This window comes from Dermacentor andersoni, chromosome 3, assembly GCF_023375885.2.
Source record: "Dermacentor andersoni chromosome 3, qqDerAnde1_hic_scaffold, whole genome shotgun sequence".
Classification (NCBI taxonomy): domain Eukaryota; kingdom Metazoa; phylum Arthropoda; class Arachnida; order Ixodida; family Ixodidae; genus Dermacentor; species Dermacentor andersoni.
In genome coordinates, this window is record NC_092816.1 from 32774379 (window position 1) to 33008351 (window position 233973).

At 47.0% G+C, this 233973-nt stretch overlaps 2 protein-coding genes and 1 pseudogene across 2 annotated transcripts; 1 reads left to right on the top strand and 2 right to left on the bottom strand.

The window, feature by feature from the left end:
- The first annotated feature begins 1677 nt into the window (after positions 1-1677).
- LOC126520736 (centrosomal protein of 104 kDa) lies at positions 1678-53832 on the top strand. The gene is made up of 23 exons (XM_055078355.2): positions 1678-2168; positions 8909-9000; positions 10573-10654; positions 19605-19743; positions 20841-20909; positions 22253-22281; positions 26647-26756; positions 31818-31873; positions 32993-33148; positions 33988-34032; positions 34717-34994; positions 36751-36853; positions 38159-38326; positions 39119-39180; positions 41006-41078; positions 42085-42150; positions 42483-42607; positions 43522-43735; positions 45795-45967; positions 46918-47026; positions 47556-47694; positions 49671-49820; positions 52208-53832. The coding sequence occupies exons 1-23, from the start codon at positions 2056-2058 to the stop codon at positions 52402-52404; spliced, it is 2748 nt and encodes a 915-aa protein (XP_054934330.1). The 5' UTR covers positions 1678-2055; the 3' UTR covers positions 52405-53832.
- Positions 53833-58931: 5099 nt separating this feature from the next.
- Positions 58932-227467, bottom strand: LOC126520735 (uncharacterized). The gene is made up of 22 exons (XM_055064855.2): positions 227290-227467; positions 220433-220590; positions 212729-212838; positions 203277-203324; positions 201345-201464; positions 187214-187297; positions 165721-165968; positions 146762-146944; positions 141742-141849; positions 134222-134370; positions 128282-128507; positions 110633-110743; positions 100599-100679; positions 92953-93065; positions 82813-82871; positions 79403-79454; positions 74276-74343; positions 70607-70710; positions 67423-67482; positions 61422-61529; positions 60592-60623; positions 58932-60103 (listed from the first exon to the last, which is right to left on the bottom strand). Exons 2-22 carry the CDS (start codon positions 220516-220518, stop codon positions 59980-59982), a joined length of 2274 nt encoding a protein of 757 aa, XP_054920830.1. The 5' UTR covers positions 220519-220590; positions 227290-227467; the 3' UTR covers positions 58932-59979.
- On the bottom strand, positions 201626-201805 carry LOC126520983 (U2 spliceosomal RNA; annotated as a pseudogene).
- Positions 227468-233973: the final 6506 nt, after the last annotated feature.

Genomic DNA, 233973 nt, shown 5'->3' on the forward strand with positions numbered 1-233973 from the left:
AGGGTAGCAAACCGGACGCTCGTCTGGCTGACACCCTTGTCTTTCCTCTCCTTGCTTTCTTTCTCACTAGCCTGAAAAATTCGTTCGCTAAAACAAGGCTGTCTCTAGCTCTTTAAAAAAAAAACAGAAAAAAAAAAACGATCATGAGTGCATTAGCATTAGGATTTCGCATATTCCTGCGTTTTTTTTTTCTCCTAGTCCGTCCGTTTTTGTTTTTGTATATTCAAGCGTCCGTGCATCTGAGACCGCTAGTTCGTTTACGCGACGTGCGGTGCAATGCAACACCGAACGCTGGGGTGACGTCCTCCAACAATGTCGCCGGTCTAAGTTCGCCGGTTCTTGGTTGATCCGGCTACTTGCGTCGCGCTTGTCACACGACACGTGATGGACGACGCGTCGAGGAAGCGCAACGCCTCGACTGCGCGAAAGCTCCCCGTTGACCGTTGAGCCAGATACTAACTCATGTGTGAAAGAACTGTACCTCACCAGAAAAAAAAAAGGAAGGAAAGAACATGGGAGTCGGATCACGCAACTGCCGTTTAACAGGGAAAAACATGGGTGATGAGCCGGACGAGACGCATAATTTGATCCTGGCTTGAATAACAATAGCCATGGAACGGTAAGCGAATGCTTTGTGCCGGAGCACTTGGGTCAAACGATGTCGGCAGAGTTCCACGAGTGCGCCTAGTAAGTTCACTGTTCCCGGAAAACACGCCGCTTGCAGGACAAGACGGGGTAGATCAGTGGATCAATTGGAAAGGTTGCAAGTCTGGCTACATCGTAATATCTGGTGCAAACACAAATTAAACATAAAGTTCAATCTGCTCAACAAGAGCTAAACATGAGGTAGAGAGAGAAAGAAAAAGAGACAGAAAGTTTAAGCGCCAAGAATAAAGAAAATAACGAAAATGAGATACAAACAAAGGCATGACAAGACATACCTGGGGCCAGCGACCGCGTTAACTAAATTAAATTGTCTGGTTTAATATTCTAAAACTGCACATTGAGTTGTGAGGGATGCCTGAGTGGAGAGCTACGAATGAATTCTTAGCACCGGGGGTTCTTTGACGCGCACATATATCTAAGTAAACAATCTTGTATGTATTTCGTCTCCATCGAAATGCGACCGCCGCGGGCTGGAAGCAGTTTATTGGAAAAATCAGCCCAAGCTAAATATTATAACGCGTAACGTTAACTGAGTAGTACGCACCTACATAAAGTAAATGGAAGTACCGCTGGAAGCGTACTTCCATTTCATTTAATGAAAGTTTCTATCCTTCATTAGACCGCTGGAAATGCACTACCGTAGTATAGCTATAGGGAACACAACGAAAATGGCATAAGCGCACGAGAGCCGCTTACAGGCGAATATGTGCGAGAAAAAGAAATACTAAAAGTAAAGGAAAAGTAGAATCGGTAAGTGGTAAGTTCGCGCTAAACCCGTCAATCAAAGAGAGCAAAAATGAAAAAAAGAAAAGGAAAGTTTAAAACTGTTTTTTCGTTCCACATTCGCTTTCAGCAAACTGGTAGACTGGTTCAGCGAGGAATGCAGCAGGGCGGCACACATAAAAGAAGCAGAGCACGCAGAGAGCGGTCGCCTATGCGCCGTCGCTAGGGGCAGCGGAGTGGGATTGGCGGTGTGGGTGAAAGGGGTTCGTGAGAGGAAAACGGAAGAGTACTACAACCCCCTGGCAACCGTCAGCCTAGAGAAGAAGAAAAAAAGAAGAGAGAGAGAGGGGGGGAGAGAGATAGAAAGCGCGTCGCGCGGGGCGCACTACAAACGGCGGCGGGACGGACGACCAGTGGACGCGCGCCGTGCTGCAGTTTGGCCGCAGCGACGCTGGGGCTCGGGTGCGGTGCGGTGTGGTCAACGCGCCGCCAGTGTTGAGGGCGCACCGCAGGAATGCCTCCTGCTGACGGCCGCGCGACTCGTGAACGTGGTGACGACGTGCCACTCGGTGGTGACGCAGTGCCCACGACGACGACGGCGGCATCGTTGTCGTAGCAGTGGGTTTGTAAAGGAAAGAGAGCTGTCGCTGGGGTCGCATCTCAGCGATGCCGCGCAAGATCAACTTCAGCGTGGTCCAAGTTAGCGCCGAGGACGAGAACTTCCCCGCCTCTGAACTGAACCTGCACGGACCGACCGTCAAGGGATGGCTCTCCAAAAAGTGAGAACAACGTCAATTCCAACGACTCGACTGTTTCTTCTTCGAGGATTGGTCGAGCACGTCGCGTCGTTTCGCTGGCTGAGCTCGTTAGAGTGACTAATTCAGAAAAAAAAAACACCACCGCGAATAAAGTAGCTAGAAAGTTTAGGCGCCTTGTACGCAGATGTACGTAGCAGCGTAAACAAGGCGCACTTTTGATTTATTGGCTGCTCACGTTCAAAAATTGGCAAAGACGTGCGCTTGCTTCTTCACATGCATTTATTACGCATATGCCACGGTTTCCAGACGTCAGCCAACACCACGTTTTCGTGTTATTGCTTTACTGCAAGGTTTATGTTATACCAAAAAGCAATCATTCCGAAACATTACCCAGAACCTGCTGAAAGTGTTTTGTACGATTAACTGGTATAGCTTGAGAGAATGTGCTTCATTGTAAAGAAAGGCACGCAGAGTACCTGCGTAAGTGCTTGGACAGTGCATTGTGTATCTCCTCAGTTTGCTTTTCGGTTGCGTGACGAGACAGACCGTTATGGCTTCTTATGCTCCGTGCCGCGTTCCATCGACTTCTAGTAAACCGTTCGTATACTCGCTCAGACGTGTAACGACTTCGTCGAGCCTGCTTTGCGAACACGTGGACGTGCAGCCACGCTGTTTGCAAAGACGACATTGCGAGCGCAGTGTTCCTTGATGCTTTAGGCAGCAAACCCATGGAACGTATTTGTGACGTATTTTCTACATAGCGTCGTTTCGCGCCGCGCCGTGTGTACGCCGTAATGAATTGGTTTAAATAAATACACAGAACACAGGTAGATATATTGACTCACTGGGTTACCGAAAGAAACTCTCTTTATTTAATTAGTCTTATCTGCATCGACGGAGGACCCGTATGCTTCCTGTACTCAAAACTTCTGCAGATAGAAAGGAACACTCGCCCTTATCTCCAGATAATCGACACGTCTTGCGCGGTACAGGAGCTTCACTAGAAGGCCCAACGATCGCTCCTGTCACGAGCTTTTGGTGCGTACTGTGTACAGTCGGCCACGAAAGCTTACAGGACACATGATTTACGAAAAAAAAAAAGAAAACTGAACTACCGCGATGTCTGGACACATAGCCTCGAATTCGCAGTTCTTATGCAGCCTTTGCGACCAACATCGTGATTTATTAAATTAGAAGCGCCATGCCATAACAGTGGAAAAATTTGCATTTGTTGAAGAGCAAGTGCCCCGTAATTACTTATGGTCTACTGTAGATTACGAAAGATTCGAGATCGAATAGCCAAGCCGAATAAGAGAACAAATACAGTCGAGTCCCGAGACAGCCGTGCCAGTGACGTAAAATAATGCATATAAGTCGCCACGGCCTTCAAGCGGCGCCGGCGAACACCTCCGAGCCTAAACGTGTGTGTACATACCGCATCAAGCGAAGCTAGAAGCACTGGCGCGTTTCCGAATAGTAGAGTTTGCTTCTCCCCATTGCACTTTTACCGAGCCACTGACGGCTTCGATCAGCGTTGAAATGATGACGAGATGCCAAGTGCTCACAATAGCATTTCAGAGTTGCGTGTGGTTGTGATGATGATAAAAATGACGATGATGATGATGAGCCTCAAACATTTTACGTGCATGTTATGTAGAATGTGCCAAGGATCGGCCGGTCAGAAGAAGGTAAATAAAACGGATCAGAGATTCAGAGAAAAAAAACACCGAAAAGTTAGCATGTAGAGCGAAAAAGTGGAAACGAAATAAGCGTGCGTAACTGAGCGATCAGAGTACAAGAACCGAGTATCTTACGTTTAGAGAGTCTGTTTCAATGTATAAGGTATATTAGTTTGTGTATTCAATAAAGAAGTAATAGAGATTTTTAAAAAAGAATAGCTGCATTCAACCGTTTACATCATTAAATTATAATATTAAGATAATTAAAGTACCTTATGGAGTTTAAAGACCTGAATATGCATAGTCGACTATGACGCACGCAGTAGTCTGAGTACCCGGGGCTTTTTAACGTGCACGGCACACGGACCTGTCTTAATACCGTCTATAATACGGCTGGCGTGACTAGAAATCGAACCCGCGACCTCGTATTACGCAGCAAAACGCCATAGTGGATGAGACACCGCACCCCCCCCCCCCCCCCACCACCACCACCACCAACAACAAAAGAAAACAAGTAACATGGTTGGCGCACGGTATGTCATTATGGAAACCGCATCATCATCCACCTCATACAATTCTAGTCTCACGTGACATTCTATCTGTAGGCACAGCTCCTGGTTTCAGTGAGCTATACAAACTGCCGCAAAGAGCTCGGTGAACTAGAAAGAAGGGCGTGAACATGAGTGAGCTGGTGACCGCTTTTGCAAGTTTACTATGTCGTATAGAAAAAGGTGGCTTAATAGTGATACCTTAAAAAAAAGACAAGAAAAGGAGGTTGTTGTAGTACCAGCTTGCGCTACATGTGGATGTTGCGTGTTCGAACCAAGTAGGGACAGCGTTGTTTTTCCATTCGCTTGCGTTTTATGCAGTGTGAATTTCCATTATTTTTCTTAATCGGGAGTGATTGTTGAGAGCTCTTATATTGGCTTACACTGAAAAAGGGCATTTCATTGCTATTTTAGCTATCAGAGAACTTCCTTTCATTTACTGGATAGACGGGAATAATAGCCGCGCGCTTATAAAAGTAGCACTTTCAACTGTGAAAAAGAAAGTTATTAAACAACATTTAGTTCTTAAGAGCGAATAAGCAGCACCCTCAACTTTAAAAGGTCAATGAAACCACCTTTCGGAAGAGAAAGCAACAAGGCGAACTTATTGTTTTGCTGTTTCATAACTTCTGAGGAACGGAGAAGTAGACTAAATCAATACACAGTTGGGGAATTGAAAGTACCTCTTACCCCTTTATTAAAGTAAGCTATTCAGCGATTTGTTACGAGCACGAAAAACAAGGGAATACGAAAAAGTTTACAGGGACCGATTACTCACAATAGTCCACTGTTGCAGAAAATGATCATCAATTCATCCAAGATATGCTAAAAAGAGACGCGAAGAAGCATTGGTCAGTCGTATAATAGAAGTCTGCTAATCGAATCAAATTCACTTTTTCTTGGGTTAACGGATGAAGCACTTTATACATTCCGGACTACTTCGTCGAATGTGAAGCTCCTCAAGCAGTTCGCTCACCTTTCCTCCCTCTTATATACGCCTGATTGTTGAGCTCGTCCACCCACCTCCCCTCTCTGCCCCCTATCTATAAAACAGCTTTGCGGCGCCCAACCATAAACAAAATCGCATATTGCTGAACTTTTTATTCATCTTGAGTGTTAATCGTATCAGTATGTAAGCCTCAATGTGCTAGTGTCATACTGCGAAAGAGGAAAGAGAAAAGGACGGCAAAAAGAGAGAGAGAAAGCAAGAAGAGCTTCGCGCTTTTTTCGCGCTAAATTGTTGTCAAATTGTTGCGCAACATGGACAGACAGACAGACGAACGAACGAACGAACGAACGAACAGGTGCAGCTGATGCACAAGTGATTGCGGTGAAACCGACTTTAACACGCCGTGGTGGCGCAGTGACTATCGCGTTGCGCTGCAGAGCCCGAGGCCGCCGGATCCGACTCCGCTCGGCGGCCACATTTCGATGGGAGCGAAATGCAAAAAAAAAGAAAAAATAGAAAAGAAACGTCCGTGTACCCTGCATTGGGTAGACATTAAGGAACCTCATATGTCCGAAATTAATCCGGAGTCCTCCACGATAGCGTGCCTCATAATCATATCGCAGTTTTAGCACGTAAAACCCCCAGAACTTAATTTTTTAAATCGGCTTTAACTTTTAAGAGCGTGAAGTGAAGAATAAGCACATGTGCAGTAATGTTATTCTTAGGAAACAGCTAGTGTTCCCTTGCCCTCGTTTATTCTCGCTTTTGAGAGGGTTGCAGTTTTATCTGTTAATAACTTCATGATATTGCTGGACTTTTATTTTTGTTCGACTTTTGTTTCTTACAATGATCAACTTAACATTTACCGTAATGACACCTGCATTGGTTCATGTGTCGTGCCAGTTTTATGTAAAATGTTTTTATCTGCTATTGACATAGACATGGCCCAGGCTTTTGACGATAGAAAGGTGGTTGAAGTTTTAGATATCTTGACGAATTTTTAGTGATTTTGAAAGTTAAGCCTCCTGTGACGCCCACTAATACACTGAATGACTCTTTATAGGGCTATTTGGACAGCATAACAAACAGATTTTCTGTAAGCGTGAGCTTCTTAGCTATGATAACTTGCATTTTTTAGGGTAAAGACTACCATTCTCTGGGCGACACATCTGCTGGGCGTTCTGTCCGCGGTTGCGCGAGGAGCTTTTGCCGTCTGACTCGACGCACAATAAAGTTGTTAAGAGGGCAATATCGTCCACGTGTCTTGGGGCGATGTTGGTAAGGTTTTGGTTTCACAATATGCAGGAAAATTTTAATCATCAGGTCACACGGCTACGATTTGATGACGACATTAGCCCTAGTTGCCTAGTTGTTTTCGTTTGTTCGTTTTCGGACCTGGCAATCCCCTGGCGGCGGAGAAATCGCGACGGGCGCCATCGTTCCAAAAGCTTGCCGAGCCGAGTAACGCAAACTATGTCGCGCGCGATTGAAAGAGGCCCATGAGTCCTATGTGCCCGCCCCGACACTCTACTGCTTCTTTTCACCCTCAGATGTACCTCTCATCCGACAATCTCTGACCTTCGTTCTCCGTAATGACGCAATCATCCATATAATTTCTCGCACATCAGGCCACCCTTCAGTCAGGTCTGCGGGGCTGCATGTCACCGCGATACACACTTGCTGGAAATTTCTCCGCACACTTACCTTGTCCCATACTAGCGTGCGCGCACAACAATCGCCCTTCTGTTCTTTACACTACTGCCTAACCAGAAGACCTGCGCTGCCCCTGACCTTTAAATACAAATGATATAATGGAATGATATAATGTCCGTGCACAATGGTATAACGTTTACACAAAACAGAGATGAAATGAAAAAAAGAATGAAAAAAGCGCAGGGACAGGACTTAAAACTGCTAGAAAAGCAGCTTGACAGGATTCCTGCCCCAGTTCTTCTGGCCCAGTGTCAGAAAACAGTGAGAAATATACTTACACATATCAATTTAAAAAATAGAGAGATAAATTGCATGTGGAAACATACAGGATACGTGCAAAAACATATGCGCACAATTTCCATTTGCGTTTGCCTTTTGCTATGTCTTAATGAGGGTTGAAGAGAAGGACGAACAACACTTGAGCACTTATTTATTATACTATTACCACGCACTGCAAGGCTTACAAACGAACGAACGAACGAACGAACGAACAAACAAACAAACAAACAAACAAACCGAAAACTGGTGCAATAACGAAGCTGCGGAATAAAAAAAGAAAGGGTCACCTAATTGCCGACGCTAAAGAAGACAAGGTCGACGTGTATGATGGCACAAATTATTCTATGATAGCATGTGGATTAAATGTCACTATTCTGTCTCTTGTTGCCTCTTTTCTACGTTCAATATTAACTAATTTCGTATTTTATTTGTGACGTATTTCACGCGCAATCACGTCCACCTTATCTTTAGCGTAGGCACTTGGTTGACTTTGTCTTTTCTGACCAAGTGGCCTGGTGTGCTTATACCAGAGAAAGTGCAGTCTATGGTGCGATGTGGATAATTTTAGAATATGTTGGCGCTAATTAAGCTCGTACCGCTAGTTTTGTCCACTCTACGACTAATTCTCACTTAGTCTGGGCACTAGCGAAGCTGCTTTCCAGACACCGTTGCTTCGCCCGAGCTATGCTTAGACCAAGCGAACTCGCATCATCTTCCAAAAGTGTGCCGCATGGCGGCTTTGCCTCAGCGTGTGAGCATCTACGGCGGTGCACCCTTTACAGGAGTATAGTGCAATTGGTGAATTTTGGGTCATATTGGCGCTAATTAAGGTCATTCCGTTAATTTTACCTACTTTGCGACAGATTATCGCCTTTTGTGGTAACTGACGAAGCCACCTTCCAGGCACTATTGCTGCGTGCGATCGCTGCTCAAGTCAAGCGAATTCGCTCCATTTACCAGAAGTGGCGTACGGTGGTTTTACCTCAGCATGTCTATTATATCTACGGCGGTTCACTCTATACAATATTATAGTCCAATGTGGTTAATTTATTACTACATATATACTACTTACACCCGCACCTGTAATTTTACATACTTTACGGCTAACTTGTGCTTCAGGTCTCGTTGAAGTTTACATTTGATGCCATTTGCCACTCGCTATGACGCTCCGAAGGCGCGGAAAGGCCGTCTCTTCTTTTTTTTTTGCTTTAAGTGGTTGCAAGATACCCAGCTCCCAGATACGCCGAACCCATGTGAAGTCAGCTAAAAGGACCTTGTCTTCACAGAGCATGTGTGGTAATGATAAGTCCTCTGCATAGAGAAGGAAACATTGGTGATTGGTACAGCTGTTCTGCCCACTGCACTGCTCTAATGCGAGATATATTTGCTTGAAAATCTGGACGGTTATACCTCGTAATGCATGGCGTGCGCAGGCCAGCTTTTTTTCGACTTGTTAATTGTGCAATAAAACGGCCAGTTCAGCGCCTTTTCCTGTGTGTATTCTTTTTTCAATGTGTGATGCCGAACTTCGTGCGCTGTCTTCTAAGTATACAATCTGTGTTCCCAAAACCATGCTTTGTCTGCCTCCCACAGATATTCAACATACCCACAAGAGATTGTTATACAGATGGAGACCAAATGCCGCATTTGTCGCATCCAGATCCTTTCCCATCAGTACTGCATAGGTAAGCTCATTGTCATGATTTAGCGTGCTACGACGAATAACATCAATCCCAGCATTATTTCTATGACCTAGTTAAAGCACATAAACTTCATGTCGGCTTTTTAATACTAAGATGTCACCAGGGTTGTCAGAAGCAGGCGCAGGAGAGGATGATGACGAAATCATTTCGGCAACTTGATTTATATTTTGGGCGATATGCGCATTTCAGGCATGTAAATGCATGCAGCGTACGTTATGATAACAAAAACGACGCAACATAACGGCACAAGGAAGAAGTACAGTGTCTGTTTCCTTTCTTTGTCTCTTTAGATTGCGCTGTTAGTGCTCTAACTACTATGAACCAAGTAGCCCACAAGCAAAGTCACGTTATTAGATTTTAAAAATGGGAAAACCGAAGCGCTAAGAACGATCAGATGGAAAGAGATAAAGATGAATCAGAGAGAAAACACGACCTTTATTATTGTGGGGCCCGTATTAAAAAAAAGAAGTTCTTACGCAAGAACTGTTTCTAAGAGTAGATGCTAGCCAATCGCACGATTTTGGACATACAGCAGGGTGGCTAACCAGTGGTCAACATCACTTACGAACGAAAATATTAATGAATGATGATCTAGATTTCATTCCTTTGGAATAGAAACTAAGCATTAAATGTATCGGTGGTTTCGCGGGAACTTCTCTGGTACAGTGTTGTCATGGTTGAACGGAAAATGGAAAGCAAGAAAATGAAAGCGATATTAAAAAACACAGAGCTATTCTTAGAACAATTACTGGCCTGTCCCACCGAGTAGTTCGTTTCTTGTGCTCTCGATGTACAACCGTATAACCATCAACGCAAACTTGACTGCGTGCTTTTGCATTTAATTTTGTGCCGTTACAACCTCCGCTACATTGATTCGCGGTTTTTGTTGCTCACCAGTGCACCTCCGTGTGTGACGCGCTTAACTCGTTTCCGCCGCTTTTCCGCTGATGCCCAACTCAGAGTTAAATGTTGGTGGAGGTTGTCGCAATGAGCATGCACGATGCATATTTTCTTGCAGCGGGATTGCCATTTTCATCTTGAAAGGAAAAGCTTAAAAAAACAACAGGGATAGCTGAAGACAAGCTTGTTTGGTTTCTGACTCGTCTTGTCGCGTTGTTAACGCACCTGCACCAGGTCGCCGTAGCGTCACATAATGCATGACAGCGCTTGATTGGGAGGCAAGAAAGTTGTGCGTATCGATAAAGACCGCACTCACAAGTGAGCAGAGAGCTTGCCTGGAAATTTTCGAAAAAGTTACTTGCGCAGAAATGGCCCAAATCTGCGAAGGTACCCTGAACTTTCTTACGTCACAACGACGTACACAGGCGTTAAGGATTATGGGAGAAATCCAACGAGGGAAAAACTGGCCTTAATTTTCTCCAGTTACAATCGACCTTATCCCGTCTAATGAGTGAGAACAGAGCTTATAAGGAATAATTTACCGGTGCACGTTGATTTGGTGTTGCTTTTCGGTGTCCCTTTAAGAGAGTATACGACGCCGATGCAGTTCGTGCGCTGAACTGGCTGTTCTCGTTTGGCGCGCCTTATTTACAGCCACCACAATCGACATCTACGTGGGCAACGTCCCCAAAGGTCTCGACGTGGCTCTCTACAACGCCCGGTGGACTCATTTAGGGTGAGTGCACCGCACGCCACGCTCCAGCACGCCGACGGCGGCCGGAGCCCGTTCCTTGGCGGTGCATTGCCGCTCGACCCTTCCCGTAAGCCGACTAACGTCCGGCTACAAAACGTGCTGTCCGCGCACGTGATTCATTACTTACCTTCCTGCACAGGCCGCTGGCGGGCGCTTAAGCGGGCTCTCTCTCCCTCTCCTCCCCGTTATTGTTTTATTCGTTCCTGTGGTTACGCGAACCATTTTCAGAGACCGCAACGAAGTGCGCCCCCTTATCCAGCTAAGCCTTATTACCCACGCCAGCGTAACCACGACTTGTGCAGTGCTTCAGTCGTGAATAGTGGATGCGTGGTGGTGTTCGCGTGTACGGCTATGTTTTAAAAGACAGGCAGAGCGGCCATATGTAAGCGATTCGTTCGTTGTTGGCGTCCGCGGGGCGCGGGTCATCACGTGACGCGAAGCAAAGTATCCACTGGGGGTCTCGTGATTGTAGTTATTTATAAGTCGTCGAGGTTAACAACGAAAGAGAACGTACGTCACGCGCCACGTGAAAGATTTTATACGCGGGTCGTAAATGCAGGGCTCTGTAAGTTGTTTTCACACGCTTCGTTTATAGGCAGTCCCGCGTAGCCTGCTTTGTGAAGCATTTAGACGCAGTCGTGCAGCTTGACATCTCCAGTCTCAGAGCAATCTCGGTTGAAAGCCGATTCCGTAGTTTTTTTTATTATTTATTAACATGAATACAATTATCAGGACACTTCACGCACTTTCAGTTATCTATGTCCATGCCTGCCTCTAATCGTTTTCGCGCCCATTGATCTAAGATTCCCACTAGCTTGGGCGATGAATTATATGCTCGTGGTAGTTCCGTTGTCGTCAGTCCAGCTTCGTCATCCGACTCTCGTCACGCCATTGTCGTCATACAGTCGTCACACTATCGTCATCATTTCAGAGAGGTCATCTCACTATCGTCGTCGTCATATTGCCGTTATTCCTTCTTTGCCATTCCATCGTAATCAAGTTGTCATTATTCGAACGTGTTTATTCCACAACCCATTAAAAAACACGGAAGAAAGGAAGACCACACATTGCTGAACTACCAACTCAAGACGTCACCAAATACCAAAGCAATGCGCGACTGATTGCGGGATCGAACCTTTATCTTCCAGCACAGCAGCCCAATGCTAAAACCTTAAGGCCACGAGGGTTAGAGCATGATTACTTCACTCGCACCAAAGTCGTTGTTTAAAACGTCTGGCGCATGTGTCACGTGCCAAACTAGCGCTTTGTGATGCTGTCTTAGAATGCGCTGCCTCCGTGATCGTATATTTTTTTCACACATATACCCACAAAGTGGGTGAGGTTCATCCATAACGCGGTAGAAAAAAACTAAAAAATAAAAAGAAACTCAAATGCTTGTGTCAACCATCCTTCTGTCATGCTATTTAACAAGGAATACTCCTTTATTGGTGGTCGGTACACGGGCATGTTCGACTTTACCTTTCACGTTTCTTTACGATTAAGTATCGATATATCGTTTTTATTTGTTGCCCCTTGTTTGCTCCAGATGCACAATCACCTTAATGTGTGTTTATGTGAAACTTGCTAGGTAAATGTTTTAATTGCAAGTAAACACTTTGTCCTGTCGTTCCTACGTCTTGCGTCTTCTCGTTGCGCTTTAAAAAGTTCTGAAGGTGAATGTCAACCGACTAGCCTGCTTATCCATTTTGTTTGCAAGTATGTATCACTTGGATGTGTTTCCATGCGGTGGCTCTGACATCGGTGTCGAATGGAGCGCCGTCGGACTGGTTCTTCTAGCTTGGCTGCAATGGTCCTTCACAGGAAGCAGTTTTTTGTGGGGCCTGATGAAGCAGAAGTAGTTTCTTCGCATCAACTTACAGGTGCTGAGAAAGCCCAAACACACAATGCTGGTGTGAGGGAACACAGGTGAGCTTATTAGAACTTTCGTACGAAACTACTAATGCGTTGTGGAGCTAGGCTTGTCTGATGTGCATATGAGGTAAGGGTGTGCGCACAAGAGAGAGACAGAGACAAAGACGCTGTTTGATGGATCCTGGAGCGGGTTGCCTTGCGGCATGGGTAGCATACTACTCCAAAGGTCGTTTGAGGTATGTGCCTGAGGTAGAGTGACACGGAAGGGCAAGTCACTTGGTGCAGTATAATAATGCAATTGGCATTATTTGGGAACTTAACCCAGTTTCCGGTATGTCTCTTTGTTTGTATGCGCCAAACATCTTTCCCAGCAACTCGGGTCAGTGAATAGTCCATGGTGTAACTGGTAGAGTATCAGACTGCTCTGCCAAGGGAACCGTGTTTGAAACTAATCGTTGGACCACCTTGGGTCACTGCGTTTGTGTAACTGGGCATGTGCCACATTTCGTGGAACCTTTTGGCACCAACCTGGATCAACAGGTAAGTGCCACTCTTCAAGAAAAAAAAATGTCCGGTGCTGAACGGAATCGAAAGCGCCATATATAAATTAAGACAATGTCGTCTGAATATGCATTCAAACACTCGCCACGCGCGGCCTTCGTGGCAGCACCGCTAGATGGCGCGGCGTGCTTGCAGGGATGAGGGAGAGAGGTGTTCGGCTACATACACGGAGGCCTCACGCAGGACACGCTTCCACGGTGCTAGTACGATGTGTCGCCACATAGCTGCAATGCTAATCGCATGAACATCGACATGCACCGTGAGGTGGGCTCTGCGGGATTTGTTTTTTCTTTTTTAGTAGTAGATATCATGCTGACGCGCAACACTGACTATTACTTACACTTTTTTTTTTGTTATTGCTGGTATAAGCTGCGAATTGGCGCTAGTGTCTGCGAAAGCTGCAAATATGGCGGTTCAGACAGCTTGGCAATTGTGGATAGTACACGGATTGGCCAAAACTCGTCCCCTCTGGCTTAAAATGACTTTGTGTCTTTGGGAAATTATGATTCTTCAAAAAATAATTACGTTATAAGTGTAGTAATTCGCAATAATTGTGCATTTTCACAGAAACGTATTGCTTTTATGCGTTTAGGAGAGTATGATTTCTGGGAAATTTATTCCGATAAAGCACAACAAATAACGTCGCAAGAATCTCTGAAGCCACAAGCGCAGATACGTGACTAATTCTTGCATCAGCTCTTATTTCCATGGTAGCTTAACGATCACAATGCCGGATTTCCCTCTAGTAATTTTTGAAGAGAACTCGGCTATGAAGCCATGTTTCATTGATCTATGTGACTGATGCATGGTGCCATAGAGTTTCTCATTACATTAGCTAGAGGGAAATCTGGCGCTGCTGCGCTGTGGTATGCATGGGAATGCCGGTATATTGTGGATTCGGATTGGCATCGTTCTCGTAGAGACAGGACACCTTGAAGACGCGCTTGGCAAGTACCGTTCCGTTTGTCACAATGATTCATTTTCTACTAGAACAGCACGTGAAAAGCTGTTTTAGCTTTATTATTACGCGAAAACATGTTTTGTTTAACTATGAGAACTTGTTATTGTGTGTACGACTACATGTTACGTAAAAAGTATCAGCGGGCCGCTAAAGTTGGAGGACAGACGACAAGGTTCGCGCTCGCTTTGAAACAGTTGGTCGTCTGTTCTTGCTTTTCTTCGCTTGGTCATGCATCGTGGGTGAGTAAAGATGTAATATGCGTGAATGGAAACATTTTATGAAGATTTTAATTTGAGAACGCGTTATTTGCGTAGCCATATCCACGTTATAGACGAAGCCTCCTACAACACAAGCCAACACGAGCCTCGCAGACACATATACCGTCATTCCCATGACGGCACGGTGCCCCCTTAAGAAACTCCCATAGACGGTGGCGCCAGATTACCCTCTAGGTGTTATAGTGAGAAACTCTATGCATGGTGCACGGGAACGTTTTTGCGTTCCGTACCTATCGGGGTTCGCCTGCCATGTCCGGGAATCGCATCGACGTTTCCGTTCTCGGAAGGAAATAACGTATGTATGCCATATATAGCAGACTACCGGATTAAAAAAAAATGCTAAGTGATGTCGCCGGAAAAAGTAAGACTATAAAAGAGGAGAAAGGCAAAGGATGCGGTTCTCTCGCGCAGACCGATATGGTGCTGCTGCGTCTGTTCTCTGCAAACTGTCCTGCGAGAGATATAGTGAGCCTTTCGATGTTCAGCAGCACGCTATCTCTCATTGCCGCTGCTTTTGCAACAAGGTTGAATGTTTCAGCAATACCGTGAAGAGACCTGGGTCGTATTCAAACAATTGTTCTTACGCTAGAATTATTCGTAAGAGCGAACCCTAGCCAATCCTAATGCTGGACATAATATTAGCGAATGCTGCCGGTCAATGGAAAAGATCACTTACGAACGAAAATCTTTGTAAATTAGTCCTCTGGGTCTGAATTCACAAAGCTTCTCGTTCGTAAGTGTTGTTTGTTATTGGCCGGCCGCCTTCACTTATGATGTGCTCAGTGTCATGATTGGCTGCAATCAGATCTTACCAACACTTCTAGGGTAAGGACAACTTTGTAACTACGTGACTTGATACTGGGCAGTAATAATGTTAAAAAAACTTTACTATAGTTGTTCTCTTTTTTGAGAGAAATAGAATAGGGAGAAATGAATTCCTAGGTTATAACGGCCATGATTTATTTGCTTCTACAAAGTTTTGACGTAAAACTAACTGTCTCACAATGTTCCGGCACTTAGCAGCTTGCCAGCATAATTCAGACGCCACGTGCTTGGATTACTCGCCGTGGTTGCTTAGTGGCTACGGTGTTGAGCTGCTAAGCACAAGGTCGCGGGATCGAATCCCGGCAACGGCGGCCGCATTTCGATGGGAGCGAAAACACCCGTGTTCTTAGATTTAGGTTCACGTAAAAGAACCCCAGGTGGTCAAAATTTCCGGAGTCCCCTACTACGGTGTGCCCCATAATCAGATCATGGTTTCGGCAGGCAAAACCCCCATAATTTTTTTTTTTTTTTTGCTACGTGCTTGAACTTGGCGCGTGACATGTTGTGTAGTGAAACTAATGCTGTTCATAACAGTGCTTAGCGCGTACCGGATTTTACTTTAGTGTACAAAAACATCCTGCTATATAGCAATAGAGACAGTGATTATTTATAGAAAGCGAGATAGATCGGGCTCAGCTTGTGCGCTCTATAGCCTGGTACTGCGCACTACGGAGCTACGGAATATGGAAGAAAGATAGATGGCTGGAAGAACGATGGGTGATGATCAAGAGAAGCAGTCGCATTTGTTTAAAGCTCCGACTTCAATCCGCAGTCGTGCTTAAATTGCGTGACATGACCCGTACTGTCATTAATACCGTTAATTCGGGGCCGAGGGCTAAAAAATTTAAATCCTCCGAGAATAGTCTGACGCTCATGCATGCCTGCGAAGAGGCGATCGTCTGCCCAGTGAATGCGGTGCAGACATTTTTGTTAAGCGGGACGAAACGATATGCCCTTTTAACAGTCACATTGCGCTACGAGTTGAGCCAAGGTGTGAAGATGTGCCAATGACGCCACGGTGTGTAGTTGGTTATTTAAATAAGTAAGTAAATAAATAAATAAATAAATAAATAAATAAATAAATAAATAAATACCACGCCATAACTGTCTGTCTGCTCACACCTGTACGGCGGTCAGGATTCTACGCTATGTGGCTTTACGAGCAGGTTCCAACGATTCGTTATGTCGGAAATATTGTGACGATTATGAGACGAAGGCAGAAATAAAGAAAAATCTATTCACACACACACGCACACACACACACAAGCACACACACACACAAGCACACACACACACACACACACACACACACACACACACACGCACGCTACAAGGAGAAGCTGCAGCCAGCCTCACCGATCATCTTCTGTGCCTTGCTGAGCGTTGTGCGGGAGTGACCTACCACAGTATATTAATGAAAGCGGCAGGACAATGGCACGCACTTCTCACGGGCCTAATGTTTTGTCAGTTAGGACCGAGATGTTTCTCCGCCTCGCGAGGAAGAGTAGCACGCAGACATCAGGCCGAAGATGTCAAAAGCTTCTTTTGGTACGCGGTCATTAATAACAAAAGAACACGCTTTCGTTTAGTTTCACATGTTGCCACGCACGATTAGGCGGGCCAGTGCGCCCCTTCCAACGGTGCACTTCCTGCTCCCGCGAGCGCACCGGCGACGTCGCGTTTCCGGCATCAGGCGAGAGCGCGGTGGTGAACGCCGTGGCACATGTGCAATGAGGTGGCCTTCCGGTGGACCCGCGGCTGGCAGCGCCGGGGGTCGTCGACCTCCGCTCCCCCGTCACTCGAGGGAGGAAGGGAAGGGAAAGAGGCAGGGGAAATAAAGAGAGAATGAGAGAGAGAGCGAAAGCCTAGCCGTGATTTTGCCAGCGTACGCGTTACGTGACCCTGCTGCTCTCGCGCTTGCTCGTCGTGGACGTGATTCTTAATTTCTTTACTTTTATTGTTGGGTTGCGTCGGCGCCTCTCTGCGCTTGCGCTTGGATATCGGGCACTCGTTCGTGTCTGTTCCTTTTCTTGTTATTTTGTTACACGTGGCATGGCTTTTGTCTTTCCCTCGGCACTCCCCAACCCCGCCCCCTTGTCCCCCCCACAGGGGTGGCTGACCTTTGCCTGAAAAAAAACAAAACAAAAGGCACTCGACAAGTAAGTTGGCACTTTTTAGACTATAACCCTTACTACAAGATTTGATGAAACTGTTTACGAAAGATTAAATGGAAAGCTGTTGCCACCAAATTAATTAGTCTGCGCAAAGTGCTGATTAAATGGGTCCGCCCATTTCCTGTCAAATGGCTGAGAATAATAACAAAGAAAATGTCTTCTTGACTGCAGTTGATAATCTTGCTTTACCAAAGTGACCTTATGCACAGAATAATTAATTTTCTTTGTGCTTGCCGTTTCGTTCGTAGTAGTAAACATGACGAGCCGCGAGCATTATTGGAACAAAGCCTATCAACCATCAAATGAAAGCTGCATACTTATCGAGTCTACAAACGTAAAAAAAACAAACAAACAAGAAACTGACATACGGCTCTGCGCTGAAAAAAATTAACGTGCTACGGCGTCTGTTCGTAACTATGATAACTACATACGAGTAACCCGCTAATCCTATTCTACTTCCGCTTTTGTTGCCTAATAGATCCGACATGATATACTCTATCACCATCTTTTGAGGAATAATTATGAGCAGGGGTTAGCGTAACGAGAAAATTATTTTAAGTAGGTCTGCGCTGTTCGTGTATTGTTTCATCTTATCACTTTATCTACACCCACGGACGCCCACACATGCACGCCAGGTCGCCCATTCAGTCAGACATCTTCAGATTTCCGATAGAGATAGCACCATAACTGTGTTTTTCGGAAGGTTTGCCTTGCGGCATAATACGGGTGAGCCACCTCGCTTACTTTCTATTCTGTTCTGCAACACGTCGGTTGCAGTGTAGAGCTGAGCTAGAAAGGACATTGGCACTTTAAATGTAGCTTATTGTTTCAGAAGTGCGTTTGAAAGCACCTGACTGAAGTATTTGCAGATGAGGGCGCAACGACAAACAAAATTGTTGCATCAACTTTTTCTGAAAAATGACCTCACTGGTGTCAGTGGAAAAAAAAAAAGAAGATTTGACCACATGTTGGCGAAGTAATCAGTGTGTTTTCAAGGCGACGACGCTGACAATATGATTTATTTTGTTACTCTAATTATTTAACTTATACCTTACCGATATCATGTGCATTAATTGCAAAGAAAAATGTATTATCGATGTGAATGGCACCAGTATATATTTTTTCTGGAACAGGAATCGAGGAGTTAGTATCACTGCGCAGCGATACAATGCAGTCACTACAGCCATGGTCGAACTCAGATTGCAGGATCTTGCAATCTTGATTGCAGAAAAACTAAAGTAATCATATTCGTACTAAAAGAACAAGTTAGTCCCTCCACACAAAGCAATCGTTCTTAACTGTCGTAATAGTCAAATTGTTGACACCTTTAAGTGTCTTGGAGTTAAATTTCCGCTAATATGTCCCGGTAGACCCATATAAGCGACTTAGTAACACAACGTGCACAGAAGATCGTGTCAAATATCAGCTAACTTTTATATAGCTGACTGTTATATTATTATCTAAATTATTATCAACTGATTGGGGCGCAGGAACATATTCTAATTGCAACGAATTCACTTGATTCAAGAAAAAAATATATATTGGTCACATTTATAATGCACCATATGGGTCATCAAGTGCCGATATTTTTCGAATGTCCCAGATAATTAACATACATAACTTATCTGAATATCGGCAAAGTGTAAAATTTAAACTGTAGACGCAAAAAAAAAAGAAAAAAACGTACGTAATCTGGCAGGTCTAGCGCCCTTACGACAAAATGCCCCACAAGACATGGTGAGCCTTCGGTTTTACGCACACCTCGTCTGAATTCCAGCGAACAGTATGTGTGCTTTACATTTCTTCCGTTTCCCAACAGCTATGATACTAACAAACTCGACATTTTTGATTGTAAGTGTTTCGAGCCACGTGAAATGTATACTTTATCTTCATTACTACATCTTAACAATGTTACCTGAAGATAAAAATTTATATTTTACCTATTACTTTTGTTTGTTGGCGCTATGTCTTGTGGCTTGTGTGCGCTTTGTGATGATTGTGTGCGTTCCGTCACGCGGCTGCCAAAATGCATATAATGAGCGGCCGTCGACTCGTGAAGCTGTTTAAGTGCAGCTTATATAGGCGGTCTAACCATGATTATTTTAGTTTACATGGTGACAAATAAATTCACTTCATTTAATTTCATTATTGTTCTGTCATTTCTTTCTCTTCCCTGTGGAGACGCCGCACCTTTTCATCCAGCTTCTCCCCCCCCCCCCCCCCTCCATTTCATTTCTTTTGTTTCTTTCATGTTGTTACAGGGAAGTCTCCTTGGCGGACAACTTGCACTCGGAGTACAAGTCACGTGAGCTGAAGTCCGTGCTTGTGGACGCCATTGGGGACTTTGTCAAGTTTCTTATCCACGCGAATCACGTGAATAAGTACAACGTCTACAACCAGGTACGTATGCGCAGAAGCTGACAACGGGATAAGACATACTCTCCTGCTAAACAACAGGTCGCAGGTTTGAATCCCGGCCAAGGTGGCCGCATTTTGTTCCGATGGTACTAATATATGTCGTATATCCATGTATCGAGAATTCGGGGCATGTCGGCTAACCCCAGATTAATTAACACTAATTCAGAAACTTCCTCGGTCCATGCAACGGAATGTGTGATTGCCTAGGTGCGTGGTGATATTCACTCGCTATTGCATTCAAGCGTGTTTGCGCGGTAATCAGAGGTTCCTTTAAAGAAAGAACGTGTGGAGAAGAGATTAAGTGTCGTAAAGTGAATCCGAAGACACCATCTTATAAAGATCGTTGTAGCCGAAGCGGCCACCTCCCAGCAAAAAGCGTGCAGCTCGCACAGCAACGTACAAAACAAGCCGTACAAATCCCCTCGACAGTTGTTTTCACCTCACGAGGTTTCCGATGACAAATCAACACAGAGATGAACGTTAAAAACCACCACGTCTATATTTTGCACTCCAGGCGCATTCGTGGTGCGCCGAGTAAAGCCACCGTCGGTCTGTCCCGAGTAAAGTCCAAATGCGAGGAGAACGAGTGGACCGCGCGCTGTGGGTTCGCTGCCACGTGATCCGCCGCGGGTGCAAGGGCGAGCTTGCGAGGACGAGGCGAGAATGCTGGTAGCTTGATGTGCGCAGTCTTGCTGCGAACTAAATGCAGGAGGCAGCGTGCTGAAGACCACCTTTCCCCACGGCCGGTCTAGAGGAGGGGAGGGAGCACGCGTCTCCTTTTCTAGCCCGGCTTTGACTGCGCGACGTATGTTCGATGTCGTCTGCTGCATTTGGCAGGATGAATGGCGATCATACAAGGGTGAGCCTAGAGGTTTGGTGCACGTGCACCTAAATCTAAGTACCATGGGTGTTTTCGCATTTCGCCCCCATCGAAATGCGGCCGCCGTGGCCGAGATTCGATCCCGCGACCTCGTGCTTAGCAGCCCAACACCATAGCCACTAAGCAACCACGGCGGGTGACAATGCCTCTTCAACGTGCGAAATTATAGCCTGGTTACTACTGCATTTCTTTTTTCCAGGTCGGAATCGTTGCGTTAAATGTCATAGGGGACGACGTGCAAGGACTAGACGGTTCTGAAGAAGACGAAGTGAGTGAGACTTTTTTTTTTGTAGCGCAGACTTGTTAGATTCATAAGATGACACTTCTCTCGCTAGTATCTGATCAGAGATCAGCACACAGCGAGATGCCCTGGGTGGAAGTGTTGCCATTCATCTTTCGCGATACTGGTGGCAAACTTTCTTTTTTTTTTTGCCCTGAAGCGAATACTACAGTGGAGGAGCTTTCGAGCACATATTAATGCATTACTTCGTGAAGTAGCTCGGTAGAGCTAGCGCTTTCGGTTTCCTAACTCAGAGAAGCTCTCACATGCGACAATTTCGCATTACCGAAAACGCGATAGAGAAAGACGAACAAATAGGTCAAATATAAGTTTACGTGACGTTTTATTTAAATATAAGCCTTGTAATAAATGAGATGTTCATGTTATCTGTTCCATAGCTGTAATCCGAATGAGACTTGGGAGCTATATTTAAAAGCGCGCTGTCACTTGCACGCGTCTTGCCTCCGTAGACTTCTCTTCGGTGCCAGAGAACATGGTCCGCCGGTGTAGACGTTTTGTGTGTGGTGCAGCGTGTAGCAATAGCAGGGTGTGTTAGACACGCGTTGACCGATCACGACTGATTGCTCTTTTCCGTTGAGAGAGTGACTTGCTTTTCCCTAAACCCATCGGCGCAGGATGCGAGAAACGACGAGCCATACGAGTGACGTATCTATATAAGCTTCTTTGGAACGTTCCCTAAGCTGAAAAACTTTGTACTGCTCCAAATTTACGTACTGTGAGGTTTGTTTCATTTTTTTGGACCTCTACGGTGCTCTAATTGCTTGGAGAGACGTGCGACTGCTGTTTTGACGACTTGGCATACTGTGCTCTTTCTTGAATTGCCATCGAGATCAGGAAACGCATTTGTTTCGCCGACATCTCACTCAGTATTCGTGTAAATACTAATGAGAGAAGCCGCTCTCAGTGATTTTGCTTGGTGTCATATTGATGCATTGATGGAGGAAATGCGCACAAGAACTTTCATTTTTAACCAAAGTGCTACAGGATGAAGCTTAGGACACAACCAAAGATTGCAGCTCGAGGTTTTATATCTACAGCAGATATCAGCTTTAGCAAAATGAAGACGAAAACAGCATTTGTCTTCTCTGTGGGTTTATAACCCTATATTTGTCTTTATTTTGTGCTCATTATTCTTTTGTATGGTTGCCAGACAGTACTGTGTACTACGAGTATTTCTCTTCGCGAACTTCTTGTTGAGTAAAGTAAGCTGTTTGCAGCTGGTGAGTGCCAAAGTAAAGTGCTGTTTTATGCAGCGAAAGTGATCATTTTTTCGCACTCTCACTGTTACATGCTGCACTCGTCTGAAAAAGAAAACCACGTGGCAAACCATCATCAAGAGGTGAGTGGGAAACACTTTGAGCAACAGGAAGTGTAACGGGCCAGGCATACATGCACCTGTCCCGTCTTCTTCCTTGTGATTGTCTACAAAGCGCATCCAATCTTTCCAAATACAGTGAACCAACTTGCCCAACAACGCAACCTGCTATGCATGCGATGGCTGCATCCGGTGCGTGCCATAATGCTTTACTTAAACTCGTAGCTATCCCTCAATGTAACGACGTCCATCTGCAGCCGAGATCGCACGCTCAGTGCCCGACCGAGGTCACTGCATTTTTTATGAGGCAAATACGAAAATGCTAGCACATCCAGGTATACGCGTAGGTGAAGGGACGATAGGGAGGACATCATCCTTCGTAATAGCCACACATCACGTTGCTCTTATTGCGCAAGATGGTGACAATTCATCTCATTAACTGGTTGCACCCACCCGCACAAGCAGTTCCTATCTTTCCCCACGCTTGTAGCATTGCGAAATTTTCTATCACCTCATCTGAGACTCTCTTGTGCAACCAGCACGCCGTCACGTTGTTCCTGCGTCACTGACTGTCCATCGCTGCAGAAGGTGCGGCTTTTCAGTGCTCCTGTGTCGCAGAAGTTTCGATCGTTTGACGGACATGTGACGGGGTGTGCCGTCAGGTCGCTAGCCATATGTGCAGAGCACAAAACGCTAGCCATCTAATTGACAGCGCCATTACGCGCTAGGAGAGGCCCGTTGACCTCTGGACTCGTGACGTTTTTCTTCGTCGCTGTGCTTGTCTCGCATCAGCACAGGCATATGGAAACTCTGCAAAACACTCGGCGCCCGCATTACGGTCGAAGCTGACGGAGCTGTGCTTGTACTTTCTGTCGATGCCCTCCTATTGCCTTATCTAATGAGTTCTCCGTTAACGAGCAGGCGCGAGCGGAATAATCGTACCACGCCCAGTGGTAACAGAAACCACGTACGTTGGCGTTCGACACACTGTGACGTGAGTTCACGCTTGACAGGTCATTCGCTTTTCGAGGATGATTAAGAAAAGTGTGCGCACGGAAATATTGTTTTTAAATCGATAATGCTGTAGCTTCCTTTTGTCCTTTTAGTATATGGCTGCGTGGCCTTGGCAGGATTGAAATATAGAGGTAGCTGGCTGGTTTTCACGTGTTCAGCATACGATTCAGAGCTATGTATCTTTTCTGTAAATTCAATCCAATCCGCGATCTAATTGCGTCATTACAAGGTCACTAGAAGGGCAGTCCCATTTTTAAATTTTTTTTTGTTTTTTTGTAGAGGAGCTGATTTTGTCTCGGACAGCTTCATACGTGTTCGGCGCAGAGTTTAGCTTAATTTGCATAACGCGCCGAGCATCCGTTCCCTAAACATTCGGCATTCGTATACATAGGAGTGACCGCCGCTGGATATTTCCACATGCTTGTAGCATTTGCGCAGTTTCGATGTTGCTTACATTTGTAGCTCTTGATTGCGGATCTGCTTTTAACCTCTCGCATCTTTGTTACAAATTCACCGAAGCGATTGTTATTAGGCAACTAACGCCATATCTATGGCGACGAACAGGACGAGCAACAAAGTGAACACATAATATTACTTATAAGCTCAGCGAAGCCTGCCGTGACGACAGAAACGCTACCTGAAAGCTCGAAACACGCTTTTATCCTTAATTTGTTTTAATATTTTGTCATTATTTGTGAGCCTATCTTGTACCGGACAGTTTTCTGTTTGGTCAGCTAAGCTTAGATTCGTTATAAGCCATACTTGTTTTCTTTCCTTTCTCCGCAAGCAAGATTTTGATACGTTGATAAGCGTGCAGTATGATAAAGCTCAGAGACTGTCGGCATGCTTCCTAAGCCCCACGCAACGTTGGACCGATTATGCTGGCTACAGATGGGTTTGGCCTCGCGATCGAGGCCGGTAACTGTGGCCTCTGAGCATCTCTTTCATTATTACTGACTCATGTCACCACATTTTTGGCAAACCAATGTGTCTTGTGAACGCAAAGATTGACTCTGCCTTGCGGGCTATTGCGCACTTTTCTGGAAACACAAGGCGCTCCAAGCGTGTACGCGGATAGACTTGTATGTATATGTATGTATATCATGTATATTAGGAAATCTGACGGCTCGTCAGATTGCCGCAGAAAAAAAATCGATTAAAGGTACTTTTTTTCATCTATGCAAGGAAACAGAAGGATAATCAAAGATGCTTACATTCGAAAGCCAAGATGACCGAACTAACAGACAAGTAATACTAGAGGCACACAGTCCCATCTATCACGCACAGATAAATTTGTTACTCATCCTCGCCTGATGCGCGATGAATGTGGAATACGTTACGGAATGCTGTTGTTGACGAATATGACGTTCGTGTTGTTTAACTCACTTTACACAGGCATTTATGCATTGTATAACTTAGTGAGCTTTCGCAAATAAAGCGTGGGCAAATAAATAGGTGAATAAATTCTAAACATTGTTACGGGTTACTATCCGAGCATGGAACGCGCCGCACCGAACACGCGATTAACTGTGAGGAAAGCTCTCACAAAGAAATGATAGCAACGCCAACTGAACTTTTGTAACGACTCTTTAGCGTTCGCAAACTGTAAAAAGTAGGATCCTGTCGGGCAGGGTTATCGTAAGGGGTGTGCGAGAGCGTGATTTTTGAGACCGAATAGATTACGAATCGAATAGTGCCAGAAGTGAATCGAATCGAATATCGAATACTTTCCGAATAATGAACAGCCTTCATTACAATTACTACAGAACGATGTTCAAATCCTAGTTTTCTTAAAGTTAGCAAGTTTCTGTCATTACGTAGTACGTTATGAAGCGGTGTTCATTAAAGGTAAAAATGGAGCATTAGCAACGAACAAGTAGTTCCTTTGCATGCACAGGGCTCTTCAGAGAGTGGGAATGATCGCTCTACATTCTGTACTGTATGGCTACTAAAGTGACGTAGTCTGCTCCACTACGCCAGTTCTCATGTGTTATGTCAATACTATGCCCGCGGGGTGATAATTTACCACACTTTTGTTAAATTTTACGTTTATTTGGGCGCAGTTGACGTTCTGAAGTATCTGAAAAGTATTCGAAAGATATTCGCATTTACGAATAGTGAATATTCGACTCGAAGACCGAATCGAATAGAATAGTATTCGATTCGTTATTGGAATGTTTCGAGTATTCGCACACCCCTCGTTACGATACGGGAAGTTTCGCTTATTAAATCGGGGTCTAATTCACAAGGCTTTTTTGTTCCTAAGTCAACATTCCCACTGGCTGGTCGCCTGCGTTCATAATATGTCCGGCACAGCAGCCCTGGGCTGGAAATATTATTGGACATATTATTAATACCAATTCCCGGCTATTCCAACAAGGCTGCATCCGACTGCAGTCAACCTCCTCCTCCTTCGCCTGCTCAGTATTGGTTGGAATTCGCTCTTATGAAAAATTCTAGGATTTATTTATTGTTTGTTTTGAAAACGTATACACATTTGACAGGAAAGGGAAAGCGAGGAGCAGGCTGGCAACTGCCACCGGAAGGGGCACAACGCCTGCCTACTCTTCAGAATGCAGGGGACATGTAGAAACATAGAAATGGAAGATAGGAAGAAGGGGAGGAAAAAGGAAAGAAAGAGCAAGATGACAAATATCAAAGAATAAAAATAACAACTTCTAATAAACACGGGCCCCGCTGTCAGTTACACCCCGCCTCAAGCCCTGCATTCTTGATAACCTATCTATTGCGGATATAGGGACACGTATGATGACTCTGACATAAGCTCTGAGGGATATTTTTCGGCGTTCGTCCACTTTTGCGTTCAGGGGACCGGAAACCATCTGCACACGTTTCACCTACAGTGACAGCCGGCGGCAGGGTATACTATTCTTCGGCAACCTGAGCAGCACACCCTCCTCCTTCTCTCTTTCCCCCACGTTAAATAGAAGTAGCGTTGCATGGGTAATGGCTTCACCCGAGCACCTTTTCCCAGATTCGGGTCCGTATACGCAAATTTCTTCGTTCGTAACTGCTGTTTGCTCTCGGCTGGTCGGCTTCGTTATATTATGATGTGCGACATCACCTTATTAGCTGAAATCTGCTCTCAAGAACATATTTATGGTGAGAACGTTTTGTGAATATGGGCCGTGTATGCTAGATCGATTTATATTTATACGTGTAGCACTAGGCACTGGCAAGTGAAAGACACGCACAAGGAATCGAACTGAGAGCGCGTACGACAATGTGTCCGTGCATTTCCTTCCCCTCCGTTCTCTCTCTCTCTATCTCCCCCTTCCCTCCGCACACACAGACGCGCGATGTCAGTTGTAACGGTGTCCGTTGTATGACCTGTGACCTGTGACCGCAACGCAGGAACGAGGAGATCTCGCCCATGGACGACCTAGCCTTCGACATGTACGTGGATACCGAGGTGGCGCAGATACTGCGAAAGCTCGAGGCCAAGAAGAGGGACGCCATTGCCGGTGAGCACTGGGCCAGTTGGCGCCGCTCCTGTCGCACGCTCGGCGGGAAGCCACCGTCGTGGGATTAGCCGGGTGCGCGTTCTATCGTGTTTTGCTGGACCCAATAAAAGTTCGTTCGTTCATCACTCACTCACTCACTCACTCACTCACTCACTCACTCACTCACTCACTCACTCACTCACTCACTCACTCACTCACTCACTCACTCACTCACTCACTCACTCACTCACTCACTCACTCACTCACTCACTCACTCACTCACTCACTCACTCACTCACTCACTCACTCACTCACTCACTCACTCACTCACTCACTCACTCACTCACTCACTCACTCACTCACACCGGTGAAAACAGACCGCCAAAGAGGAACACTAAATCAGTTTAGACTGATTTATCATTCTCGCAAACTTATTTTGGTTAATTTCACGGTAAGCTGTGCAAACAAAGGCTAAAGTATAACTTACAGGGTGTAGCGCCGATAGCTTAGCCTGACGAAAATACGTCAGTTTGACGTCACCGATTCCAAAGTAATTTTCTTTTTTCGTATTTGAGCCATTGTGGATGACTAAAATATTTCGAAACATGCTAACTACAGTCTTTTGCCTCGTTTAGAATTCAATGTAGTCTCATCTCTACCGATAAATAATAATAAAGAAACTATCTAGGCCCGGGCAGATGCTGTCAAAATGTATGACGTCACGATAAGCTGTTGGGGGAGCTGCAAGACGGCACCGCTACCCGTCTTTCGTTCTCGCGTATTTTTTTTTGGCCTATAAAGACCAGAAAAACGTCACCTTTGGAAAGAATAACGTTTTGTATTGAGGAAGGGTAATTTATTACTACAACTCAAATTGTATATCCTATTTAATGCCCCTTTAAAGCTCGTTTCTTCGAGGTTCGATGACCGGATGTCGAAGCTCCACAATTCAACTCTTGGGTGCCAGGGCCTCGAGCCTGGTAGTTCTGGGCCTGTATTCATGTAAAAAAAATCTCTTAAACTGGAATCGTTCGTAGGAGCAAATGCTAGCCAATCTTGATGCCGTACATCTTATTAGCGAAGTTCGCCGGCCAACGGTAGACCAAGCGTACGACTCAAAAGCTTTGTGAATTCGGATCCTTATGTCTTATGTAGCAAATAAGGACTTAATGACCAAATGCCTACTCCTGAGGTCATGAGCTGCGAGATGCCGTGCACATCTTTATACCCTCTATCCCTCTCTCCCTTCTCTCTCTTCCCCTTCTCCCTTCCTCCAGCGTAAGGAAGCCAACCGCACTCTTGACTGGTTAACATCTCTGCCTTTCTTATATCCCTCTTTCTCTCTCTCACATCCGCCACTGTGGCCATGGGCACTGACTAACAATTGCAGGGCTGGTTTTAGGGGATTATTGCTACAGGGTCCATGTTCACAGAAAGTCTTTCGTAAGAGAAAATTTTGGTCAATATCGATGCGTACTGTATTAGCGAGGGTGGCGCGCAATGGTAAAGGACACTTACGAACGAAAAGCTTTGTGAAAGCGTGTGAACCCCAGGCGCTTAAATGCAAACGAAAGTACGTGGGAAAAGGGAAATCCTTCGTGTATATAGCTTAGCTGTTTGGATATCACATGCGTACATTGGTTTTCTTTTGTTTAATATTTTTATTTCTGTTCGCAGAATACACTGCGACACAAAAAAGTTGGGCTAAGGGCTAATGGTTATGGGTTTGTCTTTTCTTTCACTTTCAGTTCTCTTTTCCTTTATTGATGGTACGAAAGTTATCCTAAATTTGGCTATACATAATTTCATTTTCCAGGCCTTTGAATGTCTTGAAGGTGCCACAGCGCGTTCTTCGAGAGCAGCGTATGAATTAATTATCCACCTTCAAAAGACCGTTGAGTAGATTACAATATTTGGTCCATAAAGATTTGGACACGGCACAGAGAATGAACTAGACTTTTGCAGTAATATGAAAAGAAATATCACCAATGATCATGCATCTCCTGTCTGCTTTTTTTGAACCTCAAGCGCTGCACGACTTGGTGACACTGTGTAGTGACAGGATGGAATGCTGCATCGCATGCTATAGTTACTGCGGGAGCATATATGTGTACAGTTACTCTAGCGGAGGTCTGTTGACAGCACCCCTGATGGGCATCACGTGACCACTCAGGCGTCGCATAAAACTGTCTGGAACCAGGTGTGCATTATGTTTTGGAAGTGCCATGCCGTTGCCAACAGTGACACGCGCCATTTTGTTTTGACTCGCCCATACTTCGTACGCGACGAGAGGCTCCGAGGCAAATCACCCGTGACGAGGGAATGACCCGCCAACGGGATTTTTATGCTAATCGCGGAGCACTAATTTCCGGGAAGAAAAGAAAAAGGTGGAACGAAGTCACAGAGAAAACAAGAAAGAAATAGAAAAAGCGAGTGTTTTTTTTGTTTTTTTGTGCAACCTCCGAAACCATTACGGCGCCTTCACCTGCGGTGGGATGGTTTCCACGGCGCGCGTGTTTCATTTTTCTTTTTAGCTCGCTGGCACTCATTCTTACGACTACACCACAGGGTAACATAAAATGTTGCTGTCATACCTGTACTATATCACACAAAAAAAAAAAGAGCATTAAAAGCCAGAACAAAACAGAAACTGACGGCTTCGTCCCTTGCGACGCTGGCTCACAAACAATATTATGATGGGTCATTTTTTTCCCTCTCGTTTTCTGCTTGTTACGGAGCGTTCGCTGACTGCTTCCGAGAATGACTCCAGGAATTATAATGGCCGCGCGTCGTTCGCGGGGAGTCAATGAAGGGTGCGGCCCCTCAATTTCGGTTAAAGTGAAAAGCGGGAAGCAGCGTGCTCTGTGAGCGACTCCATCGACCTTGCCGCGCACATGCGCTCGAGCATCGAACGCGGACACAACGGGTCGCGTACAGCACGCTCCGGGAAGCGCAAAGCGTCCTCATAAACAGGAGTGATAAAGCGAACCGTCCTCCCCATCCGCTTCCTATCGTGACGTCGTCGGAGCTTATGGCACGACGACGTGTCCAGCATGCAAAGCGGCGGTGCACTCGCCCCCTTTCTTTTCTTACTTTCCTTGCTTTGTTTTTTCTTTGTGTTCGCTAGATTTCCGCAGCGCCTGCAAGCTGCGCCATAACCCGACGACTCACGTGGTGACTGCTCAGACCAAACAGTAACGTGTGGTCCAACCACAGAGTTCCCTGCGATGGATCCTACGTACAATTTCTACTCAGAAGGTTAAGAGCAGACTAGATTAGGAAATGAGGTAGAGTTCTTTCCCTGATAAGTCTGTCGTCAGCTTGACGCTCGATACAATTTTTATTTTGCTGGTTTCATTGTTTTTTGTCCGTAAGTGCTTCTTTACCATTGGCTAGATTCATTCGCTAATGATATGTCCAGCATCAGGTTATGGCTGAAGTTTTCTCTTACGAACAGTGCCAGCGTAAGAGGTTTTTGTGAATATGGGTACAGGGCCGGAATTCACAAAGCTTTTTATTCATCAGTGATCTTTGCCATTGGTCGACAGCCTTCATTAATAAGTATGTCCAGCATCAGGATTGGCTAGAATTTGCTCTTACGAACAATTTAAGCGCAAGAGCTTTTTTATGCATATGGGTCCAGGTTTACTTTGGGGTTTTACCGTAGTGTATCCTAGAAAAAATTATTAGAGCAAGTCTGGCAGTGCTGTCCTTCAGCTGTCACGGGAAGCATCTCTAGTGCATGTGTCTTCGTGCATGTTGCTTCAGATGGTCTCGCGACCTAACTTATTACGCTTTACCTTTCTGCATATTTGTGAAACACCCATGCGCACAATTCTCAAAGCTTTTCACTTGCAAGTGATTTTTGCCATTGGCCAAACATCTTCGCTAACAATATGCTCAGCGTCAAGATTGACCGAAAATCGTTCTTGCGAGCAATTCTAGCGTAGGAACTCTCTGAATAATGGACCATTACTTTCTGCAAAACGCACGAACGCAGCAAGTTTCTGTACAAATGCATAATACTGGCGAATTTTTGCAATTATGACGCAATATTTTATTGAAAATGGTCATCTTGCAGAGACACGCTGTCGTTTGAAGCCAGAAGGACAATGCTTAGGCAAATTACTGTGCAAGTCATCTGTCCAATGCATGACTGAACAGCTGCACTTGCAGCTCCGCTAGAGACTGTAGTGCCCGAGTTCCCTCTAGTAATTGTCGTAGCAAACATTAGGGAGGTTACAATGGCCGGACCATGGAGGGAACACCTTGAAGGTATGGTGTGCTGACCACCGGACCAGGTACTAAGATTCCGGGCCCGAATTCACAAAGTTTTTCGTTCCTAAATGCTATTTTCCATTGGCTGGCCGCTTTCGTTAGTAATAGGTCCGGCATCACGATTGGCTGGACACATCTCTCGCAAACAATTTTAGTGTAAGAGCTTTTGGTGAATGCGGGCCCTGTGGCCGAATGCAGTGAATACGGGCCTGTGATCTGTATTCACTGAAAATTGTTTTGCAGTAACTGTTAGTAAGGACAAATGCCAGTCAACTGCGACGTTGGGGATGTTATTATTGAACGTGGCCGGCCAATGGCAAACAGCACGAACGAAAAGTTTTATGTATTCGTCCCCAGGGCCCGTATTCACAAAAATATCTTACTCTAGTATTGTTGGTAAGTGAAAATTACAGCCAATTCTGACGCAGAATTAAATTTTAAGCGAAGGCAGCCAGCCATTGACAAATAGCATTTACGAACGAAAAATGTAGTGCATCTGGCGCTAGGTTCTCTGGGGACTTTTGCGACTAGCGCTATTAAGAAGCGTCTTTGACAACCACCAGCTTAGTGATAAGTGATGTGTCAAGCATTGCCGTCATACATATGCCAAATGTCGCTTATCTGTGCGGTAACAGTCATATCCAGTTAACACGGAACTGGCGTGTTTCCACACCATGGTAGCAGTCGAAATGAATGCGTCTTGCTTAATCCGGTTATCATTAAACGGTTTTCTTAAAATATGGTACTTTTTTATGTACACACACCACTGATCTCGTCTATCTCCTTTACTATACTCATTCGCAGAAGAAAGGTTCGTATTTGCCAAGAAACTGAAGAACGCAGTCGTGGAGCTTCAAAAGGTGAGAAATGGCTTTATAGATTAGCATAACGTAAGGTTTTCTTTCTCACAGTTCTCTTCCTTTCTTGTCGTTCACCGTACATGGCTTGCTGTTTGTGGAGGTAACGTAGGCGGTGTAGTATTCGGACCACTGATGAAGCGCAAAAAGGAACAGCATTGGAAAAGAGTGATTGCGTTATCCCAGCCTAGTCTTTGATACTATCGCAGCTGCAAGCCGGCCTTCGATAGCTGGAGAGCACTGTGTTTATTAATATGTTCGCCAAATACGGGCATGCTGTTTTAAAAAAAACAAGAAAGAAAAAAAACGGAGACGCTTGATGCTGACGTTGCCTGAAATAAACGACAGGAAATTGCGCACTTTGTTACCACTTTTTTGGTTTGTTTGAGGAAAGCCTTTATGGCATTGCTGCCGCCTCGGCGCACGCCCGTCAGTGCTTTATTTTTTTCGCATCCCGTTTGGTGGCATCATATTTGGGATGGTAGGAGCAAACCTTATCTGAACACTTTACACTCCATTACCTTAAATATAAGAGGCACGTTTACTCCCTATAGTATACCGCTCATACCCTTTTTTTTTAATGTAATGCGCAGGTCTAAAATCTCGTTGCTTTGCTTACCGTATACTGTAAAACCATCAACAACAGAAGTAAACATGAAAGTTTTCGTGTTTAGCTTTTGAACCTTACCACTTGCGCGTAACTGCCACTGAATTATGGCAAAAATAAAGCTGACATGTGCATGCAAGCAGCAACACCTCTTCTTCGCCCCCACCTTCCATACAAGTACGCATGTGTGCACGAACACACACTAACAACTAAAAGGCTTAAGTCTATGAAAGTCGTCTGATTATTTTCATCGGACGAGCATACGCCATTATTAGAGCTTGCTTTTGTGCTTATGTGGGGACTCTGCCTTATGTGGGTACTCTGCCTATTGAACGGCCGGCACCTACTTTTGTATCAGTGTCAGCTTTAAGGAAAGCCATCATTTGTTCATGTAAAATACTATGCCTGTAAGACGCTTCCGTCCATTGCTATTTTGTAACATAGCACGCTAAAGCGTAAGCGCCTGCCGCTGTAGAATTTCCTGCTGCGTTAAGAAAGCCTCCCTCTCGCGCCAGGTGGGCGAGAAGCTGGGCAAGATGGTGATCGAGAAGCAGATGGCCGTCGAGATGGAGGATTTTGACCGGGCGCGCCAGAAGAAGCAGCACATCGAGGAGTACCGCCTGAACGCCTACGAACACCTGCGGCTGCCCGAGCTCATGGAGATGGAAGGGGTGAGCGCAGCGCCGATGGTCCGCGCTGAGGGCCGCTTTCCGGGCCGTATGGCGGCCGCCAGTATCGCGGCGCCCGCATCAGAATGTGGCTACTTTCTGCCTCGGCCTCGTTTGGCCAAAGGGGAAGTGTATAGCTCGCATTGAAGTTCGAACAGTTGAAGCTCGAGGTGTACATTACAGGTACATGACCAGGCGAAACAACACTTAGCATCAGTACCAACGCGTTTCGCAATGCAAATTACCGCGAGCCGCGGTATACGAGTAGCACCGTGTGCCCCAGCTAACGTTAGCCAAGCTGTTCAACGAAGAAAAGAAGATTTAAAGAACGCGGTGCAGCATACAATTATAAGATCTACGGTGTTCGGTCGTCAGACCTCATGACGACCGAACACCATAAGCCTTAAAATCGAATATATATATAAAGTTTTACAGCTTGTACAACGTTAGCTGGGACACTCTACACATCGTACAATGCTGACGAAGCTGCGAGGTAAGTCTGGTTAACGGGCTGCCGTTTCGCCAGCCAGAGCTATATAACAACAACTCAGATTGCGCAGTGTTCGTCGAAAGTATATGTGCCACTTTGGATGCAAGAGTGTCCGAAGCTCCTGAAGCATAGTCGACGTTCCAGACCTGCGATGAGGGAGGTCTGGTCTCTTTCGTATTTTCAAGAACGTCTGAATATGAGGCATGAAATATGTCATGAAATGAATCCGCGCAAATAGGAAAAAAAAAAACGGAATTAAAAAGACGGTGCGATATTTCGATGGTCTACGTACATTCAGATATTCATGCGCACATTCAGGCTTTCTTTACATGCATTGCTGTTTCTTTTTCAGTACAACCCGGAGCGGGACTCGGCGCTTCCAGGTACGTTTACGCAAGTCCAGACAATGCCTACATATTCTCGTTAAATAGAGGTCGTTTAATGTGCGGTACTGTTCCGTGGGTCTCTGCCTGACGTGGCGATTCTTTGCTTGACGTAACGTTCTGATAGCCTTTCCCATTCTACGAATGTATCAGTTCCTGTTTTCGAAACACTGTGTATCCTGGCAAGACCGAAACTATTCACACTGGGTACGCACTAACACATGTATGCTTCATCCCTTCAACTAAATTGTTTCCGCAAAAGGCTTACGTAATCGGCTTGCCTGCCCAGATGCGAAAATCTACGTATGTAGGGTTACTCTTTCCGCCCTCTCACACAACTCATAGTGAACCACGACCTTGTGCAATGCTTAGTTCAGCTTGTAAAAGCGACTAGAATGCTTGAGAAAGGAGGCAGTTTTTGTGACGTTTTATCACGTGCTAATCTATCCGAAGTCACACATAATAAATGATATGTTATGTGGGTCGATCTGTATGTAACCATTCAGTGGTTCGTAAGCCTCTGGGAAAAAATGAAAAAAATAAAGAAAACTTCTTCGAAATTCATGATATGGTACACGTTATTTTCGTGAAACTACATTAAATATCTACTTGCCGCATCTCCACGACTGCCAATGACAACGTCGTCTCACGTAAACATACCAATGGCACTGAATTTTGTCACGTCACAACTTTATTAGAAACAATCGAACCGGCTTGCCGTCGAACTTGTCTGCTCAAGTGGCCGCGTCGCAGGGCCTGTACCCCCTCCCGAGAAAGTGGGCAAAGGCCTGCACGTGAGCATGGACCCGCAGCTGGAAGGGTCAGGGCCGGGCCGCCACGCGGGACCCACCGAACAGCGCGTGGTGTCTCAGCAGCAGCAGCAACAGCAGCAGTCGGCGGCCCGGCCGACCGCTACCAAGGCTCCCAAGAACTCGTACCTCGCACTCGAGAACAGGCTTGTGGCTGGAGCGCGCAAGTACGTACGCGGCCGCTGGCCCATGCTATACTACGCCACCTGTGCGAGGCATTCGCGCGGTAATAGGCCGACCAATGGGAAGGCACTGCCAGCTGTCGTCACCAAGTTTTGCTATACGCTGCCCTGTGAAAGCTTTAGGTCGAATAATGGGCAAGTTGAAGGAATATTGAGTAGGGCACTTCATGCACAGGCACTAACGACTTATAACTGCGTGAACTTTGCGAATGTATGTTGTTTCAATAGTCTCTTTTCATAAATTGCAAGCGCACATCTCTGCAGTGCACATTTGCCCGACTAATGGCCTGCACTGGTCATCATTCAAGTGAAGGTGGAAGTACTAGCTGCACGTGCTGGGGCTTGCCTCTTGCTCTCGTTTCCATCACGAGAGTAACGTCTACATTTTCCGTGTGACAATGCAAGCAAACTGTGCTTGTACGCGCTGCTTGCAAAAATGACTATGTGTCGGCCGGTGTGTGTTGAAGCGCTTCCTGGAATTATGCAGCCTTATTTCATGTTAATATAGAATAAGGTGGCTAGGTGTTTGCTGATGTAAGAGCATTACATATTTAGACAGGTATAGAGAGACACAGAAGAGAGCAAAGGCAGGGAGATTAACACGACGCACATCTCGTTTGCTACACTGCACTGGGGAAAGAGTATATAGGAAAGAAGGGAGACAGAGAGAGTGAGCACAATGTCGCGCACATTTGCAGGTGTGTGACGAGTCTATAAATGGTCGCCGATACTCGTCCATTTGAAGTACTTCAGCAACGCTTGCGTGGTTATCTGTGCCATCGACGCGCTCGGCCATGGCCCAAGGATCTTTATTTCCGAAAATGGTCTTGAGTTCAGCCAGTTTAATGTACTGTCCGGATAGATTCACGCTCGACGTCGTTTCGGGGACAGAGACGGACACAAAATGTGTCCAACAGATTATTTTGTTTCACAACAGTCGCACGTGGGCGCGTCCAACATTCGGATGCGGAACGAGCAGGCCTTTGTAAATGTCACCCCGAGTCATAGGCGGCACAAAATACTCATGGGCCCTTATACACACGGCTTCTTCCCTACACGATCACTGTGCGAGTTCGACACCTTCGCGGCAGCCTTTTTGTTATTAAGCCGATTACTGTGATTGAGGCTGCGCTCTTATTTCTTAGAAGTTCAGTAAATACTAGCAGCAGCGAATCTTAATCGCCACGAGGTCAGGCCTCCATATGGCCGCGAATTGCTTCTGCAAAATTGTACGGCATACCCCGTCTTTTCTGGCAATTTACAATTAACTGCATGACCACCTACAATCAAGGAAGGAAGAAAGGAAAACAAGAGCTGAAGGCCACAAAGGTCAACAGGATTAAGTGTCCGGTTGGCTACTCTGCACAGGGGGATGGGGTAAGGGCAGAAAGTATAATAAAACAAGAGAAGATAAAAACAAAAGAAAATGAACGCATCAGTTCGCACACTCTATAGTTTTTCAGTGAGTCCCGTTTCCTTTAAAAAGCACACTAGTGTTTTTAAAGCAGTTTATGCCGCGATCCGCTGGGCCCAGGGTCCAAGTAATCTGCATTCCATAAAGGGACGGTTATCAATCAAGAGATCTTTTATTCCTATACACTACCTGCTCACTCTTTTTACAGCAACGTTAAAGCTGAATCGAATAGAAGCGCGTGAGCAATCAAAACTGTGCTGTGAGAAAAATAAACGGTTAGCTTTCTGTTTTTGTGCCCCTTCCTCTTCCGGACACCTTCTGCTTTAGGGTGGAAAGCGAAGAAGACGGCAAAGAATTGGTCTTGGGTCGGATGTCGTTGAGGGACCGCCAAGAGGCTGCTCTTCCTATTGAAGTCTTTGGACTACGGCTGGTAAGCTTAGCTCAGCAGCGCTACCTACATATATACTTGCGCGTACGCAGAATCGGTAGCGATAGAACAACTATTACGAATTGTCATTTGCATGGATATATGTTCACTGCTCACTGATTCCTGTCATGTACGTGCGATTGCGCTTGCTGAACATCATATCTGTGTTTTATACACAATCTAAAAATGAGGTGAAGCGATACACACTTTCGTTGCATAATTATGCGCTGTAACGTCGGCATACTGCTTGAAGGCGAAGATGGGCTAACAACCACATAAGGCTTCGTAGTAAAAGCAGCGCATGGGGAACGGTAACACAAGACAGCGAAGTGCACAGGACAGGACAGCGTCTGCCCGTGTACTTCTCTGTCTTGTGTTGTCGTTAATTTGTCCATTTAGCGCTGCTATTACTACGAAGGTCAACCAGCTTGCCCAGCTTTACACTTTATTGCAGTTCCTAAGGCTTCACCTCACCCCTAGCCTCCAATTAGGTCTGAAGACCTTACTTAGGCATCTTGCTACTCTTTATGTATGTAATGCATTATGACTTCAAGTATGCTAGAGACGTGGGAGAATGCCAGCATACAGGGTGCACCAACTATCATGCACCGAATAAAAACTAAGATGGGCCATTTTATGCGAATACAATCAAATACATTTTGTTCACGGTTGAGTTGGCATCAGCCAGAAACTTCCTCTTGATGACAATCAATTACTTAATCACGAATAATGATCTAACTCATGTATCACAATTTTAACCGTCGAGGTGTCGATTTAAGAGTTGTAGGCAATTGGAAGAAATATCTAACTGGTGTGTTTTCAGCGAGATGCTAAATAGGTGCTTACTTTTTCGGCTGTCACGCAATCCCAGATTAAATATGGGGGAAGCCGGGAGATGGAAATTCAAGACGATGAGCAAAACGAGAACAAGGTGAAAGCGAGAGCCAACGTTTCGACAAGCCGACTTGACTTTTGCACTTGTCGAAACATTGGCTCCCGCTTTTACCTTGTTCTAATTTTGCTCACAATCACAGATTGTCACACAATGCCTCAGAGCGATAGCTGCAGCAAAGAAAGGATTCTGAAAAACTGGTTCGATTTGCTTTTTTTTTGGGGGGTGTGGGGGGAACTTGTTGCTGTGGGACGTAACGTACGCGAAAGACAATGGTAAGTTTGACTCTTATTCGCGCGTTCTGCACTGCCTGATGATGGTGTTGAAATTATTTCCCGTCATTTCCCTGGCTTGCATATGCACTGCAGCAGAAAATATCTACAAGTCGTCGAAAGCAGACGCTGGCGCGTGCGCAGGTGCAGAAGCTGTACTCCAAGAACTTCATTCAGCGAGAGGAGGCCTTCAAGGAAATTCAGCGATTCCTGGAGCGGTACAACTCGCGCCGCAGCCGCCACTCGGCCGAAGACGTGCTCAAGGCCGTGACTTTTCTGCTTCGTAGAGGGGCCCGGGACAAGGTGCTCTCGGTGAGGCACTCGCACTACGAACGCGCCGGCAAAGCACGGAACCATGCGATGGCAACTTCGCAGCTGCGCACGTGTTTATGTATGAGTTCCATGGGGCGAGGACTCGACCACTCGCGTATGAATGAAACAGAGCGTTAACGGGGAGGGGCGGGGGCGTTAACGTCAACGCCATCGCGTTGTCAGGGTACTGACGACACATGAGCGTCGCGCGCGCGGGTGGTTACGCGGTTTCCAGAGACGCGAGCGACGCTTAGTGTGCTTGCCTGCAAAACCACTTAGCGGGCGCACCGTCACCCTACACTCAACTGACTCTGCGATGGAGTCAAGGCAGCGTTCTGCCCCCCGCTGTTCGCGTGAGCATTGTGCGAGTATCAGCTGTAGCGTTCCTACTCAGCAGCTGGGTGCTGGCCACGCCATAATGCATATGCACCAGCCTGAGCGGAAGGGACAAAATAAATGTAAAGCTAAAGCTTTTCAATCCTTTGATTGGGACGGGTTGTCTTACTCTACCGGGCAAGGGTCGGAGGCTCCACTCCATAGTTAACCAGCACGGCTTCACTGTTCTTATAGACTCCCACAACCCTAATCACCTCGGTAATAGCCACCGTTAGCCGAGAGTCGTGCCCTGAAATTACCTTGCGTCGCGGTCCCCTAGCTGCATCTTGGACGAATCTTGGTGAGCTTTGTGGTCGATAAAAATAAAACCAGCAGCTGGGAGAAACAGCCAGTTTTGCTGCCAATCACTTTCGGCTCTGCCACGTGACGCTTATCTTTATTGTTTCTCTTTTGCAGGTGTTTATACAGGCCTTGAATTTGATGCAGGCATTGTTCACGCGGTTCACAATTGTCCAGCGGTGAGTGCGTATGGTGATTTATAGGCAAAAAAAAAAGATCAGGTACAGGAAACGCGAAGTCATAAAAATTGTGCATTCAAGATAGTTGTCTAGCTACTTTGTGCATCGTCCATCATCCATGGTATGATACCACATCTCTTCAGACGCCTCCCATTGCACGTTCAGCTTTTTATCTAACAGTCATGAACGACTCAGCTGCTCCTGCTAAAAGTATTTTATGCGTGAAAGAACTAATGTAATTTTTTTATTCTATTGTTGCTCTTTCTGTTGATAAGATATAACGCAGCACCAATTTATCGTAATCGAGTAGCTACCTCGCGTGCGGAAATAAGCACATATAGAGGTGTTTATCACACGTGTTGCAGCAGCACTAGCACTACCAATGTAAACGTCAATCATATATGAAGACAACAAAGATGGAGAAAGGAAAGCATAGCGGAAATTAGTGTTACACTAAAATGTAAAAATGATAACGTATGAATGACTTACAGACTTTCAGTTCCTTCTTATTTACACAAAGTTTGAAATTAATGCGTGGGCCCATAACCCAAGGCTAGATTGGGTCCAAAATGTTTTTTCAAACAAATATGCATGAACTCGTATATACAGTAATCATTTATCAAAGCAACAGTTCAGCAAATCATTAGCAATCAAATATGCGTTCTGGGTACGTATAGTACACACGCTGACAAATTAAAATGTTAGACAAAAGAAAATAAATATATATGAAAACATGCAAATGCGTTACGTATCTTAAATCTTTGTTTACGTCAGATACCTGCTAAGTAAAGGGAAAGGGACTTCGCCCTGCCATCTGCTAGCCGCCTGGTTAGCTCAGATGGTATAGAGTGGCTGCTACGGAAAGGCGGTGGTCCCGGGTTCGAGTCCCGGACCAGGGCGAATTTTTCTTCACCTCTGAGGCTTTTCTTTCGAAGAACCCGTATGGGTTTCCTTTGTAGCAATTGCTTCGATCGGGTGGATGTCTGATTTTCCCTTTATCAATTACTTCTCTCCACCTTACGGATTTCCGCAGAACTACTACGTCATACCTGCTTAGTGTTCCAAATAATGTTTTTCTAGTGCGTTAGCAAAATGAGGTGACATCTTTATTACGAAAAGAATCGTGTTCCAGATTTTAATGCCAGATAATTGTAGTAGACGCCCACCGCATACATAATTAGCGACAGGAATCTTCAATTTTCGTGAGAGGTCGAATGGTGGAATCTGTGGTTTGTAGAACAAATGCTTGCTAGCGTTGATATGCATAGAGTTGGTTATGATTCTCACAGCATGTTTTGCCAGTCGCCTTACAAGGTTCGGATAAGTTCAGGTAATGGCGGATTTTCTTCCAATTGTGAGGTTAGCTTCTTGCGCATGCAGATTTTTTTTGTTTCTTCGCAGCGTCTTGCCATTCATGTGAAGGGCAATATTTCCTGAACTGATGCTGTTCGAATACTTATTGTTCCATTGTAAGATGGTACGTTTGACTGATTTTGCTTCGACAAATATTTGATTTTATAGAATCTACGTAGTATGGCCCCAGCGCACACGAATCCTACATTATACATTTACTTTAGAAAAAAGAGACGACAGTTGTTCGGCATATGCCATCAGTTTTTGTTATTATTTCGGCTTACCCCTTTGCTTTCCGCACACCATCGACAGAAGGAATAAGGACGAAGACGTGCAGTGTTGCGTCGTTCCTCGTGTGCCAATTTGTGTGAGGAAAATAGCGAAGTAGACGAAAACGATGTCCTTGCAATCAGCGCTTGCCGAAGTTTTGTTGCGACTATAAAATTTCTGTGAAATATCACGTTTGTTTCAGAATATCGAAAGGAGACGTGACCGCTGGTATAAACAAGACTGTTCCGCGGATTCTCTACCGCACAGGTGACACCGTAAGTGCATTTGTACAATGGCCTGGATAAGCTGTGGTACTGTAATAAAGTATGCTAAACGAAAAAAAGGGTGATGCATCTTAAGCCTTGACTCTCGTCATCGCATGGACTCCACCTCCCGTCATCGTGAGGTGTGGCTTAAAATCGAGGTGTGAGACAGGCACGGACGGGGACAAAGTGGGGTCTTGAAACTTCAACTATGGGATCAATTCTAACAACGAATTGAATACATCTGAAATAATGTCTAGGCTTCTGGGAACGTTGCAGGAGCCTGACTCTTGCAACGGATTCGTGTATGCAAATCTGTTCGCAAATGTGTACAAAAAACAATTCAGCCAGATTGTTGTGCACGAGTCTGGCTGAAGCGCAATGGTGGGCAACGACACATAGCCCAGCAGACTTGTCAAGTGCACTGGAGCAGTGCGCTAAGACTTGCGTTGGTTGCTGGTTAGAGACCTTTCTTTGAGCATGCATCACCAGAACGGTTGGTCACCCTCTGCTCGATATTTTCATTGTAAAATTGGCTTTCACTGCTTCTTTTGACCAACGGCAGTACCATGCGGCAAGCGAGCAACATAAGTCGCAAAAATGCATAGCTAAGGCGCGCCTTGGTGCTTCACGTGAGCTATCGTCGTTCACCGTTACGGTTGTGTTCACTTCAAACAGGGCAGCTGACTGGACTGGCCTGCCAATAAGGCACTGCACGTTGAAACGGAAAGGAAAGCCTTGCGCTTGTGCAGACGCCTGTCTTTATAGACGTAAGAATGAACATGTGCAAATTCATTGATATATTTACGCGCTACCATGTCGGCCGTGCCTGTGAAATTGCCAATGTCATAGCATTCGACTAGTGCTTTCGAAGAACCTGGAAGGAGTGGCCTAAGAAAGGGTCTCTTTCAGTAAGGGACACTAAGGTTTCATAAAAACGATTGCGTGCAATACGCTTCTTGCACCTTTCGTCCAAGCCTATAATATGCTGTGAAAATTCTTTGTGTCCTTGTTGCAGGCCCCCAGAGTGAAATCTGTAGCCATCGACTTTCTTCTTGAAATGGGCGACTACGAGGATGTTAAGGTAAAAAAAAAATATAGTTACACACTTTTTTCAGTTAAAGCGCCGCTTTCATATCTGACCACTAAGACCCAATCTGTAACGTATGTTATGATGACTTTGTTGCCTGACCATCGTTGAGAAACGTTGAATTAACTTTCATTGCGCATATCTGGCCTGCTTACTGCCTCTTTATCATTGTGCATAAAATACATTAACTACTCATTAAAATATAAACAGGACGAACAGATTATTATTTGTTCTGTTTAAGCGACTTCAGATTGCCATGCAAACTGCAGGTTTTTTTTAAGGCTTGATGACCTTGAGCAATGCTGGGCTAACTCCTTTTCATGCAGGCTGTTCAAGCGATGCTCCACATCATCCTCCGACCTTTCCCCGAGTCAACAAATCCAAGGCTTGCTCAGGGTCGCTGCGAGCTTGTGGAGCAGCTTGTAGCGAGGTTTCCGCCCTTGAGCCAAAGGTAAAGTAAGCTCAATACTTGGTTTGCAATTTGGGTCTGTGCAGCGAACTATACAGTAGCTTGTAAAAATTTAGGCAGTGTGTTACACTCCTATAACACGCGAAGGCGAAAATCTGCTTCGCACCTGGTAATGCATTAAGTTATGGGGTCAGACTTCTTGCAAGACATAATTAGCCGCAGTGCGAAGTAAACGTATGGCGCTGTAGGTTGGCCTGACATCACAACCGCGCGGCGTCCTCTACTGAGAGGACGCAGAGTAGCTGGCTTGAGGGATGTACATCAGGCTGACCTCTCTGCACTTGATATCGCTAAACCTCTCTCTCTCTCTCTCTCTCTCTCTCTCTCTCGAAATTATTTGTAGAAGCCCCTGAGGCTTGTAAATAGAGTCTTTCATTAACTTTGACACACGGAATCATGCCCAAAAGGCTAAGGGGTGGTGGCCGTAGAAATATAAGGTTTACGAGGAACGTTCATGCGAGCACTGCCGACTGCATTATTTCTGCAAAAATGAGGTTTTCTTAAGTGATGATAGTCAACAGAATGAGCATAACGAATGAATGAGGAGGAGACGAGCTGCCCTAGCCAATCCGGAATGGCCGAAATGGACATTCCACTAGGTGGACTCTTACAGAATGCCCATGCAGCTTACATCACCATCTTTTATAAATTGCCATAAAAAATAAATAAGCGGTGAGCTGCTATTTCAGCATGCCAGATATTGTGAAATTCTATCTGGTAAGTTCAATCTGTTGATGTTTTTGTCGTGCCACTATTGCGAAAAAAGACATTGTGCTTTTTGTGGTATTAAATCATATTCCTCTTTGTGCCAAATTGTGAAAAGCTTTTTTACAACGTGGTATGTAGGAGCTGTATCGGAATACTGCATATTCCGAGCCCGCTACATTATGTTGCAGCGATCCACTGTTCGAGCACATGATGGCGTTTGCCATCCGAGCCCTGTCTCACCCGTCACTACAAGTACGCGAGGTGGCTGAGCAGATTCTCCTTTCGCTTTACCGGCTGCTGGGTACGCCTGTGCGCCAGTGCCTCGTTCCCGAGTCCACAAAGACCTCTAGGAACTTCACATACAAGAAGGTCTTCGAAGAGTTCGAGAAGATTGACAAGGAGGTAATGCAAGAAGGTTAACTAGTATAACCATTCGATCACCTAAAGCGTTGGTTCTTGCGGAGTCCTCTACGTGCTTGATGGTGGTTGACAGTCAATGAAAGACGCAAGCAATGAAGACGTACATTTGAGATCTATATACGCATTGCCAGTTTTTATTCTGCTTGCACTCTTTACGAGTGCATTCTTTCTTGCTGTTTGCTGAACAATAATTTACACAAAATTGTTTAAATATTTTTCTACTGCAAGAACAGCTTAGAGCATATAAAGGTTATTTATTAACCGCGGCGAATATATTGCGACTGCAAAGAAATTGTGCGGATACCATACACTGCGATAATCATTGGACGCGAACCTCCTTTGATGCAGGTGTTTATGCTGTGCTAAATACGTTCACGTTATGTGATGTTACATTAACATAGATAGGTTGTAACGGTATGGGAATACAGTCTTTGTCAAAAGCATGCGAGCTACGTTGCCTCTGACCGCGAGGCTGTCTACAGACTGTTTAAGGGAGTTCTTGTGGTATGGTCATAAGTATTAACGCCCTGACGAATGAAAGAAACTCCCGTATAATCACTACCCAGAGGTAGGAGCGCCACGATAACCGCAGTACACAGCCGAACAATATATGTAGTGACAGCGTGGAGTATCCATCGTAGTTATGAGAAAGGCTGTACACGCCATCTTTACGTTATGCAAAGGTATTATCCTCCGTGGTTGCTTAGTGGCTATGGAGTCCGCCTGCTAAGCACGAGGTCGCTGAATTGAATCCCGGCCACGGCGGCCGCATTTCGATGAGGGCGAAATACGAAAACACCCGTGCGCTTATATTTAGGGGCACGTTAAAGAAGCCCAGGAAGTCCAAATTACTCCGGAGTCCCCCACTACGACGTGCCTCATAATCTGGTCGTTGTTCTGGCACTTAAAATTCCATAAGTTATTTTTTATGTAGAGGTATGTCGATGTCGTGCATTTGATGGCGGCTAGCGTTGAAGCAATACAGGTGAATAAATTCTGTTGACTTCTTTATTCCGTGAACGAAGTGAATGATCGCCACTGCTTCACGTTTGCACATATTCATACTAGCGACGGCTTCCATCACACTCTCATTACGTGGACACTTTTGGCTTAATAGTGTAGGTATGATCGCAAGTTAGGATTTATGTGCTGACAAATACAAAACGTAGCGCCTGGCGTTTAATGTGCCTACGCTCCTCGCAGAAACGTGATCAAGTGCACCTTTCAATTGAGACATTGGTAAATATGTTTTTTGTGGCACTAAACTATACGAACACCATTTCTGACTTATAAACCAAAGCCACTATGCAAGCGGTTCCGCACCAAATTTCGCCACGCTAACGTCACAGCTGTTCCCCGCGCTTTCCCCGTCTGCGTAACGGCTACGTGAGAGACACGCCGTTACTTTTACTCGTCGAGACAAAGACGGCAAACGTGGAGAAGGAGGCAAGGAAGCTAGGTCCACCTGAGTGACCGTGACGCGATAGCATCACCAGAATCGGCGCACCCACGCCGTTGATTAACTGCCCCTAGCATCAACTGGAGGACAATTATCGTGCACTTGTGTCAGGATCGAGCCACCGAGTCGCCCCTAAAATCACACAGTGCGCGGGATCAACCAACCTGTGGTTGAACCATCTCCATCTCCCTTTTCAGTCCACGAAAAACCCAGAAGGGACAGCAGCAGCGACCACTCCTAATCACGGGGAGGTAGACGAAGAAAGCATTGCTTTGAAAGAAAGCAATGCCACGTTTTCAATACTGCTAACAGTGTTTATGAGACGCCATGGCGGAAAGAGACGCTATCAGGTGCAGCAAGATATATGTGCAGGCAAAGTTCTTTATAGAGGGGCGTATTTGGCTTCCACGTAAATATGTATCGTCGAAGCGCGTATTACGTGGGTGTTTCTTCGACGTTTTCACCTTAGTGATCACGAGCAACATGTGTGATAAGCGGATGTGTGAGCAGAAGTTTCTGGAGCTGAACAACTCGCTTGCTTGGAATTAACTACCACAATGCCCTCCACTGCATTGTGTTCAGCCCGGGAGCGCCCAGCGACCGCCACGGCGGCAGCGGTCAGCGTCGGCTGACAGCCCCAGTTCGGGCTCCGGCCGCCGGGACTTCGTGAAGGAAGTTGCCGCGCCGTCCAGCCGGTCACTACAGGAGCTACCCAAGGCATCGCAGCAGGATCAATCGACACTCAACTTGGACAAGTGAGCTACCGGATTTAATGTGGGCGGCCAGGGCCGTCTTTCTGTGCATGACCTTCATTATTCCTGCACTAAGAACTTCGGAACAGCATGTGGTATAATCGTCGATGCCCGTCATACTGTAAGCTCCTCGTGTTCTCTACAGGGCTGTAGTGTGGTGCCTATCCACACATAATATTAAGATACTAGCCTAACGCGTACAAGGCGAGGACAGAGGAAAATGACGTTCCCCTCTTCAGTTAACACCCCCTCACCCCCCCCCCCCCCCACACGCACGGCTCCAACTTAAGACAAAAACATATTTCTGAAATCAGGTTCATGCTTGAGACGGCTATATAAGGTATATAATGCAAACGTATGAAGTTTACTGTGATTCCAGAAGTTTAAAGGGCTGACCGCAATTATTTTGGACATGATAAATTCGCTGCTATAACGCGGCGGATACGGGCATTGTTATCCGCCGTATAGACATTTCCAGATAACTAAAGGAATGGTTGGTTCACTAATAGGAGGGTCGTTTATTAATGTTTTCGTCGAAAGGCTCTGGTCATAGCGCGGTGAAGAAGCAACACCCAAGACGGTACATGCAGGAGAAAGAAAGCAGCACACAGAACGTTTAACGTGTCTATCTCGTGTGCGAGTTAGCCTGCTCTGTGCTTCTCGGCCAGGCTTGCTCGTCAACGTATTAGCAGTCTGCTCGTGATACACTAGACAAGCTTTCCACTGGGCGCTTAGTGTGCCGAGTTGAGCACTGCAGGCAACCAATTCGAATTTTCTGAGGAGACACGCCCAATGTTTGCAAGTGTGCAATGTGCACCCCCCATATCATGTCGTATTCTATTTTCTCAGCGCTCGGCCACGGTCACCAATGATTTCTCAGTTGCAAACAGTTGCAAGCACACTGTCTTTTGTAAAGACTGCTATGCTTTGCCACTTTGTTCATACTTTCGCAGGATGTGCATGTTCTGTGAAGAAACCAACGAGAAATTCAACGCGGAGACTCTCAACTACCACTACTGGACGGAGTGTCCCATGCTTATGCTCTGCTACAACTGCAAGCAGGCAAGTTAATCGGCATGGTCGACCAATGCAGTGAGAGTGTACCACTTCATGTCGGCAGTGAATATGTGAGGGAGCCCGGCGTGTGTGGAGATTCCATAAGGTTACTTCCTCGTGCAAACCAGACCATGTGCTGTTTCAGCAATGATGCGATGTACCTATTTAGGACTTTGTTAGTATAGAGATAAGATGAGAGAAATGAATACAATGCATGTGTGTGTCAGGCTATTATTTACGAACATAGTGAATATTAGTCACCACAAGTTTTTGGAGATCAAAATCGGAGCAAGGCAGAACAGAGCAATCTGCATAGCCATCTTTTCAGATCAATTAACAGATGACAATCAACAAGCCAGGTGTCATTTTTGGGATGCGCATACGACATTACCAAGCTTCGCTTTAAGTATATTATACCTGTTGGAATCCACACTCTTGAGGCAGCATTCACAAATGCTGACAGACCTCCGCAGACTTTTCTCAAGTAATCGCGCACTGGAACGTGCGTTTGAGCTTGACTTTTTTTACTCAACAGGTCGTGGAAATCTCTGGACTCACAAGGCACCTCCTTGAAGAATGTGTCTCTCGCAGTCAATATAGGCTTTGCATCCGCTGCAAGGAAGCGATCGCCAAGACCCGCTTTGACGGACACGTCAAGCTGAAAACATGCGTCCGTAAGTCGTACATCCTTGAATATACGCTTGGATTCACGCCACTGAAGCAATACCGTGCACGTTCGGTGCATTTGTCAATATCTCTTGCGCTGTTCCCTCAAGCTATTGCATTGTGTGCGTTATGCGCATGGGGGAGGGGGACTGACTTGTTTGCTGTATTAAGCTATGTTCAAGTGGAACATGTCTGATGTCTTATGTTCTATATTACCACTCCTGTAAGGTCATTTTTGGGGGATGACAGTAAAAACAAACAAACAAGCAAACAAACAAACAAACAAACAAACAAACAAACAAACAAGGAAGGAAGCAAGCAAACTGTGTATCGGTGCCGGTCTTGCTAGTAATGTACCAATGTAACTTGAGAGAGTAGCAAGGTTGACTATGCACCTACTTCAGTACTCTCAATGAAGCAAGAAGGCATTATAGTCACTCAAGACGCCGTAGTGATTATCGGCGTGCTCGGCAAGGGAGTTTGAAGCTTTTCTCTTGTTTGACGAAAGTTTGTCCGCTCAGCTAACATGATGAAGTTGCAGTCACTGACCAAGTTACATCAGTTCTATTGATACTCTCGTCGGTCGTTTGAATCAATAAAGATTTCGTTAGAAGTCGTGTCATCGCATTCTTTTCCTTTGCTATTATAGCGGCGTTTTCCCAATGGATGCGGTGATTGTGATAATCAGCATGCTCTGCAAAGGCATCTGAAGCTTTTTTTTATGGTCGGAGACGTCCATTTTATGCTCCTTTATTCTTCTTGTAATCTTGCATGTTTCGCCGATGAAACTGCAGCTGCAGTCAACGCACGGTGTCTTGTATACAACATCGGGGTAATCCTTGCCGTCCAGTCGGTCTTTCCCATTTACAAGCGGATTTCACAGCTGTCTGGATGACACTAGTGCACTTAGGAGATCGTACATTGAGAAGACCGGCCTCTAACTTCGCTGACGCCAAGGACATAGACGCCCGCGCGTCTTTTAAACGGCTTAGGATGGAAAACAAGAGTTTTTTTTTATTATGCTTCTTTGGGTATCCGTGCGTGGATAATTTGATATGAATGGTCTTCAGTTCCTTATTTATTTCGTCGTCATTTGGACACATGCGTGTGGCCCGCCTACGGAGGGATGGGACAACGGACTGACTGGGGCAAGCCGGATGGCACGAACTAAAATATAGAAAGCGGCCTGCATGAATTGCCTTCCTGTGCACAGTAAACCAGAGTCCAGTTCCGTTTCACCGCACGAGGCTAACCTAACTAACATAACCTAGCCTAACCATTGTACTACAATCACACGCATATTCAACGCATAGTCACGCATAGTCAACGCCAACCATAGATCTTTGAGACGATCGGCCGCGTAGCCCGTGTGCCAGTTTCTATTAGGTCAAAGCTGCACGAATGAAAAGGCCGAGTGAGAGTTCACCTTACAAACGCTTTTCTCATGTGTTTCGTCGCATAACAAGTTGCTTATAAAAGCGAGGACATGCCAGTTTCTTGCATTCTTCTCTCGTGGCAGCCAACGCTTTGAAACGCTGTGTTAACTGCACCTGCCTTCGAGATAGGTTCACATTCTCCAGCCCTTCCCTCGCAGCAGCTAGTGCTACACTATGCGACACACACATTTTACATGGTGCAGGTCGCAACGGGAACTTTTTTCGCCGGAGGGAAAAAAATCAGACGCTATATGCCATCACCATCGTACTATTGCCACCGTCGCTCTACAGAACCCCAAACGATGCTGGATAGCTAGCTACCGTCACATGTTTCGCATAACGTCGATAGGGCATGGGGTCCGCATAATTTTTTTTATCGACTCACCTTTCCCGAGAGGAAGGGCGTTTACTTTCTTCAGCTCAACAGCAGCAAGCAGCATTACACGTTAACCGTTAAATTAACACGTCGACGCTCGACTTTGCTGCGGTGGTTTTTGAGATTGCAATCTCAATGTGATGCAATTTATGTTCCCTGTACTTGAATGCAGTGGCCAAGCCTCCCCATCAGGCCAATCACTGTCCACTTTGCCACCAGAACTTCGCACCAGGTGACGACGCCTGGAAAGTGCACCTCATGAGTGAAGTGGGCTGTGCGTTCAACCCGAGGAGGAGGAACAAGTTCTTCCGGTGGCGTTCCGGTAAGAGGCGAGGATTCATTCCCTATATGGTTTCCGAGACAAGAGGTTTCCGAAACAACCTGACCTCACCGCTTACATGCCAGATAACTTCCTATAAGAATGGTATACAAAGGAATACTCAAGGTGTTTTTGACCGAGCGACAGTGTTGTTTTGATAAACTTGGTGCCTCTAATATACTAGTGACGGACTTTGCAAGTTTTTCCCGAAATCGTGTTTAGTTGTCTGCTGCTTGAAGAGAATGTTCCTGTTTGAGGAAGTCCAGTTGAACCAAGCCGCGATAGAAGCCTATATATTTCTGCTGCTACACAGTGTCCGAACTGGCCGTATATTTTGCTGGGCTTTCCTCGCCATACAAGCTCTATAGCGGTTGCGTATAATGAACTACCCAACTCAATTTCACAAGACAAGCGAATACACAAGGAAGCTTGCTAAAACTTTCTTGCAGCAGAGGAGCATTATCAGCCACCTGGACGGAAGGAGGCTGAGGCAGTCTTGACTCGAGAACGCTATTCATTCTTTGCAGACGTTCTTCCTATAGAAGTCTAAATATGGGAACAGCTTCATGGTGGCCGTCAGCGCATCCGATCTTAAGCGCTCATTCACCATAGGTATTATGTTGAAGATTGTGAAGAATTATTTGAAAGATTGATTAACGGGGCTCGCCGATGCGCGAAAACAGCTAAAAAATTCATATGGTTGCTCAAGTTGTTCAAGACATCACTTGTACCTTCACCAGAAGCTACATCGGCGAACGCGATAATTATGTGTCGACGCTCTGCGTAGTGTTTGCCAAGAGCGTTAGTCGCAGAGTAGGTCAAAATAATGGTAAGGGCGGAATTAGCACCAATATAGTCGAAAAATAACCACATTGCACTATAGGCGAGGAAATAAATGGACTGCGCGGAATTTAAGACACGGACTTAGTAAGGGACATGGACAAGCGCAAAGTTCCTTACTACGTCCTTGTCTTGAATTGCGTGCAGCCCATTTATTTCCTCGCAGTATGAACCAACTCGCCCAACAACAAGCCTTATTGCACCATATACTACACTCTATCAGGGATCGGCCAACCTGGCCTCATCGTAAAGAAAAAAGATAGGGTCCTCCAAATGTCGAAGCTAAAGAAGACAAGGTCGACGCAACTGCGCGTGAAATACGATATGAATAAGATACGAAATGAGCAATAATGAACATGAAAAAGAGTCGGAAAGAGACAAAATAGAGATATATAATCAAGAATTATTCATCGAATCATTTGAGCAATCACGTACGCCAACCTTGCCTTCTTGAGCACCGACACTTGGTCGACCTTGTCATTTTTTTCAACCATGAAGAACACGAACAACAAAAGGTCATATCGTCTGAATACCACCAAAAGAACTAATGCAAGCTTGCTGCACCTGCTGCGACTAGGTGTGGCGTTCACTCGGTGTACTACACCTTATCGGCCGTGCAGACAGTCCATACTCCGAGGAGTGCGATCTAACCGAGTCTACAGGACACGCTTTGTGCGTCTGCCAGAGATATGCTCTGCCAAGCCCCCCCCCTATATTTGGCACAACATTTGTCGAAGTTCGTCGGTCAACCTCTGTCTGAATAGATTTTATTGGGACCTTGGCGAGACTTTGCAGTTCAAGTTTATTCGCCGCCTTATTCTTCCCCATCATCAACACTTTTCTGTTCCTTTTTTACTTGCATTTCTCTTCCTCAATGCTGAGTAGCCGGTCAGACCTTTGATTCAGGCCAACCTCTCAGCTTTTTTTATTTAATAAATTATGTTTCCCCGTCTTTCTCAGTGGCATTTCACTGCATCTCTTCAGATGATGGCGATTAAATACTTCTTAAGGACATTCCCTTTGAATGAGTGTGGTGACAGTCACCATTGTATGAACCCGCCGTGGCTGCTTAGTGGTTGGGGTGTTGGGCAGCTAAGCACAAAATCGCAGAATCGACTCCCGGCAACAGCCGCCGCATTTCGATGGGGGAGAAATGCGAAAACACCCGTGTGCTTATATTTAGGTGCAGGTTAAAGAACCCCAGGTGGTCTAAATTATGCCGGAGTCCCCACTATGGCGTGCCTCATAATCAGGTCGTTGTTTTGGCACTTCAAACCCCATAATTTAATTAATTTAAAGTTAACTATGCCTGTGACGAATTCATCCTCATCTCTTTCCTGCCTTCTTCGATAAATGCTCCCAACACATATCTCGACCGCTTGCCACTTCAACCAGCTTTGAACCCCGGCGCTTCTGGATGGTTCGCTACGGCTCTGGTAAGGTGAATATTCCGTTGCAATGTGCTCAGTCTTCTCAGAATGCTTTTCCGTAGCTGACGCGCGATTCACGCCCTCTGGGTATCTGACTGCCGTGGGTACTCTCTATCGCAGGTTCGGTTTGGGAGCCCGAGTACAGTGTGACAGTGCCGGACAGCATGGCCGGGAAACTGAAGATCCTAGGTGCGCTGCCACCCGAGTACCGCCAGTACACGTTGCACCACTCGCGCAGCAAGTCAGAGCCAGCGCCAGCCAAACGCAGCTCTGGCACACAGACCAACGACGAAGACGACGAGCCCAAGGCCCAGTGACGGAAGCCGCGGCGTTAATTATGCAAGACAGCTGCGCGTCCGGACGGCTCACGGGACCTGTTGTCATATTTGTAGGCTAGATATCTCCAACGGGTGGACAAATTGCGCTCTTTACAGCATTAGCAAGTGAAGCCGTGTGTTGGTTTTCAATTATAAGGTGTCTTACAAAGGAAATCAGGTTAAAGGAAGGCTATCGGGCGTGGTGGACGTTTCCCGGCGATGTTTATTCACTGTAGATGGAAGGAAAAGAAAGAAGAGGCAGATGGAACAGAGCAGGGGTTTCGTTCTTTTATGGCGACATTAAAACGCGTAGGCACTTTTAACACATCCTGTCGGTCCCACGGATGGATTAGCCAGGCCAGTAGCAGAGAACAACGAATAGGTGACGCAACTCGTTCTATTTATCGCCATGCCAACGACCATGTGTCCGCAGTAATCGGTTTTTCTACTTGATCAACAAACACTGCATCTCGCACATTTTCCCGTAGGCACCTCTCCTACTTTGCTTCCGAAGCCAACAGCAGCGTTTAGCACACGATGGTTCTTAACACAGAGTTGGTGCAACTCTGTACACCTGCTGCTGTGAACGTTGCACACCGCCTTTTGTAATCGTTCACCTTGCCCGTTCGACTACTGCAGTAGAAACAAACGTAGGTCTCATAAGATGATCTAACTGCCATGAAGAATATCGAAGGAAGCATTTTTGCGACGGCGAGCAGCTAAGTATATATTGTTCGGTCAAGTGGTGAAGACGTTCAGATGCCGTGTTCATCTTATCGCGCACAATATTTTAGACGGGTGTCTTATAAAAGACGTTCCTGATGAACCACTGATTCCTTCCTTCGCGCCTTCTCAGGAATTGTCTCGACAACACAACGGCAGCCGTTGCCACGATTCGGCTTGAACCTAAAAAGGCTTTTGCTGCACGTTTTGCTCGACACCCAATTTCTTCTTCGCCAAAAAGGAAAGACGAGTGTAAAAGCAAGAACAATAATATAAACGATTCTACGCACGAGAAATGAACTACAGCCGTCTTATAGTCGTTTGTGCAGACAATAGGTCGTTAGGGCAGTGGTGAGGATAACGCTGCTTAATTTATAAAAGAGGTATGTCAACGCATCTTGTAAAAATGAACCCCAAACAGAGAAAATGTTACAAATACCACGCGTCCTTTGTTAACATTGTCGCGTTGAGGTGTCCACGGCCGTCACAAATTTGATTTGCGATTTTCAACGACTTAGTGAAAAAGAAAAAAAGAAAATCATGTTTTTTTAAAAAAGCAGTGCACAACTTTGTTTAAAGGCACATATGTTCTGCGGAATTATAAAAGCTGGGAAAAAAGTTAGTTAATACATTACACATGTAGCAATTAAAAAAGCAATGTGATAGCTGTGTCGCACTGTCATAAAGAATGTGATTATCTGTCCAGCGTATGTATGATGGAATACTGATATACAGGCATGCGCTCTAATAGTGCGTACCATTGCGACAGCAATTATACGAGATCTCTAGGCGTGTTTTCGCCGTCGCCGTAGCCGTCGTCGCCGCCGTGCTGTCGATCACGGTATCGAGGGCGCATGCACGGCGCATGCGCGGAGCATTAGGAAGTCAGCGAAGTCTGTGGAAACGCGAGCGATGCGACAATGCGTGCGGCACGAAAAACGACTTTCTAACCAAGTCGCCACATCGTCACACTCCGCTCAATTGGATCTGCAGGGAAGACAAGGCAGCGTTCGGCCTTACGCTGCTGGCATGAGCATCGCGTGCGCACACAACAAATGTTTCCATAGCATTCCTCGTGAGCCGCTGCGCGCATAAGCTATAGCCTGAACGGAAGAGACGTCGAGCTAAACTATATAAACCCTTTACTGGTAGCTATCAAACGCAGATAGTTGCCTGTCGATCCCGTCTCATGCATCGTCGTAGTGCGTCCTCTGCAACGCCTCTCGCAGCGTTATTTAGGGACCTTATGTCAGCGCTGCGAGTTGCCTGGTAGCTGCCATGGTGATGATGTTGCCGCGCAGCACCAGTTGTCTCGCGTTCGCGTCGCACCAACACGTCGCCCCCGCCTGTCGTTAACGCATTCCGACGAGCTCAACCGAAACGCTGAACGTATGTAATTGCTACCACTTTCTGTGCTTCGCCCTTCGGACGTACCTGCCAATTTTTTCTGTCGTCACGTGGCTCGCATTGTCTCCAAGCAATATCATTTTAGGCTCGTGGTTCATACTTTCCTGTTCCCTTCTTTCATGAAAACACTAAATATCCAATAATGTCTGCTATGATCACCTCCAGTCATGCCTGATGCGGTTCGCACTAGTAGAATGCAACGGCTGTACACTTTTGCTTTAAGGCACTGCCGGTCAGGTGAACTGCCGGTCATGATATGGGGCGTGTGCGGAAAAGCATTACCAAACTATAACCGGTAGCTTACCGCTGACGCTTGAAAAGATGTGTACAATATTTGCATTCCAGCAGTACTGAAAGTATGGGTCGGGAAGTTGGTTACTTAAGAGCAGTGAAAGAGCAACGGAATGAAAAAAATGTTGTTTCCCGCACAGGCGAATTATTCAAAGCTATAGGAAGGTTTGCGTTGTGCTGAAGGTACCTCAGAACGCTGGCGCGGTGAGAAGCGTCCCAGCGGCGTCGCACCTCGATGGTGCATGAGATGAGACCGAAGGAAAAACATCGGCTTTGTCAGCGTGCAAAGAAAGGATTGCACAAATTTAGCACGACGTTACCTACGCTGTGGTATGCTCACAGCTTCTCAGCAGGAATGCTAATGTGTACGCACAGTGATCATGCCAGCAGTGAAATCAGAACGATGCCCTAGCCCCCGCAGGGCCGGCCGAGCGGGGCGTCATGGCGAGTACTTCGTCACTTCTGCAACAAAATGCACTTCGCGTCTTTGGAAGACTTCTATCCTCCACGCGCGGACCGCGCATGCGTCGTCGATAGCAGGACAGCACGACAACGACAACGGCCAGTGCAAATGAGTTTCGAGTGCTCGTATAGCTACTATCGCACCTAAATGCTAGGCGCAACGATAAGAGACCGGGAGACAGCTACGTGGATTAGCAAATTAGAGAAGCCGACGTTCTACTTGGCATTAAGAGGAAGCTTTATCTCGGGTGATCCTATTTCAATACAAGTAAAAGGAGAATTCGCTTTTCTCGGCAACAACTGCACCGAATTTGACGAGGTTTGTTGCATTTAAAAGAAACACTTAAAATCTGGTGACTGCTGCTTTCAAATTTTTGATTTAGGTCGTCACTTTATTGCAAATCGGCCAAAATAGCAAATTTTCAGAAAACGAAACTGTCACGTTTAGAAATCTGTCTCTCGGCACACAAAATGATATCACATTTATCTGCGTTGCATGCAATGCGCATAATTCTGTGTATTGCATCTAAAGCGGACAAAATTGATATATTACACCTGATCCTCAAAAAATTTAGCATTATGGAAATACAGCTTTTGCGGAACCCTTGTACACAAGGTAACAAATTCATGTAAGATATTAATTGACATATCAAATTTTTCTGCTTTGAATGTTCTAATGGATGCCACTAACAGAACCGGGATAGCGGTTCTTGAGGCAGAGCTACAAATTGTAAACTTCGTGCTTCTATTTCTTTCGAACTTCCGAATTTCTGGAAATTCTCTTTAAAAAATCCAGGCCCTAAATTGAAATTCCGCATCCAGAAATCACTAAGAAATTAACTTTCTCAAATGCAACAACTTTGATTAAAATTGATCCAGTGATTATCTCAGAAAAGGGTTTCTGCGTTTTACATCCATTTAAATAGGCCGCATCGGAGTTGGGCCCGGGCTAAAGCTCCCTCTTAAAGAACTGTTGCTGGACAGGCCATGTGATGTGTACGGCGGATAACTTGTGCACTGCTAGAGTTACAGAATGGGCGCCAAGAGACAGGAAGAGAAGCAGAGGACGTCAAAGAAATAAGTGTTGTGATGAAATTAGAAAAGCTTCAGCGCTTTTGATGGGGTCAGATGATGGTCACGTCGACGTCTTGCGTGAAAGAAACCTCTTGTTCAGGTGTTCCATGTGCCGAATGGGCGGGACTGTGTGAATATCATGATGCCTTCGAACTTATTGTTTCATACAATAAGTTCAAAGCTAACGCTTGAACTATCCCATAACAAGAGAGAAGCCATCAATACTGCGCATCTCCAGGTGCAAACGCGCACACCATTTTTATGTTCTGTATGGAATGGTGAGCGTGCAACCGACATTTCAGTATTCGTCGTTTTCGCCCACTACTGCTTTTCAAAGAAAGTGTAGCCAGGACTTTTTGCCCACTTTTTGTCTCTATCTTCGTATTAAACAAGTACCATCGAAGACCACGGCCTTTGTTCTATATATTGCGGGAAAGCAGGATGTACTTCTGTCACTATCTTCATATAAAGAAGTACCATCGAAAACCATAGGCTTCATGTTAGAAACTTCATGTTACAAAAGCACCATCGAAGAACATGGCCTTTGTTCCATACATTGCGGGAAAGCAGGAGGTATGTTTGTCACTAGCTTCGTATTGCAGAAGTACCATCAAGGGCCACGGCCTTTGTTCCATACATTGAGAGAAAGCAGGAGATATTTTTGTCCCCGTCTTGATATAAAGAAGTGCCATCGAATACCATGGCCTTTGTTCTATATATTGCGGGAAAGCAGGAGGTATTTCTGTTACTATGTTCATATAAGAAAAGTACCATCAAAAACCATAGGCTATTAGCTTCATATTAGAAAAGTACCATCGAAGAACATGGCCTTTGTTCCGTACATTGCGGGAAAGCGGGAGGTATGTTTGTCACTAGCTTCATACTACAGAAGTACCATCGAGGACCACAGCCTTTGCTTCATGCATTGAGAGAAAGCATGAGGTAGTTTTTCCCTGTCTCGATATGAAAGAAGTACCATCGAAGACCACGGCCTTTGTTCTATATATTGCGGGAAAGCAAGAGGTATTTTTGTCACTGTGTTCATATGACAAAAGTATCAAAAACCATAGGCTATTAACTTCATATTAGAAAAGTACCATCGAAGAACATGGCCTTTGTTCCATACATTGCGGGAAAGCGGGAGGTATGTTTGTCACTAGCTTCATACTACAGAAGTACCATCGAGGACCACGGCCTTTGCTTCATGCATTGAGAGAAAGCAGGAGGTAGTTTTTCCCTGTCTCGATATGAAAGAAGTACCATCGAAGACCACGGCCTTTGTTCTATATATTGTGGGAAAGCAAGAGGTATTTTTGTCACTGTGTTCATATGACAAAAGTATCATCAAAAACCATAGGCTATTAATTTCATATTAGAAAAGTACCATCGAAGAACATGGCCTTTGTTCCATACATTGCGGGGAAGCAGGAGGTATGTTTGTCACTAGCTTCATATTAAAGAAGTACCATCGACGACCACGGCCTTTGTTCCATAAATTGAAAGAAAGCAGGAAATACTTCTGTCACCAGCTTCGTATCAGAGAAGTACCATCGAAAACCATAGGCTATTAATTTCATGTTAGACAAGCACCATCGAAGAACGTGGCCTTTGTTCCATATATTGCGGGAAAGCAGGAGGTATGTTTGTCAATAGCTTCATATAACACAAGTACCATCGAGGATCCCGGCCTTTGTTCCATACATTGAGAGAAAGCAATAGGTACTTCTGTCACTATCTTCATATCAGAGAAGTACTATCGAAAACCATAGGCTATTAACTTCATATTACTGAAGTACCATCGAGTACCACGGGCTTTGTTCCGTACAGTGAGAAAAAACAAGAGGTATTTTTGTCCCCATCTTGATATTAAAGAAGTACCATCGAGTAGCACGGCCTTTGTTCCGTACAGGGAGAAAGAACAGGAGGTATTTTTGTCCCAGTCTTGATATTAAAGAAGTACCATCGAATACCGCGGCCTTTGTTCTATATATTGCGGGAAAGCAGAATGTATTTTATCACTAACTTCATATCACATAAGTACCATCAAAATCCATAGGCTATTAACTTCATATTAGAAAAGTACCATCGAAGAACATTGCCTTTGTTCCAAACATTGCGGGAAAGCGGGAGGTATGTTTGTCACTAGCTTCATAATACAGAAGTACCATCGAAGACCACGGCCTTTGTTCCATACTTCGAGAGAAAGCAAGAGGTATTTTTGTCCCCATCTTGATATTAAAGAAGTACCATTGAATACTACGGCCCTTGGTCTATATATTGCGGGAAAGCAGGAGGTATTTCTCTCACTATGTTCATATCACAGAAGTACCATCGAAAACCATAGGCTATAAACTTCATGTTAGAAAAGTACCGTCGAAGAACGTAGCCATTTTCCCATACATTGCGGGAAAGTAGGAGGTATGTTTGTCACTAGCTTGATATTACAGAAGTACCATCGAGGACCACGTCCTTTATTCCATACATTGAAAGAAAGCAGGTGGTATTTTTGTCCCCGTCTTGATATAAAGAAGTACCATCGAATACCACGGCCTTTGTTTCATATATTGCGGGAAAGCAGAAGGTATTTTATCCCTATCTTCATATCACAGAAGTACCATGAAAAACCATAGGCTATTAACTTCACATTAGAAAAGTACCATCGAGGACCAAAGCCTATGCTTCATACATTGCGGGAAAGCGGGAGGTATTTTTGTCCCTGTCTTGATATTACAGAAGTACCATCGAAGGCCACGGCTTTTGCTCTATACATTGCGGGGAAGCAGGAGGTGTGTTTGTCACTAGTGCTCATATTACAGAAGTACCATCGAGGACCAGGGCCTTTGTTCCATAGATTGAGAGAAAGCAGAAGGCATTTTTGTTACTATCTCCATATCCCAGAAGTATCATCGAAAACCATAGGCTATTAACTTCATATTAGAAAAGTACCATCGAAGAACGTGGCCTTTGTTCCATACATTGCGGGAAAGCAGGAGGTTGTTTGTCACTAGCTTCATATTAAAGTACCACCATCGAGGAACATGGTCTTTGTTCCATACATTGAGGGAAAGCAGGAGATATTTTGTCCCTGTCCTGATATTACAGAATTATCGTCGAAGGCCACGGCCTTTGTTCCATACATTGAGAGAAAACAGGAGGTATTTTTGCCAACAGCTTCATATTACAGAAGTACCATCGAAGGCCACGGCCTTTGTTCCGTACGTTGCGGGAAACATTTACCTTTGGTTACGCTGCCGGTGTGAAGGCGATGGCTCAAAGAAACGCTCAGCCTCCCAACGTGTTGTAGTTGAGCAAGGCGTGACAACCTGTCACCTCCTGTTACGCGCTTCTACGTCTGCGCCGCACCGTGTTTTTTTTTCTTGTTTTTTTGCGAACGGCAATTTGTATAGGGTTAGTCTAAAACATTCGCGATAGCTGGATTTTCACTTTTTCTTTCTTTACGCCAATCCCACGCCTTTCTTCACCGCGAGCGTCATCGCTAAGGGGTCCAGCAAGGTCTCTTCATTAGCGGGCGCCGAGGTAACGGAGGCGTGACGTAAGTGGCCATGGCGTTCTTTAATGAGCTGGTGCGTATGCGATGATGGTAAGTTCCACGCTGTCTCAATAATTCCGCCTCGTGCTGTGCCATATGTAACACATCTTGTCTGCTCCCATTTTCAGTTTGCCGCCGTCTGAGCAGTAAGCGTTCTGGAAGTACATGTTGTGCTGGAACATTTTGTTCACGCTGCGGGAAGAAACGCGCAAAAGTAAAGGCAGGTTTTAGTAACGGAAAACAAATAATCCGGAAGCTGTCAAGCATGAACGATACTTTTGCCACTTAAGTGTGGTAATCCAATCCCAGCCCACAGCGCTACTTCTAAACGTGACACCGTAAATAAATGCGTCAAACGGTGTCAATAGCGCTTGGTAAAGGTCCCTTCTTTTCCTATGCATGAGGGACTCTGCTATATAGAGTTATCTCAGCGGACCTTAGCCAAGCTCTTCAACTGAAAAAGATATTAAAAAGAACACGGTGCAAGACACGAGTTCGAGATTTATGGTGTTCGCTCGTCAGAGGCCTGACGACCGAACACGGTATGTTTTACAATTGTATCTTGTACCATGTCTTCTAAATATTTTCTATTTCGTTAAACAGCTTGGGTAAGGTTACCTAGGACACCCTGTAGATTATACTCGAAAGCAGTTTAGGATGGGTAAAAGAAAGGTACTGACCTTGGCTTCATTTTGTCGTAGCGGCAGTAGGTCTGCAATGAGCAAGCATGCGAGTTAGAAACACAATTACGCATGGGAATAACACTACGCCGAGATAGGGCGGCGAACTCGTCCTTGGGCATTGTAAGAACGAGTTCGCGAAGACAATGGCAAGCAACGACGGCAAGAACAGCACTTTTTCCAATATTTCTTGTCTATTCCATATCGTCCGTAAAGACGCACGTTTAACAATTTGTCTAGGTCTGCATGACAGCAGGGACCCTGTGGGAGCGGAGTTCAGAGCAATTAACCAAGCTGGAGAAATCGCTTTTTCTAAATTTATATATTTGTGTTTAAATCCGGCATTTGTGGCTTTCAACACATCGTCACCCTATATCATGATCATTCATGCTGTCGTACGCTACAGATGCATGGCTGGCTCAAGAAAATCCGCCCACAAGGGTTTCTTGACGCACGTCTACAAACTTGATACTCCCAACATTTCCAAATCTGTGAAAACGTAAGGATTTCTCCTTCTAAGGTCAAGCAGGTTGCAGCTTTAATAGTTGCAACTGTGGTTAGCCCTGCGATGACCTGCTTCTCATATTGCAACCAGCTGCTTTTAGTAAGGATAATCTAATCGTGTTCCTGTAACTGCGCCCCTAACCGAGGTTTCTCGCCCCCCACTCCCCATCCATATAGTCTGCGCTAAAGGAAATTAATATTCATGTACGCGTGTGACAACGAGATCTTCACGCAGAGTGCTCTGAGCGCGCGTAGCAATTAGCCGCAACAAGATAAGCCGCCTACAGGTTGCTGCTTCCTGAACAGCGACGTAATCTCTCTCTTACTCGCATCACAGCTGTGAGGTAGATCTGTTCCATGTCAGCCCTGGCGTCCAAGTCAAGCCGATACTCCGGCCGTGGGTGAGCTCTGACCAGGGCGTGTCTCCGGAAGAACTGCGGAGTTTAGAGGAAGCACGAGCGAAAGCTTATACTTTACCCTTGTCATCACGAATAGACCTCCACTCGAGGCTCTTTCTCGACTCCATCGATGAATGCATATCATCATCATGTTCTTTGAAATGAGGTGGTAACAAAACTTGTACGTAATCAATGACATGTAATTAAATACTCGTAATCATTCACATTTTTGGTAGTTTTTCTTACTTGGTAACGCTCACTGTAATTCAAATGCATTTTTGCAGTAACCAATCACGTGTAATCAGTTACTTTATCGGTAACACAAGCTGAAGAAGGCAACGCAGGTTTGAGCACTAACTACTCTTACTCGGCGACGCTCACTGTAATTTAATTACATTTTTTTTCAGTGACCAACTACATGTAACCAGTTACTTTATTGACGAGACAAGCTGTAACAGGTGACGTAGCTTTGAGCACAAGAACTTTACAGTAATTATAAATAGAGCGCCAGCGGTCGGACTACGGCGGCAACCTCGAGGATGCGCCATGTTCAGACAGGCAAGCCCTGTCGTTCAGCATTTGTTTCCTCAGCAGAACGCCCAACCAAGATGGTATCCGACGATTTGAACCGGCCCTCCTGCGGCTTGGCAACGACGGCCAGTTAGAAAGACGATACCGGGACACTAACATTGATTTTTTTTTTCAGTTTTTCATTGGTGCTACCGGGAGAGCCTTCCCCGAGCCACAGCAACAATCAAATGCTTTGCGTCAAAGACGCGAGCATGACGCATTGAGTAATCACAATCTTTAACGCAACGTTTTTTTTTCTACATTAAAACACCACTCTCACCTGCAGCACGCACTTTGAGCTCGGCTTATATCTTCACAAGAGAATGACGGAAGATGACAGACGGGACTTTTGAAAAGCTAAGAACGGAGAGGACGCTGAATACGAGTAAGACCAGTTAGTTCAATATACGGCACTTGTGCTATGTTATTCGAAGTTGGGAGGAATGTAACGTCGACGTAATCGATATATGTTTAGTAATTCCTCAATTACTTTCGTGGGGCAGTAATTGGTTCAATGTAATCAATTACATTTTTGAATGAAGCAATTGTAACTGCAATCGTTTATTTGTTAACTGTAACGTGTGCAAGTATGGCGGTAACGGATTCCACTGCGTTTTGTCTATATTGTTGCCATGTCAACAAGGACGCTGGAGGCGCGTGCGCAACGTCGCTGTAGGCGCGTCGTCGGGCAATACCGCTATCGACGGTGCATGCCTTGCTCGCGTGCATATCGTCAAGGACTGCAGAGACGCGCAGCCAGTGTTGCCATTTTAGCAATTTTGTTGCTAGATTTAGCGATTTTTTTAGTGTTTAGCGACAGATATTTCTATTAAGCGACCGGCGACATTTCTATAACAAGGTGACAGCAAAAATTTGCGATATCTTAGCGACTTAGGGGTTAGAAAGGTTGCTCCAATAATGGCCTTCTGGGACGCGCTTTATTATTAAAAAGCTACGTGTAAGCAGCCGAAATACCTGCACGACGCGTGGGCTCTTCGACACATGATGAAGCAACGGTTGCCTTCACATCGATGCTTTTCACACTGTGCTTCACAGCACGGTGGCCCTTACAGGATTCACAGCGTGCTCACAAGTTCATGTTCTGTTTAAAATTACAGTCAAGCACATTCATAAGGAGGAAGTGCTTGGGGCTTCCGAAATCATTCGTCATACAAGCCACTCTGTTGTAAAGGTCACGCACCGCACACCCCACAGTAGAACCGGAACAGAATTATTCCTTCATTATACAGGTCATTTCGTTGTAGAAGGCGTTCGTTGTAGAGGCGATAGACTGTATTTACGAAAACAATTTGAATGGGTCTTAACGCTTCGGGTTCGGCACTTTCACTATATACGTTCGATTGGCGGCCATTTTCAATATTTGCAGTAGCTAAATTTAATCATCATCATCATCAGGAGCATATTTTATGATCGCTGAGTATATTTTATGCCCACTCTGCTGATGATCTCCCTGCGATCTTGTCCTTGTCCTGCGCCAACCGATTCTAAGGTGCGCCTACGAATTTCCTAATTTGATCACCCAACCTAGTTTTCTGCCTTCCTCGATTGCGCTTCCGTTCTCTTGGCACCCATTCTGTAACTCTAATGGTCCACCGGTTATTCATCCTACGCATTACATGGCCTGCCCAGCTTCATTTTCTTTCTCTTGATGTCAACTAGAATATCGGCTATTCCTGTTTGCTCTCTTATCCACACCGCTCTCTTCCTGTCTCTTAACGTTAGGCCTAACGTTCTTCGTTCCATCACTCTTTGCACGATCCTTAACTTGTTCTCGAGCTTCATTGTCAACCTCCAAGTTTCTGCCCCATAAGTTAACACCGGTAGAAAACGTTTATTGTACACTTTCATTTCAATGATAGTGGTAAGCTTCCAGTCAGGATCTGGCGATGTCTGCCGTATGCACACTAACCCATTTTTATTCTGTAAATTTCCTTCTCGTGATCAGGGTACCTTGTGAATAATTGACCTAGGTAAACGTACGGCTATACAGACTCTAAAGACTGAATGGCGATCCTGAACTCTTGCTCCCTTGTCAGGCTATTGAGCATTATCTTTGTTTTCTGCCATATTAATCTTCAACCCCACTCTCACACTTTCACTGTCAAGGTCCTCAGTCATTTATTGCAACTTGTCACCAGCGTTGCTGAACAGGACAATGTCATCTGCAAACCGAAGGTTGCTGAGATATCCGCCGTTGATCTTCACTACTAAGCCTTCCCAGTTTAATAGCTTGAGTACTTCTTCCAAGCATGCAGTGAATGGCCTTGGAGAGATTGTGTCACATTGCCTGAGCCCTTTCTTTACATGTATTTCTCTACTTGTTTTGTGGAGAATTAGGGTAGCTGTGAAATCTTTGTAGGTATTTTCCAAGATATTTACGTAAGCCTTCTTTACTCCTTGATTACGTAGTGCCTCTATGACTGCTGGTATCTCTACTGAATCAAATGCCTTTTCGTAATCTATGAAAGTCATGTAGAGAGGTTGATTGTACTCTACAGATTTTTCGGTTACCTGATTGATGACATGGATGTGATCTATTGTAGTGCATCCCTTCCTGAAGCCAGCATGTTCTCTTGGTTGAATGAGGTGTTCCTCTTATTCTGTAGGAAATTATCTTGGTGAATATTTTATACAACACGGGAAGTAACGGTCTATAATTTTTTAATTCTTTAACGTCTACATTTTTGTGAGTTACTGTAATGTTGATATTCTTCCAGTTCTCTGGGACCCTTGTATTGTCGTGAGGCATTGCGTATAAAGAGCCGCAAGCTTTTCAAGCATACCTCCTCCATCTTTGATTAGATCCACTGTTATTCCATCCTCTCTTGCCTCTTCTCCACAGGTCATTTCTTGCAGGGCCCTTCTTTATCGTTAGTTATAAAAGAAAACTCTGTATCATGTTTATTACTACTTCGAATGAGGTAGCGTGGCTGCTCTGTGTACTGTACAGGTCAGTATACATCTTCTAAATTGCTGATCATATTACCCGGCTTATCTTTCAGTGAACGCACATTGGCTTGTTCTATTCCAAGTTTTCTTCTCACTGATTTCGAGCTGTATCCCTTTTTTACTGCTTCCTCAGTCTTTCTCACGTTGTAATTTCCTTTACTCCTTACTCTGTCCTTGTTGATGACCAGTTCTGAAAGTATCGCTAATTCTGTCTGATCTCTTGAGTTGGATACTTTCAGGCTTTGTAGTTTATTAGGTCCTTTGTTACTTGGGAGAGCTTACCTACTGGTTGCCTTGGTGCCATACCTCCCATTTCAATTTATGCTTCTGAAATAAGCCTAGTTATGGTTTCATTCATTACCTCTGTCATCTTCATCTCTGTTCTAAAGCTGCATATTTGTTTGCAAGCACTAGCTTGAATTAGTCTGATTTTACCGTCACTGCGTCTGGACTGACTTGTTTCTTCTTGACTAATTTTACTCTTTCTCTCTTCGTATTGAGAGAAATCCTAGACCTCACTAACTTATGATCATTGCACCTTTACCCTACCTAACACTTCTACATCCTACACTATGCTGGGATCGGCAAAGAGTGCGGACTGAGGGCCATGAGTTTATCAAAAGAGCGAATTTTATAGCACTAAATCCTAAGGTCAGTCTATAACGCTGCAGATGAATAATAAGAAATTGCAGAAAGGTGTAAACATTACAGCGGCTGGGTTTGTTCACGCCAATCTCACGGCTTTTTGACGAAGCAATACTGTGCGGAGCTTTCAGGAAGAGCAATAGGCGGGGCCACAGCCGTGACCTATATGTAGTGCACCCGCCTCGGCTGCGGGATGTTGTGGGCTCGATTCGCACCGCCGCCGAACATCCATTGGTTCAAATGGGCACAAGTGTGCCCCGGTCTGTCGTTCGGCCTTAGGAAAGGCCGAACGATAGACCGACCGACGCTTAGGAAAGGGGGCCTGCGCCCTAAATTAAGCACACAAAAGAAGAGGTTTGGGCCACGCCCACTGCGGCCTTTTCCCGTATGGCCCCCAAGTGCATCTATTTAGGTGGGGACGCCTTCGGGTTGGGGGCCGAGCCGAGCACCCAGCCGGGAGCGCTCTTGTGCCTATTTTACCGGTAGGTACCCGGTGGCAGCAATTGCCTCCTGCTGCGGATGCCTTACAACAAGGCTCTGCGTGGTTCGACAAGAGGCGCCCAGAGACAGCTCGTGAAATCTCTATTGGGCCCCCTTTCGAGAAGGGCCCTCACAAGAAGCCGAGCACCAGGCTAGGGAACAACCCATTAGAAAAAAAAAAAAAAACAGTAAGCTTCCGGTGGTACCGGGATTTGAGCTCAGTGCCTCCCGCATGCGAGGTGGGTGCTCTACCACTAGATCACCGCTGCGGTGCTGCAGTTCATCTGCATAAAGGTCACGAAATTGTCATCGACGCGTTAACATGTGACTAATTGCCTATCGCACTTGTGCGTATACATACCAGTAGCTGTTGCTACTGGCCGACCAGTGCTACTAGCCGCTTAAAAAGCTCTCCTACTGCGTCATGAAATTTCATGACAAGTTCAGTTTCTGAAGAAATCCTAGCTGCGTTATCTTCTCTCACAATATTACTGCCGAAATCTGGGGATTTTAGCGCCATGTGCCACAGATCACCGAGGGCTCGCAAGGTCACGGTGCAGCGCACAGGGATCTAGGCACCACCTCGTGGAGAGTACGTAAAAATGGTTGAAGTCGGCGTCAAATTAACGCGAATGACGTCATTCCTTCAAATTTAGTAAGAAAAACGTGGTGATGCTTTGATAAAACCGCGCACGACATTGGCGTACACCGTATGTGCGCCGCATCTGGTCGAATACGGATTTTGCACATATATTGACATTTCACGGGGGTGTGATTTTTACCTTTGTTAATATTTAGCAGTTACTCGGTCCATGCAACCTAAAACATATGCCCGCGTGTATACCACGCAAGGTTTATGCATGTTCTGCAATCACTGGGGGGTCAGTGCCTCTTGCTCGCACGCAAAGCCAAAACTACAGGGTTCTACAATTGTTCCGGTTCTACTGAATGCAGTACGTAACAGTGTCAAAGCCAGCGATATTACGAAACAACGGACGGACATCTTTCGCGCTTTCTTTTTATACTTATACCTGCGATCAATTTAAGCGTTCTGCGTTTTGTTTTATCCAGGCCACCAAATCTCTTAACGGTAATATGAAAAAGGTTACTTTTTACAAAGCTCAGCGTAACATTTAGCAGACGCCACAAAAGAAAACACGACGTTCATCGAATGTCACAAAATGAAACGAGGAACTTATCTACGCGTTTAGTCAAAGTCATCTGTCGTGAGGAAGGCGCGGCAACTTCGACGAAAAATACTCACCCGAAATCCTGGTGAGATCGGGTTCGAACCTTTGGCCACCAAGCGGGCATCTGTCTCATTCTGCAAACAAGGAAGGAAGGAGAGAAAATATATACCAAACGAATGTCTACGATTTTCTAGATGTTTCTTTCAAACCTGGACCAACCAGTCCGACAAGCGTAGGCCACAATCGTTTTCAGGGCGTTGGTGGCCCGTACTGCAGTAAGGTCGAGCGAATATAGAGCACAATGGTCAGTACAGGCAGTACTGTCCTCTTTCGATTAACGTCTACTACAGTTTTAATTAGGTTATTGTTATATTATGATTACTTTTATAAGTATTATCATTCGTATTCATATTCACATCAGTCACCTGTGTCCTCGATTTTGACTCTTCAAGGAGACGTTAGCGCATTTGACGACCGCTGTCGAGAAAACACGTTTCTCTTAAGCAAAGCAAAAGCAAATATACTATCATACAGCCACAAACGCACCAGTTTGCGTTTGCTTACACCATCAAAAAATTTACTTTGCCTCAGGTGAGCGAGACCAGTGATCTCCTCAAGTGAAGGCTCTCATGCTTCCTCTCTTCACGTGAAAACTTTCACACATCAAGCACCCAGGTGCCCAGGAGCTATCTTTCGTCTGTCTAGAGGTTTTACGAACTCCCTTTCCTCACATTATAGACAGATGTTCGTCGTTCAGTGCTGGAATGCGCCTCCATTATATGGAACGGTACTTGCAAAACGATTAGTGACAGAAAGCTAGAGAAACAAAGTAAAAGAAGAAAGGCAGAGAGGTTAACCAGATTAACTGTCCGGTTGGTTACTCTGCATTAGGGGATCGGGAACGGGTAGAAAGGATGAGGCATGTAAAAACGACTATAGTAAAAAAAGAAAAGATACTTGTCGAGCATGGCACAGAGCGCTTTTCTCTGCGCATTAAAAAGAGGAGAGTTACACAAAAGATGCGCAATCGTCTCTCTGCAACCACAGATTTCCCGTTCCGGCCTGCTGGCTATTTCGAGCAGGAACGTGTACATACATTAGTGAAAGCTGCTCCGATCCATACACGAGAAATATGAGTCACCTCTTGTTGCTGTAAGCCGTGCGAAAGGCAGAGTTAGAAAGGCATCTATGGAACAAATGCGCTGGTCTGTATAAAGTCTGCCCAATTCTGTTGGACCAACGTAAGCTTGCATGCCATCGCGTGGAGCTTTCCTGCTGCATCCGCTCTCGACATCGGGATAGCAACGCAACAAACACGGTCATGGACAGATCGAGTGGCTCGGTCCTTAACTAATCACTTGGCAACCATTGAAAGAGAAATGGGATGTCCGTTCTCAATTTCTGATGTGCATGGCAGTTTGTACGTGAGGTCCACGGCGTAATAAGGAGAGTAAATTATAGGTGACTGCCTTGGAATTGCCGAATATAGTCTATTCCTGGGGCGTTTCCCGGCCGATATATTGAATTGCTGCATGCAGGATGGTAAGTTCAGTGGCCGTCGTCGCTGTCAAATGTAATGTATTGAATTTTATTTCGATAGACTTAGCCGGGCACACACTGCAGCTGCTGAACTAGAGTGCATGTCAGATCCACCGGTGCAACTATGTAAGCGGTCACTGTCGTGCAGTAGCAACAACGCTGCTTTCTGTGGTGGTACGGACACTTAATTGTGTCTATCTCTTAAAGCCCGGAATGGTAAGGCGTGCTCGCAGTAAATGTAGGGACCAGAACGGCGACGACGGCCGTGCTGCAGGGAAGTAATTCGATGTTAACGATGCGCGGTGACCATGCGCGCACGTCTTTCCTCCAGGCTGATAGTTCTAGCCCCAACCATATTGCTATGCGTTGACGGTCCCCCTTCAGATCGAGGGTGATAGAGCAGATCCTGTATTTCTTCAGACGGTCGCACGTGGTGATATGGGTCACTTCTATTTCATTTATAATGTTTGCATTGAAGCCCCGCGAACAGCTACGTAGTGTAGACACAGTAGTCCTTCTTTAAATTGACAACTTTTGCAATAACTCTAGCTCATTCTGACTTCTGAGAATATGTAAAAACGTCGAAATCCTTGCGAATTCACTATTGTTGTTTTTCTTGAACTTGCTTGAACCTACTCGGTATTGACCTTTAACACCAGCCTGTTTATGGATGCACGGCAACGCATACAACTTGTCTTGGAATGTTTGCCATGCAATCTGAATATCCACAGCATTAAACCAGTGCCTCTACTGCTGTGACATACATTCTTGTATTTCTTGCTGTTTTCTGCTTTGGTTTACTTATGCAATACGTAATATTCTGCCATTTTTGTGCCCCTTAGCAACGCGCAAAGACGAATGCAGGCAATTAGTCGATAATTTAATAAACATTGATTGAATGATGAACTTATATTGTTGTTCGTGCCGTTGGAGTTCTAGTATCAATAGAGTTAAATATTGCCAGCCCCTTCGTGTCACTTGGAGCATGTCTCATATCATAAGAAGCTAACAAACACTGACACCAAGGACAACATAGGGGAAGTTACTTGTGCTTAATACATGAAATAAAGAACGGATAAATTAATTGAAATGAAAGTGGATGAAAAAACTTGCCGCAGGTGGGTAACGGTCCCACAACCTTCGTATTACGCGTGCGATGCTCTACCAATTGAGCTACCGCGGCGCCGTTTCACCATCCACTTTCTTGGGTATTTATGTTTCCTAGTAGAACCCTGGGAGTGTTAGGCAGCGCCACCACTCACAAACCTTGGCGGCGCATGTGGAACATCCTCTCTGCCGCAGGCGTCACGAGAACGCAATCTTTTTGGGTGAAGGGTGAAGGCAACCGGAAGCCTTCAGGTAGCATGTGTGGGTTTATTGACGTTTCTCCACGGACGACAAGACTTGTCCGTGGAATCATCCTTTCGTCAACTTTCTGAGAAGGACAACTCAGCAGCACAAGACAGCGCGCGCAAGGAAAATGAACGGAGGAAGGAATAAAGGACAGCTCAAAGGGAAGCGGTGCTCTGCCTGTCTTGTGTCTTCCTTACAATATATACATGAAGTAGAAAAAAGAAGTTCGAATGGCCTAATATTTTCATTGCTGTTCTAAGCTCTCCAATCCCTTCTCTACCTCTACCACGCGACCGGCTTCCCACACTTCACACCTTTCTTCACTGCGACACTCATAAAGCTAAAGCAATAATAAACGAAACACACCGCGTTAGTAGGGTTGAAGCATCTGTAGTGTGAATTCATCTTGCCCACTGCGTACGTTCCAGGCCACATAATAGGGTGGTTGTACCCCGCCTTTGCGTAGCTTCCTGAAAAAAAAATAAAGATCGCTTGTGGTAGCTGCGGCGATAAGAAATAACAAGCATCAAATCACATTAAATTAAGCCGCCTAATTCCCCTCTCCCTCCTCCCAGGGACAGGAAGATGGAGAGAAGCAAAATTGAGCATTTGGTACAGCGAAAGCATGCCACACAGAATCGGGACTCATTGACGGGAATCAAAATGCAAAATTCAGGTATCCTATTCCGCACAGAACCTTGCACCTTTCACAATGCAACTTTGCCCCTTGTTTAAAACCTGAAAGCACTGAACTTTCGTTCGCATGGGGATTTCGCGCGGAAGTCAAAAAAGCAAAACGTATGTTTTGACTGTCAGTGTCATCCAACTTGCAGCAGTTCTGCTTCACAGGTACGTGGGTTTCGGACGCCAGAATATTTATTTTGATAACAAGGTTAAACAACATTAGGAGTCACACAGCGTTAACATACAAATGAAAGATATCAAAGCGACACTACATCACCGCAGCACTTACAAATAACCAGCCACAGCTAATTCCCGTAAGCCAACTTCGTCCCGTACATTGCTCACGGCTAAAGAAACTTCTTTTTCAGAAGCTGTAATTTATATACACGCATAAAACATCGCTTCAACATTGAGAACTTTTATTAAAGTTGATATAACTTGCTCTTGAGCGAGTTCGTTTGACGAAACCATTGTCGCGCAATCAGGGCAAGGACAAAGAGCAGAGAACCAGACACAACGGGCGCTACACTTACAACTGATTTAATTTTCACGCGATAGCGTTAAGAGCCCCGCGTCGCAAAAAATCTGGCGTCGTCGACCGTCGTTTCGGGAATAATCATTCCGAACCACGCATACCCAACCACGCAGGCGCTCCGTGTAGCGCGAAGTTACTGAACTAATTGAATTTTTTTAGCAAAAGGCGTCAGAAGAATCGTAAATTACAACCTACGGACATGATAGCGTCGGAATGTAATTTAAATATACGCGATAACATAATTACATTACGGGGAACCTCAAACATAAACTCCTTCCAGCTTTTCCAGCTGGAAAACGCTATAGCGTTTTCCAGCTGCCGATTGAGGTCTGTCTTAGTAGGAGCGGCGCGACCACCTTGGTTCCTTGTACACCATAAAAAGAACCACAACGCTCGCCTTTGTGCATAGCGCCAGCGTTTCCTACAGTTGCCCGGAAGCGTGAGAAGAAGCACTTATGGATTTTTGAATGCTAGCACGTTCCGCTCTTAAAGGCGAAGCTTAAGCGTCCTCAAAATTTGAGTTACCCCAGCCAAGCACGAAAAACGTACAGAATAATGCGCATATGCGTACGTGTTTATCACGGCGCACGCACGCACGCGCACACGCACACGCACGCACGCACGCACGCACGCACACACGCACGCACGCACGCACGCACACACACACACACACACACACACGCACACGCACACGCACGCACGCACACACACACACGATGTTCTTTGGGGGTACAGTCGAGTCGGGCCGGTGGTTCGTAGCTTAGCGTGCGTTGTGCTCTCACCGCGCAGTTTGCGTTGAAGCGATAAACAGCAGGAAGGTCACTACGCTCGCTGCTGCCGCCGCGATTCCTGACGTCAGCTTTTTGTCAGCGAGTGTCCGTGGTCATCGCGTGTGAAGTGGTCATGTTTGCCTGTGCGCGCCGCCACCACGCCAGGTAATTTAGATAGTAAGCGAATAATTAGAACGGGGCGCTCTACTCCGGTGGCTGCTGCGTACGGCGTGGTCACGCGAGCCCTGTCTTGAAAACGATCGGCGAAGCAGACAGTGTAGCCGTCAAGGCGCACTGAGGGTCGATAGCGTCGTGTGCGCTATAGTGCTCATGTGTTTGCGCGTCACCCGAGTTAACGAAGGGAAACGTCACTTTTTTGTGCCGTCCTGACTGTACGGTCGTATCTGCAAGTTTTCTGGCGATAAGGTCTTTCAAGGGCACCTTACAATGAGACATATGAGGCTTTCGCCTGAATAAAATGCTTTTCTGATACAGAAACCCTCCAAATGCTCACGGTAGTACTTTCCTTGTTTCTGCTCAAAATCTATAGCTTCTCAAACCGTGGTTCACACATGCGCCTGTGGTGTCTGGTTCTCTGTTCCTTGTACTTATCCTAATTGCTCTACAATGACGTAATTGATTCCGGTAGCAATTACACATCTCCAAGGACAGCTGAATAAATATTACCATCCGTGAAACACCCTTATAACAGTCCGGAATGTTTGCATAAGTAATTTACTTCAAACACTATAACCCACACACTTAGAACTTTGCTTTTACGTCACCCACGATTTGTTTTTATTTACTAAAAATAAAAACAAGGTGACTTGTTTAGTTCAGAGAGGACACCGCGGGCACCTTGTAAAAAGCAGGAAAATAGGGAGAAATCGAGCGTTCAGAAATTATTTGCAAATTTCGTAATTAATCCAGAAATCCAGAAAATCCAGAAAGATATAATATTGCCACCCATCGAATATAGGGGTCCCTGAATCTTCAATAGATATATATTCGGTGTGACGGAGAGTTCCTTTTGGATGACCCGTTAACCCTTTCCGGGCCAACTTGGCTTTGATGGCACAGAAAGCCATCCAAATTTCCCGGTTTGTTTTACGACTGCTTTACTCTGCATGGCTTTCATTATTGCAATATCAGCAGTTCACTTGTCATTTTTTGTTGTCCTTTACTGTAGACTACCTTCTGCGTTCTTGAGCTGCAAGTAGGCAAAGTCCCAAAAGCAATCTCTATAAAGCGCAGTATTTCTTGGAACAGAAGTGAAGCGTGCTTTTGTTATTTATTCTCTAGGCGACGTGTTACTGTTAGTGCAGCCTGGAAAAGAAATCACCGAGCGCTGGCGAAAAAGCGTTTCTGCCGAGCCAGGTCCACGCGAAAGAGGCGACCGGGGGGTCGCGATTGTTTCGCAATCGTTAAGTGCTAAATTGAAGCTCCGAGCGTGACTCTGGGGCATTCCAGGCCTAATTGTTTACTTGGGAGGTGAAGGAATGACGAAAGAACGTTACGATTCTGGCATCGAAAAGGCAACCGTAGACGCTGGAGCCACTTCACTCCGTGCCTTCATTTTTGAAACCCAGATGGCCAGTCGCCCGCTTTGTTTCCGCCAACTGCGCGCTAAAAATAATAGTTTTGTGCAAAGTTGGCTGCATTTAATCGCGCAACGTTCACTCCAAAAAGATGAAACGACTGCCACTCGTCTGCGACACTCAGTAGACGAAAGGAAATCACTGGACGAGTGAAACTGGCATATTTGAAGTATATCGCCAATGGCTTATCGTCACTGGTCATAACATGCCAGTGACGATAAGTCAGTGGCGATACACTTATATGCACACACATAAATGTGTCTCTTCTTTCCTGTCGCATTGGAAAGACTATATATGATGTAGCTCAATGTCTTTCCATAAAGTTGTTCTCTGTGCCTGCGACGTGTTCTGTGCGTCTCTTCTTTGTGTCTGTGCTCTTTCGCTACATCATGTCATCACATGGTACCGCCGTTAGCCGGCAAAACATGCAGCTTAACTGACCACTCACCTGCGTTGTCTATCATCTTCATGATGTTCATGGAGCCGTAGTACCCAAAGGTGGCGTAGTTTCCCATGCTGAAACAGCGAATTGCTGGTACATTAGTGGACAATATAACCAGAGCACAAAAGGCTGTCAGCCTCCGCTCAGCGTGATAGGGTTGCAGATTCCCTTACAGTTTACCTTCGATTTCTTGCAGCCAAAATCAATAGATCGATTGTTCGCTTAGACTGTTCAAACTGGCATGTGGGCGAGATTTGACAGAGCAGATGAGATAGCCAATCTGGATTCCCATAAAGTTTAGGAGTTTCCGAAGCTGGTGCTTTCTCACGTGGCCCTTTTATAGGCCCAGGCAGGGTGCTAACTTTAACTAGTTCGTTATTCCTGCTTAACTTGCTTTAGCGTCACACGGATGCTATTTTCTCGCCGCTTTTCCCAGCCCGTAACCTTCGAGATCCGTGCGGCCTATATTGCGCGCAGTTTTTTTGTTTTCGCAGTGTAAAAAGTTAACCTGACGTTCGGAACGCCGGCAGAGTCTTGTTTACAAGTGGCTTCACAGACCGTATGCTTTTTCGTAACTCACCGAAGCAAATCTGCAGCACAACACTGCGTTGCGATGCTAAGCAAGAGGTCCCGCGAGGTCAGATCGCGGTCATGCCGGCCGCATTTCGGTGGGGGCAAAGTGCAAAAACCGCCGCCGTGTACTGTCCATTGGGTGCACGTTGTAAAGTAACCCAGGTGGTCAAAATTATTTCGGTGCCCGCACTACGGCGTGCCTCATAATCAGATAGTAGTTATGGTATTTAAAGCCTCAAAATCTATAAACTTTGCTAGCCCAGAGTAGTAGTTGCAGTTAGAGTCCCGTTAAGGCAATGAAGGCAGGAGGATAATACGTGATCGATCGTACGTGCCCGCCGAAAAAACAAAGTCGGAGACTGTATGCATTGGATTAAAGAACTCCAAAATTTCCCAGGGAAATACACACTGCTCTTTGGTGCAGATTTTGTACCTGGCATCCCGACTGAGAATATGCAACTTCCTCATCTCGGGGCGAAGGTATGAAAAACATCGCTGAAAACACAAACCTACTGCTGCTGAATGATCTCTGTGTAATCACGCGCATTGAGACCCATGCGCCAAGTAGACACGTACTGTGACTTCACATAAGCGACCGGGGGCCTCAAAGCCATCTGGTTAGTCTTAAGTGACGCAATGAGCACAGACCACCTGCCCATAAAGAATATAAATACCTACCGGCTCCACAAAACCGCCAAACTTACACGAGTGAAAACAGTCAAGGACGATTTATTCAGGCACACGTTGAAGAACACGTGTGGAAGTGAAATCGAAAGCAAGGATAACTCATTCAACTTGCTTGAAAATGTCGAACAGGCTATAGAACTCCCACAGTTACTGAATAGATATCAGGAGGTAATGCGAGACCAGACACGCATCTTCTAAACCTCTGGGCTACACGCCTGCGAGCCCAACAGCGCTACAGACCAAACAGGCAGTCCATTGAAGCAAATATACAACTTAACAAAGCAAGTGCAGAGGTTTGGCGCCATGCGCTGCAGCTGAAATGCGCAGCGTGGAGAGACCATTGCACAAACCTTAACAAAAAAACTGCTCTCCTAGAGATATGGCACAAATTCCTTGGCATTAAAGCAGTCGAAAATTAGGAAATTTAGCTGTGAACATCGCGTTACGTCTTCAGAAGTCGGACGAAGAAGTGGCACGTCTGGCTAATTATTTTCACAACCACTGGACAAGCCATGGGGCGAAATAACTGCTATTGTTGGATTTTCCCATAGCGGAACAGCACTGGGGCATGGACCTTCCTTCTACCATGGACGAACTAAAGGATTCTCTACAGAACGACAAAACTGGCAGTGCTCCCGGCCTAGACGGCATAAGGTATAACATAACCTATCGGACGATTGAAAAGCGAGCCTCCTGACCACATAATACATATTTTCAAGTTTGACGACTTTCCCGAGAAGGAGTCGTTTGTAAATTCAATTTTCGACCCAATAAAGCCATCGACAGGCGTCGTCAGCCTCTGACAAATACCACTAACATCATACGTGTGAAAGTAATGGAGAAGATGGTTGCAAGTCGCCTTAGGTTGGTTCCTCAAAACGAGCGGAATTCTCAACCCACATCAAACCAGCTTTCGAGCTTATCTCATCACATGGGACAATCTCCTCCTCATTAGGGAAGACGTCATGGCCGCCGTGCGTACGTTGATCGACCTAAGAATACTGGTCGCAATCGGTGAAACAAAGAAGGCCTTTGACTCGATCACACATGCCACCGTCAGGAAATCCACGATACGGAGAGGCACACGAGGAGCAATACTACGCTACGTGAAAGCTTTCCCCTCGAATCTTAGAACAACAGAAAGCTGAGTTAGTTGGCAAGGATTCATAATGCAAAGAAGAGGTAAGGCGTGCAGACACGGACACGAGAAGAAGAACACCGGCGTTCGTGTTGTCCACTTCTCCTTTCTTGTGTCCGTGTCTGCACGCCTTACCCCTTCCTTGCATTATTCGCCCCCTCGAAATGGACTTTTGAGATTAAATTCGGTGAGACAATTGATCTGTCCACACAAAACTACGAGGGAGTCCCTCAAGGACTCAAGGAGTCTCTGATAGCAATGGCCCAACTTCAACACCTTCTGCGAGCAATCTATGCCGTTGAGCGAACCAACTATGCTGATGTCGCGATTTGAACAGTGGGAACAGTTGACCATTAAGAAGAAGCATTACGGTGACCATTGGATGTAATTTCTGAATATTTCCGGAAGGCAGGGCTGCCACCATCTCCGAAAAAGACCTCATACGCTGCTTTAAAAACCACAATATTACTAAAACAGCTAACGGGACATAAGTTGCGGGCTTGCCATGCCTGGTTATTTCCCGTAACGGCACCTTAACGGAACCAGTTACGTTCCTTCCACAAGCAGTGTTGTGGGATAATACGCGCGCTCGCCAGCTGTATGTATGTGTCTGACTGGTCTGCAATTTGGAGAGGGTTTTGTCTCATACTACTAGTCAGCTCGGCAAAGGTGTTGTATTGTTTGTAGGCTAACTATTTGTCCACAGTAGTTCCGTCCCACAGGCGCACCGTGCTACCATTCTAGCAGTGTGCGCGTCGCGGATGAGCACGGTAAACGAGGAGCCGGGCCGCAAGCTGGGGAAAGACAGGCCGCTGGAATGCAGCGCCAGCAGAACCACCCTTTGACGGCAATCTTGCTGTTGTTGTGAAATTTGCGCAACCGTCGTTCGGCATTCGCAGGATTACACAAGGAAACCCCCAGGTTATGTTATTTCTAACAGACGCGCGGCACTTTGTACGGGGTGTCTTACGTAACTTCAGACATTCATTAAAAATGTGCAAATGACACGTAGCTAGACAGAACCTACGTAATGTTGTTTGCTGTCGCTTGGAGATACTCAAATAATTCTTTTTCATTCAGTATAATTAGATGATTAGTATTAATTAAGCAATTTCTCATATATTTTAATTAGATTAAAGGTGTCAATGAGAAAATTGTTGAGCAACATGAAAAACAGCCATCTGTTGCTCACACGTGCTGCATAAATTTTTCCAAGCGTGAAATGAGCCCGCAAATACACGCCAAATTGCCGCGCGACTGCCCGCTAGAGGCATCTTGCGTGTATTAGCGGGCTTCTTTCGCGCTCGGAAAAACATTTATGTAGCACCTATCGAGCAACATATGGAGAGTTTTTCGTGTTGCTCTACAATTTTCTCCTTGACGCTTTTCATCTAGTTATATTTGAGAAATTATTTATTAATTAAGATTATTATCCAATTAGGCGGAATGAAAGAAATAAGCTGTCTCCAAGCGACGGAAAACAACATTACCTTGGTTCTATTCAGCTACGTGGCATTTGCATATCTTTAACGTTTGGCTGAAGTTACGTGGCATAACCTATATATATGTATATATCGCAGGGTTGTTGCGACGACTGCCTTTAATTTGATCCTTTCCAATACCTATCTGTGAGAGCTTTGTTAATCGTAAACGCCAGATATACCACATCATGTTCGATACGTTGAAATGCTTGTTTACGTGACGCCGTGTACACAGGGCTTCGCTAGTGTACTGTGTGTCAAAATTTACGCAGTTCGGCTGCAAAATAAGAGCTAAGTCGTGATGGACCTTGCTTTAATCGGGGTATGTCTTTCTTCTAACAATGCATGCTTTCTACAGCATTTCTTTTGCCGATGTACAAGCCGTTGCGAGTAAAGTTCCGTGCAGTGCCACTGTTAGGGAACTCGGCCAAAGCGGTTGAGGCCACACGCAGCGCACGGTTAGCTGGCGGCGCAATCTTGCATTCTGATGCGTGTAACAGTGAAGTAGGCTTTTAAAGCTGACTAGGAATACGCCCACTTATCTCATATAGCAAGCATGATGAGAGTTCATGCCTGACGCTGCGGTTTTCAAGCACTGTTTGAATGTGAACGAGCCCTTAAACCGGAACTCGTAGACTACATTCAAGCGCCATGTACTGTGCCCTGCAAACTGATTGGAGTGACTGCTAGAGGATAAGCGTAGCAATGACGTTTCTTCAACTTCGAGGCGATGCTTCTACAACATCGGCGGGACTACGTGTTTGGGAAATGCCTACTGTAACGCGAGCTGGGGCGTCAGAATTACCACCCACCAAAAATTATACCCCGGTCGCACGGCACTCTTTCGATCGCAATCTAGCCCAATTGGGATAATTTCTCGATCGCGATTGACTCGCTTCTGAGGCTCGCGCCCAAATAAGCACAACTATAACATAATAACCCTATATATACGGAGGTTGGTTTTCCGTCGAGGCTGCAGACTGGGCTTTAGGGTGCTCTGTACAACAGTAGGCAGTTCAGTAGGTCAATTCAGTAGTTTAACATGCTCTGCATTTCACTGAGATCACTTTTGAATTATTTGAGGGATTTGTTTTGTTCAAGCACCGCAGAGATCTTGCGTCCTCACGCAATTCTTAGGTAGTGCGCGGTACTAGACTGGTCACTTCATTCGCAGCGACGAAATAATAAAAATACTGCATCGCTCAATCCTTCCCTTCCACGCAAAATGTATATTTATGCAGAGACAATACTCACTAGGCTGAGCTGTCCCTGTAGAACGATGGTCTGAACATTCCGAAGGGGACAACTGGGGAACAAAATTATTCATAAAGGTTATCCAACGCTCTTGTCACATCAGCTTCTCGATCGGTTCAATTAATTACGGTCCAGCAGCCCCATTTCGAGACAAATATATCCTGAGGAAGACTCCAAGAGGTCTTCACCAGGATATCCAGGTACGCCAAGCATACTTATGGACTACAAGTATGAGTATTGTACCAAAATATTCGCGCATAAAGCGCAGTTCAATTTCAATGCACACGTGAGACAGTGGTGCCTTGGTTTTGGGAACTCGTTACTATAGCTGCGGTGGACCTGAATGTGCGGCAATCGCGGATCCTTGATAATAATAATAACTAATAATAATAATAATAGTAATAATAATAATAATAATAAAGAACTAGCCATAAGTTACTGCTTACAAATCGCAGGAGCAATACAACTACAACTGTTGCAATTTATATGCCTGAACATCGCACAACCCAACGATTGCTCAGCCTATAAAAATTCCGCGCCCAGTGTTGCCAGAACACTGCGTTTTCAATATCCTTAGTTTGTACTAGTTGGTGCATGAGTAACGTCCCCATGTTAGAAGTAGCGCTTTTCATATATCACATGACGGCACAATATACATAGGTACTTCCCATAGATGTGAAAAAGCTTTTACTGATTAAAATTTTTTTCTTATTGTGCCATTCCACGCCAAATCAACTAGCGTTTTTTTTTTTTTTTGAACACCACTGATAAAGCTGAAAACATTTTCCGCATGTTTGCGCAAATTCAAAACCTGTACTTCACGTTTACTTTTGTTGCCAAAAATTTTCTAGAATTACGGCGAAATTTTATTTTTCCTGCAGCTGAGCTAGAAGGCATCAATCTCTTTTTTTTCTAAGGCATGTTGAATTATCCAGTCGTTAAGATGGCGTGCACGGCAAGACGAAATAGCCAAGTTCTGAAAAATTTGAATGCATCAAGTGCTTTTGGCAGTGGCGAAAGCGAGTAAAATTGCCGTTTGCCTTTTCTTTCGCGGAACGCAGGAAAATCTACAAGACCCAGATTAAAAACATAATGGTAGCCCGGTTGACATTGTATAGCCTAAACATATTTGAAGCTTTGAATGTTCAGCAGATCGCCTAAAGAACAACTATATTTCCATTTTTTTTATTTTTGCCAAGAGATTCTTGTTCAGGTAAAAAAAAATGTTGCTTTGGTGATCGGCCTGAAAATAAATGGGATGCATCATTAGATAGCTCTACATGTCTGCTATGCATGTGGGAACTTACAAAAAAGTATTTTTAAACGCAAAATATTTTTCGCAATTTTACGTCAGCCTCGGTTTTTATCGGACGTGCCCTCAAGCTTGCCGGCCTGGCATGAAGACGACAGAGAACGCTGGTATTGTCTGCGTTTTATGCTCGAATGCAATGCACCTTGTGCTTGGTATCTGCCAGGTGCCATACAGCCATTGCACATGGAATACCAGGACACGTTAGCTTCGTCAAGGAGTCCTGTATTTTAAAAGATATGCCACTCTGCAATCGGTGAATTTCATTTCTGCTTTAAGCGGAACACCTGGCCTGCTCCCAGGAACCCAAAGACGATCCACGTAGAAAACTCTTTCCCAATCGCAACTGAAAGAATACGCGAGGATGACCAAACTCTTCCGGTGTATCGTGTTAACGCCGTTCGACAGCCCTTAACATGCTCGAGTATAAAATTCACAGGTGCCCTGTTCAGGCAGTTGTGCTCAAACCCGGTTGACGTCCACTTTTTGCACTCACGGAAAGAAATAAACATGAGCCGAGGCTGCGGCGCCTGACGTCACTTGTCTTGGTATCAAAAAAAAAAAAAAAATGCCAGGTCAGAGTTTGTTGAACCGTTTCTCGGGCACATTCGATCAACAATCTCTCGTTGCTGGACGGTAAGGCTTCATATATCTATGCTGTCTGCGCGATCCACGTACTAAGATTTCAAAAATATTTTTCGCGTTTAAAAAATACCATTCCTTAACTTCACATGCATAGCAGACACGTAGGTTCTAATGAAGTATCACATATATTTTAGGCCGACCACCAAAGAAGCCTTTTCTAGCTCTCAAACGAAGCTTCTTGCAAAAAAAAAAAAAAAAATTAAATTTAGTTCTTTTTAGGTGATTTGCCGAACCTTCACAGCTATGAATATTTTCCGACTATACTATGTCAACCGGGCTACCATACCATATTTAATTTGTGCCTTCTTATTCCTGCTTTCCGAGAGAAAAAAATCGAACTTCGCAATTTCGATCACTTTTGCCGGTGCCAAACGCATTCAAGGCGTTCAAATATTTAAAAACTGGCTATTTTTGCAGTCATGTCACTTCATCAGCTTGCCATAAACACCATCTGAATGACTGGATCACACAAGATGCGATTGGTAAAAAAAAAAAAAAATATTGATTGGTGCCTCCTAGCTCAGCTGGACAAGAACAACAAGTTTTAGCCAAAATGCTAGAAAAGTGGCAATAAAAATGAACGTAGCGAATGAAGTTCGAACTTCAAAAAATGTGTGGAAGTGTTTTAAACTTTATCTGTGACGGTCGAATGAAGGTTGGCTGATTTGGCACGGAATGACCCTATTCTCAATTGTAAGCCATTCTTATTTTGTCTTATAGAAATTTCTTTGTTTGCATATTTGATATCTGCGAATGCTAACATATGTATTTGTCTATATTATTGAATGGCTTAATTACTCTTTTTCAATGTAATATTTTCATTCATTATCTAGATCACTCTTCTGACTTTATATTTGTGCGTTCTTTTTATGTTTTATTGCTCTCAATGCAGATTGTACCTTTTATTGTTTTAGTAAAGAGCGAGGAGTCCCATTACAGCCGTCCACTATGCGACCCTTGTCTCTACGTTAGTGTACTACCTCGTAACTTTTCAATGCACTAATAAACATTCAAGAATTCCTACTAATTGTACGACCCTCAAATTGTCCCTGCTACAACATTGGTCATGATATAAATGTGGTCATGATGTCTGCCGCCACGAGCACCATGGTCACTCAAAGACAGACTGTGCGGGAAAAGAAAAGACAAAACGATTAGCGTTTCCCATTCAAAGCCTGTGGCGTGAGCGACATGAGGTCGAGTCGGACGATTAATTGTAATGCGAGCCTCGGATCGCATTGGCACTGCAATCCGTGGCCACTTCGAGACTTGAGAAATGATCAACCTGCCGACTCGGGGTAATTTCACCCAGAAACTCGCAAGTGAAATGGCGGAGGGCGCAAGCGCCAGTGCTCTTATAAGAGACGCCATTACGTAATGTGACCGCTGGCCCCTCTTCGTCGTTCGAGCATAAGCGAGCCTGTGAAGACGCGGTCTATGTTTCCGGTGCACGTACACATCAAGTTCGTTCCGTAGTCGTAACTGCCGACGTCATCGCTGAACATCAAGGGGTGCCTGGACACAAGAAAAGCGAATTCAGAGTAAGCAGCTGAGATTCAGGCGGAACGTCCGAAAATTTGTCTCATCACAGTCTTTGTTACAACCATCAGCGGGCGCATAATACAGCTGTCCGAAGGGCGAAAGCCAAATGCCACAATCCCTTAGCAAACTTGTGTTTTATATGGCTTTTACTCACTAGGCCTTTTGAATTCGTGCGAGGTTGGACTCCCATTAGCATACGAGGAGTTTCCTGTCGAACGCGTCGCGCGTCCTAATCGAGTTCATTCACCTCGCCTCGACCGCACGTAACAAGTCTGTGAGGAAATTCGAGTGACACAAAATTTGGCCCATGGCAGTGCTCGTGTATAATATATATATATATATATATATATATATATATATATATAATGAGTCGCCCGGTTTAAACTTTACCCCATGTAATGCAATAGAGAGCTTAATTGTTGAAGAAATTTTTGAACAGTTGATGCGCACACCTTTGAACTTCACAGAACAGGGCTGGGCAAAGGTACCTTGCAATTTTATCATGATGCAATACAATATACTCTGGCAACAAGTATTTGAGATACAGATACAAGATACTACCGCAATTACTGTATGCGACACGATACCTTCCGCTTGTATCTTAAGATACTTCGATACACTCGCAAATTTCTCGCTATAGATATATATCATGTAGCAGCAGACACGTATGCACGAAAATGTTTCCTCAGAAATTTCTTAAATCCGACCAACCGTGTTTCATTTGAATAAAATATCTGCTAATATCTCAAACTTCTTGTCTTTTTTGCTCAAAGTATAATATTTTCATTACGAAACAATTTGTTGGGGTTGCTTTAGTTGCTTACCATGCAAGCTCTTTATACGCTGCGCTGTCAGCGGTTTTTGCTTGTCACTTTTGTAATTCATAGTAGTCACGGCTCTGCTTACCGACCAACTCAGCGGGTCACCATGTATCTAATTATAAGAGCGTTAATAATAAGCATCTGCACGATCGCGCAAATACCGCTGTGGAGCTTTACTTTGTGTAAAAGTATTATGGTTTACGCAATACCGTATCTTACGCAATACCGGATCACCGGCCAGGTGCACAGCAGCAACAAGGCTGGTAGCGGACATTTTTAGTGGCGCATCGTGTATACAGAAAGCACATAAAGCTGCAATCGATGGAAAACACGGGGAAGGCTGGAGATGGTAATTCAAGACGATGAGCACAAGGAGAACAAGGTAAAATCAGGAGCCAACGTTTCGAAAAGTGGACTTGTCATTTTCAAGCTGCAATGACGTTTCATATTCTACTTATTTGCTGACGTAAAGCGTTCGTTAGCGACATACTCATTAACATGCAATTATTTTACGATTTTTATTCTACGAGAAAGCTTGCCCAGTCCAAAAGCGTTTCATGTAAAGTTATACAAAAAATTGCTTTTGGTGCTTGTCAGCAACAATCACGTACACAAAGTAGCCACTTTATGCACAAGTTTCCCGGAAGCATGGCCATTTACGCCTTAGTTAACAACAATCAAACTTATATCCACGAGGTCCTTCAAATTGCTGATGTGTGAAAGCCAGACATAAAGCAACCCCATTCTTGCATTCTTCAGACTTCCTAATAAAGCACCACGCGAGAGAAACTTCATTGACGACAATATAGCGGCATAATAATTGTGCGAAAGACACCGTACTCATTGGCTACCGCTGCACAGCACGGTGGCTACGAGCAAGTTCCATGACACCGACGCAACTAAAAAAAAGTAACAGTTTTGCCCCAAAGCCGAAGCATAGATTGCGATAGCAGATTAGTGAGCAACATAACAAAGTTAGGATAACTTTATCGGCCGCATAAACTTGTAAACACAGGAATACTAACCAAATTAACAAGCATAGTGCCAGGCGCACGTAAGCAAACCTACACTTCTATCGATGACCACGGAAACTCGCTGTCAGAACGCCGGAGTGAGGAAGCGCGGAAGCAGTAGTGAGCGAATTGACCTTCGTGCTGCGCCTCACATCAAAGCGAACTAAGCCACGAAAACAGCGCATGGGCGGACTCTGTCCCCGTCGCAAATGGCTCTCAAGATACTACGGCCCGGAGTAGAATACTAGATAGTAGATAGTAGATAGAATAGTAGATACTACGGCCCGGAGTTCGCTTTGATAGAACACGCCCCTCTCCGTACACTTCCCCTGCAGCCTTGCGCGCGACGGAGGTCGGCGCGCTTCCACCCCGCTTTCCTCGCTTGCGTGCGCGAGGTTGAGCCGTGATTTCCCCGCTCACCCTAGTACGATTTCACTCGCACATACAGGATACGTAGCAGCGAGGATATTACCGCGCTTGGACTTTATACGGAACCTCACGGCGACCGCGGTGGCGATGGCAGAAATGTGCCTGCAGTGTCCATACAATTGCTATCGCAATAAAACAAAACAAAAATCAAGAAAACGAAAGCTCGGCTGCGCGCAGACGTTCGCGCGCTTGTTTTTGTCGAGACGGCACCAGTGCCACCACGTCACTCTGCTCCATCAATAGGGACGCGCAGGGCTCATCGTCTGCCCTCGCTGGAGAGCTGTGGCGGAAAGATAAAAGAATGCCTGTAGTTGTATTCAGGTGGCTTAGTGGCAGCAGTATCAGCTTGAGAAGCGGAGTTCGGCCAACGTTTATATTTTTGCACAGCGATGTTGCGTTAGCAGTATCTTGCATCTTAGGAAACACGATACATTCGTTTATGTATCGGAAGTACAGATACTGATGCACTTCTTTCCAGACGTATCATGATACAGATAAAAGATACCCAAATGGTATCGAAGATAGTATCTAAGATACATATATCTTCGTACTGCCCAGCACTGTTCCAGAACATTGGCCATATGGTGTCTTCGCGAAGCAGCAGAAAAAGCAGGCCGTGCAGACCATGACCTCCGAGACGAGACAATGCGCATGTAACAGCACCTGTCTTTCTCATAGGGTTTCATACGATATTTACTAGAGAGAACTCTGGCGCTATAGTGTCTATGAGAGCTGCTATGGGAGCGGTTGACCTAACATAGGAATTATGGGAAGTACATGGATTTGCCGAAACTTCGTCCTATTGGCTTCAAATGGCTTTGTAAACTCGTGATATTCAACAATGTACTACGTAACAAATAATAAAATAAACATTATTGAAATTGTCCGACTGCAGGATTCGAACACAGGAATTCTAACACAGAGACCTGATATTGAAACCATTAAGCCACGGGCGCATGCATCGACAAGCGATGTGAAATGCCCTTATGAATTTATTGCGGGCATGGCAGTGCCTTGAGACGCTTGGTGCGTTTCGATTTGGCCACCTCGACAAGCTCAATCGTTGCAATTAGTAGCGATTGTGCGTGTTCGCAGCGTCTTTTGCATTTTGAAGAGTGCAGATTGCTCTGAAATTTACGACAATGAAGACATATAAAGTGTAATAAACTAAGTCACAAGAATGTCTGAATCCACAAGCACGAAGTCAGACAATTCCATGTACTTCCCATCATTCCCATGTTGGGTCAACGACTACAGCGCCAGAGTTCCCTCTAGTATATTGTAGGAAACTCTATGGTGTTCTCTATGTTAGTGCCCGTGACAGACCAAGACCCCACATTCGTCGAGTTTAAGAAATGAGCATCGCGTAAAGCTTGCCGAAACGCCACAAACTGCATTTGCGACATTTAGGACGAGAGCCCCATGCTACACCGATGAGACGTCGATGCACAGCGTCCCTACCGCTTCGAATTGACATGTTAATAGAATTTGTGGGTCCACGACTAAAACGCGCCGGATACGTTTTCTTTCTGTTCGGGCTTTAAGTGTTGCCTGGCGAAATCATTTCAAGTTAGACGCGAGCGGCTTTTTTTCTCCCTTTTCTCTCACGTGGTAATGGCACGCAGGTGGTGACCGTTCGTGATACGAATATATATCGTAAATGGCACAAGTGGTTTTAGGCATACGCCGTGTTTTTGAGCCACATAAGCAACTTAGAACGAGAGAAGAGAAGAGAAGAGGAGATTCTTGATGATGGGAAGGAAAGGTTGGGGTAAAGTGCAGCGCAGTAACTGTCTCTCAGCAGAGGACACCTCAACCGCGCTGCACAGGGGGTAGGGAATGATTAGAACGAAGGTTTGAAGACAGCGGTGCCAAAAAAGGGGGGAGGAGGAAATAGTTATGCTTTTTTCATGAAACCGTCTGTATTATACAATTTAACGGACACTCGCCCTCTGGAATCGAAAGCGGGGTATCAAGGTGACATGATGTGCCTAGCTGAAAGGAATATGGTAATGCTGGGCCAGCGTTTCTTCGCTGTTACGTCGATCAGAAAAGTCAAGAGGGGAGGTCTCGTTACCTTAACCCCCGTACTCAGCAATGCAATTTAAGTTGAAGCCCATGCTTGACTTAAGAGATGCCTATCGTGAACACGCCGAAGGAAACGCAGTGAGCGTTTTGGGCACGCTAACGCCAGGCGTCATCTAAATCAAGTCAAGCATGGGCTTCGACTTAAGTTGCATTTCCAAATACGGGGGTAAGTCTATAAAGCGAAGCTTTATCTGTACGTTCGGATTTGGTGTGGCTGTTGCTGATGGCTGTTGCTGATGGCTGTTGCTGATGCCTGTTGCTGGGTTGGTCAGTATCTTGGCACATATAAACAAAGACCATATGAGCGGCGAATGAAATTAAGTACCACCGACTGGGCTTTGCATGGTTTACCAGTTATCGTGCACAGAGGTTTAATAAAACGGTGGATAATTTTACGTCAGCGGAAGCAAATACATACTGTCCGCAGTAGAGTTGGCCATCTGCCAGCGGTATTTTTGTTGACAATCAATCACTTCATTATGATTAGTTATCTAACTTGTGCATTATGGTTTTAATTGTCACGATGCCAATGAGTCGCAGGCGATCATAACATCTAATTGGTATGTTTTCAGCAAGCCACTTTGCTTATTCTGTCCCACTGAAAGAAAAAAGGCCGCCAAATATGAATAACACCACGTGACCACGCCTACACCCGCACCAGAAAGCAGCAAGCTCAAACAGGCTCACTCTGGGAGCTGCTCGTGAAGAAAAGGAAAAAAAAAAACAGCAGATATGAGCCGTCTTACAGAATCAGAAACCAAGTTTCAGCAAAGTTCTTTCTTTCGAGCAGTTGCCATAAATATTTCAGTTGCCTGTATTTAAATGATATACGTTAAAATGCTGCGCGCAATATGACTGCTCCTTTCGAAACCTTATCCTCATGCAATGCTTTCAAGCACTTGTTAAGGGATATTCAGAAATACGGAAAAAGTAAAGAATACGGCCGATAACACACTAAACCTTATTTCGTATATTTGTGTGATACTTCCTTATCGCTATCGGTGTTCCGCCTGCGAAATTGCGAATTTTTGGAGAAATAATTCAACACTTCAGAAAACACGAGCAGCATGAACATCGGCTTGATAAAACCAAACGCTGCTTTCTTACGGCTATAGCGCTGCACTTGTCGTCTGCTTCCCACCATGCAGTACCGGTGCACATTAGCTATCGAGCTCACCTATCCCTGTTTCCAGCATGTTTCCAGCGTACGACATCGTGAACACTATCGTGACTGCAGGTCGAAAAATTCTCATAAAAATGTTCCATGGCACTTTCTTCGTTACCATTGTATAGGATCACACACTCTGACCAATGATTTCTGTTGAACACACATACGCACACGCACGCACACGCACGCACACACGCAGGCACGCACACATTTTCCGAGCGCTTCTAGTCGCGTTGACGCATTCGCTGAAAAAAGAAGAATAATAAGATCGCTGGATGAGCTACCGCTTAATTTGCCAGGGCCAATAAATATAGAAGTACTGTGAATGGTTAACGCCTACAACGAAACTAAAAGCGTGAGCAAACCAAAACCGTTGTAATCTTTATGACAGTGCAAGGGAACACAAAAAGGAATAACGTGCGGCAGAGCTGTCAGTCATCATAAAAACGAAATCTAGGTTTTTGATAGCTCTTCAGCCATAAAGAAGTCGCAGCTACGCCCGAAAGGCGAGGCATTGAATTCGAGAGCAAATTATTACACAGCTATGCGAAGCAAGGTTAGTGGAATCATCGACCGTATAAACTGCCGCAAACATTCGCATGCTAGCTAAATCAACAAACACGCTGTAATGCGCGCACCGGCAAACATGCGACTGCAGGCACTCGCTGCCACAACTTTTGCGTGACGAAGAGAGGCAGCCGTGGCGATCGAATTTCGCTTCCTGCTGCATTTCGCTTCAACGCGAACTAGGCGCGTGAGAACACGGCACGAACGGAGTTATCGGCCACCTCGAGTCGCCTCTCTTTGCACCCGCCGCAGGTTACGCCAACGCGGACGGCGACGCCGACGACGGAAATTGGTCTGGAGTGTCCACATAGTTGCCATCGCAACAGAAGCAGAAGTACTGACATTTGGCCATGCCGATACTACTTCGAGAAAGGGGCATTCACTCCAACGGCGGAAGTGTCTCGCTAAATTCGGGGCGGTTTTGCAGCCTAGCGCCGACAAGGTACACAGTGCGCGCACGCTTACCTCGCGCGATGCGACGACTTGTTTGTATTTCTGGTGAGCACTTCTCGACAAGCCTGTTTGAGGGCGCTGCTTTTCGGCGCTGGTTAGGATGCCTCTGCAGCAGCGCTGCCTGGTGGGTGCGCATAAGATCGTGTATTGTTTTTTATATATTTAGCGAGCTTTCTTTGTCAGCCGGAAATCAGCCGCGCAGTTAGCATATTGCTGAAAATGTGCCACTTAGATACTTTACAACTCTTTACTAGGTACATTCACCATTAGATACATAATTCACGAGTTGAGCGATTAATCATGAGTATCTGACTGCCATCCACAACGAAAAAGAAATACTGGCGCGTTGTTAACTCGAATCAACATTATGTGCTTGGTTCTGTCAAAACTCTGTACATGACAGCCGGGACACCCCCTTGTATGATGACCCACAAGTAGTGCGAGAAAGCGCGCTTCTGTGCCTGAAAGCGTGTAAAAAAAATCAACATAAAATTTGGAAATGTATGTCGGCTCATATATATATCTACGCACACCCACCTGGTAAACGAGTAGAACATTATATTTAGCATACTGTCTAATTTATTAGATTTTTTTTTATCTATAGCCATTCGTAGGTACCAGTTGGCGTGTGCGTGTTCATTCTTGGCCAAGCCAGTGCCAGCTTGACACAAGTGGCATAACACAAATATAAATAGCGCGAGAATAAAGGTGAGTTTTTTTCGTGTGTGTGAGTGGTGGACAAACAAACATTGAAGGAGATTTCACGTTGCACAGGCTGAAAGTAAGCGAAATTCTACGCATCGCCCTTAGGTGTAAAACATTTAATTAACCGTTTCACCCAAAGCTTCGCTTCACATAGATTCCATCATGCGCGTCAGATATGTATAATTTGTTTCACTGGCCCACCATGGTGTCGTGGTAGCTTTGGTGTTGCGCTGCTAAGGCCGAGGGTGTGGGATCAAATCTCAGCGCTCAGGCTTAGCAGCGATAGGCGAGAAATACCAAGACACCGTGTTCCGTACATCTGCTGCACGTTTAAGTTTTTCCAGTTGACCAAATTTAATCCGGAGTCCTCCACTACAACGTGCCTCATAATCACAACGCAGTTGTGGCGCGCAAAACCCGAGAGTTTAGGAATTTCTTTTAGCAATAAGGTTTTGCTTGAAAAGTTTCCTTAAAATCTCGGCAAGATTCGGCACCATAAAGACCGCTAGTCGATGCCTCTAGCTTCCGTTTTGGCAGTACACTTGATTAAGAAGGCTGACATGATGCCGAAACAAATAGGAGTATATCTTTCTTTTACATTTTAATGTGTTCAGATAAAAGATCGCCACGTACAGCCTTAGTGAAAGCTCAACTTGGGGCTCTTTCTGTGAGCTACGGAACCTACCGAAAGAATCTTCGACTAGATTAAAGGTGCCACGACATTGAATTTTTAAGCTTGAATTACGTGTCTCCCAGCAAGCTAGCAAAGTTTGAGAGCATTCGGTGCGGTAGAGAATTTGCATTTAACATTTTCACATCGCCGTTGAACCGTCCACGTACGCGGGAGATGACTTCCCATTTGTCTTCTGAATGTCTTTGCCATGCAGCGGCACACTCTCCGCTTGTCGTCTCGCTTGGCTGCGACACGCAACGAATTTTGTGATTAATAACCAATAAAATTTGTTCCTTCTCTCTCTCTCTCTCTCTCTCTTTCCCGTAGCGTGTTTCATAGCGCACGTGCGGCGGCAACGGCGTGTAGCCGAGAGAAGAAAAAAAAAGCGCGTCGTCCTGATAAGCTGAAGCCGGTGTTTTTATACTGTAGCGTTAATGTGACGTTCGGTACTGATCGCCGTATTGGCCCAACATGTCTTCTATAGGAGAACGCAGTGATGGAGCCCGCGCGGGGCAGGGTCGCCCGAGCGAGAGAGATCGCGACTTGGGGGTGGTCTAGTTGGTCCGACACCCTAACACAGCAGCGCTGGGAAGACGAGCGCACAATAAACGTAAGACAGTTTTGTGCTTAGCGTGTCCTCGTCTTCGCTGCGCTGCTCCCTTAGCATGGCGAAGGAGAGAGAAAACCACTAGCCCACCTTCGAGCTCAAGAATGCCTCGGAGGCCCTTTAAAGAAACACTAAAGAGAAAATGAAAAAAAAAAATTATTTCTCCTGTATCAGAAAATTACCCTTCTACAATACCAAAAACACCGCTCTTACCACGATAAGACGCTTGGTAAGTCAGAAAAAGCGCAATAACAAATTCCCGAACCAGCTCACTGTGATGTCATCGATTTTGGAAGCGTCTCGTAGGGCCTAGTTCATTCTTCAGCGGCAAAGCTCGACTACATTGTGTTCTAAAGGAATCAAAGGATGATGATGAACCAAGAATGAAGATGGCGATCGAGTCTCGGGAACGTTCACTGAGCCAGCGAGGCCTAAGTACGATAAAGAAGGTACTCTGAAATCCGCGACATCACAGTGACGTACCGGCGTTGGGTATTCAGCGCTAAGCTAAAAAACTAAAACTTTGACTTTCATTTTCTCTTCTAGTAATCAACCTATATTTCGAAATTAACGTCAAGAGAGTTGTCAAAGAACGCTTTACCCGTCTAAACTAATTGAGTGTTTTGATTTAGCGTCCCTGTAAAGATGGTGTGCGGCATGTACCCGACGTTCTACTACTTGAGCTCGACTAGTGCAAGAGGCCGACATTACTTGCACAAGAAACTGAAGTGCACGATAGGCTAACTGCCAATATTTTTCAAATTAACATTTTAAATTAATTATTTCACGGTACATATTGCAACTTTACGAATTGTAGGCGCGAGTGAACTGGAAGGCATGTTCACTTGGAATGAATTCTGAAGATGACATCACTTTTGAGATAATCGTTGCAAAAATGTGCAGAGAAATACATAGTGTTCCACGTCTTTTTGAGCTTCAATGCATAAGAAATTGCCTCCTTAAAAAAGTAAGTGAAACAATTAAAAGCACATCCTTGTCGCAAATTTGACGGCGCTTATCGCAAGAAGTGGTCTATAGTTTCAAAATTTGTTTTAATTAAATGTGCCTCGTGAACTCAACGGCTTCACTTTGTCAATTGTAATATGTGCCTCGAAAATGATTACATGAACGCTCATTACTGTACTTTCATCATTTATTCAGTTATTTATTTTGATTTATTGTGCAGGTTATGTCCGTAGTTTCAAGTAAGAAAGTTCGATGAGTAGATATGTGCTATACACAACAAGATATTTAAAAAAATTACTATATTAGAAAGACACCTTTTATGTACGTTATAAAAGCTCCAGCGATAAAATTTCCGGTGAGAATCAGCTATTACTAAGTGCACGTCCAAAGCTCGATCCGCAAATTTAGGTTAAGTAAGCAGAAATTTGAGATGTAGAAACAGCAGCGAACCATCACATGTATTTCCCTCGTTCTCCAGAATTTCATGCACAGCTCGGCGAACAGTGCGTTTAAATGTGATCGAACTCTCGTCTTTTGGTTGGCGCTGAAAGAATGCGATCTTACCGTAAGAGGTGTGAGGCTTTAATATCTTCATCTGGATTTTTCCAGTACAAACTCATAAGTGCCTTTCGATTGTTCAAGAATGTGGCATGTGGGGTCTCATCAGTAACTTTTCCCTGTATGAAAAGCAAACGAACGTGAGCTTAGTGATAGAACGCAGCAGCCATGGATACTAAATCCTCTATCAAGTATTAATTATGTAGTAAAATAATCCCATACATTGCACGCATTGTTCTCAAGCAAATGATGGAGTTTACATGTGAAATCCATATGAGTTGTGTGAGAGAAGAGCGGAATACATAAAAAATAATATGGAGTCGTTAAATTGCATACGAAGATCACATAGTAAGAAGAGAGCGCTTTGTTAGAAGGTGGCGTACTAGAACACCTCAGAAAAAGTAACGTTTGGTCCCTCATGGATAGAAGCTTACACAAAGGCAAACGTAGCGCTAAGTACCTCCATTCAGCGTGGGAATGATCGGTGGCAGCTCATGGATTTGTTTTGCCTGTTTTGGCTTCGAAAAACATTTTTTTTTTATTTAACTATCGCAAACTTGTTTTATAGTGCGATTAATCTCATTTAACAAATTAATTTCCGCCGTCGTGCCTTCTTGCAAGATCTGTGGGTGCTTAAAGGAGTAAAAATAGAAGATCAATTACAGCATTGACAAGTCACCCGGTTCACACGATAAACACCTGAACCGCAAGAAACGATTACAGAAACTGGAGTGTCCTTCCTCTACGAGAAAAGAAGACGTGCAGCTGCACGCATGCTACGTTGCAAATCACCCGAAACACCGCTAACATCGACAGCATTGGTGTTATTCTTGTGCACGAGCAACGCAAGTGCTCCGACAACCGAATATAAAATAAGAGACGATTACGATTATAACTCGACCCTCTACGACTGCGTTTCGGAAGGCTTCTTGTCGGCACCCTCTTGCGAGACAACGCAGTCGGCAGGGGAACCTATGAAATAACAACATACTGCGCAGGCGCCGGACAAAGTGAGGGATGCGGTTGCCCAGTGACCTCCTGCGGTTGACAATCATAACATTGCAAGATTGCAAACACTTAACAGCGCGAAGAGTAATATTGAACTCTTTCTAATGACCAGAAGTACACAAGAGAACCGTGTTTAGAAGATAAATCCCCAAAGTACAGCCATTCTGCCCCAGAATACCTCATTACTGCTTGTATTGTAGCCGTACAAAAGACGCTGTCGACGCGGCACGTGTGCTTTGAAAATTTGCTCTTACAAAGGACATTATAGGAAGGCACCTTCGTCGAAGGCGCATGTTTCACCTTCTGACCCGGTGTCATGATGCTGATTGGCAGGCAGTTGGCATCAGAGTGCTTCTGCTCGGACTTGTAAACCACGGGTGCGTCCGGACTTGTAAACCACGGGTGTGCCAAATTCCCACATTCTGAGGCTCCATCGCGCAAGGCGGCCTCAAGATTTTTCTTTTTTTTTTTGGAATTTGCCAATCAACACAATACCTGGCGGTCGCTTACGACTTTGAAGGGCCTACCCCTACCGTGTAGGTAAGGCCGAAACGTTCCTGTAGTCCAGATTTTGGCAATACATTCTTTTTCCGCTGCAAAATGATTGCATGCTGCTTTCGACAGTGACCCATTATAGCGTAAGCCACGACCCTTTCAAGTCCGCCTTTCCTTTAGGCTAGCACAGCGCTGAGGCCTACGCTACTTGAGTCGGTGTCGATTTCAGTACCGGCGGTACCGGCGGCGACTGCAGGCGTTGTTTAAGCTCTTAGAATGTTTCTATCTGCGACGTTTCTCAGCTGAACTCGACATATTATTTGCGAAATGAGGTGGTGCCTGATCGATCGGTTGGTGATCCATCGTTGCCAGGGCAGAGCGCGGAGGTTAAACGTCCACGTTTAACCTTAGAAAAGGCTGACAAAGCGGCTATTATAAAGGGTGTCCCACGTAACATGTGGCAAAATTTTTAAAAATATGCGAGTGCCAGTTAGCTCGACAGAACCGTGACAATGGTTGCCGTCGCTTGGAGCAAGTCAGACTGTCTTTGTACTTTGCCTAATTACACAATTACTATCATTATTTAATTATTTTCAAACATTATAATCAGAGCGAAATATCCAATCAGAAAATTGCAGGCCATCATGAAAAATGCCCGATCCATCTTTCTGTTGCTCAATACGTGCTAGTCTCGCGGCACGTTTCGCAGACTTCTGTGGACAACTTTCAGGTCCGGAAAAACCGTGTAGCACGCAGTGAACAACAGAACTATGGAGCGGGCATTTTTCATGATGGCCTACAGTTTCCTGATTGACAGTTTTGCCCTCACATTAATTTAAGAAGTTATTAATTAAGAATAACTAATTATGTACTTATAAAGATCACGGACGATTAGGTTACTCCATAATGCAAAATTTGAGCGCAGCTATAATAGGTGCTTTCCTTTCGCGTGTCAGTATTTTGTTTTATGATTATGATGGGTGTTTCAGCGAACCCTTCCAAAATTTTTTATAGGTTGCCTGTGGCAGATAGCTCAATTCTAGTTTATGAGCCGGTCTACTCGAAGCGGCGGACACTAATTGCACAATAAATTTATATGAAAAATTGGCTAATTAACAAGAATTCACCAATTAACTTTTAGCTGATTATCTTATCACTCATACTGCAATTTACAAATTCTAGCAGTGGACATCGCAAGGCGGATCCACTTGCAAAGAATTCTCAGGACGACACCAGTTTCGAGGTATAAATTCCCGAACTTTGCGGAGGGTAGCTAGTGACCACGGATCCGGATCATGAGACTGATATAATCAGAAGAATAAGAATGGGCTGGAGTGCGTTTGCCAGGCATTCTCAGATCATGAGTAGCAGGTTGCCATTATGTCTCAAGAGAAAAGTGTGTAATAGCTGTGTCTTACCAGTACTCACCTACGGGGCAGAAACTGGAGCCTTACGAAAAGGGTTCTACTTAAATTGAGGACGACGCAACGAGCTATGGAAAGAAGAATGATGGGTGCAACGTTAAGGGATAAGAAAAGAGCAGATTGGGTGAGGGAACAAATGCGAGTTAATGACAACTTAGTTGAAATCAAGAAAAAGAAATGGGGCATTGGCAGGGCATGTAAAGAGGAGGGAAGATAACCGGTGGTCATAAGGTTTACGGACTGGATTCCAGGAGAAGGGAAGCGTAGCAGCGGTTGGCAGAAAGATAGGTGGACGGATGAGATTAAGAAGTTTGCAGGGACGACGTGGCCACAATTAGCACATGACCGGCGTAATTGTAGAAATATGCGAGAGGCCTTTGCCCTGCAGTTGGCGTAGCCAGGCTGATGATGATTATGATGATGATGATGCATTGGCGTTCCAGTTACTTGTGTGCTTGAGTGCATGAAACGACGTTTTGTTGACAAATTAACTGGAATGCCAATGCATTTCTTCACAAAGTTAGGAATTCATATCTAGAAACTGGTGTCATCTTGAAAATTCGTTCCAAGTGGATCCGCCTTGCGAATTCCACGGCTAAAATTTGTAAATCGCAATATGGGCCTAATGTAATTAGTTAAAAACTTAATTAGTGGAATTTTATTAGTCGATTTTGCATCTCAATTTTTTGTGCAAGTATTGTCCGCCGCTTCGAGTAGACCAGCTCTAACTAGAATGGTGATATTTGGCACAGGCAACGTCTAAAGATCTTTGAAAGTGCTCACTGAAACACACTGTATAGGTACACAATTTATAGCAAGTAGCGCGCTTTGTTTCCATTCAGACCACGCGCGCTACTTTGGCGTCATATCGTAGCTTTCGTCGCCCATCTTGCGCGGCACTACGCTCTCCTCACGCTTTTCGTTCCACCAACGACGAGAGCAGCCCTTCGCGGCGGGGAAATCGTGCCACCAGTGATGGCGGCGACAACACCCAAGGGAGCGTCATGTCGAGCCTTACTCGTAGCCGCTCGCCATCGTCCCTTGCAGGAAGAGTGATCCCCGTTTCCCACGCTGGTAATGCGGACTGACGACGCCGCGGACAATCGTAGCACTATCCACCTCACGCTACTCTGCCCCCCTCCCCCTCGGAAGCGCAGATAAGATCGCCTCCGTTCCTTCATTCCGTTCATCAATTAGTAAGTACAAGTAATTTCCCCTATGCTGTCCTTGGTGTCTTTGTTGGCTTCTCATCATATGGTTAATAATAATCAGGCCCCTCGGTTAACCCCGTTTCTTCTCGTTTACTTACAGAAGTACGACAATGTCACCCACACGTATGCAACACCAGGACGCTATTGCTACTTATTTCTACCCTTTCCCTATCCCTGTTCGCTCATCATAGCCTTTCCGCGCCAAAGTAAACACCGAGTTGCATTCACTCTAGTTAGCCGGCACAACGCTAGAGTGACTGGGTTCCGACCACCCTTCCACCCTCTTTTCTTACCAACGTTTGACACAACGGCCCCGTTCGATCTGTTGCGCGTGGCCGCATAGCACGCTTTAGAACGAGGGAGTCATCTGGTGAGTGATGGCGACGCTGGTCGGAGTGAAGACGATGGCATGACGACGACTACATATGACGACCACTGGATGACGACGCTGGAGTGAGGACGATGGTATGATGACGACGGACTAATCACGACCAAGGTACGACGACGCTGGAGCGATGCCGATGTTAGAGTGATGCCGATTACATGATGACGGACTCATGACGACCACCGTACGACGACGGCGTGTCGACGATGGCATGACGACAATGGGTTGACGACAGTGCAATCGGTACGACAAATTGGCAAAGACGGAGCGGCCGCTAGAGCCGACTTTATCCATATCTTTCTAAATTGCCCGAACAGGCCCAAGCGCCGTGGCGAGGATCACAACACCAGAAGCGATGGGAGGCTGCTCTGCGTAGCTCGCAGCGGGAGCTATAGCTTGGGACAGTGGGCTGGGCCCGTGAGGTCGCCGAAGCACAAATTGTCCGGCCATCTGGAGTGGCCCGAGGGCACATCGTCGCCTTGCTTCCTTCTCTCCCCCTCCCCCTCTCTCACGTGATTCTCTCGTGGATCATTAAAGTTGTTTAACTACCTAGCACGACGGCATGACAACAACTTTATACTGACGACCCGAAGTTTGTAATGGAATGATGACGGTATGACGACGACGGCTCGAAGACGGCGTGATGACGACGATATACAACTACGGAGTGCCAGCAGTAGGGTAAAAATGGCGGGAAGACCACCACGAGATGACAGTGAAAGAATGATCACAATGACACGAAGGCAATGAAATGACGAACACAGAATGACGATTACAGCATGACAACAACGGCATGACGGTGTTAGGGCTCACGTGCGTAGCACCTGCCGCAGCGGCCGCCTTAATTCGCGCTATATCCAGTAATTTGTTTTGTTCTTGCACTGTATCCGGTCACGGCCAATCGGGCCGCTTTAATTCGCATTTGAACCGCTGTGCGTACTTTGACCGATAATGTCCAATCGGGTAGCGTCAATACCCACTACATCCGACTTATGTTCGCAATATATGTCCCGCACCTGCGAACCGGACTGCCTCAATTCACACTATGTCCTGCACAGTCTCTGGCATCGGCCCATATTCTTCGGAAACAAACGCCATCAAAACATCCTCGTGTCCTTGAGCCTGACCTTGTACTGAGCTCGGCCCCGACTTGGTCGTGAAACGCTTCGCATTTAGAATTATGGGCGCATTGCAGAGCAGTCTATGTCACGCTCATTTTGCCCGCTATGGGCGTCTTGCACTGGAGTTTGAGGTATAGTAGCGGCGCCTGGTGGCGGCGCGCGAAACGTTATCTGGGTAGTACCGGCTTGGGTAGTATTGAGCCCTGGCTGTAGCGAAGCACGTTTCTAGCCCGAGTTTTGCGTCGATTCGCACTTTTTTCTGCCTTGTTGCGAGTGCGAAAAGGCTCGTCACTTCTTACAGATCACGCCGACCACGCTGCGAGCTCTCGCCGCAGCCTATAGTTTAACGAAAACGGACGCTCCGTGAGACGTAATGCTGGAAGCAGAAGGAATCGACGACGCCGATCCGGAGAGACCTAGCTCAGCCTCGAAAAAGCGTCGACATATCACCGTCGTTACTTCTGCGTCCTGCGCTGCCATAAACAAGAAGGCCTGAATCCCAACATCATGTTCTACCGTTTTCCTTCAAGGCCTCACGAAGCGAAGCGTCGGGCGCGCTAGGTAAGCGAAACCTTGCGCCATGCTGACTGCTTCGCCTGTCTTGGAGCTTGCTTGATTATCTGCGTTCTAAAATTCGGTCTTTTGCACCTACAGTCCCGACGGCAGACCGACATAGCAGCAGGCATGGCTGGTGATTCACGATTCGAGACCCGGCTGACAATTAACAATTCGACCGGTGCGAAGTGGTGAAGTGACCAGGTGTACGTGTGCAAATGAGCACAAATGGTCGGGCTCATTCGATGAGAATTCACTACTCCACTACGAGCAGCACAGGTTAAGAGAGCTAAATGCGCTCATCCTCGATCTCAAGCCAGCACGTTGAGGCATCGCAGCAAGGTAGTATTCATTGCAGCACATCGATGTTCGAGCGCTGTCATTAAAAGCTCCATCAAGCGAGCAGCAAACGAGTTCGTGCTGCAGCGTGATTCGCACGTACGTTACTGGGAGCTCATATACATCAGTTATTTATCAGTTGCTAAATGGACAGATGGCCGCTACTACAGTGCAGGCATAACTACTTGTCTAGCCGCATGCAGTCAACAAAGATTACAGGAGGCCCGCCGTTTCGCGGCATGTCGAAAGACCGCTGCCGTTGCGACGCGTACGATCGTGCGCTCGAGCAGTTCCGTACACATGATGCCTGCTTATCGCCGCTGTGAATTCATTTATAGCAAGCATTTCCTCGCGTTTGTGCGCCTGAGTCTAGCAGCATGCAAACCTTACCTGAAGTTCAACTTCGTACGCGACTCGCTTCACTTGCGATTGACACCGCGCTAAAACTTCGCCGCTTATTTCTTGAACGGCATACACGTATTCTGCGTTGCATAATTTATTGCCTTTACGCAGCGTGCCACCCCTGAAAAAATCATCGGCGCACGACATTCGCTGCAAGCCGTGGTACAACAATATTGAAAGTGGCGGGTCCATTTTGTAAACGTGCTTTCCGAAGCAGACGACCGAGCTTGGTACTACTCAGTTCAGGACAGAGTGCGCTTTTTAGCACCTTTTTCGCAGCGCCCCCTGGGCAATGCAAGAGCCCCATATGTGTCTCATATGTCTCAGGCGCCGTTCACCGAACTGCTTTGGCGTTTTTATTGTGTAGTTACCGAAGTGTAAATTCAATATTTCAGTTTTATGTAAAGTCGCGAATTAAAAAAGACAAAGTGCCAAATAATTTATCACCTTACAAAACATCCGCCACAGTCAGTACATTTGATTTCACCTTTTAGTTTTACATGTAACAAACCTTATCAGTATCGGAGCTCGGACGCAAAGAAAAAAAAAACGATTTCTCTGTTCCCATACATGCAGATAGGAGCTACTGAGGTCCTATTTAAAGCTCCTTCCCAAGGTTTCTCCGCAACAGCCCAACTACTGCAGTGCACTTCAGGTACGCAATGAGCTAAAATTAGAAATAAAGCCAATTTGTTTCAGTAGACGAACTCACCGGATTCCATTCATTAATGAGTTTGTCGTCCACACCAGTTGATGAGTTCGGGTAGAATACCATGTAGTCCAACTGTACCATCTAAAAAAGTAAAATACGCGCCATGAAGACATTGCTGCTGCACGCGCGTCAGCTGCGAATACCACATGTCCCAGTTACACATTTTGCCGCGACGCGACGAACTTGCGTTAAAACGGGGACATAGCTGAGCTTACAATACGTATCTAAAACCGGATTCACTAACTTCCATTTTGGCAATAAGGGTCAGAAAACGCAAGAATGGTGTCACTGTCGAACACAATTAACGTCGCCACATTCCGCAACAAGCAGGTATGTCCTTGTCCGCGCATCTCGCGGTGAGATCTTCAAATTGAGACTGAGAAAATTAAGTTGATCAATATTAGCAACAAATGTTTCTAGCATACAAAAAAAAACCGCAAGAACAAGCTTGGTAAGGCACAACAAAAAAAGTGCAAATCAAAAAGGGGAAAAAAAAAAAAAGACAGACGCGTGATGATTCTGCCTAAAAGCCCAGCGAGAGCTTATCGTTACGTCATAATTGACAGCGTTGCCTCAGGCAACGCTGTCAATTGAATTTTTGACGGTAAAGATTGGCTGCATACTATTCTAAAAGAACCGATCAGTGAACATGAGAGTTTAGGGAAATGTTATTGAGCCTCCCCCCCTCCCTCCCCCTACCGGTTTAAATACAGAAAACCACTCTGGAATCCATGACGTCACACACTGAACTACCCGCGCTGGAGTTCCGGTATGAAAGTTTGACCTCAATTTCCTATTTTATAAAACGGGCCTTGAAACATAATTATACCATGTGTCCCAGCTAACGTTAGCGAAGCTGTTTAATGAAAAAAAATATTATGGCAACGGGGCTTTTCAGCCTGCCGATCTTCTTCGCCACAATATATATATATAAGCTTTATTTGACAGGATACAATTTTAAGGAGGAGTGGTCGGAACCCCTCAGTCAAGGGCCGCACTGGCCTATGTCGCCTTCATGACTTGGCTAATTAAGGACTTTTGTGCTGCCAAGTCGGAACGGGCGTGCTGTGCGCGCCCCACTGCTCCATTGTGTTATTGCTATTTGGCCCACGAGGGCGCTTAGTGCACTCCCAGGTTACACGTATTAGGGTGGACAATGCCACCGCAACAAGGGACGTTGGCCCTAAGCGAGTGGGATACATGGCGTTAAACATTTTTAGGTGGGTGAATAACCCGGTCTGTATCTTGCGCCAGTCGGTGGCCTTTTCCCAGCTAAGCTGTGGGTGAGGCGGCGGGTATTTCCTGCGGACTCCGCGCTGATGAGCAAGGATATTTTTGGGATTTAAGTTGATGGAATTTTGTGAGGTACAGTGTGAGGGGTTGGGGTTATAGGAGGACGCCATCGCATGGTTAGTAGACCCTTGAGCTAACGCGTTAGCCCGTCCGTTCCCTCGTACCTCCGCGTGTCCCGAGCACAAGACTAGGCGATGACGGTGGTCGAACAATTTGGGGATTTTAACGAGGCTAGCCGCAGTCACGTGCCCATTGATAAACATACATGCGACATGTATCCCGCGAGTCTGTGACCACGACCGAGACCCTTTGCAAACGCTCCGCCTGAGCGAGGACGATCGCCACTGCTAACATTTCGGCTGAGGTGGAGGATCCCGCGGTAACCGACACGTTTATTTGCTGCTGGCAGATCGAGTTCATGACTGCCAGGGCGTACCTCCTTTGGCGGCGCTGCCCAGTCGCCTCTGCACAGAGAGCTGCGTCCGTGTACTCCATATAGTATACCTAGGGTTATCAGAGTACATCGATTGAATATGTTGTGCGAGTGCTTTGCGCCTTTCCTTCTTGTACTCGGGATGCTTGTTCTTGGGAACGGGAGCTACTGCAACCTTTTTTTTTTCAGCATTTAATCCAGCACTAGAGTGGTGAGTTGATGTAAACCGTTGCCTCGATCGCATTACTGCTATTTGCGCAGCACACAGATCACACAGCGAGATGTGTTTGGCTGAGGCGTTGTTGTGCGCCATTTTTCATAAACTCCGAGAAAGTTAGCATTCTTCTTTCCTCACAACGCACATCGCATCTTGGGAACAGTGGAAGAACTTTAATTATGGGGCTGTACGTGCCAAAACAAAAATGCCGTAGTGGCGAACTCCGGATTAATTTTTACCCCCTGGGGTTATTTAACGTGCACCTAAATCCAAGTACACAAGCAGTTTGCATATCGCCCCCGTCGAAATGCGACTGCCACGGTCGTGATCGAACCCCGGACCTCGAGCAATGCTATGGCTCTAAAGCTACTGCGGTGGACACACAGGTGTTGATTTGACGTGCGAACGTTTCCGTAATGTCGCCTAGACACAACGGTGCTTTATTCCCGGTTTGTGTCATGCATGCCGTGTGTCAGCTGTCCGCTTGACAAATCTGCATGGTGTTTATGTTTCAGAAATAGCAGAAACGTACTGTACGTTACCTTGAACTTAAATTCATCCATACTGTCCCCAGCCGCTGTCGTGTTTAGTAGTAGCGTTTCCTCGCCTTCTCGTGGCTCATTTTCCCCTCTCCTGCCCTCCCCCCATGTATGGCAACTGTGAGTAGAAGAGTGACAAGGCTGTCATTCGCTCGTTTTGCGACTGTGTCGTTTCTACCCATTCTCTGCTTCCTTTCTGCCATTCCATTTCCTCTTCTGGGTACTGTTGCACGCTAGCAGAAAGGTAAGCCCTGTAGTTTCTGCAATACTTTTGCGGTGAGTCACGGATAATTATAGCTCTCAAGAACGTATGACGGCGACGCCCAGGGAGCTTCAGAGGCCGTGGCGGCCGCAGCAGCAGCGGAAAAGTCGAAGAGGCAAAGGAAGCTTGCGATAGTGCCAAAGCCAGTTCGAAGCAAACCCTCTCGAAGCGAAGGAGCCCATCATGTGTAAGAAAACCTCGTAAGATCACGGCTCTCGAGACTAAATGGTATCTGATGGTAAGCAGAAGCTAAATCTAGCTCAGAGAATCACTGTGCGCCAGCCAAGCTGTTTAAGAAGTTCCCCAGTTTGTGGTAGCGGAATGCTGCAACTTCCCTACTACAGCTTCGTTTGGCTCTCTCAGACCTACGCAAATTCTAGACTAGCCATGTTATTTTTTTCCGGACTACGACACCAGGTCAAACCCACTCTGAGCAGTGGATGCGTAGAACGATGACCTGAATTTCCTATTTCTGTAATTGTTCTGATACCTGCTCGCCAAGGCCTAGTGGAGCTTGCTCATGCGCTGGCTGCACTGGCTGCACAGGCGCATGAACTCGCGTAAACCCTTTGACAGCTTCTAGCTGTTTTGCGTACAATTGTTCAAACGTAGAACGCAATTCATGAGGCAGGGAATTTTCTCGCGTCACTAGAAGACATCTGAGTGACGAACCCTCCATATTCATGTCATGAGAGAGAGAGAGAGAGAGAGAGAGCTCTGCATTAAAATACGATTTTTGCCTGCGCATATCAAGAGCCGCAATGCCATTTTTAGGCCAGGAACGGCTGTTCCGCCAGGTACAACGTGGAGTAGAACAGAAGCACACTGGCCGTGCAATGAGAACATAGCAATGAAGCATCCTTGGAGTAGTCAAAAAGTTGTACGGATGTAGACCTCAAAAGATAGGCAGCAGAAAAGTATCACCGGCCAGTATTGAAACCGATGAAACCATGTCGTTAAACAAATACAAATATTTCCCTTCAGTTACGGACAATGCATAAATTCTTTTCATACAGCTCCAGATGTCGCAAACACAGTATGATAGTCCGAGCCAAACGTGTTATAGTAACTTTCTTCGACAAGTCTAACTTTATTTTCAGGACGTGCTTGAAGGCTTGCGCACAGATTCCAAATTATCATTTTTTTTTACGTTGGCGGCACCTGTGTTTCTTAGACTTATATACTGAGGGCTATTTTCAAGGTGCTCCGTTAAGCCACGGCAGTAAGATTCTTTTTCAAGCATATATTAGTCTGCGTCTTATGGCATGTTGTTAAGAATGGCGAGCATCCCCCACTCTCCGTCGCTGCAGCAAGACTGCGTTCGAAGAAGCGGGCTTTGTGCTGAAAACCGCCCCCATCCACGAGCCCCATCTCCGTTGTGACGAAACGGGTTCGACTGACGAACTATTGTACCCGAGGTCCCCGGCGCGAACCTGATTTCGCTACGCATGAGCAAGCCGCGGCGGGACAACGAGCTACTCAGGATGTCTCCGAGCTTCCCGGAACGACTCGCCTCTGTCGTCGGCTTCAGTCCTTCGCACCTGTGTGTTTGCGTGTGTATGTGCGTCACCTTGTCGCAGGAGGCGGCTAGTTTTGCGATGACGAAACGAACATTCGCTGCCTTGTATCGCCGAAGGACCGAGCGTTTAAAAACGGCTGTTGGGCGGAGGCTCGACACACTTCTCTCGTGCAGTCAGGTTGGACTGACACACTTTCTCTTGAGCAGTCATGTTGGACTGACACTCTTTTTCTTAAGCAGTCATGTTAGACTGATTTAATTTCTGTAAATAAACCCATTTTCCTCGTTCTCGATGAGAAGCAGTTCTTCCCTTCATCAACGTCCTCAGCGGGTTTAAGTTGGACGACGGCATGGGCCAGCTACCTTCGAATTCATGCCGGACTCCAATCTTGGCAACGGATCTCGAGCGATGGGATTGAGCCCCCAATCCTGACAATGTGCATTTGCTACAGTTTTTCCATCTTTGATTTGGAGCGATCGTATCTTCTCAGCTATGAACTTGCGCTTTCGTTCGTGAGAGTTCTTTGCCTCCTGTGCACACCTGATCATGTTGCCCAGTAATGGGAAATGCATGAGAAAACACTAAAGACTCTTCCAGCAGAAGGCATTCACGTAAGAAGTCGCCAATAGATTTTTTAAAAGCTGTGGTCGCGTATCATGTCGTCAGTCAAATCACCGAAATCGCATGATGCTACGAGTCTTCGTGGCGCGGTGAAATAATCGGTCCGCAGCCTCATCTCCCGTTGGAGCTCGCGGACGGAAACGATGACGCGCTAAGTGATGTTTACTGTTCTCTTGTAGTGTCCTTCCAACACCGCAAGGGCGCTGTCACTCTCATCATGGCTGGTAGATGTCACGCCTGCGCTGCTTGTTACCGTAGTAGGCGGGCGCTTCGCTGCATTCAAAGCTACGTTATGCTTCCAGGCCCAAGCAGTTGAGAAGGATCCCTTTATGACGTTTTGCAGGCAGCTCAAATAGGAGCCCGATGCCGCCATGTAATTCTGGGACGCCTGGATCCACTGCTCCCATTGAATGGTCGGGGTCCAGGCGAAGGCCGGAACGGTTGCGGCGGTTCAAAACCCGAACTACTCCTTAAAGCATTAAGCAATAAAGCACTTATCCGCGATGGGCTTCTGTACGGCCGCAATTACTTATCTGATGACCGTAAATGGTTGCTGGTGATTCCTCGCAGTCTACGCTCCGACATCTGTGCCTCTTCATGCGAACCCACAATGCACCCATACCGGAGTATTAAATACCTATACACGCCTACGGCTTCGGTACTACTGGCGTGTAATGTACCACTGATGGTCCCAGTGCCAACGCCGCAAGAGCCCGCCTACCCGACCAGTGGGCCGCTCCAACCCCATACCTTATCCCGCCCGGCCTTTCGACCGCATCAGAATAGATTTGTACGGGCCCCTCCCGAATACTCCAAATGGCAGCCGCTGCGTCACCGTCGCTGTGGACCACCTCACGCGATACGCCTAAACTTCAGCGCTTCCGTCTGCCACATCACGCGAAGTCAACCTTGTTTTTTACCCGCCATGGTTGCTCAGTGGCTATGGTGTTGGGCTGCTGAGCACGATGTCGCGGGATCGAATCCCGGCCATTCGATGGGGGCGAAATGCGAAAACACCCGTGTGCTTAGATTTAGGTGCATGTTAAAGAACCCCAGGTGATCAAAATTTCCGGAGTCCTCCGCTAAAGTGGTTTTGGCACGTAAAACCCCATAATTTAATTTTTTAACCTTGTTCATTCTCCATAGACTGGTTCTTGGGTAATGTGCGCTGTTAGGAATGGCCGGACGGGGTGGCAACGTGCCAGCTTTCAGCCCGCTGCACGTGTTCCAATCCAACCAGAAGGGGCGCACTTCAGAGAACTGCGGATGACCGGCAGCCACGTGGCGCGCGGTCAGCTCAGGAATGTGGTACTCGGCAGCGCCACCCTTGACGGAGCAGAGTTCTACGAAGCCCTCTGACGTCGGCTCCGTACTCTTTTCACCTGTGTGTATGTGCGGCACGTGTATGACAGCCCTCATCCTCCAAAAGGGCGGGTCATCTACGGTGACGTCGAACGGTGACGTCGAACGATGACTGGACGAACGTTTCCGTCCACTGGGACTCAAGGGGGGACCAAGGGCTTATAAGCAGCGATTGCCGGCTGCTAGAGTGAGCTCGTGTCGTGCTCGTCGTCGGGAGCTGAGTGCTCGTTGTCATGCTAGAAATGTACTAGTGAGCTGTGTGCTCGTAAGCTGTTTGCTGTAGGTTAGTCTTCCGGGCTCCATATGGGAGTCACGCTAGACTGCCAATGTATATTGTTTTAAATGTAAATCCTGAAAATAAATCCTGCTCGCCTAGTCCTGTCGCCCCAAGGTCCTCCCGACAACTATACGACCGCTCCAAGTTCTAATAGCGCCTAATGAGCTACTGAGCGATCGCGGACGTTCCTTCCTCTCCGACGCCGTAGAAGCCCTTCTACGTGAAGGCAACATTGTCCATCGCACTACCAGCGCATATCATCTCCCAACCAATACAATGACTGAGCGCTTTAAATGAAAACTAGGCGACATGCTTGGTATGCACGCTTCCATTGACCACACCAATTGAGACCAGATATTGCCCTCTGTTACGTATACTCACAACAGCGCCGCTTAGTCTACCACAGGATTCTACCCGTTCCTCCTCCTTTACGGCCATGAGCCTTCCTCCTCCATGGAAACAACTTCCCATATCACCCTGATGTCTCGGAATCCATAACTACATCTGAAGTCTTCACCTATGCTGAGGAATCTCACCAGCTCGTGCGCAAACTTACCATGCAAGACCAGGCCTGCCAAGAAAGACTGCCCCGACCTCTTCATCGTCATATTCACCAGTTACATTGGTGTGGCTACGCGTTCTCTTCTGCGCGCCCTGCCTTTCCACAAAGCTGCTGCCTAGTTATGACGGTGTTCTACGTCAGGCGTCCTCGGTCAGCTACGTCATCGAGCCCCTCCAGTCTTCTACGGAATAACGGCGCGGCGACCGCGAAACAGTTCGCGTCGGACGGCTGAAACCGCTCTACGATCTGCCAGTACCACCGTTTCGTTAAGTCGCCTTTTTGCCCTTAGGTTGGCTCGTTCTTCGTGCCAGGGTGGGTGGGAGACACGGGGGGGGGGGGGGGGGATTGTAGTGACAAAACGGACGCCAGCAAAAGACATGAAAGAAGACTACTGTTGGTGCTCGCGCTTGCTCTGCTTGGCCGTTGACCAGGTCACTTTCATCTCTTTTGATACGTTTGATGAGTCACACTCAGAGATAAACGTGTACCTGCAAGACGATAGAAATACAGATGAGACGCCACGGTTCCTGACCTCGTTTAGTCTATTCTTTTTCTTCATCCGGCGCTCGCCCAGCCCTTGCCACCAATGGGGCTGTAAGTGACAGCGACGCCATATATAACAGATTCGCTCGTAGGAATTATGCCCTCGCCAAGTGAGGGAAGCGGTAATTTATTGTCGATTGCTCGATGTATATGTACAGCGTAGAGCTGAGCGAAAAGGGGATGGAGCCGGCCGATCGTCACGAGGGCTTCACAAAGTGCTGCCGCGAACCAAACAATGCCTTGAAAGATTCAACAACCACGGAAGGTTTATTTCCCAAGAGTCAACGCTCAGATAGAAACCCAGGGAGGGAATCGGCTACGGTAGCTCACTGGCCATATATAGCGGTGCGCTGCTGAGCTCAAGGTCGGTGGTTCGATCGGCGGCCACGGCGGCTCTTTTTCAAAAGCGGCGAGATTAAGAAAATGGTCGTGTACTTTTACACTCAGAAACACGTATAAAAGAGCCGCAGTTGGTGAAAATCCGTAGATCCCTGCTATGGTGTGCGTCATATTCATATCATGCCATTGGCATGTAAATCACATAACTTTTGTGTTCAAGCGAGGTAGGCGTGGCGTCAGAGCAGGTTGACTAGCCTAGGTTTGGTTGTTGTTGTTGTTGTAGCCTGTCACACGTACGGCTCCTACCCACGATGGGAGGCTGGCCAAGAAATGGGTGGATTATTCCAAATTAATATGGAGCATACATTTCCGAATATCTATGGAATATGCATTGAATAGCGTAGAAGTAGCTGTTGAAATAAAATCAGGAAAGTCATATGGAATGAGTATTAATTAATTTAAAAGTACAAAAAGAAATAGAATTTAGCAGGGCATTCGTTTAGATTATGTAAGAAATGTTTGGACAGTGAAGCAAGCAAGCAGGCTTATGTACCCGACATCATACTCTCTCGTAATCTCTTTCTTTCCTCCGAGGCTATACACGGTTGCCGGGAGATGTCCTTTACAGTGCATCACCGACAGAAGCCATAGGAGAATACTCTCCGCACGCTCGGCAGTTAGAAGTTACCGCTAGCTTATAACGTTATGAGGATTTATCTATGATTATCTAGATCTATAACGTTGTGAGGACTTATCATGATCGGCTGGACATGACCTGCCGGTCATCTCCAGCCGATCACCGTCCCTGTGGAACCGTTCTTTTGTGTTGGATTAGACCTCCTCGGTCCCTTTCCCACGTCATCCTCTGGGAACAAATGGGTAGCCGTCGCAACTGATTACGCCACCCAATACGCTATCACGCGGGCTCTCCCTACCAGTTGCGCCACTGACGTCGCGGACTTTCTTTTGCGTGACATTATCTTACTTCATGACGCCCCGCGACAGATGCTTACTGACCGTGGTCGTAACTTCCTCTCGGAAGTTATCGCCGACATTGTGCGTTCCTGCTCCATTCAACACAAGCTGACTACCTCATACCATCCTCAAACCAATGGCCTGACAGAGCGGGTAAACCGTACTCTTACCGATCTGCTGTCCAAGTACGTTTCCAAGGACCACCACGACTGGGACATTACCCTTCCTTACGTCACATTTGCGTACAATTCTTCCCGGCACGACACCACCGGTTTTTCTCCATTTTATCTGCTGTACGGTCGCGAACCGACCTTGCCCCTAGACACGGCACTTCCTCCTGCTGCGATCTCAACAAGCGAGTATGCCCGCGGCGCCATCGCCCTCGCCGACCATGCACGCCAGTTTGCCCGTGCTCGACTGACGGCCTCGCAAACCACTCAGCAGCGTCAGTACAACGCCCGCCACCGTGACGTACAGTTTTCGCATGGTGCGCTCGTGCTCCTGTGGTCGCCCTCTCGTCACGTCGGACTTTCAGAGAAGCTCCTTTCGCGATACACAGACAGGGCCCTACCGCGTGCTGCGCCAGGTGACGCCTGTGACATATGAAATTGCTCCTATGCATTCAACCCCGTCCTCTACACTGGCATCTAGTGATGTTGTGCACGTCAGTAGGCTCAAGGCCTACTTCACTGCTTCCAAGTCCGGCGTTTAGTCGCTCCGGGACGGCGCTTTTGCCGCCGGGGGTAGTGCTACGGAACAGTATTTGCGATGACAAAGAGACGAGCAGGGTGAAAACGACGACGACGATTAGAGGCTAGCGCGGGCTGTTGCCTCTTGGCAAAGTGCGTCGTATTGCCTTGTAAATATACTTGTGTATAGCTTTTCGTCGGCGTCTTTCTACGTAACAATATTAACAGATGAACGACCATGTTTTGGCCAGAGCGAAAGGAGCAGACAGACTGAAAAGCTTTTCTTTTCTTTTCTTTTCTTTTCTTTTCTTTTCTTTTTTTTGCTTGCGCGGGAAGCGACGGCAACAGCGCTGCTACTTTTCTGGCGTCACATGTGTTAACATATCTCCAGCATATACTCACCTTGGTGTACAAGCCAGCTCGAGACTTTTCGCTAGAAGCGGCCGACAGGGCGTACGAGTGAATGAAGGCGTCAATTAACGAAGACATGTACTTCATACCAAGGGTAAAAGCCTGCATAGGAAAGACACGAAAGCGTCAGATGTATCGTAAGCGCTTTTTTTACCAGTGAGCAGCTCTAAGTCACTGCGCTTTCTCGGCATGTGGCACTATTCAGATTATGCGTTACGGCACTTGTGCGTCTTTATACAAACGAAACGCAAGCGGAGAAGGCGGTCGCAAGGCGAAGTTTCAGAAATAGAATTCACGGACGCTCGTTTTATTGCCTTTGTTTCAATCATGACCAGGCATTAGGAAGGATGGATGGATGGATGTTATGAGCGTCCCCCTTTGGAACGGGGCGGTCTGTTGCGCCACCAAGCTCTTGCTATTATACTGCCTAATGTCCTACCTAGGTTGAACAATTAAAAAAAACACTATGAAGTACCACAACCAAATTTTCTTATCCCCTATTGCGAACTGTGCTTTTGTACGTCTCCGTTTTTTGTCGTTTGCCTACTTTTATTCCACCAATCCTCCAATCGCCTCTAATCCTAATCCCTATTGCGGAAATGTTTACGTTTACACTGCTCTCGCTGAACCCAAGGGCTTCAAGGAGGCCAATGGTGCATAAATCGACCACTGGGTAGACGTCTTCACATTCTAATAAAACATGCTCCATAGTTTCCCTACATTTACCGCAGCAAGCTCATGCTTCTTCTTCCTTCTTATATCTCGCTTTCTAGGCGTGTGTTCTAAGGCATCCCGATCTCGCTTCGAAAAGTAATGAGTAATGAGCTTCCCTTTGAGTTATCATAAATTGTTTCTTTCCTGATTTCGTTTCTTCCTCTTAAGTAGTTACTCATGGCAGGTTTCTTTTCCATTGCCGCCACCCATGAGATTATTTCGGCCTCTCTGACTTTCCGCTTGACGTTCTTTGTTGATGTGTTGCCCACCCTACAGGCCGCACACTTGCTGGTAAGCTTCCTAGTTCTTTTCCTCCACTGTGAATCAATGTTTTTCCTGTACAGATACCTCCACACTTTCCCAGCCCATTTACTTTCTTCCATATTCCTCAGTCGTTCTTTATACTCAATTTTACTGCGAGCTTCCCTCACTTCAAAACTAGTCCAGCCCATACCACCCTGCATAGCTTCATTTGTAGTCTTCCCGTGAGCGACCAATGCGAGGCGACCCACTGACCTTGGGTTCCCATCGAGTCCTGATTGTACCCCTGATTTAAAGCAAACAACCGCATTTCCAAAAGTAAGTCCTGGAACCATTACACCCTTCCACATACCTCGGAGGACCTCGTACCTATTGTATCCACATAGCGCTCTGTGCTTCATTATGGCTGCATTTCTCTTCCCCTTCACTGTTATTGCTTTGTCCTGTGGTTACACAGGGCGATGTCCATAGGGACATCGTCGAACAGCGCCTTTAGCGGCTGCTCCTGCAAACATGCGCTTTTTCTATGGGAGAGCGTCGTTTTTAGCAGATAACTAATCATACAAGCCATATTTTAATATATCCCCATGGAAATAGGCTCCACGCGCCTAGCCTCACATCTCATGCAAGCACCATTACTTAAGGCCATTAATTACCACCATTAGTTACGGCCTAAAACCTGTTACAAATTGCGGGCGAAGTTTGAAGTATGAGAGTTTATGGAAAATTGGGAGTCTATGGTACACAAATTAGGAGGCTTTCCTGGCTAGCAAAAAGGGATTTGCGATGGAGCTATGGCATCGAATGGTATATTCGCGGAGATTTATCAACTTCGATGACTAAGCTTTCAGCAGGTTGCTGCAGCAATTCTTGAAATGGCAAAAAAGTCGTTCCAAAATCGCAGTTTTCTTAACAAGGTCGCGGAATTTACCATGGCAGATATACAAGCCTGGTTTTTGCCTGCAGCAGCCGGTCGAGCTGATTCCGAGCGCTTTGAACGGCACCAGATGGGAAGCGCTGATACCGCTAGCGCGAAGTAGCATGTTCGAAGCCTGGTGCGCCCTACATTCTTTTTTTTTATCACTTGTCGCTGCTTATTGTGGCAGTTTTTCGCCAGATGGCATATTACGAAATGCAGGTCATTTAGTTACGATCTTGTTTTGTTTCATCTGCACCAACATTTTCGTACAAAATATAGCTAGCTGGCTTCGTGAACATGTGAACGTGCTTCTAAACTCTTTTTGAACTTTAAGTAGAACGCATTTTTGACACTAAATCCCGATAACGCGTTTTGAAAGTTCATTTCTTTCTGAAGGAGAAGATTTATGAAGATATCACTATGTAATATAATAATAATAATAATAATATCCTTTATTTCATGAAAATAGTACACATTCAAAAAACCGGTCAGCCCAAGCCATGGAGGCTTATCGGGCTGTACTCGGCAGTCAGCGACAAGTACTAAAAAAAATGAAAATAAAGCATGGTTAGCAAGCTATAAACAGAAGTACTTAAGGAAGGGAACTGCGCTAAAAAAAACACGGACGAGTAATGACATGGACGGGCGCAAACTCGCGACTGATTTTTTTCAGAAGGAACATGAATATATATATACCTAGATTCTTACGCAATCATTGCCTAAGCGCACATGCCAAGAACGTTCTCTCTTTCTTATACAAAATGATACTAGGGTCGCTTACGCATTCATCACCTGACTTATCAATGTAAAAAGCCTCTGCGAGTTCACGTGCTACCTGGTTATGACTGCGCCTTAAGATTTTGGTTCTAGCCAGCAAAGGCTGGCATGCTTTATCAGGCGTAGCCAAAGGGCATGCGCCGCAATGCAAGGCCAAATTTGACCCTTTTCCGTTAACCATAGAAAGCTTGTGTTCCCTTAGTCGTTCATTTATACAACGGCCCGTCTGGCCAATGTAAACTTTTCCACATGTCAGGGGAATTTCATACACAGCCCCGACCGAACACCTGACAAACTGGGTGGCGTGACGTTTTGTGCAGTCTCGCACGCATTCCTCGCCGGAGACAATCCGGGGGCACAAAGAGGCCAACTTGCGCGGGGCAGAAAATACCACCGGCACACCGTAGCGATTGGCTACATTCTTTAGGTTGTGGGAGACCCTATGAATATAGGGGAGAACCGCCGGTCTGGTCTTCGGTTGACCGCCACCTTCTCGAGGTGTTCTAGGTTTCAAGCCTTGCAGAAGCTTCTCTGCCACAGCAGCCACGACGGAAACGGGAAAACCAGCCTTCTGTAACCTGCCAATCTGATTGTTGAGGCTGTCCTTTACCAGGTGATCACATGATTTCTGCAGGGCTTCCTTCAGGCACAGCATAACAATGGCGCGTTTTACCGTCTTAGAATGAGCGGACTCAAAAGGCAACAGGTCTTTCCGGGCTCGTGGTGAGTACATCCAACACGTGTGATCTGGTGTTAAAGTGATGTTAATATCTAAAAACTGCAATCTATCCTGTTCAGGTAATTCGTGGGTGAAGGTTAGACCCCTCCCGTGTCGTTTAAAGACAGATAAGGTCTCTTGCACGGTAACCGTGTGCGTCAAACCGGGTTGCTTCATAAAAATCACCAAATAGTCGTCCACGTATCTAAAAACTCTCAGAACTATCTTGTCGTCCAAATAATACACCAGATCACGATCAATGCTGGCCAGGAAAATGTTAGCCAGTACCGGTGCCACACAAGACCCGATGCAAATGCCCTGACGTTGAACATGAAAACGGTTGTCAAAAGTTACAAAAGTGGACTCAAGATAAAATTCTAGTAGCTTCATGAAATTGTCCACGGTTAGGCCGCTAGTATTCTGAAAATCTACTACACCATTTTCGTCGATGCAAGACCTAACTGCACAAAATAGGTCCTCATGCGGTATAGAAAAGAACAGGTTTTCTATGTCAAAAGAGACAGCGTAACCTAAAGATGAGGAACCCTGTAGGAAAGAAACCACATCACCTGAATTCTTCACAACAAAAGGGTCTTGTATAACTAAATTCCTTAAACACTTTTGGAGAAAAGAGCTAATCTCTCGTTGCCACGTATCCCTTTCACTCACAATACACCGGAACGGCTTGTCATCTTTGTGCGTCTTCACGGTAAAAAACAGTTCTAGGCTATTGCGCTTACAGTTGTTAACAGCTCTTGAAAGTCTATCTAAAGCCAAGTCCTTGCACAGTTCTATGGCTTGAGCCTTTACCTTGGAAGTCTTCACGTTTTTGGTGACAAAGTTCCTTCCGACGGCCTCAACGGCTTTGTCGTGAAACATCCCCTTTGGTAGCACGGCAAATCCTCCCTCCTTGTCCGCCTGTAGAAGCATCAGCTGTTGTTCCTTGAAGAAAGAGACGACTTCTTCGGCGTCCCTTTCCACAGTTGAATGTCTTAGGCACGCAGACACTTGAGTTTTGGTGGCCGTACGCAGTAGGCACTCGACCCCATCAAGAAGACACCTTTCACGGTCCTCTTCACCAGTTTTGCGCGCCACTTGTCGATTCAACGACAGCAACTCGTGCGCTGGCACATTAGGCTCCATGCTGAACTTAGGTCCTTTCTTTAGCACATCGGCTACTTTGGGTGGTAGTACCGTGTCGGCCAGCAGAGAAATCGCACAGCCAAGACTTTTTTCTCTAGGCCTGCCCTTCGGAAGCCGCAGCAAAAGGCACCCCCACCAAAATTCGACCGCTTGGGAAGTCTGTCGCCGATAGGACTGTAACCTGGCTTCACCTATCCACTCGGAGTCTGTGCTAAAGGCGAGCAACCGCAGCCAGTGATTTAAAAGCCTGATTTGGCGCCATAGCTCCGATCTCAATATTTTGCAGAGGCGCTTTAAATGACCAACAGACGGTAACACGTGGCCAAAAAGAGCTGTGAATTCTATCGGTACTAAATTCTTTTTGAGGCAATAGCCGAAAAAACGGGCACGGCAGGTCGCAGACACAATGGAGCTTATCAAAGTAGGTACATTACAGTTTGACGGGGAAACACAAAAGAAAGGGCACAAAAGAAAGGGCGGTTCTCCCCTATATTCATAGGGTCTCCCACAACCTAAAGAATGTAGCCAATCGCTACGGTGTGCCGGTGGTATTTTCTGCCCCGCGCAAGTTGGCCTCTTTGTGCCCCCGGATTGTCTCCGGCGAGGAATGCGTGCGAGACTGCACAAAACGTCACGCCACCCAGTTTGTCAGGTGTTCGGTCGGGGCTGTGTATGAAATTCCCCTGACATGTGGAAAAGTTTACATTGGCCAGACGGGCCGTTGTATAAATGAACGACTAAGGGAACACAAGCTTTCTATGGTTAACGGAAAAGGGTCAAATTTGGCCTTGCATTGCGGCGCATGCCCTTTGGCTACGCCTGATAAAGCATGCCAGCCTTTGCTGGCTAGAACCAAAATCTTAAGGCGCAGTCATAACCAGGTAGCACGTGAACTCGCAGAGGCTTTTTACATTGATAAGTCAGGTGATGAATGCGTAAGCGACCCTAGTATCATTTTGTATAAGAAAGAGAGAACGTTCTTGGCATGTGCGCTTAGGCAATGATTGCGTAAGAATCTAGGTATATATATATTCATGTTCCTTCTGAAAAAAATCAGTCGCGAGTTTGCGCCCGTCCATGTCATTACTCGTCCGTGTCTTTTTTAGCGCAGTTCCCTTCCTTAAGTATGTACGACCGACTCGCCCAACAACGTGCTCTCCTGTATAAACAGAAGCAATTTACAAAAAGCAAACTACAACGAAAAAGGAGGCTACAACACAAAAGCAAAGTACCACAAACAAAACGTTAGCTACGAGCAAACGCAAGCTAGAAAAGATACAAAGTGAAACAGACAAGGATACACACCAATCTAGACCAAACGAGACTAATCGAAACTATAGGACGGGCTCTAGTGAATGACAACTAAGCAGAAGAATAATTAGTTTTGAGGTACAGCTTGAGTGTCCGTTTTGATGAGATAGAGTACAGTTCAGTGGGTAAAGAAATAAAAACGTTAGGAACATAATATTCTCTGGTATAACGACCAAAACGGGTATAACACCGCGGGGTAGTGAACGTATTATGGTGCCTCAGTGGTCTGGCAGGAATCAACGGAAAAAGAAAATCACTGTTCCAAAAATGTTTTATCACCACAGTTTGAAAAAATAATGCTTCAAATGAAGGTAACTGCAAAAAGGAAAATAGGTTAGTATTAGGAGGAATGGTCTCATTGTATGCAACGTTGCGAAGAACAGATTTCAGAATAGAATTCAATTTTGCGCGCCATGTAAATGAACAGTGATAAAATATGGTAATTCCGTATCTAAGATAACTGTACACAAGTGCGTGAACAATGACTTTCCGGACAGAAAACGGGAACAGGTATCTGGAGTTATACAGAAGACAGGACCCTGAACGTAGCTTTTTGCTAATACCTGTAAAATGAGTGTTCCATGTCCATGTTCCATGTTTGCCTCTACAGCTGGGTCATGGGAAAGGCGTGTTTGCGTGACTCTTGTGCTGCTTGAAACGTACTAAAACATTGCGTCCAGTGTGCGCAGATAAAAGACAGAAAAGTAGCAACGCCAGGAGCCGCATACGTAGTATTCGTATAAAGGAATACGGTTGGAGGTATTTAACCGAGTATACATTTGCATTATATCAAGCAGGCTTTTTCGTGCTTATCTTGGGGGCAAACGGAGGCTATCCGTATTATTGCACATGTTTGCTTGCTTAGTACAAGCCGATACCTCTTGTGGAGAAATAAGGTAGTTGTGGAATCTCTGTAGATATTTTCCAAGATATTTACGTAAGCCTCCTGTACTCCTTGATTACGTAATGCTTTTATGACTGCTGGTATCTCTACTGAATCAAATGTCGTTTCGTATTCTATGAAAGCCATATAGAGAGGCTGATTGTTCCCTGCAGAGTTTCTTTATTACCTGATTGATAACAGAAATGTGATCCATTGTACAGTATCTTTTCCTGAAATTTGCCTTTTCTCTTGCTTGAGTGAAGTGTCTCCCTTATTCTATTGAAAATTGGTGAATATTTTATACAATACTAGAATTGAGCTAATGGGCCTATAATTTTTCAGTTCTTTAACGTCTCCCTTTTTGTGGATTACGAGGTGTGACACAAAAATAATGAGACTGGTCCAGTAACTTATCGTACTTACTGAGTCAGTTCTCTGCGACATTATCACCTTCAAAGCAGTCCCCCTCAGCATTCACACACTTCTGCATTCGGTGCTGCCATTGCTGGTAACAGTTCTGGAACGAGGTTTTTGGAAGGCCCTTCAGGAGATTCTCTGCTTTTGCCTGAACCTTTTCAAGTGAGGTAAAATGGGTTCCCTTTAAGTAAGATTTAACTTCAGGAAATAAAAAAAGTCGCGTGGAGCCAAATCAGGTGAATAAGGAGGATGCCTCATCACAGTAATGTTCTTGCTGGTCAGTAACTGCTTGACAGATAGGGCCGTGTGAGCGGGTGCACTGTCCTGGTGCAACAGCCATACATCACTCCACAACTGTGACCTCTTCTTCCTAATATTTTCACGAAGTCTTTTTAGTACTTCAATGTAGTAGTGTTGATTAACAGTCTGACCTCTGGGAACCCACTCAATCATTAGAATTCCATTAATGTCAAAGAAGACAACATTGCCTTGAATTTTGATTTTGACATGCGTGCTTTTTTGGGTGGTGGGGATCCCGGAGACTTCCACTGCATTGACTGGCGCTTACTTTCTGGGTCATAGGTAAAAACCCATGTCTCATCACATGTTACAACAGATTCCAACAAATTTGGCTCGTTTGCAATGCGTTCTAACATGTCCACACGCATGTCTTTACGGCACTGTTTTTGGTGATCGGAGAGAACTTTTGGAACAACCTTCGCACAAATCTTCCTCATTCCTAATTCGTCCGTTAAAATGCGCCGAACAGCTTCCCTATCCAAGTTAACCAACTGCGCCACTGCACGAACACTTAATCTTCGGTCACCACGGATCACATCACGAACTTTGGCAATGTTTTGCTCTGTAATCGCTGACCTTGGGCGCCCAGCACGTTCATCATCTTCCACACTGTCCCTTCCCCCTGAAAACCGCTTAAGCCATTCAAACACACGGGCACGAGACAAAGTTTCATCTGCATAAGCCTCGTTTAACATTTGAAATGTTTCCGTGGATGATTTCTTAAGTTTCACAAGAAACTCGATGTTGATTCGCTGTTCGGTTTTTCCATCAGACATTTTTCCGGCAGAAGGCAGTTGCACGTGTTCACTCAATGACGCAGCACTTCCAACTGGCGTGACTGGTTCCGTCGAAACTGGGCGCATGAAAAGAGGAGGTGTGTGGGATGACGTAAGCAAAACAGTTGTTGCCAACTCCAATCTTTTTTCAAGCTACACACTTAGTCTCGTTTCTTTTGTGTCACACCTCGTAGTATGATGTTGGCATTTTCCCAGTACTCTGGGACCCTTGAAGTTTTGATAGACACTTCGTACAAAGGGCTGCTAGTTTTTCAATCATTATGTCTCCTCTATCTTTGATTAAATCGACCGGTAGTCCATCTTCTCCTGCCGCTCTTTTCCGTTTCGTGTCTTGTAAGGCTCTTCTAACTTCATCGCTAGTTATAGAAGGAGCTTCTGTAACCTGTTCATTACTACTTCGAAAGGAGGTATCGTGGCTGCACTGGGTATTGTACAGGTCAGTATAGAATTCTTCCGCTGCTTTTACTATATCTTTGAAATCGCAGACGATATTACCCTGCTTATCTTTCAATGCACGTTTTTTGGCTTGTCCTATACCAAGTTTCCTTTTCATTGATTTCATGCCGCGTCCATTTTTCATCGCTTCCTCAGTCTTTCTTACGTTACAATTTAGAATATCCCTTATTTTCTTCTTGTTGATCAGTTCTGACAATTCCACGAATTCTATCTGATCTCTTGAGTTGGACACTTTCATTCTTTGTATTTTCTTTACTAGGTCCTTCATTGCTTGGGAGAGCTTACCTATTGGTTGCTTTGGTGCGTTACCTCCCACTTCAATTTCCGCTTCTGAAGTCAGCCCAGTCACGGTTTCATTCATTATCTCTATGTCATCTTCATCTCGCTGTTCTGAGGCTGCATACTTGTTTGAAAGTACTTGCCTGGATAGGTCTGCTTTCATCCTTATTCCCTCTATGTTGGCCTGCTTGTTCTCGACCAATTTCGCTTTTTTCTTTTCAAATTGAGATGGATCTCAGCCCTCACTATCCTACGGTCACAGAACTTTACACTACGTAACACTTCTACATCCTGTACTATGCTGGGATCAGCAGAAAGTATGAAATCAATTTCTTGTTTCAACATTAAGGCTTTTCCAGGTCCACATTTTGTTGCTACGCTTGCCGACGAAGGTGTTCATTTTCGGAGCTTATTCATTTCCGCTAATTCTACCAACATCTCTCTTCTAGTGTTTCTGAAATCGACGCTGTAGTTGCGAATTGCTTGTTCACCAGCCTCCTTTTTCCTCACTTTTGCATTAAAGTCGCCCATTACTACAGTATAACGAGTTTGTACTTTTATCATCACTAATTCTACATCTTCATAAAACTGATCTAGTTATACATCATCCTGACTGTAGGTTGGAGCGTAGGCCTGTACTACCTTTAATCTATACCTCTTATTAAGTTTTATTACGACTACTGCTACCCTCTCATTAATGCTGTAGAATTCGTCAATGTTGCCCACTATGTCCTTATGGATTAGGAATCCTACTCCATACTGCTTCTTATCTGGAAGCCCTCTATAGCAGAGGACGTGTCCATCAGGCAGCACTGTGTAAGCCTCACCAGTTCTTTTAACCTAAGGACTTCCCCAGCGTGACGCGAACTTTTCAACGAAAATGGAGCAATACCATATACAGCAACTATTAGAAATTCTCGCCCTGAACTATCTATTTTCTAAACACATTTAAAAAAAAACACAATATCTAATATGCCCACGGGCGAAAAGAATAAAGCTGTTAAAGAAGCACTTGCTTGGTATCATTCCAATAAGACACAGCGTGATTTAGACCCTTTACAAACGAGGCAGGGTGAAAACCTCGCACCTCAAAAAAAAATCAACAGTTATGCACGAAGCAACTAGCAAAAGCTTAAGATGCGCGAAGCCACGCATAAAATAGATGCAAAAACATGAAGTGCGTGACAGCTGGTGCGAGGATTTATCGGGCCCCATAAAACCAACAATTTCAGTTCTTGCAAGCTTCTGTAGTTTTAACATGCAACACAATGCGATCGTGCAGTCGTACTGCGTAGCTAGCGCAATGCAGTAAAAAAGTGGCAAATGGCATTCGGAACTTTAGTGAAATGCCTTTAAACGGCATGCTGCACTGCAAACGAACTTCGTCGCTTACCCGTTTAAATATGAAGAGTGGAAAAAACACCGACACGACAAAGGAAAGGATAAGAACAAGAAATTTCCCGCCGAACGGCGGCGATCCATTGCTACCATAGCTCCCACTGGTGAGGCTTTGCAGGGAATGATTAGAACAGTATCGCCTGCATGTATTTGCCGGTATTCGAGCCCCCCCCCCCCCCCCCCCATCGTGCACAATTCTTCTACGCAATTCCTTGAAGCCTTGGCCACTCCACACATGTGAAGGGTGTTGCTTATTTTGCTCTGAAAGTGTGAATAAGACAGAGAAGCACGATCAACGACGCAGAAAACTACGGCGCGCGGCTGGCTCCTTTCCCGAGCTTCAGAGAAGAGCAACAAGCGCATTATTTCTTCGCTTAGAACTATAAATCACGGTGGCCTAAAGCAGCATTGTTCTCAGCGCCGACAAGAGCAGCAGCAGACACCACTTGTGGGCGGAGGATGTTAGGAACAGTTCCTCAAGCGTGATTTCTCCCAGGTTGCGAACGAAGAAATGCTTACCAAAGATGCAGTAATATGATACTTCCGCTCATGTCTGTAACCCGATGCCCGAGAAAATTACAGAGAAAATTTTTTGGGATTGCGATAACGCAACGTGACTATGACCGCAAGACGAAGGCCCGGAACAAGCAGCCCCGAAATCCACAGGCAAGGGAGCTGGCGTAGCAGATGAAATTACTCTAACAACAATGAGGTACGGCTGATAACAAAATTCGAGAATTAGAAAGTGGACATACGTCTACTAACGACCCCAGCACAAAACAAGCGAGCGAGATCGTGGCTTTGGCGCGGAGCGGAAGCAAAAAACAACGTGGAGGTAGATAAGAGAAACGCGGAAGATCCCGCCGCAGTACCTGCGGAGAGCGCCGCCGCGCCGAACCCTCGAATGGCAAAACTCGAACCTGTGGTCGAGACCACTGTTGCTTGGCGAGCCGCCCAAAACAAACAGCTGGTCGAGAGCGTTGCCGCTCTTAGCTCCGCCATGATCGCAGTTATATCCTACACTGGATTAACTGCGGCATAACCTCACCTTCAGCCTCAGGTGATAACGCTGCGTGCACGAACGCGAGAACCAAGCAATCTGCGGAACTCGGTGCCTCAATGCGCTGCCGGAGGGCTCACCAAAACACCTAGCGCAGCTTCATTGAGCATGAAACCGCGCAAACAAACGTGATGGCCAACGCGCCATCCGTATTATGGCAGTGGAATTGCAGAAGTTCTAGCCGTAGACGCCAGTCTGTGGAATACACTAGTGAAAATCACCATACCAAACCTGACATAGTTGGCCTCCAGGAAACTGTGATAGCGGAGAAATTATCAGATTTTGCGGCTTATAACGAAATTGCCTCTGCAGACATCTCTCCGGCCACGGCGATCATGGTGAACAGAATTCTGACCGCCAACCAGTTAGACCTTTATTCACGGCGGTGTAATACATCTTCGTTGAAATCCTTCTAAGACGACGATCCAAGCAAACGCTCGACATTCTGAACGTTTGTAGCCCCCCTAGGGATAAAAGCTTCGCAGTGGCTACACTCCTAAGCTAAACATGCCCAACTCGTGGTGCTCGGAGATTTTAGTGCGGAGCACTTTGCCTGGGGCTATCCAAAATGTCAAAAGAAGGGCACTACACTCTGAAAGGCAGCCCAAGATCTGGGTTTTACTGTTCTGTTTGACCCTGAAAGACCAAACTTCACAGGAAATAGCGTGAATCAAAACGTGTCACCTGATTTGGCCTTCACCAGGAACAGAGACAATGCCACCTGCGAGAATACGGAACTAAACACTGAAAATGATCATTACATTATCTCCATTACGGTACCCTCCAGAGGCTACAAACGAAAAACGCTAAATATTAAGCGCACTAAATGGAACGCTTTCCGGTATGTTAGAAATAGACGCGAACCCGCACCCACTACAATCCTCGAAGAGTAGATACCCTCTCTTCTCAAAGATACAGCTAACCACCGAAGCAGACCACGAGCAGCACGGCCCGGCTCCTGGCGCTGAATTGGTCCACCCGTGGTTTGTTCAGCAGAGCTTGCAGAAGCGCTGGCTCACGCAGAAAGATCACAGTGACCTAAGCGAACGCATCGCGCAACTCGAAAGGGATATCGAGAAATAAGACAGCTAGGTAAGGAACAGTGGCGCCATTTATGCGACCGCCTTAACGACCAGCTAGGGTGCAAAAACACCTGGTTTCTGCTTAAATTTCCACTTGACCCCAGTCACACTAAAACAGCGTCACAAAAGAACATTCAGAGGATCATACACGCTCTCCCGGGAGCTAATGATGCCCTCTTTGAAGCTCTAAGAAAGCCATTACTTTAATACAAGCACAGATATTCCCCTACCCGTATAGCTGATACCGGAAAGGAAAACAGGGAACTAGCTAGCGAAATTATGGAATCTGAAATACGTGCTCTCCTAAACAGCGTCAAAACTACTGCGGCGACTGGCGAACACCGAAATACCAATAAAATGCTACGGAACCTAGACGATCAGTCGGTTGCCGAAATCACCAACCTTTTCAACATCCACTGGAAAAAGGGAACTATACCCACCAGCTGGAAACATACAAACGTGCTTTTCATACCCAAACCAGGCGAGAGGAGAATCTCCGCTTCATCTCTTTAACCTCTTGCCTGAGGAAGGTTATGGAACACGTCATTCTTACCAGGCTGAACAAGTACACTGAAAATAACAGACTACTGTCCCATATGATGATTGGCTTCAAGCCAAATCTGTCTACTCAATCCACTCAAGACATTATGTGGCAAATTCAGCAAGATATCCTGCACCCGGGCCCTATAAGAGCCACCCGTACCGTTCTAGAACTAGACTTGAGTAACACGTTTGACAATGTGTCACAGGCATCAATACTCACAAATATAGCCCAAATGAATATAAGCGCCCCTATATCTACATTACAAACTTCCTGAATGATCGCACTGCGGAAGTAAATTTGGGAACATGAAAAGTGCACAACTTCGATTAGGTACAAGGGGCACCCCTCAGGGTGCGGTCCTCTTCCCCTTCCTTTTCAACGTGATCATGCGAAACCTGCCCCCATTATACTGGAAAGGATCCCGCAAATCAAGTACTCCATCTATGCTAATGATATCACCATCTGGATCAATAGCGGTTGCGATGGGAAAAGCACGGACAGACTACAAGCGGCCGCGGACACCGTACAATATTTTGTGCGACAATATAATCTCGGGTGCTTCTCGACAAAATCCGAGCTTCTCGCCATCTGAGATAAATCTACCAAACACGCCACCAAAAAGGACACCACCTCGCCTATCGGAGTCAATATGGAAAACGGCCCAGTTCTGCCATTACTGAAAGTAAGAGATCTACGCATGCTAATTTAACATAATACCCATATTTATGAGGCTATTGTCCGAGTACAGACGACAGCCCGCCAAATGTGCGGCCTGCTCAGACGAGTAGCCACACGAAACCGCGGTATGGAGGAGGCCGATCTCTGTCGCCAGGCGAATGCTTTCCTGATCAGTTGCATCATGTTTTCATTCCCATACTACGACCGGTGCCTTTCCGACAAGGAAAGGTTCAACAGTGTATTCCGCACAGCTCACAAACTATCCCTCGGTCTGCCTATGTAGGCGAACACTGAATGATTGTTGAGCTGGAAATATACAATACCCTAGATGAACTCATGGATGCCCATAAAACGGCCCAACATGAACGATTCTCCAGCACCCAAACGGGCTGGGTCATTCTGGGTAAACTCGGGCTGAATCCCGTTATGAATTCAGCAGGACGAACCACAATACTCGGTGCAGTCAAACGCCAGTTGGCTATCATATCATTACCCAAGAACATGCTTCTTATGAGACACGACAAGAGGCGGTCTGCCCGAACCGAGGTCCTTCTAGAGCGTCACGACAGGAGAGGGAAGTATCGTCAAAGCCGCGACCATAGACACCGTCCACAGTGGAAGCAGAAGAGACCGTTATAAGAAACTCCAAAAGGGCAATCGTCAACTTTCTGAGAGGCAGCATAGGCGTCTGCGCGGCGCGAGTCCTACGGGCTATTCAACTTGTATGGGTACCTGCCCATTCAAGGAATCAAGCTAGGGTATGAGGAGGCACACGGGGTAGCCCGAGGTCTAATCAACCGGCAGGCGTGCCTCTCAGTCTTGGAATTCCTGGATAAGGCACCGACGACATACCACGAAATAATAAACTACTACAGACACAAAAGGCGAATCTATCCGCCTCCAAACGCAAGCTTCACGCGAGCACAAGCATCTATCCTGCGTCGAATCCTAACTAATTCGTTTCCCAGCCCACATTGGCTGATCATAATTACCAATGGGCAATAGAACAAAACATGTAAAAACTGCATAAACCAAACATTGGTTACCCAAAATCACATTCTTTATGGGTTCGGTGGTTTACCCCGTCCCAGGTCGCTCCTGTCAGCTCCTTCACAACAGACGTGGGAGGAGCTGCTGAGAACACCAGATAAAAGCCGACAACAAGCCCTCGACGCCTGGGTCGAAAGGGTCGCTCCTCGCGAAGGGCCATTCTAGGACTAGGGTCTGCCAGACCTTAATTGAGCAGAATTTTAATAAAATTGTTACCATCACCGGCAAGCATGTCCGCCGATAACATACACGGAAACAAAGGACTGCATGAGCGGATGTCTGCCTGCGGCGGCTGCTGTAAATCGCGCTCACGTGAAACCAATGCGCTGCCTCTCGCGATCCGCCTATTAGCGAGGCAGTCGCGCCACGCTTCACTCCGTTTGCAACGTTCCGCACGAGACAGCTTGTCCCCGCCAGTCATTATGTTGCGAAATAAAAACACATATAGAGCTGCGCCCCAATATTGCAATAGGTAGTATCGCAATCGTCGGTGAACTTTTATCTCATCTTGTTCTAACACGGCGATTTGGATGACTCCCAAGACCTTGTTTATTTTTTCCGCTAACCCGTTAGATTTCCGATGATGCAGAGAGAAGTTCTAGTGAGTTATACCATGTTCTGCAAGGTAGTCTTCAAAATTTGTAAAGGAATATTGTGGCCATGATCGGACACAAGGTAACGTGGGTATCCTAAGAAAGTTCTAGTAAGAACTACTTTACCTAGACGTGGTCGCGTCTCGTACAAAGCTCACCTCTGGCCACTTGCTGTAGTAGTCAGTGATTGTTATGACAAAGCGGCAATCGGCTGAAGCTTGGGTTAAGTGCCCCACGATGTCGATAGCGACCTTTTCCAAGGCTTTCTAAGGAACAGCGACTGCTTTTATTGGAGCTGCGAAGGCGTGGGCCGATTTTTCACATGACTGGCAAGTCACGCATGTGCGAACAAGTTCTTTAATGGGACTATTTATGCATGGTCACCAATAGAACTCTCGGAGACAAGCTTTGGTGCGAGTGGTGATTGAGTGTGATTCATGGGCCAGCTCTATGAGACGACATGTCAAAGTTGTAGGAATGACAATTCTGTCACTATGGCACAGAATGTCACTAACAGAGCGTTCCACACGCACGTGAAAGTAAGGCACCAGCTCGTTCGACAAGGACTTAGACCAACAAGTAGTCATGGACTGCATAACTTGCGCAATAACTTTATCGCTGGCACTTGCTTCTTAAAGCACTTGCATTGTGACTACTGGGGACAGGAGGCAGAGAAATTCTTCATCGGAAGATTCGCCGTTTGAACTCTGTATAGGTGGTCAGGAGAGGGTGTGAGCCACAACATTTTCAGTGCCCTTAATGTATTCCACGGTGTAGTTGTACCACAGCAATCGTGCGGACCAGCGCGTGATCCTAGTGGAAGATGACCCATAGCTCTCGTCAAAAGAAGCGTCACTAAAACACTGCGGTCTGTTCACAAGGTGAAAGGCCATCTCCACAGGTAGACGTGGCAGTGCTCACAGGCCTAGACACAGACGATGGCCTCACGTTCAATGACCGAGTACTTCCGTTCATGAGGTTGCAAAGTATGGGAGGTGAATGCGACGGTTTTAAGTTATCTACCGGTTATCCTGCTGAAACACGCACCCAGGCCATTCTCTGAGGCATTAGTAGTAACATATAAAGGAAACTCAAGATCAAAAAGCTGAAAATCACAAGACGTCTGCAGAGCTTTCAAATGCTTCAAACTGCGTTCTGCCGCTAGGGTCAAAGTGAAAGGCCGGGCTACTCAGCCGGGCTTATTCGGTGTCAGACGAACCAAAATTCCTACTCGCCTGGGCTTACTCGTACGCAGACTCATCGAAATTTGAATTTTATTCGCGGATGAGGGAAGGCAGAGAGGTCTCGCACTTGACCGAGAGAGGGGAGGGGCGGGGCACGAGAACATTGTCGCACGTCGTTTTGTGCCAAGAATCTAAGGTACACTATAAATTTCGGGGGGAGGGTCGCGTTCGCGGTGTGCCCGCTCCCCTCCCCTACTGGCCATGCCCCTGTTGCCGCACCCCGAGCGACACGACTTTGTGCGCGCGCCATGGTTACTCGCGGTGCTTCTCTATGCGCGTGCGTAGGAAACGGCTTCCCTCCACGCCGCATCAGTTTTCTGCGCGATTCACTGGAGCAAGTCACGAATGTCGCAGGACTCTCTAGGCCCTTCCGCTGCTCCCACTTTGTTCAAGTGGCAAGGCAGTAGCGTGCTGAGCGCTTCGAAAGCGCATGATGCGCTCAGGTATTTGCTCCGGCGGCCTCTATTGAGCCTCGTTAGACTACCCCAGTGATCGAACTGTATATACGTTCTGTTTCAAAATAAATCAGTTGTAAGTATTCCTTCGTGTGTCCTGTACCCCATCTTCTTTGCCCGCGTCTTCTAGCGCAAAAGCCAGTTCACGACAAAGAGGCCGTGCCAGAAGCGGAGTAGAGGTTTTGGCCTCGCATGTGCAACGCTCAGCGATTGAAACGCGATACTCGGACAACGTGGCGGCCGGTATTTTCTTGCGGCCCGATGATACACAGAAATGCATAATCTCAGCGTCACCAGCGTCCACCGGTGGCCAAAGAAGGTACTGGGCGCCATGTTATCCGAGTATCGCGTTTCAATCGCTGAGCACTGTACATACGTAGTGGAATCGACAATTTGACAGCGGAAATTCTTTGCTCCCTCGAGTCATGGTACTCTGGGGTAGTACTATCCAGTACTTGGTTCACTATTTGGTGCAGCCTAAAGAAATTCTATTTCTTTTCATTCACGGAGAGCAGCATCCAAACAAACGAGGACACCCGCGAACTAGGCGTGGTCCCTTACCGGAAACTGCCCTTTGGGATCCTTGGGATTCTTGAGACCAAACGGCCAGTAAGCTAACTTCAAGTACTTGTCCGCTACGGCAGCAAGTGTGGTGGGGCTGAACCAGTCGAAGTAGCGGCTACACCACAGCTTCTTCACTTTAGGGTCCAATTTTCCAGTAGGCATCAGATAGAAAGCCCCTGCTCTCAGAATCGTGTCCAAAAGCACAAACGTGCTAAGTTCTTCCCTGCAATAGAAGCAAAGAAATAAACCTGAGCACAACGATGTCTCGCTTAATCACATCAATCGCGCCTGCTTATAGACGCAAGCACACTTCTGCCGAGCTGTGGTGCGTACCGGAATGCGCATCGGAATGTGATCCGATACGTTGATGCCGCTCGGACTTAACCATGCAAACATGGCGCGATTCTGAGAGCGATCCGACCTACGATTTGGCATATGAACCACATCAAGCACATTTTTTTTTTTTTGGACATGCTCTATCTGGTTTTGATGCAAGTGCCAAATGTTGGAGCATCCATTTTCGGCGCGTCGCCATACGGAAACAATGCCCATGCTTGTCTATGCCTGGCTAGCCACAGAGCACAACTCACCTAATATTAAGCTTGAAAAAACAAGCAAAATTAATTTAGGTTTGTCCGCGAATATTAACCAATTTTGTGTTAGCAGCAGGAACCGCAAGAAGCCTGTAATATATGTTCCTAATCAAACTGCAATCATCAAACAACTATTTTATTGCTAGTTGGCAGCAAGTGTATGTCAGTACTACGCGTTAGTACACAAATTGAAAATGTAAATTTCAACGAGTTGCTTTGCGTTAACATTTGCGCGTATCTTTTCCCGTTCCTAAAAGGAACATCAAGAAATAAAAAAAAGAATAAATGAAGAATAAATACCTCGCTTGCACGTCGCAGCAGTGCTGTTTTGACGCAACCTGCAAGGAAACTAAGCGCTAAGTAACATGGCCGCGGTCGCGAAATCCTTGCCAACGGTGAGCCTAGCGGGTGAACGCATGACCGTTTTTGAAGCGATAAGCCGCCTACCAAAGCCAAGTTGTATACGGCGCGTGACTTAAACCAAGCATGGGGTGCTATTCTGTGGCATTCGAGTACTTTGTAAGGGTGCGATGCAGGCGTGACGCGTGTAACATGATGCCGTGGTCAAATGTAGGTTCACGATTCGTTTTCTTACATGTCGCCATCTTGACGTTTTGCCTAAAAACTGAAAGTGGAAGCAGCAGACATAAAGCGCTTCCGTTGGAAATTATGTGAAGCGGAGCTTTAATGAAGCGGATAATTCAACGACATCTATACGAACAAGCGAGATGCGCAAAGTCTCTTTATTTTCATAACATTGTTACGTAGGAAGACGGAGACGAAAAACTATATACAAGTATATTTACAAGGGGATACGCCGAACTTGGCCAAGAGGCAACGGCCCGCGGTAGCCTCCCAACGTCGTCGTCGTCTTCTCACTGCTCGCCTCTTCGTCATTGGAAATACTGCTCCGTAGCACTACCCCCGGCGGCAAAAGCCTCGTCCCGGAGCGAGTAAAGGTCGGACTCGGAAGCAGTGTAGCAGGTCTTGAGCCTACTGACGTGCACATCACTAGATGCTAGAGTAGAGGACGAGGTTGGAATCATAGGAGCAATTTCGTACGTCACAGGCGTCACCTGGCGCAGCACGTGGTAGGGCCCTGTGTATCGCGAAAGGAGCTTTTCTGAAAGTCCGACGTGACGAGAGGGCGACCACGGGAGCACGAGCGCACCAGGCGAAAACTGTACGTCACGGTGGCGGGCGTTGTACTGACGCTGCTGAGTGGTTTGCGAGGCCGTCAGTCGAGCACGGGCAAGCTGGCGTGCATGGTCGGCGAGGGCGATGGCGCCGCGGGCATACTCGCTTGTTGAGATCGCAGCAGGAGGAAGTGCCGTGTCAAGGGGCAAGGTCGGTTCGCGACCGTACAGCAGATAAAATGGAGAAAAACCGGTGATGTCGAGCCGGGAAGAATTATAGGCAAATGTGACGTAAGGAAGGGTAATGTCCCAGTCGTGGTGGTCCTTGGAAACGTACTTAGCATATCGGTAAGAGTACAGTTTAACCGCTCTGTCAGGCCATTGGTTTGAGGATGATATGGGGTAGTCAGCTTGTGTTGAATGGAGCACGAACGCACAATGTCGGCGATAACTTTCGAGAGGAAGTTACGACCACGGTCAGTAAGCATCTGTCGCGGGGCGCCATGAAGTAAGATAATGTCACGAAAGAGAAAGTCCACGACGTCAGTGGCGTAATTGGAAGGGAGAGCCCACGTGATAGCGTATCGGGTGGCGTAATCAGTTGCAACGGCTACCCATTTGTTCCCAGAGGATGACGCGGGAGAGGGACCGAGGAGGTCTAATCCAACACGAAAGAACGGTTCCACAGGGACGGTGATCGGTTGGAGATGACCGGAGTAGCACCTGAGGTGTTTTCCGACGCTAACAGGGATCACAGGCAGCAAGATAGCGTCGGACGGAGCGAGCGAGACCAGGCCAATAGAAGCGGCGGCGGACGCGGTCGTATGTGCGGGTTAACCCAAGATATCCTACAGTGGGTGCGTCATGCATCTCAAAGAGCACAGCCTGTCGTAGATGTTTTGGCACGACAAGAAGATCAGCTCAGTCTGGGAGGAAGTTCCTTCGGTACAGAATGCCGCCCTGGATGACTATCGGCGAACGGATGCGTCGGTAGGTGTAGAGCGCAGACGCTCGATGAGTGCTCGCAGCGATAGGTCTCGGTACTGCTCATCGGCGATGTTAGCGAAGGCAGACAAAGAAAATGCCGTTAGCGGTACTACTGTCGGCGTCGTCAGGCTCGTCTACCGGGTAGTGAGACACGCAGTCAGCGTCCTTCTCTAGTCGGCCAGATTTGTAGGTGACAGAGTACGAATATTCTTGGAGGCGTAAGGCCCAGCGACCAAGTCTTCCTGTAGGATCTTTCAGTAAGCATAACCAGCAAAGCGCTTGATGGTCTGTGACAATGGAAAAGGGTCGGCCATATAAGTATGGGCGGAACTTCGCAACCGCCCAAACTAGGGCCAGACACCCACGCTCGGTGATGGAATAGTTGCGCTCCGCGGGCGAGAGGAGCCTGCTGGCGTAAGCGATAACGCGGCCGTGACCGCTGGCACCAGTACGGACTTCGGTAGGCGCAGAATGTTTGAAATGGGCCAGAACGGGAGGCGTTGTGAGAAGGATGATTAGATGCGAGAATGCAGAGGCCTCGTTATCGCCCCACTGGAAAGGGGTGCCTTTCTTCAAAAGCTCGGTTAGTGATCGTGCTATGGCAAGCTATGGCCGCGAAATTTTTCACGAAACAGCGGAAATACGAACAAAGGCCACTGAAGCTGCGCACATCCTTGACACACTTCGGAACAGGGAAGTGCGTAACAGCATGGAGCAGTGAAAACAAATGGGCAGCGCGGGTCCCGTAAGTGCTTGCTTGGGCGCACAACTGAACAATTTACAATTGTCAATTGGCTGAGTAGGGAAAGTTGTGTACGGAGCATGGCCGTATTTGTTTGTTTACGCGTGCATGCACGTAGCATACACCTGCTTCACTTCCGCCGAAGCTCTATTTGCCGTAGCAAGCCTGCCGTGGCGACGTTTTGTCGTCTTTCTTTCCTACCCTATACGAGGAAATATGGTTACACCGATTCAAGATGAGGCGACATATTCCACAAAACACGACACTTGGCGTCATAACCGGCGAGCTCTCAGGAATAGCTATCAGGAATAGCCGCAATAACTTCATGAGGGCAGAAAAAAAAAAATTGTCCGGCTATCCTATCCAACAACCTTCACACGGACAAAAAAAGAATACTCCCGTTTTTCCATGATAAAGTACGGTCAGCAAGGGAGTAAATATTTAACCCGACTGGAAGGTAGTATAAAAAAACCCAGAAACGGTAACGCAATACGGGACGAGCGGTTTACTCCTGTTTCGCGCTATTATTGTTTACAGTATGCAAGAGTTGCAGTGAAGTGTCAGCGAAGTGTAGTGACCACTTCTGTCGAAGGAAGTCGCTACCACCTACTTACTTTGTTGAGTTGAGATATAATGTAGGGTAAAGAAATGTACTAGAATACGGAGCTAAATGCGCCGAGGGCTGATCGCTTCGTGTGCGCTGTGTCCTCGCTGCTTAAGAGGAAGCTTTAGCTCGGGCCCAAAACCGACGCAGCCTATTCAAATACATGTTAAACGCAAAAACGGACCGATTTTAATGAAGTTTGTTGCATTTGAAATAGAAAGCTGAATTTTAGTTACTGTTGGAAGCGTAATTTCCATTTAGGGCTTAAATTTTCTTTAAAAGATTTTCAAATGATTTGACCGTTAGAAAAAATAGAAGCACGAACTTTACAAATTCATAGTTCTGCATCAAAAACTGATATCGCGGATCTATAAACGGCATCCATTTGATCAGTCAAAGCGGACAAATTAGATATGTCATTTTACATCTTACGTGAATTTGTTACGTTGGTTACAAGGGTTCTGCAAAAGTTGTATTTACCTATTACTAATTTTTTTTTATATTCATGTGTAACGCAAGAATTTTGTCCGCTTTAGATGTACTATTAGGTGCAATTCACATAATTGTGTTATTATTTTTCGTTGCTGAGTTAGAGTTGTAAGCTTGATAGTGTCGCTTTTTGAAAATTTTTGATTTTTGCCAATTTTTGATAAAAGATAGATCACCTCACTCAATAATTCGAAACCAACAGTCACTCGATTTCCAGTTTTTCTTTTAAATGCAACAAACCTCGTCAAATTTGGTAGAGCTGTTGCCGAGAAAAACGAATTCTCCTTTTACACGTTTTTACACGTATTTAGAGAGGAGCACCCGAGCTAAAACTTCCTCTTAAGGCAATCTAGAGCAATCTAGTCGCACGCCACACCACCCGCCTGCCGCACGCGTACGGTTGAGCTAAAAACTACACATATCGCACACTGGTACGCAAAATTCGATTTACACTGCAAGGGCGGACACAGTGCATGCGGCAGGCGGGCGGCCCAGCATGCGGCTGGAGTGTAAGGGCCGATTTACGCTCGAGCCGCCCATCGCCGCAAGCCGCACCGCACGCGTGCGGTCGCGCGAAAGATTGCACGTATCAAACACTTGTGCACAAATTTCGGTTTACAATGTGTAAGGTACACACTGTGGATACAGTGTAAATGGTAATTTGTGCACAAGTGCTGGATACGTGCAATTTTTCGCGCGACCGCAAGCGTGCGGTGCGGCTTGCGGCGATGGGCGGCTCGAGCGTAAATCGGCCCTAAGGGCCTGTTCACGCTCGAGCCGCCCATCGCCGCACCGCACTCTTTGGGTTGCGCCAAAAATTGCACGTATCCAGCACGTGTGCACGAATTACCGTTTACACTGGGTACACAGTGTATACCTCACACATTGTAAACCGAAATTTGTGCACAAGTGTTTGATACGTGCAATCTTTCGCGCGACCGCACGCGTGCGGTGCTACTTGCGGCGATGGGTGGCTCGAGCGTAAACAGGCCCTTAGTCAGCCTTTAGTTCGCGTTGAAGCGAGAGAAAACACGGTCAGTTTGCTCGCTGCTGCTGCCGCACTCCCTTACGAAGATAGTGCAATGCCAGGCTGGTCATCCTTCTTCCGAGAGTGGAAGGGCACTGAGTCCGGATAAACTCCGGAGTCCCCCACTGCGGCGTGTCTCATACTTAGATCGTCGTTCTGGCACGTAAAGCCCCACAATTTAATTAATTCGTCGCAAGGAAGCTAGACTATTTAAATCATTTATAAATGTTTATTATCTTGCGAAGCTGAGTGATATTGAATGACGGTTGGCACGGAGCCAGAAAAAACAAACAAATACTGGGGACGTTCTTGTGACATTCTCTTTAAGGCAGAAAGTGGCGAAACCTCAAGTTACTTACGGAGTAATGTAGCATATTGGAGGGGTACCTTCAGGGCACAAGTTGAGAGCTCGTGCCAGCAGGTCAACGTAATTCGGACTCCGTAGAAGGAAGCGCTTGAACTGAGCAACTGCAGGCACAATAGCTTTGATAGTATCAGACATAGAAACCTAGAGAGATGGAAGGAAGATGACATGAAAAGGGACGTCACGTAAACAACACGCACATCAGCTACACATCGTTTCCCATCGACGACCTGTTGTGCGCCCCACAGCCCAACTCGGCTGTTTCACAAGCAGCGCCTGACTTAAGGCAAAGAGTTAACTACAATTTTAAAAGTAGACAGCTGTTTTTGCCGCATTCATCGCTGTCGTTGTCCGGTACGCTTACTCTGAGCAAGAAAAAAAAAGAAAAAAAAGAAAAACGCCTCACGTTCCCGTCAACCAGCGAGATGTGGCACTATAGAAGATCTGCCTTTATATAGAGCGCTTATAGAGATGATCATAGCGGTGTCCGAACATAGGGGACCGTGAAGCTTCTGCGCTGTGCAGCTGCTAGAGATGCTGTCGTGACTTTCCGGTTTAGGTTAAGCGGCATTCACATCGTAATGTAAGAGAAGTCGTGCGACCGAACGCGACTGGCGATTGAAAAGCTGCTCACGGAGGCCGATGTTTACACCGACAAGCGTGACCTGTCCGCCACACAGAAATATCTCTGGCCAACGTTTCGATAGGAGGACCTATCTACGTCAAAGATAGGTCCTTCTATAGAAACGTTGGCCAGCCTTTCTGAGGCGAGGCGCCTTATCCCTGTTTACAAGCTTTATACCACTATATATATATATATATATATGTGTGTGTGTGTGTGTGTGTGTGTGTGTGTGTGTGTGTGTGCGTGTGCGTGTGCGTGTGCGTGTGTGTGTGTGTGTGTGTGCGTATGTGTGTGTGTGTGTGTGTGTGTTAATTTCGACAGAAACCACCTCATGACGACTGTCGACGTTAATGCCATCAGCAGTGAAGCAATGTGGCGACATTGCCACCGCTGAAAACGCGTCATGTTTGAGCACGTACTGCAGCCGTGCTCCCGCGCTTTCTTCGGGATCCGCTGCGCCTTCGAGCGGCGCCAATGTCGGCGCGTGGCACGTGCTGTATAGAGTAAATACCGCGGTTTCGATTCCGCCCAGCACCGGAGAGGCACTATCCAGTGGCACATAGCCAGTGACCCAAGTTGGCATGAAAAAGGTCAGCTACAAACATACGAGAAAGCGTGTGAATGAGTGTTACTCGCATTAAAAGATATACCCATTGATAAGATACGATAACCGAGTTACATTATATCTCTTATGCCCAGTTCATCCTGGAACGCCAACAGTGTGCCAACGTCAGCGACCCGTACGTATGAGCCCACAGTCCAACTACCAGACAACAACTATCTGGAATAGTAGCAACGGTAAGGCCGCTGCGTAGGAAGATCCGATCAGTCGAGTTCTCGAGGCTTCAGGTGCGACGATCCTATACTATACTATACTATACTATACTATACTATACTATACTATACTATACTATACTATACTATACTATCACTATTGCGCGACGATCCACCAAAACTCCGAGCTGCGACTTACAGAAAGAAATACAAATATTTATTGACGTACTTCAAAGGAGCTGGATAACGAGCGATCGAAGAGATGAGGCTCACCTATGGCAACTACGAGACGCCGTCAAGATGAGAGCACATTTCAATTAACACAATTCCGTTAATCAATAAGGACGAGCTCCTAGCGTTGTGGCCGGTTAAGAGCTCGAAGAACGGGGAGAAGCTGCGCCTCTTGCATGACACCGCACGCTTTCACGAAAGCGTTCCAGTAGGCCTGGGGGTACCGCTTGACCAGTATTGACCAGTATACTGCGGTGCTCAGGTCCCGATTGGGTGCTTCCCGAAGGACTTGACAATGTTTTACCGAAAAGAAAAGAAAAGAAAGAGGAGGGTACGTACTCGGAACACCACAGCTGGGCTACGTCTCCTAAAGCAAGAACACGCCAGGAAAAAGACATTTTGTTTTTGCGATTCAAGGTCAAGGTACAGGAGGAAGTCAAGCAAGAACAGTCATCATAGCAAACCAGTCACGGAAGCTGACGACCTGAACACAATGTCAAGACGTACACCTGGCATTCCGTCGGCATCGTCGATCAGCTGCAGAATCCACGAAGCCCCGTGTTCCTTCGTGCCCCTTGTGCGATAGCAGCAGTCACATAATCGTAGAATACACGGCCAACATCGACGTCGACGAGAAACAAAACACAGTGCAATGCACGCTGCTGATATCGCAGCGGAATGCGGCATCATGTCGCTCGATTTTGTGGAGTCGACAACAGACTGCCCCGGAAGATCATTTTAAGAATCTTAGCATAATTTAGACAGGCTGAGCGCTACCAAGTGCCTGACCTCTGAGATCAAGGAGCCCAGCATCCCTACCCGGAAGCGATAACAGGCAGCGTTCAGCACGTCGACTGAATTTGCAGCTGAACAGATTCAAGGAAAAACCTGAATTGCTATGAGAGCGTGAGAACGCCATTAATGCCTATTTCAACAATGGTCATGCCGAACGAGTTCGAGAAGAGCCGCTTCCATGTCCTAACATCTTCTAACGCCGCCTCATGCTGTGATACGTCGAGATGCCGTGACGACAAAACTCTGTGCCATTTTACGCATCCTCCCACACAGTTGATCGCCCTTGTATCAATGCCATTTTATCCAAGGGGCCAGGCTTGGCGTCGATGTCGTGCCGTTATACGAATGGCAGAGGCTCCATTTGGAGCAACTATAAGTCCATTTCTGCTTACCGCCACTTTTCGCCATAATTTAGCATCTTGTGTGAACAAATTTCCAGTTACAGCCGCGCTACTAGAAAATGAGTTCTGTGTGAATGACCTTAAAATTGTAGTACGAACTGCCCATAAAGTCATGACAGTGTACAGGCAAGCACGGTAGATGTTCTGCGAGGCCTGTATGGAGCTGCGTAAGTGGGCATTGAGCTCCCACCTGCTTAAGCAACAGTTTATTGAGGGTACCGTAGTCGTTAAAAGTGAATCGAGAGAAAATAATCTTTTGATGGTTTTTGGAGATCCCTGATATCGTGACGGCGACACGACCACTATGAAAGCGCAATACCTTTACAACAAGCAATCCGGCCGCAAAACGTATGGTGCCGCAAACGGCAGTGAGTCTGCGAGCTCAGAGGACAGCTCAACAGGAAAGGCTACCCAAGAGCCGAACAGGGCGGCACATTTTACAATCCCTGAACATTAATCACGAATCCCCATCCGGAGTCAAATTGGACATCCCAGCAGAGATCAGGTCAAACATCAGCGTTCCGCCACTACCGAAGAACACGCACCCGGTATATAACGCGGAACGGAGAAGGGCAAGAGCACAGACAACGGAGAAAAGATTCGAGATGTCTGAGGACGTGGTCTACGTGGACGCCGCCGAATATGACGATCGCGAGGCCATGGCCTTAGCAATAGTAAATAAACGGGGCGATTCAATCGCGTCCGGCACGATCCTCACGACATCGCCGGAAGTTGGGGAAGACGCGACCATTCCCCTGGCAATGACGGCATCCTCCAAATACCAATTCATAGCGAGCAACTCCAAGGCGGCCTTCCTAAATTTCGCAAGCGGGCGGGTGTCGTCCGAAGCACTCAACATCCTGCTGACCGGTTTTTGTGGCAACCGAGTCAAGGAGGCCCAAATCGTCTGGGCGCCGGCCCACTCCGGCCTCCCGGCGAACGAGAACGCGCACGACGCATCTCGAGGTGTAACCAACCCAGTAGACGCCGACCTTTCCACTGCTGACGCTCACTCGTTTCGCCGGTCGGGGCGGGACATGCTGGTGTCCTCTCATCATTATAAACATGTGAGGGCCAAGTATCCTGCAGCACACAGAACTTTAACTAAGTGGCAGTTGGTGGCATGGCGCTTTCTCCAGCCCAACACCTTCCCTAACCGTGTAGCCTACAGCCACTGTTACTCAGGACTGTATATAGCCGAATGCAAAATCTGTGCATTCAAATGCAAAATGCAAAATGGTGGTGGTGGTGATGATGATGATGATGATGATGATTATGATGATGATGATGATGATGATGATGATGATGATGATGATACGTGGAAGGTTACTTAAGGCCGGTCGGCCTCCGTGTTAAGCAGAACCGCTCGGGACTTTCTTTGATCGAGTGACGACTTTGTAGAAATATTGTTAGAAATATTGTAAACACATTTCTTCTCGTTTTCATCATCACGGTGCCCGCCTTCGTCGTCGTCTCCTAGTTCCTGCGATGCAGACCCACGTCTCCTAGTCCAGATCTTATCAAATAGTTGGCAGCAATGATATAGTCTACGCTTCGTCCTGACTTCAGTAATATGGGGCCCTATAACGTAAAGCTACTGCAATATGTTTTTATTCCAATCCCCTGACGTCAATTTTGCGTAACCGCCAACGCAAGCAGCGGGCGGTCACCCGCAGGGTTGTCTGAACAGACCAATCAAACGCTCTCCCCGTTCATAGGAGGTCACTTTTGTTTGCTTGAAAAACGAATAACATTGCCTACACTGAGTGGCTTCTCTTATTTAATTGGCTGACAAGAGGCGAGGAGCACGCTCAACTGGAGAGGGATTCGATAGGGCCGAGCCACTGCACTGAAAGTCGATAACCGGATGAAGAAGGTGGTGCCGGAGTCTGCGATTGGTCCGCTTTGCCTTGATAGCTTGCGGTGGCTGGTCGAAAATTGCAGCGGCATGCAACGGAAGCTTAAAGATGAAGCTAAAACGGATCCTCAGCAAAGAAGAGTTGGTAGCATGAAGTCGTAAACTACCGGAAGTGCTCGAAAACTTACATGGCCAGGCAAGAAGTTTTATTATACGCAAATAAACAAACCCATGCTCTCCGGCAGGTGCGAGTAGCCAGCGCTTGACCGATCGGCGGCAGCCATCTTTTATTCCTTTCGGAACGGCGCAGCCTGCGGCTATTCAGAAGAAAACTAAGTTTTGTTCGGCATATTAATGCATCTTTAATGCTTACACGTCACTTTGAAGCGGTGAGTTTTTGCAGTTTTGTGACGTTACGCGACAGCCAGGTGAAGTGGGTGCAGCCCCAAAACTTTTTACCAATAGCCGGGGCTAATGGCGAAAAGCCGTCGAATCAGAAATAACTATTTTTCTTTTTTCGGTCAAATCATGCATAATCATTTTGTACACGTCATATCAGACGGGAAGCTATCGTGATGTTCGTGACGTCGCGTGACAGACAGGTGAAGTGGGGGTGGTCCAAAAAAGCTTTTGGCCAGTCGCGGAGGGCTGATTACAGTATTGCAATAGAAAAATTTGGAATAGTTTTATGTTATAGCAAACGTGGAAAAAAAGAACAGTAAGAAGCAAAAAAAAATAGCCATGTGAAAGAGAAAAGGCGAATCAAAGCTAAAAGAACTGCAATTGAAGATTGCTCTGGCCAAGCGTTCACCAAATAATCCGGCAGTAAACAAAAGAAAATGCGAACAGGAAGAGCGGAACAGAGAAAGCAAGGAATTACAAAAGAAAGACCAGCTTCTGAGAGAGCAACTAGCACTACACATGCTGCGCAAAATTTAAGGAGGGCGAAAATGTGGAAATGTTCTCTTGCGTAATTGCCTAAGGCGCGGTTCTACCGCGAAAGTTGGTCTTATATATTAATAGCAGTATTTACTTTCAACGTGATCAGCGTCCTGATCACGCTTTATTGCGGTGTTTTGGGGGAGCCACTAAGGCTGTTTCATGTAGTGGAGTGACAGAAAAAGTGAGCTCTCGTGATGTCACAGAGAGACGAAGCGCTGAGGTCACATCAGTAAGCGTAACAAGGAACCAGCTGCACAGAAAGCCGGCGTGGAGGGAAACTGCGGCAAGCAGTGCGAAAAAATAAAACGAATGACTGAAGGTCTAAAGGCACATAACGATTGGCGGTGGAAAGCCCAGAGCTGTTTCACTTGGCAAGAATGAGAGCCTCGCAGGCAAGTGTATGGGCAGCGTGCATACAGAGGGAGTGCGAATAAAAAGAAGTGTTCCTTGCGGGAACGAGATTTGTTCCAACAGCGCTAATTAGGTTTATTTGCTTTGCATTGCGGCAGCGCTAATGAGGTTTAACATGTTTATTTGCTTTGTTTGATGCATTATATGCAGTGACTTTTGTTTAGATACGTATATTTATTGGATACTTGTATGTATATTTAAATATCTCGTTGCGAGCTTTTGTGTGTACATGCAGTGAACTTTCTTTCCAGTGACACTTTCTTGCACTTTGTCAAGCTGCATCTTCGCATTTGTATATTCCATCGTATTTTCGCATTTATAATGCATATTTTGCAGAACTCCTGCTTTTATATGTGCTCTCTGTTGCGACTATAATTTTTGTCCAATTACTCCCAATACACGAGCGGTGACAGCTGCTCCTGTGCAATACATTGGAACGAAGGTCAGCGTCATTGAGATATTTCCCTCGCCGTCACATATGTACGAAATTGTAAGGAATGTTCTTCAATTGCAACGTTTCATTGAAGTATTTGTCCTCAACTTTTTCATTTCATGGCCTTCAGGTTTTTCATATCAGCGGCATGCGCTCTATTGCTGATCTTGAACTGATTTACTTCTAAAGTTTGTGTGATATCTTCTTTTAAATATACAAAAAAGGTGGAAGCATTCATATCAGTTATTTGTGGCGCAGTTTATTGGGATATACAAATATATTGTTTTATGAAAAAATACATATTTTACATGTCTTGACAGTGCGTAGAGCTAACGAATTTGTTTGCAGCATCTTTGGCAATGGCAATGCAGTTATCATTGATGTATTTGATTCCTCGACAAATTCTATGAGTAGCTGGCCGAGCTACTCATAGGATGAATAAGCATGTTGAAAAATAAACCGAAATTTGTTAACCAAATGCTTTTGTTCGTCGGCGAGTGTTGCAGTTTACCCGCTGTAAGAGTAAAAGCATTTTGATGAAGGGCTTATAGCGCAAAACTGAATTCTGGAAATGGCTTATAACACCATGCATGTTTTTCAGCTTTACCCTGAAGTTAGTTTTGTTTAGGCGTCGAAATATGTTATTTCCGCTCGGCCCCGTGACACCCCCAGGCTATATATACTTACAAGTGCTCCAGAACGGCTTCAGAGGGGAATGCGCTCCGCAGTGGGCGATCCCCGCGCTGCACAACGCGGTTTTTCTTCGCCGCTCATTTTGACTTCCAATTCCGACGGTGCTCGAGACTTTCAACTGTTCTGGGCTGCCTTAGTATTTTGAATTAAAAGAACGAAGGGAAACTGGACAGGAAGGAGTTCACACGGTGTGGCGCTCGGTGTCTTTCCTTTGCGATTACTTCTTAGTACCTCACGTCTATTCCTACCCGGCACGTCCCCACCTCCACACGACTAACCGTCTTTGCGAGAACTGATGGCAGCCACTAAAGCGGCTCCTGTAACCTCCCAATGATACATGAATAATACTTACAGTAACCGTGAGCGTGAAGCCGGGCTCCGGTGCAACTGCTCCAAGTTCACCGTCTAAGGTCATTCGTGGCACCGCTGTGTAGTCCAGGTCTTTGCTGTATTCCAAAAGCTGCAAAGGAAATAGTACGATCCTCAAGGTTGTGAACAGGTGAGCAAAACGTCCACCGTAAGAGGCCATTCGCACGGCATAAAAACTTTCAAGGCAATAACTTAGCACTCAGGGAACCGGTGGGCTTCATAGGCCGTCCAGGCACCAAATATTTTATTACGATAGCAATTACACGAACATTCCAGGCCGCCGTCGCCATGAAGTTTCGCGTAAAGTCTAAGTGCGATCCCAGGTTGCACACCACCACTAGGCCTAACGCGGCCCCGTGTTGGGGTATACCGACAGCCAACACCGGCTCGACGCAGACAACCGTACCCGACACAGGCCAACAACACAGGCACGGCCCAACCCTTGCAGGCCAAGTCAGGCACGTGACATTCCGAGTGACCGTGACAAAAGCCACGGTCAATCGCGACTGTAAACAGACCACACTTGAGTCATTCGTCTCCTCTTTTCGCTCGCTGTCTCGAACAATGCATAGGTCGTATAAAGCCAGTGAACGAGAAATCGTATAATTTATCCTGACTTTAAATACCAATTGCTTGACACAACTTCAGGTCCAGGAATCTGGGACATTGACTACTGCGGCGAAACCTACCCTGGGGTGATGCAGCCGGCGTAATTTTAAAGGACGCATATTTTAAATATCAATTGCTGAGCAATGCCTAAGCTTAATTAATCCTGACAACGGTCTCACGCTATTTATCGCCTCTATGTAATTTCGTTCAATTGGTTCGATTTTTTTCTTTGCCACACTTTTGTAGACTTGTTCAAAATGCATGGGGTGATGTTTGAAATGCTGATTGCAGCGCAGCGAGTATTCCTCCGCTAATTGCACTCTAGTAGCATATACTCTATGGCTCCCCCTATATGTGGATCCAGTTTCGTTTTATTCCGCTCAATGCAATTCTTTTTATCTAGGGCTCTTTTGTTCGGCTACTAAGCGACGAAGCAGTGCTACCGGGGAAAAAGATTCGTTGGTCGTTAACTGACGGGAAAGGGTTCGTCGATCATGTTAAGAGGAAGCTTTAGCTCGGGTGCTCCTATCTAAATACATGTAAAAGGAGAATGCGTATTTCTCGGCAACCACTGCTCCAAATTTGACGAGGTTTGTTGCTTTTAAAAGAAAAACTTAAAATCTAGTGACTGTTGGTTTCGAATTTCTGATTTAGGTCCTTAATTTTTTATTAAAAATTGACAAATAACGCAAATTTAAAAAAAAGAAACTATCAAGTTCACAACTCTGTAACTCTAAAACGAAAAAACGATAATACAATTCTTTGAATTGCATCTAATAGTACATCTAAAGAAGACAAAATTGATATGCTATACATGAATCTAAAAACATTTAGTAATATGGAAATACAGCTTTTGCAGAACCTTTGTAAACAACGTAACAAATTCGCGTAAAATATAAAATGACATATCAGATTTGTCCGCTTTCAATTGTCTAATGGATGCCGTTGACAAAACCGCGATATCTGTTTTTGATGCAGAGTAATGAATTTGTAAACTTCGTCCTTCTATTTTTTTCGAACTTCCGAATTTTTGAAAATTCTTTTAACAAGATCCAGGACCTAAATCGAAATTCCGCTTCCAACAGTCACTAGAATTTAACTTTCTCTCTCAAATGCAACAAACTTCATTAAAATCGGTCCAGGGGTTATCGCAGAAAAACGTTTTTGCGTTTTACATGTATTTGAATAGGTCGCGTCGGAGTTGGGCCCGAGCTAAAGCTTCCTCTTAAAACTCATGGACTTCAATGTGCAGCTATGATGAACATTCGCGTCCTGACATATAGGGAAAGAAGAGGCATAATTTATTTTACTGGTACAATGGTAGTTTTCATTCATGCGCATCTTCATTGTTGTCATTTTCACTGTAATTAGATGGGCATTTTGGTTACCATCGCTAACTGATAACGCCGAGCGCAACTTTCGCATCACAATGATATACAATACGCAATGATATACAATAAAAAATAATTCAAACGGTGACTCAATTATGATAACTAGGAGTGGTAGGAGTCAGTTACTGATCACTCTGCTTATTATGATAGTGGTAGCCTTCATATACGTCCGTATTAATATCAATGAAAAGGTCTTTAAATCAATATTTCTTTGGTTACCGCTGCTGACAGATTACGCGTGGCTATCAATGATCATTACTGATACGCTCATTTCGATGTTCTCGTATATTATGCAGTATAGTGTAATGAATATTAAGTGAGAAATCATACAAACGATGATTCCGATATTATAACTACGAGATGGTAGGACTGAGTCATTGGTGATCACAAATCACTTTCTTTAGTATGACAGTGGTAGCCTTGATTCTTGCACGTCGTCATTGGTATCAATTAAATGAAAAGTCATAGAAATAGTCATTTGAATGTTAAAACTACGTGATGGTAGGATTGAGTCACAAGTGATCACGAATCAAATTGTTTAATATGACAGTAGTAGCCCTCATTTATTCATTCTCATTTCTATGAATCAGTTCCATTAAACTTTCTTTCTGAACATATGTAGCTCACAGCGTGAAAATGCTAGGGATAATAAGTGATTATGTTCACTACAGTGCTCTCGAGTGTGTACTTGCAAATAATAATTATATAGATTGCAAAAGTAGTGGAAGTTCGGCGAGTTGGTAGCTATTCATTATGAAGCTGCAGCGCACACACAACTAACGAGAAACAAGGCAAAGGTAACATACAAACCCAGGCTAAATAATGTGAACATGTGCAAGCGCATTTAGAATGTAAGAAAAATGGCTAAAATCGGTAGGAATGTCAGAGCACAGTCTATGTAGAGCTAATAAATTGGTAAAAATTCTTGAGCCAGCGAAGTCCAGAAGCAGGGATGACACACGACGAAAACGCTTTGCTGTTGTGCCCTACGCCTATCGTCTTTCCCGCGGACGTTGCCAGCCGGATTTTCGTTGACCTTGTTTTCGGCGCTAGCCTGACAGGCTGTAACGAATCTGCCAGGCGGTGGCCAAATAGTTTGACGAAACAAAAACAAAGCAACCTTACAGGAACATGCCCAGCTCAACACAATTGCAGAGGTAATTTTGCAACGTGAAAAAGCACGTGAAGTAAAAAAGCAACTTGTTCCGGCTGTCGCTGCGTTGCATGCTCATTTTCAACGCGACTCTCGGATTGACAATCAGCACTGTCCAATGCCTCCCTGGGAATTCACCAGCATCACAAATAATAAGCCAACGAAGTCACGAGGCAGCGATACAACAGGTATTATTGACGAACACAATATCGTCGATGCATAATGCGCTAACATCTGCAACGTCTATACGGATGCGGCCATTCTCCCAGACGGCGGAAGGACATCATTCCTGAGTACTACGCATAATTTCATCAGCGGCCACCAGCGCTATTTATCTACGGAAGCCAGCGCTCTAGTAATGGAACTTCAAGCCATCCACGACGCTGTGCAAGATGCGACATCTAAGCTGCCTACCATCAAGCAACTAGATATCTTCACTGATTCTTTAGAGGCTATTCAGGAACTCAAGAAGGTTGATAAGGCGATGGAAATCTGCGAGACAATACCCACTATGAATAGTAAAACAGCTACTTGCGTCAAGGTACACTGGATTCAAGGCCATTCAGCGAACCCTCACAAGATTGCTGCTGACCAGCAGGCACACTGCCCTCCTAATCCTGATCCTCCACCTATTCCCCTCCCACCCCAACCCCGTAACTCGCTCCGAGCCCGTAAAAATGTTCTCCGGCAGGACACACGCGCTCTTATCCCACCGTGTGTCTGCTCCCTCCCCCTTCACCTTACTAGGGCGGAGGAAGTTGTGCTTAGGAGGCTTCGGGCCGGGGTGGCCCTTACACCGGCTGTTGTCTCAAGGTGGAACTGGTTGCATTTACGACTGGGTGCTACGTGCCCATACTGTTGCGTTCCTGTGGTGGAAGCAGATGCATACTACCTAATATGGACATGTACGTGTTTACAATCGGAACGCTCGCGTCTCCTACTGCAAGCCGGCCTCCGCTACAGTGTGACAACCAGCTATGACCGCTGGATACATGACAACAGATTCCACAAAACACTGCTTCAATTCATACACAACACAGGCCTCACAAGACACATATAATACACATATACGCTCCAAGAATTATGCCTTAAGGGCAAGTCTTTATCGCAACAACAAAAAAAAAATCACCCCCCAAGCATTCCATACAGTTGGTTAACCAGAGATGCTGAAACGTGCCGCTCCGGTGTTTATCACTGGGTTCATCCTGACTGTTCATTAAACGACGGCTTGATAGACTGCCGGATCCTCGGTACGCAGTTGCCGCTCGCGCTCGGTTGCACGAGCCTGTTCTTGTGCCCAGGCTGATGCCTCGGCACGGCGTAGGCGAGCTAGTTCCCGGTTCTGTTCGTGGCGTTGCTGATTGAAAGCTGCCTGCTCCTCAGGAGTACGTATTTTTATTCCCATTTCAACCCACTTTTATTCCTCCGTAAAATTTTTTGTCATGTTCAGGATTCCCTGTGAGCAGCTGGCCTATATAAACGTACACCTGCACTTATTCTAGAGGCTGTCTGCTGATGAATTTTTCGTCTCTCGCCAGATTATTGAGCATTACCCGTCTTCTACATATTAATTTTCAGCCTACCCCCGGAATTTCTTGGTCAAGGTCCTCAATCATGTATTGCAGTTCGTCACCGTCGTTGCTGAACAAGACGACGTCATCTGCGAACCGAATATGTTTTAACATATTGAGCGTTGATCCTCACTCCTAATATGTCCCAGTCTAATAGCATGAGTACTTTATTTTGAGAATATCAAAGGACCATATATTAAACCTATAATCAAACTACTCGCTACTACCACTATTGCAACGAAGGCCAGATCATTTGAAGACGTGCCCCCAATTACTCACCTCGTACATTTTTTTACCGATAGCTTTGATTCTGATAGGGGCATCACTATCATCACCAACGAGAGTTTCATCCACTGCTGTCAGCTGCTTCCAAACCAGATCCAATATATCCTCATATTTATTTCCCCCCAACGTAACAATGTAATGGCTCGGCTCCATGATGCCCATGTCGGGAGCAGAAATCTGAAAAAAAAAAGAAAGGAAAAACGCCAAGTGTTGGCTGTTGTCGCGAGGTGAGATATACATCAGAAAAGGACACATTTCTTGACCGCTGTCATGGCCGACATCCAGCGGCTGAAGTTCAGTGGTTAGGGCATGTTAATATGAGTGGTTCGGGTATTAGTGTATGGGCTTCTGTAAAAAAAAACATATTATTCAGTGCTAGGTGGAATCGAACCAGTATTATATATATATATATATATATATATGACTAACCATGCCTCATATCATGCCTAACCTTTGGATTAACGCAACTTGTCACTGAACCTATACGTCAAAGTTGTAATTCTTCTAACATACTCGACCTCATTTTTGCTTCTGATCCTGACAAAGTTTATGCAATGACGCATCTGCCTGGTCTTAGTGATCATTCTATAATCCATGCATCGTACTCCTGTCAGCTTACACAACCTACAAAGATAACCAAAGTGATCAAACTGTATGGCAAAGGTAATTACTCGGCAATTCACTCGGAACTCGCACATTTTGCTGCTTCATTCCACACCAGTTTTTTAATGCGTTCTGTCGAAACTAACTGGCTGCTTTTTAAAAACAAAATGCTCGATGTGTTCGCGAGATACGTACCCGTTATCACCCTAACCGAAAAACACATACACTTAAATCACACTAAAGCGCCTCAACAATAAAAAGAAAAGGCTTTATTGCTCGGCTAAACGACTTAACAACGCAGGCGCATGGTATAAGCATTACCTTGCAGAAAAAGAATTCGAAGCCCTATCAAATAAAGAAAAACGCACTTATTTTTCGCGAACGCTGCCGTCTATGTTAAGAAATACCCCCCCAAAATTCTGGAAGGTTATTAACCCTAATAACTCCCAGCCATTAGCTCCGTTTGATGAACGAAACCATCGTATTCCCGATTGCGAAATTGCTGAACAACTTAACCGTACTTTTTCTTCCGTCTTCACAATTGAACCTGTTAACATATTACCTCGCTTCCCTCTTTCTGATCATGCAGTCATGCCTGATATTACCTTTTGTCCTTACGGCATTGAGAAACTAATTGATTCGTTAAAACTTACATCATCGTCTGGTGTCGATGAAATACATGTTAAAATGATGAAAAACACCAAAACAAATGTGAGCGCGATGTTATGTGCTATTTTTCAGCAATCATTGTCATCAGGAGTGGTTCCGGAAGACTGGAGAGTAGGCAAGATTGTTCCAGTCCCCAAAAAAGGTCCTCCATCGTTGTGCTCTAGTTATCGTCCCATTTCACTAACAAGTGTTTGTTGCAAACTAATGGAGCATGTTATTTACTCTCAGATCGTAAACTTTTTAGCATCCAATGACCTTTTTCAGCCAGCTCAACATGGCTTCCGGCCGTAAAGGTCTTTCATGTGACACCCAACTAGCTTTATGTTTTCATGATCTAGGCTCTAACCTCGACTTGAACGTACCTGTAGATACGATTTTCTTAGACTTTGAAAAGGCATTTGACAAAGTTCCACACCAACGGCTACTCCTAAAACTTTCCCGTCTCAAGATTAATCCATTTGTACTAGACTGGATACGTAGCTTTCTCACTATCCGACAGCAGTTTGTATTTGCTAACACACAGTCATCTAAAAGATCTTGTGTCCTTTAGGGCGTACCACAAGGCACAGTTCTCAGACCACTGCTCTTTCTAATTTACATTAATGATCTTCCTACTGAGATCTTTTCTAACATTCGATTGTTCGCAGACGATTGTGTAGTTTATCGACACATAACTAACACTTCAGACATGCATTTGCTTCAAAATGGCCTAAAACGCATTGAATTATGGTGTAACGAATGGTTGATGTCTTTAAATACTAAAAACAACCTCGCTAGTTTCTTTCCATCGCAGACAGCATCACCAATCAGGGAAATACACCATATACGGCGCCGAAATCTCATCCGTAGACTCATATAAATACCTCGGCATAACCTTTTCAACTACCCTAAATTGGTCACATCATGTCATTAACTTAGCCAATGCCGCGAATCGAACCCTCGGTTTTCTCCGCCGGAATCTAAGACTTGCTCCCAAATCAGTAAAATTGTTAGCTTATGTTACATATGTCCGCCCTAAGTTAGAATATGCATGCTCTGTCTGGGATTCTCATCAACATAACCTATATAATACACTGGAATCAATTCAAAACCGTGCAGCCCGGTTTATCTACTCTGAATATTCTTATCATGCAAGCGTGTCTGAACTAAAAACCCGTGCCGGACTTAATAATCTAGAATCGCGACGTCTTATTTCTATATTGTCTTTCAGAAATTCTATCATTCACCACTCCACATTTCAGCTATATTACCAGCTCATCGTCAGTCCAGCCGCATTAATAACAGCAAAGCCGTGTATCCTCCCCCGGCGCAGACTACCTCTCATCTGCGATCATTTTTTGTGAAAACCGACAGGGATTGGAACGGTCTGTCTGCCGACATCACGCCACCACTCCGACGCTCCACACTTCAAGGCTGCTCTCGAATCACTGTTTTGTTAAACTAAGCCCATTCATGTAATACCCCACCTCTGGGGCCTTTGAGGTATAATATATATATATATATATATATATATATATATATATATATATAGCTTGTGCTGCAGGCCTCATACGTCACGCGTTTAAGCATTGGCGACGCGGCTTCTCGCTACAATGCTTCAATGCTAATCGCTTTAATGTCGACATTCATTGCGAGATGGGTTCCGTCGGAATTTTTTCATAATAAATTTTTCTTCTGCTTGGAATTCGTCTAAGCATCAGTATCACTTACGCGTGCGACTTCATAGCTCTTTTTTGTGAAAACTCTAAATGTAAAATAGTTGCCTAATACTACGAGCAATGAACTATGCGCAAGTGAAAAAAAAAAAAGATTTTTGGCGCAGAACTCACAATGCAGCTAATATTGGCGCGTATGGTGTTTATTTTTTTTAGAAATAACAGAAACGCATTGTACCATATACATTTATCTAGTTTGACCGCATGTCTAACAGTACCGTTTCTTTTATTGAAGAAATCCTGAACGAGGCATGCTTTCTGACGGCGCCTTTACCATCTCCCGAGCTCCTCCCGTGTACGCCAGCTGCCACGAGCGAAGAGTGGCAAGGCTGTTAAATCGTTTCGTGACTGTGCTGGCTCTACCACCTAGAACACAGTTAGGCCTCAACTGTGCCGTCATGACGTTACGGATTGGTGGCGAACACAAGCCGGTAATTTAGGGCCGTGCTGAAGGCAGTACAAGAATTTACAGCTGTAGGAACTTTCCTTCAATAGGCATATTCACGCTATTTTCATTTTTTTGGTGTGAGAAAACTTTCGGTGAAGATCTTGTGCAGGAAAATACACTAAGTACAGCAGAAGGTGCGTGGGTGCGCGTGCGTGTTTGTGTGTGCTCTTTCGTGTGTGCATGCGTGTTTGGCGCATTAGCCGAACACGAAACGCTCAGGTCATAAACTGCTAACGATTTCAGCATTCCTACAGCTCGTCTCTCGACGATTGTGCGCCATCTAATGAAGACAAATTGGCAGAGCTCGTCCTGAGAACGAGACAACTGGAGGTTTCAGGGACAACCTCAAACTGACAAACTCACTCATGAGCCGACTCACTCGACTTACTCAGACGCAGACTGACCCGTCAGTCTGAGCGAGCCTGGCAGAGCAAAATTTTGGCAAGTCTGAGCCCGAGTGAGCCAGGCTGAGTAGAACTTTGGTGAGCTTGAGTCTGAGTGAGCCAGACTGCGTAGACTTTTGGTAATTCCCTGTGCGAATGAGCCTCAGGCAAAAAAAAAACATTTTTTTTTTAGTGAGTAAGTGCGTTCTAAATATTTTGCCGATCTATGTTCAATTTGGAAGAAAAGTTATCTCTAAAATCGTGGGGACAGCGTCAACGTTAAAAGTTTATCCAAGCGCCGCGCACCACACTTCGAAAGACTGATTTAAGAGAATTTCTGCAGATTCCACGCACTGTGGGAACCGATGTTATCCGAAGCACTTTGCAAATACCTGGATATATCCGCCTCTGGGTGGGGTACCGCAGACCAGTACTCAGGTGAACGAACGTGGTTTTTGTGAATTGACCAGTACTGTGTGTGGGGTCGGAAAGCGTGCGTGACGACAGGAGCACCTCGACGACCCCGCCGAATGCCGATCGTATGGCAGCAAAGGCATGGTTTCTACGCCGGCGCGATTTGTGCGTTCATTCGACGGGAGCTTACGACGTGATGACTGTTGGGTTCCATATGGGTAGTAGACAAAAGTGAGCGATAGAAGCACGGATCGCGAAGGCGTCAGGAACTACGTGTATTACAATCGACGCACCTATGACTATGTCATATATGTTAGAACGACGATGGCGTCTGTACTCCAGCGAATGAATGTTAAAACATGATTATTTATGGCGATCATGAAGTTGGTACGACGTCGCACAGTTTAAACGTAAAATACTACAAGTAAAAGGGTGAGAAATGTGGCACGGTCCCGGAGATAGTGCAGTCTAACCACGGCACCTCAAAGCGCGATCTCTCACGATGAAAGATTATGAAAAAAGTATACAGATCCCATGCACTGTGGGAATCGGTGCAAGCGAAACTTCCTGTGCTGGTTGCTTCGATTGACGATAATTAGCGGTTATGTTGACCACGAGAGCTCAATTTTTTCAACGTTTAGTCACATGCTCATACACACGAGAGTGGCGAGTTGATGTTAAACGTTAGTTACCTTGCGTGCACCACTGCTGTTTGCCTGCCTACTGCACAGAACACACAGGGAGAAGTGCTTGCTTGAAGTGTTGCTGTCCGCCATATTTCATAACCTCTGAGAGGGTTAAGCATTAGAGAGTTTTAGAATAGGAGCCCCAAACGTTTTGGGGCCCCAAAGAAATAGCGTCGAATCCACTGCGCATGCGCGAGACGCAAACTGCGTTTGGGTTTTGCGTTGGGAACGCTATTTCACCGATTTAGCGAGAGCTCAAATAGCGTTCCCAAAAGCTTTGCGTCAACAAACATGGCGGCACCCATCGAAGCGACGGCTCTAACCTAGCACCAAACTGGGTTCGATTCGCGGCAATGCGTGAAGTTCGCAAGCTAGGAGAAGTGACTGCAGTTATCGCTTTCTCTCAACTAGCGTGTGTTATCAAGATTGATTCATTAGACGCCGCTGATTCCGAATTCGAGTGTAGATTTTATGGCTCGTAGGCCTAACACGGCTAAGCTTGGCTGGTGAAAGCACGTAAAGGTGGTTTTGTTGCTCCAAACTAAGCATAACTAATTGTTTGCTGCTTGAAGAATAACCTCTAAATTGTAATTAAACGCGAATACACGCAAGTCAAAATTAGTATTCATATCATAAGATGGTGTATTTTATTTAATTATTTTTAATCGTTTTTTTTAGACGCCGTAGTGGCGCTGTTAGCGCAAGACGCTATCTGCAAACGCAAATCCCTATTCTAAAGCTCTTCACTCCTGCGTGCCCCAACGCTAACACCCGCAAAGCTCTTTGGGGCCTCAAAATATTGGGGCCCCTATTCTAAAACTCCCTATTGTCATTGCCTCACATGGCACATCGCATCGTGGCAGAAGTATTAAACTTCCATTGGATTATGGGGCTCTATGCCAAAACCACAATCGGATCATGAGGCACGCTGTAGTGGTGGATTCCGGATTAATTTCGACACCGTGGTGTTCTTTAACGTGCCATAAAATCTAAGTGCACGTACGTTTTCTATTTCGCTCCCGTCGAAATGCGGCTGCCGCGGTCGGGATCAAATGTGCTTCTGCACGCCCTGCATAATTTGTTCGCTTAACATATTTACGTGGTGTTTATTTTTCAGAAATAGCAGGAACGTACTAGACCGTACCTTGAACTTAAGCTTATTCAGTTTACCCACAACCGCTGTCCTATAGTAGTAGGGTTTTCTTGTCTTCTCACGTAACCTCCTCCCCCCCTTGTATGGGAACCGCCTCTTCTCAATCCTCTCTACAGTTCCATCCACGTCCCTTCTGTACTCGCACGTTAGTAAACGGGGAGCGCTGCAGTTTCTGTAATGCTTTTGAGGGGGGTCATGGGTAATTACAGCTCTAAAGAAGCTAATGTGACGACGCCCAAGGAGCTCCAGAGGGCATTGTGCACATTCGACGCGGTCGGGCCAAACGAGATTCTCGCGTAGCTTTTCTTCTCTCAACCATTCCCCGACCTGGTACGCCAGACAGCAGCAGCCACAGCAGCAACAACAACAAGAGCAGTGGGAAACTCAAAGGAAGAAACAAACAAAGCTTCGCTTTAAAAAATTCGGTGTTTCGCGACGGCAACAGGCCACTGGATTGGCCGATGATGACGTTACCTGTTTCCCCAGCAAGCGTCCTAGAGAAGACGTGACGTGTGCTCCTCCAGAATGCAGCGTGCTCTGCCTGAATGTAAACGGGTGATCTGACATCATTTAGCGTGTGCTCCGAGAAGGATATTGCTGCATATTACGAGTTAACATCTACTGCGCTCCATACGTTTGTCAATATGAGTATGCATTTGTATGTAAATAAATTTGCCTTCATTATCTTATGCAAACAAACCACCTGTTGAATTTTCTGTACCTATCGTCCTCGCATCTCAAGAAGCAAACAACTCTCGTCAACAAGGTACGGACGACGGCGTGGTCCCGCATAGATTCCGTGGGACGCCACGGCAGCGTAGGCCAGGTGAGGTATTCTGTAAGAGTCCACCTAGTGGACATGTCCATTTCGTCTGCTGCTGAAGTGCTGATTGGCTGTGGCACCTCGCTGCAGCGCAGCCCAGCCAACCAGAACTTTAACAGCAGACGAAATGGACATCTCCACAAAGTGTACTCTTATACCGCTGTCACACGTACACTTCTGATCGGGGCTGCTCCGGATCGAACTTGATCAGGATCAGGTGTTTTACACAGTCATCTGCGATCGCGATCCTGCGGGATTCCAGAATCGCTATCAGGGCCCTTGATCGCGATCGCAGACTGACTTATGCGCCCTCTAGCGCAGTATTCTGAAAATGCTAAATAGAAGGGAAGGCACCTCAACAAAAAAGTTTTAAAATATTTTACCGGCAATATTAAGCTGTAAAATTGAACTATTGCCCATATGTAACCATATTTTGCAAACTGAATTTGTAGCCAATACATAATGCATTTCTGAGAGTTGCTGCCGATCAGCAGATAACAATAACTCGATCCGGATCGTTGGACCATAAAGCAGCGACCATTGTTGAGCGCGATCAAGAAATCCGATCCTGATCGGCCCAGATGGTGTTCAGAAGTGTACGTGTGACACTCATATTACACAATATCTGCCCAGCTAGCCGCTTCGAGACGCACCGACGGCTGGCTGAGAGCGCGAGCCTCTGTGTGACGCCAAACACCGAGACCCCCACCATGAATCAAACGCTAGTGCGTGTGGGAATGTGCGTGCTTGTTCTTTTTTTTAAACAGTGGAGCTGTATGTCTACGCTCATACAGATTTCCCAATGTCCGTGCTTCACGTGCCTCGAAACTCCCGCGTCCTCTATGAGGAGGCACTGCAAACCAGTAATGTCCGCAAACCTGGCGTAGCAAGAGGAAAACTAGGAAATGGGCGGTGAAGCGAAGATCGTGCCGGGGAGGCTGCACGTAAACGAGAGACACACGGTCCGATTCGGAGTCCGATCCGGCGTCCGACGCGCCGGAACGGCAGCCGGAATCGAGTTGTTTTGCCTTGCCGAAGCGCCGGATCGGACGCCCGGCTTGCGACAAACCGGCCCCTCTCCTCTTTCTTCCTCTCCACCTAGGTTAAAACCCCTTAATTTTCCAAAAGTAGAGCCATTCTGAGACTTTTCCGCCACCCCGCTCTCCCCAACGTTTCCTCCTCCACGTCTTCTGTCGCCCCAGCCTCCTCCGCTCCCCCATGGGGCAATCTGTCTCGCGTGGAAGAAGGCGCCGCGCTTTTGCATATTTTTTTCTTTCCAGCGCCCTCCGACCGCCATTGCTGGCCCTGCGCGACGAAAGTTAGCGCAAACAGACTGATCGAGTGCGTTAGCGGAACAAATCGAGTGTTTCAGGGACGAGAATTAATCGTGATGCCATGCTGCTGCGCCTTCGGCTGCCCCAACCGACACAGCGACGGCACAAGGCTTCTTTCTTTACCATCATGCGAGCGCAACGCACAAAGAAGAAACGTGTGGATAAATAGGATGGGGCGGGCTAACTTCGAGGAAGTGGCAAAATAACGAACGGCTTTGTGAAGTTCCTCGGTTCCTCCTAACCTGTTCTTTTGAGCCTAGTTCACGCCTGCCGCTTCGAAAAACTGTATGTGTCCATGCTGTGCGTGCTTCTAGCGCGTTTAGGTTGACTTTTTTTGGAATGTGCTCTCTTTGTTTCATGTAGTTTCGTCTTGCGGTGAAAGTGTACGCATCTGCAGCTGGCCTGTGACATAAAAGCGACTTTATTCATGCTACTTGTTGAGCTCCACCAGAAGTTAGCACATTATCGACGCTTTTGCAAGGCTCACTACGACTTACGGACGCAGTCGTTTAGCTTCGAATGTACGTCCGCATGTATTGATTAGGTTTGTGGTGATTAACGTTTTTAACGTCTGTTGCGACGCCTGTTTCTCGAATCTCGACCGGCGTTACTATTGGGTAGCGTGGCGTTGTCGGCGGGCTGCAGGCGTCCGGTAGACCTTGGGGCCCAGGCAAGGACGAGACGATTTCTAGTGCGAAACTTGCACTGTTTATTCAATGGTTGCTGAAAGACGGGGAAAAAAAAGAGAATGAATGAATTGAAAAAGTACATTGCGAGGCCCCTTAAACAGGCCCACTAAAATTGTAGGCGGAATCTTGCTCACGTCATTGTCACGTGACATACTCTTAGTCTGGTCGAGGATACGCGGCGGATCCCTTCTCCCAGGTGAGTTTGCACGGGCTTGCCTCCTCTGGCGGCAACACGCGGGTCCTGTTCGGTTCGCGGAAAACGTTCTCCCTTAGAGTTGGACAGTTCGCGGAAAGGCTTCTCCCCTTGGTCGCACACGAAAAGGGGCCTGTCATCACTGCGGGGTGCCTGCCAGACCGGCAACCAGTCGAGACAACCATAGAAAATTAGGAATCCATCCTCCATTTTGATTGGGCATGGTTTTTGAGCATCCCTTTTGCCCGGGGGGTTACACGTCAACCGTAACAGCATCTCCGGCGGGGGAGGAAGATACCGACGCGTAGGGGCCAGCAGCCACTGGACGAGGGATCGGCGTTTCAGCAGCAGAATTTCCCTCAGGGGTGACGAACCCTTGGTTCGTAGCTGGTAGATTCCTGAGCGTCGTTCATCAGTCCTCGTGGCGCTCATGCACCTTTTCTCCCTGGTCCGGCCCGGTGAAACTGGACTTGCCAACTGGTCTCTCAACTTTCCGTCTCCTGTTTGGGCAAGCATCACTCCAGAGCAGCGCCGGACCCACAACCACAAAGTAAGCGAGCACAAGGCCACCCTTCACCCCCCCCCCCCCCCAAGACACACTAGGCTTTCCGAAAAAAAAAAAAAGAAAACTCGCTACTGCTTTCCCCACCCTTTCCCGCGTCCTTCCCCCTAAATACTAAACACACCCATTTCTTGAAAGCGTTAAGACATGGTTACTAAAATCAGCTAACAATCAACTACAACTTCGCGATAATAAATAAACGTATGAAAAAATATCAACGTAGAAATGCCACGGAAACCAGAGTGAGCATGAGGCTTTTGCTACTCTTTGCCCATACTACGCAGGCGCTTTCCTTATCTAATGCACTGTATACTTCCTCACGAACTGAAAGCTTTCTACTGGCGTGCAGTACGGAGTGTTCGTTTTCGTCATCTTTTTGACAAAGCCCCACCCCCATACCCCTGTCGCTGGCATCACACTGAAGAATGAATGGCTTAGAGTAGTCCCGCGCGTTCAACACTAGCTGACTCGTTAGTGCTTTCCTCAGCATACTAAAAGCCCGTTCTTTTTCTTCATCCTACTTTACCGTTTGCGGTTCTGTTTTTCTGGGAGCATCTGTTAAAGAACTTGCAATCTCGGAATAACGCGGGATTTATCTTTGGTAATAATAACCTGCCAAGCCAAGGATGTCTCGCTTGGTGCGTGGTTGCGGGAAGTTGTCTATTGCGGTCAGTTTAACATCGGAAGGCCGACGATGGCCTTGCCCTATTACATGACTTAGATAAGCTACCTCCGTGCGCCCTAATTGGAATTTGGGAGCCTTGACAGTTAAGTTGGCCTCTCGTAGACGACACAACACGGTTCGCAGCTGTTGCATATGGTCCGTCCATGATGAAGAAAAGATTGCTATGTCATCGAGATACGGAAGTGCAAAGTCCTCCATTCCTCGTAGCATCTGGTCCATAAGGCTAGAGAATAATAGGGAGCATTCTTCAATCCAAAGTTCAGGGCTTTCGTCCGAAAGGTTCCCATCGGGGAAATAAACGCCGCAAGCCTGCTTGCCCTCTCGGTCAAAGGAACCTGCCAGCACCCTCTGACTAAATCGAGCGCAGAGATGAAAAAACTCCTCACTTTCTCAAGCCTTTCCTCGACATGCGGTATTGGGTAGGTCTGGTCCTTCGTGACTAAGTTGAGCCGGCGGTAGTCGATACACGGTCGTGACTCCTTTCCTGGGACCTCAACCAAGATAAAAGGCGAGGTTTAATCACTCTCTCCTGGCTCGGTTACACCTAGCTCTAACATCTTGTTTACTTCAGCGGCCATGACTTGACGTTGACGAGGTGAAACGCGATAAGCTTTCGAACGAACTGGGTCCGATGAGGTTAACTCGATAACGTGAACGATCGCAGTGGGCACACGAGTTCCCTCAGTTCGGCCCTTTGATTGCGATTCAACTCCGCCTGCTCTACTAGCTTGTCAATGGTCTCGTGAATGTATTTTGCCCCCGTTATTGACGTTAACTCCGGAAAGTCGACAGGCATCTCCTCAGGTTTAAGGGACATGTTCACAACGGCCTCCTCTGCCGGTAGGGTTTAAGTAGATTGCTGTGGTACACTTGTGATGTCCTTCGTTTTCCCGGTACCGTGATTACGTAGTTTGTTTCAGATAATTTCTGAATTATGTCAACCGGTCCTTCCCATTGAACCTGTACTTCGTTTTTCAATGAGAATTTCAGGATCATAACCTTTTCCCCAACTTCAAAGCGTCGCGTTCGAGCCATCCTGTCATAGTATCGCTTAGCATTGCTTTGAGCCCTGCGTATTTCCTGTCCTGCTAATTCTTGAGATGTGTGCAGTCGGTCTAACGGCTCTAGCACGTATGGCACAACTGAAGGGTCGTCCGCCCGGCCTTCCTAGGCTTCTCGAACAATTCGAAGAGGGGATCGAAGGCAGCGACCGTAAACGAGCTCTGAAGGTGAAAAACCTGTTGACTCGTGCGGTGCAGTTCGAAGCGCGAACATTGCTCCAGCCAAGCAAACCTCCCAATCGGCTTTGTGTTCATAACAAAGAGCTCGCAAAAGCCGTTAAATGACTGAGTGGACTTTCTCTACCGCGTTTGACTGCGGGCAGTACACTGAGCTATGAATGATTTTATTACCGCACGTTTCCAGAAACATCGAGATCAGTGAAGTCGTAAAGACCGATCCTTGGTCTGACTGGATTTCCGCGGGAAACCCTACTCGCGCGAAGATGCACAAAAGCGCGTTGACGATCTCCACCGAGCTTAGTTTGAGGGGCACCGTCTCTGGGAATTTCGTTGCGGGGCATAGTACAGTGAGAATATACCGATAGCCAGACTGCGTTGCAGGAAGTGGTTCCACTGTGTCTATTATGAGCCTCCCAAACGGCTCCGTGATAATGGGAACAAGTTTCACTGGCGCTTTAGCCTTATCTCCGGGCTTGCCTATGCGTTGACATGTGTCGCAGCTTCTCACGAATGCTTCCACTTCCCGAAAGTATCCGGGCCAGTAAAATTCCTGCAGTAACCTGTCCTTTGTTTTCCGAATGCCCAGATGCCCTGTCCAAAAGCCCCCGTGAAGCAGGTGCAGGAGCTGCTCACGATAGGGATTCGGCACCACGAGTTGGTCGAATTGCACTCCCTTTCGACTGGCGTATTTCCTATAAATGACGCCTGCCCTCTTGAGGAACTTTACGTTCTGTTTGGCCACACCTTCTTTGGCGTCTGGCCTTAGGTTACGCAGGGTGGAATCTTTTTCCTGCTCAGCAATCAATGTAGCAATGCTTATATTCAATAACTTTCTTCTGCATTCTGCCTGTCGAGACATTTCAGGCTCCGGTGCTTTCCTGAGCTCTTCATTGCCTAGTGTACTTTCCGCAATATCCTCTATAGGGCTGTCCTGTTTGGTGCTGGTTGATGGCGCCTCCGTCCAACCTGTTTCCTCCACCACTGGACATTCGTACACTGCCTTGGCCGCGAGCTCCTTTGCCTTGGAGCGAGTTAGGGACTGCACTATTCGTTCGCTAAATACGATTCCCCTACGTCGCAGCAAATCCTCAGATTTGTTAGAAAACAAATATGGATACTGTGGCGGGAGATGTGCCGAGACGGCGGCTTCAGTATCCAGTACTCCTAAAGGGCCTTCGATACGAATCTTTGCCACAGGGAGACAAACACTGGAGACCTCTACGACTTGCCTTATCCAAGCACATTCTCCCGTGAACTGGACTTCATCTACATACGACGGGTGCACCACGTCCATTGTGGCTGCCGAGTCACGAAGCACAATATATGTTTTGCCGTTTACCATTAGGTCTCGAATGTACGGTTCTAGCAATTTCAGATTTTACTCGCTACTAGTTAGAGACCAACACTAGTCTGGGATTTTTGGACCCCACGGAGATATGCCCCGTTTGCTGGCAGTTGTAGCCAACTACTGTTTTATTTGCCTCGAAAGCACTTTTCTTTCGCCTTTCTGCCCTCTGTTCGGGTGACTCCTCCTTGCCCTTGCTGTTCTCGTCACTAATTTTTACCGAATCTGACCTTTCCTTGGATTTATACTGACTCGACTTTGACCATCGCTCTGGCTTGCCGGGTCTGTAGTTATTCGTCTCCTTCTTAGGAGCTTCGTTGCCTTCGAACGCACTGCAAGTTACGTACTACTCCTCAGCGAGATCGGGCGCTCTCGTGATAATGTCCACGCCTGGCCTATCCTGAACCCAATACTTGATGTTTTCTGGCAGCCGGTGGTAGAACTGTTCTAAAGCAATGCATTGCACTGTCTTTGTCAGTGCACCCTCTTCTCTGAGCCATTCTTTCAGGTTTACCTCCAAGGTGTATGCGAAATCTGAGCACGACTCACTTTTGGTCTTCTCGACCTCCCTGATTTACGCCTGATTGCTTCTGTTGATAATGTCTATTTATTAAGCAGATTCACTTTGACTTTATCGAAGTCCTCTGCTTCTTCGTTCCCCATACGGGCAATGTTATCAGCTACTTCATGCAGCAGTAACGTAAGCAAGCGTTGCGGCCACGTGTTTCTCGCGAATTTTGCCTTCTCACACGTGCGCTAAAACTGCACCAGAAAAAGACCTATGTCCCCTCCTACTGCGTAGGGTGCCATCAAGTCTGTCATTCTGCGTTCGCTTTCTCGTGCCTCTAGTAGTCTAAGTATTCTGAGCCTTAAGAAACTCAATATCTAGGCGCCTCATATCGAGTGCGTCGGGTGCTGCCCGCTCGCGTTCTTCTTTTTCTTCTAGGCGCTTACACTCTTCCTCCTTATCCGCAATGTTCTCTAGGCATTCCTTCAGTTCATCGTCGTCTGCCCCACTCGCTTCGATCGCCTCAATGATCTCCGGCTTTCTCTTTGATTCGGCAATTTGGAGGCCCAATTCTCTGGTCAAGCTAAACAATTCCGGCTTCTTTAGTGCCTCAAGTTCACGGCTGCCCTTAGTGCTGCCAACTCTTCACTCTGTAACAACCTCGACGTACTCAAAACTTCCGTCCACGGTTAAAGTAAGATCACTGCTCTGTGCTTCCCAGAAAAAGAATAGTTATACGTAAAGCCAAGTGATATCTTAGTGAAGAAAAGCCGTGTACTCATCATATGCAGTCATGAATCCTGACACCTTCCGTCAGAACGTTGTCACCAGGAAAAAGAGGAGACGATCTCTTAGATGTCGCCCAAAGTTGGGGTCTCCAGGGTAGCGTATCGATCCATTGCCAACCGATTGTTGCGACGCCTGTTTCTTCAACCTCGACCGGCGTTACTATTGGGTAGCGTGGCGTTGTCGGCGGGCTGCAGGCGTCCGGTAGACCATCGCGCCCAGGCAAGGCGAGACGATATCTGGTGCGAAACTTGCACTGTTTATTCAATGGTTGGTGATAGATGAAAAGAAGAGAATGAATGAATTGAAAAAGTACATTGCGGGGCGCCTTAAATAGGCCCACTAAAGTTGTACGTGGGATCTTGCTCACGACAACGTCACGTGACATGCACTGAGTCAGGTCGGGGATGGGCGGCTTATCCCTGTTCCCAGGTGAATTTTCACGGGCTTGCCTCCTCTGGCGGCAACCCACGGAGTCTGGTCGAGGATAGGCGGCGGATCCCTTCTCCCAGGTGAGTTTGGCCGGGCTTGCCTCCTCTGGCGGCAAACCACGGAGTCTGGACGGAGGTAGGCGGCGGATCCCTTATGCCAAAGGAGTTTGCACGGGCTTGCCTCCTCCGGCGGCTACCCGCGGGTCCTACGTTCCGTTCGGCAAAGTGCGCATGTGCAGAACGCAACACGGACGGTATGTGATGCGTACGCGGCCGCTGCGTACGCACGCATCCGATTTTTGCGTGCGTACGTAGGGAGCCTTGCGTGCTGCTCTAGTGGTTCTCGTTTGTTCGGGCGAGCGCGAGACAAAAGAGTTTCGCAACATGGCAGCGTCGAGGGTGACCAGCGGAAGGCTGTACTTTTTAATGGCCTATGATTTGGCTTTGCCTGCGTGAACGCGCAGAAGCCATTCCCGGATCCTGCACGATGGGAACGCATAGCAAAAATATGGAATTTGTTTTTAAGGCGAAAACCTTTCTAGGCTCATGTTGAAATTTGTGTCAGCAGACCTGACCACCGGAATGTCCACCGAAGCGTCATCGCGCCATATGAAGACAGATTAAAAATAGATTAAGGAATTACAAATTATTGATAGTGACAGTTAGTGAATGATAACGTTATAATAGAGATTGGTAGAGGTTAATGACTAGTAATGACTAATAATGACTACTAATAACTTGTAATGACTACTAATGACTCCCAAATGACCAGTATGTCTAACGACGGCTTGTAATGATCAAAATTGATTAGAAATGACAAGAAGTGTCAAGTAGTAATGACTGGAATCACTACTAATGACTTGTAATGACTACTAATGAATCCGAAATGACCAATATGCCTAACGACGGCTTGTAATGCCCAAAATTGATTAGAAATGACTAGAAACGTCAAGTAATGAGTAGTAAGGACTGAAATGACTACTAATGGCTTGTAATGACTACTAATGACTACGACATGACCAATATGTCTAACGACAACTTGTAACGACTACAATTGATTAGAAATGACTAAAATGCTTAGTAGTGACTAGCAATGACTACTAATTACTATTAAATGACAGCATGTCTAAAGACTGCTTGTAATGACCACAATTGATTAGAAATGACAATAATGCTTAGTAGTGAGCGGTAATGACTAAACGAAAGAAGAGAAAGAGAAGAGGCAAAGAGAACGACGAGAATAATAAGAGGAGGAAGTGTAGGCGTTCGCCGTTCACCTCTTGAAAGAGATCTTAAGAGAACCTGTAATTTTTGAGAAAGTGTTCAGTGTGCGCTGTCTGCGCGAAAAGCTCGACCTCCTGTTGACGCAGTTCGTCGCAAATGACCGTGCCAGCCCTATATATCGAGCACTCGGTCTTTATTTTTCTTGATATGATTCGTGTGTTGCATCCGTATTAAAAGTAGTCTCTTAAATGCCTAAATATAGTTCGACGTAGCATGACAGCGCCCACACGTTACATCACGTTGGCGACATCAACAGCGCCTATAGTTCGACCGACGATTCGACGTACTGGCGGACGCGGCCAACGCGCTCCGACGCGCCCGTCGCCCGCTTACGTACGTAGGTATTTCGCAGTACTAAAAGCCCTAACGTGACATGCGCTCCTACGTTCCGCAAAGCGCTTGTGTGCTGCGTACGTATCGTCATGGCTCAGTGCTAAAGCTGTCTATTGTCTTTGTGATTGTTTGCACTACTGTGTTGTCGTTCGATCCTTTGTCCCAAGAGCGCATGTAAGATCCCATATATGGCTGCCCAACGTGGACCTCTGGGGGCATCGGACGATAATTTGGACAGTTTTGCTCGGTTCGAGACAACCTTTGTATGAAACGCGAAGCGTACGCTTAGCGTGCATTTCGATCGCTATAGTGTCGGCGGCGCGCTTTCTTGAGTGAGGCGATGGTTGCTGTAGCATGTTTGAACTTGACAACATGCTGAGCCTTTTCGCGAGTGTTATTGAAGAACATTCGCCGGTGCGAGAGCAACGTGGTATGCATCCTGGAATAGCAATACCTAGCGCCCGCGGAACATTGGCAAGCCAGAAGCGAGTGAGTACAGAAGCCTCGTGGGTGGCCCAAGTTTTTTCATTACATAGCTTCTATCTCTTTGACTCTAGAAATGGAGACTCTGGAAGCTGGGTGGCCGCGGGCCACGGGTGTTGCTATGGGCTGTCTGGTATTGCGGCCTGGCTGGCACCAGACGTTGCGGCACCATCTGGGACGGTGGGAGCCGTCAACTCGGATGCTGTGTGCACTGAGCGGGTATCCTCACAGAGCTGACGTCTCTTCGCAGCTGCCTGTCCTGCGCTCATTTTGGATGTTTTTTTTTTTGTTGTTGTTGTTAGGGCAGAGACCCATTAGGTCTAAGGTTTTACGAAGCTCACTGTCGCACGTGGAGGGACACAGCGTCGTGGACTGTGGCGTTGAGGTGTCGCACTTTGCTTCCCTCATTCTAGTTAGCCTCGCACGAATGTAAGTTATTCGTTCGACTCAAGAAAGCGAGCTTTGTTCACGTGAACTTAGCATCTGAGTAGCCACCTGATAATTTGCTAGGCGAGTTAAACATCGTACCACATGGACGATGTGCATGCAGACTTCCTGCCTCTTGCACTACTTTAGTTTTTGCCGAGTGCGTTGAGTGTACACAGCGTGAGCGGAGTCACCTCTGGTTGGCTGTCACCAGCGCATTGCGCTGCTGGCCAGGTCTACGATCGAGACGCACCAGGCAATGGAGATGTCTGCGGGCAGTCCGGCGTAGCAATTTCGGCGGCCGCCTCGCAACCCTCGGCGAATAGGGAAACGAGCCAGCAGTCACTAACGGCCACTGTGGCTCTCGCCAGCAGGGCACGCCGGTGCGAGCGACGCTAGCACGTGCCGACTAGTATGTCACCGTTTCCTGGACCCTGGCCTGGAGTCATGCCTTCGAGTCTGCAGCGCTGCTGCTGTGATCAACGAGCGCCAGCGGTGTACCTCAGAGACATTGTCGACGCGCCTGTTATAAACAGTGCATGGACATTTCCTCGGTGCGGCCACTGCCGCATGTACTACCTGTTGTTCGCGGACGAAGCGTTGATGTTAGACAGTGACATGTTTTGGCGGAGTATGTCTTGATTTAAGGTTGGGGGGACGACTCTCACGCGCCCCCTGATGTTTTCCCCGCGTGGCCCTGGCGTCTCCTGTAATCCGGCTTCTCCCCGTAGCTAATCGCCGGCTAGGCCAATGTTGTTGCAGCATATTACGAGCGATGGCGCGAGTGTTGCGCTCCTAGCGCCGCCTAACGGCAGGGTTGGTCGGGCGCGACAGAGAGTAGGCTTCCTGTTGGGCTTTCGGTGGGCGAGTGGCGGGGTTTTTTCGCACGTGCGCCGACCCGCTTGGCAGGACCGTCCAGTGATACGCCCAGGAGCGGGACACCGGAATGGATGAAGACAATCGTTCGAACCCGCGACCGTTCGCGTGACCGTACACACGAACGATTAGGCGTTGATGTCCAGCATGGGGCCAACATATTCGCTCGCTATCAGGTCGTAGTGAGCCGGACTTCCTCGATTTGTCGCGCGCCGATGGGAATGTTCTATGCGTTGTGATTCGGCTAGCAGGCATTAATGTATGAAAGGTACAATAAATACCCCTGTGATTGTTTGCACTACTGTGTTGTCGTTCCTTTGTCCCAAGAGCGACAGAATCATGCGATCGGACTTCATTACATCTGGTGAAATCGCTCACTTATTAATTTGATTCGAACTTGCAGGCTTATAACACGTGAATTTCCAGCTCACTAAAGGTATCGCTGATAGAGGAATATCAGAGCTTGATTCAAGGTCACGCTCACACTCACGTCTTTAAATATCCATTCACTTGCACACACTTCTGCTCACACGTACTCGTTCGTCCCTATAACGATGTCCATCCACACTAGCCAGCGTTTGCTGATTATCAGACGAAGGTATCAAACCGAAAAAAAAAAAGAACTTTCGATCATATCCAGCCTTCTGGGACACCCATGCAACCTAATGAGTCTCGAATATTGTCAAGCAGTCTCGCAGTCCGCGGTCAGACGCTGGTGGAGTGGTCGTCGTTTGTCACAAAATATCCACTTTACACTTTGCTTAATTACAACTGCAATATTTTTTTTTTTTACCATTGACTACTTAACTGGCGGCAGGCGCACAAAAGAGACTGCCACAAAGACGAGCCGCCCAGTGACCAGCCACCATGAAGGAGTACTCACCGAAAGGTCGGCGTTTTTCAACGGGGTCGGCAACGGCTCTCCGATCACTGGCTTTGGTTCGTCACTGAAGGCTTTTTTTGCGGCGCCACGCATCCACTCTAGGTGAAAGAGGCAGTCGATTCCATACAAGAGCGCCGAAGCGCAAATTTTCTTGTATGCGTCTGTGGCTAGCCGACCCGCTTGAGTCAGGTCATGGAGGTCGATGCCACCAATAACTTCTTTAATTGCGTCCAATGAGAACTCGATTTCTGAAGAAAAAAGTGCGAATAGTGTAAGCAGCGGGTCTCCTTTATACAAGTGTATCCCAGGTCGAAAGCTTTCGGTGGTAATAGTAGTAGTGTTTTATTTGTCTTATATTGCAGAGCAGAATACAAGAAGAGACATTAGAGTATTAATACTGAAACCGGAGCTCTCGTACTAAATACGTGACACTATGAATAATAAAAGCTTACAAGCAGTTGTAGTAACAGTATCTTCCACGAAGAGAGAAAAAGAAATGCAAGGCAAGTGACGGATGAAAACATATTAGCTACATTTTATACGTTTAAAAAGAATACCTGAAAAAAGAATGGGATGGCACAAGTTTGATATTAACAGCAAGCGAGTTCCATAGTTTTAGTAGTTGCTATGAGTTATAGGCAATAACTAGAGGTGGGGGAATATCGAATTTTTCGAATAGGAATTGAATACGAATTGAATAGTAAGTATCGAATATCGAATCGAGTACGGATAGTCAAACGCAGACCCATACATTTAGAGCAGGGTTACTTACTGAGGTATAATTAGGCGCCACGCCTGTACTGACCAGTAAAAAAAAAGACGTCTAGTTATGAGGCACAGTTAGGATCACCTTTAAACACTAAGCACAAGACCAATGAATCTCATTTGAAAAGGTGCACGAATAGCCTCTCAGCATCTCTCGAGCCTGGTTGTAAACTGGCTTTCCAAGAATGAATGACACCTGTGTGATTTTCTCCACTACTGCTTTTTATCCCTTTCCCCCTCACCCGTATACAGCGCTGTGGAGGTGCCCTCGCACGAGAGGCAGTAACGGCGCTGTACTTATCTTTTCTCCTTTTAAAACCACTCATCATCATCACGACTAGCTTGCCAAAAATTCTGAAGTTGTTGCCGAAAAGAAAAATCTGAAGTACGTGGAAACAGAAAAAGGAAAAGCTACTGAAGGATTTTTGTGCCGTAAACACACGCAAGAGGATCCGTTGCAAGGGGGAAACGATCAATTGTTGTAAAGCTGCTACAGGAATAGAATGCAAAAAAAAAAAACATTTAATGACAGACATCAAGCAAAAATCACGGGTTGTCACGTAAGCTTCCGCCGCGAAACCGGGAACAAAGCTTGCATTGCCCATTTTCTTTCTGCATTGCTTCGAAAACGTTTGTGATTATCTCACTTCTGACAATTTGCGATATTTTGTTTAGTACACCAAGTAACAAGACTACCAGTTCGCCGTTGCGAAATATGTGGCTAGTTTTAAGCATTCGATTATACCGAATAATTCATTTTAGAAAACGAGTAGTTAAGTGTGTTATATCACTTTCATTTTCAAAACAGGAAATACGCGCCACCTTAGCAATAACAAGTCAATCTAAATCAAATCAATATTTGGCTTCACTGGGCGGTTCCAACCAGTAATAAACTGTAGATCTGGGTTACATATACTGTAAAAGTATATGCATGGCAGCAAGATTATATGTAGGGATAGCTTTAAATAGTAATATATCAATTTGTCGAAAATTGCACTCAAGTGCGCATTATAACATGATATAATAAAACGAAGTTCCTGGTTTTGTTAGTGTTGCAAAGGTCCTAAATTACAAGAATAAGTTAGAGCTCACGACGATATGCTGTGGTTATTGTGGTTATGTAAGCAAGCATAGTAAAGCGTAACCTTCGTGAAACGATTTAAATAACAGCCAGCTTTCAACAGTATCCTAACATCATAGCTAGACGGTGTTTTTCTGTAAGATGTAGTTTTTAAATTTTGAACTAATATTTAATTTAACGCCAAAAAACTTACACTGATCGGTATACTTTAAAGGAAACGAGTAAATGTACTGTGACCATCAGCATCGTCAGCCTATCTTATGTAAACTGCAGGGCGAAGGCCTCTTCCTGCGATCACCAATTGACCCATTGCAAAAATCTTTCTGCGCATGCGCCAAGCCGGCGCGGCGTGAGTCCCCCTTGCGGTGGTTATCGTAACTAGACTTGGTTGGAAAACAACGCGGGGCAACTCTGGACGGTGTTGCTATGGAAATTCTGGTGGTTGCGCTTGTGTGTGTGTGTGTGTTTTTTTTTTTTTTTTTTTGGTATGCCGGTTAATTGTGTCGCCTTCGGGTGTACGAACTACTACTATGGAAACGGAAACTCGAGTTTCTTCCTATTTCCATCTGCAAAAATGTATGCGAAGAGGGCTCTGTGGATACCTGCAGCGAGGCGTGCAAACCCGGACGGCTCATTGTGGCAGCCAGCAGAGCTTTGTGGAATCTGAGTGTTTGATTGTCGAATCTGCGTGAGATTGTCGAATCTGCGGTTTCAGGGGTCCCTTCCTTGGCTTAATCAAAAGCTATCTGCAGTTCAGGTGTCAAAGGATTTCAATAAATAACTGTATTTCCGATAACTTACCCATTCATTCTGGTGTACCTCAAGGAAGCATTCTTGAACCTTTGTTATTTAACATTTACGTAAACGACATAATTAATATTGACACCACTGCCCGATTCATCATATATGCTGATGACACTAGTCTGTTCTTTACATCTGGTTGTGGAAGGGACTTGTTGGCTCTTGCGAACGCTGCTTTAAGTGAACTTAATCGATGGAGTTCATTTAATTCATTGTCTATAAATAAAAACAAGAAAAAGGCTGTACTTTTTCAACCTAAAAACAAAAATGTCTACATTGACGGTCATTTGCTAATGCGTTCGTCGATTATCAACATTGTGCCATCCATTAAATGTCTCGGGGTCGTATTTCAAGAAAACTTACTTTGGAATCTTTATACAGACTCAGTTGCTAACAAAAACGCTCGTGTTGTGGGAATACTAACGAAACTTCGATTTTTTCTTCCCTTGAGCGTCAAAAAATTTATAACTCTCTCTTCCTGTCCCATCTGAATTACTGTCATTTAGTCTGGGGAAACACCACGATGTCTAACATCACAAAACTTATTCTATTGCAGAAGAAAGCAGTGCGCGCTATCGCCAATTCTTCATATGACGCTCATACGCAACCTATTTTCAGCGCCCTTAATTTACAACCGATCACCTCCATATACCGTAGTATTTTACTCAAGCGTTTCACTGCAGCGAAAAAACAGAACACGAATTTTTTCGAGCATTTATCTCTATTGACAATGAATTCTAACATTTACAACACACGCCACAGAGAAACATGGCACGTTCCTAAAGTGCGCACTAACTACGGTCAACAAATGTTACGCCACACACTGCCATCTTTGTTGGAACTCATTGGAAACTCAATAGACACCTATCTCTCCTTTTAATGGGCTCATTGTGTATTCCTTTTTCTTCTTTTTTTTTTCCTCTGGTATACACTGACGCCATGAATGCTTAACCAATTTTCTCCGTCAATAACTTATTATTTATAGATGTGAATTTCAAGGCTGTATTATTTGTATCATTTTATACTATTCGCTTTCTGTAATACAATTTCTTGCAGCATTCTATTATTGATTTTTATCCGTATGCATTTATGCTATGCAATTGTTCACTAATGTTCACTTTTTTTTCTCGTTTATCCATTATTGTATGTTTGTGTTCTCTTTATTGTGCACAGTGCCATTTTTGTAGGGGGTACAGACCCCGTCAAGCCGATTTCATTTGGCTTTTTGTCTGTACTCCTGTCATCTGTACATGTACAGATGCAAATAAACTTGAATTGAATTGATTCACTTCATAACCAGCAAGCTTTCTTTAAAAAAGAAACTCCCGAGTGAGCATCGTGTCGTAACCTCCCTCTGTCAAACGTAGCCGATCGTCGAAGCTCATAAATTATCCGGACTATCGTGCCGACAGTGGGCCTCTTCGATTTTAGGAGTTCTGGCAGCCCGCTGGCAGCCAGCTAGTTCCGGTTCTGTTAGGAAGTCACGTGGGCTGGGATCCCAAGACAACCCGAACCTGCCCGAAGTTTTCAGAATCGAACACCGGGACAGCTGGCCAAATGTAAACATGCTACCAGCATGGCAGCGCCCGGCGAGGCCGGCGCGCGCTTGGCGTAGTCGGCCCATGTATACATTGCCAGCTTGAAAATATATAGTTGCATTCAGGGATACGATCACTTTCGCGCGATTTCGCGCAATTCGGCGCAGAGCGCGCACTGGGGCAACCTTACCTTGCGCAGCGCAACAGATGGCTTCCGACGTGGCGGATGACAAGACGAGAAATCGCGCGTAAATGATTGTATACTCGAAAGCGATATTTCGAGGATCCCTGCTCGCAGCGATCACGTTGCCCAGCGGCGACATTGATGAGTTGGCGTTGTGTCATCACAAGACATGAAAAAGCAGGTTATCGGGTACGTACGTCTCATATGCATAAAATTTCGTGCCGACCTGCTTGGGCTTCGATTTCAGAAAGTTTGTTGTGGCAGATTTTGCTTCTCATTTTGACCCTAAGTAGCTGGGGACGCGGCTGGCGCATGAAAATGCACGCCGCCTGTGACCAGCGAAACGCTTCACACATTGGTCACAATCATGAGAGCAATAAGACAATGCACGTGTGTCTAATGTAACGAGTGCAATCAGTGCATTCTTAGATCCACGGCCTGCAGTCAAACACATATCGGTTTCGAGCTTCCACCTAGGCATACGACGGAGAGACGGAGCGAACACGGGCTAGCTGCAAAGCCTTCGCTAACAGCAGAAAAAGGTGATATGTACATACGCCAGATTATGTGAAAAGGAAGGCCACCAGAGAAAGACGAACCCAAAATGTACCACAATGTGTGAATGAGCGTCTACAACATGCGTGGAACACGATGCAGATAACATGCACGCATGAGAGCGCAGCGCGCTGATCACATCCGCGAAGAAGCCTTCAGGGGACATACACACACACGAAAGCTTCAAACTGTTCACCACTGCTCGTATCACATGCACCACTTCGCAATGCGGAACGGAGCGTAAGCACCTAAAAAAGATAACGCTAGAAGTAAGGAAATCCGAAGATGAACGTAGACAGTTGGCTGAGCGAGGTAAATTTAAATCCTCAGCGCCCGCGTTAAAAATTATGGGGTTTTACGTGCCAAAACCACTTTCTGATTATGAGGCACGCCGTAGTGGAGTACTCCGGAAATTTCGACCACCTGGGGTTCTTTAACGTGCACCTAAGCCTAAGCACACGGGTGTTTTCGCATTTCGCCCCCATCGAAATACGGCCGCCGTGGCCCGGATTCGATCCCGCGACCTCGTGCTCAGCAGCCCAACACCATAGCCACCGAGCAACTACGGTGGCTAACGCCCTCGTTGCAATCCGTGAAGTCCCCGCAAAGATGGCGGCGAGCGCCCATCGCAGTCGTCTGCTAGCCAGAGAACTTCCAGAGAACAGCCAGACCAAAATCGTCCTGGCAGCTTCTGGCAGCCCGCGGGTAGCCAGAACCGTCCAGCGCGAGCAAAACGAACGCCCGGCGGAAGTGCGCAGCGCGGTGAGCGGAGCAAACCGAGAAAAACGAAGACGCTCTGGCTGGCTCTGGCAGGCTGCGAGTAGCCAGAAGTGGAAAATCGAAGCCCAGTGATCACGTACAGGAAGACTGCGGGCGAGGCTGCTGTCCGGCGACACGGCCTTTGCGTGAAAAGGCAAAGGCACTGCAAACTTAAGTTCACGAACGTGCTGAGATAAAAAAGTTGTGTTGCTACCCTGTGAGTCACGATGTTGGGTCACCATGGATAGGGACTGCGAAAGGAGTGTAGGATCCCGTCGGGGTGTTTATTCGAGTTAGTTCGAGCTGTGAATCGTTCCGGGACCGTCACTATATAGTTTGGCTGCCTTGTTACCGTAGGCGCTTGCATAAGGTCTGTAGTACAATGCGTCTTCGTGCCGACGTCAAGATGGTTGGTTGTCAGGTCGGCTAGCTTGTTATCCGCCGCTCATATTCTGCGTATTTTAACGTATGTACCATCGCTGGGCATGTTTCGTACGTTTCCTTGGTATGCGCACTAACAGGACAGCGCGAGCCGAACCCCCCCCCCCCCCTTTTTTTTTTTTGCTTACGCTATTTTGGACTGTGCGCTGCTTTGAGTTGCACGGAGCCACACTGCTATTATTTTCTAATGTGAATGCAGCACACGTGTCATTTTATGAAGCCGACGCACTAAGTCGCGCAGTCAGCTGTATTTGCTCGTATTTACATGTCATTACACTGCTGTGCAGCGGTGGCGTAGAGGCAGAACACCCGCCTCGCGTGCAAAGAGGTCCGTGGCTCGAATCCCGGTGCCGCGCAATTTTCCACCGGATTAAAAAAAATCCGCGTGTTGATAAAATTGCATAAACAGGCCTGGAGTGTGGCCTGATCCCGGTGACCAGAACCGGTAACGCACTCCCTCACCAGAGCAGGATTGGCCACCCTGGTGCAGTACTTGGCCACAACCTCCTATATGAACACAACAATCAAACCCCGGCCCCCTCAGTCCCCAGCAGCTGCGAAGCAACTGACCACGGCGGCGGTCAGACCTGCGACACTGCAGAGGGTGCTAAGAATCCCTGGCTCCAGACAGGCCGCCATTGGAATATGAACCTGGCAATGTTTAACGCTAGAACGCTAGCTAGTGAAACGAGTCTAGATGTGCTATTGGAGGAAGTAGAGGGCAGTAAATGGGATATAATAGGGCTCAGTGAAGTTAGGAGGCCAAAAGAAGCATATACAGTGCTAAAAAGCGGGCACGTCCTGTACTACCGGGGCTTAGCGGAGAGACGAGAACTAGGAGTCGGATTCCTGATTAATAAGAACATAGCTGGTAACATACAGGAATTCTATAGCATTAACGAGAGAGTGGCAGGTCTTGTTGTGAAATTTAATAAGAGGTACAAAATGAAGGTTGTACAGGTCTACGCCCCTACATCCAGTCATGATGACCAGGAAGTCGAAAGCTTCTATGAAGATGTGGAATCGCCGTTGGGTAAAGTCAAAACAATATACAGTATACTGATGGGCGACTTCAATGCCAAGGTAGGCAAGAAGCAGGCTGGAGACAAGGCAGTGGGGGAATATGGCATAGGCACTAGGAATAGCAGGGGAGAGTTATTAGTAGAGTTTGCGGAACAAAATAATATGCGGATAATGAATACCTTCTTCCGCAAGCGAGATAGCCGAAAGTGGACGTGGAGGAGCCCGAACGGCGAGACTAGAAATGAAATAGACTTCAAACTCTGCGCTAACCCTGGCATCATACAAGATGTGGACGTGCTCGGGAAGGTGCGCTGCAGTGACCATAGGATGGTAAGAACTCGAATTAGCCTAGACCTGAGGAGGGAACGGAAGCAATTGGTACATAAAAAGTCGATCAATGAGTTAGCGGTAAGAGGGAAAATAGAGGAATTCCAGATCAAGCTACAGAACAGGTATTCTTCTTTAACTCAAGAAGAGGACCTTAGTGTTGAAGCAGTAAACGGCAATCTTGTGGGCATCATTAAGGAGTGTGCAATAGCAGTCGGTGGTAACTCCGTTAGACAGGATACCAGTAAGCTATCGCAGGAGACGAAAGATCTCATCAAGAAACGCCAATGTATGAAAGCCTCTAACACTACAGCTAGAATAGAACTCGCAGAACTTTCGAAGTTAATCAACAAGCGTAAGACAGCTGACATAAGGAAGTATAATATGGATAGAATTGAACATGCTCTCAGGAACGGAGGAAGCCTAAAAGCAGTGAAGAAGAAACTAGGAATTGGTAAGAATCAGATGTATGCGTTAAGAGACAAAGCCGGCAATATCATTACTAATATGGATGAGATATTTCAAGTGGCTGAGGAGTTCTATAGAGATTTATACAGTACCAGTGGCACCCACGACGATAATGGAAGAGAGAATAGTCAAGAGGAATTCGAAATCCCACAGGTAACACCGGAAGAAGTAAAGAAAGCCTTGGGAGCTATGCAAAGGGGCAAGGCAGCTGGGGATGATCAGGTAACAGTAGATTTGTTGAAGGATGGTGGGCAGATTGTTCTAGAGAAACTGGCCACCCTATATACGCAATGCCTCATGACTTCGAGCATACCGGAATCTTGGAAAAACGCTAACATAATCCTAATCCATAAGAAAGGGGACGCCAAAGACTTGAAAAATTATAGACCGATCAGTTTACTGTCCGTTGCCTACAAAGTATTTACTAAGGTAATTGCAAATAGAATCAGAAACACCTTAGACTTCCGTCAACCAAAGGACCAGGCAGGATTCCCTAAAGGCTACTCAACTATAGACCATATTCACACTATCAATCAGGTGATAGAAAATGTACGGAATATAATCAACATTTATATGTAGCTTTCATTGATTACGAGAAAGCGTTTGATTCAGTCGAAACCTCAGCAGTCATGGAGGCATTGCGTAATCAGGGTGTAGACGAGCCGTATGTAAATATTGACACGTGTACTTATCTTTATCGGGCAACCACGTTTCGCCGCTTAACAACTGTAATCGCACAGCGAGGGACGCGCCTGCATGTATCCGACGTTTCTGGAAAGTTATCGACGCTTCTATCCGCGTGTCTGTTGTCGCCGCACCTTGTGTTATCAGATTTCATCGCGTGACACGAATGGTGTAGAACTTTGTGGAAGACACGCGGGTCCCATCAGTTAATCTGGAACATTCGACGACTGATCTATAAAAGCCGACGCGCTTGACCCGCTAATCAGATTTTCGACGATCGCCGACTGTGTTCGCCGCTTTCGTTGTGCTATAAGTGTAGCCTGTTTTGTGGGCACAGGTTCGCCCAATAAAAATCTAGTTTTGCCTTTCACAGTATTGTTACTGTGTTCTTAACGTCACCACCACGTGACATCTGGTGGAGGTGCTTTTCGTTCATGTACCGGACGCCCCCGACAAGCCGTGATCCAAGCCCGGACCGCAAAGAGAACACCAGCGTAGTCCCGGAGCATCGAGCAAGCCGCCGTCTTCAACAGCTGCCCCCGGAGCACGGACTTCTACCTGAGAAGACCAAGAAGATTGTGGACAAGGCAACCCCAATGGCAGCCCCAGCGTCCCCCATCGTGCTGCAGCAGCCCAGGGAACCACCGACGTTCCGCGGTTCCACATTTGAGGACCCGGAAAGCTGGCTGGAAACGTATGAGAGGGTCGCTACGTTTAACAGCTGGACGAGCGACGACAAGCTGCGACATGTCTATTTCGCTTTGGAGGACGCCGCCAGAACGTGGTTCGAGAATCAAGCCACCTTGACGACGTGGGACCTGTTCCGAAGCGGCTTCCTGCAAACATTTACAAGCGTCGTGCGAAAAGACCGAGCCCATGGAGACCAGAACGCAGCTGCCGAATGAGACGATCGCGATCTTCACTGAGGAAATGAGCCGTCTGTTCCGCCACGCCGACCCAGAAATGTCCGAGGAGAAGAAAGTACGCCTACTGATGCGTGGTGTAAAGGAGGAACTTTTCGCCGGAATGGTAAGAAGCCCACCGAAGACCGTCGACGAGTTTCTTCGTGAGGCGACGAGCATCGAAAAGACACTCGAGATGCGAAACCGGCAATTCGACCGCCGCACGAACGCGACAAACTACGCCGGACTTCAGTCACTGGCCACCGACGACCTACGCGAGACTATCCGAGCTGTCGTGCGGGAGGAGCTACAAAAGCTGTTCCCGTCATCACAGCCTCAAGTGGCTTCGATTGCCGACGCCGTGCGTGAGGAACTCCAACAACAACTTGGAGTAGCCCGTGAATCGCCGCAGCCTGAGCCGCAAGCGATGACCTACGCCGCCGTCGCACGCCGTCAAGGTCCCCCTCCGCGACCGCGCCAGGGCCCTGTCACGCCGCAATTCCGTCGTCCGCCGCCGCCGCCGCCGCCAGCACGACCACCCGTCGCCCAGCGCAGCTACCCGAGGAAGACAGACGTTTGGCGCGCTCCTGACCACCGCCCGCTCTGCTACCACTGCGGGGAAGCCGGCCATGTGTACCGCCGATGCCCATACCGGGAGATGGGACTGCGAGGTTTCGCCGTTAACGCGCCGCGGCCACAGATTGGCGAACGACCTCGCGATATCGCCGACTACCTCGCCGCCAATCAGTGGAGCCCTCGACGAGCTTCCCGTTCGCCGTCACCAGGCCGCTACCTGTCGCCGCAGCGCCGACCATACACTGGCCCAGCCCGCGGCCGGTCCGTCAGCCCATATCCGGAAAACTAAAAACAGCAACCGATGGAGGTGCGGTTGCTGTTCGTCGAACTGACGAAGATCCTCCGCCGCCGACGAAGACGACGAAGCAACCATCTCGACGACTTAATGACGACACGCCGCCGCCCCGACGAAGTCAGGAAGCCAAGACTACACCGACGAAAGACGACTTGACGACGCGACGTTCAAGCTTCAGTTCAACACGACGCAGCCGTGATCCGACGCCAAGACCAAACTGCAACGCCAGACAAAGAACCACCGACCTCGACGTGCTTCTCGACGGCCACGCAGTTACCGCCTTAGTGGACACAGGGGCTGATTACTCCGTCATGAGTGGACACATCGCCGCCCAGTTGAAGAAGGTTAAGACTGCATGGGAAGGCCCTCAAATTCGCACCGCTGGAGGACACCTCATCACGCCGACTGGAATCTGCACGGCAAGAATAACCATTCATGACCGGACTTACCCTGCCACTTTCGTTATCCTCCAACAGTGTTCACGAGACGTCATTCTCGGTATGGACTTCCTGAACCAACACGGCGCAATCATCGACCTAAAGTCACAGTCAATAACGCTGTCGGAAGATAAAGCGATACCGCCGGAGAGCCCTCGTAGTCACCACGCCTTGAGTGTGCTCGAAGATCAAGTGAGCATCCCGCCTCGCTCCAGCATTGTTATTTTGGTCGGCACCGAAACACCCGCTGACGTAGAAGGTGTCATCGAAGGCGACCAACGTCTACTGCTGGACCGTGAAATTTGCGTCGCAAGAGGGATCGCTCGACTGCACGGAGGAAACACAAAGGTGTTGCTGACAAACTTCAGCCAGGAATTCAAGCACATCAACAAGGGCACGACGATCGCATACATCGAGGAAATTCAGGAAACCAGCGATGCGTTTGTCCTCTCGGATTCTGTCGCATCTACCCCGACGACCGTAGTTACCGAGCCAGACTTCGTCATAAATCCAAGTCTCCCCGCGATTAAGCAGCAACAGCTCAGAAGTCTGCTTCGACGATACAAAGGCTGTTTTTCGACGTCATCGAGGATTCGACAAACACCAGTCGCAAAGCATCGCATAATAACCGAAGAGTGCGCTCGACCACTACGCCAGAGCCCTTACCGAGTTTCGACACGGGAACGTGAAGCTATAAGAGAACAAGTCGACGAAATGCTGCGCGACGACATCATCCAGCCGTCGAAAAGCCCGTGGGCATCCCCTGTTGTCCTGGTAAAGAAAAAGGACGGAACCCTACGTTTCTGTGTCGATTATCGTCGACTGAACAAGATCACGAAGAAGGATGTATACCCCCTCCCACGGATAGACGACGCATTGGATCGGCTCTGCAACGCTAAATACTTCTCGTCGATGGACCTCAAGTCTGGCTATTGGCAAATAGAAGTCGACGAAAGAGATCGCGAAAAGACCGCCTTCATCACCCCAGACGGCCTCTACGAGTTCAAGGTTATGCCATTTGGACTGTGCTCGGCGCCTGCAACGTTCCAGCGCGTGATGGACACGGTTTTAGCAGGATTGAAGTGGCAGACCTGTCTCGTTTACTTGGATGACGTCGTTGTCTTCGCCGGAAATTTCGACGATCACCTTAGGCGGCTTGCAACAGTACTCGAGGCCATCAAGTCATCAGGCCTCACTCTGAAGCCAGAAAAGTGCCGCTTCGCCTACGATGAGCTTCTGTTCCTAGGCCACGTCATCAGCAAGTCTGGAGTCCGCCCCGACCCGCAGAAGACAGCTGCCATCGCAAAGTTCCCGCAGCCCACCGACAAGAAGGCAGTGCGTAGATTTCTTGGCATGTGCGCCTACTACAGGCGATTTGTCAAGGACTTTTCACGCATTGCTGAGCCGCTGACACAGCTAACTAAATGTGACGTCGAGTTCAAGTGGGAAACGCCGCAGGCCGACGCATTTGAAGAACTCAAACGACGCATGCAGTCGCCGCCCGTACTTGCGCACTTCGACGAGCACGCCGATACCGAAATCCACACTGACGCCAGTAGCCTAGGCCTCGGTGCCGTCCTAGTCCAGAGAAAAGATGGACATGAACACGTGATAGCTTACGCTAGCCGGTCGTTGTCGAAAGCGGAAGGCAATTATTCCACAACGGAAAAGGAATGCCTCGCCATCGTTCGGGCTACAGTGAAATTTCGCCCCTACCTATATGGCAGGCCATTCAGAGTGGTCAGCGACCATCACGCGTTGTGTTGGCTAGCTAACTTAAAGGACCCTTCAGGACGGCTGGCACGGTGGAGCCTCAGACTACAAGAATACGACATCACTGTAACATACAAGTCCGGACGAAAACACTCAGATGCCGATTGCCTATCACGCGCCCCCACTGACCCGCCGCCGCAAGATAACGAGGATGACGACGCCTTCCTTGGAATAATAAGCGCGGAAGACTTCGCCGATCAACAACGAGGGGACCCGGAGCTAAAAGCCCCTGTCGAGTATTTGGAAGGGCACACCGACGTTGTCCCTAGGGCATTTAAGCGTGGATTATCTTCGTTCACGCTTCAAAACAACCTACTCGTGAAGAAAAACTTCTCACCAGTCCGCGCCAACTACCTTCTTGTTGTTCCGTCGGCGCTGCGTCCAGAAGTACTGCACGCCTTACACGACGATCCAACTGCTGGGCACCTCGGATTCTCCCGGACGCTGTCGAGGATACATGAAAGGTATTACTGGCCGCGTCTGACCGCCGACGTCGCCCGTTACGTCAAGACATGCCGAGACTGTCAACGACGCAAGACACCACCGACAAGGCCAGCAGGGTTACTACAGCCGATCGAACCTCCTCGTCGACCATTCGAGCAGATTGGGATGGATTTGTTGGGGCCGTTTCCGACGTCAACATCCGGGAATAAGTGGATCGTCGTGGCGACAGACTATCTCACCCGCTTCGCTGAAACAAAAGCTCTACCGAAAGGCAGCGCAGCCGAGGTGGCGAAATTTTTCGTCGAGAACATCCTGCTGCGACATGGCGCCCCAGAAGTCCTCATCACCGACAGAGGAACGGCTTTTACAGCAGAGCTCACCCAAGCCATTCTGCAATATAGCCAGACAAGCCACAGGAGGACAACTGCCTACCATCCGCAAACGAATGGTCTCACGGAGCGCCTGAATAAGACCCTCGCCGACATGCTAGCGATGTACGTCGACGTTGAGCACAAGACGTGGGACGCGGTCCTACCGTATGCAACATTCGCGTACAACACGGCGGTGCAAGAAACAACACAGATCACGCCGTTTAAGCTGGTTTATGGCAGGAACCCGACGACGACGCTTGACACCATGCTGCCGCACGTAACTGACGAAGAGAATGTTGACGTCGCTAGCTATCTCCAGCGCGCCGAAGAAGCCCGACAGCTCGCCCGCCTGCGGATCAAGAACCAGCAGAGGACCGACAGCCGACACTACAACCTCCGACGACGCTTCGTCGAGTACCAGCCCGGCGACCGTGTTTGGGTGTGGACCCCGATACGCCGACGAGGACTCAGTGAAAAACTACTGCGACGATATTTCGGACCCTACAAGGTCATTCGACGTATTGGCGCACTGGACTATGAGGTCGTGCCAGACGGAATTTCGCATTCACAGCGGCGCCGCGCACGATCTGAAGTGGTCCACGTGGTGCGTCTGAAACCATTTTACGGACGCTGATGAACTTCCTTAGTTTGTTGTTTTCTTTGCTACGAGTGCTTTTCTTTGTTACTTTCGTTTGTTAGCAGCATCGGGTCGATGCTTTTTAAGAGGGGGGTAATGACACGTGTACTTATCTTTATCGGGCAACCACGTTTCGCCGCTTAACAACTGTAATCGCACAGCGAGGGACGCGCCTGCATGTATCCGACGTTTCTGGAAAGTTATCGACGCTTCTATCCGCGTGTCTGTTGTCGCCGCACCTTGTGTTATCAGATTTCATCGCGTGACACGAATGGTGTAGAACTTTGTGGAAGACACGCGGGTCCCATCAGTTAATCTGGAACATTCGACGACTGATCTATAAAAGCCGACGCGCTTCACCCGCTAATCAGATTTTCGACGATCGCCGACTGTGTTCACCGCTTTCGTTGTGCTATAAGTGTAGCCTGTTTTGTGGGCACAGGTTCGCCCAATAAAAATCTAGTTTTGCCTTTCACAGTATTGTTACTGTGTTCTTAACGTCACCACCACGTGACAATATACTGAAAGATATCTATAGCGGCTCCACAGCCACCGTAGTCCTCCATAAAGAAGGCAACAAAATCCCAATAAAAAAGGCGTCAGGCAGGGAGATACGATCTCTCCGATGCTATTCACAGCGTGTTTACAGGAGGTATTCAGAGACCTGGATTGGGAAGAATTGGGGATAAGAGTTAGTGGAGAATACCTTAGTAACTTGCGATTCGCTGATGATATTGCCTTGCTTAGTAACTCAGGGGACCAACTGCAATGCATACTCACTGACCTGGAGAGGCAAAGCCGAAGGGTGGGTCTAAAAATTAATCTGCAGAAAACTAAAGTAATGTTTAACAGTCTCGGAAGGGAACAGCAGTTTACAACAGGTAGTGAGGCACTGGAAGTGGTAAGGGAATACATCTACTTAGGACAGGTAGTGACTGCGGATCCGGATCATGAGACTGAAATAATCAGAAGAATAAGAATGGGCTGGGGTGCGTTTGGCAGGCATTCTCAAATCATGAACAGCAGGTTGCCACTATTCCTCAAGAGGAAAGTGTATAACAGCTGTGTGTTACCAGTGCTCACGTATGGGGCAGAAACCTGGAGGCCTACGAAAATGGTTCTGCTGAAATTGAGGACGAAATTGAGGTTCTGCTGAAATTGGCCCGCGCAAGACCGCGGCCCTCGCGGTCCAACAAATCGCCGAAGCTTTTCCCGCTTCCGTTTTGGCGGCGGACCGCATGCAAACCGCAGCGATTTCGGCGTAGCCAACGAATGTTGTCCGGCAACAGAGTGTCTTCAGCCAAATCCAATCTATTTTTGGGCTCAGCAAAAGCCAGTCAAGCCAGTCGTTTCATGTCCGCCGTTCCGCCTACACCTGCGTCCAGCAGATATATTTCTTAAACACCGTGTCTAAAGGCCGATCCACACGACGGACCAAGTGCGCGGACCGCTCGGTCACGTGATGCGACGTCACGGCCCGCCGCGGTCCGGTCCGGCGCAGAGCACATCCACACGGCGGACCGCCATAGCAGACGCCAGAGCAGACCAACCAGCTACACTCTCGGCCAGAGTGTCATCATTCTGATAATTCCGGCTCGAGTCCCACAAAGCCGGGAACTGCTCAACGAGGGATACAAAATGAAAAAAATCTCCTCGTCACTCCAAGAGGACACGGTGTTTAAAAAATATATCTGTTGCACGCACGTGTAGGCGGAGCGGCGGACATGAAACGGCTGGCTTGACTGGCTTTTGCTGAGCCGAAAACTAAATTGGATTTGGCTGAAGACACTCTGTTGCCGGACAAGATTCGTTGGCTACGCCAAAATCGCTGCGGTTTGCATGCGGTCCGCCGCCAAAACGGAAGCGGGAAAAGCCTCGGCGATTTGTTGGACCGCGAGGGCAGCGGTCTTGCGCGGGCCAACGGCGGTCCGCACGAACTGGTGACGTCCTATCACGTGATGCGCGGACCGCGGTCCAAAAGAGCAATTTGGTCCGTCGTGTGGATCAGCCGTAACGAACGGCATGCGCGTTATCAGCATGACATAACATTCCCGACAATAAAGTAGCAGGCGCGGCGTTTTCAAGAAAGGAAACGCAAGCAAGGCAAATGACGATTATCGTTGTGTGGAAGAGGTACACGTGCACCCCAAAGGGTGAAATTTTGCCTAAGAGTGTACACTATACACTAAAAAAAATTTACACCCTTTGAGGCATATCTTGTCCCACAACGATAATCGTCATCTGTTTTGCCCGCGTTTCCTTTCTTTAACGCTGGGAGCTCGGTACTTCCCAGTCACGAACGGCATGCGCGTTATCAATGTGACGCAGTATTCTCGACAGGAAAGTAACGAGCGCCGAGTTTTCAAGAAAGGAAACGCAAGCAAGGCAGATGACGATTATCGTTATGGGACAAATATACGCCCCAAAGGGTGCAACCGTTTTAAGAGTGTACACTCTTAGAAAAATTTACACCCTTTGGGGCGTATCTTGTCCCACACCAATAATCGTCATCTGTCTTGCCCGCGTTTCCTTTCTTTAACGCTGCGAGCCCGGTACTTTCCAGTGACGAACGGCATGCGCGTTATCAGTGTGACGCAGCATTCTCGACAGGAAAGTAGCGAGCGCCGAGTTTCTAGAAAGGAAACGCAAGCAAGGCAGATGACGATTATTGTTGTGGGACAGATATACACCCCAAAGGGTGCAACCGTTTTAAGAGTGTAAGAAAAATTTACACCCTTTGAGTCGTATCAATTGCCACACAACAATAAACGTCATCTCTCTTGTCCGCATTTCCTTTCGTTAACGCTGCGAGCCCGGTATTTCCCAGTAGCGAACAGCATGCACGCTATCAGCATGACATAGCATTGCCGACAGGAAAGTAGTGGGGACGGCGTTTTCAAGAAAGGAAACGCAAGCATGGCAGAAGGCGATTATTCTTGTGTGGCAGATATACACCCCAAAGGGTGTAAACTTTTTTTTAGAGTGTATCATTGTGCTGGGTGTTGCTTGTTCTGCTGGGTACACGTTCGACCAATAGACAGCTAATTTCGACACTTGCGTTGGGCTGCTGTGGTTCGTCACCGTCATTACAACGTGACAACGCACACGATGAAGAATATGACAACCCCGGGTTTTAACGTGGTTAGGTGAAAGGAAACGCCGCCGGAAAGGTAATGCAGCCGTTTTCTTGAAGTGCGATTTCACTTATTTTGTCATACAAGCTCCAGCTGAACTAGAATCTCCTTGGTGCAGGGTTTAAAAAAAAACTAATCATTCGCGCCTTCTTTCATCTTCCAGGTTCAACATGTTAAGCTCTTATACGTATAATATGAATACGTTCTTGCACTTGTTAAGGTGTTCCCTGCAGACATTTGCTTTTCCAGGAAGCTTCTTGAGCTCTCAAAAGTCACCTGTCCCAAAGAAGATAGCAGAGGAGCCAACCAGAGGTCAGGTAGCTCTACATCTATAGTCTCCTCAGCCCCCGTACGCCTTGTACATATGGTGGTTTTGGAGCTATTACGAATCATAAAATGGTTTCAGTTTACGTTTCGCTTTCTGCACCTAAACCAAGCATATCGTACACCTTGCTTCCCAATTTTAAGAACGCGGACGATGTTTCCTATATTTATATGCAGTGTGTTTCAGCTAACTTGGGCCAAGTATTAAAAATTAAACATAGGGGCTACACGTATCGAATTGCCGCAGTATTGTTCCGAGCCATATGAAGCAGGCCATGATATCTTTTTCAATCCGCCAAGCTGGGTAACTAGCAAAGTTTGCTTAATAAACTTTTTACATATTAACTTATTAACTCATGCGAGAGAGCTCCAATACAAAAGTTGTAGCACTTGTTCATAAACATCGAATTATTTCATCGTTGATAAGATACCTGCCCTGTTTAATTTCTTTCCAGATTTTCTTTGAAGTGTGCGAAATTCTTTAAAAATATCACGTGACTGTCGGCTAACGCGCTGTGCTTTTGGTGCCCTCAAATGTAAGCTGAACGAATTAGCCAAGGCTGCTCTGCGCACTAATATCGATTGAACAGGCCGCTGCGGCGCTAAACCTGAGCCAACGTCGACGACGGGTGCATGTGGCATCGTATCCGTTGGTGTTTGCTCTTTTACAGCAAAGCAGTGTCGAACGCGGTCAATTTCGTCAAAGTATGCCACAGCGGTGCCTTTACTGATGTGCCGGCGTTCATTGGTGAAATTTGTCAACAGCACCTTTGCACGACTGCCGATTAGGCTGACGATACCCCAAGCGATGGCAACACCTCGGTCGAGCAGAAGTGCAGTTAATTGTTCAGCCACACCGTTCTCATTACACTGTTCTTCGCAACTGACGGAGACAAGACTGCATGATAGTGGCGGTATGCAGACGCCTTCGTCGGGGTCACGTAACTATGTACGTTGGCGGTCTTCGTCGTGGTTCGTGTCTATACTGATTGATAGGGTTATCTCGCCGCCCCGTATGTTAACCACGACGCCGTACTCCCGCAAGAAATTCATTCCAAGGATGCGCGATCTGTAGCACTCTTGTGAAACCCTAAAAGTGGTGACAAAACTTGTATTTCCTATCTGGGGTCGTGCAGTAAATTTGCCTGTAGGTGTCATTATCTGGCCCCCGGCATTTCTAATATAAGGGCCCGCCCATTGTGTTTTGAGTTTCTCAAGCCTGTCTGCCAGCCGCTCACTCTCTATCGAAAAGTCTGCGCCAGAGTCAACTAAAGCTATCACTTCGTGCCCATCAATCGTTAAGAGTAGGCTGGCACTCGCAAATTCGCCGACGTTCCGGTCCTCCAGGTTGCTCTGCTTGTTTCTCAGTAATAATGGGAGACTTTTGGCGGTTCGACGACTTGAAACCTTTCCCTCGTAGGTCGCTGCTTTCAGTTTTGGGTTTGGAAAGCGCCCTCTTGCCCCGTCGGTGAGACTGCGACGGTTCAGCGAAGAAAAACGTAACGGAGACGGCGAAGGCGACAGGAGATTAGCTGATCAAGCTGTCTTGTTCCCCAGTGAAACTGTCGTCGAAGCGTGTATGTCTTCCTTGAAACTGTTGCGGAGTGGCAGGTGACATTTCCCAGATGCCACCCTGGCGATGAGGGCGAAAACTATGTGCCCTGGCTCTCCACAATGAAAGCGCAATGGTCGGTGAACAACAGTCCTGCGAGGCTGGACTCGCCCGAAATGCTCCCTACGTATCCAGGCAGCAACAGGCGGCCGCTGGTGGTGCTGTCGTACTGACACGATAGAAAGTGGGCGACAGACAGCGTCTGCGTCGCTGTATCCGCGCAAGCGCGGCTCGGGACATGGTTCCAGGGAACGGCTCGGGGAGATGCAAATGCTTGCCGGACCTTTTGGCGGACAACTTCACCGACCGAAGCAACGGTAAACTCCTTCAGTGTCGCTATTTCCTTCGCAATCTCCTCGCGTACAATGTATCTTATCAGTTGACGCAGCGAGGTCCCGTCAGTCACTGCCAGTACTGCGGCTCCTGCAGGGGCACCGTTACCCTGGCGTTCGTATTGCCGGCAACGCTGTCCTGTGGCTTCCCAAATGCTGTGGCTTCCCAAATGGCTATTGCTGTGGCTTACCAAAAGCTTCTGGGGTCCCAGCTCTACCCTCTCTCCGGAAAAATGAAAGCTCTCTGCCTAAGAGTGACAGTGTTGTGAGTTCCGGCATTTCTCTTTGCATATCTGAACGATCGCATCATGAATGTGAAAAGCCCCAGGCGGGAAGTCTCGCGTCGCGGCTGCAACGACAGCACGTCACCAACTGGAACGAAACACAGCGTTTCAAATGACGGCGTTTAGCACAGACTCCCGTCATATACACACATTTTGTTTTCACCAATGTTCTACATCGAACTTCCCCTTCCGCCCCCCCCCCCCTAGAAAATAAAGTGCAGCTAAAGAACACGTTGCATAACTGCGAGTCGGCCTAGTTGGAACAGATTCATTTTCTTTAACTTTTTGTGTGCAAACAAACAGGGACGAAGAAGAGGAGCAACACAACGACGAGCGCTTTCTAACAACTGGTTTTAAAAACTTTTGTGCGCAAACCAGTTGTTAAAAAGCGCTCGTCCTTGTGTTGCTCCTCTTCTTCGTCCCTGTTTGCGCACGAAAAGTTTAAAAAGAAATAAAAAAGCATAGATAGAAAGAAAAAAATTATCAGCCTTTATACGAAACCCCTTGCTTTCCTTTCGGACAGCAAACCTCTTAATGACGGCTAAAACCGCTTAAATATATATCACTTAAGTTTTTGCAATCCTTTGATTAAAATTCATCTAACATTTCTTAAGTACTGGGGCGGAATCGAACCCGGGTCATATGCATGGCGTCCCAACTATCATGCATTGCCGCGCGACTGGCCACTCGAGGCACTTTGCGTGTATTCGCAGGCTTCTTTCACGCTCGGAAAGAACACTTTTATGTAGCACGTAATCTACTACAGAAAGCCGTTACGAGGTGTCTTTTTCATGTTGCTCGACATTTTTCCCATTGACAATCTAATTATACTATTTGAGAAGTCGATTAATTATTGAAGACTTAATTATTATCAAATTAGGCGGAATGAATAGATAGATGAGTATCTCCAAACGACGGCAAACAACATCACATTTGTTCTTGTCCAGTTACGTGGCATTTGAACATCTGTTCTTTTTCTTTAATTCTCGGTGCATGATGGTTGGGACACCTTGTATATTCACATAATCTTGTCGGAATATATATTCGCACACACGCCACGCGCGTACTTGGCGGTGGCGGCGGCAGGTGGTGCAGTGTGTTCCGAGGGAAGCGCCACCAGGAGCAGCACGGTCGCATACACCCTTCAAATGCACGGCGCGTTTCTTCGGTGGTGATACGCTGTGCCGCAACAGTGCTTAAATGCTAATCGCACTATCACCGGCATTCATCGTGAGATGGGCACTGCTAGATTTTTTTTTCTTTCTTTTCAACACCGAGAAAGAGGAGTTTTTAAAATTTCATAATTCAGAAACGGTCCAAGATGAAAACCCGCGGCACGTCCCGGTGGAAAAAGAAAAATGCTACAGCTCTTACTTGTGACACGAAACGCTCAGTCTACCAAAATATAAGATTGCTAAATCTTTAGTACACAAGTATTACACTAAGTGCTTCCGAACTTCATTACACCGTGGCAAAGCTGCGTTTGTGCAACAGCTCTGCATGGCCTCAGACGGGATGTTGTAACGGTTTCTATCAGCACGGCCTGACATGAACTCGGAGCCCATGGCTTTAGCATAATGCTGTCGTCGCCGCCGAAGGCAGGCTGCACAGCCACCTTCTTGCCTGCACAGCAAAGTAGCCTGCGTCGTTCTTGATTGGAATGCTGGTCTTCGCGACATTGTCTCATTTGCCGCCTGTTTAGCCATGCACGAAGAAGCCAGTGATCGACAGCATAGGATCACTTACCAGGATTCTTGAGGCATAGTGAGTATGCCGTAGCGAACCCGGAAAGTGGATTTGCTTCGTCTCCATACGCACCCGTTACCTTCACTGCGAAAATAGGGAGGAAGGGTTAACCACAGCATTCCCATCAACAGCAAACGTTGCAGGCACTGTAGAACGGGCAAAGCGACAACCAGCACCGGCGCAATAAAAAAAAAAAGCGGCCAGAGCAATTCATGAAGAGAGTTTTAGCTTGTTCGTGAACGCATTAACTAGAGTTGCGAAAGTACCAACCTTTTCGAATACGAATAGTAAGCAATATAGAATCCAATATCAAAGAGTCAAACGCATACGCATATACAGGGTGTCTCACGTAAATTGTGCCAAGGATTTTAAAAACGTGGTTAGGCGCAGCTAAATGAAACCAACGGCACATGTTTTGCTGCCATGTGGCGCTCCTTAGAGTACTTTTTACGTTCCGCTTAATTAGTTAATTAACTAGGATTTTTATGCAACATTTTGAGTATTTACTTGGACAAGTGCGTTTCATTACGACTGATTAAATTTTTTGTGGCCTCGTACATTCTGCGTGTTGTTTTTTTCTGCGTTTGATGAAAGCCCGCGAAATATGAAATAAAACCGCGTGACTGCGCTCGTGCGCTATCGTATTGCAGCGCTCTCAACCGTGCGTCGAGCCTCTCGCATGTCAGGGACGACGGCGCTTCCGTTCCGTGTGCCACCGCCAAAGATGCCGACGCACTGGGAAGCCGATGCCTAGAGCCGCGGCCGCTCCTTTCACCACAAGGAAAGGAATATGACATCACCACGGTCCGTGCGCACGGTTATTTCGCACGATCCGTCGTTGAGAGCGTTGTAATAGGATAGCGCATGAGCGCATTCACGTGTTTTTATTTCATATTGACATGTGAACTCGTTGATCTTTTACAGGTGAGCGCTTTTACCGTCTAAGAAATGTTATCGCTCAGCGCAGGACGCGTCTACATGTATCGGAAGTTTCTAGAATGTTATCGATGCTTCTATCCGCTGTCTGCTGTCGCCGAACCTTGTGTGATCTGATTGCATGCATGTGCGAAGCGAATGGCGTTGAACTTTGTGGAAGACACGCAGGTCCCAGCGATTACTCTGGAATATACGACGAATGGTCTATAAAAGCCGACGCGCTTGACCCGCTGATCAGATTTTCGACGATTGCCGACTGTGTTCGCCGTTTTCGTTGAACATTGAGTGTAGCCTGTTTTTCCGGGCGCAGGTTCGCCCAATAAAGTTAGTTTCGCCATTCACAGTTTTCTTGCTGTGTCCTCAACCGTCACTAACACGTGACATCTGGTGGAGGTGCTTTGCGTTCATGTACCGGACGACCCCACAAAGTCGTGACCCAAGCCCGAAGGCGAAAGACAATACCAACTTCGCCAAGAACCAGCGAGGTGGCCGCAAGCTGCAAGGACTACCCCCGGAGCACGGACTTTTGCATGAGACGACCAGGAAGATCGCCCAGTCAACCCCAATGGCAGCCCCAGCGTCCCCCATCGTGCTGCAGCAGCCCAGGGAGCCTCCGACGTTCCGCGGTTCAACATTCGAGGACCCGGAAACCTGGCTTGAGACGAACGAGAGGGTCGCTGCATTTAATAGCTGGAACAGCGACGACAAACTTCGGCATGTCTTTTTCGCATTGGAAGACGCCGCCCGGACGTGGTTCGAGAACCGAGAAGCCGCCTTAATGACGTGGGACCTGTTCCGAGGCGGCTTCCTGCAGACATTCACAAGCGTCGTACGCCGAGAACGAGGAACGAGCCCAAGCACTACAAGAAATCCGAGTGCAGCTGCCTAATGAGACCACCGCGATTTTTACAGAGGAGCCGCCTATTCCGCCACGCCGACCCGGAAATGTCGGAGAAGACGAAAGTCCGCCTACTGATGCATGGTGTAAAGGAGGAACATTTCGCCGGAATGGTACGGAGCCCACCGAAGATCGTCGATGAGTTTCTTCCCGAGGCCACCAGCATCGAGAACACTGGAAATGCGGAACCAACAATACAACCGCCGCACGAACTCGACAAACTACGCCGGAGTTCAGTCACTGGCCACCGACGACCTGCTGAGACTATCCGAGCAGTCGTGCGGGAGGAGCTGCAGAAGCTGTTCCCTTCATCACAGCCTCGTGGGTTCAATCGCCGACGCCGTCCGCGAGGAGCTCCAACAACAACTCGGAGTAGCCCCTGAATCGCCGCAGCCTCAGCCGCAAGCGATGACAGACCGCTGTAGCCCACCGTCACGTTCCCCCTCCGCGCCCACGGCAGGGCCTAGTGACGACACAGTTCCGTCGTCCGCCACCACCCCCGCCGCCAGCACGCCAACCCGTCACCCCACGCAGCATTCCAAGGAAGATTGACGTTTGGCGCGCCCCCGACCACCATCCGCTTTGCTATCACTGCGGAGAAGCCGGACACATCTACCGTCGATGCCCATGCATACCGGGAGATGGTACTCCGAGGGTTCGCCGTTAACACGCCGAGACCACAGCTTGGCGAACGACCTCGCGATATCGCCGACTACCTCGCCGCCACTCAGTGGAGTCCTCGATGACCGTCCCGTTCGCCATCACGAGGCCGCTACCTGTCGCCGCAGCGCCTACCATACATTGGCCCAGCGCGGGGCCGGTCTGCGAGCCCATATCCGGCAAACTAAAAGCAGCAACCGATGGAGGTGTGGCTGCTGTTCGTGGAACTGACGAAGATTCTCCGCCGCCGCCTAAGACGCCGAAGAGACTACCTCAACGACAAAACAACGACACGCCGCCGTACCGACGAAGTCAGGAACCAAAGAATACGCCGACGAAATGCGACCTGACGACGCCACGTACCAGCCAAAGGTCAACGCGACGCAGCCGTGATCCGACAACAAGACCTAACTGTAACGCAGGACAAAGAACCACCGACCCCGACGTGCTTCTCGACGGCCACGCAGTCACCGCCTCCGTAATGAGCGGACACATCGCCGCCCAAATGAAGAAAGACTGCATTGGAAGGCCCTCAAATTCGGACTACTGGAGGACACCTCATTCCGCCGACTGGAATCTGCACAGCAAGAATTACCGTTCATGACCGGACTTACCCTGCCACCTTCGGTATCCTCCCACAATGTTCACGCGTCGTCATTCTCGGCATGGACTTCCTAAACCAACACGGCCCAGTCATCGACCTGAAGTCAAAGTCGATAACCCCGTCGGAAGATCAAGCGACACCACAGGAGAGCTCTCGTAGTCACCATGCCTTGAGTGTGCTCGAAAGTCAAGTCAGCATCTCGCCCCGCTCCAGCATTGTCATTTCCGTCGGCACCAAAACACCTGCCAACGTAGAAGGCGTCATCGAGGGTGACCAACGCCTACTGTTAGACCGTGAAATTTGCGTCGCAAGAGGGATCGCTCGACTGCACAGAGGAAAAACGAAAGTATTACTGACAAACTTCAGCCAGGAGTTCAAGGGCACGACGATCGCGTACATCGAGGAAATTCTGGAAACCAGCAATGCGTTTGTTCTCTCGGATTCTGCCGCATCTACCCCGATGACGATAGTTCCCGAACCAGACTTCGACGTAAATCCAGGTCTAACCATAAGTAAGCAGCAACAGCTCAGAAGTCTTCTCCGACGATACAAAGACTCCTTTTCGACATCATCGAGGATTCGATAAACGCCAGTTGCAAAGCATCGCATAATAACCGAAGAGTGCGCTCGACCACTCCGCCAGAGCCCTTACCGAGTTTCGACGCGAGAACGTAAAGCTATTAGGTATCAAGTCGACGAAATGCTGCGCGACATCATCACCCAGCCGTCGAAAAGTTCGTGGGCATTCGGTTATCTCCTGTAGTCCTGGTGAAGAAAAAGGACGGAACCCTACGTTTCTGCGTCGGTTATCGTCGACTGAACAAAATCACAAAGAAGGACGTATACCCCCTTCCACGGATAGACGACGGATTGGATCGGCTCTGCAACGCTAAATACTTCTCGTCGATGGACCTCAAGTCAGGCTACGGGCAAATAGAAGTCGACGCGAGAGATCGCGAAAAGACCGCCTTCATCACGCCAGACGGCCTCTACGAGTTCCAGGTCATGCCATTCGGACTATGCTCGGCGCCTGCAACGTTTCAGCGCGTCATGGACACGGCGTTAGCAGGATTGAAGTAGCAGACATGTCTTGTTTACTTGGATGACGTCGTTGTCATCGCCGGAAATTTCGACTATCACCTTAGGCGAATTGCGACAGTATTAGAGGCCATCAAGTCATGAGGGCTCGCTCTGGTGCCAGAAAAGTGCCGCTTCGCTTACGATGAGCCTCTGTTTCTAGGCCACGTCATCAGCAAATCTGGAGTACGTCCCGACCCGCAGAAGACAGCTACCATCGCAAAGTTCCCGCAGCCCACCGACAAAAAGGCTGTGCGTAGATTCCTTGGCATGTGCGCCTACTACAGGTGCTTTGTCAAGGGCTTTTCCCTCATCGCTGAGCTGCTAACACATCTAACCAAATGTGATGTCGAGTTCAAGTGGGAAACGCCACAGGCCGACGCATTTCAAGAACTAAAACGACGCATGTAGTCGCCGCCGGTACTTGCACCCTTCGACGAAGACGCCGATACCGAAATCCACACTGACGCCAATAGCCTAGGCCTCGGTGCCTTCCTAGTCCAGAGGAAAGACGGACTTGAACGGGTGATATCTTATGCTAGCCGGTCGCTGTCAAAAGCGGAAGGCAATTATACGACTGAAAAGGAATGCCTCGCCATCGTTTGGGCTACAGCAAAATTCCGCCCTTACCTATATGGCAGGCCATTCAAAGTCGGCGACCATCACGGGTTGTGTTGGCTAGCTAAGTTAAAGTACCCTTCAGGACGGCTGGCGCGGTGGAGCCTCAGACTGCAAGAATATGACGTCACGGTAATCTACAAGTCCGGACGAAAACACTGACGCCGACTGCATATCACGTGCCCCCATCGATCCCGCGCCGCAAGACAACGAGGCCGACAACGACGCCTTCCTCGGAATAATAAGCGCGGAAGCCTTCACTAAACAGCAACGAGTCGACCCGGAGCTAAAAGGCCTCGTCGAGTATTTAGAAGGGAACATCGACGTTGCCCTAAGGCATTTAAGCGCGGCTTGTCTTCGTTCGCGCTACAAAACAACTTGCTCGTGAAGAACTTCGCGCCAGTCCGCGCCAGCTACCTTCTTGTTGTTCCGTCAGCGCTGCGTCCAGAAGGGCTCCACGCCCTACATGACGATCCAACCGCTGGGCACCTCGGATTCTCCCGGACGCTGTCGAGGATACAGGAACGGTATTACTGGCCGCGTCTGACCGCCGACGTCGCCCGTTACGTCAAGACATGCCGAGACTGTCAGCGACGCAAGACACCACAGACAAGGTCAGCAGGATCACTGCAGCCGATCGAGCCTCCTTGCCGACCATTGCAGTAGATCGGGATGGATTTGTTGGGAACGTTTCCGACGTCAACATCCGGAAATAAGTGGATCGTCGTGGCGAAGGACTATCTCGCCCGCTTCGCTGAAACTAAAGCTCTACCGAAAGGCAGCGCAGCCGAAGTGGCGAAATTTTTCGTCGAGAACATCCTGCTGCGACATGGTGCTCCAGAAGTTCTCATCATCGACAGAGGAACGGCCTTTACAGCAGAGCTCACCCAAGCCATTCTGCAATACAGCCAGACAAGCCACAGGAGGACAACTGCCTACCACCCGCAAACGAATGGTCTCACGGAGCGCCTGAACGAGACCCTCGCCGACATGCTAGCAATGTACGTCGACGTCGAACACAAGACCTGGGATGCCGTCCTGCCGTACGTAACATTCGCTTACAACACGGCGATGCAAGAAACAACACAGATCACGCCGTTTAAGCTGGTTTACGGCAGGAATATGACGATTACTCTCGACGCCATGCTGCCGCACGTCTGCGAAGAAGAGAATCTTGACGTCGCCACCTATCTCCAGCACGCCGAAGAATCCCGACAGCTCGCCCGCCTGTGGATCAAGAACCAGCAGAGGACCGACTGCCGACACTACAACCTTCGACAACGCTACGCAGAGTACCAGCCCGGCGACCGTGTTTGGGTTTGGACCCCTATACGCCGACGAGGACTGAGCGAGAAGCTTTTACGCCGCTATTTCGGACCATACCAGATCATCCGACGCATTGGCGCACTCGACTATGAGGTCGTGCCAGACGGCATTTCGCTGTCACAGCGCCGCCGCTCACGACCTGAAGTAGTTCATGTTCTGCGACTTAAGCCGTTCCACCAGCGCTAAGAACTTTGGGGACGTCGCACAGCTGAACTTGGGACTTCTTTTGGACTGTGTCATCTTAGACTTTGTTTCTTTGTTGTTTTTTTACTTTCTTTAACAAGTCTCCTTTTTTTGTTTCACTCTCCTGTCATGTTTGTAACATCGGGACGATGCCTTTTGAGTACGCTTTTACCGTCTAAGAAACGTTATCGCTCAGCGCAGGACGCGTCTAGATGTATCGAAAGTTTCTAGAATATTATCGATGCTTCTATCCGCTGTCTGTTGTCGCCGAACCTTGTGTAATCTGATTGTATGCATGCGCGACGCGAATGGCGTAGAACTTTGTGGAAGGCACGCGGGTCCCAGCGATTACTCTGGAACATTCGACGACTGATCTATAAAAGCCGACGCGCTTGACCCGCTGATCAGATTTTCGACGATCGCCGACTATGTTCGCCGTTTTCGTTGAACATTGAGTGTAGCCTGTTTTTCTGGGCACAGGTTCGCCCAATATAGTTTCGCCATTCGCAGTTTTTTTGCTGTGTCCTCAACCGGGCACTACCACATGACAATATTTCGCGGGCTTTCTTTAAACGCCGCAAGATATCAGCATGTATGTACGCTGCCGCAAGAAATTGGATCGGTCGTTTCTGAACCATCTCTACGACGCAGCGAAACGCACTTGGTCCTAAAGTAAATATTTAAGAAATTGCATAATTAATCGTAGTTAATCAGGTAATTAAGCGGAATATAGCAAATACTCTAAGGAGCGCCATATGACGGCAAACCATATGCCATTGGTTTCATTCAGCTGCGGCAAACCACTTTCTTTTTAATCCTTGGCACAAGCTACGTGAAACACCCTGTATATTCACTAGGTTATCTTTCTTTATTTTTTGCTGGGGGAGAAAGAGGAGAGTTATGCACCACGTCTGTACTGAATAATCCGAAAAGCTAACTATCAGTTCCAGATGAATAGGTTAAAACACTAGATCAGTAACTGCAATTAAAGAGCTGTGTGTATGGTCTTTCAACATTTTTAGAGCTTGGTTGCAGACAAGCTTGACAATGGTTTCTATATGGTGCTTTCCAAAAAATGCTGATGGTTCCTGAAGACCAGAAGTTGCTGAAAAAAAAAGAAGATAGCACCCTAATGGCGTGTGTGCCGCAGACACACGAAAAAAAAAAAGAAAAGGCCCGTTGCACGAACCGTATCACTGGTTATAGCGTGAAAGTTAAAGCTTTTACACGACTAGACTGCCGGGAACACTAAATGACGGCCTACACAAGCAATAATCACAGGTTGTCATTTATAGACTTTTGCCTCGAAACCAAAAACAAAGCTTGCATTACACATTTTGTTCTCGCATTGCATTTCTGACGCGATACTTCGTTGAACAGGCGAAAAGCGGTAAACAGACATTAAAGGGACATAGAAGAGAAATATACTACTTTAGTCTAGACTGGTAAAATACTCTTTGAAAAGTTTATTTTCATTACTTTCTCGGTAACAGGACGAGTATTAGAAAAGAAAATGGAAATGAAAGTTTCTTTTTTTCCCCCCTCGGCGGGACTCCAGCGCCGGTATAGGTCAATGTGACGTGCCCAATAAATCTTTATTTTTTTTCATATTTGGGCCGCGTTTAGCTCAGTAAATGTTCCCGAAACTTGCAATCTTTAAGGAAGGACTCCTTTAGAACACAATGTAGTCCATCTTTACTGATAGACATTTAGTGCCTAACAGACACCGCAAAGGTCTATGACGTCACGGGAACTGGTGCGGTAACTTCAAGGAGGCATCGCCATGAACTCATCTTGCGTTATTTTTGCTGTCTTACGAGGCCTCTTTTTCGCAGTAAGACGCATTTGGTATTTTTGTAGAAGGGTAATTTACTAATACAGGTGAAATCTGTTAAGTTTCGAATATCTGAAAGTACCGAATAGTTCCTTTTCGAATACAAATAGTTCAAAGCATCGAATATTTGCAGTTTTGCCTACCAATAGTAATCAACGTTTGCGGAATACCAGGATACCCGTATCCAGCTTACCTTTACACCAAGATTAAGTTCGCGTGAGTGCCACCACGTGGCGTACTGACTTTAAACTTTTTCAAACTTCCCGCGGTGACATAGTGATGACGTCAACAAAACAAAAATAAAATAATTAAAAGCTATGCCTGCGCACTGGACTTCGCCAAAATGCTGGTCCCACCGGCGTTATCAGTGTTGCTGACAAAGCGTAGCCACTCGTCGGCTGGAAATGGTCACCTATGATCCTAAGAGCCTTTAGTCGCGTCGAGCGCTGATTCTGGTCTTTGGAGAGGCTTCCAGAAAGGAAGCCACGGTTTTTTCTTTTTCTTTCTTTCTTTTACGCAACGAAGTAAACAAGTTAGGGTAATCGTCGTAACCACTCCGCGGCAAGCTTTCTTCAGTCTGCACACATTCTTAGCGTCCGAACATCGCACAGCGTCTAGAGAGCCGCTTTGCTGGACGGCTTTTGATTTGACCTATCGATTTCGTTAAGTAAGGTGCCGCCAAATATTTCGCTAGGGACATTGCTATTCCCACGTATGGGCTACCGCAGCAGCTGCAAATCGAGATGTCCAAAAGTATTAAGATGGGTACATGGATAAGCCGGTTTTGCACCTTCAGGCAAAAGTCACGACACAAGAACTGAGCAAACTGTCAGTGTCGTCGTCCGTTAGCCCGCTATGGCCGAAGTTGCTTGCAATATTACGTCACATTTACAAGCCACTGGGCCGCATTTTTACGATTGCTAGTAGGTACAGACTAGCAATTGCACGATACATTGCATTTTTACAAGCACTGCCCCAGGAGGGCACATGTAACCGGCAAACGGAGGCTTCAGGAGCGCACCCGAGATTATAATAAAGCAGGCGGCGCAGGATCTCCAAGGCACCCAAGGGGTAGCGGGGGAATCAAAGCTGGAAGCAGGGCCGCGGAGGCCGAAGGTGTATAACATCGCCTGTCCGCTATCGCGGACAACCAATTTTTTATGCGAACAACCCCTGGCACGCGCAGGCCTCGGCGAGCCCCAACCCGCGGACCAGTGCGAGTTCTAGCTTTGGTGTCCCCGTTGCCGCTTTGGTGCCCTGGAGGCGCCGCCAATAATGCGAAATAATGACACGTTGTTTCAACTAGTAAAAAACACGATTGAACAAACATAATTACGTCCAGCCGCCAACTTGTGATGCTAAGTTCAGCATTACCGCGCCCCGCGACTTCCGCAACACCAGCCAGAACGTTGCCGTTAAGGTACAGGCGCCGACAAAAGTGGTATGCTCCACGCAGCGGGAGCCGGAGCAGCAGCACACAACGGCACACTGCATCGCGACGCCATCTACATTGACACGAGTCAAGCGACCTGCCTGCAGATAATAAAGGGCACCCATTGGCCGTCTCGATCCCAGATGCTGCCTGTAGATGGCGTTGCGATGCAGTTTGCCGTGTGGAACTATAGGCCGCGTGCACCGCCTATAGAGGCGCCACTGATAGCCACCTAGCGGGCGCTTCCAACAATACGCGTGGGAGCAGTAGCAGACGACAACGCTTTGCAGCAAGGGTGACTGAAGTTCGCGGCTGCGATTTGTCCTTGGTTCGGGCGCCAGACTGCTTCTTCTGCGGTGACAGCTGTAGGGAAGACGCAGACCTCTGTGGGAGCGGGTATGAACAAGATGTTACCGGTGTTTGGGGCAACATGGTCCACATACGCGCCAGGTGCGTCCCGCAGACAAACGCCATGAAGACCATTTACATGAAGTGGAGCTCATGTAAACTAGCCGACAAATTTTGTTGACTAATGCGATGTCTCGACCGTTTTTTTTTTTTTTCTTTAATTCTACCCTTGCCGTAATGATGCTTCTGTACCTCAATAATAAGCACCCGTCGTTAGTGCAGACTTAGATAACAAATCCGCACGGTGCGATGTCTGCATATACCGTTGTGATTTTTCTGCCGATGAATACATGTGACGCCGCCGAATAAGTGTAGTGAAAGTCGCCTGAAGTAGAATAATTGCGAATTTATTGATAGAAACGCGTACACTATAGTCAACGAAGCCACCAAACGCACGGGTTAATAAAAGCGCGTGTTAGCGCTGTACCGCCGATGAACTGCCGTTCGCGCTGCAGTTTTTGCAATTTTAAATTCCCTAAGGGAACTGCTTGGAAACGTACAAAGCTATAGTGTGACTAACATTGCAGTACTTTTTTTAAATGTTACTAGAGAGAAGGGCCACATGATATATTTGAAGGCAGAGCAGCGCCAGTCAAATTAGATACAGCGCTGACGGCAAGGCCGGGTTTGGTCCTATGCGGCGTAAGCATAATAAGAAATAATTCAGCTGAAGCGACTACGTTGTGAAACAAACAAATCACTCGGCGTGTTAAGTCTGCTCAGACAGCATCAAGGTATGATGACGTGACGCGAACTACTCAGCGAAAAATGGATCGGCGAAAAATAGAACAAAAATACCATATGCAGTAACTATTAGCAATTCTCGCCCTGAGCTACCTATTTTCTAAACACATTTCCCAAAAAACCACAATATCTAAGGTACCCTCGGGCGAAATGAATAAAGCTGTTAAAGAAGCACTTGCTTGGTGTCATTCCGATAAGACACAGCGTGATTTATACCCTTTACAAACGAGGCAGGGTGAAAACCTCGCAGCTCAAAAGAATCAAGAGTTATGCATGAAGCAACTAGCAACAGTTAAACATGGGCGAAGCCACGCATAAAATAAATGTAAAAACATGAAGTGCGCGACAGCTGGTGCGAGGATTTACCGGGCCACATAAAACTAACAATTTCAGTTCTTGCAAACTTCTGTAGCTTTAACGTGCAAAACAATGCGCTCATGCAGTCGTGCTGCCTAGCTAGCCCAACGCGGTAAAGAAGCGGAAAACAATATAAGCGGCAAACGGCATTCCGAACTTTAGCGAAATGCCTTTCAACCGCATGTTGCACTGCAGACGAACTTCGTCGCTTACCCGTCTAACTACAATTGAGTAAAAAAATAATAATAAAAAAGAAAAAACACCGAAGCGACAAAGGAAAGGATGCGAACAAGAAATTTCGCGCCGAAGCTACGATCCATTGCCACCGTTGCTCCTGCTGATGAGGCTTTGCGGGGAATAATTAGAACCGTATCACCGGCACGTTTTCGCCGGTATTTGAGCCCCCCCCCACCCTGCAACAATTCTTCTTCGACATTCTTCGGAAGCTTTGGCCATCCCACACATGCGAAGGGTGTTGCTTATTTTGCTCTGAAAACACAAATAAGACGGAGAAGCACTATCAGCGACCCAACAAACTGCGGCGTGCTACGGCGCGCGGCTCGCTCCTCTCCCATGCGTTCTGCGCAAGGCCGCCACCAGTGGCGCGGCCATCGGCGTGCACGCCGCGTATATCGATACTGGAAACAGAGGAAGCGTTTTATGATAACTCAAGAGGCAGTGCCCTACTCTTTGAAGCTAGATCAGGACATCTTAGAACGTGGAGCTATAAAAAGAAATTTAACGAAGAAGACACATGTACTGTGTGTGGTAAATATGTAGAAACAATGGTACACCTCATACTAAACTGTGATGGTATTAATCCCGATGTCGATGCGGCCACAGTCACGCTTCCTGAGGCCCTATGGTTCAGAGATAATAATAGTCATGTAAATAAATATGCGGTGGAAACTAGCAAAAGGCGATTGGAGGATCGGTGGCTCAAGAGAAGAGAGGTGACATAAGGTTAAAAGCGTAGGAAGACGTACTTAAAGAAAATCGAGAATTTCAATAACACACAACACAGATAAAAATAAAAATAAAAGGCAAAATAAAAATCTGAGCATGATGGCAACTGCCATCAACTGCGCGCGGCGGCGGAGGGGAGCACGCGCATCGAGGCACCCTAGGTTAGGCCATGGTGCGGCGCGGCGAGTCACGTGATGCGTTGCCAAGGCTACGGCGCGGCTGCAGTCAAATGAAGGTCAAATTCGCGGCGACGGCGTAACTCGGATCAACGAGGTTAAAAGCTTTCGCTTTAGAAATAGCGTCGCGCAGCACAGCGACGCGGCGAAGGTGGGTGGAGCCTAGTGGGGGAGATGGAGTGGCTCGCACGCGAGCGAGGAACGCGGCGCGGATCAACACCTTGTTGTCCGGATGCGTGCCCTCTCCTGCGGCGCGCGAGGCAGGGTGATCAGGCGAGGGAGGAGGAGTGTTCTACGGCAGTAGTAGTAGAAAACATTTATTCACAAAAGAGGAAAGAAAGTTTTGGTACGTAAAACGCCATAATTTAATTTTAACCCGTTCCCTGTGCAGTGCTGTTGAGGTGTCATCCTCTGAGAGACAGTTACGGCACTGCACTTCTCTTCCTTTCTCTTTAAAATCACTTCATACATGTCCTCCTCGCCCGCCGCTCCGTACAGAGTGGAGACAACCGCGGCGTCAAAACGGCGTTGGCCACGCGAATCGCGGACGCCGTAGTAGACAGGCCGGAATACATGGAGCGAATATGCGACGAATAGTCGGCGTTCGACGCCCGGCGGCGTACGCGCGACGCGCGGCGGCGGAGAAAACGTCGTTCGCCGCCGATCCAGCTGGCGCAGAAAAGTTCGTCGGGCGGCGACGATACCGGAAGCGGCAAACGAGCGGCGCCCCAAAGCGAGCCAATCAGGTCTCACTATCCGCCCCAACTTCCGGCTACGCTTCCCCGCTTGTCCGTGTATCCCGATCCCGCTCTATCGTTCACGCCGGTCTCCCGCTTTTCGTATTCATGGCATCCAAAGCGGCGCGGCTGGAATTTAACAAGTTCATAACAGCCATGGTTCGACAAGCTCACGTGCGCTACATTCGGGTCTGCTTGCTTGGGCCGCGCGCGCGTTGAGCCACAGAACAGAACCGCGGAGTCGAAGGAGCCGAAAGTTGTTTACCCACCCATTGTTGCCACAACGCATAGCATCGCCGCTTTCTTTAAACTACATCGGCACATGAATGTCTCAAACACATAAAAAAGACTAGAAATCATTTCTAAACAACATATTACGCGTTTTTAGTGTTCCGTAATTCAAAAGCGATAATAATTGTCGTTAAAGTTTTTTTTTTTTTTTGTCATGTGTTTCACGACAGCGCATTTGCCTCGTCTAGCCACACTGATAACAACGCAGCGACTCGCCGGCGGCGGCCGGCCTGTCTTCGCTCCATGTAGCGCAGCCCGACGAACATGCGGCGTCGCGCCGCGGCAGATTTTCTGCCGCCCGAACTTCGTCGTGAAAGTTCGCTCCATGTATTCTGGCCTTTTGGCGGACGCTGTAGGGAAGGGTTGCCGGCGCTCGTGTCTTGTGTGCGGTTTGGCGCTACTTTCATGCTACTTTACTGGCGTTCCCCCAGCTCCACTGATCTCTGGTGTTTGCGATAGCTTGGCCACGCTTAATTTTCAGGATGGCTGCCGCGACGTGTGCGGGGAAAAAATGCACGGTTCGCTCATAGACAATAAAAATGACATAAATTAAGCTTTTAGCCGCCTTTTGTCAGTCATACTTAGTGAAATGCGCTCCTCGTAATCATGCAATGCTTATGCTACAGTCAATTCAGCTTCTAAATTTGGAGTCCACACATATTTAAAAAAATTCCTTCAGGTATGAGAAATTCCTTTAGCTATGCGGTGCAATAAACACATCGAGAAACGGTATGATCAAGTCCTCTGGCGAAACTCAGCCGCAAGTGAATGGTGAACCAAAGAAGCAAGCCAATACCAAGGGCGTGGATTTCACCTAACCCCTGGCCTTCCCCTTACGACATTTGTACCGCGCTGACAGCAGCCGTCCTCATTTGTATACGTACCGAACCACGCTACCTCCTTTTTCAAAACGCCCTCAATGTCGAACTCTTTTGCCGTTTTGCACACGGCGCTGAAGTAGTCATCGCAGGGTTTAGCTTCTCGGGCTGCTTTTGTCGCGGACGCTGAAAGGGGAAAAAAAGACGAATCAAAGTGGAATTCAGTGTAACTGACCCGATTCCACGTACAAGCAGTCTCGCTATATTTTACAGCGAAGCTATATATGGCTAGTATCTGGAAAAACTTGCGCACGTCTATCGAGCCGTGTAGATCGAGAATTTCTCGCGATACGTGGGCCGATCCTAAAGGTAGTGCAATACCGGGCCGACCCGCGGCGGAGGTCAAGCAGGCTTTAAGCTCTCCGCCAACTTGCAGAAATAAGTTTAATATCTTAAGTCCAAATACAACCCGTATCAGATACTAAGCTGATAAGAACAGACATTACACTTTGGCCCGCGTCGGCCATGTCTACGTTCCCACCGCCCTCTCTTTGTCGGCGCTCCAAAGCTGCCCCTTGCGTATCTCCTTTCCTTCCGCTCTGCCGTGGTGGCGGTCCCGTAAGCGTGCTGCCCGCCAGGACCGCGAAGGGGGTAGAAATGCGAACCGTCCATGTGGCCCCGATGCCGCAAACTTGGAACGTTTCACCGGACCAACGGCCAAGTTTCAGAGGTAGTTTGTAGGGAACCAATTTTGTGTGGCCTGTGTTGTGTGGAACCACTTGTGGTTTTCGAGTGACCTCACAACCATTACTGCACTGCGGGATGTCGACCAACGCACGATCGCCTCGGCTACGGTGAAGCAGTCTGTGCCATCGGAGTGCGGTGATGTGCGTGTCTGTTCTACGTGAAGGGATTCCTTAGTAAAAGGTGTCAATACATGGGGTACACGTGTATACCCTCGGATGCCTCATCATCTTCCGAGGCTCAGCATCGTGGAGGAGCGACTAGTCGCGCTTCGCCTTCCATTTATGCGCATACGGCGTTTGACGCACGGCAATGGACAGGTCGCCATTAAAGGGCCCACATACACAGCTTCGCTGGTCATTCACTTTCAAAGAGTGGAATGCCACGGAATTTTTTTTACTGTGCCCTTGAGTTATGTCATAGCCATTGTGTAATAGGTGATTGCCGACGCTGTGCGCATATGTGTACTGTCACAAAAGCTGGAATTTCACCTAGCTTGCTCAAAAATTATTCCGGTATACCTCACGCTGTTGAAAGAAAATGTACTAAAGTATTTGGGACGTTATAAGATGCAGCATGTGTGAAGGTAGCTCTTGTAGATTGTCGGCCAGTCTTTTCACTTTAATTGCTGCACCGACCTCAATTCCTGTCAGTGCTACAGGTTGCCACGCCCTACTTATGTCCAGATAAACACCATTTTCCACTCGCCTACAGGTAGCTCAGTCAGCTCCTTAATGTCGGCGAATTCAGGCCTTTGCTCATACGAGCATCATACATTAATGGCGGCTGCTGAAGTTCAGCTTAACCAAATAAGCGGTTCATGTTAATTGTTTGTTTGCTGGCTTGCTTGCTTGTTTGCTTGTTTGCTGGCTTGTCTGCCTGCTTGTTTGCTTGCATGCTGGCTTGTTTGCTTGTTTCCTTGCTTGCTTGGTTGCTTGTTTGCTTGGTTGGCTTGTTGCTTGGTTTGTTTGTTGTTGGTTGTTTGTCGTTTGTTTGTTGGTTGGTTGGTTGCTGTGTTTGCTTGTTTGTTTGTTTGTTTGTTTGTTTGCCTTTTTTGGTTTGCTTGTTTGTTAGTTGGTTTGCTTGCTTGCTTGCAGCGTTTGAGGGAAACCGTGCGTTCACACATTGATGCCTACATTTTAAAATTCTGCCTAGCCGTGTTATCTCAAAAGGACTATTGAATGTTCTGAAATTTTTCCTATTTGTAGCAGACCTAGACATAACTGCGAAACACACGTTACCTAGCAAACTTACCCAAGGCATCGCATGCCTTGCTTCTGCAGTAGTAGGCGTTTTTGTATTCTGTAAAGAGAACAAAATACGAGATATTGTAATACCCGATGTGACGCACGCTTAACAGTGAAGGTGCCAAAAATTTTTTCGCATAAGATGGTCTGAATATTGGCGAGCTCCGAAGCTTCTATACGCGAAGTGCACCTCCTATTGAGGCAATTGAGGCGCCACTGATAGCCACCTAGCGGGCAGTTCCAAAAGTACGCTCGGGAGCAGTAGCAGACGACAACCCTTTGCAGCAAGGATGGCTGAAGTTCGCGGCTGCGATTTCTCCTTTGTTTGGGTGACAGACTGCTTCTGCAGTGACAGCTGCAGGAAAGACGCTGGCCTCTTTGGGAGCGGACATGAACACGATGTTGCCGGTTTTTGGGTCAACCCGGTCCACATACGTGCCATATGCTTCCCACAGACAAGCGCAATGAACCACAGTTGTACGAAGTGCAGCTCGTGTTAACTAGCCGCTTGGTTTTGTTGAGTAATGTGATGTCTCGATCTTTTTTTTTTAATTCTACGCTTGCCGTAATACTGCTTCTGTGCCTTAATAATAGGCACACGTCGCCACATAATTCCCTTAACCGACAAGGTGCCGTCGCGTGTCGACAGCTTCAAATTAATTCATTTTCCTGCCTCTTTTACCTTGACCTCTTCCACCCCACACAATACCCCTCATACTGTCCCTATTGTGGAACAAAGCCTACATTATATCATTGCACCTGGGAGTGTCCACACCCTCCGGGTTACTCCCCTATTCCTTCACCTTCACCATCATCCTGGGAGACTGCGCTGACCAGCTCAGACCCGCAAGAGCAGCGACGTCTGATTCGGCGGGCACGCTTAGTGGCGCGAGAAAATGGGGCCCTGAAATGAGGGCTCCACCCTACGAGGAAGTCACCGAATCTCATTACAACTAAATGTTTTCTCTCTCTCTCTCTCTCTCTCTCTCTCGCTACTTCAGACTTATATCTCAAACAAAAGCGCGCCGTGCGATGTCTGCACATGTTGTAGTGATCTTTCTGGCGATGTATACATGTGACATCGCTAAATTAATGCCGTCAAAGCCGCCTCAAGAAGAGTAATTGCGAATTTATTGATGGAAATGCGTACACTAGTCAACGAAGTCGCCAAACGCACGGTTTAATAAAAGCGCGAAGTAGCGCTCTACCACCGATGCAATTCTGTTGCATATGCCAATCAACTGCCGTTCCCGCTGCAGTTTTCGAAATTTCAAATTCCCTTAGGGACCTGCTTTGAAGCATACAAGCTAAAGTCTGACCAACTTTTCAGAAGCTTTTTTTTTCTCGAATGTTACGGGAGGGAGGTGCCGCATTATATATTCCAAGGCAATTAAGCGGCAACCAAAGTAGATGGGCGGCAATTAAGGTCAAGTTTCAGGCATGTACCCAGTATTTTTCCTCGGGGGGGGGGGAGGGGGGGGGCAACCCAAGGTAACTTCTATGCAAATGAAGGGGGCTGTACCTTTACTAGTACAAATGTGAATAACGTTCACCATTCGCCATAAGAACGCGTAAACCCACAAAAGAAAAATGAAATAAGGTGTATGTTACAGGCACGCCTGTGCGATACACCTCTCCTTTACTTGGCAAACAAGGAACTACGTCAAATGGACTTGTGCAAGAAAGAATCGCACGAAGAACACTGCGAAGAGCAAGTAAAGAAGCCAAAGTGTAAAAATAAAGATTAGCAGACTACAACTTAAATAAACAGCAGTTGGCAACCAAGGCGCACAAACCGCGCGGAGTTGTGTTACTTCTCCAGCCAATCCCAGAAGCAAAGAAAATCGTCGTCATGCGGCCTTTTCAAAATGGCGTCGTACTTGATACCTCCGGAGCGTCTGCTGTACATGAACAGTCTTTTCATCGGCGGAAGCAATGAAGTGAGCAACAGACATGGACAAAGTATATGGATTCTGAGCATTTCACTCTTCAGAAGTCTGCGGTGCCGTTCATTTCACTGCTGAACCCGTTTTACTCATAAACTTCGCTGCCAACTGAAGTGAAACTTGACAATAAATAGTTGCAGCGAAGCAAGCACGTTATTTCATTTCAATAAAGAATTAGGCTTTCACCATTCCACTTTGATAGGCGAGGGAAAAGGTATAAAATTACGCGCTAATAATTTTATTTTTGTGGTTACCGCCTTATTTGGGCAACAGGAAAAGTTTGAACAGTGGCTGGCGGTTATGAGGGCGTGGGCAGGTCTTCACTGCAGACTTAATTTGTGTCTGACTATAGTAGCGTTTTAGATTAGCTTTGGAAGAATTATAGAGAAATGTATATTTGCGAAACAATCACAGTCCTTTTGGATTCCTCGTTTACTGCTCTACAAAGTTAAGTGCCACAACCGACTTGTATTTTTATTTGGGATGTTACGTAACGATGCGTGGCTGCCAGTCCCATACAACCGCGTAGGGCGCAGGACGCTGCGATTCTACGCCCACCGCGGAAGGTTAGAAAAACACCTACATAAGCATAGCAGAGAAGTGGCTACGTTAGGCGGCTCGAATGAAAACTGTAGAAGCGTCATTCAGAACACAAGGAGCTGTTCTCCACTTCCATTTTTTTTACTTCATTTTTAAATAAAATGATGTTGATTCATAAATATGTTCATAGACAACGGTTAAATTTGTTAATTTTCGCTTGTCCTTCCTGTTTGGCTGTTGTCTTGGCTCGCTCCCTTAGTAGATCGCTTACTTTCTCGACTCCTTGCAGCTCTCAATTCCAGTTGGCAATTTAGCACGAAAAGAGCTCTACAATTAGGGAAAACCAGACGAGCTAACGCGTGACAGACATATTGCCTACGATTTTAAGGGTTATTGCAAGGTTTGTCGATGGACGCCTGTCTCGCATTATTTTATTTTCCACCTTATCTTTCCATATATCACGGGTATATGGTTCCGAGGATCTGTCAGTGTGGGGGCGAGCCGTTACTCGAGGAAATGATGAAGCAAAAGGAAAAGTTAAATGCGATTGGCGTTTTCTGTGGCCGCAATTCGTTCCACGTGCATACAGACCAGCTGACCACGAACCGAATCCCTTTCCTGGTCCCTGGATCAGTGTAAACAAAGAAGGCTGAACTAACGAAGCAACAGATATGCGCGTGTCCGTCGAAAAGACGGAAACAACTGAATGCATCTTGAGTTAATCGCGTGAGCCCGGCCCCCCCCCCCCCCCGGGCCCCCCTTTGGGTACGTGCCTGTCGAGTTTAGTCCTCTAGCACAATAAGAATTCAGTTGAGTACAAAATGCACACGCATAAAGGCGCAACATTGTGAAACAAACAAATCACTCGACGTGGTTAGCCTGCTCAGACAGTATCGAGGTGTAAAAACTTCACAAACGTGATGCGACATGTTCAGTGAAAATGAAACAGAAATATCATATGTAGAAATTATTAGCAATTCTCACCCTGAATTACCTATTTTCTTAACACAATTCCCAAGAAACCACAACATCTGTTAAAGAAGAACTTGCCTGTTATCATTCCGATAAAACGCAGCGTGATTTATACCATTTACAAACGAGGCAAGTGCAAACCTCGCACTTAAAAAAAAATCAGTTCTGCATGAAGCAACAACCAACAGGGGGCTGTTGCAACTAACAACAGCTGATATGCGTGAAATCACCCATAAAATATGTGCAAAAAGATGAAGTGCGTGACAGCTGGTGCAAGGAATTTTCGGGCCGCATAAAACTAACAGCTTCAGTTCTTGAAAGCTTCAATAGCTTTAACATGAAACACGATGTGCTCGTGCAGTCGTGCTGCCTAGCTAGCACAACATGGTAATGAAGCGGCAAGCTGCATTCAGAACTTTATCAAAGTGCCTTTCAACCACACGCTGCACTGCGGACGAACCGAACAAAACACGGGCAGGCCGGGAACAACTTCGTCACTAACGCGTGTAAACATGATCGAGTGCAAGAAACACCGACACGACAAAAGAAAGCATGAGAACAAGAAATTTCGTGCTGAACGGCGGCTATCCATTGTTGCCGTTGCACCCACTGATGAGGCTTTGCGGGGAATGATCAGAACCGCATCGCTGGCACGTCTCTGCCGGTATTTGAGCACCCCACCTTGTAACAGTTCTACTACGACATGCCTTGAGTCTTTGGCCACCACACACACGCGAAGGGTGTTGCTTATTTTGCTCTGAAAACGTGAATCAAACAGAGAAGCACGATCGACGACGTAGAAAACTATACAGCGCGTGGCTGCCGCCTTTCCCGAGTGTTCTGCGCAAGGCCGCCACCACGTGGCGCGTCCATCGGCGCGCACTACGCGCATACGGCCCCCCAAACGACAACATCGACGACGACTTCACTATGGCAGAAGTAACAGCGATGCAACAGTGCCTTTCAACATAGCATTGTTGCAAAACAGTAGGGCGACGGCGCCGGGTCCTGACGGCATCCCATATATTCTTCTGCGCAATCTGCCCGACGGAGATAAAGAAACGCTGCTCTCGCACATGAACGAGCATTGGAACACGGACGTCGACTACGCGTAGAAGAGCTCCTCGGGATACGCATTTTACGGAAGCGCGTTGTCACACCATGGCGTTTACACCTCCGGTCACCGCTAGGGACCATTTCGCGTAAAATGTGCCGCAACCTACATAAAGGAGCAAGTGAATTTCCAAAGACTGGTGAGACTACTTCGTAGACATGTAGCACAAAAGCTGCGAAGGCTAGCAGAAAAAAGTGAGAAAGCTCAATTCCCGTTCTGTTTTCTCAGAGTAACATAGGAAAATAGAGGTCGCTTGCACAAATGTTTTACCCGTGGGCACATGCGATTGCACTCCGTGCCTCTCGAGAGAACGTTATAGGTCAGTGGCGTAGCCAGGGTGTGGCCACGCCACTACTACCGGACATCTGACCTTCCCCGGCCCCCCAACTCTGAAATTTCTGCGTCATAGCATGCGGCCTTCCCAACCTCCCTTCCCCTTACAGCTGGCTGGTTCTGGTTGGTTCTGGTTCTGGCTGAGTATAAAACACTGTCCCAGCGATAAAAGACTGGCAGCAAGTTGTTCTGTTCATCTACTTTTCCTTTCTCTTACAGTATCATTTGTAGATTTCAATTAAAATTACAAGTAAATTTCCCTTTGATTTCCTTTCCTTTATCTGTTAGCTTTATATATAGTCGCGACTAACAAAATCCCGGCCCCTCGGTTCCCTCCTTTTCGTTCACTGCGCAGCGAGGGTCTGCGCTTCGGTATACGTTTCACACCTTCAGGTAGCACACGAGGGTTTATTGGCCAACTGCCTGCCCCTAAAGTTCGAACCAGCGATTTAAAAGGTGTGCCACACGCGCCGCCATGGCCACGAGTGGCACTGCAGACTACAAACACTCCCAGGGCGAAATCTTGCACACTGTTGTGATCAGCCATTCACCCCTCGACAACCTCCGGTCACGGCTAACGCGATTATGGGAAAGGGGCCGACGGCCTCGTCGAAATGGTTCTCAAAATGGATGATTTGTGGCCAACACGGGAGTACCTCGGTCAGGGGAGGTTTGGGCAATTAGCAAGGATACGGCCATCACTTGTCAGCCGCCCAAATTGGCATGTCCACGCCGGGGACGGACTCAATGTACGATCGCAGTCAGCGTACGTTCCCCCCCCCCCTTTCCATATTTTTGCCCAGTTATGTGCGTGCGTTTCCGACAAAGCTCCCTTCGGAGGGAAAGGGCAACCGACCTACATATTGGTGGGACCTGATGTCATCGGTCTCCTGACGACGGAATGGAGGAAGTGACTGAACAATGACCACGCAGGGCGTAAAAACAACGCAACGGACGGTGGGAGTAAGCTTCTCCTACAACTTCATCACGAACATTTTCTGTACTACTTTGAATTTTATTGTATATATGTAAATTTAAACGTGTTTGTCAAACGTCCTGAATATCGGGCCCAGCCTCACGTTCCCTTACTCCTCCACGAGCAAAATGAATTCCACGTCTTCGGACCCGCAGTCGCAACAACACGCACATCGATACCCAAGAATGTGTATACGTAAAAACAACCGCCGGCGTAGCTCAGTGGTTGAGCACCGCATGCGTAAAGGTGGTGGGTTCGGCTCCCATCGTCGGCAAATGAATTCTACATTTCAATTCAAAGAATTCCGTCAGACCGGCTATTCAATTTAACCGGAGGGAAGTGAACCCGGTCTCGAAAACAGGTTATCCGGCTATCCGGATTTCAAGAAACGGATATTCAGGACATCCGGTTCAAATAACCGGTTAGATGGATATTCGAATGTCCGGACACGAATACTTGGTGTCGCTAATAGCTTGTTCAAATTTTGGGTTCTATTGCATGTATAAATATTACAAATGTATTACAAACATATTACAAAGATAAGAATACAAGAGAGAAAGAGAGGTAATTTGGGCGCAAGTATATATATATATATATATATATATATATATATATATATATATATATATATATATATATACAGAGAGAGAGAGAAAGAAAAGAACAAATATCAGGCGATCCGAATATCCGGACACTATTAACCGAATAACCAACCGAATAACCAATCCTTCTCGTTATCCGGTTTCCAGATTCGAATAACCAGATCAACGGTTTCGGCGCAAACCTGGTTTGCTGTTGCTACACTGCTTGCAACTCATCGCAGAACCACTTTCTGGCTGCGTAAGATGACTCTGAAAAGGGTGTAGTTCTGCAGCCCTCACGGCTCAGAGCCTGACGTCGACACAGAAAAGTGGCCTTGATTGGAACTTTCATCGTAACCTCGTTTGACTGCCCTCTGGCATGTGTGGCATATTCGACAGAGAAGACGAGACGGCTTTTAAAGGCCGGGCTCTGCTTTCTTCTTTTTTTTTTTTCCTTCGTGTCAGATACGTGGTTGCTTTTTATTTCTCTGCGCCTCCTGTCACCCGCAGCATACTGTGATTCACATAGTAAGTATGCGAAAATCATTTTATACAAAAAACGGAAAGCACCGCAAAGAATCTGAACAGGTATACCGAACAGCCCATCCAGGTGAACTGCTTTCTGTGGTGCCATTGGTGATGTTAACACAGGCAACGGACGGGAACAGGACCGCTAGTAGCAACGTCTCGACACTGACTCCCAGGAAGAAAAAAAAACTGCACAAATATAATTCGAGTCTGCTGCAGAAGTGGCCAAGAAAATCTATAACTTGATTAAAAACAACTCAGCTAGAAAAAAGGGGATTGTTCTTTGAATTGCCGTGGCTCGTTGTACCAGCGCAATGACTCCTTGGACGAGTAGGTGCACTCGTTATATGCCAAATTTTGTGGCGCAGCAATAAAAGGAAAAAATCATTAGTCACGGAAAAGGCAGAAAGCAACACGGGTGCTACAAAAATTATGTCTGCGTACCAGGGCTGATTATCAACAGCCTTTTCTTGCTTTTAAGCCCTCTTCTGAGCAAGCAGGGTTGTTTAAACGTACCCTGCCTCTGAGGGAGTCTATTCATTAGCAATTGCACGCATCCACTGCATAGAGCAACAGAACGTACAAATGGCAACAACTTGCCACGAAGTAATTACGAAGTCAAATGGCAAAGGCGAAAACTTTCGCTCCTTTATTATTCAACAGTGAAGTTACGCAGCAGCAACTGAATGTAGCTGTAGCGCGAAACTTTCGTAGCGCTTGATTTTTTGCCCGCAGATAAGTCTTTCTACGATCTGCCCCAAACACGTGCAGCCTAACTTCTTAGGAGACAAACACGTATTCATGTTCATACTTTACAATTTGATTAAACTCACTTGCACATTTTATAACGATGATTTCTTTTACGCACGAGTTCATGCCTATATATACAGGCTCTGTCCGGTGTGTGTTGGGCGCAGGGAAGAAAGCGCTGACCAGCCCACGGCAACTGAACTTGACAATGGTAACCTCCACCTCGCACCGACGAGCTGCTTCAGCGGTACAGCTTTTTGATGCCTAACAATCCTGCCTGTATATTATAAGGCGCCTCCGGTGCACGATAGGAGGAAAGGAGTTGTATTTTGTAAGGCACCATTCGCCGCTGCAGCTGAACCAGCTCCTTTCACTGGATTACGAAGCAAAAAACAGCTTACTGTACAGCAGGGGAGCTATATAACGTAAAGCTATTGCAATGTTACTGTTTTTTTGCTATTTTATTTCTGCCATTAGCCCCCCATTATTGGTTTAAAAAAAAAAGACGTTCGGGCCACGCCCACTTGGCTTGTCTGTCGCGGGACGTCATGAAAAAACGCTAAAACACCCTCATATGACACGTGCACACATTGATTATTCGTGATTAAGACGAACAAACAGAAAAAAAAGTTTCTTCCGATTCTACGCGCCTCTTTCGCCGTTAGCCCTCCACTATTGGTCAAATTTGTTTTAGGGCTGCGCCCGCTTCGCCTGTGTGTCACGTGGCGTGACAAAGCCGTAAGAACTCACCCTGCCGAAGTGGCGTGTACGCACTAAAGGTGCATTACTATGGCAGAAAAAAGCACACTTGCTTTTTTTTTTGCTTTTTTTAGGAATAGTCGGACACTGGTCCCGTTCTTAAAGGAACCGAAGATGGCTGCCCACCCATCACTCTGGCACGCGATGCTCGGAGCTACCGGTGAGAATGGACTTCTTTGCTAATACTTTTTCGTGGCAGTGAAACGTTGCCGAGCCCTTTCGGTACGTATACGGCATCGTGCTGCAAACTCTTCTTCACTGAGAGCCCGTTTAGGCGGCACTCCGAACTCTCCGTTGCACGCCGCCGTGACTTTCTGCCAGCCACCGCAAGCATAGGGAAAGCGGACCAATCGCAGACGCAGGCACCACTCTTCTCACCCAGCTATCTATTTTCACTGCGATAGCTCGACCTCGCGCCGAAGCATTCTACTTCTGCGCGCTCCCCGCCTCTTGCGAGCCAATCAGATAAGCGAAGAGCTGACAAGGTAGGCGATGCTATTCCCTTTGAAAGTAAACAAAAGTGGCCTACACACGAGGAGCGCGTTTGACTGAGCTGTTCAAAGAACGCTGCGGGTCATCGCCCGGTGCTTGCGTCGGCGGTTGGGTAAATTTGACGTCGTGAAATTGGAAGAAATCAGAATTGAATAGTTTGGAATCAGAATGGAATAGTACACGGCCTCAGAGCGAAATTTTCGGTCCAATGCCCTCGGCGTGCGAGTTTACGCAGGAACGCACCAGTGAAGTGATTGGAGAGCTTTAGGTTAGGGGACGCAAGCAGCTTGTGTACGCAGGAACAAGGAGCGACGGTACTGCGCATGCGCAGACACAGACGTAGGGGTCTGCGCACGCACAGTACCGTTGCCCCTAGTTCTTGCGTACGCAAGCCGCTTGCGTCCCCTAACCTAAAACTCTCTATTTAGAAAATACGTGTACGTCTTCCTCCCTCGCGCGGTTATTTACCTGAAATGGACTTGACGTAGAACACAGTGGGGAGGCAGACAAGCAGGAACATCACCAGCGGTATGGACCCGACGATAAACCAGTAGTTTGACAGCTTTTTCATGATGCCCCTGAAAATGATACAGATAGCATGAAGGAAGAAGTAGGACACACGCAAATGAAATGAATGCCACTGCGGTGCACCCGCAACAAGTGTTTCTGCGAACTCACGAGAACTTATAATGTTTACGCTAGCCTGTCCACTGCGTAAACATTGTCTTACAACCGATCGCTAGTATGAACTGTAACCAGTTTGGAAGATGTCCAAAGCCGTTGTCGTTGTCATCCGTTTGTAACATCCCGAACGAGTTTCAAACAGGCAGCTGTGTCGCAAAATAATCAAGCGGCAAAACATGGGTGCGCGCTAGTACACTGTATATGCTATACTTAAATTTCTTGCCCGACAACTACCTCAAGCATCGCAGTCAGTCATCTTCAGAGGGCTGTGTCCCCCGGAATTATCTTTTCTCGCTCTTTGCTCGTAGCGCGCGAAGTACCGATAAGTGTCGGGCTACGCGCCCGCGTGCCGCGACACCAGCTGTTCGAAAAGTGATTTGAAAGAACTAGCTCCGCTCATCTCCTAACTCGGCATGCCTGTTCATTGGGTATCCATGGGCGACGATCTTGACACCGTTGGACAAATAAAGTTTATTCCTATCTTATCCTACGATCTTGACAAGGCACACGCGACTCGCGATCAGCTAAGGCCAACACCAGCATTGACAGCTTGTCACTCCAAGACGGGCTAAGCAATGAGCAGAGTTAGGTCAACTCGCTTCTGAGACCACTGGTGTCGCGGCGTGTGGGTTATTATTAACACTTATATAAGACAATCGTTTTAGGTGACTTGTTTCACGAACTTCCTGAATTATAGGTGGTTCTCTAAACAGGAATTTACTTACTTGTTAATTCATTTATGCCCTCCCCACGGGCATTTTCGATCGTGATAGAACCCGATTGCAATATGAAGTCTCGATCGAAATTCGCTGCGTTGCGCAAACTGCCGAAGGAAGCCTATCGCGATCGAGCAATTCGATCGCGATCCCTATACACAGTGCTCCGTGTCGCTGCAGAGTATAACTTTCTAAATGAAGATACTGCAATTAGTCTGAAAAAAAATACGGCTGTCTGTCACTCAAATGTGCATTGGGGAATTCTGATAGTTAATAATATAATTGAAGTCCATTATGTTATAATTTCGAAATGACTTGGCCTTTCTTGGTTTTCGCCTACACAAGAGGTTCGAATGTATTAAAGCAAAGCCTTCTCTGCCTGTTCCGCAGTGCTTGGTGTTTCGTCATCGTTTTCCTCACCCAGCTGGTCACCTCATTAGGGAAAACAGCTGCGCCTACGCGTGCATTGTCAGTGAGTGTTTAGTATAGGTGGTGCAAGCCAAGCTACCGAAGCGAATTCTAAGTGCCGAGGAAGTGGAAGCCAAGAAGATGCGTCTCCATGAACAGGCACGTAAACGCTATGCCGCAAAACGCGAAAGTATGCATACTATACAGAGCGGCAAGTTCGGCTAGTTGGTGGAAGTTCATCTTGTATTAAGCGGGGTATTGAGCTATAAACACATGTACAACAGAAATAGAAGTGGACAGGACACGCACTTCTATTTCTGTTGTCCGTGTGTTCATAGCGCTGTACCCCCCTTATTACAATATGTATATCTGTGCGCAAAATAATTGTACAGATCCAACGCACGTGTTTCAACCTATGTGAACTTCAATTCGTGCGCTCATTTCATAAGCGTGCGCACAAACGTAAACACGAGCATCGACAAACATATATAAGCACAAGCATTACATCAAGCTTTGCTGTACCATAGTTTCCGACGTGCGCGTTAGATCTGCTTAATTTTTCTCATGTCCGCGGTAACTATACTAAATAGCGATCTGTAAGACTTCCAGGCATCGGTTTTCTGACGGTGCACCTAATCAGGTGCAAAACGCTTCAGTGATCAGACAGCTCCGAGACCCAGTTTCGTGAGAACATGTGCATTTTGGGCTTTCCATATGTACGAAATTCTATCTAAAACCACACGCCTTAGCAGCCTCCATGCAAAGAGTAAAAGTGAGAGATTGCACTGACATTAGGTAGAAGGTTCAATGGTTTTCCCGACTTGGGGTCTGGATATCAAACTACGGAAGGTTTGTTTTAGTCAGCCTAGGGCGCAGCTTTCCATCCGTACAGATGTCATTTAAGCAAGATACACAAGAAGTTTGGTGTTCTCTATATCAAGGGTTAGTAGATGATTCCACGCGATTTCGCATTTTTCAGGCGATCTGTGGATGTTGACTCCTTGCAGTGCGGCAGAGAGCTCGGCCATTGAACAGCAAATTTTATCCTTTATAGACGGGCGGTGTCACAAGCCGTAAATATTGATATGGGGTGGATCAGAAGAAATATAGCTTTCGAAAGACGGTCATGGCCGCATCATCTACAAACTCTTCAAGAGTGATAACTTCGGCTAACTACCTTTCGTGGTATACGCATAGCTTTTATTTTTCCGATCGTGCCCCGGTATATAGTTTGCTACAGCTGTTGCAGCCCCCTCTTTCCCACAATATTTAGCACAGTGTTCCTGCTATCAGATATGGTACATCTTTTTGTTGGCATTTCCGATTAATCGCCTTGGTGCTAACCGATCTCCCTTCTTCCCTGGTCGTGACACTTGCTTATCAGCTGTAATACGCTTTCCCACAGGTGAAGCAGATGGGTATCGTGAGTGGGCGTCGCCGGCTTGTCTAGCTGCTTTTCGCGTCTCCCTTACTTGAGCCAGAAGTGAGGGTGCCTCGTCCTATTAAGTTTCTGCCCAGTTGTACCGATCAGTTACCATTTTTATCCTACCATCGGAGCGCAGTTTACTAACTTTCAGCTACGCTTGAAATGCTGATGGTCACTAAATCGCCTGTCGTTTTGACATCGTCAATTTTAAAGGGACCCTGAACCCCCCCTCGAGCTTGGTGAAATAACATAGGCCGCGGTAGCATACGCTGCTGTGAACATCTCAGCCAAGTTTTGCTGCCGTACTCATTGCGTGGAGTTCGCAACTGGTTCGCGATGTCACCATTCTCTGAAACGCTCGGTTTTCAAAAGGCCCTCACCTCACTCTCTTCTAGACGCACTATTTCGTCATCGGACTCACTATTTCATCATTCCCTTAGACGGGATGACCAAAGACGGAAGTCGTGGCACCTACTTTAACATTCAAAACGAAACTTGAACTGCGCGCCACGGTGACATTTAGAAAGCGGAGCTTTGTGGGCACGCCCTACTGTGCCGTAGGCTCCGCAGTACAAGATATTGAAGAAGGAACGGGAGCACAGCGGAGGCCGTGTTTGATTGCCAATAACTCCGCTTCTGCTGAACGCATTGGAGTACTTTTTGCAGCAAACTATTTCTGAAATAGCTCATTTTCACTACGAATGCCTCTCTCCACTTCGATAAATAGTGGTTCAGGACCCCTTTAAACCAGGTTGTGAGTATAGTCCACGTGAGGCCGTTGTTAGATACGGGACCTTTTCCTGAGCCTCCTTCGAGTTCACCAGCCCACATCGAATCGCGTCACACCTAATTAAGGAGCGCAGAAGCACATCTACCACGATCCCGATGCGCAGCACGTCCAAACAAGTTGGCGTCCCCCATTTCGTGCGCCTTTATGTGGAGCTATTGTCAAACTGCTTGACTCTTCCTGAACATAAAACGGGAGCCTCGCACGGTTCCAGGTAACCTGGGTCCCTAGGAAAGAGGCTTTGCGGCTCAGAAAGGTCGCTCGAGAACAATCCGCCTGCCCCCGCTGAGCACTTGCAAGCCGCGAGGCAACGACGACTGTAATGCGCCGTGAAGCCCTGGGAGCAACCCCCCCATCCGCCTTAGTGACTGCAGTTGCAGACCAGGAACGCAGTACCGCAGACAAGTAAGCCCTCGGACAAGTGGAGCCAATGGAGCGACCCTCCGAGCCGAGTGTGTCTTACACTCGCACGGGCGCCTACCATTGGCCGAAAATGACGACACCTGAGCGGGCTCGACGATTGGCCGAACAGGACGTGACCTCGAGACACCGAAGGGGTTAAAAGCCAGAGACCGGGAGCAGCAGGAGAGCATTCCTTAATTCATCTCTTTCGGGCTTCTTGCCACGGGCCGCAGCGTCCGAGTTGCTGCCGGCCAGCAATTACTTTATTACTGTTAATTTATTTGTACCTTTACTGTAAATAATGTAAATAAAACCCGCCGCGGTTGCTCAGTGGCTATGGTGTTGGGCTGCTGAGCACGAGATCGCGGGATCGAATCCCCGCCACGGCCGGCGGCCGCATTTCGATGGGGGCGAAATGCGAAAGCACCCGTGTACTTAGATTTAGGTGCACGTTAAAGAACTCCAGGTGGTCTCAATTTCCGGAGTCCTCCCCTACGGCGTGCCTCATAATCAGAAAGTGGTTTTGGCACGTAAAACCCCATAATCTAATGTAAATAAACCTCCAGTTTTCATCTCGAAGTCCTCCTCAACCTCGGCCAACTCCCACACTCAACGGCAAGGTCCAATATCTGGGGGACAGCAATTCGGATTGTCTTCCAGATCCAACAGCGTGTAGTACAATGTCTTTCTTGTTTGTTACGAAGCGCCGCCGTCAATGCCATGGTCATTGAAAAGGTTCTTCGAACAGGCTTTCTCCCTGCATTCTAATAGCTCTCCAAGCGATGCCTGCTTTCCTAGCGAAGCCAGTGGCTGCATGGAATGCACTATAGTCCCATACAACCAGTATTCGAGTGCCAGGAAAACTGCTTTCGAGATCCACTGCCAAAAAGAAGTCCTCCTGTGTGGAGCTTCCTAAGTTGTGAATTTTAGGTGCGTAAATAAAGTCGAAACGTGGTTCCTTAGGTTTAGCGCGTTACTGCTGTCATTTCTTGCAAACATGTGCGGTACAATCGTGTATCTCTTCTTTGACAGGCTACCGATTTGTGTATCAGAACTGCTGCCTGTGGCTCAACCTGCACCATTGTTGCTTGCCATTATAACGGACGATAGAAGGTGAGAAATATATTAAAATACTGTGGTGATGTAGGCACAGTGCCTTTAGTCTTCTGATATAAGAGGACCTCGACGTAGCCAATCTTGTACGTCAGAAAATATATCCAAGGCAGCTCGCGAAGCTTCGAAAGACTTCAGCATTGCCTTTCCGTTTTACCACAAGGCTATACAAAGAAGCCACGCATTTGTCGGCTTGCCGAATCTTTCTTTTTTTAATCGTCCTTCTTTGAGACAATGATCCATGTCGGACGTGTCACGCCTCTTTCAGCACCTGTTCACTTTAATGATAGTAACGCGCACGGCTAATGCTTTGTTTTAGTGTGTTTATGCCTGGCGTTGCCGCCTTGTTCCTAGAATGCTGCTTTAGTACGACGTTATACCACTCTGCAATTGTTACAACGCTTACACATGGTGTCAACGCTCTCGCGTTGATTTTCGTCTCTAGTACAATCGAACACCATCACCACTACGCAACCGCCAAACCTTTAAAGTTATGGCTTTACCGCTCTACATTTGCCACAGTGCTTTAATGTAGCACTACCGTTCAGTTGCTGCACAATTTTTTAAGCGAAACGCTGTATACCACTTCGTCTTTGACACGTTTAATACCGTCACTAATCTGTCATTACGATTAGTTTTTTTTTTAATATCATGTGCCATCAGTACATGCGCAGACCGAATAACTACGTAAAGAAAGCGTTGATCGGTCTCGGAACCGCAAGTATAACAGCCCTGAAACGCCTGGGCAGCCCTTGTTTAACAGCCGGGGTCTAGTTAAGCAAGCCTACCATGGCAAGTTTATATCGTTTCAAGCAACACAATTTAACGATAGCGGCTTTACGGTGTAGCGGATTTATCTGCCAGAATTTCTAAGGCAGCCCCGTGAGTGACAAGATCATTCGTGGGGCCTTGTTGCAGGCTTGCTGGAGCACGCCTGATGCACCGAAGCTCAGGACAGCAAGCAGCATTGTCGGGATTTCGGCAATAGTGATGCTATGCGGCAAACTCACTCACGAAAGTACTTAAGCTGGAAGACTTAATTGAACAAATCTGCGGTTGCTTGTTGTTGTAGTAGTAGTAGTTGTTGTTGTTGTTGTTGTTGTTGTTGTTGTTGTTGTTGTTGTTGTTGTTGTTGTTTCAGACACCGAGATTTTGCACACATCAGTTCTTATGGATGTAGCTCAATCGTTCAGAAGTTTCGAAGTCAACCCGCAAATCTCGACATTACCAGTGCAGCCCGAGTACATGGCTCCTGGACTACGTTTGACACACCTAAGCTTAAAAGAGCAAGCAGCATTCTTTTGCCGTTATTCGTGTAGGTAATAATAATAACCAATCAATGTATTTTGGTACTGATCATATCGGTATTAGTGATGTTATGCGGGCATGTTGGTGAACGGGCCGACAAGTCCACTGACATGAGCAGTACCTCAATAGTTTTTACAAAGACTGCACATACCAGATTACTGATTTACTTGCGAATGGCAAGTCACTCAAGAAAGTACTTAAGAGAATAACAAAAGACAATAACGCGGAAAGGGGGGCCTTCCAAATGACACACTCCACAGTGAAGGTAAACAGAGCCTGACTTGTGCCGCGCTCTTGTCATTGTGTCCATCGTCCTGCTGCGAAATCAAGGGCCCTGTAACGTAAAACTATTCCAATTTGTTTTTATTCCAATCTCCTGACGTCAAAATTACGTAACCACCGACGCAAGCATCGGGCGGTAACCCGCAGCGTTTTGAAAAGCCCAATTAAACGCGCTCGTTGTTTATAGGAGATCACTTTTAAAGCGAATAGCATTGCCTACACTGAACAGGTTTTCTGATAGAATTGGCTGACAATAGGCGAGGAGCACACTCAAGTGGAGAATGTTTTGATGGGGCCGAGCTAGCACTGTAAAAGTACATAACCGGATAAGGAGGGTGGTGCCGGCGTCCGCGACTGATCTGCTTCCCCTTGCTTAGCATGCGGTAGTTGGTGAAAAGTCACGGTGGTGTGCAACGGAACGTTAAAAATACCGCAAGAACGGATCCTCAGCAAAGAAGAGTTGGCAAAGTGATGTCGTATACGTTCCGAAATGGCTCGATAATTTTATACTGCCGCGGAAGAATGTTTATTATACGCAGATAAAATACATGCTCCCAGGCCGCTCCGAGTATACCTAGTGCCAGAGCAATCGGCGGGCAGCCATCTTCTATTTCTTTCGGAACGAAGCAGTCCCTGGCTATTCAGAAAAAAAGAATTCAGTTTTGTTCGGCATATTAATGCGCCTTTAACGCGTACACATCTCTCTGACGCGGTGAGTTCTCGCGGTTATGTGACGTCGCGTGACAGACAGGCGCAGTGGGCGCAGCCCGACAACGTCTGATCAATGGCAGAGTATCATGGCGAAAAATGCGTCGAATCAGAAATAATTATTTTTCTTTCGTTCGGTATAATCACGCATAATCAGTGTGCACGCATCATATCAGATGCGGGGCGTTTTCGCTGTTTTCATAACGTCGCGTGAGAGACAGGCGAAGTCCCGAAAATTGTTCGACCAGTCATTGAGGCTGATTGCAAAATTGTAATAGCAAAGTTTGGAATAGCTTTGCGCTATAGCGCTCTAAGTGTTCCAAACCCTGTGCACTCACTCTGCTCCGACACCGGCAGCAGCTGCGCCCGGTGGGCCTCCGGTATCGCCGGTCGACACACCGGACGCCATCGACTCGTCGCCCATCGTGCTTCGTCGGGAGTCAGCTGCTGACGCGGGTAACTGGCGTCGTCACCAAGCGTGGTGGCAGGCCGAGCCCTGGAAGACGCGGCGAAGCAGGTCGATTGCATCACTCTTGAGATAAAAGAGATCATTCCGTTTATTTAGTTGATTCTACATTCATTTCCGTATAGATGCCATGATTGCCCGAAATTGGCTTTGCATAAGAAAATTAGAACGAGTTCGAGAACGAAGTATATGTTCCTCGTATATGCTATATGATACGTAGCATATCAGAGGAGGAGCGCAATACATATGAATACCACCTGCTGCAACTACCACTACTGTGGATTATCTTAAAGCAGTTATCTTTAGGGGTGGGCGAATACAATTTTTTTTTTCGAATACAGTTAGTAAGTATCGAATAGTCGAACACAGATGCATATATTTACAAAAGGAATATCTATTTCCATTCCATATGATTAGGTACCACGTTTGCACTGACTAGTGACAAAAGAAGCCTAACTGTTAAAAAAGAACATGGATCAGTTTCAAACGAGATTAGTAATTGTCATAAAAATTGCAGGAATAGCCTTCCAACATTTTCATAGCATGGTTCCAAACAAGCGCTCTATAAATGAATGCGTCTGCATGATTACCTTTCCAAGAACGCTAGATAAATGGTTGATGAAAAAGATATCAGAAGTTGGGGGGAGGGGGAAGGCGACAGAAAGACTTGTATGCCTTAGACACCCATGGATATTATGGCCCGTTGCAACAGCGTAAGAGGTAAAACTGCTACATAACTAAACAGTCATGTAAGCTAAATGATAGACTGCAAGCAAAGATCACAAGTTGTCACGTAAAATTCAGGTGCGAAAGCTCAAAGCTTGCGTTATAGCCGTTTTGTTCCCGCGTTGCTTCTAAAGCGTTTGTCCTTTTACTATTGATAATTTACGGTACTTCCTATAGCAGACGGCGAACAGTAACTATACTTTAACAGTTGGCTTCTGCAAAATATTTCGCAAGTTTGGATATTCGCAAATACCGAATAATTGTTTCGAATACAAATGGGAATAGTTAACAGTGTAATCTAAACTTTGAATGTCACCACACACACATAGTTATGTTGCATGCACTTTTTAAAGCAAAGCAGTCCTTGCGAATCCTCCAGGACTTCGCTGACCGCGTGGCTGATGCTGATAACGTTGCGTTATCGGATAGCTCGGACAAGACAGCACTCGCATAACGAATAGGCTTGCATGTAGTCGCCTCTACTACCCCTACAAATGTGCCAGTAATCGGCTTTGTTCTCCACAGATTTGTGCATGTGAAAGCAAAAAAAAGGCACCTAAATATCTTCACTCCACCAAATGTACGCCCATCGAGCGCAGAATCCCTTTATTAAAGCAACTCTTTCTATGCCTTATTTCCCAGGGTTTGGCGTAACCGCTCGGTCGGTTTCTCTTCGAGTAAAGTATGCCGACAGTACAGAGTACAACAGTAAACATCACTACCTCCATGATCGGCCCACTTTACTCGGGGGGCTGATTCCGCGGAGACAGTGAAACGCACACGCGTGGATCTCGTGGTGCGGGTCTCGGCAGGCTTGGCAGCTTGCCGGATTTGCACGGTAGGCACGCCATACGGCAAAACGCTGTGCCATTATCAGTTGTATAGCATTTATCGAAGCAGTTCATGAAAGCTTCGCTTCAAATAGACGCCAATATGCGCATTGCATCTATAATGGTCATCAATATGCGCGTTGCTAAAATCGTCATCTATAATACGTCCCGCCGGCTAACAGATAAAGGATGGTGGTGGTGCGGGTTGTAGCTAGAGAGGGGGGAGTATTTTGCAATACCACCGTCATCATTGTAAACACGTCACGCAAACAGTAAACATAACACATTTGCACGCTTTAATTGTTTTAACAGATGCAGCTTACAGAACTGCAATATCTGCCTTTGGTGCACCCGTCGCGGTAGCCCAATGCTTATGGCGCTGCGCTGCTGCTCGAGGTCGCCGGTTCGCTCCCGACCACGGCGCCACATTCCGACGGGGGCGGAATACAATAACACTCTCGCACCGTGCATCGAGGACACGTTAAAGAACGCCAGGTAGTCAAATTTAATCCGCGAGTCACAGACTGCTGCGAGTGTCATATGATTGTGGTTTTGGCCCGTAAAACTTACATTTATTTTTGCCTTTGCTGCAGGGTTGCCGTTTGTAAACCGTAAGTTCCAGAAATAAACCCAGTGCATCATATTAGATTGTGGCACATAGCGTGTGAATCTTTTCACCCACCGTGGTGGCTCAGCTGCTTAGCTGTAGCTTGTTTCCAGTGTTTAGATAAAGGTAGAGGCGCCGACAAAAGTGATATACTCCACGCAGATTGCTACTGCAGCGGCGTCGACCGGCATTTCGGCGAGCTGAAGCACGAAACATTGACACGAGTCAAGCGACATGCCTGCAGAAAATAAAAGGCACCCATTGGCTGTCTCAATCCCAGATGCTGCCTGTAGATGGCGTTGCGATGCAGTTTGCCGTTGCTCCGGCTCCCGCTGCGACGACTCGCTTTGTAAAGACAATAATGCGCCGCCTCAACAGCCCCACGGCGCCCCCATGTCTAGCCTCGTTCGGCGGACCGTGTATTGTTGGTCGATTCGCTGCCGCCTTCGCGGCTTGCTTGGAGCAAGAGAACTCCTGAAACAGGGTGTTTTGCGGTGCGTTCTCACGGGCCCCAAAAGATGTCACAGTCAATGGACAGACGCGGTGACTACTGACTGCGGGGTGAGTTCTGGGATCAAGAGACGCCTGCTCGTGTCAAGACCCCTGTCTACAAGAACCCTCTCACCTCGGTGTGTTCAGTGAAACCAAAGTGCGGAAGTGAGTGTGTGAACCCTTCCCCTCAAAGGCGGCTCGACTACGATGGCCCTCCCTTTGGACGAAGGTTGAACGGCAGTTTTCCCTCACCTAGGGATCTAGGGAGGACAGTGTTTTAAAGCAGCCGTTGACGGATACTCAGTGTGAGTTCTCTTTCAGTCATGCTAGACTGATGAAATGTAACGTTCTCCACCCTTCATTTAGATACTGTAGATACTCCACCCTTCATGTAGATCCCATATTCCTCGTTCTCGATGAAAACAAGTCCCTCCCTTCAACAATGTCCTCAGCGTGGATGAGTTGGACGACGGGTTGGGCCAGCTACTATCTATTTCATGCCCGACCCCAATTCTTACAGCTGGCTGGCAGCGGTGAGACGGATTTTGCGACGTGGTGCAGTGTCTTCGGTGAGTGCTTGGTTCTTGCTTTGACTCTCTAGGCTTAATTTTGTGGTTGTTCTGTTTAGAACAGTAGGCAAGTTGGATTGTTGATTGTTAGCTAGGTTGTGTTTACCGAGGCTTGTTTAGCGAGGAGGACCAAGGCAGTAAAGCAGCAATCAAGGAGTTAAGGACACTAGCTGAGAGACGAATTATTGATTGTTGGTGAGGAACTGGGCCTAGAGATACGCAAGGAAATGCTAAAATCGGAAATATTGCAGCTGATTTCCGAACAGGCCAGTAAGGAGGATATTGAAATTGGGTTAGAACTTTTTAGGAATAGAAAGAAACGGGACAAAGAGAGAGAAGAACGGGACAGAGAGGAACGCGAGAAAGATCGCGAGTTAAGAGAAATTGAACTTGAACTTGAAAGCAAACGTTTGGAGTTGCCTCAAGGAAGTGAAGGGGCTCTGGGACGATCAAGTGAGGCAGAATCATACCGCATGGACAGGCTGTTAAAGCCATTTGAGGTCGGGAACGACATAGGCTTGTTCCTAGGAAATTTTGAAAGGACCTGCGAGAAGATGATCTTCGGTCCGAGTACATGGCTACAGCGGTTGCTGTCTGTATTGCCGTGTGAGGCTGCGGAAATAATCGCCAGACTCAGTGCGCAAGACGCATATGATTATGCAAAGGTTAAGGCTAGTCTTTTTAAGAAGTACCACCTTCCAGCCGAAGCTTTTCGGCAAAGATTTAGAAGCACGGGCAAGAAGGATAGCGAGGGGTATCCGGAGTTCGCATACGGCCAACGTAGTCGAGTGGTTGAAAAGCGCGGAAGCATACGAGAGCAGAGACATGATTGACGTGCAATTTTGTGCTTACCAAAGGATTCGGTTAGTACAGTGTAGTGGCTAGCGGTCAACTCGTTCCGGAACCGAAATACAAGATGCAACAGTTAGCAAGCTGTCGAAGTAGGTGGGAGTCGGAGTATGTGAGACACGACATTCCGAGTGTACGAATTCTCGATGTTCTTATTTTCAGAGAACACCCGCTGCGGCGGCAACGGCAATGATGTTGCACTGCTAAGCACTAGGTGGCGAGGACCGAATCCCGGCCGCGGCGGTCGCATTTCGACGGGGCGAAATGAAAGAGTGCCCGTGTCCCGTGCTTTGGGGCATGTTAAAGGTCCTCTGGTGGTCAAAATTAATCCGGGGTACCCAACGACGACGTGCGTCATAATCAAATCGTCATTTTGGCACGTAAAACCCCAGAATTCAATGCAGTGAGTCTTTTCCAACATGTAATTTACGCAGCAAGTGTGGCGATCATTCTGTGACCCTTTATTGTCCTTGAATAATATATATATATATATATATATATATATATATATATATATATATATAGGGCGCTTATAGCAATATCGCTGTTGTCGTCTGCTGACCACATTAAACAACGCAATCGAATGATAGGCCATCGTTTAGGTTTTAACCAAGCTGCGGCTGCACAAAAGAAGATTGTTGTAATAGTTTAAAATTTCGGTGTATCAACGATAGTACTTAAATGCCTAAATATTAGGAAGAACAAGCTTTTGACTTCGTAAGTTAGCTCACTCTCTATATTACCTTTCTGCGCGTCCAAAGGGTCGGAAATATGGTAATTATGTTTATTGTTGAGCGAGTCAACGTGCGTGCTCCCTTACCGGAAAAGCAAAGTGAATATCTGAATTAAGAATATTTTGGGTACGATAGCGGGCCATCGATACCTTTCCGCTGAGAAACTGAGCAGTGTGAGGATTGGGACGTCAATCCCACCGTTCGTAACCAGTTGTCAAGATTGGAGTCGGGCATGAATTAGATGGTAGCTGGCCCATGCCGTCGTCCAACTTATCCACGCTGAGGACGTTGTTGAAGGGAAGGACTGCTTCTCATCGAGAACGAGGAATATGGGTTTATTTACAGTGTCTACATAAGGACGTTGCAGTTCATCAGTCTAGCATGACTGCGAGAGAAAGTACTGAGCCGCCGCACAACAGCGGTTTATAAACACTCGGTACTCCCTCAATCCCAAGGTGAGGGAAACGTTCGACCAGGCACCGTAGACGAGCCGCCTCTCTGTGCGAGGGATTACACACACACACTTCCGCACAGGTTCACGGTCCCTCAACCGAGGTCAGACGGTCTTCGCAGAACTCGGGGCTGACGTCAGGAACGGTGCGTGGGAAGGGGCCTCAAACTACGTTCCCTCGGGGACTCCCTTGTTCACAGCAGACCGGGTCGGCGGCGGCGTGTTCAGTCATAAAGCCTGGTTCGTCAAACTCATCTCGGCAATCCCGCGACGGAGAGGCGAGGACGCGGCATTGTCCTCCGCACACAGTAGACTTAGTGACGCCGCTTGGCTAGAGCGTAACGGTGGCTTTCCAAGAAAAGTTGACGCCGCTGTCGCAACTGGTTGGTAAAACTTGCACCTCAGCGGGCCGTTCTTAACAGCAGCACTATAAACGCATTAGGACGGTAGGGACGGGAATCGCTTCACGTGCGTCCATTGCATTTAACACCACTCAGTTTCCTAGTTATGTCGGACCAACTATAGCCCGAATTTATTAGGCACTATAGGTGAGCCGAATGTTCCCGGTGCCGTTACCCGTAGAGTAACAGACAAGCAATGCTCGAACTGAATGCTACATGTATACTCGGATCACACGGTGCTGGACGCGTTTATTCGATGGCCTTTCGTTGATCTTTTTCGTTACCTGTGCATTGCGGTAAACATCCCAAATATATGCAGAAGAAAAACACCCCGAATTACTACCTCTTTGCTGTTTGAGCTCGTGGGTTGTGGTATATATATGGAGTAAACTTGAGGAGGAGGGGGGAATGTTCAAGGAGAAAGTGAGACCGCAAGGAGACTCGTGCCGAAGCTGATGTGGGGGGGGGGGGGGAGGGAATAAAACGAAGGCAGCCTATCCCACCTCAGGAGAAATGCGCCGGCCCCTGAGCGTTGAGTCAACCCTCCAAGAGACGGCGCGAGGACCCACCACGCCCAGAAGAATTTCGTTGGCTATGGTTTGACAGGGCCGTATACAGATTCCGAGACCCGTAAGCGTATGACGCGGCAGCTGGCCTACCTATAGACTCAACGGGCCCTGTGCTCCGTGTGAGTGTGCACGTGGCGGTAAAATAAATAAATTATATTCTGGCGTTTTACGTGCAATACCACGATATGATTATGAGGCAAGCCGTAATGGGGAACTCCGGGTCAATGTGGACCACCTGCGGTTCTTTAGCGCGCACCCGATGCGCGATACACGGACGTTTATGCATTTCGCCCCCATCGAAATGCGGCCGCCGCGGCCGGGATTTGATCGCGCACCCTCGGACTTAGCAGCGCAACGCCATGTCCACTACGCCACCACGGCGGGCCGTGGCAGCGCAGTGCTCGTTCTGGGTCGAGATACCGGCGAACAGCACAGGCCGTACGCTGCGCGAAGGGAGAAAAAAAAACGGGGAAGGCGCGGCGCGTTGGCCTCGTGGCTCACCTTCGCTGACGCTGCAGTGTCCCGGCGGGCACGGCTGCCCAGGAGACAAGCGGACCGACTCGAGACGGCTGGCTGCCAGAGGTGCGCCGTTCTTCGCCCGGTAGCCGCTCTGCTCTGCTCGAGCCGCGCGCCGGTTGCTCAACGTCTTCATCTTCATCTTCCCGCCTAAAATGACTTGTCATCGCAGCTTCATAGAATCGACCAAAAGAATTAAGTTATAGGGTCTTACGTGCCAAAACCACGACCTGATTATGAGGCACGCCTTATACAGTGGATTAATTTGGATTAATTTGGATTTGGAATATTTGGATTAATACTGGATTAATTTTGACCACCTGAGGTTCTTTCATCATGATCATACATAGCAGCAGCAGCATCCTATCTTATGGCCACTGCAGGATGATGGCCTTTCCCTGCAATCTCCAATTACCCCTGTCCTGCGCCAACCGATTCCAACGTTCAAGTTCTTTCAAGTGCACCTAAATTTAAGTACACGGTGCTTTTGCATTTCCCCCACGTCGAAACGTGGCCGTCGTGGCCGGGATTTGATCCTGCGACTTCGTGCGCAACAGCAGAGCCACTAAGCAACCTCGGCGCGTGCAGAGAATCGACCATCTGCACGGTAAAATAAGAGGAAATGCCAAGTCATACGCATATATTAAACAACGAAATGCGAACAACGCTTTAGTGCGGTCTACTCAGCCCATGTGGCATATACCGTGCGATATGTTGTAAGAATAAAATTGACACGCCATCCCGGCCCTGCGAAAGGGGATGTCCAGCGAAGCTGTTGAAAGCCACAAAACTACAACTGCTGGTGGGGGTATGCAATGCTTTATTGCTTCAGAGTAATGGTAGTAATAGTAATTTAGAGTGCAGCGGTCGCGAGCAGGCCACGACGTGCAGGCAAGAGCGAGCTGCGAGCACCCCCCCCCCCCCTCCGTACCGGCTTCTCTCTACCTCTCTCCACCGATGGCGAGGAGTGGGAAGGGCGAGAGCGCCAAGGCGGCCGGAAGCAAAAGAAAAGTAAAACGAGTTGACAGTTGGGATTCACACCGTCGAATCGCCTCCCTTCTCCGCGCGTACTCACGTGACCCGGACAATGGTGACCCGGACGAGGCTACGACAGCTGCATATCGACGCCATGGAGACTACAGCCGACGCGCCAGCTATCTCCGCCGTCGACTTTAAGCCACCGCCATCTTGGGTATATTTCGCTAAATGTCACATATATCTGAATTGACAACGGACATCCGCCTCGTCAAGGGGGTTGACAACGAGGTGACAGACGCCTTTTCCTGAAACCCTATAAATGCTATTGTGCCCACACAGCAGGTTGTTTTCTCCACTTTGGCAGCAGCTCAACGTGAAGACGACGAGCTAAAGAACCTGTTGACCGCAACCACTGCCCTGAAGCTGCAGTTGCTGCCAATTTCCGAATCCCAAGACAGAATTTGCTGTGACGCAAGTATCGCCAAAGCTCGCCCGTTTGTGCCTTCCAGCTTCCGTCGCCACGTTTTTGAATTTCGACACAGACCCTCTCATCCAGGGATTAGAGCCACACAGAGACTGGTGGCGGCAAAGTTTGTCTGGCCATAGATTAATCGTGACGTCCGGCGCTGGGCACGTGAATGTGCAGCCTGCCAGCATTGCAAGATACAGCGACACACCTCGACAGCACTGGGAGCACCCCCAACCCCGGAATCTCGATTCGATCATATTCACCTGGGCATTGTTGGCTTACTACCACCCAGCCACGGACAGACTTATCTGCTGACATGCGTGGATAGATTCACCCGTTGGGCGGAGGCCATCCCTAGGGCGGACATCGCAACTGGAACGGTTGCCAGTTCCTTCTTGTACCATTGGGGTGCCTGCTCCAGGTGCCTTCCACGATCGCAACGGATCGCGGTCGGCAGTTCGAAGCCGCCCACTGGCATCACTCAGCTCATCGGTGCCTCTCGCATACGTACAACGACGTAACACCCCATGAGCAATGGCATGGCCGGGCCGCTGACAGCAACCGAATAACACGACTGGGTGGAGGTGCTCCCGCTCGTCCTTTTGGGCATACGGTCCACTCTAGAAGATATTGGCTGCAGCGCCGTTGAGTTGCATGGTCTATGACACGACACTCAGGCTGTCAGGGGACCTCTTTGTGCACGGTTCAGACGCTACACCCATGGCTTCCAGTGGTTACGCACTTCGTCTACGCGATATGATAAGCAAACTTCGTGCTGCTCCCCCGCGGCACCCAGGGACGCGGGCTGTACACGTCGGCCCGCGGCTCACATCGTGCCCATACGTGTTTGTGCAACACGACGCCTTTCGGTGGCCACCTCAACCACCATATGATGGGCCGTTTAAGGTCCTCCGCCGTGGGGACAAGCATGTCACCATCGATAGATGCGATCGCCAAGAAGTTGTGTCGCTTGACCGCGTCAAGCCGGCACACATGGACAATGACGACGTTGCGGTGTCTCCGCCAAGGGAGCCCCCGCCTTCGCCAGGGTCTGTAGCTGCAGCGCCAGCTCCAGAGTTGCTCACGCGACGTACGCACAGCAGACGGCTCTTGCAAGATCCCCTACTCGCCTGGACCTTTAATCACTCCGTTCGGCAACTCACTACAACTCACGCTGTAGCTACCGAGAGCAGGTCACAACATGCAAGTAGCCATCATAGTGCAGGCAGAGAGACAGAGATAAAAAATCTTTATTGAAAAGTCCCTGCTGGGTTCGAAAGGGGAACGGAGAGGCTGGGAGGTTAAAGGCTAAACCCCATGAGAGCGGTCTTGTGCGCGACGGCGACACGCGACGGCTTCGAGCGACAAACCGGGCCGTCGCTTGAACAGATCGCTCTGTCGCTCGTCGCCCGGAAGTCAGGGTTTCTACCAAGTTGACATTTCCAAATTCCCTGAGTTTTCCAGGTTTTTCCTGAGTGCCTCTGCAATATTCCCTGAGTGATGCAGAACTATGTTTTATGTCAAGACGGGCTGAAACCATATCGCCCGATACTGTCACTCTCTAGTAAACATATGAAAATATTAAAAAAAACGATTTAATCCAATTTGAATACTAAGGAGTAGTGTTTATGTTATTCAAAAATAGAATAGAGAGGGGGGGGCTAGTAAAATGCACAGCAAATAACATGTTTTCGAAAGAAATTGCAAATGGAGTCGGACACTCTCAAATACGAATAAAAAGGAGATGCATACAGAAGCAAATATTTTTAATATGAACTATTTCTATCAACTGATAGCAAGCTCAGTGGTATGAGGCCCGAACTTTGTCACAATTTAGATTCCCTCTCAACATCTCGTAAGTCAACCTCAACTGTCCTGACATATATGTCAGGACAGTTGAGGTATACTCTCAGCCCGCGCACGACGCCTCAGTGTTGTGTTTCACTGCTTTAAAGCATTTATGTTGGCTTGGATGAGGGACACCTGCATCTCGGCATCAGCCAACACTTTGTTTTTTCAGCTTAAGCTCCTTCAAAACGGCGGCAGCACGCTTCCTATCCCGTTCATTCCTCAATGCATAGGTCCTTTCTGTTCCTGTCCTTCTTCCACCACTCGTTCTCCCCACGGACCATTTGAAGCACCTTCTTGGTCAGTTGCACAGACCACGTCCGATTTTTCGAACTCCCTAGGGGTCGCGAAAACGTCCGAAAAATCAGCCAATTGGAAAAAAAAATAAACGCATGTCATTTAGTGCTCTTAAGAGCTCAAACCACCACAGGTACATTCGAAAACGCTCTGAAGGCCTGTCGGTACACGTATTAGGCATATCGGTGCTCGTACTGTGACAGGAAATACCGGGTGCACGCGTGTATAATTAAGGAATACATACTGTGTCCCGTGACAATAGCCCCTTCCCACGCTTGTTATGCTTCACTGCAATACTTTTGTGTATGCTTCACCAAATAACATTTCTGTACAAAGGCGAAGCTGACTTTCGGGAACCGGCGTTATACAACTCACCGTGCTTTCCAAGCTTCTAAGCCAATCGCTAGGACCTCAAAGGCGCAGTCGGTGCCATTGCTGACACCAGCGAATCCTTTCAATGGAAAACATGGAACCCAACGGCAAGAAGCTTAATAGCGAACGTCGAAGTAGCTAGGTCTAGCGTTGCTACGGGTGCCAGCGGATCTGCGTGCGAGAGCGCCGGTTCGAGGCGGCGAGCTAATCAAAACGGCAGCGGTGGTGGCTTTGATTAATGCCGTTTCGGACGTGCACTCATGGCAAAAAGTCCAGAAAATCGGACGGCGAAGGGTTCTTGCGTCCGAAATTTCAGACGTTCTGATCCATTGACTCTATGGGGTACGTGGTGATCCCGCGAATCCGTCCAAATTATCGGGCATCCGGAAAGTCGGTCATTGACACTGGCAACTGGTCACTGGCAACTCCTCCAGCCGACGACAGGGCGTCAAAGACGATTCATTACGGTTCCTGTCTGTTACTCGAGCCAGCACTACCGCGACTTTCGACCCTTTCAATAAAATTACAGCTAATTTTCCCTGATAGAGGCACAAATTCCCTGAGTTCTCCCTGAGCTTTTCCAGACTACTCAAAATCCCTGAGAATTCCCGGTTTTCCCGGTTTTACCAGTTGGTAGACACCCTGGTAGTGCTATGAGCACTTCCAGGGTGTCGCGAATGGCGCGAAGCCGGAACTGGATGTACATCACTCAAATACTGCTGATTGTCGCACAGAAGGAGCAAACGATTGAATTTTTATACGTGCAAGGATAAGAACCTACTGCAAGACCCTCAGAAATATTTTATGCTGCTTTTTAGAGTAAACTACATCAACTCAAATTAATAAAGCACGCGTCACGCCAGTTTCGGCGCGTATATTGCTGCCCTCATACCGGCAACACCGGGGAGACGTCGCTCAAAATCGTCGCTCGCTTGGGGAACAACCTGTAGGCGACGAGCGAACGTCACAGCCATCGCCATAACATCGTTTGTCGCTCTCGCGCGCAAGATCGATTGCCTGTGGTTTATACTTAACCCCGCAGGCCAGGCCTTGAACCGTAGCGGCGTCCTCCGCCAGCCGGACAGCCCAGAGCTGGTCTACTGGGAATTCGCCGAGCAGTATAGCCTCCCACTGCTCGGGGGTTTTTAGCATTGCGGTTTATCCTCTGTCTGATATTCTTTGGAGCTGATGGGCATGCCCATATAATGCGATGGAGGTCTGCACGTGGTGTATTGCATGTCTTACAGTGTGATGAGTATGCTTCTGGTGGTATTCGGCCCACCTCTCTGCATGGACAACAAATCCCCGAACAGGCCGAAAGAGAACTACGGCCCCCAGAACCAGAACCAGATAAAAAAATAACAGCTTCCCAATACGATCAAATGACTACTTACGGATAAATTCTCGAATACTACAGAAATGCTCGCTATAGGTACCCTCCTCCTTACAAATCATTAGAGAAACACCAAGCAGCTACATGGAGACTTCTACAAACAAGCAATTTCCCTGCGCGACTAATCATAGTGCAAGCAAGGGCGAGCCGCGAGCGCACCTCCGAACCAAGGTCAAGAGCCACGCTGTCTCGCATGTGAGTTTTTTTAGGATTATAAACAAAAATAATATGTCCATAACAAAGCGTGGAATAACGAAGGAAGTTTAGAAATTAGAAAGACAATACTGCTAAGAATTTTGATATATAATTATTTAACATCAAGAAACGAAATAATAGAATGATAGAGAATTGAGAGATTCGCTCACAATCTGCGACCTAGCCTTTCATGCGTGCAACAGTCGGTCGGCATGTACCCACGATCCTACCGGAAGCAGACCCACCGTCTAACAGGGAACGCATGGTGCTGGTGGGCCTGCAGCAACAGGTGGGTTTAGCCTGGCGAACAAGGCCGGCAAGGAAACGGTGTGCATCCTCTGCCGAGACAAAGCCTGTCCTCCTCCCATTCCCAGAACAACTGGGTATGAGCCACAATGTGACCCTGGAGTTTCGGGGTACTGGCGGCGAAGAGTTACGGAGTCGCCATCTATCGGAAGCGCCTCCCTTGCGTAGTATGAGGGATCACGCGGCGCGCTCCTCATGGATTTCGCTTACGGAGCTCAATAAAAACACCACGCGACAGCCCTCCTGGACATTGATGCAGGTACTCTCAAAACGAGGAAAGTCTTTGACTGTCGATATAATAATCTTGGGCAAACTGAAAGCACAGAATCGTTTACAGACGCTATCTCTTTACCGAATACGTACAGTGAATGCCACTGTACGCGGTCGCCGCGATGGAGTCTCCCGAACCGGCTTCTTGCGTGAAAGGTAGCCAAACGCTGAGAGTAAACTATGTGAAATATGGGGCCCGATAACGTAAAACTATTCCAATATGTTTTTATTCCAATCTCCTGACGTCAAATTTGCGTAACCACCGACGCAAGCACCGGGCGGTCACCCGCAGGGTTGTCTGAACAGACCAATCAAACGCGGTCCTCGTTCATAGGAAGTCACTTTTGTTTGCTTAAAAAACGAATAACATTGTCTACACTGAGCGGCTTGTCTTACCTAATTGGCTGACAAGAGGCGAGGAGAACGCTCAGGTGGAGAGGGATTCGATGGGGCAGAGCGAGTGCACTGAAAATCGAGAACCGGATGAAAAGGGTGGTGCCGGCCTCTGCGTTTGGTCTTCTTTCCCTTACTTAGCTTGTGG

Excerpts from the sequence above, each read along its gene's own strand:
- LOC126520736 (XM_055078355.2), top strand. The coding sequence starts at position 2,056 with ATGCCGCGCAAGATCAACTTCAGCGTGGTCCAAGTTAGCGCCGAGGAC. Across the intron at positions 41,079-42,084 it reads TCTACCGCACAGGTGACACC|GCCCCCAGAGTGAAATCTGT; the intron begins GTAAGTGCATTT and ends TCCTTGTTGCAG. Across the intron at positions 49,821-52,207 it reads GTTCTTCCGGTGGCGTTCCG|GTTCGGTTTGGGAGCCCGAG; the intron begins GTAAGAGGCGAG and ends TCTCTATCGCAG.
- LOC126520735 (XM_055064855.2), bottom strand. The coding sequence starts at position 220,518 with ATGGGCGACGAGTCGATGGCGTCCGGTGTGTCGACCGGCGATACCGGA. Across the intron at positions 134,371-141,741 it reads GCTTCACGCTCACGGTTACT|GTTTCTATGTCTGATACTAT; the intron begins GTAAGTATTATT and ends CCATCTCTCTAG. Across the intron at positions 82,872-92,952 it reads AAAGCCTCACACCTCTTACG|GCACCCCTTGATGTTCAGCG; the intron begins GTAAGATCGCAT and ends TCTTGTGTCCAG.